Source organism: Falco rusticolus, chromosome 12 (assembly GCF_015220075.1).
Source record: "Falco rusticolus isolate bFalRus1 chromosome 12, bFalRus1.pri, whole genome shotgun sequence".
Classification (NCBI taxonomy): Eukaryota; Metazoa; Chordata; class Aves; order Falconiformes; family Falconidae; genus Falco; species Falco rusticolus.
This window is the reverse complement of record NC_051198.1, coordinates 13,336,393-13,623,133: the sequence shown is the minus strand read 5'-3', so window position 1 is coordinate 13,623,133 and position 286,741 is coordinate 13,336,393. Positions and strand designations below refer to the sequence as shown.

The following is a 286,741-nucleotide window of genomic DNA, read 5'->3' as shown; positions in this document are numbered from 1 at the left end:
ACCACATTTCCCCACTTAGTTCATGTATGAACCTTATGGCCTTATTCTTAAGCTGCAGCATCTTCAAGAACTTCCAGAGCTTCTGAGAGAAACAGAAGACTATAACTCTTGACACCCCTATAGAGGCAGGATCCTATGGAGACTGAAGGATGCCCTCTTAACTTCTTTGTGCGATGCAAGTGCTTGCCTTGGTCCTATGTCCCCCTGCAGATGCTCTTCCCCACATGACATGGTTAGAAAATGTTTGGCAGTGGCACTCCAGAGCCATGGGGTGCTGTTGATAGCACTGTGCATTCATTGCAAGGAAGTTTTGTTTCCATTTTCTTCAACTGGCCTGATGACTTTGGTGTAACAAATCAATGGTAAGACAAATGTCACCCCTGAGCTTGTTGGACTGTGCTCTCCCCCAGTGAATCCGGTGAGTCCTCCCTAATGTGCATCTTCCCTAAATATTACCTTCCTAGTGTTAGCCTCCTTCCACAAATAGTTGCAGAACGGTCATGGAAATAATTTGAAGTTATCTCTTGCTCTGACAGATGAACTGCCAAGTGTGAAATGTCTCTCCACTGGTGGTGTTTATTAAGATCCTTCTGGAAATGACATGCATCTTCCAGTGGGCTCTAGGTTGGCAGATGATAGCTGAACATAAATGGGAACTCCTGCTTGCAGAGCAAAAGATAAACAGCAGGAAACAACAAAGTACATCTCTGTCCCATGAACGAAGTGACATTCTTCAGCATTCTCTTCTGCTTTCTGCAATTTCACGGAATGTATTTAATTACTTTCCATTATAAATGAGAGTTAAATTAGACAAATGTGCTCTGAAATCTTCCCTTCATTGCACAGCTATATTAACTTTATGGTGTCAAAAATGTCAGAATAAAACATTTATATTCTTCTCTTTAATGGCTAAAATCTGTGGTTGTAAATCCATGGAATTCAATTAGATCACACCAGATAGCAATTTGATCCTGTTTGTCTGGGTTCTAGGGTGAAAAGATTTACTAATGGCTCTAATTCTCTTATTGCCAGAGTTAGTTATCAAATTCACTTGAATTATATTCTGCTTTCTGTGTCATGAGAGCTATTACTAAAAGTGGAGGCAGAGAAGAGTGAGATTCCTACACAGAAGATTTTCTTCTCCCTGTTAGATATTTATGGTGTAGTCTGAGAATGCAACATGCTGAAAATGCACAGCTTCTGCCTGGCTGCCATCTGACCTAGATTCTCTCTTAGGCTGGGCCTTCTGCATGTGCTTCTTCCAATTTCATATTCGATAGGTCAGGCCATTTATCCATTGCTTTGAGACTCATGACCCACCTTATGCATCACAGCACAGCACGAGCAATGAGATTGGTCTGATCTTCACCTGCAAAGTGCTGCTTTTCTCTGACAGCCTTCCACATTCATTCACAGCCTCAGTTGTAGGTGTTTGCTGGGCGGTCAGCGGGCGATGCTGTTGTCCAGAGCTTCAGCCTGAGCTGTGCAGGCTCTAGGAAAGCCAGAACAAGGCTGCAAGTGCTGATTTTGAAAATATCTTTAATTAATAAGCTCTCATGCGGCAAAGGAGAGTCAAAGCATTCTACTGAAACCTCTGAACTGGATGGCTCTCTGGCTCCTTTGGGATCACTACAGAAATGTAAGATGTTATTGCAGTTGACTGCATCGATATGGCTCAGCACCAGGCATTGTTTAGAATGGCAGTGCAGTTTTGCTTAACCTTCACTGGTAAAGTCAAGCCTGTTCGGGGCCTTTTACAGGGAGTCTGGGGAGGTGACGAGGGACACTGACCCTGGTTGTCTGTAGTTTCCCCTCTCCATATGAAATGGACACAATGTAAGTTTGCAATACCACAGCTGAATATGCGAAAACAGTCTATTCTACTGTAAATCTGCCAAAGTTTGAATGAATTCAGTGGGTTTACCGTCACTAGGACCAGAATCTGTCCTAATCGTTATTCACTGACTAGTAGGGTCAAAAGTCCCCTTTGTTTGCAGGAGCCTGCATTTATAGGTATAGCTATGCTACTAAGCTAGCTATAGAGGCGTTAACATGCATCGCTGGTAGAACTGTGAGAGATGAGCATCAGTAAGCCAGAGTGCTCCAGAGCACCAGTTCTGGAAGATGTCATTATAACATACGGGATCCCTTGGCCAATTATGTCTCTTTTGACCTGGATCTCATGGGTCCAGAAAACCACTTCTGAGTTCAGCTTGGATCTGCTTTCCCGCGCCACCAGGCTTTGATTGAGCAAAGTTCCCTGGGCTCATTTTGATGAATATTGAGTGGGTATGTCAGTGAGCTTCTTTCTAAGCCCTCAGAGATCTCATTTGCTCTGGCATCTGTAGTATCCATCAATTTTACTTTGTCTAGTCTGGAACATATTTGTACCCATTCTTTCACCTGTTTGTACCTAAATGGAGGGCTGAAGAATGAACAAAATTCCAGGAGAAACATTTCATACTTATTTATCCGTTTCCTATTTACATATCCCTTATTTAAGTATGATTCAGCTCTTTCTCCAGAAGGAGCTTGAGGAAAGATTGAGTCCTTCTTTTCTTCCTTTACATATGACTGACATATGGATATAGTGCTGACACCAAGGAAAAATAGTGAGAAACTGACATGGAGAGATTGGAGCAATGTGGCAGTCAGGCTCTGCAGTGATTTCCAGCACTGTTATGGACTCCAGACCAGCCCCAGAAGAGCATCTCCTTTATTAGTTTCTAGGTATCCACCATTTTCTGCTATTTGTGTTACTGCTGATTATTAACCTTAAGCTCTTTTCAGGAAAAATGGAGGGGGAAAAGGAGAATAAAAGAATAGGAAGGCAAAAATGTCCACAGTGAGACATAAGCGGTCTTTCAGTGTCTTCAAACCTCTTCCTAGAATAGCTGGCCTTTCCAGGCTTCTCTCCCAGGCTGCACATTTTCTACACTTCCTCATGCCCAAATGCCCAGGGGAAGTGATTCACATAAGAAAGGATTTTCTCAAAATGAGCAAGGAAGCCCCAGGAGGTCGTTTAATTCAAATACCCGAAAAGTATAAGTGTGCCCTAAAAGAATGAAACGAACTTTGGAAGTTTCTGAACACTCTCGGTTGCTTTCTCACCAGGTGTCCTGGGCTGTGAGACATTCTCTCTTCCATGTATCCTTTTTCCTTCCATCTGAGGAAGAAACCTACAGGAGACATCACCTGCCTGCAAAACTCTCAGATTGCTAACTAGGTGGATCTGTGCATTTTCATCCTGGAATAGCTTGCTGCTTTGCTGCTGCTTTACTTCTTGCTCATAGGGTGATGTCAAAAGTGTCATTCCTTATGAAAGCTGGGAGGAAAGGACAATGTCAGTGTGTGATGTGTAGGGGTTATGACAGGGAGAGAGGCCATAGATATAGGTCTAATGTCACTAATAATACCTGAGGCAGCATAATGGGAGGTCTTTGGAAAGAAAGGCAGCACTTAAGGGATTCTGGACAGGTGGAAATCAGTCCTCCTATAGGGGTTAATTACACCGATTGGCCCAATATATCCTAATGTTTCACCTTCTTTGATATATTAGATCATTTCAAACATTTAACCTTGAAATGGCAGAGCTGCTTTAGCTCTTCTTGCATGGTCCTGCCTAATAAATCAAGACTAGGGTGGGTCAGCTTGGAGCCTCAGCCTCTGGCGGAGTCTTGCAGGGATGTGTCTTTATTGCCACAGGAGCTTCTCCAGCTAAGGCATGGACTGCAGAAGATCAGTAATGACTCTGATAGTATAATTGTTACGGTATTCTGGTTCTTGATTCAATACCACCTTAAGCTGTCATCCTCTGACCCACTGATGAGTTCACTGGGAGTACTGATCCTGAGTGCTGTACCTGAGATATACAGCACCCTGCATCTTCATGTAACAATTAGTCATTTATGTGGAAGAGAAGACATTTCAGTACACCCCCTGCCATCCAGACCCACGTCCTACCCATCACACAGAGACAGCTGCTGGAGGGAATGCAAAGATGGTGGAACAGTGTCTTTTGACTCCTTTTCTTGAGAGAATACTCCGAGAGCCCAAGCACTCTGTCATTGTCTAAGTGCTGTACAAATATTGGCAACTAATTTGTATTCTATACTATTCTGATAAACCAAGCAAGTAATTTTGTTTATACACTGAAGGCTCTTTCCCTACCTGGTTATATTAAATTAAAGTTTGGACCAAGATCATCTGATGTTCTTTAAATTAGAGAAAAAATATGGATATCACATTCATGATTGAATTGGCATGTGAAATTCGTGATTGTCTTTATGTCAGTGGGATTATACTGAAGTATTGGGTTTATTTTTACACTGCATTGGGTCTCACACACTGTGGGACTCTGACACACAGTTGTCAAGACCATCAGAGAGGCTGGGTTGCTGTGTGGACTTTTGCTGCAATGGCACTGGGATTCCTACAGGACAGCCAGAGCAACCCATGGGCTCCTTGTACCTCCCCGAGCAAGCTGATACTGAACAATTTTGTTCCAGTGCAGCGTTGGTGCTTTTCTGGTTACTGCTTTTCCCCTCTCCAGTACGTTTCCCTCCCACCAGTATTTCTAGTTCACTGTGCACACCACCATCAGAGCTCAGCCCTGACCCCAAACTCCTTCTTGAAAGCTCCCTGGCATTTTTCCTGGAATACTACAGGAGTCTGTTGCCTATTGCATAGAGCTGAAAAGGCAGAGGGCAGTGTTCAGCCTTCCTCTTGCTATACCAAACTCAGCTCCACCAGGCATGACTTTGCTTAAGGTCTTTCATTTTGTTCAGTGAGAACCAAGCTCCAGCAATTGCGTCCCATTGAAATCAATGTCAGGCGCTCAAAGGCAGCTCTAACATTTGGCATCTGAGCAGGAACTCCCCGATTTACATGGGGAAGGCACCGGGGAGCAACAGCTTAGAGTTCTGCTTGCCGCACAACAAATAAACATCGGTTTATTTAGCTTTCCGTAGCCTTGGAGCTACATGCTTATCACCAGATGCAGCTCCCTTTACGTAGTGCTAGCCTTGGAGAAGGCTCTCAACAAATCACGAGGATCTTGTCTGTGAGGCTACTGCTGGCGTTATATCTCTGTGCTGTGCTCAGGGGAATTGCGTGGGGGAAATAACAACGGCTCCGACAGCATTTGTCAGGGCCCCTAGACGGCTGAACAGGCAAGCTGGGGAGCTGGTGCTCCCAGTGTGCTGATCTGTGTTTCTCTGGGTTAATCTATGGGAAGGTAAAGGCCAAGTGTAATAAAGGAGGAGGGTGGGAATGTCTGTTTTGTACCTGGGATGGGCCACAGGTACAAAACACAGGTTTTGCTCTTTGCTGGCACGACACTTACTTTTGGGGTCACAGGCGTCATTCCCCATCCCTTCGCATGGCTCCCGCATGGGTTAGCAGGTCACTCCCTCAGTCCCCACTAGTGGGTGAAAACAGCCCCGGTTACATTTCGTAAGCCCTGTGTTCAGTGCGAGGGCTGCCTCCCCTGGGGCAGGCTGACAGTCACACGCTGATACTGCTGGCTGAAAGCCCTTTACGGTGCTGATCCTTGCCATACCCCAGGCTTGCTTCCTTCAAGCTTAATTTGACTGTATGTCAGTGCCAGACACAGCTCAGCTTTTACAGTAAGTCTTTGTCAGAGAGGGCTCCAGCGCTAGGAACTCACCCCACCGCCGCTTCCCTGCTAAATCCATCTAAACCACATTTTCTCACAGTATGCTCTGAAACAAAAGCATTGTAACCACATATTTATTCCTTTCTAACATCTCCATTGCTCTACCTCTCAGGAACTCAGCAGGTTTTGTTTGAATTATAAGGTGATTTTAATACTGTGTTTGTATTGTGTTCTAAAATGCTTCTATTGTTGTTCTGCAGTGCCCCAAGTGTCCTGGCTGCAAAGTGCTGTGAGTACAACTGGATTATGACTTTGTTTAGGTAAAAGCTGGAAAATGGGTTTACTGGTATTGCCAAATGCATTGGAGCAAGCTCTGAATATATGTATAAATACATATGCCAGAGTTCACATAAATAATCAGCAGGTAGATGCACACCCATACATACACCAAAAAATTGTATTCCTGCACTCGAACCTGCAGCAGACATCAAGAAAACATGCTCAAAAGATCACCACAAATTTCTCTGCTTTTCAGGATTTGAGGTTTAGTTTGAATGCAAATCTGAGCTCATTCATTGCATCTCCTGATTTCTATAAAAGCTTCTCTTGCTTTTGTGTGGCTGCCTCAAACCAGGAAAATATTTCTCATTTCTGGCTTGCATAGCCTGTACCCACAACAACAGGCATGTGGAAAATCTTGTTAAACCAAGCGAGCTTTCTGTCCTTGTGAGAGAAAGTCTGGGGAGAAACGCTCATTAGCTTCTGGCAGCAATAATTCAGGAGGCAAACCAAATCATGTTGTGAGGCACCTTGGGCTCTCTCTCATTTACTTTCTTCCTCCTGAATATCTATCGCCGTGAGGCAAGAAAAGCAAATAACAGCCAAGCCACAGTGGGCCGTGTATTTGGATGCACAAGGAAAGACACCGATCCAGGTTGGACAAACAGGCAGACTCGCTGGAGAGAATACAAGACTCCTTTACTACACTGGTGGTTGCTCACGTAACTACAATGGTGCTGGCACAGCAAAAGGAGGGTGCCTGAAGCCTTTGCACAAGCAGGTGATGGTAGAAGCTTATTAGCTCGGTGGGGCAGTGGAAGAGGGGTAAGTGCGGAGGGAAGAAAGCCAGATTTTAATTCGACTTCATTTCTTTGCTTCTGGCCCATGGCTTTTCAGATAGATTTGGTTTTTTTTAAGGTATACAGCTTTTGGCCTGTTTTCTCAGGAATCCTTGAGTCGTTTCTCTCTCCAGTGTTTTGATTGGATTTGACTAGGAACAAAAGCACGGAGTTGAGGTGATCAATAGCAAAAGGAGCTCAGTTTATCTTAGGTTGCAAGGCCTTGCTCTTTGCTTTTATTTTGTCTTGTCTTGATTATTGTTATATATGGCTGTGCCTGCAGAAATTCAATAGGAATTAAAGGTCCCTTCCAAGGAGCTCACTGTTGTCCTTTACTGAATTTTCTTGGACCCTAGGCAGCAGAAAAAGAGAAAATCTTGTGCTATCCCCTTGTTCCTTATCTCTAGTGTAAAATGCCAGCCTGACTGAACAGAGACCACAACTCTTTTGCAACAGTACAGCCCTGGCTGCTGACATTTACACTGCAATATCACCTAAAATTGGTTTTTGAGGGCCCAAATGATGTGATAACATGACAGAGGCAGCACTGCCGCTCTGCCTGTCCTAGCCCTCCACTGTTCTGCCGTTGGTAGAGCTGCAGAAGTTGCAGCGGTGAAGGACGGTTTTAACAAACTAAAGATCAGTGAAGCTCTATGAATATATTGGTCTATATGGACTCCTACTTACAAAAGACAGAGTTTTTGTTTAGATTTGCAGACTGGATTAGTTGGAAGCAACAATGTGCCTTAAGCTCCCTCTAGTTAGGAGAGGCTCACAAGCTTGTTCTCCTTAAAAGCTAAGTTTATCGTTAGCTGCCTCAGCAAGGCAAGTCTGAATGAAATTTCAAGCTATTAACTCTGAAAACATAAATTTACCTATTGACCACTTCTATAAAGAGGAACCAAGGGAAAAGTCACACTGCACTGGTTCAAGAGCCCATTCAGCCCGGCAGTCTGCCTGAGTGGCAGTGGTGGATGCTTCAGCGTAAATCACCTCCCTCGACCTGCGGGTCGCGCTTCTTTTGATGCAGCCCAGGATATGGTTGGCTTTCTGGGCTGCAAATGCACATTGTCGGGCCATGTTGGGCTTCTTTTCCACTGACACACACAAGTCTTTCTCCTCAGGGCTGCTGTCAATAATCTAGGTTTTGTTTCTAAGACTGAACCTTCCAGCGAAAGTTCCAGAATGAGAAAGTTTTTCAGGGATGTGTAAAGGTGTGACAGCAAGAGAAAACAGGAGCATTGTTCATATCAGGCAGTGTAGGAAGGATGGCTACTGTTGTACTATAAAATGACTGTCCCTGGCCCCTTATTTTCCTCTGCCTCAGTAAATTAGCTCTTCCAAGCCTCTAGATCCAGGAGATTTCCAGTCCCATCTCTATGAGTAGTTGATCTCCTTAGCTGGTGGTGATAGGATATACATTTACCTTCATGATAATTAGAAAAAAACATGTGGGTAGAGAAAGACCTAAGGGTTTATTTCTAAGGTGGAGGAGCAGAAGAAGTTTGAAGGTAGCCTGCCAGTACTGAAACATTCCTGCAGATCCAAGCAGGAAATTGCAAACATCCCTGTTTGTACTGGTGTTCATGGCACATGACCCTGAACCTTTTCCCGTTGGCCAGTGAGCCAGCTGTTTTCACCAAGACCTGATGATAAATAAGCCAGAAAAGCAGAGCAAAGACTGGGTGATGGACAGTAAATATGAAGATTTCATTCTTCGCCTTTTACATCTTGACTGAAGGTCTTTTGCTTACAAAGTAATTAAATTGGACTGGAAGAACTGTTAAGTATCTTGTTTGTTATATGTAGAAAATAAAGTTCTATGGTTAGTGTCTCCTCACAAGAACCTGATCACCCCCATCTTCTGGGCCTCTTTGCTAAGCATCTTCAGCATCTTCTTCATTCCCTCACATCTGCAATACTCTCTGTCCTGCCTTAGTTGTTACAGTCATTCCCCGTTTGCAGGACCCAGCTCTGCTCAGCAGTGCTTGGACATGTAAGTCCAGCTCCTCCCCTTGTTTTTGTAAACCTGCCCCCACAGCTGGATTTTCCTAGATGGCATCTGGCAGACCGCTGTTCTTGTCTGGGACCCTTCACCCCACAACAGCGAATTTTTTTCAGTCCCTCATTAAACAGTGTGTCCAGCTTACCTAGCTGGTTAATCATGGAGCTTGTGCCTCTGCTCTTTTTGTGGCCTTGCTTTAGTCACACTTGGCCACACAATGAGACCTCCCAGGGCTGGGCAGTGTGGTCGATTGCTCAGCAGCACTCCACTTGGGGAGGTAAAAAGGGATGAGGGCTGGCTCTCAGGGAGAGCTCTTGTCCAGGGTCTGGCTGCTGAAACGGCTTCAGCTTCGGAAGTCAGCAGTGGTAGAGGTTAAGTGAATCAGCATCCTGAATTTTTCACCATAAAAGCCCTAGAGGCAGCAGCCCAGATCCAATCCAAATTATAATTTTCTTTCATAATTTATTTCCTTTGCACATTTTAAGCTCGTTACCCTCACTGGAAGTCTCTCTGGAGCCACATCTCTCTTTATCTTTAAACACCACCTCTATCCGTGGCATACAAGCACCTCTCCAAACATCCTTTTGTAGCTCAACACCTGTAGGCTGGAGCTGAGGATTCATCAGCAAATAGAGAGTAGAGCTAAAAATGACCCCAAGGAAGATCTGAACTAAATCTTTCAAAGCTTTCAGATCATGGTGCTTTAATTAGCTAACAGATACCCAAGTACTCTGGGCCCTTGGAATATCATCCTGCAACTAACTGCTTTCCTGGGCCAAGAGTCTTACAAAAGCAGAAACTCGGGAGATTGTCATCTCTTACCTCTCTTGAAAACATTGCCATTGGTTTTGAATGTGACATTTGGTAATGTAGCAACAGTACAGCATAAAATAAAAAATAGAAAGAAAAAGAGAAAAAAAAAACCTTTCAGAATCCAGAAAGGAATAGCTCCTGCCATTTCCCTTTTGTATCCACTGCGGAGGCATTTGAAAGGAGCAGGAGATAAGTAGCCTCATGACTACTACAGATTAACAGGCTCCGAGGTACTGAATGCAGATTGCTGCTACTGGGACTATAATGGCTATTCAAATTGACGTTTATACATACATTTATGTGGTGGCACTGCAAAGAGCAGGGTGTATAGAAGGCTACAGACCATAAATGCTGAGGCCATGCAAAATATGACAAGGAGCAAAACCCCCGTCACTGGGAAGCAGCAGGGCATTGACCAGTTCCTGTCGTGTAGGAGACCCTCTCTGACTTCAGATTATGGAACTTCCTCAGAGACAAAGGATACACTGAAGCTTGAAACATTCCTGCCAGAGACTTTCTACAGGCGAGGGAACACAAGCCCCTGGCCTGCGATGCTGAGTGACAAACTGCCACGAGGTGTTCTGCTGCTCTGCCAGGCTCTCCGAGGCAGATCATAGGCACTGAGGGACTTCTGCCAGAGAAGCTAGGGAATCTCTGGAGGACAAAGGTAAAATGGAGGTTTGGGGTTCTCTTGCAGCCTTTGGTTTTGCTTATGGTTTGTTTCGCAGAGCTCATCGAGCAGGGATGGGGCTTCATGCAAGAGGTGCTATGGCTTGTCACTGTTGCAGAGGCATGTTGTGCAGTTCTCCTTGACACATGGGCTACAACGTGCCATGTCATTGTTTTCCAAGGTGTGTATCAGAAAGTGCAGGCAGGGGTTGCTCAAGGCTGGTTAAAGCAAGAATGACTTTTGCTTTCCTTGCTTTAGCACTAGAATATGAGAGGCTCAAAATCAGCTGCATTGAGGTTGCACCAGGATGATGACGCTGTTAATTCTCATCCACAACCTGTAATGCAAATCATGAAGTATTCTGCAGGTGAGCAAATTCAGCTTTCCTGATCTCGTGAGTTGCAAGGTTAGTAGTACTGTTGCTGCACTATGGCTGGGGAAATGGATGTACTGAGAAGAACAGTGCTTTTTCCAGCGTCAGCTAAAAGACCAAGGACAGACCTAAGAAAACAGCAGATATCCTTTCTACAAGTCTCTTGGTCTAACCCCTACACATGCAATTTCTTGATAAAGACATGAGTCAGTTCTTTTTGATGTCCTTATAATGTACAACATCTACACCACAGCCCCTGAACACTTCCCAAGCATTTGCAGTATTATCCTTCTGGCATCCCTATAAAGGAAATACTAGAGCGTCTCTTCCACACCTAATGAATAGCAATGCAGGGGGTCTAAAGTATGTCTCATGTCTTTGGTTTGAAGAAATCCAAGATTACATAGAAAGCTGAACTGGTAATAAGTAATGGTGGCATAAAGTTCAGAAGAAAGCACTGCAATAACCTGTTTTTTGACATTTAGTTGCAGAAACCTTAATACTTAATCTGCCGGGGGCGGGGGGGGGGGGGGGGGGGGGGGGGGGGGAGGGAGCAAATTCATGTTTGCACTTCTCTGGAGAGTAGAATTTGCACGTAGTTGTTAGATCTCAATTATATGCACACATTTCTCAGCTGCTGCTGTTAGTCAGCAGAAAGGTGGGATCTTGATTTTCATCTCTTACTTGCTTTTGATTAACTGATCCCCAAGCAAAAGAGGGACTAAACCCCACATCTGCAGGATCCAAAGGATATCTCTGGACAGATCTGTTCCTCCCCCTCCCTCCCATCCTGCAGCTTTCCATCCTTTAAGTGCAGGGAGGTTTCAGAACAAAGGCAAACAGTTCCAACTTGTGTGATGGTTTTGTGTTATACTTACCCATCAGAAAAATGTGTGGTCTACATCGCATGGGGTGCTCAGTGCTGTAATAGTAGTGGGTGTAGGTCATGACTGAGCAGCATTGGCAGAGATGTGTGTGGGTGGCACTGGAATACCAATGTGACCGGGAGGTCAGAAACGAAGAAGCTGGCAGATTCTGGTGTGTGACAGCTTTTGATACCAAATACCTTCATCAAAGAGGTATGTTCTAACTCCATCGAAGCCATCAGCACTTAGCGCAAATTCATTGTGTCAGAGGAGCCACAGTTTCTTCTAGAATGGCTAAAATTCAATATCAAACAATTAAAGGTTAAAAATAACTTCACAGCTGTGTCTATTTGTCTCTCTAAGTAAATGTTTACTTTCTTTGTTCCCATGTTAGTAGCACTGGCCAAGTCAGCGCTCAGATTCAGCAGAACTGAATGAGTTATTGCTTTAGCCCCCAGGATCACACAGAGCACATGGACATGATGCAAGACACATATAACTTATTTTTACTGGAGGGAGAATGTGGAAATGATCCACAGGTCTACAAATGGAAGAAGCCGGTCCCATAACAGTTAAGGCCACCAGACTGTCTTATTAAGGTCAGATCTAGTGTGTCATGTTGAATGTAATTATTCCACTGCTTATAATTTCAGTACATTTGATTCTGAATATAAAATGAGGCAATTTTCTTCCTGGGGATAAGAGAAATGTGTGCCTTTGGAGAGCATGAGAGACAATCATTCTCAGACTGGCCAGCTTTATTTCTTCCTGATGAGGCACTGACTCCCCAGGGAATAAGCTGAAAACAGTATTTTCAACAGAGAGGGCAAAATACAATAAAGAAAGTTTTTCTTCTGCTCTCAGGGGTGTTGTGCTTGGATGGTGGCCTGTTGCTAAGTGGCCCCATGGGAACGATTCCCAAAAGGATCATAGTTCTGTGTCCAGGGATTTTATTCCCTTTAGACCTCTTTCATCTCTTCATTCAAATCCTAATGCTGAGATTGACCCTGTAAGCTATTAGTTGCCCTCAACTACCATTCTTTCTGTTTTAAAAGCAAGGCTGATAGGAACATTAAAAAAAAAAAAAGAAACCTCTTCAGACCTGGCAAATTCTGCCATTAGGTAAGTGCAAAATACTCTTCTTCTTTTTTCCTCTCTTTTCTTTGTGAAGTGAATGAGATTGGATTTTTTGTTGCCTTGCACTTTACACTGAAATGTATGGTTGTGCCAAACACTTATAACATGCTGCCAAATCCGAAGAGAAGCATTTTGTATGTTCTTTGTCCAGGCATGAATGCCTGTGCAAGGTGCAAAGCAAGACTAGCTCAGATGCTACAATAATCCAAATCGCAGAATGTTACTAGAAAATGCTAAAACATGGTAGCACATTTCCTTAGTTCTTCTGCCTGTTTGTCTGAAAACAGGATCGCTGAGACAGAGCACAATCCTCGCCCTACAAACCTGACATAAATTTAGAAAGCTACTAGTTATAAAACACCACTTCCCATGGCCTTGTTCATTTGCAACTAAAATTTAATTTTTCTGAGCCTGTATAGGAATGATAACATTGCCGGTTTGTACCCTCAATTATTTTCAGATATCCTATGATCAGCTTTAACTGCAGCACAGAAGGAATGGCAAAGGATTCTGTATACATTTACAATTAAAACACCTGCTATCTCAGATCCATTTCATACCTCAAACAGAATGAAAGATGTTCTATTTTACAGTGATCCTGTACATTCGGGGTGGGGGCGTGGGGGGGTGGTTTCCAAATGGTTTATAGTCCTGCAAAATATTCTGGGTAACAGTAGTGCCAACGGCAGCGTGCCCTCCCTTATGGATTGCTTTGTTATAGCAGCGCAGGGGCTGGGGCTCAGGTTATTAAGAAGAGAGATATCTGGGGGGCACGGGAGGAGGTAGTAGTTGTGGAAGAACCCCTGAACTGAGTATGTCTCCTGCTTCTGCAAGGGAGGTTGCCCCCTCTGGTGTCCTCAGAAGGACGTGTATATGCTGTCTGCCCATCCAAACCTGGAGGTCTTGATGGCACAGGTTCTTGAATTGTTTGGTGTTGTGGGCTATTATCCTTAGGAAAAAAGTGTGATCTATGTGAACGCAGCATTTAGGAAGAAGGATCTTACCTGTAAAAAGGCATGGCTGGGGCTAAGAGTTCCCAGCATTTTTTTTTTGGATGAACCCTGGCCAGCTGTGGCTACCCCAAGCAGTGCTGGACATGACTGTTAGGGAGGTTGCACATTGGTGTTTCTAATTCTCCTTTCATCTCCTCACAGCAGAGACAGACACCCCTTCTGGGAGATGGAGAAATAAAGGGAGTTATATTCTGCTCCTTCCTGAAAAACAAAAGCTTTATAATTGAGTTTGTTCACACAACAGCAAAGGCTGAATCTGACACCTGCTTCTTAGGTTCCTGACCTGAAAGAGCCCCCCATCTTTAGCTCTAAGGTCCTGTGCTAACTTCAGGGCTGCTTCTTCACCTGATCAAATGTGGAGACAGGTTTTATCTTGGCACTGAGAAATGGAGAGGCTGGAGTGAGGCAGCTTGGAGATGAAACTCAGGGTATAGAGAAAGTCCCTTAGCAAAAATAGTGGTGTTGAATTGCTGCTAAACACATGAATAAGTAGTGATGGGATTCACTGAGAGCATCAGTATCTACCACAGGAGCTTGCTGTGCTTGGCTCAGTCTACAGCCTCCCTGGAGATCAGCTGGCATTTAATTTTGATCACTGCAGAAAAGGGAGGCTGAGCTTGCAACAGTGACTGACTTAGCTGATGTGTGTAAAAATGTTATTAAAATGGGAAAATGTCTCTCCAAGTGGATTTTGCTCTGCCATTTAAAAATCCCATGTAAATGATGCACAAAGGATTTGGAGGGGGGGAACTATCAGAGATAATGATAATAAACTATTAATACGAACTAGTCAAGTTTCACTCAGAGGGATTAAGATTCAGTCATGTCTCATTTAGGAGCCTAGTATTAAGCCGTCCTTCAGATATGACAAGGTTTTTGTTTTCCCTGAGTTGTTTCCAAATGAGAAGGGAAATCTTGATTAATTTAAATTTTTGCCTGTTGTCAGTCCTGCCTCCATGGGTTTGGAAGTCCAACCTGATGCCATAACCTACAGCTGCAGCCATGGATGTAGGTTTATCATTGACAAGGGAGCAATAATTACCAAAAAGAGGTGCTGAGCATGGGAAAGGTTGCCTGTGGAAGGGAGTAAGAGGAGTGGGGAACATGCCACCCCATTCTCTGGGAGTCATAAATGCTGCCATAGAAAGGGAATTCAAAATGGTAGATTGTTTTACCCTCAGGAAAACAGAAGTTTCTTTTTTTCCTAGCACTCACTGCTAGAAAGTCATAGCTATGTGTGGAAAATACTAACTCAGCATCCCTCTAGCTGCCTCTGTGCAGAGCAGCTATCAAATTGAATGTCTGTGTCTCAAAAATGTGGTTCCTACCCCTTCTTTTGCAATTGTGTCCCTTGGCTTGGCAGATCCCATTATCACCAGCTCTTTTTTTCATGATACCTCACATTAGATATCCTCTGTAAGATTTTAGTAGTTTATTTTTACAGCCCATCTAAGCAGCTGAATCAGGGAACTCGCCTGTAATGCAGTTAAAATGTATGGCATGCCCGAGTCCTCACTATGTCACAGCTGGATTCACTGCCTTATTCAGCTTAGCACAATACAGACATGTTGTTATATTTAGACACCATTTACACTGGCCTTTTTCCACTCTGCTATATATGATCTTCAATTATGTGCAGGAAGCTATTTTGTCCTCCTTTGATGTCACTTAACAAAATTCAACATCAGCAGAGCTGCAGCCACTTGCTGCAATATCTGCATTGTTGTCATTATCCCAAATACGGTGGCATGTAGAGATTTACTGCTTCAGCAGGATGGGACCTGAACATCCTTCTGTACAAAGAAATGTAACATCTAAAACTCAAGATATCTGCAGTCATTAACACTGTAGCAGTATCAACCATTAAAGGGATCTCTTCAATCAACTTGCTATCAATATTTGTGGTTTTAAATGCATTTGCTGGGATTGTCCTTGCTTAGAATATCTCTTCAGCTTATCCAAAACATCTATCTGCAATTCCTCCCATGTTAAGAGATGTAAGGTCAAACTGCTGCTCTCCCCACAAGCGTACCCTTCATTTCGACACACAGTCCCTTGGTGTGACGTTTGCAAGCCCTTCCTCGTTATGGGACTTGGTTGTTATCCCTGCCACATTCTCCAAAGGGGAGCTGGAGGCCAGACTTCTCAGGAGCGCACATGCGCACAGACATTTTGTAAAAAGGAAGAATTTCCTTGCTTGCTGTTTACTGGGAATATTAACTGGTGTGTGATTTTTTTTTTCAGACAGTGGATTTTGAATCTGTAATAGAATCCGCTTTTGAAAACCAGTATAAGCAATTAATGAAGGGCAGCAGTTAGGGACAGAGAAGTATATTAACTCCTCTAGAAATTGAGACAAAACCAGCACAATTTCAGCTACTGAATTTTTGCAACAAACAGTTTGCGAATGAACTGTAGATCATTTGAATTAATTAACAGCTTTCCAGATACAATTTCAAATGATTAATAAATTTCAGAAAAAATCTCAAACCTGTGAACAGCCACTTCGTACAAAGTAAATAGACTGTAAGATAAACTTCATTCAGTAAGTTATTTATATTAAATAATTTGCTCAGCTCCACCGAGGTTTAGCTGTTCACCCTTTTGATTCCAGCCCCATGCATACACACACACATACTCTCGCTTATTCACTTGCTCTGGATGATTTAGCTCTTGCAACATCTTGTCATTAGCCATGATCATTAGTGCCATGATCGTTTTGTTGTTCCGGTTCTTCCTCTCTCACCTTTCCTGGCTCTGCTTGTGCACTATGGTGATTCCTCTCTGTCTTGTAGAATTAATTTTAAGCATGGAGACTTACGTGCTTCAGTCTTTAGATGGCACCAAAACTGAATGCACTAATTAGGGAAGCTTTATGATTTCTATTATTTTCCAGTCATAGATTGGCCTGTTTTTCTGAGCTTGTGAAGGTTTATGAGTTCTGATTTGGTTCTACATATACGCTGTCTGCAACGCTAGATCTTATGTTGATTAAAGGGCACCACCTAAATAGAAACAATTGCACTAGCAGCTTTGAAGTGCTCTGTATGTTGGTAAAAACTGTACTGAATTGAACTGCAAGAGTTTGACAACAAAACATAATTAGGCTCTTGAAATATGAAATTAAATGGTGAGTTTGTCTGATGTTGGTACTGGTCCTTTCAATTCTTTCCTATTCAAGTGCATGAAGCAGTCAAATATTTTCTTTTCGTATCAGGGCATTATTACCTTTAAGGAGTTTGTGTTCCGACTTCAAGCTGTCTAGGTGGTATTGACTGAAACAAAGCAATGCAAGCAATTACATTTCTAAAGAACCAGAGCAAAATGATATGAAATTAAAATAGATGGAGACATGATATGCTCCCCAAGGGCAATAACACTGGTACTTGACGGTCAGAGATGTACAAAAGACAAAACTAGGAGTTATTTACTACGTAAATCCTTACAGACAGACTTCTGGTAATGAGCTGTGGTGGAGAAGGGTCTGAAATAGTTGCTTTCTTTCAGTGCTAGTGCTGGGGTGGTCCACCCAAAGTGCCCCCTTCCTGGTCCTCAACCCTTCCCATATCCCACTGCCTCTCCCTAAACTGCTTGTTTCTTTAACAGCAGTTGTTAAAGCACAGTCAGAAAACCAGAGTCCTGGAAAGCTGAATGACTTTAAGAAAAACTCTTCAGGTTCTTTTTTCTGGAACTGAAATTGAATTACATACATTATCCTTTCTTTATTTATATTGCACTTCCAAGCAGAGCACTTTTGTGGCTAATGAGCAAGTGACCTAGAAGATTTGAATATTAACAATTGTGACCTTTACTGCTAAAAACTGAAATCTTAGGCGTGGTTGGTGCTAGAATTACTCAAACAAAGAAGGACCCCAGTGTGTGCAAGCATGTTGTACTGTCTTCACTGTCTGGCTGGATCAACTTACTGTTTCAGCTGTCTTAGCATGTGAAAATCACATTCATTTTTTAAAATATTCTAAATACACATTTAATAACAACCACCATGTAGAACACAGAGGCAACCCAGCCAGTCTGCTATAGTATTGGCCTGAGCCAGCCACTAAAATTTTATTTCATTAGAGAAGCAGCAAGCTTTTTATTATCTCAGGCATTAGTATATTGACAAATAAACTACATGTGTATCGCAGCTTCTTAGAAACACCTCAGTTTTCCCTGGGCATTCAAAGGCCTGCGTGCCCCTCTCCTTTCCTTCACCGGGAAAGGGCCAGGGGACCACCATCTTTTCAAGGCGAATTTTGTTACAGACCTTTCTCTCACTGCACTGTTCACCAAATGGCTGTACAGGCTGACCTACGCTTCCCTAGGAACCAGCATCCTTGATGTGTTTTACAGTTGAACAATGGCTTGAAACACCAATTCACCAGCTCCTCTTGGGGATGTTAGAGTTCTTTTGGGTAGATGCTGAATCCCAAACAAATCCTGGCCACAGCCAGCCTTGCTTTCCATGTTTTGCCTTGGAAAGATAGCTCAAACAGACACCAGCCATAAGGCCCTTGGCTAGGTTGCTGGTTTACCCTGCAAGGTGAGCGGTCAAGTGCTGCAACAAGCCTCCAGAGAGGCTGTGGCATCACCATCCCTGGAGATTTTCACAACTTCTGGGCAAGGCCTTCAGCAACCTGATCTACTTTGAAGTTGACTTTGAGCTTGTGCTTGGATTACATGGACTCCTGAAATCCCTTCCCATCTGAATTATTCTAGATCTTAGAACTCCTTTGCATTGATTGTTTTGACTAATCAGCTCCTTTCATTTCTTCTGTCTGGTCTCCCTTAAAAAAAGTACCCCCTTAAATATTATCTTCTCTGTCTTGAAAAAAAGATAGGATCCACAGAAAAACACAGATGACCCAGGTGGAAATTTTAGTGGTACCATTACATCAGAGGAGGGCTTTAATTAGCAGGCCTGAAGTAAAGATAATCAATTCTGCCTGTATCTGTTACAGACACATGAGAGGGATGCTAAACAGGTGGAGATCGCCATTTGTTAAAGCGAAAGCTGTCTTCTTTAACCTTGCAAAGATGTCTGTTCTGACACTTCCCTTCTTGAGCAGCTCAGCAGGGCAATAACTGTGAGGAGCAGGAAGAAAAGAAGGATTCAGAGAAGCAGAACTCGAGGAAGTCAGAAACTACTACACCTAAAATGTGTTTTTTAACTTCTGCCTTGCTGGTGAGCTCTTTCTCAGGAGCTGCATAGATTTACCTTGGCCTGTAAGGAAGAATTGCATTCCTGTTGGATTCACCCAGGAAAAAAGGCACTGTGCCTTGGTCTCCATGAGGAAAGTTTGGGCAGAGAAGCAAGGGGGCAGGGCTGCAGATCTACTTCTCATTGGAAAGATGATGATTCCTTTCCAGGGATGCAATGCGGTTGCAGGGGCTGTGCAATGTGACTCTGGATCTGTGTTGCCTAAGAGAAAAAGCTCCCACCAGAGATCAGAGTGCTGTGGCATGGGACTTCACCTGTCCTCACTGTCACTGGCTCCCTGGGAATAGCCCGTCCTCTTTGCAACAGATGTGAAAAAGAGACTTTGGCCAAGCTGAGTGCTCCCATGTTCACAGATGCTCGTGGCAGAGGGAGCAGCCTGAAGGACGAGCAATAATTCCCATATCTGGTTTAGGAAATCAAAACTGGAACCAATAGGGAAAACATGATTAGGGACAATGTAGTAATATTTCCACCTTATATGACCTTGGATTATCAGGTATTTATGACCCTCTGTTTTTTAAATACTCCTTGCTGCTGGATCTCTTGGAGAGTGGGAGAAGTCTCAAAGAAAAAAAATCACAATGCAATAAGAAGAAAATGAAAGGCAAAACTGCAAAGAGAAGGGACCCAACTTTCATAAGTGTCTAAAGGATTTAGGGGATCAAATCCCTTGTAAATTTAAGTCATTTGAGACACTTCTGATAATTTACCCAATTTACCAGGCAGAAACAAGTTATAAAAAGCTTGGCACTGGTTATGCTGGAGGCAAAACAACCTTTACTCACAAGGTCTCTTGCTAGACTGTACATTCTAAACAGGGTGGTGGATCCCCAGGGAATTTCCCCTCGAACACATCCTTTCTTAGCAGTCAGAGAGCAACTAATGTCTGAGAGTGCCTGGAAGGAGTAACTAGTCACCGTTTCTGAGTGACAGCATGTAAATTGTACAGTCTCCAGTAGAAAGGCTGCCTGCTGGTATTTCAGTTGTCTGATTGGGATTCTTTCCCCTGTAGTCTGGCCTCTCCTTGTCTGTTTGTTTTGTTATAGTTTGTACAGAGATCATCAGATCCAAGTACATTTGACATATGGAGATAACAGTCAGGAAAGGAAACAACATATGGCAGACAATTCATATCCATCAAGATCTGTCATAAAACCATTTTTAGCAATAGAAAAAGAAGAGTAGAAAAAGACAGCAGGTTTGAATTTAAAATAAGCATACTACTTTAGCAAACAGGAGGGCCTAGGGCTTGCTTTGCCTGGAGACCACTGGTTTACCGAAGCCAATGTCTGTTGGTACCCAGAGCCTCAGCAGTGGGTTAAAGTCCTCTGCAGTGCATTGGCCAATTAGTTTTTGACCATCATGATTGATTAATTACAAGTATCAAAGCTTTCTGTCTTGGTTTCAGCTGGAATACAATTAATATTTTTCTTAGTAGCTGCTGCAGCACTGTGTTTTGGATTTGGTGTAAGAACAATGTTGATAACACACTGTTTGTAGGTTTTGCTAGGTGATGTTTATACTAAGTCAAGGACTTTTCAGTTTCTCGGGCCCTGCCAGCGAGAGGGCTGGAGGGGCACGGGAATTAGGGAGAGGACATAGGCAGGACAGCTGACTCGAACTGGCCAAAGGGATATTCCATACCACGGAACATCACACTGACTATATATAAGCTGGGGGAAGAAGAAAGGAGGGGCACGTTTGGTGTTATGGCATTTGTCTTCCCGAGTCACCGTTACGTGTGATGGAGCCCGGCTTTCCTGGGCATGGCCAAACACCTGCCTGCGATGAGAGATGGTGAATGAATTCCTTGGTTTGCTTTGCTTGCATGCACGGCTTTTGCTTTACCTGTTACATTGTCTTTATCTTAACCCACAAGTTTTCTCACTTACACTGTTCTGACCCTTTCCCCTATTCCACCGGGGGGGCGGTGAGCGAGCGGCTGTGGGGGGTTGAGCTACCAGCTGGGGTTAAACCAGGACACCTTGGATGGAGCTCATCACACTGACTGTCTAGCCTGTTGAATCACTGCCTTGGGGTACTGCTGGGTTAACCCAGCTGTTCACCCTGGGGTTATAGGGAGGAGTGACAAAGGGCACACTGTGCTGTACAGGTGGGAAAGGGTGAGCATACCTGGAGACCCCAGAGTGTGACACATGCCTTGCTGTCCTCATGTATCTTATTTGCCCTGTGGCCACATCACATAATTGACTGGACAGATGAGACAGTCCAGGTCCTTCCTAGCAGGGCACTAATATACCTGTTGGAAAGGTGGGCAGGACTGAATTCAGACTAAATTCAAGTACTTTACAAGGGTGCTTTGGAACTATAGCTCTGGGTCTCAGGAGTGTCCAAGGCTTCAGGCTGCCCCTTGGACTGACCACCTCAGATAAGGTGTGGATGTACACCAGACACATGGCATTTAATTTCTTTAATAAAAAAAAGAGCTAGTCCTTCAGTTTGACTGAACTTAACTTTTGGCTGGAAAGGAGTATTTTGAGGGGCTGTATCTAGTTCAGATATGGCTGTATTATTTGGCTATATTGGGAAGTTTTAAAGGAATGAGGATGCTTTCCAGGATAGAAAAATACTGTGCATATCACTAAACTATGTAATTTATTTCTTAGCAATAAATGGGATGTCTACTGTAATCTGCAACCATTTTTCCCTGGGAGAGACCTGGCCTTTTACCAAAGAAAGTAGCATTTATTTTCGGTTGGTTCCTTTTTTTATAACTCTGTGGAAGAGTCCTGCAGGATTAAGAGGCCGTTTTAAGGATGAGGAGACCTCTGCGAGGGAGTGTTTACATTGCCCAGCCTAACAGAGGTCTCACAGGCTCAGGCACGGTATCCCAGATGTGCCAAGAGGAAGAAGCAGCCTCAAGCTCCTTCTCATGAAACCAAAAGCTGAAAACCAAAGGAGAAATAGCCACTGTGCAGAGATATGCTTTTCCTGGCATCTGGAATTCCAGAGATACGATGTTCTTTCACATAACTTTCAGTGTGGCTGAACCCCTTCCTCCTCTGCCAATTGTCTTCTCATCTGTTATTTCCTCTGCTGCAGGAGCAGAGTAGTTGAGCTGTAATGATGGGGTTTGCTGGTACTACATCTTTGGAAGTAAAAAAGATAGCAAATCTTGTTGGAGGAAGAAATGAACACTCTCTGGGATGGAAAAGGCATATTTGATCATCCGGAGCATCTCACTAGGAGTGGAATCAGTCAACCTCATCTATGGGTTAAACGTGCTGAGCTGAGCAGGGTTACGTGAGAGAGGAGCTTGGCCAAGTGCATCTCCCGCTCTTGTCTGTGTGAGCAGGAAGGATGAAACCTTTGTGTGGTTTAGCAGGGTGTCAAAGCCCAGCCATGCCCAGAGCCTTGCCACAGTGTCAGAATAAGGTGTTGTTGCTGAGTGTAGCAATCCTTTACAGGTGCCAACTCAGAGAGTTTAAAATGCAAAATGGCATTTCAATGTTTAAGAATAGCGAGTAATTTGATGGCTGTAATAGAAAAGCTTCCAATCCTTTAGCAATGTGTTCCAGAGCTGCATAACACTGCTGATAAAATTGCCTTTGGATTCCTTGTCTAATATTCCAACCTTTCTCTCACTCAGCAAAACACAATAGCTTGCACTAAGCCTCCCTGGGAGGGCGGCTAACAGCACATTTACTAGACACTTCAAACATTTGATCATATTTCTCCTGAGTGTATTTAATATCTGTTAATGTCAGCAGCCCCAGCCTGATCAAAATACCTGCATTGCTTGGAAAAAATGTTTAATATAAAAGATGACACAGGTAAGCAATCACTTACTGATGTCTTTTGGAGAGGTGACTGCCTATGCTCCCCCTATCCTCTTTCTTCTGCCTCCCTCTCCCCAGCCCTGCTCTGTTACCACCCTGCTGCTGTGTGCTGCTCAGCATGCATTAGAGCAGTTATTCTGAGTATGCGGGAGATGCCAGGAATAGTTTCAGGTTTCCTGCCTCATCAGACAAAATTCAATCTGTAAAAAATTAATACACCCAGAAGGAACAGTTAAAAGCATCTCCAATCAATTAATGTTAAAATGGGGGCTAGGAGGGTGATTTGTTTAAGGAAACCCAATCCAGCTCAGAGCTCGAGAGGCTACTGAGACGAGAGTACAGTCAACAAGTCAAGCTATAGTGTTTCAAAGAAGGGTAGCGGATAAGATATAGGTTGAAGCAATGAATGCATCACTCTCAGGTGCTCATTGCTTCAGGATCGGGAACCCCAAAGACATACCCTGGTTTGGGCAGTCCAAGGAGCCTCAGCAGAGCAAGCCTTCTTCCCAGACTTCCCACAGGGCAGCAGATGGCACAAACCTAGCTGTTTGCACTGGTGTCATGGTTTAACCCCAGGTGGCAGCTGAGTACCACGCAGCTGCTCACTCATTCCCCCCACCCTACCAGAGGGATGGGGGGGAGATTTGGGAAACAGGTAAAGCTCATGGATTGAGATAAGAACAATTTAATAATTAAAATAAAATAATAACAATAACAACAACAGTTGTAATGAGGAGAGAGAGGGAAAGAGGAATAAAATCCAAGAGGAAAAAAACCCAAGTGATGCACAGTGCAGTTGCTCACCACCCACTCAGTGATGGCCAGCCAGTCCCCCAGCAGCGATCTCCAGGCCCTGGCCAACTCCCCCAGCTGACAGACACTCACCGTGGTGTTCCGGGGTATGGAATATCCCTTTGGCTAGTTCGGGTCAGCCGTCCTGGCTGTGCTGCCTCCCAGTTTCTCATGCCTCTCCAGCTTTTTCACTGGCAGGTCCTATATAACTGAAAAGTCCTTGACTTGGTATAAGCATTACTTAGTAGCAACTGAAAAAAAGAGTGTGTTCTCAGCATTATTCTCATACTAAATCCAAAACACAGCATTGTACTAGCGACTGAGAAGAAAATTAACTCTATCCCAGCTGAAACAAGGACATGTGGCCATTTGCATCTTCTGTCTTTTCTCCCAGTTGCAGCTGGCGTGAGAAAAGAAGGATGCAGCCTACAGCCTTGAGGGATCTGCGTACTTACAACGGCTCCATGTCTACGGCACTGCTCAGTCCAGCCATTCAGAAGTCAAGTTGGTACACCATGCTTATGAGTTTGCCTTTAAAAATCTTCAGCCAAAGAGGGCTAGGGGTTTGTTTTCTTATTTTCTTGGTATCTGAAACTAGTTGCTATTCAACCTTATCTTCACAATCATAAGTTAGTCCTCAATTTTATTTGTGATGGAAGCCAAGACTCTCCTATTATCTCTTGACTTCAGGGCCTGGAGCTTCAACCTGCAGTTTGAAAGGCATGTGAATGAGTTTCAGGTACTGGCAACAAAGATCCTCATGGTGAAATAAAACAAAATTCTCAGTAATTTACACACAGGAGGGCTCAATCTGCAACTCCTGACTGTCTCTTGTCTGGAGTGCCAGTCCTCATAAAGGTGAGTTCTATTTTTTTCCCCTCAAAAGACGTCTGATTGTTTCCAAAGTGTAAAAAAATTCCAAATCATGTCTGAAGCTGCATTTGAATGAAACCTTTTCAAGCATGTTTTCTTGCTACCTGGTATCTTAAAAATAAATAAATAAAAAATTAGGTATACAGCCAGCTGAAGCCTATTGTCAGTATTTTACCTCTGATTAATGTAGGTCACACTTGTCTTCCTTCCAGCTATTAAGTATTTAGATCCATTTATACTTTAATCCCTTGTCTTTTTCCTAGTTCTTTGTTGCTGTGTTACTTCCTCACAGTCAGAGAGCATTGAGATAAGTGGTAGAAAAATGGGGAGAGGGAGTTAAGGCAGTAATCCAGCTTTGAAATAAAAAAATTGGCCTGAGGATAGTGCTTGAATCTAAAGAGCTTACTGAAGGCAGAAGGGGGAAAAAAAGAGTGGCAGGAGAAACTGAGGCAATAGGAGCTGAGCCAACATTAGTACTTACTTGGATGATGTACTTGAATGCAGTCCTTGTAAGAAAGGGTTAATGAAACTGCATTTCCCCACGTGTTGCCTGGGCCAGGGCTAAGAGTGAAGGAGACCAGCTGAAGACTATGATAGGGTGGCGAGGAGGTAGGTAAGAAAGTTCAGCTTGTGCTGGAGCTATGCTGCTTGGTGGGCTGTGGTGTTCAGGGAGGGCTCCATGTGGTCATGAGGAGGAGTCAGAGGGACCCACAGCTGCTGAGATGGGAAGGGTTCATATTGTGCTTCCTACCTTCCCCTATAACCCTCTGTCTTGGTAGAGGAGCACTGCACCCCAGATATATGTTCACAGATCTTTGACTGTGAGATTTAGTGTTTTCTGGGCTTGATCTTTTCTGAAAGGCATATTTCCTTTGGTGGTGGAGAGGAAATTTTGTGGACACCAGCAACAACTCTGCTCACAGTAAGGAAGCACGTCTGCCTGTTAATTGTCTACCACTTTTTCTGTTTCTTCTTTATCTTAGACAGTAGCATCAACCTTCCCTCTGGTTAAAACAGAGGAAACTGTCTGGAAAGAGCTCAGGTAAAGCCAGTCGAGATATTCTTATATTCACTAAAAGAAGTTTATGCAGAAATACAATTATTGGTCTCCTGCACCAATAACTGGGAACACTGACTCGATAGTGCCCTAGGTTACGCTTCCAGGTCTTTGCTGTTTGAAAGCCAAAATCAAATTCCCTATTAAATTTTGAAAATATTTAAGGAGACTTTTTGGACTCCATGTGTTCTGTGTCACAACAGGTGTAAACTGGCTTCTGCTGAAAAGAGAGCATCATTGTTTCATTTGCCCAGGTCTGGGCAAAAGGAATGATGTTTCCCTAGTCAGGTACTGCAGACTGCATGGCTCAGCTGTGCCCTACATTAAGATACAATAACACACAGCATTGTGCAGCTTTAATTTTAATTCAAAATAAATATTTCCATAACCTACAAAATTCCACTAATACACTTATCTGGGAGAACACAAAGATTAAAGAAATCCTGCTAATTCCTTTATCTTTCTGATACAGGGCTGAAAACAAAGATATCCAAACCTTGAGCCATTTAGAAGAGGAAGAAGCCAAAATCTATGCCAGAGGTTTGACTGCTGGGTTTACTCATGGCTTCAGGTAAGCTTCTTTCCCTGGATTGTTTAGCATTTCAGAGGCCCTCTGAGTTCCTCAAGGAGAGCTGTGGATTACAATCATAAAACCTTGCATAGCTTGCAGCCAAGGCAGAGCAGAGGGAGCACAAACAAGCTAATCCAGGGTGCCTTCCCATCCAGCATCCTGCCTCTGACCCTGGCCAGCACCACATGCTTCCTTCAGAGGAAGATGTAAGAGCCTCACAGCAGGCAAATGCAGGATAATCAATCCTTTCAACCTTGTTCTCAAGCCCCATTAGGTCTCATCCTTATCCCTAAATAGTTGGATTAAGCTTTGAAGAATGGCATTTAATATACTCTAAAAATTGTTGTTGTCATTAACTCCCATGAGTCTGGAAACTAATATCATCCATAGACAAATACATTTTCATTTTGAATCATCCCGTGTCCTTGGTCTACTATAGCAATGAGTACATAGGCTTAAACACCTGTTTGCAAAAAGTATTTAATTTTTTTTTTTTTACCTGTGGTGATTTCCCTGTGATTTTTTTCACTGCATGTCTCTTTTCCTGACGTTATGAAGTAAGAAGTAGGGATAAAGTGAGCATACCCTAAAGATTACACATTCCTTCATCACATTATTGTACAAAAGGTCTCAGGGGATCAATTCTTTCAGCAGCTTAAGCATTGGTTTAGCAGCCTGTTTCCAGCCCCCCCCCCCCCCCCCTCAAAAATAGAGAGGTTTTGTACCAACACAAACCCCAATCCCCACCTTAGTCCAAATTGTTGACCTTGGCTGACTTTTGTCCCAGCTTCCCCAGTCATGGCTAGGATGTGCAAGCTCTCGTAGGAGCGCTATTTTTGCAGACAATCTATCCCTTGGCAGACGCTTTCCTGCCAGACTCCAGCTGGAGCAGTGGTTTTTGTCTCTCTCCCAACACTAACCCTAATGTTTTCACTTGCCCTTTCATCAGCACAGCCTTATCCAAGACCCTCAGGCACGCTGGAGGTGGAAGAGCTGTCAGCGCAGAATGCTTTTGCAGCCTCCCTGTTCCTTTGGCATCCCTTTTCCCCCTTGCTCCATCTGCAGATCTTATATTGTTGTAATTTTCAACCCTAACCCTAGCCATTAGCCCCTTCTTCTGCTCTTTCCCTAGGATGTCTTCTTAAAATCCTGCTTTAACAGGAATTTTTGTATTTTTTTCCTCCCTGTTGCACCTCATGACCCCATTTAACCAGTGCAGTATCTCCGATGAACTTTTTAGAGCCTAGGAAGAGATGCTATGTGTAGGATTTCAGCTGGGTCTGCAGTGCTTATGTAGAATTGCTCAAACATTTTTAAGTGTTACATTCCAAATTAACTTTGGGTCTCTGCTGGCATTTGTGCACATGTGGAATCTACATGAATATATCTACAGTGGTGCATTGGGCTACTTCATTTTGTCACCTTCATTATGTTTTTGTACCACCTACAGTGCAGCATCCTCTCCCTAGCCCCTTCTTTTGACCATTCCTCCTCCCTGCTCTATCTCTGTCTTTTCTGCTCCACCACCTTATAACACCACAGCCTCTTTCTCTTTCCCGCTGCATCCTCTGTCCCTCTTTGCTCTCCTGCTTGGTGCTCCTCACTGAGACAGTGGCTAAGGGGCACCTGAGGGACCCAGGCGTATGTTTGTGTGACAGGAGGAGGCAGAGGAGGACCTGCCATGCTGTGAGCTGGGGGAGGGGGGCAGGAGGGGAGGTGCTGCCCTGCTGTGGGACATGTCCCCTCCTGTGGTGGGACAGGGGCAATTACTGCTCAGTCGCAGTGGCATTCTGTGCCCGAGGTGCTGGGCACGCGCCTGCTGGGGGGATGCACTGTGCAGCACCGAGGGGCCTCAGCAGTTCTGGGGTACAGGTCATGGGATGGGTGTAAAGAATTTTATTTTTTTTTCCCCACTAAAGAAAAAGTTGCCCACCTCCATTTAGATTTTAAATTGTGCAAGCAATTTTCCCCCCTTTCCGATGTTACAGGTCTTTGGTGTTTCAGCACTGGAATTTTCTTACTTGGGCCTGTTGCTTCTCTAAGGTCTTCCTGAATGTCATCATAATTTTTCCTACTACTGACCCACCTAAAAATTTGTGGCTAGTGCATTTTTGCTATTTCAGTTCCATCCCTTTCTAGATCGTTCATAAACACAAGCAAATTACACAGTGAGGGATCCAGGGTGAAGCCTTGAGGCATATGGTGTTTGCCAGGGTGAAAATAGGACAGTTGATTCATCACTTTTCTCTTTGTTACAGTTCCATCCAAACAATATTTTACCCCCTTCCCCTATGCTGTCTAATTCCTACAGTTTCTCTTTATTGTGTGTGATGTTTGCTCAAAAGTATTTTGGCAGTCTGAGTAAGTCATGGCTTTCCTTTGACATGACCAGAGAATTGTGCGAGATCAGTGAAACAGTTCTGCTTTCTCTAAGTGTAATATTAAACACCCTGTTACTATTTTCTAATGCTACTTTCAAGGAAGAGTGGCTAAAACATTTGAACCAGAAGTAGCTCTGCAGACTCCAAAATCCTGTTTCTATTAGCGTGCAGATCACACCACCCGTCAGCACTAACAGGCTTTTAAATGAGGAGATCAGTAGTAATTGGAAGAACATAAGAAAGGGCGGATTTCAAGAGCTTAGGGCTGATTTTGCAAACAGATCAGTACTCATCCCTGGGACTAGAGTTTCACAGACCTAACAGAATGGAAACTGAACTCTTTTGGAGACCTGACCCAGCGCTGTGCCTTGGTACCTCTTAACAAGCTGGTGAGTCTTCATAGAATCATGGAATCGTTTAGGTTGGAAAAGACCTTTAAGATCGTTGAGTCCAACGGCACAGTGTGGCTCTGTGCAGACAACAGCTTGGCTTCCAGAGATCCAGCAGACCTTTCAGTGCCCAGCACATCAGCCCTGCTGTAAGGCAAAGCAGCTTCACAGCTATTCTTCTCCCAGTCTGGGAGATAATTAGAGTAGAATTAACTTGATGGTCTTTGCCCTGTGCACAGGTGCATGGAGCAGACCAGTTTATGCTTTGTGCCCGTCACTGCCACTCACAGAAAGTGCTTTGCTGAGTGTACAGGCTCGCTCCCAACCTCATGCACCGAAGAGCCTTCTTCCTGCAGACACTTCTGCATGGGGTGAACCGAAATATTATGGAGGCAGCTTCCTTCGTCACTCAGAGGAGATACTGAGGAGGTGCGGGTGCCATTGCCTCGGGCACTCGTCAAACCCCCCTTCTGCTCCTCACAGCTTCTTCAGGACTGAGACCTCTAAGATCAGGCTGTTCGCCCTTCTCCCAGTGAAGTGTGGCTTGTCCAGTGGGACATGTGTGTTGTTGCAGCTGGTTCTTCATGTGGCTGTCATGACTAACAAATTAACCCTTGGTTGGCTGCAGCCACAGATCCCCGATATTCTGCTACTGCCTAACTATTGAGAAGGAATGGATGCTGCATTTGACGACCTAGCCTATTAAGTGGACACAGTTCCTGGAAGAAAAAAACCTAACCCAGACCCCAACCTGGGAAATGCTGCTCCACATAATCCCAGCTGTCTTGTCCTGCTACTAAGAGGAGCCATGCGGCTGTTACAGAGACATGCAGGAAGACAGTGTTATTAGAGGCATCAGGTGTTTTTTCAGGAGGCTGTGGGATGCAGCCATTCCTTGGGCACTACAGATGTATTTACAGTATTAAAAGGTCAAACAATCTTTCCATTTCCCTGTTTGCTTCAGAGAGTTTTGTTGAACATTCTCATTATTCGTTGCGGTATTTCTTTGATCTAAGAGGATTTCTCTACATGACCATAGTTATTAGAATGCAGTGTGTGTGCAGTGAATGTGTTAGTACTATAACAAGCTTCTCCTTGTAGTAGATATTTATTCTGAGTGCAGAGCTTTTAGTTCAGTTGTGCATGTGGCGGTGAAGACAAGATAGAGCAGGTAATTTGGAAAAAAGATGGAGTGGAATGGGAAAAAGACACAAAATTAATAGTTTAGAGCCGTGACTTCTGTCCCTGTCTTTGTTATGGGCTCTGTGCCAACTGTTAACTTACTTTCCTGACCTTTTTTGGATGGAGAGAAGCCCTGTACAACAGCATGGCGACTCTGAGGATAGGAGCAAATTTTTCTCCTTGTACAATTTTCCCCTAATTGCAGGCAGGGCTTTTGGCCCTATTAACCTTTAGGTGAATTGCAGTAAGCCTCTGAATCCCTAGGCAGTTATTGGGAATCCTTCCTGACCTTCCTCCAGGACTTGCTTGCTGTTCCTTGTCCACACCACCCCTTCAGTGTTGGAGAGGGGAAAGGGGCAGCAGAAAAGGGGTTGCTGGAGCAGGGGACAGCTAAACACACCACATGAGCAAGAGGGGGTAGAGGCTATGAGGACCTTCTGCAGGTTTGGGAACAGGCGGAATGCTGGCATTATCAGGCAGAGATAATTAAAGAGATGATAATGAAGTCAGGGAGTCAAAGGCATTATGTCATGATTTCCACTCTGTATTTTAAAAGCCACAGCATATGGGCTTAGATAAGGGTGATTACTTCCAAGAAGAAGTAACCGAAGAGTCTGCTAAACATCATTTGTTAGGATAACATATACCTAGGAGTCTTGAGAGGGTTGGCTCAGGAAACGTCTGGTTTTAATAAACCTGGGAGTGCTGGCAATGTTACAAATGACTGCAAAGTTCTTAGGTTTTGCCAGTACTTTAGAGGGTGGTGAGGAGTGGAGAAGGTAATTACAGACTGACCAACCTGAAGTCAATATCTGGTAAAATAGCGCACAGGGAAATATGAGATTCAATTGCTAACTAGAAATATAATTAATATCAGGCAACATAGCTTTCAAGGAGGTAGAGCCTGCTAAGCAGAACAACTTTCATTTTTCTATGTGATTGCAAATTCAGTTGTTGAGAGTGACTGCAGAGGGATAATATGCTTTTGTAATGTGTTCAACATGGCCCAGCGCAATATTTTGACTAGAGTCAAAAAAAAGCAGGGAATGCTGACTGATGGGAGTGAGGTTTTTATAATAGTCTGTGTCCGGTGTTATTTCAATTTCTCTATCGGTGATCTGGAAATAAATATAAAATTGCTGCTGATAGAATCTGAGGATGACACACAAACTGACGGAGTAGCCAATAATGATGGGGACAGAGTGGTTACACAGAGAGATAGGATGGTGCAGTCTGCAGTGCCCGTTTCAATAAAATGGGTTTTAATGTTGCCAAATGCCAAGTCATTCATCTGGATTGCAGGAACAAGGAACTCTTTTGATCCGGTCAACTCTTATTCATGGCAGCCCTAACACAGGATTTTTATTTTATTTTTTTTAACTCTTGAAATATCTGTTACATGAGGGTAATGCGTTTGGATCTTATCACTGACTGTTTTGCCAATGGTTCTTGCCAGCACAGACTGTTTTTAGCTGGTTGCGTATGTTAGTGTTAGTCTCTTACAGGTGAGTGTGACAGTGTGGTGCCAGCAATGAGTGAATCAGATGCGGTGGATGCACAGGTAACTGTTGAGACCTATCTACACTCAGCAAGTGTCACTGCTACTATGCTTTTCCTGCCCAGGGGCAAGCTGATTAAAACAGGTTGTGTCTTCCCTGAGCTCGGTGCTATGCTTGTGACTAAAGATTCATGTATTGGCTGACAAATTGCACCCAGTCTAATGTGCATTTAAAGTTACTTGAAGTACTTTCTTGGACACCTGCCCTTCCCAGTTCATTATTTGGGCATTCTTGTACCATCTGTTCAAACCACGAGCCCAGCTTACTGCAGCTGGGTCTTCATTAATAGAGTCTCAAGAGTCAGTCTTCATGCTAAAAGGTTTGAAGGGTGATTAGCATCTCATACTGTGTTGGTCAGAGTAGGGAGAGAAAGTTGTAGCAGAATTTCTCTACCTGGTGTTTGCTCTGCAGTGTCAAAGACTCATATTTCTATAGAAAGATGTAAAGATAGTAAAGGGAGAGTCTATTTCCAATTAAATATTAAGAAAATCTTGATTCCATCCAGGATCTCAAGTGAAAGTCAAAAATTTAAAGGAGAAGTTGCACATATAAAGATGGAATAATTGACAGATGCTCTATTTTAGTAGCTTTTTTGCCCCTCAGAACCAAACATCACTAACCTTAATGTAAACCCACAAAATTCTGTGCAGTCTTTTATGGTCACATATTTTGAGTACATTGTCTTCACATCTGTTTTCACAGATGACTACACCAGGCAGATGTCAGCCAGGGTTCTGGGCTCAAGTCCTGACCTGCAGGACCAGGCAGCTGTCCTCCATCACTTCAGGGTCCTTCTCCACAAGCTCATGGGCTTCCACTGAACACACTCACAAAGCTTCTGCCACGAAGTGTTTTGTTGTGAGAGCTGATCAGATCATAGCTTAGGAAAATAGTTAGCTTTATTAAAATAGGGACTTGAGAACTGAACCAGTTTCTAAAATTTGTTTCTCTTGTCATTAACCCTGAGAGATCAGTGGGTTTAAATTTCTTTTTCTAATGTATAAATGCTGAGCAGGCTTTGATAAAAACCAAACATATCTGTGAACTATTATCTCTTTCTTTCTGGGAGACTGCTTCATGATACATACCGAGTTATAAATATCGTAGTGGTTGTTACAGAATTTTTTTCCCCGGTGATGATCTCATTTTGAAAGGAACGAGAGACTGTAATTCTACTAATTATGCATCTTTCAGAACTTATTTGGTGAATTATGTACTGCCTCCTACTTCTGAGTAATCAGTTATGTGGGCATATACCTGCATTTGGATTTTTTTAACCATCTGAATCAGCAGCCTGAGAAGGACTAAGAGGATCCTCCCTTTGCAGGGTAGGCTTTGCTAAGAGTGAAGGAGGGACTTTGTATCCCCTCCTGTGTTTCTACAGAGAGAGCGGTGACTCAGGACTGTATGACAGAGATCGCACCTAAGCCTGGCTGTCCTTTTGCTGCAGTAGAGGTAAAAGCAGTAGTGTAAAATTAATGTATGTGGTGCTAGCGACCAAGGAGTTAAAGTCTCTCCTTCTAAAAGTCCTCAGCCTACGGCTGTTGTGTCAGGTCTATTTACAGGAGAACTGATGAGTACGACAAGAACCAGGAGGGAAATGTGAACCTGCTTCATGTGGTGATGTGGTGAAAAAATAGATCCCTCCAGAGACCTGGAACTGAAGTGCTGTCCCAAGGTTATGGGGTCTCCACTCTGCTGTTGCCTTCACCAGCCTGTGAGAAAGCAACAGGTACAAGTCTCCTTCAGCAAGAAGGACCTTGCAGGGCAGAAGTCTTTCTAGGCTCTCACTGCTTCCAGATGTCAAAGAAATCGCATCTGACCATCAGCAAAGAGCCTGGTGGACTTCTCATAAACTGCCACTTCCCTCTCAAGCTGGGCATCTTGTGGATGACACCCTCGGACTTCTCCTAGCCTTGGAGTAAAACTATCCAAGCTGCTGCCTGGGGCTCCTCTGATGGACCTCCTGGGCTCGGTGTGTCCAACCTCACGAGCCCCAGCAAAGAGCAGTTGAGCAGGAGTCACTGGGTCACTTCATCTTGCTGGGTGTCTTGTGCAGCTGGTTTGGTGCCAGCATCTGTGCTTCAGGCAAGGGTATGGAGTCAAGGGCAGGGAAGTGCACAGCGGGGGGACATGAGTTTTGAGTGACAGGCATGTGAGGATTAATTTTCAAATGCACTGTGGCCCTTTCTCTGAATCTGGTTTGGGGCTCACAGTGCCTGTGACCTTCCTGCACCACTCCAGCACCTGAAACCCAGGCTGGGCACGGATGCCTCTGCACCCCGGGGGGACTGTGTCTGCAGGCTTGGCAGGGATGAGGAATAAAGGATGGATTTGGCTTACCCTCACAGAGCTGGCTTTTAGATTGCCTCTCTGTCAGTGAAATCCCAACATCTGTAAATATTTCTGTCCGCCAGAGAAGGTATTGCCCGTTGTTTCATTATCTGTGAAAACCCCTTGCCCCAGAACCTTATTTGTGGCTCCATTAACTTAAAGAACTCATCTGAATGCTCCATTTGCCTTTTAAATAAAGAACAAGTGATTGTTGAGGACTCACATCCCTATCATTTTGTGTTGCTTTCCTCATTATAAGAGGAACATAAGGGTCCCCGATCATTATTTCTGACTTTGTCATTAGCAAAGGTCTGGAAAGTGTGTTTTCACTCCATTAGCCTTCAGGAGTAAAAAGAATGATTGCATAAGTTGTGAATAATTATTTCAACCAGTTTTCCTCAACATTTTGTTGTGGAACAGGCTGGGGCCTAAATACAGACTGACAAATTAATTTCTATTATTTGTATTTTCTAGAAAAAACACCATGTGCAGGACTGATTTAGCAGTACAAATTGATTTATTTGTGGGTTTATGAGCTTCTCTGGTCACTTACAACAAACATCAGGAAGCTGATAGTTTCCCTCATGATGCCTGCCAAGACTCCTGCGATTTACCCCTGGAGCAGTGTGTAGAAGAGAGATTCCCAGATCTGTCACAGTCCTTTTGTTTCTCAGAGGTGTGTGGATACCTGTGCTAACCAGGACCTCTTTCTCTAATGATAGCCTTCTGTAATGATGTTGAAGTTCATGGTTATATGACTGCACCACAGCATTTGAGTCAGGGGGTGGTCTGAATGACCTGAACAGGGCTCTTTCCATGTTCAGAGCAATTTCTTCGCTGTAAAGAAAGGATGGAATGATCCTACCTTTCTTCCTGTTAGATGACCAAAATGCAGGCATTTTTCTTCTGGATACAGCATTAATACTTGTTAGACCTCTGATGAAATCCAGAATTACTGAGCAAGACATGCTTGCCACTGAACAGGGCTCATGCAGTGTGGCACCTTTCATGGTGCCTTCAAACGAGACAGCCCGAATGTGTAGGAACATGAGTCAGGGCCAGCGAGACAGAGTCTGTGTGTCCCACCACTGTTGTCAGTGGAGATAAGCTGCTTCACAGTGCCTTGAGTCAGCTCTTCCAACAGCAAAAGGAAGGCAGTAGGCAGTATGATGATATGATAATAATTCGGGGATATTAGTGGTTTTGGATAGACAGTAGTATAGAAGTATTAATGCTTATTTTGCCTGAAGATGCTCTTTGATTGCTGGAGATAGTAAAGGTAACTACAATGCAGCTGAGAGCTTGGAATGAAACTAGGTTGAAGGAGACTATTTAGTCCCTTTTTTCCAACTGAAACATACTTTTAAACCCTTACTTTGAAATGACTAACGAGCCAAGTGGCATGAAGGAGAGCACCTCCTATAGACCTGTGCAGCTCCTTTCACAGCAAGTTGTTCAACGGGAGGTTTTGGTGGAGGTAGGAAAGATCACGTTCTCCTTGTCAGTGAAATGTTGTGAACTGTTGTTTTCATGGGTTTTTTAACCATGTGTATGGTTGCTGAATGTGATGTGGATTACAGCTTGGCATCATAGGTATTCTGTGCACAGAGGGCGTTCAGTAAGAGACAGAGGTGATGAGCACAGAAAAGAAAACCCAGGTGGTACTGTGAATCACGATATTGTGCCAGAATTTTATGTTAATTGCACATCTTGTTTTCCTCACCTCCAAGTTTGCTAGTTCCTAGGAGAGGAAAGAGTTCAAAATCTTGACTCCAGCAGACCCACAGAAAGTCTGCAGTCATTCACCTTTAACTATCAACCCAAACCATAAACTGAAAGACAAAGGCAGACATCCTCTATCTGACAGTGCTGTAAAACAGTGATCACGGTCTCTACCTCCTCTGGACAAACTTCATGGAAACCTGGCAAGAGCATCCAGAATAGAAGAGGCCTCTGTCGAGCAGGGTCAAAAGGAGAGCATCAATCCTGAGACAAAAGGATTCATCTTAGTCTGGAGAATGACCTGAACTTTAAAGGATCTGAGCCCAGGCATGCCAAGAATAAGAATTGGTGCATGTCACAGTAGGCTGTAAAAGCAGGCACTGTAGAAGCTGACATGACTGTCACTTTTGCTGGAGGATTCATGGTAGAGGCAAAGGCCTCATCAAAATAGCTCTGAGAAGCTATGGGATATGCCTAGGGAGGTGTGAGATATGGCCCTAACCTACAAATCTGCATGAGATGAGGCCTCATCCTGCTCCAGAACTGTATCAGTGACAGATCAGCTGAGAAGGTGTTTTGAAGCATTTGGATGATAAGCACCAGGTGCTCCTGATAGACATCAAAGCTTGAATTATCACAAAATAAAGTGGGGTGGAAGTAAAGGTGCAAGATGAGATAAGGAACATCATGTTAAGGGCTTCTACAAGGTCAGACTGCACTACTTAGTGGTCTCTTCTGGCTCGGCATTCCACATGCCTGTGCAGGATAGAGCAGGCTTTCCCACCCTCTGGTTTGCTCTGCTCTAGCAAAACGTTTCAGGCTAAATTGGAGGTTATCTTTTGCTATAGCAGTCCACCCACAAAGCCCAGAACCATGGGGAAATCCTTTGGGCTGTGACGTGGACCCACAGGTTCTGGTGTGCAGGTTGCAGGACACATCCATATGAGCTTCCTCTGCTGGGAGATTCACACCCTGGGTTGCCGAAACAATCTTGCTGAAACATGGCTGCATTGTAATTAATAAATACACTAATGGAGTCTTCATTGCATTATTAGGACATTTTGAAATTTACTCTGGGAAACCTTTCAACTCCATTAAATCCACCTTTGTCACAAGATGAAGTGCTGTTCATAATAGGCTCATTAACATGCAGACTGCAGTTCAGCCCCATCCATTAACAGCTGGCAGGCAGGACTTTCCAAAAAGACCCCAAGAAGCATTTTCCCTGGCCAGGGGCTGGCTTCCTCAGCGTGTCTGTCAGTCCCGTGTTGGATGTGTCCTGACAGACAGCCTTTCTGCTCACTTCCCCATGCCACTTAAATGTACTGCCAAGACCAGCTGTAATCAGTTAGGGAATCTGGAAAAATCTGCCAGGATTTCCCACCCTGCTGCTGGGATCTTTATTTGACTCAAAAGCTGCCATGAGCAGAAGGTGCAACAGCCATGGGCATTTTCCTGCTCTTTCCCGCTTGGCTGACTTTCATTTGGAGCTCAAGTGTCAGCTGCTCTGATTAAGTGCATTAGAGCCGGGCATGATGATTAACGGTGAATGATAACAATGGCATTTCAGTGGTGGCTAATAGGCTTCCAGACTTAATCTCTCCGGCTCTCACAGAGATAAAGGATAGATAATTCTTCCAGCGACAATGATTACACAATAAAGTTTGTATTTGCTCTGTGCTGATGAGCTATGATGCCTGGTTTCACCCAGCAGCTCTTTAGAGGCCCCTGGGCTGCTGGGATGTTGCCAGCTCAGGATTTACTGGATCTCTGATGTCTTGCAGGTCTGTCTCCTGCAGCTGGGTGATTACAAGGAATTAATGCCTTTGTTCACTCCTGCTTTCTTAAAATCCCAAATCACCAGCCAACTACTCATAGGGAAATACGGACTAAGGGAAATTTTCCCTAAGTGATCTATTTGAGCTTACAGCTTTTGGACAAAACTCATGACTTGGGGGCACCGTTTATTGATTTGAGTACTGAGGATTGTCAGTTCTGGACCTGGCACATCCACAGCAGGGGACAGAGCTATAAAATTGTCAACGGGCTGTGAGGCCCAGCAGAGAAGCTAGACTGGGCTGCAAGGATGACTTTCTAAGCACTGAGAGTAGCTTTTCTGAATGGGATGAAGGTCTATCAGTGACTGATATAAATGAGAAGCTTGACCTGAAGATCTGAGGCTTCAGGGTGTTGCATTTTAGCAGCCCGAATGCCAGGAGGCTGGGACTTAGCTGTCCACCCATCACAGATTCCCTGAGTAGCCGAGCATCAGTGAAACGTGCATTAGTCTTCACTGGAAAGGATCCACAGACCAAAGCAGACTGGGTTCAAGAGAGCAAAGCTCCTGCTGAAATTGTAAATGAAACATGGGCAGCCTGCTTTGTTTCAGGGCAGTGCCTGCCATGAAGGAACCCTCATTCCTTCAGACCTGTCCATCACTGCATGGTGCAGACAGCAGTAACCTGTGGGGAAGACACTGTGTCGCTGGAATCAATGGGTGTCCCACAGCTCTCTGTTTCAGGAGTTACCCTTTGCTTCTTGAATTCTTACAAAAGAAAAGCTGTTCCTTTTTTTTTTTACCTCGGCTCAAGTCTCGCCTATTTTGCTCCTAAGCTGCCTGGCATCTTTCAAAGGTGTTTCTCACATCCCTCTTGACCAGCCCTGAATACAAGGTCTAGAACAAGAACCATACAATGCTAGTGGCACACTCACTGAGGAAACCCTACTTTTGGGGACAGGCAGGACAGCAAACCAGAGTATACGTCCCACTGCTAGAGTGTAATGTGATTTAGTGGGCAAACAGTAAGACATTATAGTTAGGTTTTACAGCTGCTAAGTGTATTAGTCCTTAAACAAACATATAATGGGATTTTAAGCCTTGATTCTTTTGAAGCATCAGGCTTCAGAGGAGAGGTATTTTCTTACAGCATCTAGCATCAGGTCTTTAGGCTGTGGGATATTATTAAAAAAAGTCACAGGAGAGTTCATCCCTGATGTATTGAGCCCCATTCAGTTTGGATTTTTGCATTTTCTCCTGCATGGAATTCCCGCTCCTTCCCGCCTGCCTCTGGTATCCCAGCTGTTCACATTTCTTTGGCTCAGACTTTATGAAATGAAGCCAAGAAGCAGATTTCAGTGAAACCAAGAGAATTTGCAGTTAGCTCCACCTTTTTCAGAGAAAATATTATATATGTGTCTCAAAGTATACTTTGTTGTAGCAGCATGGCACAGTTCTTGTAATCATGTCTTATCAGTTTGCTGAGCCCATATCTTTATAGGAACTGTATCCCTACAGATTTCCTACAGAGGAAACAAAAGATGCTCATTATATTCACAGTTGGGCTGTCCTGAACCTCTCTTTGAAAATCAAAGCCAGTCAATTATTATTTTTATTCTTAATTTTTACCCATTTCTGCATTTCTGGTTGTATCTGGGGTACAAGACACTCACCCAAATACAGGTCAAGGTTAGGATTTACTCGAGGTTTATTTCTTACAAAATGTTGAAAGATTTCACCAGGCTTTGTCATCCTGCTGTTTCCCTTTGAAGAAAGATTTATTATTTCTTCCATCAGCATCTGTCCTCTTCTTGCCTTGCGTGTCTCATATCCTGAGTGGCTTTAGCTCACTAAGATAGCAGAAAACCACCCCAGAAAATAGGATTGTTCCTGCCAGGCTAACAATTCACATACATCACTGCAGGGTTTGGTGAGCAACAAGAATTGGCTCAAGGGAAAAGACAGGCCTACAGGACCAGGAGAAGTGGGGAGGTAAAGGCAACGGGGCAAGGAAGAAGGTCCCTTCCTTTCGGGAGAAACAGGTGGTTGCCTCAGCTGACTATGGACCAAGACTTGGTTTCACCTATGGGGAGCAAGTTCAGTAGCCCCTTCTGGATACGTGGTTCATTTTTTAAGTGGAAAAGCTATTTGCTCCATTTCTGACATGCTATGAGAGACAAACAGCTTCCCTCCCTCCAGGCCCTCTTCTCTCATCCACCCTACATCCCTCTGCGCAGCCACAGGCTGTTGCTGTTGGCAGGTGGCATCTGAGAGAGGCTCTGAGGTCTGCATTTAGAGCCAGCTTAGCACATACAGCTGGGCAAGTTCCTCTTCATTCTAATCCACCTGTGAGTCTTTTTTGTGTATAACTGGGGAGGCCAAACCCCTCTACCTCAATAAAACTCTGCTTCCTGCACCTTGTCCTCCCAGGTTTAAATTTATCATGTGTACTTTGTTTCCGCTCAGGCTTCTCCTCAACACTCCGTGTTGTCAATTGCTGTGTACAAAAATGATCTGTGTTGACACAGGACTGAGTGGGCACTTTGTAATATCGGCTCCAGCATTCGCCCGTGTCCTCTATTTCAAGCAACAAAAACGTATTTCACAGCAAGGTGATTTCTTGAAAGGTTTTCCACCCACAATTCGTCTAAAAAGAGATGGAGCTGGAGAAGGCAGAAAGCTGGGTTTGTTCAATACATCCAGCAAGGATGAGGAAAATCACCCAAGGCTTTGAGGCTGCTGCCATGGACCTAACGCACGTTGTGTTTGCAGGGCTCCTGGCCCCCTTGGTTAACGGGATGGATCTTCTTCCCTCTTCCCATCTTCCGGGAAAACCCATCTTCCAGGGCTCGCTGGGTGCTTATTGCAGTGTGAGGGTGCCTGGGAGACGGGCAGCAAGCTGCAGAGCTTCGTCCCAGCTCCCTGAGACCGCCAGCAGCCCTGCCCTGCCCACACACATGGCCGTGCTGGTCCTCACCAGCTCATGTCGCCCTGCTGCAAGCAGGGATGCTCGCTGTGCGCCCTTCCCTCCTCGCCAGCAGCAGGCTCTTCCCGCTGCCTCTGCCTGAGCTGTTTTAAATTATCCTCTTTGGACTTCTGTGCACAATAATCAGCAGTTAATTGCAAACACTCAGACAACTTGGTGTTCTACAGAAGGAGAGCAGAGTAGCAGAGCAGGGACTAAAGCAGGAGCTGACCTGAGCGCTGGACAGGGGTGATGGCAAGTGGCTGTTTGGAGTAAGGGGGCTTAATGGAAAAGGACCTGCAGCAAAAGGCGAAGCATCTCTTCTTTCCTCTGTCCCTGAAGCTTCTTCACTTTGCAGCTTGCTTCTGCCACACCACCTCCGGTGTAAGACCATATGGCTGGGTTTCGCAGGTGAGATTGCAAGATCCCACTGGTCTGTGGGGAAACAACTCACTGGAGCTTAAAAAGTAGCAGCAGTGCTGCTGCCTTTCCTGGAGCTGCCCGGACATCCCCAAGGATCTCGGAGACCTGTCAGGCTGGAGTTGAGCTCCAGGGAGGCGAAGGCCCAGGCAGGTGGCGCGATCCCAGCTGCAGCAAGGTCTTTCCAGAAGGACCAGACAAGTGCAGGAGCAAGATCTCGAGGCTATGGCTGACATTTGACTTCCAGTGCACGAGGCTGGCGCGTTTTGACTTTTGTCCCACTTATTTACAGTTTGCTGCCAACATTAGCAATGAAAGGGAACTAAGTGGTTGTGTCTGTTCATTTTTGGTTATTTTCTCGTTGCCATATTCTTGGGTGTGGTTGTTGGGGTTTTTTTTGACCAGTACTCGTTATTATTCTTTAACAGTGCTTGCTCAGTTAAAACTCACTGAAGCCGCTGTTACACCCCCCCACGACCCTCCAGCCCCCACCCAACGTGTATTTGCCGCGGGCCCTGGGCCTGTGGCGGGCAGCTCCCGGCGCGGGGGGCCGGCGGCTGCCCCGGGGGGCGGCGGCGGGGCCGGGGGGGCAGCGGGCGCTGGAGGCAATGCCCGCGGCCGCGCCTGCAGGCGCCGCGCCGCGCCGGCAGGGGGCAGCACTGCCCCGGGCAGCCCCGCACACCGCCGCGCCGCGCCGAGCCGAACCGAGCCGCACCGAGCCCTGGGGCTCTTCCCAGCCCATCACTAGGAACCGATTTTCCAGGCTGTGCTCCAGGCACTCTGTAAATTACACCCCTGCTCCCGCCGTGTGCCCTTGTGGTGCTTTCCTGGGGTCTAAAATATTAATTAAGGGAAAAAAAGCCCTTTTACAATGCACCACTATATTAAAATTATAACACTATAAATCGGCACCATAAAACTGTAACTCAAGGGCCAGGTGTTAGACAAAGCTGACACGCTGCTGGGGGAATGGCAGAGATCTTAACAAACTGCATCATATACAAGTTTTTGCAATGTACATAAAACTTACAATTTTGTACCCCTATTAGTTGTTTTTTACAATATTTTCAGGGACACAAAAAAAAAAATATAAAATGGCAAGCAATACAAACAAGCAAATCAATTCCGAAAAATAAAAGTTGACGTGAGCTTGCATCCAAGAAGTGAGTGATGGTTCAGGTTTTTTATTTGTTTGTTTGCTTATTTGCGGTGGTTTGAGAAAGCTGGGTTAATTTAAAAATATTTGCCTTCCAGTTTCTTTCATTCCTTTGCTTCCCACATGCAGGTCAGGGTGGGCACTCCTGTATAATGAAGGCATGGCAAAACTGATTATTCTTTAATATATTTCCAGTCTGATCTCCAGATTTCTACCCCACATATGAAAATCATCTGTTTTGATTCCTACTGCTTTTTTATGTTCACAGATGATCTCAAAGGGGCTTATTCTCCCCGTTTCCCCTCCTCCCCAGCAAAAAAAAAAACAACTTTCTTGGTCCATTTTGTTTTGACCTTCAAAGTCTTAACTCCTGCCTTTCTCCTCTGCACTAGAGGAACCCTGGCAAGAACTTTTGCAACCATAAATACTTGTCATTGTAAAGCACTAGCGTGGGTTGTAGCTCTCCCTCCCTGGGAGGGGTGGGCAGGGGTGTGCAGCTTGGTGGTCTCCTTTGCCATGAGAGGGAGGGGAGAGCTGCACTTCATCGGGAAGTTTCATGCGACATCACAAATCAGGTCCTCTGGCAAAGAGGGGAAGCAAGCGCCGAATATGCTGAACTACCCATAGTGAAGAAAATCCTTTAATGTGAGCACAGTGTAGGTAATGCAGTATTTATTTACCACAAAGAAACTGTAAAGAGCACAGCATTGATTTCTCGGTTTTAATTTTTCAGGGCGGTCTTTTGGGAGGACTTTCTGAGAAGCATCTGAATAGCTGATAGCTGGCTAGCTTCAGCACTGACCCCCTGACCCAAGGGAGGTTTGCTGCTCACAGTATTCCTGGAATGACACAGGGGCTCTGGATGGAGTCAGGCCAGGACATTAGATGCAACTGCTTTTGTGTCACTTGCTTCTGATGGCCAGAGGACAGATTTCCTGCTGTATCTCTCTGTAGTGTTTGACTCTGTTGACCACAAAACCCTGCTGGCCCCTGCTGAGGAGGGGGGTTGCAGTCTGCTGGGAATGGTTCAGTGAGACATACCCAGTTAGCAGAGATGTGAACATATGCCTCTGCTGCTAACGCTTGGATGTGGTGCTCTCCCACAGGGACCTATGCTTTTCCCTTTTGTTGCTGACCCACTTGAGCACAAAGTCATCAGGGTATGGGAATCATTGTTGCAGCCCAGAACATTTCAAGAGCTCAAGCTGGTTGCGCCATTCCCTCCTTTCACATTTTAAGAGAATATGTAGTCAAGTTCAAAGGCTCAGTCCTTGAAAGCCTTAGTAGCCTGCATCAAAGTATCTAAAGATGTCACCTTATCAGCACCACTTGAATTACAGAGTCTTGCTATTTCCCGCTGCAGCAAAAATGAGATGGGGACGATGTGGCTCTCTGATAGCTCCTCCAGTTGTTGTAAGCATTGGTCACTGTCCCTCTGAAGTGTGAGACAAAATCTCCTCAGCTGGGACAGTTAGCCCTTTCCTTACAGAGATGCCCAGCATCCATGATTGCCTCGTACTTCACAGGAGCAGGGAACATTCGCTGCCTCTGGAGCGTATGTCCCTCCTGACTAGGGCAAGGCAGCACAGTGTTTCACCAACAGCATCGGGACCAGCCTTCAGGGATTTCCACCTTCCCGTCCCACACGTTAGCCTCAAAGTGATGGCAGGACAGCATGGTTAGCAGTGCAGGGTATAATCTCTCTTTCCCCAGTCTTTTTATGCTCATGTACATGCACATCCCCCACATACATAATACTTATCTTTAATTTTGCGTATGTTTAAGCCATACACTTTCTAAAGAGGGTTAAGAATGTCAAGTGAATTCAGAATAAAGAGGTGAAAAGAAGCATTCTGAGATACTCACAGGGCTGGTAGTACTAACAAGAGAGACAATTCTTGGCTTTCTTTGGTACTGGAGTTAATTGCAGGCATCTAGGGTTTAAAGACTTTGTGTTATTGATGGGGGTGTGTTAGCAACAGGAGGGATTGACTCTAACATGAAACTGGAATTTAGCATGTACAGTAGGTTGTCAAGAGAAAGAAATAAGAACAAAGGAGACTGTTATTATCTTTTATTATTATCTTTTAATTCCCCCCCCCCCATTTTCCTTCTGCTTGCTCTCTCTCTCTCAGCCCTCTCCCTTTCAATAATTACAATAATCAACTTACAACGATAACAGAAATAATCTCCTGCAAGATAGCTAAACAAACCACACGTTATCTGTACTGAACTGTGCTCACTTACAGTAGGTATATCACTTATGGAAAAGCCAATAAGGTTTTAATTAAAAAAGCGTGTAGGTTGTCAGTTAAGATTCAAAAAGTGTGTGCAAACATATGCAAAGCAGTCCATAAATTCCTCGATATTTGATAGAACAGGTAGGAGGGCAAACCCATCCCAAACAAAACCAAACCAAACCCCTCCAGTTTTGAGGAACTCTATTTGTGTTGCGCTATACAGAGCATTAATTACCTGGGAATTCAAAAGTAGGGGGAGGGAAGAATCCTCCCTTGAGCGACAGTCACAGCCGCCCACCTCCACCAGGGCTGGGAGCAAGCGCGCAAAAGTTAATTAAAGATTTTGCATCTCCCCACTGCAGCACTGGATTGATGGCTCTGGATCCTGAGATAAACTAAAGCTCTCCCACACTGTATCGCTAATACACCTTCAACCGTGCGCTGGAGGCACCGCCTCTAGGGATTAGATGTTTGGCTTCCGTGGTGTATTCCAGGCTTGGCTTCCCTGCTAGGATGGAAGTGAGAGGACTGGTCAGTGCTGGCCGACAAGGAGGTGCTTGCCTCGCAGGAGCAGGGCTGTAAGTAATTACCAACTCGTGAGTTACAGTGGCTTGAGAAGACTCCGGGTTCTCTGTGCTAATTGTTTGTTCTAAGCATATGAAAAGTGTATCACACAAAGGCTATTTGGCATAGAAATGACAAAAAGAAAGAATTTCTGTCCAGTGAAAGTGGAACAGTTCTTCAGCAGAGGGTTTGCTGGAGCCAGTTATATTATGAAGAAAGCCCCCAACACCACCCAGTACCCTGATCAGGCTCGTCTCACTCCCCGTAGTCTTTCTCTCTTGTAGTTCTGGAGTGAATCCTGGCACGGTCTGCTCATGGCCTTTGTAGTCCTGTAGCAGGCCAGGAACGGTGGCTTCAGCTGTCCCTTTGAAGACAGGAGGATTACCCTTCACCCAGACTTTCCCTCAAGCTCCGTTGCCGCAGGGCATCACTGGGAGGAAATCTCAGCAGTGATGGGATGATCAGCATGGATTAATGGATGCACTTTGCACCGTTCTCCCTTGGTGAGTGAGCAACCACCTCCTGGGATTGTATTCTAGTGCAGAGCAGGCCTTTTGGATAACAGCATGATAAGTGCCTTTGTGGTGTGAGGACATCCTGAGACAGCATCTGAAATTCCTTCCTCTTGATTCAACCTTCAGCTTCAGCTGTGGTGGGTGGCTGTCCCCTGCACAGGCTGCCCAGGAGAGCACTTTCACGTGGAGAGAAGCAAGGCTGTGAGGTGGCAGGACCAATTTCCTCAGCAAGAACGTTGCTGTGGTACACCCGCCACCTTCAGACGCTGAGTTTTGAGGCTATTATAAATAGATAATGCTTACATACTGCTCTTTACATGTACAAAGATCTGCAGGCTGTACCTAACTACAGAACCGCAGCAGCCTGGCAGGTCAGAGCAGTTAGGATCGGTCTCCTTTTAGGCAAGACATTGAGGCAAAAGCATTAAAATGCATGACTAGGGTTAGAGATGTGGGCTCACTAAGACAGCCAAGGTTAAAACATCAGGCTTACATATTCCCAGTCCTGTGCTTAACATGTGTTGCAGCCAAAGAAATTGATGTTAATGACGTACTAACACCTTTCCATCTGAAGATCTCAAAATGTTTTATGTCCCGATTTGCTTTCTCTGTGCAGCTCTGCTGTAGGCTGATGGTCTTTCAAAGGGGAAAAGTGCAGGCTGCTCTGTGCTGTACATGTGTCTGTATTGCCTCCAGCTCCCCTCAGGGAAGAGATGGCTGGGGTTAGTCACTGCTTTCGTCAGGGAAGGAGCTGGGTGACTGTACTACAGGAGCCACAGACTCCATCGAGGGAAGGTGTAGGAGGAAGGCTGGGTATGGCTTGAGAGGATTTAGTGCAACAGGGGTTCATGTGACAGGGTAGAGTTGCACATGGGTGAAGGGATATCAGGATGCAAGGGGTATCTGGAGATGCTCTAATGGGGTCCATGCAGGGAGAGGACAGCAGCGAGGCAGATTGATTGGACCGCTTTGGGGAGGGCTGGACAAAGAAGTTGGCCAAGGAGAAAACCAAAGGCCTTCCTTGTTGGTTTCCTTCAGAAAGAACATTTTTCCCATCACAGCTCTGCGCCAGGCAATGGAGAGGTGGCTGCTGTCCATGGTTGCTGGCCAGCCCAAGGTCACATGGGGCAGCCCAGATGAGGTCTGTGGGCCAGTGGGCCACATGGCACAGTGGCCAGCTGCTAAGCAGGCCAGCCTGAGCACCCTGGCACTGGGGGGTGTCAGGGTCCTGGGAGACTTGCTAAAAGCAAAGTGTTTTTAACATTCTTAAATCACTTGTTTTGGGATTTCAATACCCCAAAGGACCTAGATCCTTGCAGACACTGGAGGAGAGGATTAAAAATAACACATGAACTCTGCTGTGGCTCCCCAGAGCCTGCAAGGGAAACTGAGGCATCATGACTAGTACCCTAATGAGCCACAACCATGGGCCAGAGGAACTTTGTCTCATTAGTGTTTTCTCTGATGATGAAATGTGGCACCCTCTGGCATCCAGAAAGTCATGGCTATTAGCCATGAGCAGACAATTGTAAACTCTCAGAACAATCTCCCAGAATGAAAACACAGAGGCATTTAGGAGACTGAAGCAATTCCTGCCTGGGAAAGCAGGGACAGGCACGGTGCTGCCAGCTGCCACTGCGAACTGCCGCAGGCTTGCTCCGAGTCCTGCATGTGGAGTCACGCTGTGTCCCTTCTCAGGGAAATCTCTGCATCCTGCCTGCGACCTTCGTGGGAAGCCCTTGCACAGGGTCCCTGTGTGAAGTGGGGCCAGTTTCCCCTGCAGCAGCCCATGACTGGCAGATCTGGCTTTTTTTCTTGGGTTTTTTCCCCTCCTGTTTTGATTACAGAACTTCTCTGTTATTCTAGCAAGTCTGAAATTAGACACAGGTGCAAATTAACTAAGTCACAAGTGCAGTGCATTTGGTAATTTTTCTGTCAAGAGTCATGCTGAAGAGTTGCAGAGAATAACAAGAGCAGCCGAGAGCCAACTGGCTGGTCCAGGTGTGCCCGGCGCTGAGCCTGCCTCCCTGGCAGTGGCACCATGGCACGGTCTGGCTTCACATCGCGCGCTGCCAAGCCACCCCCTTCCTGGTAATTTTCTACCTCAGACTTTTGCCTGCCATTCCTCATGGCTGGCCACCACTGCCTTTCAGTACTCAGTCCCATGATTGCAGAGCGGCAGTTGTCATGGTTATGTCGAGGTCCTGGGATTTCACAAAGGCAGCGGAGCAAGAGCCTGGATCCTCCTCCTCCTCCTCTAGTGGTGCAGGCCCGGTGCTTTTTCCAGCTGAAGAGAGAAAGGCTGTTAGCTGTCAGTCCACCCAGCTATGACAGGCAGATGAGGGAATCCAGCTCCATCCACCACCGAGCAGGTACGTAAGGATCTTCTGCCCTTCCTCAACCCAGCTGCCGCCTCTCTCTGCAACTTGCAAGAGAGCAGCGGTTGCGGGGGCAGCTTCCAAGCAGCCAAGGTAATCCAATCAGTTGAGCTGTCATAACGCTACTATCAGACGCCTTGTCTGTCTTCCCTGTCTCTAAGGAGGTGTGAGCATCTTGCGTAGAGCACGGTATAAATAGCTGAAGCGAGGGGGGTGCATAGGACAATAAGACAGCGGGAGAATGTGTGAAAGTGTTATCCTGCTGCAGCTGCTCACAGCTGTGTAGCGTTCATTTTGTAAAGGGGCCATTTCTGGCACCCCCTGACAACTCGTTAGTCACTTTGGTTCCAAGGATGCTGAGATTCAAGCACAGGAACTGTGGTGAGTCTCAGTGCCAGCTCCCTCTGTAACAACTTTCTGTCCTGGTGTGCACTAAATGGCCCAGGAGAGATGTGCCGAGCCAGGGAGCTGAGCTCCTTCCTCAGATGCCTCAGACGAAGCACTGCGCTTATCTGTCCAATCGAGGCTGCAGCATGCTGGCAGGTCAGCATGTGGATAGAGCTTGTCCTGCTGCTGTCTCACAGATAAGCGGATGGCTTCATTCACCAAATAGTTAATCTGCAGTGCTTTCACCAGCACTAAATCCATACTATTTATTTAAAGATTAAATTAATGGTTCTATGCAAATTTGCAAATTAGTTTATGACATAATTGCATTAAATGATAAGTATGGTGCTGCACAAAGCTGGGCAGGGAGACCGTTGCAGGCCTGGGTATCCTCTCGCTGTGGCATTCAGACAGCTCCTCACCCGAGGGGAGCTGAGCTCTCTCCCTTTGCTGGGGTCTGAGTGTGGCTGAGACAGGGCTTCACCCCCCTCTGCCCCACCCGAGCGCTGCGGCGTTACAAGGAGCATCGCTCACAGCCATGCAGGACTACGGCCTGCAGGTGCCTTCCCCGTTTGGCTCCTTCTTCTGAGATAAAGGAAAACTGGCATCATTTGGTCATTTTTTTCCTCAAAAATCATATACTCTATAACCGCAAAAATAGGTCAGTAGTTGCAGACCTGATTTCAGCAACGTCTTCTTGGAAGTGTCAAAGGTAAACACATGCTTTTAGAGCACAGCCGCTGTGAACTGTTTCATCCTGGACCGAGATCTTCCCTTTCCAGCTCACGCAGTCAGAGCCTCCTTCCAGGAACGCGGGATACAGCCATCCAAAACAACTGCTCTGGGTGAGACCCAGGAGCCACATCAGGCAGGACGCAGTCTCTGGCAGCGGCTGCTGCCTAGAGAAGAGCACCAGCAGTAAACCATTAGGCTTCCTTGTTGCACTCCCCTCAGCTGCCTGTGGTCTGCAGCTACGGCACCTCCTGAGCCAGAGGTGGCACCGAGGGACAGTGACAAACTGGCTCTCATGCACATGCTATGATTTACCCCATTTGTCTTTTGAAATAGCTTAATCTTCTCCCTTTGCCCTTCCTGAAATCTTCCTTATGCCAGTAGATTTTAGTGGATTTATGGAATATTCCTGCTTCTTTCTTCTGGGGGTTAAATCTCTCTCTAAAAAATTTGAATTGTAGCGTATGTGGGATACAGAAACCTTTTGAGGTTTAGAGGAGAATGTTATAGGCAGTAGCCCGGCATCGTTAATGCTGGGGTCAACCTGTAATTCCCCGATGCAAAAAGGAGTCGTAATTCACTTGTGTATGTTACAGAAATTAGAAGGGTAGCAATCATCTTCCAGGGGCTGAAGGGGTGTGGTTCACAGACATGGGAAAGCACAAGAAGTTGGCAAATGGTCACTGAAGCTGATTAGTCCTTTACGACTTCGCCTGAACACCCTGGCTAGTGCTCCGCTCCCCCCGGCAATACAGCTGCAAAGGTTTCTCATCTCACCCCCACCTTTGCTTGGAAAAGTGGTTGCATATGTCAGGATGAAAAGAAGGGGCAAGTGATAGAGAGAGAGACTGGTAAAAGTGTGGGGTGTCCAACCTTGTGCATGGGCCACCCTCAACCACCTCCAAGGCCAGTCCTTCTCCCACCTGCAGTTCTGCTCCCTGGATCAGCTTCACAGCCCCGTGCCCCCCAGTCCCCTGCCCCTGTTTATTAGCACAGGAACACCTCTGAGCAAACCACCCTTGTTCTCTAGCCAGTGTCCTGGTTCCTGTCTTCAAAGCTGCACAATTTCTAATCTGTTTTCACTTCTGCCCCTGATTCAGCTGTGGCTCCTGGCTAATCACACAGACTGTTTTGTAACCTTGTCAGCTCTGCTCTTGCTGATAGCGTTGCAGCCCTCCCTTGCTCATAGCCATTGCTCTAATGCCAAACTCCATGTTTGAGCCCTGGTCTCCAAAACTGAAAGGTTAATCCTCCAAAACCTCCACTGCTCACATCTCCTCTTGAGAAACACCTTTACTGGTCATTCTCCACTGTATTGTCAGAGTGCTGGGAAGAATGTAGAGAGATGTCCTTTTAAGATAATGACATTAAACCTGAAGTCTAAATTCACTTTACATGACACAGATTGTGTTACCACTCAAGCAGAATTTTCCTATTGATTTCTCTGGAGCATCTCAAGGCGTCCTCACTTCTTACAAAGAGATTTCACAATGGGGAAGAGTGGAAAGCTTTCTTGACCTTTCTGACCACAGGCTTTCTAGGTAACTAGGCACTAGGACAAACTCATCTGGATAAAAGGTCACTTAGTTGTGTACACCACTTATACCATTCTAAATGATTGTGTTTTACTTGGGGAAATGATCCACTGGAGCAGGAGGTTGAAGGTTAGGTCACTGGTCTTTGTGGCAAATTGGCAGTGTCAATGGCTTTGTTTCCAAGAAAGGGTGTCTTGGTGCTAAACTGAATGGATCGTGATCCTGTGACACAGCAATTACACTAATTTTTAAACTACCTCTTTGTCCTGGTTTCAGCTGGGATAGTGTTAATTTTCCTCTTAGTAGCTGGTGCAGTGCTGTGTTTTGGATTTGGTGTGAGAACAATGTTGGTAGCACACTGATGGCTTTGGTTGTTGCTGGGTGATGTCTATACAAAGTCAAGGACTTTTCAGGTTTTTGGGCCCTGCCAGTGAGAGGGCTGGAGGGGCATGGGAAATCGGGAAGGGATGCGGCCAGGACAGCTGACCCGAACTGGCCAAAGGGATATTCCATACCATGTGACATCATGTTGAGTATATATGGACTAGGGGGAGGGGAAGGAAGGGGGGACATTTGGCATTAGGGCGTTAGTCTTCCCAAGTCACTGCTACGCGTGCTGGAGCCCTGCTTTCCTGGGACGGCTGAGCACCTGCCTGCCCATGGGAAGTGGTAAATGAATTCCTTGTTTTGCTTTGCTTTTATTTTACCTATTAAACTGTCTTTTTGTCAATCCATGAGTTTTCTCACTTTTACTTTTCTGATTGCCTCCCCCATCCTACCCGGGGGGAGTGAGCAAGCGGCTGCATGGGTCGTGGTTACCGGCTGGGGTTAAACCACGACACTCTTATTCTAGAAAGACAAACATTAACTACCTATGCAGCCCTTTTTTATCAGAATGGTTTCACAATTTTAATACAGCACTGATTAAATAAAACTATTCCTTGGATGTTGGCCAATAAAAAACGGGGCATGTGTATGGAAGAGTATTAAAATACCCAAACTGTGCCTGTCAAAGATCTGTACAGCACAGCATCTTTTCTCTGTCAGGAGCCAAAAAATGGACCTTTCAGGAAAATATAAGATATAAAATATAAGATCAGTGTAAGCAGCTAGTGGCTCCTGTGGCTTAACCTTTTTAGTGTCAGATGAGGTCTCTATATATTTGTTAGTGTTGGCAAACTGCAATAAATAGTGCTGTCATTGCAAAAAGAGCCCTAAGGCATTTCAGAAGGGACTTCATTACTCTTTTGGGGACCTTACAACCCGCTTCTCAACTGTCCAGAGTGTCCTGTTGACTTCAATGGTAGAGAACACGATTTATCTTCCATAAGCAGACACAGGGCAGAGAAGACAGTACTGGGATTTGAACCTGCTGCTGGGGGTAGTGTTGGTGCTCAGCTGAGTAGGTCACCTTCTTGACAGAAAATTAAACAAAGCAGTCCTAGAAATTAGCTATTCATCTTTGCTGTTAAGAGAGTCATGTTCATCTATGCAATGCAAGGAGATCTGGCAGAATCTTTAGAGGTCACGCACAAAGTAAAGCTAGGATTGACTTTTTCCATTTCTGAAGGTGTTACAGGACAGAACCCAGAGGTCTGGAGGAGATAAAAGCACTGAGTGTATTAAACCTGCCCTCTGAAAAGAAAAACCCAGCAAGCGCTCTTCTTAAACGTAGCCTGCCTTTCTGTTCTCTTGCTTTTGGGAATATAGTGTAAGCATCAAATGGATTAAGGGAATGACCCACTATCCTGCAAAGCTGAATATCTGTGCATATGTGACCAAAAGCATTTTGAGAATATGCATTTTCCTTTGAAATGTGGATATGCCCCAGAGTACTGGGCCACAGGTCTGTTCTGGTACAGCAGTTTCTGTGTTTCCCTTCCTGCTGTTTGCCCATGGTTATGTTCTTTTGGATCCTCGCATGGACTAAAGCAAGTTGCCTTTAAAGTCTCTGTAGTTAGTAGTTCTCTCCAGCATCACAATTTTTACTCTATACATAAGGCACACAGGTTGCCTCTTCAAGCAGGATAACGATGCTGCATCCTTAATCTCATGTTACACAGGTGCCCATACAAAAAAAAAAAAAAAAAAAAAAAAAAGATGCGTTTCCCTCTGTTCCTTCTCTTTCAACTTGTAGCGTAAGGGGCCTGCAACAAGGTTAGATCTCAGGGAACTTTAAAAGGCGCTGTTTCCTTGGAGAGGGCCCTTGGATTTACAAACTCCAGGATTCACACAGCGACTGTTTAATTTCTCAAGTGTTAACTGAAATTTACTACAAATGCAATTTTATGCCAACACATTTTTTGTTGTTGTTGTTACTAAGGCAGCTACACCATAGTTACTGTTTTAGTTCCCATGACAACTGCATTGCTACCCAAGCCAGAGATGACAAAATTGCTATGTTGACAGATTCTGATTGACTGTTGATACCGGTTGGCAGAAGAAAGGGAGCCTCTCCGACAGGTTAATATGTATATTTTCAGGAAGAAAACAAAAAGGCACAGATTATTTTTTTTTTGGTACAGTTAAATTTTACTAGTGGCAGAAATTAAAGTTCATATTAAAAGAACTGGCAGTCCAGAGGCTGCTGATAAAGGAGGGAGGGAAAGGAAGGGAGGGGAGGATGAGGTGATATCTGAATTTCCAGGGGTCTCTATACCTTGTTGCCTGTTACCCATTTCAAAGAAAGGTGGGAGAATGAATTGAGCTGACCTGTGCAAGAAACCCCAGCACTTTGCAGGACGGTCTGCTACCAGCTTACTGGGACTCTGCTGAGTACCAGGCTTCTGTACACTTAGAAGCCACAGCCAGAATATCAGAGGGACGTGAATATTGGCTGGTAGCCAGAGCAGCGGCTGGAGCAAGAGACCTTGGAAATGTCAAGAGAAAGGAAACGTGTCTTGAGTGGGAGGCTGGAGAGAAGCCACACCAGGATGGTGACACTTGCCACGTGTCTTCTTTTTGGCCACCCTGCTGTTGTGGGTCAGGTTGGTCCTCACTGCATTGGTCTCTTGAAGCAATGCAGACACTGTACAAGAGTGCCGAGGGAGTCTTTTGTGTCTAGCAGCTGTGGTGAAAAAATCCACACAGTTTTTTTATGCACGCAATTGTTCTAGGAGCCCTGAGAAGGTTTGCAGTGGGGCAGCTCTGTCCCCAGTTAGCTAGGGACAGTCCTACAGTAGACACTGCTCTCTGGCCATTTCCAAAAAGCTCTCCAGGCACAATTTTTTCACAGAGCTTAGACATTGCATGTGACTTAGATTCTTGTTCAGTAATATGGGGGTTGCCTGGATCGTGGCATTTTCCCCTTTTTCCCCTCTCAAGTGTGATTATGGAAATGCACTTATTCTCAGCGTCAGAGGGGCCGGACAGATGGGAGGGATTCAAGCTCTGAACTGAGCCAGAAGAAAGGAGGCAAAGCGTGCTCTGTGAGGTGTGACTTGCACAGGGAACTTGTCCCCCATTTTATGCTCAAAATTACCTGGTCATCACCAGGACTACACCTAGAATGCCTGCCCCTGAGCCGTGGTGTACCCAGTGCACTAGCAAACATTTGGGCTATTGAAGAGCCCAGGTGCTCCCAGCAACACCAGTGATGGGGCTGGTGACAAGTTCAGTGCCATCACATTAAAGCAAAATGGGAGGGGATGGAAGGATGGTGAGGAGAAAGGGAAGGGGGAAAGGAAAGTGGAAAAGGTTGTTATTTGCCTGAAGAACATCCTCCCACCCTGGTGCAGCCAAGGTTTTGGTTCTTGCCTGGCACTCCTGGGTTCTACCCTCAAGAAAGAGCCAGGAGAAGGGTAGTCTCTCTGTGGCTCTTCCTCATGCTTCCCAGGTATGGCAACACTCGCTACTGCTGGCCTGACACTCAGAAAACTTGTCCACTGTTTACCAGCATCAGTCAGAGTTTGGAAATGACCATATTCCAACATGCATTCAATACCTGGCCTCCTTGTTCCTTACAAGGGAGAGTTTTGATTATTGTTCTGTTTTCTTTTTTTGGTAAATGCTACAGTGCTTTGCTGCCTGCCGCTTCCAATCTCCTCCTAACCTCCCTGCAATCTCCTTGGCAGTGACTGTAATTTACTGCGAATTAACCTAGTCACCAGGGAGCTCCTAATGGTCATTCTACAGGTTCACAGATTATCTTAAGCAACTGATATTTAGTGCAGAAAGAAGGAAAACTTCTAAAAGATTTAGTAAATGTCATGAAAAGTCTATTACAGAGCTTGGGGCTCTTTTTTTTTCCTTTTTTCCCCCCAGTGCTGCTTGACTTTCCCTGCTCCAGGTAGAGGCCAGCCTAGGCACATACCGAATCCTTGTGCAGAAAGCAGCATGGAGAGAAAATGGAGTGAAATGAACGTGCCAGAGTGGAGGAAAGATGCCAGTTCCTCTCTCACAGAGCGTGGCAGCACAAAGAGGAGGTGTATGTTGCCTACTGAGGCTCCCTCTGCACAAAGATGTCTTGTTGTTCTTTATCTCACTTGCGTTACTTAACAGCAGAGCTGGTTTGTACAAACCCAGATTAGAGAAGATAAGAAAATGAATCTTTGAATTATTCAGCAGGGGAGGGAGGATGTGGCTGGGGTTACTGGATAAAGCTATGGCCTCCAATGGAGCTGCCTGTCCCTTGAGGTTTATATGTAAACCTATTTGCTCTGCTTAAGCCTGTTTTCTGGTTGTGGAAGAATTAAGACAATGATTTATTTTATTTACAAAGAGGCCCCTTTCCTAGCAGCTGCAGAAAATAGGAGTAAAAACAACCTTACAAGATCTGCTGGTCCATTCTCCTACCCCAGCAGGGTTAATTACAGCTGAGTCTCTGCCGGCAGACACCTACCCACACCAGAAACTCCCCACTCCAGGTAGATTGTACCAACACATCCCCCAGTGTTTCCTCTTCTGAGGTGTGTGGCCCTGAGCCCCACATCAAAGCCTTCTTAAATCCTCCTCTGTTGGACCACCTGAGCCTCCCAAACCCTGTTTTGGGAGCTGCTCCCATTCAGGGAAAACACTTGCTGCTCATCCCTTGCTCCAGTTATGTTGAAGGCTATTTGTTCAGTTCTTCTCAGAACTGGGTTTGGCAGGGCAGCAGGAAAGGCAGGGGGTTGGGAAAGCACTTGCCCAAGAAGGGGCTCTTGCATCTCTTCTTCTGTGTCTCTGCTGGTGCTTCAGAAAGAGAGGCAGTCATGTGGAACAGACCAGGGGTTTCTCCTCTTTGCTTTGCTGCTTTTTGCTCCCTTCCCAGCCAGTGTGAGATAATTACTGTTGTGGTGTTGAACCAGAGTGTTCTCTGCAATAGCTAATTACCAGCACTGCTGCTTTCTCTGAGGGCTGTTGCTTTATGAGTCTTCCCAAAGAGTAAGCACGACTTCTTCCATCTCCACACTAGTTAGGCAACATGGTCATTATAGGTGTCCTGATCACCTAGAGAAGCCTTTCCTGTTCCTAGGTCTGGGGTCATCTACAAGCCTGCTACAGCCACGGCTGACGAAGCTTTCAGCTGTTGTTTTCACTTCTGTTACTTTATGTGGGTAGCTTGGATTGCCTGGGTTACTTTTACTATAACTACACCCATCTGGGGAGGAACAGAAATCCAGAGACAGCAGAGGCCTGCTGCTGCTGTGCTTGCTGGCAGGGTGTAATTACATCATAAGTTTCCTTTGCTCACAAAGCTGACTTAAGAAATTCCTGCTCTCCTACCATGTTTTGCAGCCCACTCAGTTGTCCTGATACCACTGATTGCAGGGCTGTGCTGTGCATTGATAAGAAGATCAAGGTTAGCTTCTCCAGCCCTTTTCTGGAAGGATTATTTTTAACCTGTGTCTTTTTGTTTGTTGCTGAACACACCGTATTGTGTAACTACCCCTTCAACAGCAAGGGAGTCAGTTTTGCTTCTGTTCAGATGAAAGGATGTTCAGTGCTTTGATTCTTCTTCAGATGCTAAACGCCGGGCTGGCACCGCTGTTGAGAAATGCTGTGCCAGGGGCAGAAGGAGAGAATCCTCATCTCCCATCCCTCAGCTGTGCTTTCCCTTGCTTGTGTGTGCATGAAGCTCGTTGTTCACCACGGTCTACGGCCTTACCCCATCTCCCCAGCTGCAGAACGACTGACCGAGCAGAGACCTGACCAAGAAACCTGACTATGGAAATTTTAGGCTTTTTGGCAAGCAACTGTAGTGCTTAAGCAACTTAGGATGTGCTTTTAGGGCCATGGTTAAGCATGACTGAGATCATTGCTTTTGGACTGGTGACACTCCCTTTAAATGCAAGGATCAGTCCCACCTTCCTGGCATGCGGTGCTGCCTTAGACCGCTGTGACTCTTTCTCGCCAGGACCAGAAGCCCTTCCCTTTTCAGCACAATGACCCATTCCTGTACCTGGGTTTGTTGAGGTCCCTTTAGGATCAGAGATATTTACAATGACTGAAATTCTTGTTATTATAGAGGCAGCCCCCAGCAAAGCCTCATATTCCTCGCACTCCCTCCAGTACAGAGTCTACTGTATGGCCTCCAAACTCCTGCGTGAAGAAACTGCGCTCTCAGCACCATCATCCGTCTCCTTTTTGACATTGGAAGTCAGGCCAGGGCTTAATGGGTTGAAACACAACTCCTGCTCTCCAGCATCAGCTCTTCAGGGCCTGTTAGAGCCCTCAGTCCACACATTGGAAAAGCATTGGCTTTCATTGCTTTTTTTTCTTCCTCATCAGACACAAATTAATGACCTTCAAGCAGTGCAGTGATACCGCCTCGAGCCCTCTACTCAACCGAGCCACTTTGCTCTCAGGTGCAGAGTGCATTGGATACAAACATTTTCGAGGTTCCCGGGGGGTATCGTGTTTGCCAGGGGCCAGGCTCTGAGCTCTCCCTCCACACCCTGGCTGAATTACCCCATTGATTAATAGTACAACTTGCGGTCCTCTTGCTCCTTGCAAATAGGAGCTCGAGCCCCTGCCATTTAGCAGGGGTGTGGGATACATGAAAAGCTGAAATGTCAGCACATCACAGTGGCCATTAATCATAAAGCTGCTATTAAAAAAAAAGGAAACAAGAAAAAGGAATTATAAGAAATATCAAGGAGGCAATTTAATTGAAGCAAATACATGCGTGGCGGCTGCTTTTCAACTTTACCCACGTCTCAATTAGACAGGGTTGGAGTTCTCTTTGTTTCTGCTTTTGAAAAGTCTAAAACTCTTTGGTTTGATCAATGGTGAGGGACAGAGAGGAAATGAGCAGGAGACGAAAGGGCTGAGTTTCCCTGGAAGCTGTCATGGTAATTTATGGCCCTGGCTGATAAAACTTTTAGCTAGTCAAATATGAGCTAGGAAATAGCAAAATCAAACCAAGCCTTGGAGGAACGATCCCAACCAGAGAAGTCTCCTGGGAAACACAATTTGGCATGAGCAGGTCCTTGCCTGGGAGCTTGAGAAGAGTCACTCTTGACTCCTGCTCATCCTTTGGCTTGCTGTGGGCAGGTCGTGCTCTAGAAGAACCGAGTGCTGTGGTTCTTTTGGTTTGGGTTTGGGTTTTTGTCAGGTCTACCTCAGATGGTGACAGCAATCTCTCTGCTCGGGATATGATGGCCGAGGTGGCCAGAGGAAGATGTGACCAGTCTGAGCAAGAGGAAGTTACAGAAAGAAGACAAGCACATGGCATCATTCAGGGCTCTGCTTCTGGCCTGACCTACAAAGTAAGCAGCACTAATCTGCGTTAGTACCCCACTATGGGAAACCTAGCTGCTTCGGAAAATGACACTGGTATTTTGGTGTGTCTGTGTTTGCAGGAAACAGCTGCTCTCTGCCCTTTGAATCCATGCCCAACAAAAGAGTCAGCAAGACCTGAAGGAGCTGTACAGCTAGCGATATCTTTAATCCCTGGCAAATGCCACAGCTTTTTTCCCTGGGACAGAGTACCAGCATCCTGGACCAACTCAAACCCACTCACTTCATTTAGCTGTTTCACATTTTCTGGCTGGAAAATGTGCAGTGCTCAAATAGCTGTTGAACTGTTCTGACCTCTCTGTTTGAAGAGAATTTTGTGATGGTGAGGAGCAATGAATGTTTGCAGAACGAGAAGACCACCAGTTGGACACCAGGAAGCTGCTTTCTGTGTAGGGGGAGCCTGAATCCAACTGTCAGAAGCGGATGTCCGTGAGAGGAGAGAGTTAATGGGGTCTCCTGCTCTGTTACCCATGCCATTGATGACATTCACATGGTCCTGCCTTTCACCCTAAATGTTCTGTCACCCAGTGACAGTAACTCCGTGGTGAGAGGACATTAGTGCAAAGCATTGGCCAGTGTGTTTGCGCTTTGCACATCTCTGTAATAAACCAGAGACCTCAGGCAAAGCCTCCTTTTTTGCTGGAAGCTGCCTTCTACAAACTTCACGTCCTCTCACCCTTACTGGATTGGGAAAGTCCCTTCTTCCCTCTTTTGACTTTCAACATCCCAGAAACTCATACCTGACTTTTTCATGATGCTCCAGATGAGACGCTGTCAGGTGAAAGCTGATTCCCCTTTGCCCATCTACTGGTTTTCCCAGCAGTTTCAGAGACCCACAGGGAATTAGATGGGCAGGAGGTACACAGCCAGAGCAAAGGCACAGGAGTCAGAGAGGTTACCCTTCTTCAGTCCTCAAAGTACCTCTGTGGGGATCCTTGGGACATGTCACCACTCAGCCGCTGGCCTGGTGCAGGTCCCAGGGTTTCATTCGGCACAATTTCTTCAGGCTAGGTAGTTTCTCTGAAGCCCAGTGTGGGTCTAAGGGATGGGACACTGCTACCCTCCTCTATCCATACCAATTTCTTTGGAGGATAAATGCATAGTGTCTTGGGAGCATTTGCGGATCTTGGTCATAAAACCAAAATGCCTCCTAGATGTGCTGGCCTATCCGTCAGCAGCAAGAGGAGAGGCTGCATAGGCACCCTGACAGAAAAAGATGTCTTTTGTGGGGGCTGACAGTTGTTAGGGAAACCTGGTGCTGAGCAGTTGCTGTTCTCTGACTCTAGACAGCTGTGCTACATCCTCCTCCTCCTCCTTGCCCAGGAGCTGCAACTATGGCTCTGCACCCATAGGTATAGCTTAGGAGGCCAGAGGAGAGCACTGCTCGTGGCGGTGGCTACCTCCAGGTAAGCTGGGTATCCACCAAAACCACAGTCATCTTCCCAGTTTTAACAGGGGAGGTGATCAGTCCTGCTGCCTGTGGCATTTGTCAGGGGTTAAAAAAGTAAAACTATGCCATTGCTCACAGTCCTGTTCATCTTACAGCACATTCTCTTTTCCGTTGGAAAAACACTGGCCTCCCTCCCCAAATTATCCAACATTTGAGCTGACATTTGATCCAACACAGTTAATACATAAATCTTAGCATGACTGGCAGCTACAGACTGGTGAACCAAGAAATTGCTTGACATTTGCTTACATTGCGTATGAAACTGGTTACCTTGTACAGGAAGGATAACTCTAAATTATCAGTAATCCACTGGATCTTGGTGGTACTCAAAACAAATTTGAAAAGATTTGCCAGAACACAGTCATATCGATGTTTATACACATAGAGATATATACATATACACAGTGTCACTGAAGGTGTTACCTGCATGGTACCTATTTTTCTCACAAGCCTAAACCTGCATTAATTCACCCACTCACAACCTCTTTGAGCATTCACATCCCTGAGAGCTATCCCCAGCCCTGAGCTGGTAGAGGGGTATTTCTCAAATGCACCTGTCAAGGTCACATTTCCCTCCCTGCCCTCCTACTTCCCTCCCTCCTTGACCATGGCATTTCTCCTTCTCTCCCCCTTCCCAGGTACCTTGCTCAAAACCGTGAAGGGGCCAGGGCTGTTCTGTGCTATAGAGGAACATTTCGGACCTGCTTCTCATTTACACTACAACAGATTTTACAGCACTTTGGCAGTGGAAAGAAACCATGAGATGAATATAGATCACTCCAATTTAAAGCTCCTTTATATTATATAAGGGAACACCATGAAAATGGAAATTGGGTCCCCTATTTTTAAAGCCTGTCAGCAGGTGTCTATAAAACCAGGAAAGATACTTTTATTGTCTGGGCAATGGGAAATTATATCTTTCCCTCCATTCCTCTTGGTTGTGCTGTCGGCCAGGTAAGGAGCAAAGCGCTCCAAAAGACACCTCTGAGTAGCAAATTGCAGGGCAAGCCTGGATGCTACCTACCTGTCAGAGGATGGGATCCATCTGTAGGGGGATGTTACTGGGCTCAGTGCCGATGGGAAAGGCAAGGTGCAGTAGCTGTCATTCATACCCTGTGTCCATCAGCTGTTCCATGTGGGCAAGGACAGACCAGGCCAGGGAAAGAGCTGACTCACTGCTACAACTCATGGCACCTTGGCTTTTCTGATCGCCCCCATCCCCACCTCCCATCCCTGCTGACTACCATGTGGTACGTGGTGCCAGCGGCCGCGGCTGCCCAGAAGTGAGGCATCTCCACCGCGCATCCCCCTCACTGGCAGCGATCCCCAGGGACTAGCGCACTGATTCTGTGCGGGATGGTGGTGCCAGGCTGTGGGGCCGGCTCTGCTCCACAGGACAGACCCCCAACGCTTGGCCTCGCTCTCCTCTCTCTCCCTCTGAAATGGGATTTCTGCTGTCCCTGCTTGTTCCGCAACCTTTGCTGACTGTCCTATGGATTTTATCAACCCAAGCACTGAAGCAAACCCAGGAAAGCTGCACAGCAGCGGAGGCTATCTGACAGCCTTGCTGTTCCCTGCAGGAACCTGAATGTCACCTAGGAGTACTGCTCCCCTCTTGGGGGAATGAAGATTTGTTTTGTACTTCACATCTCTGATAGTGGGAAGTCTGGTCTTGGAGACTGATTTCCTGTAACTCCTCAGTGGAGGGTTTAGGGCAAAGTGCAGGGGAAGAGCTCTCCATCCACCTCCATCCAGCGCTGCTTGCAGTGGCTGGTGTGGGTCTGTGTGTGGGGGGCTGAGTCGGGGACTGGAGGGCAATTCATGCAGCCCATAAACAGAGACAGTCAATAGAGAATGGGACGGGAGACAGAGATGCAGAGGATGGGAAACTGCTAACCCGAACAAAGCCAATAATCTGTTTCCTGAAGTGGTGCCATCATGGGCAAGGAGCAGGGAGGAGGAGGAGGGAGCAAGAATTTAAACCATTCAGTGACATTGCTGTGTCTTCACTTAAGAGAAGGAAAAAAGTGAGCTTTCGGGTACAGAGCGCTCCAAGAAACCCTTCCAGCATGTGGGAAGGTGGTGAAGCAAAGCAAAGAACAGCTGGAAATGTAATAGGAGATCAACTATGTGGCAATGCCATGATATTGCTAGATGGCTTGCTTTGACCTACAGTACTTAAGCAGCCCTGGACATCTGTCCAGAAAAGGTGGAAGGTGGCAGAGAAGTAAAAGGAATTGGCAATCAGACAGAAAACATTTGGGAAAGCGGTGAAAAATACTGGATCTTTTTATCAAACAGAGGAGATACATAACAAGGGATGTGGCAGACAGGGGTAAAACAATAGATGGGTTAGAGAAGGTATACTGGATGCTCCTAATTATTTTCTTTCTCAGATGAGTCATTACATTGAAAAACTGCACATAAAAAGCCAGAAAATTATTTTTGTGTAATACATAGCTCCAGGTCCATGGAACTCCTCGCCTGTCAGAAATTATTGTGTCCAAAAACCAGAATGGGACCAAAATAAAAAATTAGGGATGAATATGGATTATGGAAATACCCTTAATTTTGTAAGATGAACTATTAATCCTCATGCTTCATAGTAAGAAGACAGTTTCTATGAGATGGGTGGTGCAGGGAGCTTCCCCAAGGGACACATGCTTTTATAAATTTATGCTGCAGAATTTTTTTCATTGTCCTCTGGAAGTTTCGGTAAGGACATGACCACAGCACCAGTTCAAGGTCCCGCTCATCCCCCGGATTCATGATTCATGCAGTGTGAGAGTCTCCAGAGCCCATGGTGACAGATCCAGAGAATGGTAGCTTTTTCTTCCTACCTTCCTCTGAATTTCTTCCTTCCCAGCTGGACGGGGGACTCTGCACACACTGGTTGTGCAAGTAGAACCCAGTCATGATGATGAATAGCCATAGGTGCAATCACTTCGGCAACTCCGAGCTCATCCTTCTACCATTAACAAGGCATCACCTAGGACATGACTGCTGGGCAGTGCAAAGCAGGATTTGCCCTGGGTAATGCAACATTTATTTCACAGGCTTTGAGTCTGTGCAGCCCTGGTGGGGCCTACCGTAGGGGAGAGCAGTGCCCTTTCTGTTACACTGAGGCTGTCAAGAATCCACTCAAGCGATGGTGTCAAGTTTATTGGAAAATCAGTGGAGGAAATCAGCTTGCAGGTCATCGTGAAAGGCATATGAGCCTCATTCTCCTTTTCCCTCCTCTACTGTTGGTGATGGAAACCAGCAACGCTGGGGGCGGGGGCAAGGGTCCATTTCCCAGTCTTGCTGCTGACTTGCAAGCAAGCCTGTCCTCTCCTCGGTCTCCCCATCTGCACAGCAGAGATATTTGCTTACCAGTGAGCGCAGTTCCCCAGGCGAAATAAGCCATTGAGCCACCAGTGCTCATGCCCCTGATTCTGGATGAAGCAGGCAGGTGGCAGCTGGCCAGCAAAATCGCAGAGACCACTTGAAATGGCCCAGCCCGGAAGGCTGGCTGGCTGCAGGCTGAAGCCTTTACAGCTCTCGGCTGGAGGCTAGAGGAGTTGTATTCCTGTAAAAGCCAGGACCAGTGTCTAGCGCAGTGGCTCCATCACCTCCAGGGCTTGTTCTGGGAACAGCTGCATGGGCAGACCTGCTGGGTGCCCTGCAAAGCCATGGGCAGTGCAGCAGTTTGGGCTGGGGTCCACATCCATGGCCAGGGTCCAACATCCCAACCCTGAGCTGGGGAGGAACCTCCCTGGGCAAAGGCAGCAGCTGTGGCTCTCCCCTCCTCCTGCAGCAGTGTAGCATCACTGCTGGGATGGAATCGCTCCTGATGTCTGTCCCCCCTCAGCACCGAGGGGGCAAGTGGGGCTACCCAGGGGCTGCCCTCATCTGAAGGGCCGAGGCGAGCAGCAAGTGGGCATGACGTGTGCCGTGCCTGGCCTGACCAGGGTTACTGCAGGGCGGTGGGTGGTTATTATTCCATCACCTGTGCAGCTCCAGCTCGGTAGCTCATTAGCAGGTAGGATATATTAGTAACTGTCAAACAATTGGAGAGCTACCTTGTTGGGCGAATGGATGAAAACATATTAACTCCCACAAAAGGGGGAGAGGCGGTGATTAGCTGGTGAGATGACAATATGAAATGTCAGAGGCACAGACAGTAAGCACAACTGTTCATTATTATATTAACAGCTTTAATTTTCTGCCTTTAAACACCAGTTTCCTGTCAGTTCAATTAGATTGTGTGTGCGTGTTTAATTTAGATCAATATACTGCTGTGTCTGGAGTTTTCCTCACTCATCCTCTGCAAGGCAAGAAGTGGACCAGCCAGCAGGAGCATCTTATTGTCCTTGAGGTGAAAGGCTGTTTGTGAAAAGGGTATTGAGGTGATGCATGTCCCCACATTAGGTGAATGTAACCCGCAGTGATTTGTGAAATTCCCGCAGAGCGGGGTGGGGAGGAGGTGAAGAGGCAGCCAGAATAAACAGCACATTGTAATATTTTTAGCAGATTATCTTATAGACCGCAGAAAATAAAGGCAGGAAGAGGGGGAGGGAAACAGAGTCTCATGCCAGGGATAACTGAAGGCCTGATTCTGCTCGTGGTGACACCGCTCTAAGTCTGAAGCTGCTCAGATGATGTTAATGCTGCCTTGATGCCTGTAAAAATGAGATCAGGATTTGGGCTGGATGCTCAGTGCCAGAGAAGAGCACATTTAGGAACGGGATTTCCTTGGTTTCTCCTGTACGAGCAAGTAGCAGCATATTGACCTGCGAGGCAAGAGGAAGGGAAGCCCAAGACAGGACGGGGCTTCCTGCACTGATTTCAACCTGGATTTGCCCGATGTCAAGGGATTCTCACCTTGCCTGGTACCAAGACCCTGCATCTCTCTCATGCTCGTCCTTCCTGCTCTGCAGACGTAAGGGCGCCCTTTCTGCCTGCCGGGGCAGGATGCACAGCTTCCCCCACTGTTTGAACCCTGTGGAGCGCTCATGACAGGGTGACACTAAGACAGAGACTCCTGTTCACTCTCCCCCTCTTTTAGGATTTCTGTACCTAGTTGCTCTGTACCTAGGGTATTTTCCTCCTGCTGAAGTCAATGGGCTAATACAATATGACTCAAGAAGCTTTATTTTGAGTAACTAGTCATGTTCTTTTGCTTTATTGCACTTTATAGCTCTGATCTCTGCAAGATCTTGCCTCATCCTGCTGATGCTCCTGGATCATCAAGTTTTCTCTGTGAGCTCAAATGCTTTACATTGGTTTCTCATCTACTTTAGTCCCGGCCCCTGGAAGCTCTGCTGCTCCACCCTCATCTCCTGCGGAGGGAGGTAGTTCTCTGCTGTGGGGGGACTGACCTCCAAGCCCTCCATTTCTGACCCAGTCTTCTGCCCCTGCCCTAGGGAGAGGGATGAACCTCTGAGGAGAGGTTCCCTTTCCCTCCTTCCTGATCCTATTAGATGAGGCTTCCAGGCATAAAAGAAGATGGTGTCCTGTCAGCCACGCATCCCCAAGAAGTCCAGCCCGAGGATAACTGAACAAGGGATCCCAGACCAGGGGAGACAGGAGGGGGTGACCCACTAACCTTGCCAGGAAACGTGAGCAATACTGCTGCAGCACTGTCCCCAGCACACAGCACATACCAAAGGGATGCCAGAAAGACTTTGCCTGCCATGGAGGTGTGCAGAAATTGCAGTGCTGGGGCTGGCACTCCCTCAGCAACTCCAGGCAAATGTGGCAAGAAGTGCAAGCAGGAGCCCCAGTGCTTGAGGCTGGGTACCAAAACCTGGATGTTGGGCTAAGATGAAAGCCTGGGGTCCCTAGAAATGTAATAACCATCGTGCATTACAGAGCACAGGAACTGTCATGTTAGATTAAACAAATGTTTCATCTAGCTCAGAGCTAGACTTCCTGGCAGTGGTCAGCAGCACAAACTCAGCCTGTAGAAATGGCCAAAATAAAATGCTGGGCCAAGATCCAAAGCTGAGCAGTGATCTGATTTTCAGTTTCTGAATACTTGGTTGATATTCTGATGTCATATACCATCTAAAAATCCCCTTCTTATTCCCATCTCTAGGACCCAGCACTCCTCATCCTCCATTTCCCCAAAATATCAGCAATTATAAGGAAATAGCAGCACCTGAAGGCTGCATCAGAAGGAAGAGCCATGTGGCTGATAACACTCTCTGCCCAGGCACTGGTGCTTGGTGCCAGCTTTCACCTGGCTCATGGTGGAGCTGACTGTCCTTACTATCCAGTTTAGGGAAATTTAGATGCAGGGTTTAATCTCCCATCTCTCCTTCCTATAACACACAAGATCCTAGGTAAAAATTTCCCTGGACATCTAGACATGCCCTGAAGGTCTGGGTGGGCAGTAATTCCTACAGGGAGCGGCTGTCCCAATTCCTCCGATGATAGGCAGGCTTCTCCCTTCCCTGTCAAAGTTAACAAAGTACTTGAGCCTGCACATGTGTTAACTCCCCATCCGGAGCATAACCCTTTCTTCTTTCCAGGCGGGAGTATAAACATTACAAATGAAATCTCCAATGGGTAAAGAATGAACAATCACTTTCTTAATTTTTTTTTAAGGGCACTTTAGGGCTTTTATCAGCAAAGCATCATGTCCATTAAGAAACAAATTAAGTCATTCTGCAGGCAAGCTAAGTGCTGTTCCTATGCCAGAATTAATACTGCCTCTTTCCACCAGGGATGTTTAAGGGTCCCTCCCCCATGCCCTGGGATTACAGCTACTCAAAGTAGTTGGTAGAGGGAGGATTAATCAGTGGAGCTCCTTTGCAGAGCTCCTGAAATAGAAATCACAAATCAGGGAGACTGGGAAGGAGCCTGGAAAGTGACAAATGTGAAATTGTGTTGCACTTTGTTTGGCATCTGTGGAGGGAAGAGGACTGCAGTGACTTAGAGGTGCTCGCCTGATGAGGGGTGCAGCTAGTTCCTTTGGAAGGAGAGCTGAAGTCTGGGGTGAGGGAAAGGCAGGACAGGGAGGGTGGAGGGGGGGGCTGTGAACTTCAGCACTCAGACAAGGAGTTGTGAGACTTGACAGGGCTGTGTGTAGGAGGAGATAGTTAGAGGCAATAGTTGAAACCACCACATTGCTCTGCCATCAGGAGTGAAGATCCTAACGCTGGTGTGAGACCAGAAGCTGTAACTCCCACTTTCTTTTGGTGTGCTCCCAAATGCAACTTTTCTAGGTCCTTTTTCCTCAAACATATAGATGCTGATTCTCAGCCTGTCCCAAGTGTAAGACCAGAGTGTAGGATGGTGTGCCTTGTTAGCATTACCTGTCTACACTTGGACCCGTTTAACTCTGTCAGAAAGGTTTCGGTATTTTGTCCCTAGTCCATCCCCTGGTGATGCTGCAGCTTTCCAGATTTAATACAGGTGTGCAGAGAAGGAGGAATTAATGCAGTTAATTTTCATGTAAGCAGTACCATTATAAGTCCCTTTATACCAGTTAAAGTGTGACTGTGGAAGAGGAGGGAATACTACTGTAATTACATTGGCTTTGAAGCTAATATAGTTAAGTTGGTATGAAAAATTATGCGTGGGCTATCCCTAAGGGTCTAAATTGAAACAATTGCTATTGAAGAAAAAGTCTAATAGAGAAAAGCATTGACAAAATGGTATAAAAAAGGATAGACCTTCTCCCAGCTTCCTACTCAGTACATTTTGCCCAGCTAAAACTGTTGCATGCGGCTATGCTGTGGGGCTGAACATCTCTGATAGCTTAGCTGAAGGCAAGACAGCTTGACAGAGCTTATCTTGGAACTTTATTTTGGTTCCCCTGGGGTATTACTTAGAGCAGGATGAGGTGATAGCCTGACCTCTAAAAGAAAAGTTGTACCTTGGCTTTACAAAGAAGCCTGAGGTTGCTAACTGGGGCATGTGACACTACCACAAAGTCAATCACTGCTTGTGATCTTCACCTGACCACACATGGGGCCCCAGCATTTGCCTTATTGCAATATCCTATAAAAAGGAGCATTAGCTCCTAAAAAACAGCATTAGCTGTTGGCTTTCCCCACAAACGTATGAACTTATGTCAGAAAATCAGGTCCAGAAATTATTCTTAGTCCCTGTTTTTTCCAGTGCAAAGTAGAAAAATAAAAGGTGGGACTTGTCCTCAGTTTCTAACAGTCTCAACTGCTTATATCACCAGGTGCATTAATTTAACCCCTGTGTGGGTTATGTACAGTGATGGTTTATGCACAGAACCAAAACCAGGGATGGTTTATGCACAGAACCAAAACACACCCTGGTGTGTGTCTATGGCCAGGCCTGATTCCACCATGAGTCTGAGCGCAGGAGACAGCAGATGCTCTTCCTAGCTTTGGCTCTCCAGGGACTGCAGCTATCTTGACATGCTCTGCCAGCTGCATGACCCACATCCATCCATGCTGGGATGGCATGGAAAGCTGCAGCAGTCCCAGCCACCTCCCCTTGCCTGCAAATTACAGTGGGGTCTAGCTAGCAAAATCTTCAGTTGTGCATGGGGAAAGATGGCCTCTTCCTCCTCCCCTGCACCTCAACTATTTACAGCAGGTACTGAGTCACGGGCACATGTGATCCCAGATATAGACTCTCTTGCGCAAAACTCATGGCACAAATACAGAAGCTTCATTATTTTCTTTGTGCTGCCTCTCTTTTAGGCAGCTGAATTTTTTTAAACTGTGCACATTCAGGCTGGTACCTTCTGCACATCACTCCAGGGAGACCTGAGTGTACCACGCCTCAGAGCTGTCCTGCTTTTGACCATTTTTTCCTTGCTGTGAGGGATGCTCTTCTGCCAGAAGAGCTTCAGAAAATGTTTTCCCTGGTCTCCAAGGCAGTCATATATGGAGACAGGAGGGGAGGGCTTTCTTTCCAGCCTGCATGTGAAGATGTTCATCAGGGGGCTGGTCCCCTGCTGCCAGGCCCACATGACTGTCCTCTTACACTTCTTTTCAATCTTAGACAGCTGTCATCCAACTCAGACCCTGAATATCCATCTTACTTCTAAGGTGTCACCCTTGAAACAGCCTGTCATGCTGCCTGGGGCACTAGGGATAACGACCCCACATCTCACGTCAGACACCAAACTCTTCCACCCAAAATCTCCCACCCGCAAGCCAGCATCATTGTTTGACCTTTGAAGACTTGCTGTCTTTCTGCTTTGCAGTGGGAGGCTGGGAGAAAAGGATGAGAAGGGAAAGGCAGGGGGGTGGGGGGGTGGGGGGAGTGGGGTGTCAGAGAGGAGGGGGGGGGGGGGGTGTCAGAGAGGAGGCGCTGGAACCCAGCTCAGCCAGCCACTCTGTGGAGCTGCTTTTCCTTAGGGACCCTGAAGTGTGGGTTTTGCTACTGCCTGCCCTCGCTGGTGGGGGGATATCTGCCTGCCTTTGTAAATTGCTGGAGGAACAGTAAATATTTATTTTTTCTGCTGCCTGAGAATAGGAAGATACCTTAATCTGATGTTCACTTCTTAAAAGGGAGGGCCCTTGTGGAAGTCACACATGGAAAATATGAATTCGCGTAAGGGAATCTGAGCTCAAACATCAGATTGTACAGAGAGGAGGAAAGCCTGGTGGCTTACACAGCAAGGAAGAGGCAGAAGGGGGAAAGGAGGTCAATGCAGCCTCACAGTGTGTTGTGCAGTTAACGATAATGAGCAGACAGATCACCAAGATCCACGTGATCTCCACTTGATCATCTTAGGACAATGTGAGCAAAGAAGGAAATGACCACACAGAGAGGAGAAAGGAGCACCTCTGAAACACACAGCCGCATCCTACAGCGTGGGCACTGTGTGTGCCAGTGGCTGGCACTGCCCAGAGATGAAGAGCCATAGAGCACAGTGCCATCGTACTGCAGAGACACCAAGCTGGGGGCTGTCCAGCTCTTTCCAGAGCTCTCTCAAACTTTATCACAGCACTCCAGCCTCCAAACCAGCCTGATCATTTTGAATATTCAGTTGCAGGTGAGGGCTTAGAAATGCTTCCCGTTTCTGGCTCTGCTTCCTGATGAGTTTATTTTGCCTCTTATTCCTCCTCCACTCCTTCCCTACAGCCCCACTTGCAGTGCTATGGGGAGCTGCTGTGGGTGGAGAGCTTCAGAAAACTCCTGGGTGTTGTAATTCCTACATACCGGAGAAGAGAGAAAAATCCCAACAGAGAAACATTTCTGAGGCCATGGGAAACTATCTCCCCATCACAGAATTGTGGAATCACAGAATGGCCAGGGTTGGAAGGGACCTCTGGAGATCATCTGGTCCAACTCTCTGCTAAAGCAGGTTCACCTAGAGCACGTTGCACAGAATCTTGTCAGGTGGGTTTTGAATGTCTCCAGAGGAGACTCCACAGCCTCCCTGGGCAGCCTTCTGGGCACAGTTCCAGTGCTCTGTCACCCTGAAGTCCAGGGTTGCTACCCTACTTACTGCCCCGCTTCCTCTACGCAGGATCCTGAGTTCTCCCATCTCGTGGTCACTGAGCCAAGGTTGCCCTCGGCCTTCACATCCCCAGCCCGCCCTTTGTTTGTGAGTGCAAGGTCTAGGAGCACACTGTGCCTCGATGGCTCCTCCACCTCCTGTGTCAAAAAGTTCTCATCAGTGCTCTGCAGGAACCTCCTGGCTGGTGTGAGCCCAGCTGTGCTGCCTTTCCAGCAGATACCGGGGAGGCTGAAGTCCTCCATGACAGCCAGGGCCTGTGATCGTGAGGCAGCCTCCAGTTGTCTGTAGAAGGCCCCATTGACTTCCTCTTCCTCATCAGGTGGCCTGTAGTGAACACCCACAGCAGTGTCCCCCTTGTTGGCCTCCCCTTCATCTTTACCCATAAGCTCTCAGCTTGTTCTTCATCCATCCCAAGGGAGAGCTCGATACGTTCCAGCTGCTCCCTCACATAAAGAGCAACTCCATCACCCCTCCTTGCTGGCCTGTCTTTCCTAAAAAGTGTGTAGCCATCCATGACATCATTCCAGTCACGCGAGCTGTCCCACCGTGTCTCTGTAACTGCAATGAGATCACGGCCCTGCGGTTTGAAGCCCGCCTCACCCAGCTGGCCAGCCTGCTGCCAAGGGTTGCCTTGCCTCTTCTGGCCAGGTGGATCCCGTCCCTCTCTAACAGGTTATAGCCAAAGAATGTCCCATGGTCATAAAAGCCAAGCCCCTCACGACGGCACCAGCTGTGAAGCCAGGAGTTGATGTGCATTATACATCTCTTTCTGGCTGCACCCTTTCCTCTCACTGGTAAAATGGGAGGAAAAATAATCTGGCCACCAAACGTTCACTTGTACCCCCAGAGCTTTATAGTCTTCCTCAATTCTGCCCAGGTTCTGGCTTGCCCACTTGTGCCCACATGAGAGACTAGCAGAGGACAGTGGTCAGTGCTCTTGACAAGTTGTGGTACCCCCTCCGCAATATCTCGGACCTTGGCTCCAGACCACTGGCTCTCCACGTTCAGCAGTGATGCACACCTGGGAGCACGAGGCATGTTTATTACCCACTCTGTGCACAATCTGGGAGATTTGTTTGTGCCACAGCAAAAAGTGGGGTCAGGCCCAAGATAATGGGAGCTGTGATCTATGGATGCACGCCCAGCTGCTAGGATCAGAGATGCCGCGGTCTCAGCAACTTTAAGCAGAGAGTTCAAAGGCAAAGACAGGTGAGACATTAAAGCAGCCACCCTCCTGGCTTCAGCTTGGCTGCCCCTGAAGGGGCTTTAAGGAGTCTCCTATCCAAATATGTCAGGACAAGGGATTTGGGTTGGCTTGACCCTTGATTAGAGTGGATTGGTTGCAGTAAAAAGACTATTTCAGTCTTTATAATGCTATAAATATACATGATGTTATACTATTTGAAAATGTGGTCGAAGTTTTACAGAGTTTGAAGCAAAGGTTTCCAGGTAAAGCAGCCAGTCGGTACAAGTGTTGATCCTCATGGTCCAGAGCAAGTGCAGCATGGGTTGTGCTTGACAGCTTCCCGGGAGGGAAGGTTGTGCTTCATAAATATTATCAGTTAATTTTGAAGGAAGCATTTGTTTGAAGACCAGCTGTACTCTGAATTAAAGTTGGACACTTGCAACAGAGCAACTGCAGGCTTGTGAAAGCAGTGTAGGCAAATTCAGCTCTAAGCAAGGCTCATAGCCCTGAGTTCTGGCCTGCTGGTGGTGGTAGCCCCACTGGAGGTTTAAGTAGCCCAGGCACGTGCATCAGCCCCCACAGTCTTACACAGCCTTGGCTAAATAAAGGGACCTCGTCAGCTCATTTGGCTCCTATTCTGCTTGCTCCCACATCAAGATCACCAGTGATGATGTTAAATAACATGATCTCCCAGTACAAAACCTTACTGTACCTCACTAATGGTGTTTCACCATAATGAAAATTGGCCATTTGTTCCTCTTGATTTTCTTTTGCTTTGCATCCTTGCTCTAGTTTATGATGTTGCTTTGCTCCTGGCTACTTAATTTATGCAACACTGTCTTAAGAAAGACTGTCAAAAGTTCTGTAGGAATCCAATAGCCTGTAGCAACCCGTTCTCCATTGCCTTTTTATCCAAAGTCCAATAGACCAATGAAACATGATTTTCCTGTGCTGAAAATTTACTTGTTAGACCTTAATGTATCTCAATCAGTGGCTCTGTAATTATGTTTTAAATTTTCATTACAAAACTTGTTTATCAGAGTAAGATGTATTGATTTGTATTTCCTGGGGTGAGTAAACCCTAGTGTTTCTGAAAATAGTAGATTTAATGTTTGCTATCTTCCAGCTAACTAATTTTATTGAGAGATTGTGTATTTCCCTTCAAAATTTCTTTCTTACATATCTTCAGAATTTTTTAGTTTGAGTCATCGGACTGGTGATTTGCAACTCTTGAATGTAATGCATATATTCTAGCATCTTTTCTTTTGACACATCTATTCCTGACAGTGCCTCATCTTTATGTGCAGGTTGTTAGCCTCACATATAATTAAGATTGTCCAGCATTTTCCCATCATAAGTTCTTATTTTAAGTTACGCAAGACCTTTTTTGGGTGGAGGTTTTTCATGGTTGCTTGGTCTTCCTTTTTAGGGTATATGTATTTGTGAGTGATTAATCTAAAATGATGTAGCAGTTTTCAAGAATGAAGCCAGGAAAAAAGCAAACCTTTTCCCATGTTAAAAAATAAAGGTGACCTTTTTCTTAAAATTTTCTGTAACGAGCATGCTGTGGAAACAGTTGAAATTGAGTTGTAATTGAGCACTTGGGTAGTCTCTGAGCTGGGAATGTGCCCTTTGTCTCTTCATGAACCTGCCCCAAATCTGGCCTCCCAGAACTGCAGTTTGCACATGTCTACTGGAAATTACTTGGACTGTAGAAGCAATATTACCCCAAGAGTCATTGGGTCCTGGGCATGTTTGATGCCCCAGGCTATGCAGAATTTGCTGTACAAGGGCGGTAGCCATGTGGAGCCACCTTTCAGGGGCTGCGGGGGGAGCAGATTTGCACAGGAGCCTGGTGAGTGGCTTCACCTGGCAGCTGGTAAGAGCAAGAGAGAGAGGGAAACTGGGCTGGGATCTGGAGAAGGGCGAAGGACTGAGACATGACGAGCAAAGAGACTGGGCCTGGAAAATGGTCTAGGTGAGGGAAGTGGGATCAGGGAGTCAGGCTGGGACTGGAATTGTGGAGATGGAGCTTATGTCTAGGTGATGGTGTCATCTCTCCATCCTGGCCATCAGTGTGGCATTCATTTTGCATAGCTTTGTATGCTCTATTCCTGTTTACAGTCAGTGGCACTCACAGGGAACAATTCAGCTGACCTATATTAAGTGTCTTCTTCAGATGAACCATGCCACAGGACTGCTGTGTTTTCTCTGCCTTGACTACAAAAGGCTTATCAGATGATTAGCTCAGGACACCTCTGCATTTGATCAGATGGGGTCTGGGCTCACAGCCTGCAGGAGGGACATCAGCTGCCAAATCCCCTGGGTGTTTTAAGCCTTTGGAGGTTGGTGAGAGCTGGGGATCTGCCTGTACTGCAGAGCCCTGGGCCCATGCTGGCTTGCAAACCCTCTGCGGGGCATCTCTCCGTGTCACAGCCCAAGCCTCGCAGCCCCTGGAGGCAGTGCTGACTCCTTGGTCCGTCCATCCATCTCTTCCCCTGGGGCTGACTGGGGCTGGTGGGTGAGGGTCTTGTGGGAGGCCAGTCCTCAGTGGCTGAGGCTGGGTGGTTGGGGAGGTAAGGGCGGCACCTTGCAGGGACGCCAGCAACCCCTGGGTATGGGCTGAGGAGGACATAAGGAAGCTGGGACTAGTAGGACAGAGTGACTCGGAGGCACTGATGGGAAGGGGCGGCAAGACTGGGTGTTGAGTTTGAGGAGAGGATCTGGCATGGGGCACCAGCAAGGGAAGGGAGTATGGCTGGGAGTGCAGGGACCAGAAAAGGGAGAGGGGCACAGCAGATGAGGAACCCGACTGAGCAGGCAACAGAGCGAACACCAAGGAGAAAGGAAATGCTGAAATGCTATTTATTAAGTCAGCTGCCTACCTTGTGCAGTGAATAAAACAGGGCCCTGAAGGGAAAACACTGTTTAGCCACATAGTTAATGCATAAGGGAGCAAACTAATGGTTGCCTGAAGATTCTTGCCTTTTCCTAATTTTTCAGTGCTTGACTTTGTACTGTCATTTTAATAAGTTTTGTTATGTGTCAGATGTACATACTCTGCTGTAACGTTCCTGCAATGAATGACGTGTGTCCCCGTTTTCACCCTGTTGCATCTCACAACATTTCTGTGTTTAATGCTTGGTCCAAAAAGCAACTTATCCCTCCAGCCCTGTGCTGCTGTCCTACCAGCAGGTAGGAGCTTGAAGGAAAATATGAACATCTGACCCTCCTGCCTAGAGGCAGGAACATTGCCCACTGAATTGCACTGTCACTTAATGCCTTATCCTGGATGCAAATGCTCACGTGGTTTACAGAGCACACACTAGAGCAATAAAACACAGGCAAGGAAATCAAAGGCATATTTCTGCTCTGTTTTTGTATTACCAGTTGTGTTTAATGCAGTGCACTTAAAATGCCTCTAGAATATATTAGAGTGTTTTTGATGGTAAATTTAACCGCCAAACTATTGCCTGCCTCACTGGGATCCCTTCTCATCTTCCTGTCCATATACTCCTTGTCTCACTTCACCACTAACGGGAGAAGGGCAAAATTTGCTTCCAGCCTAGCACGAGCAAAGCCTGAGGAGTTTGGAGTCGTTCCTGGGTTGTTCAATATCACCCAGGAGACGGTGCTCTTGCCTGTGCAATGAGTATCACCAGGTTAATGCAGAAGAACCGACACTGACCTACTATTTTCTTCTTTTGGCAGACCTCTCTGAATCACACGGCGCAGAAGCCTGGGTTCATCTGGTGATTTGAGAACTAGCTGCTCTGATACCAAGCAAAGCTGGCCAGAAATAGAGATAAGAGAACTGTCAATATCTGTTCTTCCCTACGTGCTCACAGGAAGCCTGTGATGAATGTTTTAGATTCATATAACTATTGGCCAGGGGCCACCATTTTAAGGGAAGCGCCAAGGCTAGGGCTTAACCCCCAGTACAGCTTTTGCAGGAAATAAGCCTGCCTAAAAATACCACAGACCAATAAAAATATTTCACAGCAATTCATTTAAAAAAAAAAAATTCCCATGAAAGAAACTTAAAAACAAGGGAAAATCCCCTTCGGGGGCTTGCAACACAAATGCTACTCTGTTAATGCACAAAATTCAGAGTAAATCTGACTAGAAACTGAAGTGAAACCCAGGCATCTGTTTTCATTGTCCATCAGAGAGAAATGCCAAGGAACAAGCAAACAGCAGAAAGTGAAAAGCAAATTGGATTCTGAAAAGCCTTACAAGGATAAACATTTAAGGTATCTTCTATAAATCAGAGTATGCAATGCTTAGCACGCCAGCATCCATTCAGGTTAATTAGCCTGAAGTCCTGTGCTATCAGCTGTGTGAATAACCAAAACTCACAACAGATGAATGAGTGGTACCCACAGTGGCACAGGAGAAAAATACCAATGCGAATGTGACGGGACTGGTAGGATTTGCACCTTCACAGATAATAAAGGTGCATGCACTGGTCAACTGATCGCAGAAAAAACATTTCTCACCTGCACAGTGCTCCCAAGAGTCCTGGAGACCAACCTCTCTTGAATAAACAAGCTTTCAGGCTGTACAAGGCACTTCTAGTCTGTGCTACATACCATTAGCCGGTGCATTGGGAACTGCAAAGAAAAACTGTTCTACCTGGTTTAAAACAGATCTGTGAGGGGCAGAGAGGGTTTGCCTGTGGTAATACAGACAGGACGGTGTAATTCAGTGCCTCTCCAAGCGCTCAGTAGAGCTGAGCTGTGGCAGGGCTGGATACCAGGTCTCGAGCATGGTGACTGTGCTGGGCTGCCTGGAGATCTGAGGTGGCAAGCTTGGGTCTACCACAAGAGAGGGGCACGTTATGTGTTACATCCTTAACCTAAGGATCTTTAGGAGCAATTCTGTTACAGCTAGTGATGAAGAAAAGAATAAAATTTAAAGAAAAAGGTGTCTTCTGGCAGTAAACAGAGTTTTAATCGTCATGGAAGTTCAGGAGCAGACAAAAGGACTAGACAGCTCAAGGAAATGGTCTGAACTGAGTCAAGTTCAGCAGTGATTAAAAGCTGCTACCACTTCATGGCAGTTCAGGGATATTTGAGATGAGCTGATAGATCTCAGACCACAGCGTCAACATCTTTGTAGCACTACCTAATTGGCTCCCATGTTGGCAGTCTCAGCAGTGATGCCATGGTTTAAAGGGGTTGAGGTGAGTAAATCCACTGCTCTCAGTGGGGAACCACCTGGGGTTCCCTGGCAGAACAGGGGCTGAAGGCGTAGACTAGCTTGTCATGCCAGTGGCTTTATTTTTCTTGCTCTGAGGAGAAATAAAAGCTCCCAACAATTCCAGCCATCAGCCCAGCGCTGCTCAGGGAACTGAGATCGTTCCAATAAAGAAAGCCAACAGCAAGGCAAGAATTTGTAGCCCTGCTCCTCTAATTGCAAGGCTTTTCCCCAGCCCCATTAATTTCCTGTGAAACTGAGAAGTTTAGTCAGCATTAAATCTGGGAGTGTTGCCTTCCATTGGGGCTCTCTGTTATGCAGCGGACAGGCTTACATTTTTGCTGTGACAAATATTTTATTGACATTGAGACAATATATACATTGCAAAAGAGCATTCAGGATAAAGTATTTCTCTGTTTCAGTGGGGAGACATGTTTGCTATACAGATGGCTGGAGTAAATCTGGCCTCACAATTAAAATCTGTTCAGAGTTTGTAGCAAAGTGACTGATGGATTAGGCTCAGTGCTCCATCAATCCCCCCTCCCCATGCCTCTCTGTAGAACAACATTGATGGCAGGTCATAAATAGCCATTTGTACAAAGTGCAGGAACTCTCTAAGTATCATTTTATAGCTAGTATATATATTCCAAGTGGCTGGCAAAATGCAAAGTGCTTGGGGTCTTTAAGCAGCAAGGGCAATAGACCGTGGGTGGCAATACCTTTCTATTTGTACCAAGGATGCACTGTCATATAGGACTGGGGATATTGTTAATATTCTGGTAAATCCATTATTTGCTGCACAGACAAAATTCAGTCCTTTCCCAAAGAGAGTGGGGCACTAAACAGGGTTTCCTGGCCACATTCCTGCCTGGTTAATTGCAGTCTTGTTCTTTAAGTCTCCCTAACACTTCAGATTAGTGCAGATTTTCACTTTGCTTTTTGCCCTATACTCTTGCAGAATTTTAGTGGACACCGCTAAACAGCCACTTTGTTCTTCTCCACGAGTTATTTGTCTCAAGACTGGGGGAAAATTACGTGTTACATAAAGACACCTGGGCTCTACCAATTGTGAATTATTTCAGTGCTTACCACCACACTGGAAGGGGCCCATTGCTCATCAAACTGTTAAAACTAAAAGCAGAACAGAAACGTAAAATATTTAGGTAAAAGCACTGTGGTAACAGTAGCCACATGGCATGGGCAGGGAGGGCTGGAAGAGGCATGGAGCAGAATCCTGATGCAGCCCCTTGTCTCACCAAGCAGAGGAGCGTCCTGAGCAGCCCTGAACAGGGACAGATGGCCTGGGCACCTCCCTTGCAGGACTGTTGTGTGTCCCCACAGGGCCCCTTCCAACTTAGCCTGCTCCTGAAGGCAACCTTAGCCAAGGAAGTACCTTTGCAGTGCCCCTGTACTGTAGTGAGCTCAAGCACACAACCACAGGCTACTGCCCAGCCAGAGGAGAGTGCTAGCAGTGCACGTGTCTCTGTTGGTGGGACACACGCCAGGCTCCCGAGCTGCCTGTCTTCTGTCCTGCTGTGCAGAAGCCATGGACAGCCTCCTCAGCTGCCAGAGAGAAGCAGCCTGCAACAGAGGAGGCTGAGCCCCGAGGAAACCTCTCCTTCCAGGGCTCACTGTGTAGAAGCACTGCTCACATTGCTAGAAAATGTCCTTGCTCTCACCTGAGATGTAAAGCCAAGAGTAAACTTCCCAGTGATCAGAACCTGATTCACAAGATAAAAAGCTTTTCAGAAGTACCTATGAAGGAAGAGAGCATATTGGGCTGTGGGTACCAACTCCTGTTGCCTCCTACCAGGGTGATACAAGAAGGAGAGCCTCAGGAGGAGACTGTGGTTCAGATCCCATCATTTTAATGGGGCAATGACGTTCTGTTGAACGTTCAACTCCCTGGCACTTCTGCATGGAAATGTATAGGTTCAGCTCACAAGCTCAGTGCTTCCAGGCATTTATCCCTGGATTTGCCCCTAAAGCCAAGCCTGACCTCTACAGCTTCCCCATGGGGTAACCACTGTGGTGTCTTGAGGTGAGAGGAAACTCCAGGGAAGTCCTGCATCTCATCCTTTCTGTGATTTCTGGCTTGAAGATTTCCACTGTTTTAAAAAGTAGTAGTGATAGTCCAACCACTTGTAGTTAAGAGGCAGAAATTACTAAATGCTAGTGCAAATTACAAAGAGTAGGACAAGCCCTTTTCCTGCTCTGGAGTCCTGCCATTTATTCATTTTCTGTAATAGTGAGTAGTATTTTCTTTGAGGTACAGAGAAATTCTCCTCCCTGACCTGTTATGGACTGACAACAGAAGCAAAGCTTAACTGAGGAATAAACAAGGAATTATTTATTTGTTCTTGGCTCAATTAATTCCTGGCTTGGAAACTCAATGCAGAAATCAGGCTATTTTCACATGTGCATTGTAGTAAAATGGTGTCAGGCTGAGCCATGCCTGGCAGTGGCTGATGCTTGAGAATTAGGAGGGAACCGTTATATTTGGAAATAGATAGAATCCCATTACGGCACTGGAAAATATATTCCCCTCACAATGGGATGCAGTAGACTCCAACAGCCAAAAACCCAGGAAACCCAATGCCAGCAAAACCCATCTGCTTTCCTAGGACGCCAATGTAAGGCATAATCACGGTTGGTGTTAAAAACATATCTGCAGAAAAACATGGAAACTGAATTTTAGGCTCTGTCACTTAATACTAGCCAAGTTCATCTTCTCAGGAGCACCCTGGAATCTGTCTCCAATAAACACATCTCTTGAAGTATTAATATACTGGCTCACTATATTTTTTTAAAAGGATCACTCTTTCTGTTGTGAGATGAACAATTCAAACACAGGCTGAACACCTCCTTACACACTGTTACAGAGAAGGCTGTGGAGACGACACACACAAATGTGCATGCGAATGTCTGCTGGCAAATACCTGTCTTGCACAGAGGAAGACAGAGAGCAGAGGGCTCCAGGGCTCCAGTGATGGATCTCAGTCACAGGAGCTCTTGCACCAAACATCTGCATTTACTGCTGTTACTTGATGTGAGAATGAAAACAATCAGCTTGTTGTGCTCGTTTCTTATCCTACCAGAGTCAGCTACATTCTAATAAAAGGAAGAAGAAAAGGAGGCAGGTCATGAAGGGACCAGGTATGTGGAAGGACTTGTACAAGGCCAGATTGAGAGGTCCTCCAACCGAAAGCTCATGTGTATAAGATGCTGCACATTCATCTGCTGCTTTAGTTAACAGATAGAAAACAGTTAAGGCAGTCAGGTGCTTTTCACATTTAATGCTGCTCCAAAACCATGCAGCAAAGAAAAGGCTACATGACCCTGGCCTGTGGGGTCCCAGCTATCGGAGAGAGCTGAGTTAACGGGACCTGGTAGCCAACTGGTCTCAAACACAGCAAGAGGCTTTGAAAGTTGCCTATAACACACAAGTATCCTATACAGCCACTTAGGTCCAGCTTTGCTAAAAAAACACATTAACAATGTTGGCAGCAGCCTTCTTGCTTTCCACTTGCTCAGCTACCACTGAGGGAGCCAGAGCAGTCTTAGTGGGAAATTTGGGCCAGAAAAGCCTTGGACAGTATTTGACATCAGGTATGTTGGTTCATTTTTTTCAGTTGATTGACACTAAAGGGACCAGAGCAAGGCTTACAATGGTTTGCTGCTGCTGCTGCTGTTCATTTCAGGCTATTAGCATGAACAGAAACAACCTTTTTGTGCTGATGCCACAAGATTTTCAGCCATCTGTAACATTTAAGCCCTTCTCAGTCCACTATGAAAAATAGCTCAGGGAAGACAGGTAGGGGAACAAATCCTTCAGCTCCTCTAAGCAGCTAGGAGAAGATGATAAGACTTGGAAGGAGGGATTACAGATGCTCTTCTCTCCTGTAATGCTTCATGCCTACAAACTCAGTGGGGCAGAAATCCAGCTGAAAACCCCTATTACACCCACAGGTGCTGGTAACAAGGTACTCTTCCCAGCTTGCCAATGCCCAAGAGCCAGGACTTCAAGGGAGGAAAGACTCTTTATTCCATCTACTTGGGCAGAGGAGGAAATGACTCTTTGACTATTTCCATTTGTATGGATTCCTTACCCACAGTGTTCTGTGTGATGGGGCAATAAGACACTATAACCTTGCATTTCTGATTTTTAAGATTCAAAATAATTTATTTTTAATTGAAGAAAGCATTCATGTTTGGGGGCAACAGTTAATTAACTGCCCATTCACCGTGTCTCCCTGGATGCAGGTCAAGGGACAGAACTGCTACTAACTTTGAGCATATTGTGTTTACTCATGTCTCGCTGCTCACCTGGGAGTACTAACCACGTGATTTCATTGATCTCAGTCCTTGCTTTGCTAAGCACTTTTAGCTTTCACTCTCTGAGTATTTGCTGCAGAAGATATAAATCAAGGAATTCAGAGAGCCAACATAGACTGAAAGCTTGACAATGACAGGTGTTACAGATGACTTCAGGGTGAAAGATGATGGTCAGGGCATTATTAGAGCAGAAATGCCTCTGGTAAATCCTCCTAGTATGGCTGTTAATTGAGGTGAATAATTAGCTGGATTAAGAGAGCAAAGGCAGGTGATTCTGTGGGGATTAGAGGAAGATCTGCAAAGGAATACCTGAGCTGATATGCCTCGCCATGAGTGGAGTTTGGTAGGAGGGTGTCCAGAAGCTGTTCCCTATTGGACATCCTCATCAGTGATCAAGAAAGGAATTTTCTGGGTTGACTGTCATCAGGGGTGACATCCTGGTAAATTGGGGATTTAACTCTTTGCTGTCACTAGTAGTCTGGATTTTCCTCAGGCTGTGCATGTGTTCTTCCTCTGAGCAAGTCTGTCCTTGCACAGCTAATGCCAAGGGCCAATACATTTGTCTCTGTGATCACCAGGACTGCAGTGAAAACTGGCTTCTCTTGGAGGTGCAGATTCACCACCAGCAGGAGGAGGAGGGTCTGGTGCCAGGCAAGTGCTGGCCAACAGCAGTGCTTCCCTCCCCTTAGCGAAAGGCCCCACAAGGTGTGACGTGAGGAGGTTTTGTCTGGCCTCCAGGGTGAAATTCTGGCCAGTTACTCAACACTTGATATTTCAGTTGATCAGAAAACTTTACTGAAAATGTAGGAAATCTTGCTTTTATTACCCTGCCATTTTCAGTAATGACTGCGTGGTAGCCCTGGACAGAGACATATGGTTTATGGTAGAATATCCATCTCCATAGATTTCTTTTCCATGGTTGTTTATCATATTTGTCCTTCTTTAGCAGCACAACCATCAGTTATACACAATGTAAAGGAGAAGGTAATAAAGTGCCAAGTGCTGTGCTCATGTCTTGCCAACTTCGGGATTGCTAATGAGACCATCTGGCTCCAGGGCCCTGTTTGTTGCAATGGACACAAAGGGACACCTCAGGGTAAAGGGTAAGATACCCCACAATGGGCAATTTTGAAGCAGCAGGAGCAAGGGAGGATGGTGGCATTTCTGCCCGAAGCGCTCCTGGCTCACAGGTGTGACATTACAGAAGATGTCACAGATTTGTTTTCCCTTTCTAGCTCAAAGATTTCATCACAGCACCTCTTAAGGTTGGTATCACCCATGTTGCTGGTATTTTATCATTCAGAAACTGCACATTACCCTTAGAAATCCCGAGGCAAGGTACTACAAAACTAGCCTAGTTTTTCCATTTCTTACTACTCATCAAGTGCTTCTTCCATCCCACTTTTTAAAAAGCCACTCACTCAGCCCTTCTGTTTCTCCTCCAACAGTGTCCAGTCCTTGCTTCATGAGGAGCTCTATTCCACTCTCCCCATGCTGAGCTGGTCAGCAGATGAGCTTCACCCTCCCCACCCCGGCTCCATAGGTCATCAAGGTTACAGGCAAACATCCCTGCTGCTCTCATAACTCTGTTTTCTCCAGGAAACTCACAACACTGCTGTGAACCTCCTTTTTATGGGGGAAGATTGGGGAAGAAGAAGGAGAGAAGGAACATCTCAGGCTGTGTGACAGAGAAAGGCTAGTGGTATTTCTGCCTCTGCAGTGACATCTTTCAGGGCTAGAACACCAGAGCTGATCAAAACAAAAAAAGTCATATCCCTTGTTTTAGTTTGTCCTTATTTTTCCAGTGTTTTTTTCTGGGTTTCTTGAAAAACTACCTGTAGATGTGCCATGATCGTGGTGACTCCCTCATTTTGGTACCATCAACGTCTGTTGTTCTTCTAGCTCTTCTTCTGCTGTTCTTTGTGTGCCCATACCCAGACCTTTCTATTCATCCTCCACTCAGACTAGGCTTACTGCTTCTGCCACAGTTCTTTACACTGCAACCACTGCACAGTTGTCCCTTCAACTCTGCTGGGTGCTTGTCCTGTTATTTGTGTCCTGGGGTAACCCTAGTCAGTGGTACAGCACCTTCTTCTACTCCAGTCTGTGACCTCCAAGCTTTCCTGCATCCCTGCTATTGTCTGTCCCATTTCTCTGCTGTTCAGCCCTAAATCTTTCCAAACAGAGGTCGCCTTCATGAAGGTATTCTGATGTCTACTATTAGTGGTCAAGGTGGGACCTAGCTCTAGCCAGGATGCATAAGTGCAAAGGTGAAAGGCATTAACTTCTCCTGGCCAGGTGCTGGCTTTTATTTCAGGCTTGATTAGAGTTGCTGCTCTGCCACTGAGTGGACTCTCAGATTGCTTCCCAGAGAGAAACAGCCAACAGGCTTTCCCCCTTGCCCCACAGCTGCAATCTGTTGTTTATTTGGGGGGACAGAAGGAACCAATAAACTGACTGTATGAGATGAGGCAAAGCCCCAAAGCATTATACAGCCTGCCTGAAACTAAAATTCTGAGTGGTTAAACTGGGCTCTGGGAGAAATACTGGGACACAAGATCAAAAAAAGCAAAGTCTACTGCCAAGGAAAGCAGAAGACTATAGGAGACGTAGATACCAGGGAAAAAGCCCATGACCCTGGAAGCTGGAAAGAAAGCGAGAAAGACTACAAACTGTTTGATCCCAAAGATACTTCCGAAGGTAAGGCTTGCTTCTGCTGAGATGTATGGTCAAATCGCAGCTTGCTTTCTGAGCATTCAGTTTTGTTCATTGGCATTCCTCTGTGGACCATCAGTTGTAAGACCAAGGGATCTTACAAATATTTGAGCATAGCCCTGGTGTTGGTAACACAAGAATAAGAGGTGGAGTATCTCCACCAAATCTTGGATAATTGCTCTGGCTTTACATCCACGCAAATAAAAGCAGAATCTTTCAGATGGAGGCTTCATATAACAAATGGTTCCAGATTAAACTGTGAGTCAGATGCTAAGCAGGAGGCAGGTGTGACATACATCTGAGCAGTGGCAGACAGCCAGTCTTCAGGGGGAGAGGGTTTATCTGCCAACAAAACTAGGAGCCCAAGGGAAGAGACAAGACCAGAGTCCATTTTAGGGAGCCAAGAGGTTTCTGGGAATGGGGATGGGCTGGGGTAAGCCCCGAAACAGACTCTGAGAAAGAGGAGGAAGAGAAAAAAGTCCACCCAGGAAATCTGAGCGAGAGATTAGAGAGGGAAACATTGAGTCTAGAAAATAACACTTTAATGATGTTTTATTACCCTTAGTCCGCATTGCCTGAATCTACTGGAAGGCACCTTGTTGTGATATCTCTCACAGTATCACAAGAATGTTCTTACTCTTTCTCTTCCAAACTGGAACGAATCATACCCAGCTCCAGACTTGCACCAAGATGAAGGAGATTCAGCTGATAGAGTCTGATTTAGCTTGGGGTGGAGTTAAGGGAGGGAGACATTCACCACTGTACTTATCGCCCTGCAACGGAGGAGTGTGAGAAGTCCCAGAGGCTTGGCTGCTAGCAGACTGCCCTTTTTTGTGTAGAGAAAAACTTTTTAGACAGCATTGGTGGGAGGAAACTACTTTTGACTGGAAAGGGGCTTTCCTTCAGGGTAGTAATGTCAGTTGTTTGTTAGCTGGAATTTCTGTTTTCCTCCACCTCAGAACCTCCTCTCCTCTATGTAATGCTGGTATGGGAGGAAGCTGTTTTGTCATTTAAAAGAAAGAAACAGATGGAATACGTGGCAGTGTTAAAAAGCTCCAGCTTGTTGCCACGGAAACTGAGGGGGATATATTTTTAATTATTATTTTAAATTCTTCATTGTCTTCATTAAAGGTAACAATGATAGCAGAGAATAAACAAAGTGATGCCCTGCTGTGCAAATCAGTCCCTCAATAAATAAAATTAAAGGAGTGCTCTGCATTGCAAATGCTGATACAGTCACCAGAAGGGTGGAAGAACTGCAGGTTATCTGAGGATGATGAATTATGCATGCTGGCACATTAAGGACATGGCAGGGTCATTTGGTACCTCTGCCCTATAACTTCTGCTGGGAGGGTTTGGACAAGTCTGCTGGAGCACTGGACAAAGACCCAGCACACCCGTATCAGGGAAATGTGTGATCAGCCTTAGGGGTCAGGAGGGAATCCTCCCAAGCATCCATCATACCAAGCATTGGCCAAGCAAGCAGATGCAATAGCTCCTGGTGAGCTGTTAAGCAATGGCACTCTGGGATGGAGGTTGCCTGACATCCCAAAATGATTGCCTGAGACGTTATGCCTAGGTAAATGGTGAGTGAGTGTCTTCCACCCACGACACCTAATAAACTTCACCAACTTACTACACCTCACACCTACTGGTAGCACTCGGCCCAGCACTGAAATTCAGTTAGCCCTGCTGTGAACTATAGCAGTCACTTCTCGGTTCATAGCTATGTACTGGCTAAGAATATGAAGGGAAGAGCTACTCTTGGCCATCTAAGACAATAGGGTAAATCCAGGTGGACTGTAACTCTTCTGGCTTGGAATCTGGTGCAGGCATGGAAGTAACGAGCACTGACACTAAAAAGACTCAAGGGTGGTTTTTATGGGACATCTTATGTTAAAGAAAACATCTTAAGCTACTTTGACCTTGCTTGTTGACTCAGCCGGAGTTAGGCAGATGTGGTTAGGCTTCAACAGATTAAAGAGGTAGTTACAAGGGGAAAGTTTAGGTGGCTGAGTGAAGAACAGACCACCTTTGGAAGGAAATGTTTTTCTCTTGATGAGCCCAAGGTCAATGAAGAGAATGTCTGAACACAGCTCTAATTTGATTGAGAGATTACATTTCATGATAACAAATTCATACACAGCAAAATCCCTGTTATTACTTCTTCTGACTGTGTTTGTTATTGCTGATGGAACAGATTAAAAATACATCCAAGCCTGGGGAGATTTTCCCTGGGGATAAGAGTGCGTAGAGGTCCTCCAGCTTTGCTGCCTTTGCCCCCAGCCCTAGTCTGTCCCCAGACTTTCTGCATGCCCAAGCATCCAAGCGTGAGGGAGAGACAGCTCAGATGTGGGATCCAGGGCACAGGCAGCTGCTCCCTCTTCCCTCAAACAGCAGAAACAAATGTGGCCTAAATTTAACACCTCTTGTGCTTCCTGCATTTCCAGTGAATTCTGAGTCTCCATGGGCTGTGGAGCTGCCACCAGCAGGGATGGGACAGCACCCTTAGCTCTCCCCGGTCTGGGAGTCCCGGGTTTGCTGGGCAGCTCCAGGCACAAATTCCCTTGGTTAAGTAAACCGATGAGGGAGTCCATGGCCCTCTGTCTCTGGTGCATGCCCACTGGGACGAGAATGAGTAAAGATCAGTAAATGATCATCTTTTCCCCTCTGCCGGTATTTCTATATTGGCAGGATCAGGTCAATTATGAAGGCAGATAGAGTCTTTGGAAGATGAGACCTATTTCTGAAATCATGTAAGTGAGAAGGAATCTCCCAGTTTTTACTGGCTTTACCAGTAAGCAACCTGCCTCTTCCAAGTACAGGAATGAGACAGAGTTGTCCAAGGGTCCTCTTCAGTCACTGTCTGGGTCCTACTTTATTCACCCGTATAAGTGGCCACTGCACATCAAGCAGCCAGAGAGCAGCTCTAAGCAGCTGTCCTTTCTCCAGAGCCAGAGATGAGGAGGTATCTGCCTGCTCAGTTTCTCATGACTACAAATGTGTCGGCCAGCCAGACTGTATCATTCTGGGAGTCTTCCTGATGCAAGGGGTATAGCATTATCCATTTTGATAGCTGTTCACATGTCATTTAATCCTGACTCTTTTAGTAGGTCTAAGTATAGTATTAAGCATAAGAGAAAGTAGGAAATATTATACAATAATCATTAGACATAGAATACGATAGGAGTATAGGTAGTAGTTTCACACATATGAGTGCCCATTACCAAGACAGCTTTTGTCAACTCAGCATTAGGTAGCCTAAGTGGAATTTAAATGTCCAGGAAATATTGGAGGTGTGAGACAAATGACTTGAGGCTTTCCACGGTCAAAAGGTCAGAAGAAATGGCCTCATTGCAAAGAAGCCAGTAGATACAATTTTTTACTGAAGTTAAAACATAACTGAGTTTAAATAAAGATAAGATGGCTCGATCATAACTGTATTGAGTTGTTCCTGGTTTACTTGTAGTATCACATTGTAAGATAGCTAAATATATTTCTTTGTATGTGTTACAGGAAATCCTAGTCTCATAGGGGAGGTTCCTTCAACCCTTTCCTGCTAATGTCTGTGGGGTCACACAGTGTAGCTGGGTCCAGCTCTTCTGAATGATGTAGCATCAGTCCTCACACAAATCTACTGCTTCTCTCCTCTCCTTTAATCTAAAAATCCCTTTGATTTCCACCTGATACGAATAAGTGCTATGGTTTTTTGAGAACTGACTCAAGGGAGGGATTCAACTTGTATCTGGGTAAGGAGGTTTGGGTACATCTCTATTTTATCCCATCCAGCTCATCCCTGCAGTGATAGCTCCAGTTACAGAGGGGTATTTCTTTCCACCTGCTGTAGACATCATCTCACTCTTTTCTTCTAGCACAAATGGCAGCAGGTCATGATCTGTTTACCTAGCCACTGGTGACAAGTACAAAACAAGGATCACTAGTCTCCCATGGCTGATGTTGATAGCTTACAGTGGCTGATAAAAAAACAATAGCATTCTGTCAAATACACAGAAATGTACCTTGGGAAAATACCCTTCTGTCTTCTTGATCTGGGTTTTGTGATCTGATGATCCCATCACAGCAGCTGATGGGCACATCACACAACTACTGATGTGTCCATTGCAGATGTTAAAATTTCTGGGATCAGGTGGCACAGGTGGAGATGTTAGGAAAGGGTATCCCATCGTCCCAGCATCTTCAGGGTTTTGGAAACATCCCTGCTTCACTGTGGGGTAAAAAAGGGAAAACTTTCGATCTTTTATGTGTTTTGGTGAGAAGTGACAGGCTGAGAGTGGATGCTTAGAATAGCTCATGTGCAGAAGACTACAGCACTGACCAGAGATGAGCAAGACTGGGGTCCAGGTTTTCAAACTCAGTTGGAGAGGCCACGGTTTTGAAAGTTGGGCCCTTCCCATTGAGCATTCTGAGCATTGCATACATTCACTTGTATTGTCTCTCTCACATTTCTCTTAGAAATCCTGCTTAGGAACCAAAGGGACTGTTCCTGAAGCTGGGATGTTCTTCTGGAGAGATTCGGATTTTTAGAATTAATAATTTGTTACAAAAAATTTTGGTGTTGAAAAATTCCCACCTAGGCCTGGTTATAGGGATCCACAGTGAGCACTGCTCATCCCTCCAAAGCAAGGCTTTGAACTTTGACACCACTTTAGGAATTGGTCTTACTCCTGCAGGGAGGAGGAGATCACATCCTTTTCTTTCTGTGAAGTTAGTTTTAATGTTTTTCTTATTATATAGAGAGAACTATATATTATATCTACAATTATATTTTTATATACCTGCATGTACATTATATATGTATGTATAAATGCACAGAGTCCACACTGAGTTTACCCTTCCCTGAGATCAGCATGTGGTCTCTCTGTTTCACCATTCCCCTGGAGCAGTTAAATAAGCTCTAGGGACAGATACAGATTAGTCTTTGTACACATGTTTTCCCTGCTCCTCATTTCAAGGAAGGCCCATCCTGTGCCTCCATCTGCCCTATGAGCTTGAAATTTTCCATGTGGACCCATTCCCCAGGACCATCCAGCATGGTACCTACAGGGTTGTGTGAATGAGTGAGCTGGGAGAAGAGAACGCATTTTTGATCTTTTTTTCCCTGACCATCTTCGATGAAGGAACCGTTCTCACAGGGTGGAGCATCTGACCTGTCTAATTTTATCTGTAAGGATGCAGATCTATCATTTCAAAGCTGTTTTCAAAGTGACTCTGATAACAGGACTGCCTACAGATCGAGCTGCAATGATTATTCAAAGCATTAATCAGGGAAAAAATTATGCCAGTTACTGATTAACTAATTACTGCAATCAAATATTCACTCCTCTCTTTGGAACGATGGGCATGGCACTGGGAAAAGGCGACAACGGTGATGAAAACAACAACAAAACCCCTCAAAAAATAGTTGCTTTAATCTTCTGTGAGCCTGGGGAGGGGTCCAGCTGCAGGAGGCTGCAGGGGCTGAGGGAGGGCAGGGGGCTGCAGCTGGGGCCCCTCTCTCCCTGTTCTCACCCCAGTGCATCTCTGCCGGCTCCCGCTTGCCATCTAATGAAATACCAGGAGGGAACAGCCAGTGCTTCATGGAGGGAGAAGCGTTTGAAAGTGACCCTGGTTTAAACACCACTCGGCTCCCTGCTTCTGCCCCCTGGAAACCTCAGCAGAGGGTGCACCCCTGCAGCAGCGAAGGAAAATCCTGCATTTGCAGAGAGGAAACATTCCAGGAAACTTCTGCATCCAGATTCCCCACTGTGCCCGGCAGACAGTAATGTAGAGTCGAGCAGGAATACAGGGAGAAGGACAACTGGCGTCTGTGTCACACTCAGAGGGTATTGCACACACCCCAGCTTGCTTCAGGGGAGATCTGAAATGTATACATGGAGGCAATATGTAAAACAGAGCCAGGGAGATAAAATAACAGCAAACTGCATTATTCAGCCTAAAGGCAAATCTTGACTGAGCACCTATCTGGCTGTGGAATAGTCTCTCAAGGAAAGGGGGTGGGAAATCCTTTGTGGGGTTTTTTGTTTGCTTTTTTTTTTTTAAAAAAAAAAAAAAAAAACAAACAGGCAGCATGTGGTCTCTGTTTGCACAACTTGCCTAGTAAGGTTCCTATGTTTCAGGTCAAGTGGGCTGTAGCACTGCTGCTTCTTCAGAAGTGAAACTTGTATCAGTCTTCCAGCAACAGCACTTTTCTGTTAAACAGAGGCTAATACTGAAATACTTTGTCTGTTCAGAAGCATTCATACCCTGCTGAATACCATTTAACTGCTGCTCTGCAGGCTGTGCATCTGTTCTGTACACATCACTGCAATAGTTTTCAGTCTGAGCTCTGCAGATTCGTAGGAGTCCATAGACTGCTCCTACAGGACTTGCAGATGATAACAAAGAAACGTGAATGTGGTCACTAATCTTACATTTGTTCTACAGCAAATAAATAATACTTACACTGGATTTTTTTTAAGGAGCTCATAAACTAAAAAAATGGCTTTATCTATTGATGCGGATGTTTCATCTCATCTTCAAAGCTTTTTTCTTACTGTACATGTTAGACATACTGACTAGAGATATCAGGGGAAGAACATGGATTAGAAAAGGTCTTCCAGTGAAAGGAAATGGTACCATCTGAGAATTAGATTTGTTTTCTTTGGTAACTGCATTTTCATTGGTTTTCAATGTTATGTCTCTGACAGCATCAACACAGGACTGGAGGAGTGACCTGAAGCTCCAGCTCTCCAGGCTTCATCTCTGTGCTGCATTTTCACAAGTTCCAGAGGTGCTGGTGGCATCCCACATCTACTTCTTCAGGCACCATTTGGAGACTTAGCATATGTATTTGTATCACTGTCAGCAAATTGCAGAAAGTGGAGTTGCTCAGATGCCCCCAATGGTAGAACATGGTCTGCAAAACTTTGTTATGGGTCTTATTGTACAAACAAGGGGAAAAAAAGTCTAAACTTGGCAGTGAGGCACCAAAATAAGAAGCTGAAATACCAACCAGCTGCCAAGTCAGTACAAGGTTTGCAGGCATTTTGCACTGCAGGAAGTGACAGCCCACAAGTGGTCAGTAGATGTCAGTCCAGGAAGATACAGCAAAATCTCAAACACACTTTGGATTATATTTTTTTTACCATTAGTGGTGATGTAGGGGTCTTGACATTCTCTTTGGAGGTATTTGAATTTTAGAATGGCTGAAGTTTGTCTGTTAGACAGAATTTAAAAAAAAAAAAAAAAAAGGAGAGAAATAGAAAAGCCTTAGATGTTAATTGCTATTTATTCAAAATGTAATAACTGCAGAGCCTGAAATTCATACCAGATTCAGAAATGAGATCACGCTTCATAATAATTGCTATTTCATGCTGTTGGCTCCTTACTCCTTAATGGTTTTTATTTTAAAAATCATCAAGAATTCCTTTATAGTGCCACTGACTCCCACTCAGCCACCTACTCACTTATATCCCACAAGCATACACACACAATTTGCCCTTAAATGTTACTGAACATTTAAAATCTCTTCCCTCTTGGTAATTTTCAAACATTAATTATTTCAAATGTTTTCATTTTTTAGTATAAAAAGACATTCTGCCTGTTGCTCATCAGTAAACTCCTGAGACCTTTTCTGACATGTATGCAATGCGTAACACAGAACTGTAGAGGACACATCCATGATGTGGATTTATTAGGGGCAGATCTGGACAGATAAGCTGACCATCAAACTGAGGGAAGTGATTAGTCCTCTCTATCTGGCACTCGTGAGGGTATATCTCGTGCCCAGCGTCCAATCTGGAATTTCTCAGTAGCAGAAAGAGCCTGGCCAACTGGAGGGAGTCCAGTGCAAGGCCACCAAGATGCCTGGGAGCTGCAGCCCACAGTGCAGAGAGGCTGAAGGAACTTGGTTTCTTTGGTCTTAAGCAGGGAAGGCAAAGGGGAGATCTAATTGCTGTTTTCTACTGCCTAAAAGGGTTGATAGTGAAGATGTTCTTCCCAGAGGTGAAAAGGCACAAGGCAGTCATCACCAGGTGCAGCACGGGAAATTCCAGTTGGACACAAGGAAGAAATTTTTCAGCATGAGGATGGTCATGAGAGAGGTGCCCAGAGAGGTCCTGGGATCTCCATTCCTGAAGATATTCAAAACACATCTGCACAAGGCCTTGAGTAACCCAAGTCAGCTCTGAGGTTAGCAGAAGTTGGAAGGTCACTTCTAACCTGGATTATTCAGCAAATCTTTATTTTACTCCTTTCTCCTCCTAAGGTTGCCACTATGCAGTGTTGTACTCACGGTCACGTGGAAACTGCTGATGGAAAATGCCTTTCTGAATTGCCAGCCTGTCTTCCTCTTGGGATGAGGGACCTGAAACTGAGCTGTGGAAAAACACCTTATGGCTTATAATTGCAACTGATATCCAAGGAAGGGGAAAAAAGGTTTAAAACACAAAACATTGAAATCCTTCTCTTTCTCCACACACAGAGATGAAATACTCCCACTGCACATATCACGGGTGCTGGCTTCTGCATCCTCCAACACGCATACACAGCCTCTCTGCCTGCCCTCTTTGGCCAGCCCAACCTACTGGCAATCTCTCTGTCTCTTCCCACTGTCCTTGATTCCCCTTGACCCAGCCTGGTCACCAATATTTGTCGTACTGGCACTGGTGTGTGCTGGGAATTCCCGAGTGGAGCCTGGCATCTGAAAGTGCCTGGGGAAGAGGAGGGCAGAGACATTGTCTGGGAGGATGCAGAGTTTTTGCAGGAGAGCTATGGTCAGTGCACCCTCTCTCCACATGAAGAGTGTTTTCTTCTGCCCCTCACAATACTTGCAGAACCCCTAGACAGAGGGGAATGTGGACTGTGTTGCAAAAAGTGTGAATTGGTTTTATTTAATTTTGAACAGAATATTAGTGTATGAAAAATCCATAATCCCTGCATGATCCTGCCCGTAGAGTCGAAGGGAGTAAGAATAGGAACTATAGCCATAGCTACTGCTTAAGCAGAATATATTGTTCCAACAGGGCTCCATGGGGCTATGGGTGCTGCTGCCCCTGAAAGGACTCCCCCGTGCCTTGGGGGTAGCTGCACACTCACCATCCCACTGGGGGAAGGGGGATCTTTGCCTGTCGGAGCCACATGGTGCATCTGCCCTTTATGCACTGCTCTCTTCTGAAAGACACAGTAGAAACATTAGGGATTATTAGAGAGGATAAAGCTGCATGACCGAGTATTAAATATTTATTCCCTTGTATTCTTCATTTGGATTATTTGAAAATCCTTTCCTTAATTGTCTTGTTCTGCTCCCGAAGCAGGGCTGCGCTGCTGGCTGTAGCTCCTACTCTTCATTGTTATTCTTACTTATCTCTCCTGTAGAGCAAGGCCCTGGTCAGAACTGGGGCAGATTGCACAGGGGACCCTGCCGATACAAATAAGAAGACACGGTCCTTTTACTGCTGCAGATTCACAGACTATAAAAACAAACAGATGGAGCATGGCAAAAGGGGTCACAATGTACAATCAAAGCGATCAGGGCTGTTGCTGGCAGCCACAGGGGCAGCATAATTATAGGCTCTTTCTGTTTGTTTTGTTTGGTTTTTTTTTTCCCCTAAAGATACATTTCACTTGCCCACCATTTGGAGGGTTCGTCTGTATTGCTCAGAAATGGAGAAAGATGTGCAGGGGCACTTGGAAGGACAACAGCAGAGAGAGGAGATGGCAGGAGGAGGGAGAAATGGTCAGGATCAGATAACTAACACCCTAGACAGAGCCAAGAAGGAGAATTAAGGCCACGTTCAAACTGCTGAGATGAGTAAGGATGCTGAGAGGGTGGTGTCGCTGCACCCACAAAAGGCTGTGGAAGGCTGCCGGGGTCAGCCCCTCTTGTCCCAATGGGCTGCAAGGTCCTGGAGCCTCCATTTCGTGGTTCAAAGCTCCTGTCGGCCAGAAACGAGCACCAATGTGGCAGCTTTCTACAGGGCAACTACCTGCATACACCTCCCTCCTTGGCTCCTGACCCAAGACTACCATGCACGGTGAGGAATGACCCCGAGACGATGGGCTGCCTCTGACTGCCTTTGCATGTGCAGGAGCACCAGGGTATCAAGCACAGCCCTGTGCGCGGGGCCAGCACGGCCCCAGGGGATGAAACAGAAGGGAGTATAAAAGAATAAACTGGAGAAATAAACTGGAGTTCAATTTATGTGAAAGGGGATGTCTGAAGGGAGGAGATGAAGGGATAGAGGGACATATCACACTGGGGTAAAGGAGAAGGTCCTTCTCCTTCATCCCAGTGGAGAAAGGCTGGCAAGGGCTGGTGGCAGGGAAATGGAGGGGGCAGTGAGTGAGGAGCATGGAAAGAGCTGAAGGGGCAGAGGCTTACTGTAATAAAGAGGAAAGTGACAGATGAAAAATAAAGCCCTAGAGAGGGATGAAACAAGTTCTTTAACTAATCAGCTTGTCCAGATGAACGGGAGGGTTAATCCAGCTATGACGGAGTGAAAAGACTAAACCCATGGGGCAGGGCCAGTCCGGTTTGAGAAGCACCATCCGTTTCCCCTTTGGGGGTGAAGATGATGGGGAAGACAGGGTCGGGGCAGGGCTGTGAATGGCTCAAAGACCCAGAAGCTGAGGGGCTGCCCCGATCTCTGAGGAGCATGTAGGTGCACGGTCCCTGCGTGGCTATTGCCCACCCTGCCCGAGCAGCTGGCAGCAGCCCTTGATCTCCAGGGCTCACTTGCAGCTAGTTTTCTGGGTTTGGTCTTGGGCAAAACAGAAGGAACACCTCGTAAAACAGAAGGAACACCTCGTACAATCCACCTCAGGTGTTACAGGGTAAATGCTGAATTTGCCCCAGGTATCTGGGCAGGGCAGCTGGCTACCTTTCTGTGGTAGCTGGTGGAGATCCCAAGGGGGCTTCTCATGTGCCAGGCTGTTCCCAAAGACATGGTGTGTGCCTAGGTAACTCCAGCTGATCTCAGTTTGGGGTGACTGTTTCAAGCTGCGTTTGTGATCCAAGGACCTGTAACCAGACAGACCTGGGGAAAGGAGGGGTAGGTAAGAGTAGTTCACAGTGGATTTAATAATTATTGTTCTCTCAAATGATAATGGATTTTATTTGGTTGTTATCTTTCACAGAGGTCACCTTCAGCTCCCCAGAGTGTCTTCAAGCTAAGGGGATGCCATTCCCCCACCCAGTGGTGACACCACTTTGGATAGACTGGGCCAAGCAGGGGGAAAACCGGTAATGAGGGCACAGGAAGGAGCGATCTCCCAGCTGGAAAGGAAAGGGCAAAGGGTGCTGCCTTCGGAGGGCCAGTTGCCAGAGAAGAAATGGGACACTCAGTCAGTCTGCTATTTCTCCAGCTCTGCAACAAACAAAGGGCAAAAAGCCTCTGGCAGGGAAGAGGAGCAGGAATGGTTATAATTTCATTGTGCTTTTGTAGGGTTTTTCTCTGATGCCTTTTATCAGCTGTGCTGAAAATCCAAAATTTACAATCCTGACTTAGGATATGGACTACATCCAGGTCACTAACTATGACTAATGCTGAAGGCTAAGATATAGGAGATGTAATTACTTGTATTATGGAAATTTTTTGCACTTCTTGCAGGAGATGTGCCTAAGAATGAGAAGGCCGAATTCTGCTTTCACCCACATTGGAACATATCTGTCAGTCTCCAGTAAGACCGCTGCCCACTTGCACCAGCACAACCGTGAGCAGTAGCAGCCCTCTGGCACACAGTATTACAACTAGAATGCAGTGGGCAGCGTGACACAGTGATGGAGAGGGAACGTGGGCTACCAGCAGCTTGAAACAACGTGCAGGTTCTTAGTAACCAGAGGGTGCACCACCCTGTGTGAACAGGGGAAGGGGCCCATGGGTGACTTTTAACACACAAGTCACTCACCAGTGGATAGTGCACAATATTCTGATGATGGAGCCAGCAGCAGTGCACTAGAAATGTTTCTGAGCACAATGGCATGCTTCTGTAGTTGCAGCCCGGGAGGCATGAAACAGTGAATTAGGATGAGAACATCCGCAAGAAATCCTTACTCTGGGAGGCAGGCTGCAAGAGAGACGGCTCCTCTTAGCACTGTTAGAACTGCTTCTGAAAGGTTATCAGACCTTCTCCATCCTGTTGACCTGCCAGAGGGGATGGGTACCTGACTGCTGAGGAGTTCCCTGTACACAGCTGGCACAGGTCTCATGGATTAGGTTGTCATCCCCAGACCATCCCTGGCACTGACCATGTGAGGGATATCGGAAAAGTGGGGAATCACTGTGCTTTCACCATCCCCTGCAGGTGAATAATCCCTCGGAGACTACCTAAATTTACCATTCGGTGGTCTCCAGAATTTCTCTTCTCCACCTCAGGACCACAACCAATGAAAAACTGGTCAGATAATTACTCTGGTTTAGCCACTTTCTTCACTGCCTGAGTTGTCAGAGCACATCTGCCCATCGGGGTCAATGCATTATCTGTCCTTCCTCCGAAAGTCCTGCAGAGATATATAAGCAATGTCATCTTTTCCTTACAAAGGGAAAAACAAAGGGCACAGACTGTGGTTTTGCCTGATGTCAGTCGGTAAGTTGGTGACACGGCTAGGAAACAAATTTTGCAGTCCGGATACTACTTCACCATCCTCCTGACATGGTCCTTGCACTTTAATTAGAGGTGGCAGACAGTGGGTAGGAGGAATGAAAGCCACAGGGATTTATAAAGAAAAAACTCCCTGTCTCTGTGTTCAGTCTTCCAGATTTTTGTGACAGTGAAGAGCAAAAATGCCTGGACAGCACCAGAGGGGCTGTGCAGCAGGTGGGTCTCTGTCGGCTTCGTAGGCATGGAGCTCTGCACTTTCGGTTGAAAGTCCAGTTACTTCATATAAGAAGTTCCAGAAAGACCTTGGGCAAACCAGTAGCCCTGTAATGCAATATTGCTGTTGCTACAGGTCACCAGCTTTGCACCGAGTCTGTGAGACCTCGGGGCTGAGGTTTGTCAGGTCTGCTCTGCCTGAGCCTTTCTTGACCTGCCTGCACATTTATTTCATCTGGTTTAGCTGTAGCAGCAGCTTTGCTAACTGACCGGGTAGCTATGGCCAGTTTGTTTGGGGTTTTTTAACCTTTCTGTGGTATAACTGTATTTCTGACTCTAACATCACAACGCAGCACAAATGTAAGTCTGGTTTGAGAACAGGCCTTGGGAAGTGGGGGTATGGTGTTTAGAAGAGTACAGGTGTGGGATGGTAGGAGATGGGGCAGAGGCTGGTACTGGAAGCCACATGGGTGTAAACAACTTGGCAACGACCAGTTAAAGAAATGTGGCCGGGCAAATGTCCTGGAGCTGGACAAAAACAGTTATTCTGGGCAACAAAGAGAACAAGGAACAAGTATCTAGCATATGTAAAATGCACCATACTTAATAAATTTGGATGTAATGTGGAGTTACAGACTGATGAAGAAAGGGCAAGATATGAAAGCAGACATATAAAAAAAGACCCAAACAGGACCATAGAGTGAGGAAGAAGAAACCATCAACATCGACATCATATTCTTCCCAGTGAAGGACTCCAGATGCTGATGGCATACCCCCATCCCATCCCATCCCATCCCATCCCATCCCATCCCATCAGAGAGAAACCGCCACCATCAAGACCCAGAAGAGCAGTGGCAGGGTAAGCACAACACCAGGAACAGGGGTGCAAACTGAGGAGTTTTAAAATGCATTATTACTATTACTAAGGGCTTTTTCCATACAGAAGTACACTTCCTTTTTCTGTTATAGTCAGATCTGGAGATTACACTGTTATGATTCTTGGATTATGCTGTTATGATTTCAGTGATACTCACAACAGATTCATGGCTTTATAGATAGAAGCATAGAATCATAATCATGTTGCCGCTGTGCCCATAAACAAGAACTTAGATATAATACTTGATTTCGACTTCCTGCAGATGGAAGATTATTCTGGAATTTAAATGTAATCCTTTTGCTACAGACTAATGAATGCATTCAGCCCATAGGAAAATCCAAAGAGGTGTTACATCACTAAAAGAAGAAAACTGGAAACTGGAAAGGGTTTAAAAGGTAAACCTTAACTGCTTTTTTTTTTTTTTTTTTTTTCCCTGAAGAGAATTGAACGCAAACACTATTTCAGAAAGTGACCCCTGCACTTTCTAAGAAAAGACATAGTAATATCTAGGTGAACAGGAGCAAATCATCTGGATAAGAGCTTGAGTGGAAGAGTCCTCAGCCTCATGTAAATTGAAACATGTCATTTAGCTAAGATAAATTCACTAATACTCCTTAGTTATTTTGACACTTAAATCCTCTATCACACGCTTCTGAGAGTCATTCTGTCTGGTGCTGGGAGGACTCCAAGTACATTTCACCAAGATAGGCCGGGCTCTGCAGAGGGGTTTCCAGGACAGGGGTGACCTAGAGAGAATTTGCCCTGTTGCACCCCAGCGAGCGAGCAAGCTGGCTGTTTTGAACAAGGGAGGCGTAACTACAAATGCACGCAACCAGCAGTGGTTCACTTAAAGATTGTTCTTCCAAATTACCTCAGCAGCAGGACATCCTTACTGCCTTGTAGGAGGCTACTCCATAGCCCTAACAGCTGTCATCACAAATCTGTGTGGTTTGTGAAGTCTGGTGGGATTTCAGCACCATGTAAGCTGGCTGCAGTGAAGGCAGTGACTTGGAGCTGGTGCCTATGGTTTTTTTCCAAACGCTCTCTCTCCTCCTTGAGCTGACTGCTGAGGAGACAAGGGGCTTGGGTGGGGATGCTATATCTGTTTGCTGTCCATCCTACTCAGGTCCTCCTTGCTTTTTCCCTGGTACTGCCAGTGATGCCAGGATGCCTTGCAGGGCAGGCTGCAGCACTGCCTCTGCATGAGTGGGGAACTGGGGGCTGCTGTACGTGCTGGGCACTTGCTCTGCTGCTCCCCGCTCCCTCCCGAATGCAGTGAGCCAGGTGACCAAGCCTCACGCACAGCCACCAGAGCATTCAAACCGTGTACCATGTCACTGCAGCTGTGTATGGGATTGGGGAGAGGAGGGAACATAAGGCTTGAGCTTATCAGAGAGAGTCCTTCAGATAGCAGATGAAACGTGCAACGTTTGTGCACGAAATGAGCACGCACGTGCTATACTGTATGCATTAACCATGAGGTAGGGAGCAGGGGGATCCCAGTTGCTACTAAATCTCAGCTCACTCACTGTTCTGGCTCGTCCTTTTGAAGTGTGTGATGGAAAGCTGTGGTGCCCAGTGCCCAGCACAGCCAGGCAGTGGTCAAGAGAGCTGCACTCTGCCCTTGGCCCTGCTGCTGACTTGTTGAGTGACTTTGCATATACCCAATCAGGAGCATCTGTTAATCATCTGGCTGCATCATTTTTGGGGGGCACCCCGGTTCTCACTGTGTATCCTTCCTTTGGAACTGGACAGCCTCTGCAGCAGAAACTGAGCTTTTAAAAGAAGCCTTTCTTCTTGTGCCACAACGTACTACTTGTCAGCCAACGTGAGAGGGAATGAGCACTTGTCAGCACATAGTGCCTTCCTGGCAGCTCAAGTGTGTGTGTACATGTGCCTGGGAAGTGCTGTTAGGCACTTGCTGACACTTCTCAAAAAAAAAGTTGTCTGCTACCTCAGAAAGGTCTCCTTAAATCTCTAGGTAAATAAAGACTCTAATGTCTGTTATCTGACTTCACAGCTTTTCAGTTTCATTAAGTTAATAGCCTCCATCAAGGGGCCAGCCCGGATGCTTGCAGTTGATTTAAAACCTGTGAATTCATCAATCTTAAATTGCACTTCAAGCAAAATCAGTGTACCGCACCCTGGGGACACACGGAAACCCTAATGCTCAGTGCAGGACGTTGATGCCAGCACGACAGGGATCAGCGAACCAGGGTCCTTTGTGCAATCCTGATCTGGGCTTGTTCAGCTCAGCGCTCCCCTCACTGTGCTGGTCAGCCACATTGCCCTCGTACACAGTGGAATGGTTTGTCTTTGCAGGCAACACGCTAAGCATGGACAGTCATGGGGGGCTGTTCTTGCAGACAACTACTTAGGGCTGCATGAGCAGAGGTGGACGGGCCTGGAAGATGTGTCATGGGGCAGATAAGTGTTTTTTGTGTCAACTTCTTAGTCTGGGCCTGTCCAAATTAGCTTCCACTCTTGCAAAGCCAATGCTAGCTTCTGTTCTGTCACCACATAAATAAAGCAAAGGTGTCTTTACTATTCACGAGAGGGTTCTGAGAATTGGTTCTTCTGCAGATAGCAGTGTGGCTCTTTGTCATGGGATTTCTATGGAGATGCAATTGCTGAGACCAGGGTCAGGGGACAACCAGTATCCTGGAGAAACCTTGGAAAGAGTATTACTCTTAATCCTGCTAGATATACCGACAACGTAAACCGCATACCCTTTGGATAGGCTTAGGCCCATATACTTTTAGATCTGGGCCAGCAGGTGGTGACCCACAGACATTGACATTGCATTGTCAGTCAGGGCACTGTGACAACAACAGGCAATACAAGTCCCTTTCTTAGCTCATGGGGAAGCCCGTTGAAGAGAAGCCAAGCTTATGGATGGATAAATAGGGAGAAACAACATGAATTCTACTTCATACCTTTAGTTATTTCAGTCCAAATCAAGAGGATACATTTCTGCTGACAAACTCTGTCCTAACTTGATCGAGACTTAACATCTTTCACCCCTTCACTTCTGCATGTGTGCAGGTCCCAACTAGCTGGATCGTTGAGACCTAGAGAGAGAGTGAGCATTGCAACCCAGAAAATGTCCCTCCTGTTGACTCTGAGACATTTCGGTACTTGTACCTGAAGCTCATACTGCCACTATCAATACCAAGATATAAAAGTAATCACTGACTTGTCTGGATGTTTTCACATTTTGTGGTCCTCCACCTTCAGCCTAGAGCCACTGCACGGATGTGGAGGCTCGGTCTGGGCTGCTGGGTGCACTGCAGACACAGAGGCAAACTGAAGACAGAGCAGAAACTCTGGAGTGACTTCAGTCTTGGGACCCTTGGGCTGTTGGTATTTCATCTTTCAACAGGAATAAAGAAACTAAAACTAAATCAGAAGAAGAGAGAAAGAGAGGGAAGGAGAGAGAGGCAGCCAATTCCCTATCTATCCACATGCAAATCTCCTTATGTGAGCTCCAGACAGTTTCTGAAAGTGACCAGACAAACGAGGAAGGAAGAGCAGTATGCGCCTGCAGTTTTATCCCAGCTCTTTCTAATTTGTAGTTTGTAATGATATCTTATTTTTTATTCTTGGATGCTTTTCCTCCTTGTCGAGTCCTTGCTGCTGCCTGCATCTTAAACATAGCAAGGTCCTCATCACATCAAGAATTCATAATCATCCCAAAATATTCAATAGGAATATAAAATATTTACATGTGAAAGACTGTCAGACAGAATGAATCACTCGGGTTACTCTGTTGCAAATTGTTCACTTAGAGAGGGCATGAATCCTGCCAGGGCACAAGACTGTGATCCTGGCTGAGCGCTGTGGGCATGGTGCAGACGAGACCCCAGGGTCGTCCTCGCAGCTCCTGTCCTTGGCTGCTCTGTGGTGCGTGAGGGTGGCTGGGAGCCAGGTGTATCTCTTCCAGGACGGGGCAGGCTCCAGGTGTCTTTGCATAGCAAGCCAGCCCTTGTTCTGCTGAGCGCAGAGTAACGATATCAGACAGAAGGAGGCCAGGTGGCCAGGCTTGGTCCAGACATCTGACACAACCAGTATTTACATCCCAGATTCTCACCTTCTAAGTGCCTTGCTGATTCTTTTTCAGCATAGGTGCACTTCCACTATTCTCTCTTTCATTGCTGAATCTGGCCCATGCACGTACCTTTCTCCTGCACTGAGAAATCCCCATGGAGGCTGTCTCCAGTCTCAGACTCCTTTCTAATATCTGCTCATGCTCTGACTTTCTTGAACAAGCCCTTCTTCTGTACAGGGTCCTCAAGACTGTCAGTTGCATCCTCTTGTAACCACCCTCTTGTTCAATAACCGCAGCTGGATGCTGTAACAGTTGCCGTGGCATGAGCTGGAAGGAACAAAATGACTTCAGCAAGTGACCCGAGGGCACATCCAGAGGGCACAGAGCACTGCTGTGCTGGAGTGCTGAGTGAGCCCAGCAGCAGAGCGCTGCATGGAAATATTGGCTTCGGTCAAGGAAGTGGCAGAGCAATGCCAGCAGACTACTTCCAGCAGGACAAACTCCCTGGAGCCAGCACCACAGCGTGCAGCTCCCATGCCTTTGAAATCACAGCTACGTCATGATGTACAAGCCTGGAAATTTCTGCATGAGCTGCACTGCATGATGGACATACACTCGCTAGTCTGAGTGAGAACAGAAGATGCCCTGTGTTTTTGAGCACATGGTCTAGGATCCATGCGTGTGCACTATCACAGCAATGAATAAGTCAGTCGTAATTCCCCTACTGAGCACACCTGGTTGCTGTTTGACACTAGCCAGCTAAGGTTATTTTATAAATCTGATGCATAGAATTAAATGGCAGGAACCCAACTGCTAATCAAACTGGATTATGTCTGGGACAGTAGTCCTAGCCATTTTATATACTGGTATAATGGTCCTTCAAACCTAAGGCGTTTTGGGGTGCCTCTCTGGAGGAAGGTGTCTACCCCAGGTCTGTTCTTGTACAAGCGCACTAGTAGCAGGAAAAGAGTCTGATAAGAATGTGTGTCTGGTAATTGCTGCTGGCTGCTGGAATGATTTGTAAATACAAGATTTCAGAACAGAGATAAAATGCATCTCTGTAAACTGGTCATCCCTAGTGTAGATTCTGCTCCCATTCCCATTCATGTACTAAATAGAAACAGCTGTCAGAGCTCTTCTCGTGAGGCTACGCAGGCTCCAGTTTTCATCTGTTGGTTGGTTTACTTTTGATGCAAGGGAAAGACCTATTCTGAAGAAATACCATCATGTTACAATACTGGGGCAATAAATCCTGTGCTCTGGCAATATGCAAGGAGAGAAGGGGCTAAAAGGAGATCAGAATTCCCAGAAATCCATGCAATGCAGGATTTGAAGGGCTCCTCTGCTCCTAATGCATTGGTATGGGACCACCACCCTGTCATGGGCAAAGGTTCATCGGCAGTTGAGTTTTACCGAACCAGTCCCCAGAGGGTCTTAAAGGGATTGGCCTATAAGGTAAGGAGGAATCTGGACTCGTTTCACCTACTGGGAGCTTAGACAAGTCACTTAATCCCTCTGTACCTCAATTCTTATTCTTTAAACAAAGGCAAAGTTGTCCTGATGTGTTCTCAGGGGGCTCCACTGGTAAAATGGTGGTGGTCATCCAGACAATACTGGTAGTATATTAGCATCAGGGCAAGAAAAAGAACATTGTTTGATCTGAAGTCTCCTTTCAGGAGATATCCAGGAGGAAAAACACTGGCCCACAGGAATTACAATCTGACATTTTCTCAGCACTTTCCCTGCAGATTCCCAACCTTCTTGTTGCCCCTTCTCCGATGAACTCTGGGAGCCCGGAAGGTGCACATGCATATCTTCCCACTCACACTCACACAGACAGTGTCAGTATGGAAGAGACCGTGAGGATCAGAGCTGTGCAGCAAAATGGAGAAGACCTAGGGATTTGTATTTAAGAGTGGGGGCAGAAGGAGTGGAGGGGTGTGTGTGTGTGCGAATCACTCAAGAATGTATTATAGAGAACAGTCCTGTGTTGACAGAGGGATGAACTAGGTGACCTAATAAAAACTGTTGTTACAGATTTTTTAACTTCTGTCACATAATAGAGGACTTCAGTCTCCAGAGCTGTCAATCTAACACCTTTCACTGGCAGAAGTATTCACTCAAAAATAATCTTGGTGAAAGGAGAGAACCTCAGTTAACTGCTTGCCTGGGGCAGATAAAATGCAGCCAGGAGGCTTGTTTGGCAAGTAATTATAAATGCACTTTTGCTGCCCAGGTGCAGGAAGCACAGCTTAAGCTTTTATTCATTAACACCATTAAAATTTCCATTTCAGCTGTCGCTCTGGCACTGACAGTGCTTGCAAAATCGTGACCAGGTCAAGTCAAAATTGGCAGTGAGCCTGATGCTGGGCACCATGAGTTCAATTGCTTAAAAGAGCCAAAAAAACACTGATAGAAATGTTAAATGATTCAGCGGTGCCTCCATGCACTTTAGATGACATGAAGGGTGGCCTTGAGGACAGAAAGAAACAGAGGAGAAGAAGGTTCAAGAACACAGGAAATGCCACATCTGATCTGACCAATTATCCGTTTGTTTGGTATTTTGTCTTTGATGCTGGTGGGAACCAGATGCTACAAAGAAATCGCAGGATCTCAGGCTGGGTAGTTAACGATAACCATTGCTTAGGGAAATCTCTTCCCTAGCACCCTCATTAGGGAAATCTCTTCCCTAGCATCCTCATTAGTGGTTGGCTTACCTGCTAGAGTGTGAAACTTTTCTATTCATCATTTGTATCTTAACTTTTTCTGTAAATCTGGAAAATTTCAATATCCACAATTATCTCCTTCTTACTTGAATCCTTCCACACCCCGCACCTCAGAGATACCTTGTGGCAGAGATTTCCACAGGTGAATGAGGATGCCTGAGGAAAAGTATTCCCTCTGATGGAACACTTTCCCTATTGCTCAGTTTAATGAGATGTACCTTTGGTGCTGGAGTGTGAAAGACAAGGTAAATAGGAACATTGAATTTGCTTTTCTAAATAATTTATTCTAACTATTTTGAATGCCTATTTTATTCATATGATTTCTAAAATAAATATACCTTCCATTTAATTCACTTCCTACATGGAATTCATGCTATGCCTTGAAACAATTGTGTTGACTATTTCTGGACCCTTTTGATTTCTGCTATAATTTTATTTGAATACAGAACTGAACACAATGTTCAGGACATAATGCACTTACATACTGATCTAACACCATTTTTAGCAAGAAACTCCACCTTATTCCTTATGCATGCCCCGACAAATGGAGAACACTGACCACAGAGGAGCATGGTGCTACAAGGATGTAGACTGCAGCCTAGGAGGACATCAATTTTTTCTCATTTTAAACCTGGGAATACAAATGGATGCTTCAAAAGAATCCTTCCAAGGTGCATTTTTTACCAAGAAACTTTATACTGTTACGTGGCTGATTCCTCACATCTTTCTCTAGGTTTGACGAAGAGTATTTACCATTTGCAAATATTGCCACCTTACTGACTATTCATACTGCATTGTCCATTAATCTACACACCAACACAGATCCTTCTAGGAGCTAGATGCATGCTGCTACTAATATTTTGCCATGTTGGAAATGGCAAACTTGATGCTAAATTACGTATTTATTTCCTCAGATGCTTAGCCAGCTTGTCTGCTTGCCGCAGCATGATGTTCTCATTAATAGAGCACCTGATTGCCTACCCTCTTGTTTGGGTCCTGTCGGGAACGTTTTGAAAATCCAAGTGAAAACAGGCAGATAATTTTCATTTGTCCCATATATGCTGACACGCTCAAAGAGTGCTAATAGATTGAATTGGTTTTGCAAATGCCCTTCCAGAGTCCCCATTCTATCTGTAACTTTCAGATATTTTGTCATTCCAGTCTGGTTTTCGTCGCAGGTAACCATCACTCCCTGCTCTGCTTTCCCAAACACCTATTTCAGAGGGCTTCTGCAACATCTGCCACCCCCTGATTCTCAGAGCTGATACCAGCCAGGCTGCACACTTCCCCTAGCAACTTAGCAACTTCATTCTTAAATTCATTCAGACCATCAGATGTACTGTGCGACTTTGGTCAAGTTGCTTAACTATTCTGTCTTGCTGTTTCCCCTCCTCCCCTACGTATAATAAGGTAAAAGTAGTTATCTCCCTCACAGTGTGTTGGAGAAACTTAAGTCATTCATTTTTGTAAAGTCCTTTGAGTCCTTCAGAAGGAAGATGCTACGAAAATGCAAAGCACTATTATTCAAGGACTTAAGAAGTGTTCCTAAATACATGTGTATATATATATATGTGTGCTTTTTAGAAAATTTCAGTCCACTTTTAAAAATGTGAGTTCTATATGAAATGCTTCTGTGATCAGACCTGTTTCTAATGCATTCACACGATACTATACATAGGAAAGAACTGCCTCTATTTGGATGGTTGCTCTAGATTAATTGTTTTATCCTATCTTTTCCCTGCAAGCATCCCTTACATATTAATATGTAACAACGAAAGGATTATGATATCAGGACGACTGCAACCTCTGGTTTCAAGTTTTTTCTATGTAATCTTCCCTTTTTATTTTTTTTATTCCATTTTTAATGCCTTTCTTTTCCTCTTTTGTTCTTTTCTGCTTGCTGAGTAGATTATGTGGTTTCTCCCCCGAATTTCCGATTAAGCTGAAACTGGGGTATGATTTTTGCCTTTGCTTATGCCTACATTGTCAGAGCAGCATCCATGGCAGTGCCCCAGCTCAAGGAGCAGGGCTTACCTTGCCACTGCACACACTGGTTCTTTGAAGGTACTGCAGACCCAGCCAAGCTCCCCTCACCCAGCATCTCCTCCCATTTTCCTACCGTTCCTCTGCTCCTAACTGCATGTTCCAATAATCCCTCCTTTGTGTTTACACATTGCCAAAAAGCTACCTTTTGACCTCAGAAGTAATTTCTTTTCTGTTGTCATCTCCACCTCTCTGATAATCACTGTGGCAATTTTTTCTGAGACACCTTCTTGCTATGTGGCAGAGATCCTGATGACCGTCAGGTCAGATCCCTGAAAACATATTGCTCATTAACCAGAGGAATGGGCCTGTTGCCTTTTCTCTGAGTCTCAGATGGGTGCCCGGTCAGGACAGGTGATTTTCCATCCAGCTGTACCCATCTCTGAGGCTGCTTCCAGGAGCCATTTCTCTAAGAGCCGATGGCTCTTAAAACTGGAAAATCACAGGGTTGTTTGCTGTGAAGCCCACCCACTCTGTCTGGGCTATTCCCCCAGCAAGACATCAGTACAATTTAAACATGTGTTTAACTGTGATTAATGAACTGTATCGGTATTGCTTCATCATACAGTGTTTCCCAAGACCAGGCTGGATTTTAAGAAGCTTGTTCCACCCTCAGTGCTAACTCCAGCCCTTGCTCCACAGTAGCTCAGCAAGTCCAACTTCCTCCAGTGCTCAGAAGTGGCTTCCCAGACCACATGTTATTCCACATTTCTTCCCCTTGCTTGAGGGGGGTGGATGTATCCTCTACAGTTCTTACATCCAGGGTTTATTGATGATCCCCGATGCTCTGGGTCAGCAGGCTGGGGCTGCAGGAGACCTCGGCTCCCACGGTGCCCCTGCCACCCGCTCTCCTGCTCACAAGCCACATGGTCCTCAGGGACTGGCCAGCACGAGCTCAGCAGTTGCCAATTATAGCTTTTTGTGGTAATTCAGTAATTGATATCATCGTCCAGGCTCCTTGAAGAGATGTTTTCTGATTCATCTATCCCTCTCACAAGTGGGATAGATGGGAACAGGAAAAGCCAGGTGTCTGTGGCACCAAGAGGCAATCTGTAAACTGTATTTTGTCTGTTTACTTGAAAGCACAAAATTTGTCACTTGTGTGAGTAATTTGCTGCTAATTATGAGCTTACAATCTGCAGATAGGAAAATCAGAGCCAATGTGCGTTTTCAGAGGAAAAGGGAAATTACTCCAATTACTATATAATTATGCACTTAGCTGGGACTTGCTCCTGAGCCTTTCTAGAACATTGCTTTTCAACTTGAGCAAGTTTACATACAATTGCATTAGTGTGTATGTGGAAAGGGAGGGTAGCGTATGCCAGGGAGAGCAAAAACCCAGAAGACTAGCAGCAGCCCATAAGCCCCAAGGTATTAAACAGTTAAAATTTCCTTCTCAAATCCCTGAAGAGCAGTAACTCTTGGCCGAGACCGTGCAGCATTTACACGTCTCTGCTGTACATCATGCAACCCGTTCACCTTTCGCTATTCCAGCCCTGAACTCCCCATGCAGAGCTCTTCCCCCTCCTCTGGCCCACGCCACAGCCCGCTTCTTCCCATCCGAAGCTCAGAAATGCAGTTTGCTAAACTCAGTCCCATATGTTGTACCTGGTAAGTGAACACAAATGACAGAAGGGAAAAAACTCATTTTCATCCCTGATTTAATGCAGCGTTGGACTGGGCTCACCAGAGCTGCCAGGCCAGTGGGCTGATCTCTTGCAGTGTAGGACTGTGCCCCCAGCAGCTGCAAGCTGGGGTTTGCTGATGCAGTACTCCACAGCTTCATTTTGTCTCTCCTTTGTGAGAAAATGAAAACCACAAAAATCTTCGTTGGATTAAATCACACAGTTACTGAGTTAATAGTCTAAGGGCAAAGAAATGCAAGCCAGAGAGGTAAGAGATGTTGTCAACTGAGGTTTGAAATGGGATGAAGAGTCTGTAAGGCAGGGAGCTACAGGAAGGAAAATGTTAAATACTTAATTGAATTTGCATAAGTGATTTCTTAATGATAAACTAGGGATAGGTGAAGCAGAGAAATTAGAGATGGAGAAGACTTATTAGGTCATCTAGCCCATAAAGCACTTCAGATAAAATAACAGCCGCCCTTCCTGCTCACCCACACCCCCACTTTCACTCATTCTTGCTCCTTCTCCTTTTTGCATACACATATGAACTCCCTGGATTTCATTGACATGCCAAACCTACAGCAAATATTTTCAGAGTTCTAATCATTTCTATTTTTTCTTTAAATGAAAGGAATATAGTGCAGAATTATTAGCATCCTTGAAGATGGATGTTCTTTGCTTGTTTCTACTACGGACAAGGCAGAGGCAACATGTATTTGTTTCCCTTTTGCTGGCTGTCCCTTTTGCTGCAAAACAGTCTTCACCAGACGTGGAGACGGAACCGAGCCCTGGGGCTGCCAGCTGAGATCCCTGGCTTGGCAGGCACCTCGGTGCCAAACAGGGCTTCTGTTTTCGCTACGCAGACATTTATCTACCTGGAAATGGGCAGGCACCCCAGAGAAAAAATCATTAGGCACAGGCCTCTAAGAGCCGTAAAATTATCAGGATTAAGGCTGAGTCAGTCACAGGGATGGTTTCTGGGCACCAGAGCTATGCTGTTACGCAGGGATCAGCATCCCAAGACCCACGCTGAGCTCTTGCCAGCAGCTGGAGCAGCTGGAGCTGGAAATCTGGTTAACTTCTGCAGCTGGTTTTCTCTGGGAGCCTGTGGGAAGGGCTGTGCCAGTTCTCCGGGGCATCTTTCATGAGCCAGAGTGTGTCTGGGAGGCTTTGGGGCTGTGGAGAAAAGCACATATGTTTGGTCACTTAGCAGAATCTACAGGGAATTTTTTGTTTTGCCCATGACAATAACCAGCCTCTGGATAAAATGTCATCTGTCAGGTTTCACCACAGAAATATGAATGGCTTGCACAGTTCTTCTCGTTCCTAGTCATCAGAAGGGTAGTTTGGATCAATGCCAGTTTCACTGGGGATAAGCTAACACAATAAACTAATTTTTCAATAATAGTAGTCTGATCTTTTTAACAGATTTGCTTCATTTATGTTTGCTCCAGTTTTGCCCTCTACTTTGTACCCATGCAGGATGAGCAGGGTGAGCTGGCAGTTCTACCTGGGGGAGCAGAAATTTTAAGTGATTATTGTAGGAGAATGAGATGTTAAATTTAGATTCATAGCAAAATGTACTTAAGAAGCTGGTCTGAGATCAGAAACCCACCAGGAGATGACGTCCCCATCCAAACCTGTTTCCATTTTGTGCAGTGACTCCTTGCAAGATACTGGCCATTCCAGGGGAACCACGGACCAGATTTATTCCAGTAACTTCAAACTGTAAGTGCATTTGTGAAAAGAACAATCTGCCCATTAATGGCCTGAAAGAAAGGACAAATTAATCAAATGAATGACTGAGTATGAATTATTCTGCCAGTCCTTCAAATCTCCAAATGCAGTGCAAGTCCTTTCTAACCCAACCTCCTCGTCAAATCTTATCCCCTTTAAAAAGCTGTTGTATTATTTGCCTGAATTATTCATGTGCTGAAATAAATGTGTTGGTTATGGAGTTGTCCCATCTCCCTTTCCTTCTGCTGAAAATACTATTTAACTTAAAGGTGGCAGTTATATAATTTAATCCTTGCCGTCCATTATTAATGAATTTTAACATGAAATATGTAGGCATTTTCCCTATTCTGCCTTACGGAGGGCTGGCCATAATTATGTCAGATGGAATTTTTTTTCTCCTTTTTTTGAAGAAGTATTTATTAGAAACTGTCCTCCATGGTGCTGACAGAGGAAGTTTAAATGGAAGAGTAATTTCTGCCTCCTTATTTTTAGCCTTCTCATAGGGCATTTTCAAAAGTGGACCTTTCGGGTGCCTTACGACCTATTGGCTTGAGCCCTATGGCCCTTCCAGGGGTGATGGATCTCTGCCCCTGGCAGCAGTTCTGATAGACTCAGCAGATACAATAGCGAAGGCGAGTTTGGCGAGACCCTTTCTTGAGTTTTCTCATGAATGTTCTCACTTTGGAGACGGCTACGCTTCCTGGTTTATGTATCTGGAAAGGGAGCATGGGGAAAGGATATGCCCATCCGCAACATGATTGCTGGCAACAGCACCTGGAATTTCTCATTGCCAGCCCCCCTCCTTCTGACAAGACCACCCCCCTTTCACGGCTGCCAGCTCCCCAGGGCCCAGAGCTGCCCCCACTGGGTGTCCCTTCCACCCCCGGTTCCCCTGCGCCAGGAGCCCAGGGCTGCCACCGTCTTTTCTCCTGCTTTCTGGTGCGATTATTCTCACTCCTGTTTGCACACACAGATGGAGCTCAATGGATCCCTAATAGCATCATTTACTTAATTAACATGCAATTAGCTTAATGAATATTTTAACCTCATTATGTAGTTACTCATCTTTATCTGTTGTGGGTAAGTCTAGTGCCCAGCTCTGGCCGATTATATAAAGACAAGCCAAATTAGTCTGGTTCTTCAATTATGTTCGAGGGGCCTGTTTATATGGCTCTTTCTCCCTCCATTTATTCATCACGACTATGATGGAAGGGCTGGGATTTATGGAGGCAGAACATGTGTGTTTCTTCATCTTCCCCTGAAGAACTAGAAATTTCCTTAGAGAAGAGACAGAGGCAGGGAGTGGTGATATTAAACTCTTGTGAGTGAGTGTGTGGTGTATTCTGCTGACTTGTGCAGGATGGACCCTATTGCTCTACCCACGGGACAGGCTTTCTTGGCAGCAACATCTCCCAGCTGTGGGTCTTTCCCATTTTCAGCCTGCTATATGGTGCGGTACACACTTCACAGTGTGACAAATGCCCTTCTCCATAATGTTCCTCAGGCTCAGGACTTGTATCTCAGCAGAACCAATATGTATGCCTTGCAGGCGTGGAATGGTTATCTCCCAAGCCACTGACCCGCATGTGGAAAACTCCTGAAAAAAGTGTCCGAGGCTGGCAAGCAAACCGCAGCCCTTTGGGCCCAGACGAAGGAGATGGAATCTTGTCCAGAAGTACTGTAGTAGGAAGGGAACAAGGAAAGGTTCCTGCTTTCCTTCAAGTGATCTTGTTGGCAGATTTGACCTTATTCTGCACAGCAGGTATCTTAGCAAAGCTTGGCAGGAGTCTGCCTTGATGTGAAGTTCCCATCGCTTCCTCCCATCCAGGCAATCATTTTGTAAATGCAGCTAGGGGCAGAGGGGGGAAGCAAGTGTGGGTGGGGGAAGAAGGTTTGCTTGAGTCAAGAGTGACCTCTTGAGCTGACTGCAAAGCAATATGAAAGACAGACTTGTTCAGCCTTACCAGACGGTAGATCACATCCTGGATTTCTAACTGGGGCGCACGTGTGAGGGAAGATCTCGCTTCCACCATCCTCTGGGGAGAAAATGAAACACATCTCTATATTGACTTGTTTACTGCTGGCATCTCAGCAGCCCCCTCACTGAGTCTTCCTTCTAGTTATGGCCTAGGGAAGGCAGTCATGCTTCCTACCCCATGCCTGAGGAAGCAGGCTGGTGAGAGCCATTTGGTCTCAATGGGAATCTGCGGAGAGAGAGAGAAATGGACTTCAAAGATCTTGACAAAAAGAAAATATCTCTGGTAAAATGCCATTGGAAAGTTAAGAAAGCAGTGAGCACTATTTGCTTCAGGCTATGCTTTTTGTTGTTTTGAGTCAGCAAGGTTAACCAGAGAAATAGAGCAGAAAGTTGAGATTATTGGGAACGGCTACAGTTGGGTTTTCAAAGCCTTCCCACATACTTCAAAGGAAAACAACAAACTTTATTTATACAATGCATACTCCTGCCACCTGAACCCAGAACTGGCTGTGAAGAGGAGAGAACTGAAATACTAAGGGGGTGTTAGCAAAGAGCAAGTGCAGAAATAATGAGGAATATCTTAGCAAAAGGAAAGCTATGTCCCCTCCTCTGCAAAGCCAAGGGTTCTGTCCTGCAGGGCTGCCACATGTCCTTCTTGAGGCTGCACTTTTCTGACGGGGTTCACCCCCCTGCCAGGCCAGGCCCAGAGCTCTCAGTCAGCTGTTTACAGCTCTGACTTAGCATGTCGTGTTCAAATTCTGTTGAGGTATCACCCGGCTCCTGCCCTTACCGAGGAGCATCCGTGTTCGATGAGGTAATGAGCTGAGAAGATTTGTGGGTGTGCATATTGCAGCAGGGTCAGCCCATGCAATCCATGTAAAGAGCACTAAGTCTGCATTATTTGTCTTAATCTGGCACTCTTACAGAAACAGCTGTTACTGGGGCTGAATACTTTATCGGCAGGACAAACACAGCTAGAACAGCCATCCATCCCAAAGTCAAGTGGACAGACTCGTAGTGCTCGGTGCTGTGACTGCTGAAGCCTAAGGATCGGGATTAACGTTTATTTGTCCTCATCCTTTGGCTTGACGGAAACAGCCTTGGCGTTGCAGGGAAGGATGGTAGTTCAGTCCCCACCTCACCCTGTAGCTACCATGAATCATTCCCAGTGCCCCCCCAGCACCAGGGAGGGCCCTGTGCCCCCACCCAAGACAAATGAAAAGTATCTTTCCAGAGATCCATGTGTCGCAGGACTTGAAGACCATGATCTCTGGTTATCATTGATTTCTAAGTGGGCTTTCCCCAAAATGTTTCTGCTAATGTGGTATAACTGAGGCAAATTCTTGGCCAGGGTGAACTGAAGTCAAGCCACTGGCTCCAGTGGGCTTGAGCCACTTTAGACCCAGGCAAACCTTTTTGCCATGTGACACAAGGCAAGACACCCTGCCACAGTCAGGAGAAGGACTCCACATGCTGCCGCTGCTGCTGGAGACAGGGCTCTGTGCCACCGGCAGTATTTGTGCACGAGCCAGAGGGAGCAAAAGCCTCCTCTCCTGCAGGTCAAGAGCGTAAAGGCTTGCATTTGGGGGGTGAGGATCCCACCGTATAAACTTTCTCAGGATCCTTGGGTGTGACTTCAGAGCCAGGTAGGTACTGGAACCCTTTGTGTGCACAGCACAAATGTGAATCCAACCCAACAGAATAGCTCTTCCTTTTTAAAGGATTTTGGGGTGTCTTCATAGGACGTTCACGGGGATTCCACATTCACCGCCCCGCTCTGCATCAGCTGGCAGGTTCAGAAGAGGCCAAGGGCTGGCATCCTCACTGTTGGCCCTAGCTGGGGAATAATGGCACTGCCCCGTGTGGGAAGCTGTTCCTTTCCTACTCGCTTGTTAGAGAGATGACTTTATTCACCAGGGCTGTCAATCCAACACCTTTGAGCAGCAGGAATTCTGTTTAAAATAAAACAATCGACCTGAAGTTGATAATCAGATGCAAATTATGTACCACTATGCAGAAGACAAAGATAAGATTTACATAAAATGTTTGTATGACAGCAGCTAAGTATCTCTAATTTCTTCCCAGAAGGTATCAAAGCACAGAAGGTAATAATTCCCCACCCAGCTCATCTCCCTCGCTTCTAGCACAGCCCTCACTCAGCCTGCAGTCCTGTGACTCAGGACAGAGCAGTCCACCGGTGAGCTGCCCCTTCCCCTCCCACCTGCCTGGGGCAGCAGCCCGCTGCAGGGGGCTCAGGCCAGGCTTGGTGGCAGAGACAGCACTGTCGGTTTTTACCTCAGGAATCTCTTTTCCAGGAGGAGAAGCCATTAGGTTAGAAGGTGAAATGGATTTGCTGCTGCTCTTCTGTATTAACAGAGTTTGTACAACAACTGCTCTCTATGGAGCTTAAAATAGTCTTTTGAGGATAGCAAACTCCTCACCAGCTTCAAACCAACAGCTAAATCTTGTGTAGAAAGAGCAAGCCAGGGTGCTGTTACTGGCATAGTTTCTCTTTTGCAAGCAGCCAGGAGGTTTTTGTGTGGTAGGATGTAACGGGTATGTGCTTTGGCCAGTCTCCAGCTCAAAACACTGTCCTTGTTGGGGCTGGGGCCAGTGTCGATCAGGGGCTGACATGTCCCCCAGAGCCAATGGGGATAATTCACCAGTGCTAATGGTTAACCTATAGGTTTAAGTAGGTCTGCCAAATCCTGAAGCTTTGCAACGTGGCTGCTGCACATCCTTGGGTTTGCAGGTGGAGCCTGCAGATCTTCCTAAGGAGTGCAGGTGAGGTGGCTTCAACATGAGGGTCCTCAAAGGCTGCTTCTCCTCAGCTTGGCATTAGCTCAGGACTTTCAGTACAGCACTCAGAGGATGCTAACTGCCCCCTTGTTTGGAGACCACAGGGAACCCTCCTGCATGGTGCCCTCCAGCTATGCTGTGCTCATTGGGGTTGGCGGCAGCTCAGATGCTGGGAAAGATACAGTGAGAAGGGAAAGGGTGCTCATCAATGTAGGGGCTGTGCAACTCATTTCAAACCCTGAAGCAGCATGACACAAATGAAAGGGAAAAACTGGGGTTCTCCAGAGATGCCTGTACAACACACACGAGTCTGACTCATCTCTGGCTGCCCAGAGGCCCTTCTGTCAGATGGGAAGAGCTGAGCTGTGGCAGTTGCAGCAGCGGCTGCAGCAGCAGCAGTGCCCTGTTCTCGTAATTCACTGCCATCTGCTTCCCCAGCCAGAATCTACAGCTACTTCCCCCCCGCCCCCAGCCGGTTAAAAACATGCCCTGATTTTTGCCTTCTGTGCAGTATTTTATTTCTGTTAGTTCTGGAGCGATCTCAGCTGCAGCTCACCCAGAGAATTGCAGGGCAGTCCCACCTTTCTCCAACTACATCTCGATGTAGTAGCTATTTTTACTCCAGCAGTCATTGATACGTGTGGATGATACGCCTTCCCCCCCCCCTCCCCCCCCAGATATGTGTGCACCAGGGCAAGAAACAAAAAGCTGATGCTTGGAACAGATTAGTTTGCATTACACAGCCGACAGGCTTTCTTAGAGAGGGCTAGATACTGGGAATTCAGCATTTCCCCTTCATCAGTGATGGATTGTCTCTGCGTCTTGGGGGGATTAGAATTCTGCATTTTGAGTCACTCTTGGCAAATCCAAAAGTAACAAAAATGCACCTGTAATGTGAAATCAGGACTAAGAGAACTTACCATTTCCTTCCTCGGCTTCATAAATGTGCTTTTTTCATCTGCATTGCTGGCTACTTTATTTAAGACTTACAGGGACCGGGGCCTTTTTCATCCCAAAGCACTTGATAAGTACTGTAAAAGAGGTAAATACAGTGTTTGCCCAGGCTGGACAGATGAACACAGATTAAATCCTGCACTCGTGTGCCCAAGACTACAAACCTCCCATTAACTGCTGCTGTTTTCCAACAACTCTGCTGATGATGTTTTCATGTTCTTTCTGCCATACAAAATATTTTTAGATCGGTATTAACCTCTCTGTGCTTATGTGGGTGGATGCATGTGTGTGTATATTATTACTCTTAGTATTAACAACTGCAAAATGTACCTGCTTGATTCACAGCCTGAACAGCAGAAACTACTGAACATCAGCAACTTGTGTGCTGAACACAGGGCAGGCTGTGTACCTACTAGGAATGAGGAAGCCCAGCTACGAGGAATGTGTAATCTTGCATTCATGTTATTGCTTTTAAAATCTAAGAATAAGGTTACAATCTATTTCTCTTTTAAAGGCCTACTTCTGTTCCTCCACAATTTTGTCTTGTGAAATGTGTTTAGCTTGGAAAAGACCAGGCTGATTCTGAAAGCAAGGCAGAATGTTTGTGAAACATCTGAAGGAGAGCTTATCAAACGATATGGGAGCAGTGGTTTATTAAAGATTTAACCCCTTTGACATTTTCCTTTTTGTTTACTGTTGTTCACATCCCTCTAGCTCACAAATACGTTGTTCACTGTCCTTCAGATTTTCCGTATCATTAATTCAGGCTGGAGGCTCCAGCAACAGCTGTACTTGAAGAAACTAGATTATAATTGAGAGAAATTATTAATGATTATGTTGATGCCCTCTACCTTTCTTATTGATTTCTCTGGAAATCATCAGCTTGATCGTATCCCCATGGAGCTCAAATGGGAAGGGGGCATGCGTGTGAACGTCACGGTCCCCTGAAGTTTAGCTGTGTGTGCTAAGGGCACAGGAGAAGTTCCCTCCTGCTTGGGGTAAGCCATTCCCATTCCCAATACACCCCCCTTTCCAGCCTGGCACAGCGAGATTGCATCATGTGTACTAGCTACATTTTATAAGGCAGAAGAATTTGTTTTATACAAGACAACCCAATTATCTGCATCCTTTCATTTAAGTGGGAGGCTACATCTGCAGCTGTAAGATAGTGATTCCAAGCTCTGCTTTGCAGATGCACATTTCTCTGCCTTATTACCGACAGGGCTGGTTTCAGGCATGGGCACGGGCAAAGCTACCAAAGGTGGGAACCTGCCCGGGGCAACCAGTAGCCCAGTTTGCCTGGGCTGGAAGGGATGGGGATGGTTGCAGCTGCAGCAGGCACAAGCCAACTCTTCAGCCTTTCCCCCCACCAAGCTGTGTGGTATCAAGGTGGTAGAAAAAGAGAAACATCCCAGGAGGGACCCACACTGCTGCTGCCCCGCAGCTGAATTTTGCCTGCCCAAGGGTGAAGAGAAAATCCTTGGGCTGCAAAATTAAATTGTGCCTAACCTGCTGATAAGCCTTGAGCCAACTCTGATTATAGAGGTATCTTCACCTCCTTCTATTTTGGCTACAGAGAGAGGCTTATTGAAACGTTGATTTTGATCCCTGTTAAGAAAAAAATAAAGAAGACAATAAAATTCCTCTTGCTTCAAGATTTTAGATTTAAGCCTCAGTGACAATATAATATTTTCTGAAAGTGTTAAATTACTTGAGAAGGAATATTTTGATTCTAAAATCATTTACATTACCTCCATTTTAATATGTTTTCAGCATCTGCCACTTTTTTGTGACCCTCTCTGAGTCCAACATAAACACATTATCCTGCAAAGTCTTAAATAAAGGTAGGTTCCACACTGTTTCTGCAAAAGGCAATTTACTAAATCAGGGATGATAAATGTAGAACTGCGGTTTGAGAATGAAATGTGATTCTCCACCAAGACAAGCAAGGAAAAAAATAAAAGAAAACTGTTAATATGAGAAATTTCTGTTGGTAATTTCTTGATCAGACAATGCTCATTTTCCAGAGAGACAGGCATCTCTTGGTTCCTGTGAAATATTATTTCTCAGGCACCTTCCATCAAAATGTCTGCTGTTTATGTGGGCTCAGAGGTACTTTTTCCAGACACGGTGAATGAAGAGGACACTTCACACAGGATGTTTGGAGCAGGGATGAGCTCACTCCCTGTCAGCTAAGGTGGTCAAACTCCACATTATCCCCAGGACCGGGTATGTCCAGGGTAGCTGAACTGGCTCCTCAGGCAGAGGGAGGTGCATTTTATCCCCTTCCTCCCTTCACCTTCCTATCAGCCCCTCCAACCCCTCTGGCCGCCTGCAAGGGCAGGACCGTAAGTGAATTCTGGCAGGGCACGAAGCCAGTGAGGGGGTGCCAGAAGGTGGGATGCAGAAAAATAAGGGCTGACTGGACAGAAAGAAGGGACTATGCTACCAGGTCGTGGGGACACTGCCCAGCCACCCCTCCAAGCCTCACCCCCCTTGCCCATGGCCCAGGACCACATTTCAGCCCAGTCCTCAGTCCCTGCCCCAGCAGTGCCTGGCTTTCCCCAAGTTTCAGTTGACCGCTTGCCCTCAGCATCTTTCCAGCAGTCCTTGCTTCTCTTCCCAGGCTTCAAGCTGTCCCAGTGTCCCAGTTTTGTCCCTCCTTCTGGCTATTTCCCACACCCTCCTTTCTCTGCCCAGCACCATTAATTCCTAGGTCAGTCCTGCCCTGGCTTCCCACCTGCTTCTCCCTCTCTCCTGGATCTTGCTTGTTTCTCCAGTCCTTCCTCAAGATGGCTCTTATCTCACTCAGTCCTGATGCCAGAGACCAGGAAAAATCAGAAAGGGAAAATCAGAGGCATTTATTCCTCAGTGCCAGTGTCACATGCCATGAAACCTTCCAGCAACTCAGATATTGTGGCTTACCTGCAACTCTGAGGGCTACTGAGCAGCTGTAAATCAGATCCCAAATGCCTATTGTTCCTTCAGATTACCAGTTTGTGCATCCTGATGGAACATGGCACTGCTCTGTGTGAAATACAAATGAATGGTTTATTATAGGCTTCTCAGAAATCAGGACTGGAGCTTGTTCCTCACAATGTGCTCTGATTAGAACAGGTCAGACCAGCAGTGTTTCTTCTGTGTCTGTAATCTGTGAATAATTTGGTCCATATAAAAATTATGCTGCCTTCCACTAATTTTCCTTCTTGACTTCACTAATAGGGAAGTCTGCTGCTGTTACTCAAAACCCTCATCTGGTTTTCCCAGGGAAGTTTGGATGCAGGTGTTGGTTTAGCAAGAAGAATCGATTCATCCTTCAGTGGAGTGCAGCCACCTGAGGAGCTGCATGGAGAAACTTCTTCGGAAACCCACGGGGCGAGTGTGCAACATTCAAGACATGAGGGGTTGTGCATGAAAATACAGTAGTGCCTGGTGAGCCTCTAGAGGGAGGTTGCAACAGAGGGGATTACGTTTTCAAGCTTTAAAAAAAGTGCTGCCTGCACAATAGGTAAATCCAGCCCTATCCAGCCTCCAGTGTGCCTGTATTTGGCTTTACATTCTGTGTTATATTCCTCCCCCCCTGTGAGGTACTGAGCGATGGTGTGCAATGAGGTACTGAGCGATGGTGTGCAGTAAAGCTGGTTGCTCCCAACATCTTCATGGCACAGTGTGAGGTCACCCGTCAGCCATGTGTGCCCAGCATGTCACTCTGGAAGCAGCAATAGCCATGGCCATCGCAGTCCCTGGCTTTACTATCAGGCTAGCATGATTAGCTCTTTTCATCTTTCTTCTGAGGACTAGATGTAACAGAATCAAACTTCAACCTCTGCCAGCCTATAAAGGGTGGAGGAGGTGGAGGTTCCCAGCGCATTGTGTGATCTATTGTTTCTTCTCTGGCCTGAAAGACAGGGAGAGGAGAAGTGTCTTTGCTCCACATTCCCACTAACTTTCTCGGCGTGATGAGCTAGCCAGCTAATAAGCAGGTAATTATACATCAGAATACACAGTTCAGAGGCAGTGCTGGCTGCCTGCAATGAGCTGAAATGAGGAAGAAAGTGTCTGTTCCAGCTCTGCTCATGCCTCTGCCTCGCTGCCTGCGTTTGGGCCACTCACACCCCGAGTTTGTGTTTCACCCCCTGCTCCTTACACAGGGAGCGCTCCCTGACACTCACTTTTGATCAGGGGTGCAATTCACGACTGAGACAGCTACACCAGCAACACCTGTCTGTGTGAGTGTGGATTCATTTGTCACTTTGCTTGGGACAGTGGGGAGACGGGTGGTCCTGGCAAGACCAGCTCTGCTGGTAAAATGTGCCCTTGCACCAGCCGTGCTTCAGTGCTGCACGGCACCCACACACCTGCATTGTGTCCCCAGGTAGCCCCAGCCCCATCTTTTCTGAAATTATTAGAGCAGCTCAAATTAAAAACACACTGGTAAATGCCATTGGTGTTTCTAACATTTCCTCCCAACAGGGTTTTCCTGTTAATTTCTTGTATGTACCATCTCACGTTACTTAGTTTTACAGTAATGGCCCTTCTAACTCTTGTTTTCTAGAGAATTGTGTTATAAATGGTCATGGTAAGTTTAAACAGTCTTTCACCATGGATTTTCTAAAGTGGATCAAGTTACAGAGAAAAGACAAAGATGCCACTGCACCTTACGGATGTATTTTTAAGCATAGAGGCAACATGGAATTGTGTTTCAGACCCACCGCAAAGGTAAGGAGGGAGCAGCAACACCTGGAGGGGGGTTGTTGTGCTTTAAAGCATCCCTTCAGCAGGCACAGTTCCAAATGTTTTATTTGCACATATCTTTTGCAAGTTCTGGATTTGTGCAAAGAATTGTTTAAGGTATATTGACTCGAACAGGTGACTTATTAAAAATGACGCTGTAATTTTTAATAGGAATGAGATAGGAAGGAAAAGGATGTGTGTGTGTGTCTGTGTCTGTGTCTGTGTACACATACAGGTTCACACAAAGATAAAAATCACTGGATTCTTGAGTCAAGTGCTCCAGCAGTGGCCAACACCACCTGAAAATGAAAAAGCAATAGTAACTTGTAAGGGTAGTTCATAGTCTGTATATAGCGCCCAACAAGGAAACTTCTGCACAAGTTAACCATAGAGGCTTCATTCTCAAACTCACTTAGAGGAGCCGAACCTTGTGGGCTAGTTTTGCACCATGGGCTAGATTTGGGTCAGAAGAAGACAGTGGCTTTTGGATTAAGTCAGAAGGGCCAACTACCCTTGATTTTTTGCGTTGCACATTGCTTGACACTTGGACTTCAGGAATCCAAGTTTCCTCTTAAGTCATAGAGGATCAAAACACGGAGATGAAATAATGTATATGAAAGTAGTATCTGTGCAGACTGCTGGGGAGTGTAAGAGGGCTGAGAGACCCAGATTTTTAGCAGATGATCTCAGAGTCCACCCTCACGGCAGTGCGACTTGCAGCACTCTATCCCTTCAGACCTCACCAGCTTACAGATCCAAAACAAGAAAGTTCATGGGCACTGACACGTGCATTGCCCAGTGAGGCAACTCCTTCCCTTCTCTCCTTAAGCCTGGAAACCCCCTGATGGATTCACCTGCCACCCTGGGCTACAGGTACCAGCAGAGCAAGGTGTGACAGTGAAACAGGCCATAAAAGTTATTTTGAACTAAAACTCGAGTGACCACATCCAGCTTTGAGTACCTCTGGAGGAGGTAGGTAGGCTGGAGCCACTATAATTCCAACAAGAGCCGTGGCCCCATGATTTCCAAAACTCTGGTTGAAGCTGTGCTTATTTACAGTTCTCCTGGAAGGAGTCTGGGCAGAGGGAAGGTGTGTCAGGCTGGGAGAGTGGATTTGTGGTAGCGAAGAGAAATAGCCATCAGCTGGAGAACTGCAAAAAAGAGCGCAGGAGGAAGCCTCCTCCAGGAACTGGGCTGACTCCATGATCTCCAGCCAAAACAGCCAGCGATGCCCAGGTGAGCTGGGGGCTGCATGCCCATTCTCCTGGGTGAAACAAAGCCTATACCAGTAAAGGTCTGACTGCCCAGGCTGTTTGAATGGTGGCAGCTCCTGACAGCTTTGGATTTCCAATTTTTTTCATTTTCACATTACAGTGAGAGGCTGGTGGAGAGCTGCACCACTGATGAACAATATATGGCTCCCCAGAAAGCAGTGGGGTTGCTTGAGGCATTGAATTGCAAGCTTTTTTCTGCAGCCTGCCTGGCACACTTGAATCTTTCTGTAACCAAGTCTCCCAGCTCTTGTGGTCCAGGATCAGCGAGGGGAGATTCTGGCAGAAAAATGGTTTTCTCTACAGCTTCCTTTTTTACATCCAAAATACAGATGCTCACCTTCCTGAAGTGAGGATGGCTCTGTCTGGGGACAAACAGGGTCTTGAGGAACTTGTGTGCAATTTTAAGTCAATGTATTGATAATAGACCAGCTTTCCAAAAACAAGTGTGGCCACTGGGTAACTGAAGTGAGGAGTTACTAGCTGGGATGTTTCCTCACTACCAAGAGGTCTCAGGACACGTAAGCCCACAGCCTTGCCTGTGTGCTCCCACAAAAGTGACTCTGCAGCATGGCTTCCTCCCCATGTCAGGCTATGGAAGACATAATGTGCTGTGGCCAAAGGCTGTCTCCATCAAGGTCTAAACAGCAAAGTCCCATCTGAGAGTTGTCCCATGTAGTCATGATTTTACTCATGTCAATCAATCATCCCCAGGCTGTGAGCTGTGTTTAAAACCTCTCAAGGGAAATTCAAGTAGCACAGTCTCCTGGTGCAAACACAACCCTCTGGCTCAAGGCATCGTCTTCAGGAGCAGCTCCTTTACCCTCCCTAGCACCACCACCTCTGCCACAGGGCAGAGATCACACATTTGAGATCATCTGCCTGGCACTGACAAAATCTGCAATTGATGCACCCTTTGCTGGCAGTGGCAGAGAGCATGAACAGGGAAGAATCATGTCCAAACCCTTTGTATCTGCTCTCTGTGAAAAAGCATCCCCCTCCAGAGCACTCTGGGAAACCTGTGCTGGGAAAGGGGGGCTGAGGCAATGAAGGGAAGTGGAAGAAAAGAAGAACAAGTTATTTTGACCAGCACCAGCTTGATGTTTTTTCAACTCACTTTTTACACTTGAAAGAGAGGGCGGGAAAGAAGAATAAAGCATGAATGCAGGAGGAGAAGGAGGCAGAGAGGAAAAAAAGATCAAAGAAAGGGTGAAACAGGAAAAAGATATTCCCAGTGATGCCAAGACACTTGTCTGCAACCCTGTACCAGCCCCAATCTGTCCTAAAGCACAAGAGCAAAAAACCAGCAGGATCTCTGGCAAACTAGATATATAAGCTAAAAAGCATAGAGATTGGTAGAAAATGTTGAGTTAAAAGCCTGTGGATTTAGTGCACACGAAGTGAGATGGAGTTGTGGGAGGTGGGGTGAGGTTGGTGAGTGCTTGAGCTGAGGAAAGAGTGGCCACACATTGAGATCATAGGGGCAAGGGATTGCAGTGGCTTTCATATAAGCCTTAATGAGGAAACAGAGGTTTGTCAAAGTATAAATGGGTACAGGCAGAAAAAGCAAAATCCAATCCGACAGCAACCAGCTGCCAGAAATTGCAGCATGGCCCTGAGACTTGCTGCACTAGGGAAGTGCAGGAAGGAAGGGTGGTAAAGCTCAGGCAGGATGAATACCTTGGGTCAGGAATAGAGAGGGACTCCCTGTTCATCACTCCATTCAGTACCAAACACTCGTTGTGATAAGGAGAGCTAATCAAAAAAGCAAAGAAAACACAAGAGGCTCAGAGGTACTACGAGTGCTGTAAAATGCATCTGGGAAGAAAGCGAGCACAGCATAGGTGTATTCCCTGGAGTGGAGATGAGGAAAACTGAGGACAGCAAAGCAGATCCCTTGGGATTTATAGCCCTGTCTTGGCATGCTTCATACTGGAAGCAGGAGATACCCAGGAGGATTTGGACAGTAGCAGCACCAACCTAGTGTTAAGGATGGTGGGAAGTACTCTCTAGGCAAGGGGGAAATTTTTCCCCAAAGAGATGCTGATTCCAGCACTTCATAATGACAAACTAGCATTTTTTAATTATTTTCTTTTTTTTTTTACAGTTTTCCTGTGAAGACAAATTAAACAGAAAGAAAATAGGCAGTGGAGAGTTTAACTGCATCCTGTCATTGCAGCTTTGCCCATGCTTTCCCATCTTCCAGAAGTTCCTGCTTTGCTGTTGCCACTAGTCTGTTTACAGCAGTCCAACAGGGCTCCCCCTTCGCTCCACACACTGGCTTTTCCTTGCCTTTCCCAGTTCCCCCTCTCTGGCTTTCCTGCTGCCCTATCTCACTGCCCGGGGTCAGACACTTGCCCCTGTTCTGCACTGCTGCAGAGCCTGCCCCCCCCCCCCCCCCCCCCAGCCCGGCACAGCAGCATCGCAGGAGCAACCCTCTCTGCTCAGCTCCTCGATGCAGACCTATGCTGCAGTTAGAATTCCCTTGTTTTCCCATCTCCCTGATAACAGCTCTGCTGCAGCGCTAAAGAGTCCTTTGGCTTTCCCCTTCTCGATTTGCACCTCCCTTGCAGCATTTGGAGTCACCCTGGCTTTGCCCATTGCCATTAAGGTGCCCCATTGCATTCCTTTTCCCTTTTTACTTTCAATTTCTACTCCCTACTAGTAAGCCACAGCAAGGGAAATGCTGCAGCAAAGCTTCCAGCTGGGCTGTACTCACTTCCGTATGTGTGTGTAGGAAGAGATCAAACTTCAGGGATCCTGGAGACATTCTTGGATGTGGTGCTGAGAAGAAAATGAACAGGAAAGAGGTGAAAGAAATGTCAGGCCACAAGCTCACAGATCATTGGGGCCCAGAGACAGCTGCATCTACCCAGAAAAGAAATAAATGACAGACTGCACCAGACTATAGCATGAAAACATTGACACAAAGAGAATTAATGTTCTTGCAACTGGACCTTGGCCTCACACAGTTCTTCAGTCGCCTCTTGCCTGGTGACATTGTGCTGCATATGATTTGCTCTCTTTCAACACCGCATCTGTCCCAGAGACTGTCTACCTCTTAACATTGCTGTGAAATATAGGTGATGTAGTATGTATAAATATTTCAAAGAGACAGGATTAATCTGACAAGTGGGGTCTTGAGAACAGACCGGAGACACTGACTCTGAGCTGGAAAGATGGGACAAATATGTTCTGCAGAAAGAGACTGGAGGGAGGAAAGACATCCCTCATCTTTGCTTTTTGACAAGTAGAATCACTACAGGGTATGGTTTGCTTATGACAAGTAGATTGCTTAGCAAGCATGCATGGGAGTGCTGGGTTGCTGTCACCCATCAGAAACACCATAGTCATGAATGTTACGATTTATTAGGCCTCAACCAGTAATTATTAATTACCTTACTTAGCAAATGCAGTTATGTGCTTGGATTTTGGCAGTATTTTTATTTCCACTCAGAATATCCATGGACAGATGACAGCTCTTTCTAATTATTTATTATAAAATTATTTTTCCCTTTAATTCAAAGGGCTGCTCACAAACAGCCTCACTTTATGTTTTTTACTGCTCCCTAATTGGATGAGTTCAAAGGTACTTTTGGCACAAATTCTTGTATTTGCTAAGAGAAAGCTGGGTTGTTTCACATACTTTGGCAGTTTACTTGGAAATTCATTTTTCATAAGCATTTGTGCCAGTGAAACATGAGCATGTGCATTGAATGCTAACACAAAGAAAGGGGTGTGAAACACACATTTGAGGGATTTATTTTTTTTAGACTCATTATCCAGATATGTAACTCATACTCGTTCTCACTCTGAGGCACTATTCCATAATCTAATGAGAATCCCTGAGAAAAAAAATTAAGGGAAAGGCTATAAAATACCCCATAAATAAGCCTATTTCAGAATTTTGAGCAGAAAAAACAAGACTCGTGTCTCCATATTTTTTTTACCCTCATGAAGTTTCCTGGATCTGCAAGCATCTCTTCATCTCGTTTCCTTGTGTTGCTTTCAGCCTGTTTCATGCAGATGCTGACAATTTTGCTTTGTCTTATCATCATCAGCTCCTGCTTTTCTCCATGCCCTGGCAAAGGGGCTGCTCTGCCTGTCTTCTAGTGCTGGCTGCCTCCTTCTATGCCCTTTATTAATGTTGCTGCCAGCCACTGCAGGAAGGATTAAATCCTTCTCAGATAAGAGTTTATTGTATTAAAAAATAAACTTGCTCAATTCAGGACACCTCAGGGTGCGAAGCCCACAGTTTCTTGGTAAATGTTCCCTTAGGTCGCTTATAGGAAAAAAAAAAGGGGGGGGGGGGGAGGGGAAAGACCCCAAACGCAAACAAAGCAGTTTTACACTGGCGACATCCTGACAAGTAAGGGAATAGGGTCCAGTGGGAAATCCGCCTGCCTTGCCTCCTGCGCGCAGGGATGCTGGTCACTGGGGTGAAGCTGCCCTGCCCGTAACTCCGCTCCCCTCCTGGTGCGCTACCGCTTTTCTTTCCAGCTGAGCACCATTTACAGGAGGAATAACTGCTTACTAATTAGCGGCTATATCTATTAATTGCTTGTTAGAGCATGCCTGAGCAGCCTGCCGCTCTCTGGGCCATCTCCCTGTCTATACATAGACACTTTTTTTTTTATTATTATTACATTTTTATCCAGGGAGTGACCTGTTCACACGGCGCCCCAGAGCCCGCTGAGGTGCGGGTTTCCATCCGCTACCCCTAGGCGCAAGCGGCCGGGATGCGGAGCCGGCAGCGCCGGGGGCAGCGCGCAGCAGCAGGGCATCATGAGCGGCGTGGGGCCGCCAAGCCCACGCGTGGCCGAGGCGGGAGGGCACGCAGGGACCGGCCCCGCGTTAGAGGCGGAGGGGACCCGGTGTCGCGGAGTGACGGGGCGCATCAGCCCATCCTGGGGAGCCCCGGCGGGCCCGGCGCGGGAGGGAGAGCGGCGCGCCGGAGCCCGCCCGCCCCCGGGAGCGGCACGCCTGGCGAAGCGGGGGGGGTCCACGGCGCTGGCTTCGTTTACGGCCCCGAGCCGGGCACGGGTGGGCTCGGCGGCTCCGGATCCCCGCGGGGCAAGCGGGTCTAGGCTCCCCCGAAGAAGCGCTTTATCTCCGTAGCAAAGCAGATGGAGATAGGAGGGCTCCGCACCGGCGCTCCCCGGGCGCTGATGCAGCCCCCCGGTGCCGGTGGTGATGCCCGGAGCGGTCGTGCAGCATCTTCCTCCTCCCGGCCGGAGGTCTAGCCCCGGGCCCTGCTCCGGGGGAAGCGCACAGTTCCGCCGCTCCGCGTTCAGCTCCGGGCGTCAGCACCGCCCGGGGCCGGCAGCCCCACGGACACCGCCGGTCCCCGCAGCCACGCACCGAGCTGGGGGCCCGCGCAGCACCGCCGCCGCGCCGCTCCCGAGCAGCATGCACAAGGCAGCCCCGCCAGCCTGCAACCTACCTGGGGGGGGAGCCAAAAAACTTTCTCGGCACCAGCCAGCGCCGGCACAGGAGAACCCCCCCCCCCACCGACAACTCGCGCTGCCCCCCACCCCCGGCTCGCTGCCCGTGCAAGCCAGAAGACGCCCCCAGAGCCCCCTGCCCCTAGGCTTTTCGCATCTCAAGTCCCACCCGGGAGAAGCCGACCTTGCCGCGAGTGTCCTGAGGATGGAGGGACCCCGGGCTGACGGCTGATCTCTCCGCCCGAAGCAAGACCCTTGTCCTCCCCAGCCCTGCGGTGCTGTCTCTAATTGGGCCGGGGCGAGGGGAGGCTCGCAGAATTGGGCAGGAGGCAGGGCTCTTCCGAGCACGGCTGCTTTAATTGGCTCCTTTTTCTTTTTTTTTTCTTTTCCCCAAAGGGGAATGAAATGGTGAAGAGGGGAGGGGAAAAACCTGGAAAGCCAAAGGGGAAGAAGCCGCGGCGCGCCCGGCAGGGCAGGGGGCAGGGAGGGGCGAGGCGGCCCCGGCCAGCCCGGGGGGCGGCGGAGCGGCGCGCGGCGCCGGGAGCTGGCTGGGCAGCGGTGACGCTCCCGGCAACTTTTGCAGATTTTGGCGTTTCGGGGAAAACCGGTGGGGCAGGGACCTGCCAAACGGTTTCCAGCCGGCGTCTGGCAAGAGTAACCCAACTTTCTCCAGGTTCTTGTCTTTCCTCGTCGGCTCCCTGCCAGCTACAGCCTCTGTTGATTCCCACCAGGAGCTCCGGCAGCCGTCGAGGGAGCTCTCTTCAACTGCAAATCATCTGCGAGGCGGGCGGAGCAGGCAAGCAGCGGAGGCGAAGCGCCCACCCGAGCCCAGCTCACAACATCAGGGAAAGTTTTGAAGGGACAAGGACCTGGCAGGCTGGGGAGGAGGAGAGGAGAGCCGGGCTGAGCTGCAGGCGGAGCGAGGGTGCGTGGTCTGCCTGCTCCTCGTTTGCTTCTCCCTTCAGGCTGGCTGGGGCGATGCAGTGCAGCTGGGGGAGCTCTTGGGAGCCGCTATAAAAAAAAAATAAAATCCTTCCTGGATTTGATTAATTACAACAATCCCCTCCCCGCTAGAAGATCAAGAAAAGAGGAGAGGGAATCACCTATCCCTCCCTCCGCCTTTCAGCAGCTGGCTCCTACCCCCTCCCCCCCGCTTCCCCCCCCCCCCCTCCCTTTTCTCCACCTCCTTCTCCTTCTCCCCGTTCGCTCCTGGGGCTGCGGCCAGAGCCTCGGCGGGCGGAGGGAGGGCGAGGACTCTCCCAAGTTGGCAGCACTTGGGGCAGCGCGGGACTTGGGGCAGCGCTCGGCAGCTCCCGCTGAACAAAGAAACCCCCTTTCCTGCGGGGGGCGGGGGGCAGCGCTGGGCTGGCCCGGACCCTGCCCCTGCCCGGTGCCCGCTGCCCCGAGCTGGCCTTCCTGTGCCCGGAGCGCGGGCGCGGCTGCCCGTTCTCCCGGAGATCTTCGAGCAACCTGGAGAGGGGAAGCGGGAAGCGGCGCTCCGCTCTCCTGCCCTCCCTGCCGCCTTCCCTCGCTCTCTCCCTCCTTTTTTTTTTTTTTTTTTTCTCCTTTTAAATTTTACCCCCAGGCGGCCCCGGGCTGGGGGGTCCCTTCCTCCGCCCGAGGGGCGCCGGTGCCCGGCGCGGAGCGGGGCGCATGGGGTGGCGTTTCGGGAGGCTGTCGCCCGCTCCTCGCTCCCCGCCGGATGCTGCCGGGGCTGTTTTGGCTGCTTTTCTTCGCCGGCGATGAAGGCTCTGCCTTGAAGATGGAGATGATCTGTTTTTTATTCCTGTCTCTGGTGCCGGTGTACAGCAGGGGACAAGGGGTTTACGGTAAGAGACGTTGTCGCGGTCGCTGTTGGGGGGGGGGGAGAGCAAGGGCGCAGACGGCGGTGGTGGGATCAAAGTTAAAAAGCACCTGCAGGAGAAAGTAAATGATGCCGGCGAAGCTCGTCGCAGCCTGAGCGGAGAGACTGATGCAGCAATGGGGCTTCCAGCGCCTGTAGCTACTTCGTAATTCCTGCCCGTAACCCTCCGGCCGCCTCCGATTCACGGGTCCGCCGAGGTGGCCCGCAGGGACCGCTGGCGAGGCCGCCGCCGGGCTGGCCGCGCCCCGAGCCGGGGGGCGCCAGAGTTGCGGCGGGGGGCGACTCCGCGGCCCAGCCCGGCCGCCCTTCTCGCCACCCGCCTCGCGTGGGGACGCCACGCCGGTGCCGGCCCGGCAGACCCGGCGCTGGGAGCGCCGGCGCGTTGCAGCCGCTTCGGGGCAGGGGCAGGACGGAGGGCGCCCACCCGCGGGGCCCCGGCGGCTTGGCCTCCTGCCGGGGTCGGTGCCGGGCGTCCCCTTGCTGCCCGGGGCCGCCCGCCGCCCTGCCCCGGCGTCCCCCGCCGGCCCCTCGGCCGGCCCCGCCGGGCTCCCTCCCCTGCCGGGGGGGTGCTAGGGGAGAGGCAGCTTTTCACCCCATTGAACTTTGCTGCTGATTTTCTTCTTAAGATCGTGGCGGGCGGGCGGGTGGGTGGTGGTCTGTGGCAGAGCCGATGTCGAGCTGCTGGATTTTTTTCCCCCCCTCTTATTAATTTTGCAGTTACGGTGCTTACCCCTTCTCCTTGTGTGCAGGCAGGGTGGCAGATGGCAAGCTGGGGCGGCCCCTCATGAGAGGGCTGGCGCCCACCGCCCCTCGGCGTCCGAGGGCAGCGGGGGTGGCAGGGGCTGGGGGGGCACCCCGTGGCCCCTCGGAGCACCGGCCCTGGGCTGAGGGAGCAGCCGGGATTTCCCTCAGCCAGCCGTGCAGCCCCCCTTTCCCGCTCCCAGCCCGCTCTTGATTCTTGCTTTACAAGATCTGCATTTCCAATATACTGGGGAAAAAATAAATAAAAGCAACCCACAAGACTTGCCTCTCCTAACAAGCCGGCTTTATCTTGGCTTACAACTCAGTTGTGCGCTGCTGTAAAGTCCTTCTGGAAGGCATGCCTCTGCCTCTAACAAGCCAGGCTCTCTGAGCGCTGAAGAGAGACCCCAGTGAGAGAATCCAGCCCCCCCGCTCCCCCTTTTTTAACAGCACGCAGCCAGTCTCTTGTGTGAGCTCTGGCAAAGATCAGTTCAGTCTCACTGACTATGGGTAAGTCTTTTTAGGTCACTTTTTAATGATGTATTTCTTTAATGGAAACAATTCCTCCTTTCTCCTTGAGGGCTGGGATGTTAATTTGAGTTTGGGTCCGTTTGGTAAAACAACCATTTTAAACAGAGGGTGCTTAGCATCCTTTCTTTTTTTTTTTTTCTTTCTTTCTCCCAGTGTATGTGTTTTCTCCTAATCTGCGTGTCCAGAGGAAAATTGTAGGACCCTCTGAAGGCTGGAAAGATGGGGAACAGAATGAGTTTGTGGTACAGAAACCTGGTCAGGCCAGGTTATTTAATCCTTTAAAACAGGTAGTCTGCTTCTAGCTAAACTTTCATTATTTTGTTGTAGCGTGCTTGCTGCTGAGTAGCTGTCACTTGCTGTAGAATGGCCTCTCCGCTCAGGATCGTAGCAGGAGGGACAGAGCTTAAAACCAGTTTTGCTTAAATGTGCTTTAGAAGATTGCCTGTTGTATTTTTTCATCCACTTCAGTGAACTTGCATTTGATAAGAGTTGCTGCTAAATTAGATCTTCAGAATAACTTACTGGTGTTTTTGTCTTTTTCTCTCTGAGAGAGATTGGAGAAGCTGTGTACAAAAGAAAGCACATATATAGACATGCACTAAAATGAAGGCATCCTTTTAAGCCAAAATGGTACACTAGTTCTAGCTGTTCTCTTACTTAACCATACAAAGGAGAAATCCAGTCTCTTTTCCTCTCCCCTCCCCTACCTCTTCAGACTATCTGTTGAGACCATCAGGAGCCTAAATAAGCCGCTGTCGCTGAGTGCAGCCCAGAGCAGTATCTTGTGGAATCAGCACACCACAAACTTCTACAGTGACTCATAGTTTTCATATTGTCTTTCCCAATCCTGCCTTCAGTCCACTACCCTGCACTGATTTCATACCTTGTGCAGTCAGCACTGTTTGTTTGGATGTGATTTGTTATTGATGGCTCAAGTAGAGCTGGATTGATACTGTTACATTTGCCAGGATAAATAAAGCAGGATTAGGAACTAGTCCTGCTGGTCCCTTCCACCTTGGTTATTCCTAAATGTTAGTCTCTTGCCATGGCTTTAAGCTGTACTTGAGCGTTCTGTGTTGTGAGTGTCGGTCTCATGTGGCACTTAATGTAGAAATTAAGGGAACTCCAGTATCATGTTTCAGATCAGTTTTTCTGCTTGTGAATATTTATTTATGGCAATGGAGAATGGGAAGAGGCATCTATATGGGTCTATAAATATATTTTACTTTAGTAAATCTGCTGAGATTAAATCAGATTAAACAAGATAAAATATCCATGTGATGTACCCTTTAAATAATACACCCACATGGATGTGCACAAAAGACCTCTGTCTAGGAGAGCGGAGTTGTTGGAGAGGTTTATTGAGACGAATGGTATAAATAAGATGTGTGTAAGGGGGTTTCTGGGAAAGGAGCATTTGCAGTGGAGGTGCAATTTAATTAAGAGTCAAGGTGCTTTTAGCCCACTACCTGAGGAGGCTTGTTAAATAAATTGGCATTTGTTGTAATGACTGAAGCGTGTCTGAAACTCTCTTCTCATTAGCTGATCCCATCCTTTCAGCCTTGTTTGTTGCAGTAAGACAAGGCTGGCCTGATACCGAAGGCGGTTCAGCAAATTGCCAAAAGGCAACTTCTGTTAGTCTTTTGTGGTGCCCCATTTCCCAAACTGCATGTGCCTTTCCATCCTGGTGCGTTAATGCTGCTGATCAAGATGAGGAGCAAGCTGTAACAGAACTCTAGAAAATGTCAGAATTTGGGGGGGGGAGGGGGAATGAGGAAGGAAGAGGTAAGGAGAAAGGGGACCTGCCGTTCCAGGCTTGGAGTTATGAAGACTTAAAGGCTATATATTAGACTAAAAGAGTGGTGGATGGTGGTGGTGGTGTCCAAAGTGTAGAGTATGCCTCTTGCTTCCTAGTCAGCCTCGCAGACTTTGGGACTTGTGTAGCTCTGGTTCACAGGGCTGCTGCTTTGCTTACTCCATATGCAGTATATAATTAACATTTCTGGGTTGTCTTGCAACTAGCACAGTCCAGCTGATCAGCAGAAGCCTTTCAGGCTGAATAGAGAGTGGGATCTTTTGTCCCCTGCCTCTCATAATTCACCTGCAGAAAAGGCATTTCAGGAATGGTCATCACAGTGTGTCATGAGGGGCTACAGTGAGGTGATGGAATGGGAATAAAAGGAAGGTTTAGGCTGGGCAGCAGGGAAAGCTGCCTGGCACCATGATCAGAGGGGCTGGATGGGCTGCATCGCTTTGGGCATTTGAAACTGGTGGGGGAGAAGCACTTGCAATACAGAGCAGCCCTGCCCTGGCCTCTGAGTTGGGGAATAAATGACCCAGTAAAGCTCTTTCTTTAAAGAGACACCATCACTGAATCACCTGTGAGATACCACTACAGGCAGCCAAAAAAATCTAGTGGAAGAATGTTTCTTGCATCTGTGATGGAGGAATGTCATGGTAAAACATATCCTGGGTTTAGGCTATAAACATCTACACTTTTTCATTTCATGCACGCATGACATGATTTGTTTCCTGCTCCTTTTACCTGTAAAGTAAAACCTCTTTTTTAGAGTTTTCAAGGCAGGACGCCTCACACCTTGCAACCTGTGTGCACGCCTGTCTTTTGCTGCCCGTTGCTGGGGGTACAGACACACTAATGTTAACCCTGAGCCTGGTGACTGGGATCAGTCTCCCCTGCCTCTGCCTATAGCTGTTTTGCCAGCAGGAACAGGAGTCCAACCACCGAGCTCTTGAGCTTACTTGCTGTTACCCCGGTGCACCCTGTGCCCTCAGAAACGGCTGAGCAGATTGCCACCTAAAGTAGCGGTGGAGCTGGCTCCTGTGAAGTAGCGGTGGAGCTGGCTCCTGTGAGTCACTCCTTGGCCAGTTCTGTTTGGAAAACGTGATGTATGAGCACAGCAGCCCTCCAAACGATATATATGTGTATGTGTGTGTATATATGTACACATATCCTTTGTGCTCAGCCATTTCCCCTTGTTGTCTAGCCCTTAAATCTGTGGTGGCTTAAGCTGTAGCCCTTTGGTTACAGGAATGAGTTTTGTAGCTGGAGGGCTGTATAGAAATAGTCTCCCTGAAGGACTGGGTCGGCCCAAGATTTGCATAGTTCTTTAGCAAGTCATTAAGGTCAAGGCATTAAATCTGTCCAGCCCTGTGCTTCAGAATGCCTTGCTGTTCTCCAGCTGTAGTGTGTCAGATTCACCCTCCTGTGACATTACAGCCTCTGTTTTTAGGTCAGGTCAGTAGCTTCACACACCAGATAAGCCCTCAATTGGCTTTAATATTCAGTACTAGAAAACTGACATTATCCTCCTGACAGGTTGTTTGCAACTTGCTGGTAGAAGTCAAAATATTTCACTATAGGTGTCATCAGAAACCACCATCCTATGCTAATTTTTGTGGGAACATGAAGACAGATGTTGAATAATTTGACATGAGCAGCATAGCTTTTAAAATTATCACCATGTCAGGTTTGCACTGGATTTTTTTGAAATATATGTACGTATTTCAGATGAGCTTCAGAGAGGGGAGGGAGATATAGTAAGTGGCTCTCAGTAAGTGGAAGATGTGGCAGAAGATGGCTTTGGAGGTTCAGTAGTCAGACAGCAATGGCAGTGCGGTAGGGATGCTGTGCTGCTGAGGCTGCTGTGCTTATTTTTAAGCAACAAGACAAGTGCTGGTTAACTCGGAGATCTTGTGATACTTCCCATCAACCAGAAGCCCTACTGTTTTGCCCATGTTTTGACTGGAGTTACAGTTATTCTACTTGCTTGAATAGTGTCGTGCCAGGCTTCCAGTCCCTCCCTCCATGCACACCATGCTCTCTCGGTTCATTAAGCATGGTCTATGGCTAGGAGTCTTGCTTGTATGGCTACAGCCTGTTATCAGGAGGGCAGAGATGGGGCATGGGGAAGAATTGCATCCTGCCCAATGCCAATGTGCTGGCAAAAGCAATAGAGATGTGGTTTCTACTGGTGAAAGACTGCTTGGGGTAGAGGGTGTTTCTTGCTCCCATTTGTGGGAATGTCCTGAACGCTACCTGCGAGAGGCTTCTTTAGTCAGCATGACGTAAGTCCACAGACAACTGCCTGTGCAGCTCTGGAGAGACAGTTCACCGAAGTTCTCATTCAGGGTAGGTGAAACATTGGCATTTTTTGTGCAGAGAGGTTGCTGTGTTGTGTCCTCAGAGGGGGTTACATTTTGCTGTGGGGTAGATGTGTCTTCCAGACAAGAGGCAGTGGAAAATGTTGCTTTGCTGTCAGAGATGCTGTGGGTGCCCGCGTCTGGTAACACAGTATGGGTTTCTTTAGGCTATACCTGGTGTACTGAAGCTATTAAGAAAACACTGAGACCATTTCTGCTCTCAAGCAGCCAAGGTGAACATAGCAAGTGCCCATGTCCCAGCTACCTTTTGCCAGTCATCGTCTGCTGGTGTTGCACGTGTTTAAGTGCAGAAGTGGATAATGTGCCTGTGTCCCCCTGGGTTTGTGGAAGAAGGGGGAGGGATAGGGCACTGACACCGTGCAGCAGAATGCAGATCTGGCAGGCCTGCCACGACCCGCCAGAGAGACTGATGTGCTGCGGAGAAGTGGGAGAGGAGAGTGTGTGTTTTGTATTTCTCTGCCCATGTTTAACTGGTGAGATCTCTACTCTGTTAGGACCCAAAGTACTTGTTTTGAAAAAAAGCTTTCATCTACCCTTTATTTGGAGAGGAGGGTGAAGGAGCAGCTATTTTTTATAGCCAAGCACTTGTTTAGTGTTTAAAAGAAGAAATTATAAATGCGTGATAACCTGTAGAGCTGACAATCAAAAGTGCCGCGTTAGAGAGCTAGGAAAGAACTTGAGAAGTGGAGCTGGGAAGGGGGGATCCCGGGCATCGGCTTTCTAAGTCAGAGAAGGGCAGTTGCCCGCAGGTCCGCTGGCGCCGGGTGCGTGGGGGGCAGATTCTCATGCCCGGTGTCGGCTGTTCCCTGGGGCGAAGGCTTCGACTCCTCGCTCGTGTCGCCGGGGGCTGCACCTGCTCTCCCTGCCGCACAAGGGAAAGGAGAACGAAACTGCCCGGCCTGCCTGCGGCTGCGCTCCGCCGGCGGCTGGGCGGCACATCTGGACCGGCACATCTGTGCGGCAGGGCCGTGCCGCTCCGCCGCTGCCCGGCAGAGGGAGGCGTCGCACCGGCCCGGCGGCGGGAGGGGGTTCCCGGGGTCGCCCCTTCCCGGGGAGGGGGGTGCCGAGGCCGGCCGGGGGCAGACCCCACGGAAGCCGCCCCGACGCCTGGGGGGCGCCCGGCTCGGCGGCCCCGGCTGGGCGCAGGGAGCGCCCGGAGCCAGCGCGCCCGGTCCCCGCCGCTGCCGGCCGGGCGAGCTGGGGTCAGTGCCCGGGGGCTGCTGGGGGGCCGGGCTGCGCTGCTGCCGCCGCCGCCCGGCTCGGGTGCCGGCTGCTTGCGGGCTGCTTTGCATCGCCTTCGGGTCTGTTTGAGGGTCTGGAGCTCTGTCACGTTGTACCCATGCACTTCGTGATCCTTTTTTTTCCTTTGCTTGTTTTCCTCTCTCTCCTTTGTAATACTCTGGTGGAGCGGGACAGCACTGTCCTTTCCTTCCAGGAGCATCTCATCCACTTCCCATAAAAGATCATACAGCAGAGCCCAGGCCTCTTAAATCCCTAATTAGCTTTTCAGCCATAGTCTCCCTTTCTTTTCATTTCATTTTCCTGTGTAGCTGTGTTTGGGGGATTTTTGTTTGTTTGGCGTTTTGGTTGGTTGGTTTTGGCTCTCAAAAAGGTGGGAGTAAAGGAGTTACAGGAATCAGAACAGATACAAAGGAAAAGGGATCCTCACAGACGGGCTGCCTCTGGAAGGAGGTGAGAAGAAGCCAGCCAGGCGGTGGCTGGCCGTCGGGGTGCCTGACGTGTTCAGGTGGGGCATTAGTGCTGCGATGTACCACCTTGGCTCGGTGGGGCAGCAGGGCTGGGTTACCAAACCCGGCAGAGCTGTTTGATTGCTGCTGGGGCTTTCGCTCTTGGAAACATGACTTACACGCCCTGAGTGCAGCGTCGCCTTCTGAGCATCGTGGGGGCCTACAGGGAGCTTTTGCACTCGTGCATTGGCCACACTGTATCCCAGGTCAGCGTCTGACTACTGATAACCTTTAGTTTTAATGCCTAAATACTCTGGTCCATGGCTGGTGAAGGGAGATGCCTGAAGTTAACCAGGGAACTAGAGAGAGACAGCTGAATATAGAAGGTGAAGATTAGTTCTTTGAATTTTCTGCTTGTTCTTCTAGACTAGGCAATACGGTTGCTCCAGTGTGTGCTTGTATGACTGTATTCCCAAAGTCTACGGAGAGCTTTATGGTCTAGTAATGTTTAAACTCCTTGGACAAGGGTGTTCCCTTTGTATGCTTCTGTAAAGCACTCTGTGTTCTTAGTATGGTGCTAGTTATGAACAGCAGTGTAGACACAATCATATTTCAGTGGTTGCAAATGAGACAGGACAGCCTGATGGGGACTGCCGTGCTGCTGGAGTGGCCTGGTGATTTGGAGTCCCCAGCACTGCTCTGTGAGCAGGTCAGGGCTCTGGGCTGGGCTGCAGACCTCCAGGGAGAGGGTGCAGCAAGGTGTTGAGCACGGACCTCAAGCAACTTTTATCGAACTGGCCAGCCTCTTGCTTTCTTGTTGCTCCTTTCACTTGTGCTGCAAATCACTTGTGGATGTGGTGTTGGCTGTTTTCCTTTTGCTTTAGCTTTCATAGGGGAGATATCCCTGATGCAACTAAAAATCCATCTGGCTGTGATATGCTGGCTTGTGGTTTCTCTCTGCTGTGAGCTGTAGTGTAGGACAAATACCGTGCAGATACTTTTGCTGGGTTCGTGTAAATGGAAATGATGGCAGGGTGAGGATAGCAATTGACAAAGGTGCAGGAAGAATGGCAGTTTCTAAAGACAAATTAGCAAATATTGCCTAAAGAAGAACTGACATAACATTGAAAGCTAAAGTCAAGCTGTGAGAAAGGCTTTAGGATGTCTGCAGGTGGACATTTAATACAAGAGTAGCTGCTTGCTGTCTCTGCTCCTGTTTCGGAAGGAAATGGTCCTTCACTAATTGGCATAAATTGTTTTAAAATAAATGTAGATGGGAATCTTGTGCATCTCTTCTGTGCCTTTGTGATGAAATAAAAAGGAAAAACAAAGATGTGATTCAGACAGATGTTTGAGAAATGTGGCAAAATGGCTTTTTGCTTACAAATGTCATTTCACCTTCTGGTGCTTGTTGCATGTCTTGCATGGTGGAAAAATGCATTTGTAGAATTGGAGTGAAGAATGACTGTCTCTCACTAAGTTTAATAAATGGATTGTTCTGGCTCAGAGCATCCCTTGAAATAGCAGAAATGTGAGAAGTTGATGCTCATAAAACTAACGTGAGCAGCAAGAGCCAGCTGAGGATAGGAGGTTGAACTCACCTGCCAGGCAAGTGAATCTGGCCTGGGGTGTTAAGAAAACTGATCTAGGGCATTTCCACTGTAGTTTTAGACCCTGAAAATCCCTCTCAGAGTGCACAAGTAGGATTTCTTGTGGGTTTATATGTTTCCAATCACTGTAATAGCTATGAACTTCCACTTCTACAATGCCTCTGTTCCCTACAGTTGCTCCACTCTGCGTGTGGGGAAATGAGATGGAGATTAAGTGATTTGCCTGTGGCAGAATGGAGAATCAAGCATCAGTGAAGTTTTAACCATCCTTTTCTCTCTGGTAATGTGCAGCTGGTATTAAATGCAGTCCCTATGGCTGATAGATCCAAGGTGGATACCTCATTGATAAGAAGGAATAAGCTGTTGAAAACAGGCTCTGAATGAGTTATCTCAGGATCAAGCTATTTTTTTAATAAGAAAACAAAAACATGTTTTGTCTTTCACTACTAATTTAGCTCATTTGTTCACAGGTTAGGATTTCTTTGAGGGCACCTTTTGGAGGTCTTCCAGAAGTTGAGCCTTACTGTACAACACTGGGGGAGAAGGAGAAATCTTTCACTCATGGTACATACATGGTTTTTTCTATGTGAATCTGCAGGTGGCTTGAAAAACTGCTCTGAGGGAAGTGCAGGACTGGATTAGTTCTCAAATCTGTTGACTCAGTCTGCAGCAATTCAAAATATTTTGCACTTGATCAGAGAAGCAGTATTTCTTACTATGAAAAGCTGTTGTCATCAATGGAGGAGATTAAATGACCGTTCCTGGTACCTGAGGGAAGGACAAAAAGTCTGCATTTGCCTTGAAGGAGCAGAGGCTGGGGATGGGGGGGAAAAAGCAAAGGACCATATCATAGGTACACAATGAGGGACAGTGTCTGGGACAGAGGAGAAGTTATAAGAATGAGGAAATGAGGGTAGAGTTATGGCTCTAAAAGAAGGCTGGATGCCAGAGCATAGCTTTTGAATAAGCAAAAGAAAAGTCTGAATATTCCAACACATTTTGTTATTTTAAGTATGTGCTAAGCCATATTCCTGTTTTTTCTTACAAGTATGAAGATAGGAAGAAGAACACTTGTTTGTTTTCCGAATGCTAACAAAGGCCACAAGGAATTAATGTCAGTAATTTTGTTTGTTTGGTTGGTTGGTTGTTTTTTTTTTAGATATTTTTCTTTCATATTTAGAGCAATTAAAATTCCCAAGTATGTGTTTGAGAAGGGGATTATCTTCATCAGTCATCAAATAATGGCTGAATAAAAAGAACTTCTCTCTGGAAATTGGGACTCGGAAGTGGGCAGTGGTGTTAGCTGCAAGTTGGGATTTTAAGGTGTAGTGAAAGACCGTGCTTTGTTATTCACTGTACCTCTAGAAATGAGGAATACTTGGAAACGGAATAAGAATACAGGAGCTTTCCAATGCTATGAGACAGTGGGATTAGCAGAATGTTTCTGCAAACAAATTGACCTAAGGTGCACACACGCTATGCCTGTGCAGAAGCAGCACTATAACTTGTGGGTGCAGTCTAAGCTAGCTTTAAATTAGCTGTTTGGGTTACTGATCACAGTACAGCTGTAACAGCACGGAGCTCAGCCTGGCCCGTGCTCCAGCCATTAATGCACCACCCTGAGTGGGCTTTGCAGTGTGTGCTGAGCCTCCTGCACTGGGGTCGCCTGGCAGCCACATAATTGTGTGCAATGCCTTGACAAATAAGTTGTGGGGTGCCTACACCAGGTTTTGTGCTTGCTTTTGGATTGCAGCACAAACAAATATAGTCACCTGCTGGCTGTGCAGCTGGGTAGCGATCCTATAAATCCAACTGGCTGGCTTATTGTGGGGTGCAGTGTGAAGCTCGAGGGCTGCAGTGGCTTAGCTACTGCAATCCACTAGCTGCTAACTCTAGCGAGACAAATGCCAGGGTTGTTCTTACTCCGTGGTACCTTTCAAGCAAGCATAGCTTGCAATGCTGGAATGCAAGCTGGCTTAATGCAGCTTGCTGTTGTGAAAGAGAGCCTCTAGACAACAGGTCTAGAATTAATATTTAATTCTGAATTTTGTAAAGCTGTTCCTGAATAACTCCTTGCATAGACAAGCCCTTTATTTAGCTGTGATTAAGTTTCTAAATTGTTTTTCAAAATGGGTTAGTCGAGCTCCTGAACCATGTAGCTGTATCTAAAGACGTTACCCATAGAAACTAAGCTCCAGCTTTGGTTAAAATAGCACAATAATAGTTTGTTTTCTGGCTGGTCAAATGATAAGCAGCTCAGGACTTTCATCCTTATTCCGGCAGAAAAATGCAATCGACAGTAGAGAATGACTGTTTACTATGATGTGCATGATTAATACCATAAATCTTTCATGTTGGGATGTTGGGTGAAAGGCACGAATATCACCACAGCAAATTGAAAGGAGCAGTTTGTTACATATTCGTGGTTGGTAATCAGGCTTGAAACTCCATGTAGAAGGAGAAATTAGCCAAAGTGAATGGTAGTTATCAAAACTAGAAACCACTCTGGCACTTGCTACGCCTTGGCAAAGATGCCATGCTGATTTTTGCAGATCACGATGAGCATATGTACCTACTTGTGGCTGATGGTTATTCCAAGTGGCCAGCAGTAGTGTGTGCGCTACTTGACAAACAGTTCTGCTTCTCAGATTATTATGGAGACATTTCAAAGTATGTTTGCAGCATATGGCTTGCTTAAGGAGATGGTTTTCGATAAGAGACATTCAGTAAAGCACAGTAGATCAGCTGCTTATCACTCAGCTTCAGATGGGTCAGCAGGGCATTTTGTACAGACACTTAAAAGAGCAGTAAAGAAAGATGAGGAGCGAGCCCTGCATCACGGCATCGCAAACTTTCTTTCCTTGCGTAGAACAGCACGCAGGAAAGCTCCAGCAGAACTAATTCTTAATAAACGGATTTTAACTGAAGAATTGTGTTTGATTGTCTCAAAGCAAGCCTAGAGGAAGTAGTAAGTGAGGAGGGTGGGGGAAGGAAGCCACCGTATGAGCTTTTTCCTTGTTAGGCCTAAATAAAAGCTTCACAGGAGGAGGAAGCAGAGGAAGGTGCTAAAAAGTACTAGGATGTGTGATATGCTTGGTGAGGTAGACAGGGAAATGAGAAAGAAATGTGTCTCGCTGTTGCTAGATCTAAAAAAACCCGAAAACGAGAGAGAGAGAAAAGAAATGGATGCTGTTGATGGTGTGTAAATTCTAGGAGTGAGAATATTTCTCTCTTTCATTGGCCTCAGGATAATACCCATGACATTGTTGCTGTTGAAAATGAGGGATTGGAAGAGCAAGTGAGAACCGCAGTCCCCGCCAGGCGGAAGCCCTGCCTGAGCAGGATTGCACATTTCCCAGAGGGTGATAGCTGCAATTCCAGGGTCGTGTAAAAGGGGACTTGTCTTAGCACCCCCGTAGCAAGAAACAGGAGGGTTTAATGTAGCTTTTGCATATGTACTCCTGTACGCCTTTTTTTTTTTTTTTTTTTTTTTTTTTTAGGTCCTGGATGCTCTGTGACCATTCTTGTTGCCTGTGGGGAAACAGCTGTAGGTAACACCATGACTGGAGCCCAGATCCCAGGGTGGTGTAACATGGGTGATAACTTTAATTAAGGGGTTCATTTGCTGAACTAACTCTTCTGATTTTTCCTGTATTTTATTTCTCCCTTTTTGTCTGATGCAGTTAGCCATTGTAATTAGTTTTCAAGGCATTATTTGGCTGATTGGATTTTTGTTGATATAAGGTCTTATTTCTTGCATGTGCTTTGTCACACCTGCTTGCCTTGCTGACATAGATGACTTTTTACCCATTAGCCCAGAGGGGAGTGATGCAGCTATGGGGATGTGAGCAGGCAGCCTTTGTGCCCGTGATCCATCAGCAAAAGCTGCTGGCGAGGCTCCTACTCCAGCCTCTGCTACAGTCTGGCCAGCAGGAATGATTGTGTTTCTTCAGGTCCTCTGGGAAGACAGAAGTTAGAAGCAAGGTGGGGAGAAATCTTAGAGGATGCGCTTTCCTGACTACAATTTTTGGCTCTGCTCTGCAACTCACGTAGATAGCATTTTAATTCTAAGGCAAGGGAGTTAAATCCAGATGAGCTGTTGCTCTGGTATAAATGCTGGCCTGAAATGCTGCACATAATGGTTTGGATCCTGTTGCTGCCAGTCTTCCTTTATGACTTTTTTTAAAGACGTCGGTGTAAGCCAAGTAAGTAGGTTTAAAAAAAAAAAAAAAGCCTTAAAACAAACTGCAGAAAAAGGCAGCTCTGTTAGTTTCTCCTGGCCTTTCGCTCGTGCGAGTGGAAGGTGGTGCCGTTTGTCTGCCTCGGACGTTTTGAAGATGAAGCTGGTGATTTCAGTGAGGTGTTTCCATCTGGATGTGAAGGGGGAGGGCACAGGCAACCTCAGTTTTTGTGTGGTGTCCTGTCATAGCAGTTTACAGGTTTTCATGGACATCTGATTTTATTTTATCCCCCCCCTTAAATTTTGACTTGAGCCGTTTTTAAGCTTGTGGCAGTTTCCATGAGCATCTTTCCATTGACGGCTGGTTGCTGTGGTCACTGAGCTGCTGCCGTTCGCTCGGGCAGCCCCTGCGCTGCCTTCAGCGAGCTGCTGTTGGAGAACCCGAGCAGATCCTTGGGTGTGAACCCCCCTCGTGAAGCGTGCTCGTTTGGTACCCCACCGGAGTGCCGGGCCTGGAGGCTCGGGCTGGCAGAGGCACCGAGCTCTGTGGTGACTGGGTTTGGGATCTGCTCTCTGAGATGGTGGTTTCTGTAGGAGGGTTCCTTGTTTCTCTGGGCTTGAAAAGCACCTGGGCGCTTTGGTTTCAAAACTTACTAAACTGGAGGACTGGCATTATGCTTGTGATTATTCCAGAGTGAGATAATTTTTATTAAACTTGAACTACAGCTTAACTCTCAGCAAGTCATGCCTCCACTTTCGTTGGTCAGTCTGGAATAATCAACCTTTCCTACCCCAAAAGTTTTTGGCTGTTTTCTCTGGTATGTCTTGGTATGTGATACTATTGAATGTCCTTTCCTAGAGACTGCAGGCTTTCACTCATGCGACTTGCTGTCTTGAAGGAATTGGAGGCAGCTGGCAAGAGTCCTTTGGGTTTCTCCCCCCCCACCCCCTTTAGGTTTCTTCCCTTCCCCCCCATCCCCTTTGGGTTTCTTCCTGCCTCCCCCTCATCCTTTGGGTTCCCCCCCCCCCCTCCTTTGGGTTTCTCCCCCCCCCCCCCCCCCCCCCCCGCCTTCCCCCATCCTTTGGGTTTCTACACCACCCCCCCCTCCCTTTGCTTTCCTGCAGGATTGTTGTGTTGGGATAAGAGGAATTTTCCTTTCTGTTGCTTAATTGCAGGACACTAGTTGAAATATTTTCTCCTTGCCTTTGTCACCTAAGTTTGTTCCTTGCATTTTCCCATGGCCTTAAAAAGTACAGTTGGATGGAAGGGACATAAATAGAGCTAGTATTCAGGATCTCACTTGGCTTTAGAGATAAGAGCCTGGTGGTGGGGAGTCTTTGTTCTATTGTCCCCGCCATCTTCCCTTCTTTGTCCCCACCATCTTCCCCTTTGCCTTCTCTCTTTCCTCGGTTCCTGTTTTTTTCACCTTCAGAATCCTTCCTTAATTCTCTTTGCTTAAAATAATATTTGTTTGAACAATAAAAGCTGTATTAAAGGGACACATTATCACTTAGTTTAAATACACATACTGGCTCTGCAAGAGAGGGCTTTGCAAAGGAAGTCTAACTGTATGCTTTTGCACATAAAATGGGTATGTCAACAAATCCTGCAAGAGGTCTGCAGCTGAAGAAAGCCCTTTTCCCCTGCTTCGCTGCATGCAAATATCCAAATACAATGACGATTCCTACTGCCGGAGCAGCAGCAAGGGAAAACCAAGTGGCATTGAAATGATGCCAGCAATACCTTTGTACTGAGTTATAGCACTGAAGACGAACAGCAGGTGGAAGCTTGGTTTGATCTTTTCCTGTGAATAAGATTAACTAGCTGGAATGGTGCTGGTGAGGGGTATTTTCCTGATCCCTTCCACAAAGCTTTTGAAACACTCCTGGAGAAGCACAGGCTATCCTCAGCACCTGCTGAAGGAATGGTGATCGGAGAGCTCGGTGCAGCGGAGTGCTCTGCCTGTGTCCCTTTCCCTTACTGGGGCATCTGGCTGCCTCGTGGTGTTTGTGTGTGTGGCCTGACCCGCTGTGCTTGTGGCTGGTCTCCGTTTGGGAGGGCTCGTATTTGCAGCTTGAGTCTCCTGGGTTTTGCCTGAATGGTTGACTTCTAGTGAGTTAGATACAGGCCGGTGGCATGTGGCAGCTGAGCATGGGGGGAGAAGCTTCCCTTGCAACCAAGGGATGTTCCCTCAGGTGGTGCTTGCAGGACAGCTTTCTGTCCTTTGCTGCCTCCTGGGTTTATGGCTAGTTTGTGGTGGCTCTCTGTGTGGGAGGTACAAGGGTCTGAGCAGTGCCACAGGTCCTCACCCTGCCTTTGCTGCTTTGGTCATTATTTTTGAAAGACCTTGTATTCTGTGGAGGATCTGTGGGTGGATACAGGCCTCCCAAGTTTCTGTGAATCTAGGCTCTTTCTGTCAAATGTAGCCAGATTGTAGTTGTTGCTGTTGGAGAAATATCTGAGAAGTATCTAGGCATAATGCTTTCAGATTGCCCTGCTAACCAGAGCAGATGGACTTTTCCTCTGTGTCTGTGCCTCTTCTTTCCTTCCTGTTAGTATTTTTGTAATTGTTCATACACGTTCTACATTAAGTATATCATCTCACTGGGGTGAGAACCTAGCCTGGTGGTCATCGGGGAGTGGGGGTTTGGCTTCAAGGGTCAGCTCCTGTGTCTCCTGGGGACTGTGTGTAAGAGCCAACGGGAACAGAGGCAGGGCTGCAGTCTTCCAGGGCTGCTTCTGTAGCCACACGAACGATCTCTGCTCTTGGGTTTACTCTGCTGGTGTGATCAGTCATCACTGCTTCCATTTTAGAGCAAGAGTGAGAGAATAAACTTACTTTCAGCTGTTTTGTTTTTCCTGTCAAGTAGCTTTTCCGATTCCCAGTGCTCCCTCACTTTGCTTTACTTTCCAGAGACATCTGCCAGCTTCACCCTCTTCTTTGGCCAACTAGGCGTACAGACTTACACACATAAATTCAGTCCATGATATTCCTAACACAGGCATTATTATTGCTGTCGCTGCCTCTCTTTTTTTTTTTTTAAATATAGTGCCTCTTTCTTGGGAAGATACGTTCCTAGATTATGTGTCCATCTTCTCATCACTCTCCAGGAAGAAGAGCAGGCTCTAGATCTGTCGGTGCCAGAGTGCTTCTGGAGTTGGTGTGTGTCCTGGAGCACTGCCCTTCCTGGTCGGGGGCAGCTGGGCCAGGGCATCTGTCAGCCCAGTGCTGACACTGAAATGAAGCCAAAACTCAGCTTTGCTGTGTCCCAGGACAGAATGACCTCCAGGCACTAAACTTCCCCAGGCAGAGAGAAGCAGCTCCTTGTGATACCTGTGTGCTCATAATGTGCATTGCTGCTGGGTCACTGTTCTGTTGTTTCTTGGGTGAGTAGTAAAACTGCAGTTCTTCTGCAGCACCTGGGGATGGTTAGGTTGAATAGAGGTAAGTGCAGTCCTTTTTACTGAAGAAAAGAATCGCAGGAAGCCCTCATCTACTTAAGTTGTACAGAGACCTTTCTTTTTTCCCCTCCAGTCTCTCAGGAGTGTGACTTTCCCTTTCACAGCTGGTCTGTTCATCCTCACCAGTACTCGGTGGCTCTCCCCCAGGACCGTGCATGCCCACAGACTGCACCGGTGAGGTGCCTTAGGTGAGCAGTTCGGTTGTAGGCACTATTGCAAAGGCATCATCTATCCATTTGGGGAAAACTGCTTCTGTCTTTGTGATAATCTGCTAGATTCCTCTGGAATCCCTGCCTGGGGAAAGCTGTGACATTTTGCATTGTTTTTGGAGCTCTGTGGCCACCTTCCCAGAAGTTCTTTCTGGGTTTTATGATCCTCAAGGGAGGAAACAGTACAGTAACTTCATAATCGTGAAAATCAACACTGTATATGGAGAGGAGAGGGAAATCTATGCTTGTTTTTAAAGGAAAAAAAGAAACCCTACAGTTCTGTTTCCTTGGGACTGAACTTGCATCTAATCTGTGTCGTCTTTCCATTCCTCTTAGCTTTTTTTCTGGGAGACAGCAAGGCCCAGAGATTGAAACCTGCACCACAGTAATTGTAATTGAGGATTCAGTCTGAATCTTGGTGAAAGGTCTGACAGAAATTCCTGCTGCCTGGACTGCAGCTTGGTTTAGAGGCCACAAACCATCAAAACCCTTGTTCTTCTCTGTCAACACCTGCAACAGTGGAACAAATCATAAAAAACAAGCCAAACAAACAAACAAAAAAGAAATATAAGCAGAAGAAAAATACTTCATTAATAACTGTAATGTCCTTGACACTTCTCATCGATGGTTTTGGTATTTTACCTTGCTTCCACATCTCCAAGTTGAAGTCTGTTAGCTAAAGTGTGTGTGTGTGTGTGTGTTTAAGGTGGTATGGGCTCTTCTCCCCACTGAAGATGGCAAGGGAACAGAGCAAGCAAGTTAAGTGAAGACATTTTTGCATTTTGATCATAAATATTCTGGTCATTTTTGGCAAACCTGTCAAAAGACATTTTATGCCATTTTGCAAGACGTTGTCATTGGAGGAAAAAGTTAGTGTAATGCCAATCTAGTATTTTCTTACTTTGATTACTTCATGGAATAACTGAGGTTGGACAGACTGCTGGAAGTCACCTGGTCCAGACTTTTGCTCAAAGCAGGGTTAGTTTGATATTAGAGCCCACTGTGAAGTTAAGACAGGGTGTCAAGGTCCTCACCCAGTTGAGTTCTGAGCACCTCCAAGGATGGAGAGTCCATAAACTCTCTGGGCCCCTCTACTGGTGTGTGACCACCTTCATGGTGAAATAGTTTTTGTCTTTATGGCCACTGGGAATTTCCTGTGTTGCATCTGGTGCCTTTTGCCCTTCCTCCTTTCACTGCGCACCTCCCGACTAAGCAATAGCAGTAAGATCTCCCTTGCCTTTTTTTAAGCCTTGGGGCGGGGGGAAACAAACCAAGCAACCCAACAAACAAACCCACCCAAACTTTTCTCAGCTTTTCCTCATATGCCACATGCTCCACCTGCCTGATCACTTTGGTGGTCCCTTACTGGACTTGACCCAGTATATGAGTGATGCTTTGTGGGAAAATGTCTTTCCTGGTTTCTTCCAATGAGATGGTCCTTGCTACATGGTGTTTTCATGGCAAGGATTGCTTTATGGTCTATCCTTCTTTTTGAAGTTCTATGATTAACATGCTGTAATTAGCACACTCCTGGCATAGTCTGCCACAGACAAGCAGGCAAATTGAAGATGTGCTGGTAGACGTTTGTACATTTTCCATTATGTGCAGCATAATCTCTGGTAGTAGTTACACTTGGAGAAGAACACTAAGTATAACTTAAATATAAAACAAACACAGGGTTAGAGATGGTGGAAAAGGGTAATAAACCCATTAACCACATACCACAGAGTAAAATATCTCTGTGTGTATGTATATATGTACACACATGTGTGTGTATGTGTGTGCAAATGTGATATATTTATTACACATACAGATGCATTTTGCAGGGTCTCTCTTGGGATACCCGTTGAGTTTGCCGGATTAAAAAGCAGGGAGTGTCCAGCAGATGCCCTGCACTGTGCACCATGTCAGGAGACGGTCCGGTCCCTGGTGTGTAGCGGTAAACGACCGGGTAGGAAGAAAGATATACAGTCCCTCAGGGAAGTTTTGTAAAGGGGATGTCAGGTCCTGCTCAGACTGTTTAGTTCGAAGCCACTTGTGGTGTGCTAATGTAGCAGGGGGACCTCGTCTCACGTCGAATGCTCTGGGGTTTCTTTACACTTTGAGTTCTCCATAGGTGCCCGGTTGGTGGCTTTGCTTCACAGCGTGATGTGCCGGAGCAGGAAGCTGAAGATTGAGTCGTGCTTTCTCTCTTCATTTGACACAATTGTAGGTGGCATGGAGAGTGGGATGCTGGGGTAGGAAGTAGAAGGAATTATTTCACTCCCACTGAATTTTATCTGGGCAACATGCCCTGTCTGAACAGTTGGTTTGGTAGCTTTTTTTTTTTTTTTTTTTTAATGTATTTAGTATCTGTGTTCTTTTCCTCTCTCTCCCCCTCTTGTAGGGCCATTTCCAGATTAAAATGAAATAGGCTCTAAACTAGCAAGAAGGGATTGGGAAGCTGGGAAGGTCCATGTGTTCAGCTGTCAGAAACACAGCACTGAATCCCTGTGAAAGGCATTAACTGCTTGTTCCCTTGCTGGTGAAGTCTTTCAAAGAATGGGGATGACTTCGCACGTCTGTCTTGCCCTCTGTACATCTGAAATCTAGCCCAGGTGTGGTTACACATCTCCATTGCTACTAATATCAAATGAAAGGACTGAGATGTTTTATAAATCGTTATTATTTTTTTAATTCCCAATGTTGAAACCTTGCTGTTGACCCTCTTGTGTTTTCTGAGAGGGAGTGTGCAGCCAGTCCCTGCTTCTGCTTTGCAGATTTTTTTGGTATTGTTTGCATATGGCTTTTTTGAGGAGGGTGTGCAAATCCTGCTGTTGCTCCCAAACCATCTCCTTTAAGGGAGTGGCTGTGCTGCAGTTTCACTAGGAAATATTAATGCATGTAAACATTTTTCAAAAGGCATTACATCTTCCTGCACATGCTTTATTATATTCCCACAAATCTGACTAGATTTGATAGATAGGTAACCAGGGAGCAAGGACGGGGGTAGTGTGCTAGAGAGGGAAGGAGGAAAAAGGGAACGAAATAAACACAAACCTGCTGTAATTCAAAACAAGGCAAAATCAGATTGTGTGCTTTGGCTAATTTTCTTATTCAAGTATTGATCCAGTGGCTGCTCCAGAGTCTATTAGCAGTCAGCCAGTGAAAATATTTCCCATCGGGGGCTCTGACCTGAGACGGGGGTGAATCTATAGCAATTTGTTCAAACAGAAGAAAGCTTTTTCCTCTGATTTGTATTCCAATTTGTGCAGTGTACAAGGGGGGCCCTGTGGTGGGGGTTTGCAGGGTGGTGCTTCTCAAGTGGGAATCGAGGTAACTGGCAGAAAAATATGCCTGATTAAACCCTGAGCTGGGCACCCTCCATCTGTTTCTTTGGGCTACCTGGGCACGGCAGCAGGCTTGCCTGCCAAGGGCAGTGGGGCAGCCCTCTGCATCCCCTTGGCAGGGAGGGTGCACAGACCTGCCATGTCAAAGCTGCCCCAGGGAGGAGGAAGCTGCCCTTCCTGCAGCCTTTTAAAGAGATGGAGAGAGAGGGCAGAAGTGATCTCTGCCTCCTGTCTGCATCTTCCCTCCATGTGCTGCCAGTGCTGGCTGAGGAACAGGTTTCATTGGAGGATGGATGGATGGTGCTTTCCACTGGTGGGTTTCAGCCTGGGCCAGCTGGGCTCACAACTGGTTTGACTCCAGTTTGCTCTAGCTGGAGAGGGCAAGTGTGGGTGCTGCTTCTCAAGTTAGGAACCTGCTACAGGAGTTGCTGGATCCTGACGCTTTCTTGAGGTCTGCCAGAGGTTGCCTGACAACAATAAGCTCCAGGCCCCAGCTTCCACCCAAAGCTGTGCTGAGGGTGCCATAAGGATGTGGAGCTCCTCTTCTCGTTCCTCCCAGCTGGCTGCCTCTTACATTATTGCTTTGGAAGTAATCCAGATGAGGAAATGGTCTCAGCATCCCTTAAATCCAGTTAATTCCTGCAGCTATCAAGAGCCACCAGAAATCTCAGCTGACAAGGTTAGCAAGGCTCGTGGTTTCCAGCATCTTTGGGTCACCATCAGGCCTGATGCCAACTGCTTCCTGCTGGTCCCTGTGCCAGCCTTGAGACCTCCAGGTCTGGGGTCTTGTCTGTCTCGGTAATGAGGCAGTTGTAAAGTTGTGGTTGGAGGTGGGGAGGTGATTTAGAAAGCCCTTGTTTATGCATAGGAGCATGAACTCTGCCTCTGAGAAAGCCAGGAAAGTTGGTGTTGTGTCTTGAAATACATCATCTTGAAATGTGAGAACTGGAGAAGACCTCTAAACTTAGCTGACCAGGCTCCTGATCCTTAAGTTTATATTGGGCTTCTACATTAACCAGTGACGCCATGCTGCCCGTTTCTATTACTTGCCCAAATAACCTTCCTACATATAAAACCAAAGGATAAGGGGTGTGTGTGTGTGTGTGTGAGGGGAAGCTAATAGGATGGGTACATACTCCTTACATTTTTTTTTTTAGCTTTTAAAAATCTCTGAAATCCTCCTTAGCCTTTTTTATACTTGCTTTAATTTAGTGATGGTCACAGAAACACTGGGAGGGAGGGAGGGAGGGAGGACATAGGAAGGCAGAAATAAGTACTTTAAATCTTAAATTTGTGCAATTTTGAAACCACAAGTTTATTGTTGACCTGGCCATTACTTTCAAGGAACCAGCCTGGGTGCCAGGGAGAGCAGTAACTCCAGCTTTGAGAAAGAGTGGGAAGGTTTATGAGATTTTTAAAGCAGTGAAGCAGAGGTCCCTGCAGCCGATAGCATGAGGGTAGCATGCATGGGGAAAAGGACAGCAGCGTTTTGTAATATTTAGGAGAGTATTTAACAGTCTTGGGGCTGTGGAGTGTACTGTTGCTGCTTTCATAGTAGAGGGCTGGTAGCGTGCTGGAGGGAGGGCTGGCGGAGGGCACGCTCCTCTGCCCAGCTGGCCAGGGTGCTGGCTGCTGCAGGAGGGCTGCCAGACACATTCCCAAGGGAAGAAGATCCCCATTTCTCCAGCTTATACTCCGGCTTGTAGCATGGCTCTCTGAAGAACAGGCAGGGCGAGTGCTGTGCTGTGCCAGGCTTCCTGAGCAACATGGGCTGGAGGGGGACAATTAAAATCCAAGATGCCACTTGCTTGACATGCATCAGTGATTGGCTCCCATCAGGTGCAGGATTTTAAGCCTTTCATGCCAGTTAATTGGTCCAATCCCTGCCCTAAGTGTGACCAGTTCCCAGGGCTTTAGCTGAAAGAAGAATGACTCATGAAACAGAGTTGTCAAGCTGCAGGTCCTTGGCGTTGCTTTGGATGTGTTGCCCTTTCATTCCACTATCTCCCTCCTCCTGGGCTGTGGCACAAGCTGTAGGAGGGAACTGAACTGCTTCTGGTGTGTGTTACATTTTGCCTGTCCTTTGCAGTGTTGGTGCCTGCAGCAAAGAAAGCAAACTGTGCTTTGCTGCTACGCCGGGGAGGTGGAGCTGGGCTGGTAACAAGGAGTTTGCTGGCTCGCATGGGGGATGCTGTACACAGCGCCCAGCAGCAGCCTGTCGGGAGGCGACTGCTGGGGTAGGACCATGCAGGAAGGCTGTTGGGGGCTGCTTTGCCTTGGTTGTAGGGAGAAAATCCTGTGAGTGACCCTCCCTTGCTGAGGGAAGGGAGGGGAGATAGGGAGGGACGCATTGTACTCAGGAGTTATCATAAGGACTGAGGCAAACTGTTCCCTCCAATTAACGTTTAAAGTTTTGTAGCATGTACTATGGGGTATGGCTTGTAAATGGCTACTGGGAAAGCATATGAGGTATCTATAGAAACCTAGCGTGTCCCTGGGATGCACAGCAGTCTGTGACAGGTCCCCAGAATAACAACCTCTTGGTGTCCCTGCTGTTGTGCAGGACTGATTCATCATGTTTCTCCTAGAAAGCATATCAGGCTCTGTCTGGTTCAGGACTGGAAAACAGCGCCTGCTTCCCTCCACCATCTCTGCAGATGTGTATTCTTGTGTTTTTTAATGTCTTGTATGGTGTATTTTTTTAAGTGGGGTAACACCACTGGCAGGGTTAGTTCCCCGAAATGCTAGAGGAAGCCCTCCTTGCAGGCTTCACTCCCATCTGCCTGTTTACGTGCTTGCCTGCCCGCATTGCCAGCAGCCTGGTGTGACTGGGGGGGGGGGGGGCACTGCTCAACTCAAAACACTCTTCCAGCTCTGAATCTGCTGCTGCACAAGCCTGTGTGCATGGGTGGGGTCCAGGGCTGCATCTCCTCCTTATCTGGGGCTGATGCCACTACACCAGAGGGATCGGGCCCCACCACTGGCCCTTGATGCTGACACTGCGTCGCGGTTTAACCCCAGCTGCCAGCTCAGCCCCATGCAACCAGTTGCTCACTTCTCCCCCTGTGGGATGGGGGAGAGAATTGGAAGAGTAAAAGTGAGAAAACTCGTGGGTTGAGATAAAGACAGTTTAATAAATAAAGCAAAAGCTGCACATGCAAACAAAGCAAAACGGGGAATTCATTCTCTGGTTCCCATCGCAGGCAGGTGCTCAGCCATCCCCAGGAAAGCAGGACTCCATCTCACTTGTAAAGGTGACTTGGGAAGACAAACACCTTAACTTCGAATGTCTCCCCTTCCTTCTTCTCCCAGCTTTATATATTGAACACGATATCATATGGTGTGGAATATCTCTTTGGCCAGTTGGGGTCAGCTGTCCAAAGCTGACCTTCAGAAGAGACATGGATCAGTTACAGAAGGGGTTGAGGGGGTGGAGGGAAGAAAAAGTTTGAGAAATGCAATCCAAGGAAAACCAAGACAATTTTCATGCTACCAGATGAAATTTGCTCCTTATACCACATCTATTCCTGTCTTAGGTACAGAGCACAGAACTGGGGTTTAGATGCTCTTTGAACAAAATACCGTCCCCCCAGTGAGCAGAGACTTGCTTTTCCCTGGCAGGTTTGATGCTGCTCCCTGATGTTTCCTCTCTGAGAGTAACCTTAATTCTCTCCAAACAATTGGAGCAGGCTGTTTCTTTTTTCCTGCTGTTCACCAAAACAAACCCTCATTTTCCTGCCTCGTTTGGGCCTGGCAGCCAGCAGCATTAGGCAGGAAGGTGTTGGAGGAAGGAAAGCTGCATGTGTGTCTCCAGCTAGATGAACCTGGGATTTCTTCTTGCCATGGTGTCCTGGGAAAGCCATTTACAGACCTGGCTGGTTCTGGCAGCCTCTGGAGGCAAGTCTTTCCCCAAGCGCTCTAACGCCCATCAGAGTGCTAACAGCTTGGGATGGGGCTGCATCTTGGACTGAAAGTCCCCTCTGCTTCCCACCTTCCTCAACCCCTGAGACACCAGCTGTCCCTTACAGCTGCTAGAAAGCTGCCTTCCCTGGGTCTCTAATGCATGCCTTTTATGTGGGAACTGGTGTAACACTGCCCAGCAGCGCTAGCAGCACTATTGCCATCAGTGTGTATGCAAGGGCACGCTGAGCCCTTTGCTACTAGCTGCTGGTTTCGTTTTTTTACCCTGTCTTCCTTCAGCTGCATGAAGCAGAGCTCTGAGCGTCCTATGCAGTGCTGTGGGGCAAAAGCACAGGGTACAGCAGGAGATCCCTGGTTTGGGAACAGATGGGAGCATCTCCCAGTGCTTTGGGAGCATCAGCGGGAGGTGAAAGGCGAAATGCTGTCTTACTCACTGTGCTGGTGTGACTGTCCAGTGTTGCAGCAGTCTTTCGGCTTCCCTGGTTACCTAGAGATTTTTAAAAAAACCCAAAACATGAAAAAAACCAACCACTGTGGGTTTATGTTCTGTTCTAGGTGGGTTTTTTATGATTGCAGAAGGATTTTAATGTCTGATGTGAGATCGTATTTAATGTTCCTCCTTCTCCTGCCCTACTCCAGTGTTGTTTGGTACTGCAACACACCACTGAACGGCTGCTGGGCTCTGCCCCCACGTGCATGTGTTTCTGTTGCAGGTGGACTGATTTGGGTGAGACAGACCATGGAACAGCCTACATGTGTTTAATTTTATGGCGAAGGAGGGGGCATGCAAAGAGAGAAGCAGTAAACGCTGTCATGCAAGGATCAGCCTCCACTTTGTGGAATCTGGCTCAAGCGATGAATAGGAGGCTGTCACAGGTCATGTATTTAGTAGCCTGAAACCTGTTGTTGAAGAAGTTATGAGGGAGACCTTGTGCCTTCCCTGTTGAAGGATCCAGCCTACTGTAATGTGCGTTATTGGGTTAATGGGAGGGCAGTGCTGGCAGTTGCTGTGGGGCGCTTACTGGGTTTGCTCCGATGCTGCAGCAGCAGTGTCCTGCATCTCCAGCTGCCCCTTCCCCTTTGAGTGTTTCAGACAGTGCAAAACTCTAGCCCTTGTTGGCAGGCAGCACAGTCTGCAGAGCTGTGGGAGTGTGAGACAGGGCTCCAGGAGGCTGAGGGGGCTCCATGTGTTGGGGCAGTTTGGAAGTGAAAGAGTTGCAGCTGAGGAGGGTGTGCTGGAAGCCTCCCGTGGGGACAAGGCATTTGCACTCTGCATCTCAAAGGGGATCTGCTGTTACTCTAGAAGTGCTGGCTTCTGCCTCAAGGCACTGCTTTACAGCATAAATGCCACTGCTGCGAGGAGGTGACTAGCAGACGCTATTTTAAAAAAGACAAAAAAGGCTTTCTGTTTCCCCATCTCCTACTGCCTGCTCATCACTTCTCTGCCTTGTGTTATTCCTTAGGGGCTGTATCTCTCTAGCAGCAAATTGGGTTGCTCGTGAGCGGAGTAAAACCCTCCATCTATGTAGCACCTCTTTTTCTCGGCTGTTGGGGTGTTGTGTGGCAGGAGCTGTTGCAATGAGCACATACCGTAGTAGGGTGGGGATGCACCAGGCAGCACCTGCTAACTCGTGCTGGACACCTTACACAAAACAGGCCCTGAGGGCTGTGGTGTTTTCTGCACTGTGATTCCCTTTGTGGGTGGCTAGTAGACATGTCACTGGGCTACTGGACTAGAAATTGCAAGGATAAGCACCAAAGAGGCTGTTCCTCACCGTACGGTACTGAAGACTGCTACAACTATGGGAGCAAATGAGTGCAGTGGGCTCCTAGCCTGTGCTGCTGACTGCCTGAGCGTCCCGGTCACAATCCCAAACCTCTCTGTGCCTGGTTCCCTTACCTGTGTGACTGCTGACCAGCCTGCTGGGAGAGCAGGAGCATCTGTCCCTTTGCAGATGAGAGGCCTGTGTAAGGCTGCAAGGAAGGGTGATAAACCACATGCTTCCAGTCTGAACTGCTTGCCCTCCACAGAGGGGAGACGATGTGTCCGTTTCCCTCTTCTCCATCCTCCCTTTCTCCAGGCATGGTGTGGGCTCCTGCAGGGTGCCACAGCACCTACTTCTGCTGTCTGTCTGTGGAGATGAGCAGTGCGCTGTCAGCGGGGCCCACTCCCTGGATGCTGCCTCCGCTCCCCGTCCTAGTGGGCCACCATCACCATGGCCAAGAGCCAACAAAATGATGCAGCTTGTTGCCAGTGTGCTGGCTAAACAATGTAATTTCTGTGCAGTGGGAACAATGCGTCACCCAGGTCCGCAGGGTCCACTGGTATTGAGTTATTGTTAATGGAGAAGGGATGCTGAATTGAATGCAGTAACGCTCTCTGAGTGCTCCCAAGGGAGTTGGAGAGCAGAGGCTGTGTCCTGTGAGGGGAACAGGGATTGCAAGCCAAAATCTTGCTTGAACGCTCTTAATTCATCTTTAGGACTCTAGGGTAGCATTTAGATCTGGAGCAGGCATTGCCGAGGCATGGCACTGCAAGGTGAGCCCTGCTGAGCTCCCAGCCTGTTGCTCAGCAGGGCTCCAGTTTCTCCTCCCCACTGATGCTGGGGGGAAGGTAGTGCTTCTTGTGCCCTTCCAGCACAGTGGTGAGGCTTCCCGAGCTGCAGAAATAACCAAATGTTTTGGGAGAAAAGGTGTAGATGTTTGTCCTCACACCTCAGGTCTTTGTCCTGCCCTCTCCGTCAAACTCCCTGAGCTGCCAGTACCCGCTGGCCGCAGCAGAGCCTCTCACCCTCGACTTGTGCTCAGAAGCTCAGCAAGGAAAGCACAAAAGGCAGCAAAGCTGAGGAGCCTTCCCATTTCCCAAGGGTGCTTAGATCAAGGTGCCAGGACCCACTACCAAAATACATATCTGTGACCTTTTGTTGCTCCTGTCAGGCACTTCACAGTCCTCAGTGTGACACCGACTAAGTTGCAAAGCTGCATCTCAGCAGGTGACAGCTGCTCCCGCTGTCTTTTTCACTCTTTCTGTCTGGTGACAGAATCTCCTTAAACACATCATTGCGTTTGCACTGTGACAAGAAAAGCTTGCAGAGTAAAGTCAAACAGCTTGATGTGAAGCTTACGCTCAACTCTTAGATGGGACTTGCAGCTCTATGTACACATAATCCCCTTTGCATTTTGCCCAGGAGCAATGGAGTAGTGATAAAAATACCCCTTAGGTAGCAATTCTCATGACATTAGTCCCTAGCCTGGCTGGAAATGCCCTGATCTGCAATGTTTCTGGCCCAACGTAATTTAGCAGAAGCTCGTGATTACATTGAGCTCCAGCCACCTCTGAGCTTTGCTCAGTGAGGCAGTGTTTGTGGAATGTCAAAGACTTCATTATCTTGGGGTTTGCTGGATTTTTATCTAAAGTTATGTGGGCTGGAAATCTTGCAGGCCCAGACACCTGAGATCACAAAATCAATTCTGCCGTCTATTAAATAGGTGTAATTCCCATCGACTGCAGTGAAAGTTACAATTTTGCAGTGGAAGGTGGAATTGGATCCATACGTATTAGAGACAGAAAACCTATCACTGGCTTCCTCTGGACCTTTTTCCAAGGTCAGTGCAAGACCCTTTGCAAGTGTTTGTGACCAGTGCTTCACTCCGTGGACTGGAGGTGCCAGTGTCTCCCACCACCGTGCTTTACCATTAAGAACTGAAGTGTGATGGAGCGTGGAGAGCAAAGCCTGCTACCAATGGTTTCCTTTTTTTATACGTGGTTTTTAGGTGTTTTAGTTTGTAACGTTTTTCCTTCTGTGAAGGCCTGGGGTTTTTTTCTTTTGTTGGATTATATTAAGCACTAAAAACGTTGAAATTAATTCCTCCTGGCAGACCTTCCAATCCCCACAAGCTACCTTCAGTCCCACCTCCTCCATCTTCTACCTCAGAAGAGAAAAGCAATGTAGTCAAGGCCATGTCACTGGTACTGAACAGCAGAGATGGTTCTTGCCTTCCTGGTCCCCCTGTAATCCTTCTGGTAGAGTGCTTTTTCAAGCCCATATTGATGTAGCACTAACACTGGGTGTAACTTAACAGTACATCCCCATACTTGCATGGGCTTAAGTGCTTGTGCTGGGTTGTCTGTTTAGACTCTTCTTGCTGCAGCGAAGCACAGGGATCAAGCTCAGTGCAGCTGGATCAGCCCAAATGCTGCCCAGAATTAGCTCTGCCCTTGCTGTTTAACAGTGGGACAAGGCTGGCCGTAAGGGGTCAGTGAAACAGGCACTTGGCGGGACCAGTAGGGATGATGGGGGCCGTGGCCTTGGTGCCCACTTGTGCCTGTCCAAGCTCTCAGAGTTAGGGCTGGTGATGACTGCTGTGGGGCAAGCTCCCTCTCCGGAGGAACAGAAGTCGGTTTTGCTGTCCAGGGTCTTCTGTGTTCTCCAGCTTGTTCCTGCCATGCCTACAACAGACATAGCCAAGGCTCAGACCTCGTCAGAGTGGAGTTTTTCCTCTGTTTCTGGCTAGGCTTGAGCAGAAGGGCACCAGTCTTGCTACTTGTTCACAGGTGCTTGCGAGGTTGGAGGTGGAGAAGAGCCAGTCTGGCATTGCTGGCAGCTTTTTACGAGCGGTGTTTTAGCCATGGCATGTCCCACATATGGACTTCATGTGAGCTGCAAGCAGCTGTGTAGTCTTTCAGACCTGAGTGGGAGTCTGGATGTCCTTTAAAACAGACCAGATTTGGCTTTGCTGCTTCTCACAGCTTGTAAAATATCAGGGAAGCTTCAAAGTAACAGCATGCCGGAGCTAATGAGATTGAAGGCTTCCCTGCCTTGATAACGCATGCTTTTCTGGTCTCTTCTCACTATGACACCAGGTCTGCTACGAGCTGTACTGACATGTGCTTTGGGGATGGAGGTTTTGACCAAGCCCTTTGCCACCAAGGTCTTCTGCCAGGGCAGAAACCCAGGGGAGTGCCACTGACCTGCTGCATGGACCCAAAGCTGTGCAGCCAACAGCTGGCCATAGGAAACCTGCTGTTCTTCCATGGGTACTTTGTGAAAAGTCTTGAGGTAACAAGTATGAGATATTCTGAAAAGTGGTTGGCTGCAGTTGGTTGTTAGTCTATTTTATTGAAGATTTGCTGGAGGATTTTAAAAATGGTGAAGTTCAAGGACTGGAAATCTCCATATTCCCAAATTTGAGGTCACCTGAGTGATGTGAGACACTATAGTCTTTCTAGGATGGTGCCACAAAGCAATTGACAGCTATATTGGTGTAAATCCAGCGCATGTTTCTTTACTTCAAAGCTGCTTCTTAAAGGGTAATGTTAGTGTGAATGAGATGAAATGCATGCCTGTTCCACTCTGGAAAGGAATGGAAAACTAAGTTGCTGATTGTTTGTGATCATTAAAGACCAGAATTGCTCCCCACCCCCCGCCATGAGTTCTGGCCAAATTCCAGCTTAGGTAATTATATTCTGCTTCCCTAATTCCCTCTGAAGCTTCAAATCAGTTCAGATTGCTTTTCCCTTTCTAGCCTGAGCAATTAGATAATGTTCCTAAGCCCTGTTAACCAGCTATGTTCCACCTCAGAGAAAGCTGTGTTTTATTGCTCATGGAAGCAGCCCCCTTCCCCCACCTGTATACTTATAAAGTCTTTTTCGTATGACAAATGATAGTGTAATGTGTGGTAAAGTGACGTCTCACAGCTGGGGTGTCTGGCATCTCCACGCTGCTACGGTCAAGCTGCAGCAGGTGCTGAATTCTCCGCTCACTCTGCAGCATACAGCAGCTGCCCTGGGTGGTGGGACGGGAGTGACGCGCTCTGTGGCAGTGCTGATGGGAAAGGGCTGTTGCATGTGTTGCAGCATTGGAAGTGGCACTTGGACTACAGGCTGCAGAGGAGACAAGAGAAAGGCTGTGTCGAAGGGGAACGCAGGGGGCATGACATGGGGAGTTATGAACTGCGGTATGGGGAGGGGGAGGTGTTTGAGGCAGTTCTTAATGGCTCCACACTGCATATATGCATCCAATTTTGCGTGTTGCACTTTCTAGCAGAGCAGCTGGTGATGCTAATCCTTTGCCCTCATTGGTCGTGTATAGCAAGGATTAGGAGAGCATCCTCCAGTGAAGCACACCCGCTCCAACTGCTCCCCGGTAAAAATGAAGGTGATGAGGGGATGTTTGGCTTCATCCTTTGCACTGGGCAGAGAGAGAAGGGGTGTTACACTGCCTCATAGTGCCACACGTGTTTTGTATTCCTTTTGAGTCTCAAGTGAGTCAGTGTAGAGGGGAGGTGGTTTCTCAGGATTTAAAACTGAGTATCAAGTGAAGCCTCTTATGTGAAGAAGGGCGTTTGTTTAGCTTCTCATGCATCCACCCCATCCCATGGACTCCTTGAGTGGCTGTTGTCTTTCTTGTGGTGGTATATTCTGCTTCCCATCATTACCTGGAGCCCTCTGAAGAGAAAGCATGTGTGTCTTCCTGGCTGTGGTGGTGTATCAGGCCCAAACAAGATTCTTGATAATCAGACCTATTACTGTAATACCTGATGTGAGCTCTGATCCCCTTACTCTGTACCTTCAAGTGATAAACAAAAAGACGACAAACCTTCTACAAGACAGGTGCTTTGGGTGCTGTTTTCCGCTCTGTCTTAAACCGCCGTCTGTGGGGACAACTTGAGCTGAATGCCAAAACAAGTTCCTTCATAAAAACACGAAAGCAGCTGTGGAGATGCTTCTCTGGGGACATTTTAAAGCTTGATCAAGCTCATCACTGTGGAGCAAGCTGTAAGGAAGGCTTGCAGATGACCTAGCAAGTATGATGGGACTCTTCTGTGTGCTTCCCTGAGCTCTTTCTGTAGCTCATCTGAATTTCACTGTCGGTCCATTTGCCTATGGGAAGTGTTGGCATATCTGTATGCATTTATGCAGGAAAAAACAGTATCACTTTTATACAGTTTGGTGTTAACCAAGGAGAATTGGCAGCAGAATAAACCATGTGGGCAAATGCAGCAAATAAGAGTGAAGCCTAATTAACAGTTGCACAAAAAATCTGCAGGGCTTGGACGTCCTGTTGATTTTGGAGTCTGCCAGGGACCTACTCTTACAACCAGTGTGTGTAAAGGCAGGATAGCCCATACTGATACAAGGGCATGTGTGGTGGGAACTCAGTCACATGAAGCATCTGGAGGGCTGTTCTGTTTATGCATGTACAGGGGTGCTGGGAGGGGGTTACTCTGTCTGTATCAGCTGTGCTGGGCAGAAAGCTGGTACTCAAGCAGCTAAAGCAATTGCCAGCAATGTTCCTTCTCTGGCGGTGTTTGTTCTATAAGAAAGTCTCCAAAGGCTTCTCCATCTTTGTTGCACTGTAGTTGTACTGCAAAACACTTCAGCAACCACGCTTCTCGTACTAAAGAAATAGAAAGTTGTTGGTGTATATTTCTACAGAGCCACTGAGCTAGTGGCTCTCGATGCATGGGACTGGTAGCTGCCTGTGCTCTGGGGGACTTGAATCCTGCACAGCCAAAGGAGTGAGATTTCGCTACTCCGCCAGGCTCGTGACTGGAGACCAGGACTTCGGGTGTATGGGAGTGGGGCCCTGTGGGTGGGTTTCCAGGGTTTTTTCAGCTCCCTTCTAGGTGCTTGTGGGGTCCCTAAGCATACCTGCACCTGTTTGCCCTCTGCTCACCCAGTTCCCCAGGCAGCAGTTGCTGTGTAAAGGGTTGTGGGGTCAGAGCTGTGCTGCTTGAGCCGTGCTTGCTGTTCCTCTGAGCAGTGCAAATCTTTCTGGGTCGCTCAAGAGTTCTGGTTACCCAAAATCAGCTTTAGTGTGTAATTATCACCAGGAGTATAAGGTTACTTGGCACTGTCTTGGAGACTGATGGTATTTGGTTTAATTAATGGTGAGCAGTCTGTCTCCACATGCGTTCGGCCCTGCCTCCTCATCCTTCCTATCAGTATCAGCTTAGGTTTGTTTTTAATTATTTTTTATTGTGTTGCGCAGAACAGTAAAACCCACATCAGATTACTGAGGATATTAATCCTTTGCACTTCTTTAGCACGTTTCATCCAATGGCAGAGGTTTGTTTTACAAACATTAATTATGAAGCTTCATAACCCCCCTGTGAGGCAGGTAATAACCACAGTAATACTGAACACTTATGTGGTGATTTCCATCTTCAAAAAGTTGTATAAACAATAAGCTTTAAAGTACCCTTTAAATGACACGGTGGTGCAATTATTCAAATAACGCATGGAGAGACAAAAATACACCAAGGGGAGAACGTGCTTGCCCAAGGTCACGCATCAAGTGCTCGTTCAAGATTATTCTCAGTTTCTGGGTTTCTTTCCCACTCTGTCTTCCTTGCTGTCATAGTTGAGCAGTGATATATGAGAGTGGTAGAGGGTGAAGGCCATGAACTGAAGACCATTAGGTCCATGTAACTGAGCAAAAATACAGGATGCCATGTCTCCTGGGTGGAGCTCAGGTAGTTTGGCTGAAAAACTTTGTGGTTGACAGGGTCCTGAAGAGCTGTTTGCTGTCAGTGCTCGATGGTGGCTGGTGGTTTGGAACATTGCTGCTGTTGCAAGTGGAATCCCTTGGTGGCTAATGAGTAGCTCCCCAGCTACTTCAGTTGGCTCCCTGCCTGCTCCTTGGCAGGCAGCAACAGGGAAAGCACATAGCTGGTAACAGAACTTTTTCTTCCCCGCCTGTTTTGGGGCATGGTCAAACAGGGAGGGAAGTTTGAAGATGTGGTGACTGTGATCTGTGACAAGAGTGGCACATTTCTGGGTGCTCAGCAGTACACGTGCTGGTTGCTCTGTGGAAGGAGGCGCAGCCCTGATTGCACCCGTTACTGGAACAAGGCAGGACTTCTTTTTTCCCCAGCCAGTTCCATAAATTTGTCCAAGCCAACTCGTGTCCCTCCAGATGAGGATTAACAGAAGTGGTTTGCAAGGCTTAAATGGTTCTTGTTTGTTTCCCCAATGTAATTTATAACAGAAGCAATCACTGGGCTTTGAAACACCCCAAGATAGGCGTGCTGCCCATCTCAGTGAAACAGACTGGTGGTGCCTTGGTGATTGGTGACACATCTTGTGGGACAAACACTGGGAGGTAGTTGCAGAGACCCTGCCAGCCCACCAGCCTGGTGGGCTACTGGAGAGCTGTGCTTCTCTGGGGCATAACCAGGTTGGGAGTCTTTCCCCTTTGTGTGCAATTGGAGCAGGCTGAAACTGGAGGCAAAACTAGCTTTTAGAAGGTAAGCCAATTCCTCGCTGGCCGGGCAGTACAGGGGACTGGCTTAACTAGGGGCTGACAGTTCAAGTTTGCACATTGTGGAGGTTCAAGTAAGCCTGTGTTCTCAGAAACCATGCCTCTTTCCCTCTTCACGCCCTTTTTCTGTTAATCGGGAAGCCCACTGTCTGGTTTCATGTTAATCTGCCCATGGGTGTTCTGCAGCAGGGGGGTGTTGAGGTCTCTAAGAAAGGCGGCTGGTCCGAGGCTGTGCTGTCCTTGGGCATTTGCTTTCCTCCTGCCCCCTTCAGAGACCGGGGGGCTGCATTGTGCTCTGTGGGACAGGCTGCTCTGTGCTGTTCCACAAACAGCTGAAGGCCTGGGAGTGCTTTAAATAAAATTGTATTTCTTACTGATATCGAGGGAACATCAAATGGAGCTGAGGATAAGTGACTCTAAAATATGCTGGGGTCTGAGCCTGCCCTTGGCCTTGCCTAAGTAGGCCAAAGCCTTTTCTCTTGCAGAAGAGAGTTGGAGAACAAAAGTCTTTAAAGAGCTTTCCTCTTCAGACACACGTCGGCTTTGAGGCTGGTGCCTGTCAGCATTTCAGTCGCTCAGAGCTTTATTTCCTTAGTGTCAAAGATCATCTTGCTTCCTTTGCAAGGCTGTCAGCTAGACCCCGGCTGCTTTGATAGGGCTGCGTGAGCCCCCCAATCCCCCGTTGAACAAGCTGCTCAGAAATGTTTGCACAAATGCATGATCTCGGGTAGGGAGTTAATCTCTGTCCTTACCCCCTGTGTAGTCAGCCAACTGAGAAATTATTTTAAACACCATCCCATGTGCATTAGTGCTTCCCCAATTTCTTCTGCAAGTCTGCTGTTTCAGACGATCTTTTGACTCTGCACAGATGCAGAGTAATAAATTCATCACGTAGCTTTGTGGAACTTGCGCTCCCAAGTTCGTTACTATCAGTCTCTCACCAGGGAACAGCCAAGCCAGCACCAGCCTGCCTTGGTTCTCCTTGCCTGTGTTTTAGTTGTCATCGGGGTTTTCTTGCAAAACTCTTCACTAGTTCATTTTCCTTTTCCCCTCTTTTCTAGCTCTTCTTCCCTCGAACAGATTGTTTGAGCTGCTGCAGCTGTTTGTCAGAACGAACTCCATCAGTGTAGCCGGGACGTGGCCATGCCAGAGCAAAGTTCATATCGCAGGGGTTGGGGGACGCTTCTGAGACCAACCCCCGGCCCTTGGGGTTGAGGAGAGCTCTCTGTAGTAGTGGCCCAAAGTTCAATCCATTTGCAGGAGCAGCCTCGCAGCGCTGTGTTAGTTAACCACACGCACACCCGGAGAGCGGCCCTATCTTACCGAGAACGGCTGCAGCTGGAAGGGAGACTGCACAAGGCAAAGCGGGTAACAGCGCTGCAGAGGCTGAAAACACGCTTGTGTTTTATTGCCTCTGAAAACTCCTGGACATGCATCTTGTCCACTGTGCATTTACTCCCCCATCACTTTCTAATTCTCCTGAGCAACAATAAACAGAATATTGGGCTGAGGAGTGCATGCCCAGGAGAGGCAGTGTGGCCAGATGTGCTGCACAGCTGGAGAGGAGTAGGTGGATAATCTATTAAAGAGAAACAGTGCAAACTGTTTGTTAGGGTGTCAAGAATATTTCGCTGCATGAACAACATGTGGCAGATGCGGAGTGACAGAAAATGTTCCCTATGTGCTGAGCCTTACAGAGGCAGGGAGGGGTTCCCCATGTTCTACCAAAGCAACTGGCAGGGGGTACGTCGAGTCTAAGAGGGCTGTGAAAGATCCTCCTCAAGCATTTGCGTGCACGGGGAAATAAAGTAGCAGTTCCTGCATGCAAATTTCCCCACCTTAAAATGAGTCATAAAAGGATAATGGGCTGACTCTGGTGTGTGCACCACTGCCCTCTCCTGTGTGCATGGGGGGATGCTGCTTGTGAACAAGGCTGTGTTGCACACTCCAGTCACCTCTGGGCTGATGGACTGGTGCTTTGCCCTCTGCCATCATCCTGAGGTCCTTGGGTGCCATTGCACATGGGGACGCCCTTTGTCGTGATGTCCTGCCTGGCAGCTTCAGAGCGCTGACTTCAGTGTTTCATGGAAATACAACCAGCAGCTCTGCCTGTTAAGGATGAACTCAACTTTGCACGTAAACTGGCAATTTCATCTCTTTGTTATGTGTGAAAAAATGCAGCTTACCCTTTACAGATTTACAGTGCTTAGTCGTCACTGGAAGAATGAATTCGCAGAGAATTTGCAAGTCAGTCTATTAATTGGCTTGAATGAAGATAAACTTTTTAAAATAGCCTCAGTAAGGAATTCAGTGTTTGTCAGTCTCTGTCTTTGGAATTAATAATGCAATAGCACAGGCTCTTCAAAGGTGGCATGTAATTAGAATTCACTGAAATCTTATGTCTAGGCTAAATTTGAAGAAAATAGGTTGTAATTAAACTAAGTTATTAACAGTTACTATATCTAATTATTGTGACTATGTGGTTCTGCTCTGGGTCAGATGCGGGGGATCATAATCCCAAACTCAAACCAATCCAGGATTTAAAATGAGCACTAATTAAGAGAGGGGGAATGCGTAGTTGAAACACCCCAAATAATACCAACTCTTTGCAATTGTGATGCCATGCACCAGCAACGTTATGACTAAGATGTATTATTGCCATCGGCTCCAGCTGAGATGAATCTGAGGTTTAAAAATACTGTGTATTTTCCCTCTCATTCTCAACCCTTGACAGAATGAACAGAAGAGATAAATGTGTGTTCCCTTACCCTACTATACCCAGATTTATTTTTTTTCAGGATTTCCTGAATTAGTTATACTTGCCTCAGGGAATAATTGCAAGATTTCTGTGCTGTTTGTAATTCTTCAGTTAGCTGTGTGTACTTCTTCCTTTTAGTTCTGTTTTCACCTGGTTGCAGGTCTTGCTATGACGTATCAGAAGGCTTCCACATCTGCATCGGCACTGCGTTATGCCAGTGGTGGCACTTCTTATAGGGCAGGATTTTTCTTCTGTCCTCTGCCCCTTCTTCCCTTCCCCTCTGCCTTTATTAGGTGAAGAGCAGAAGGGAGAGAAAACAAAGCTGACAGAGATAAATATGCCCTATGAATCAGAGCCTCTGGAAACGCTTCTATGGGTTAGTTACCTTCCTAGCCAGAGTGGGAGACTTGTACAAAATTTCCCTTGAACTGTTCTTTCCCATCCCTAGAAAAATGCCAAGGAACTTGGACGAGAGCATTTTAAATGGCATCTGTCTAGCACTCCTTTGTTGCCTATTTTGCTACAGCTAATTAAAAGAGAAAAGCCTTTTAATATTTAAGCACCATTAACTTGGCTGAATTATTAAATGTCAATTTGCATTATGTGCATAAAAGGATCAATAAACAATGAGTATAAAACAATGGAGGTGGCTGGGGTTAGAGAGATGTCAGCTCCTCTTATCAGAACCAGAGGGAATTGCTCGCTCGTCTGCCAGGTTATGGTTAGTAATTATTGGTACTCAAGAGGGAAAGAGCTAGGGACTTTCTAGGGTTTTGCACACCAAAGGCACTGCAGGGATGTAAAGGATGCTGTCAAGATAAAATATTACTTGGCTAGATTTCCAGGGGTGTCACACAGCCCCTGTTTCCTCAGCTTTGCTGACAATTTGTTGGCGTTCCCTTTCGGTGTTCTCTCTCTTCCTTTGGGGTGGAGTGAAGCTGTCATATTTGCTTCTCCCTCTCTAGGTTGTTTTGCTTGCTGGCGGTAGTTTTCAGTTCCTTGTGCTGGCAAAAAGGGATATGGGAGAAAATCCAGAGGAAAATGGGTTTTCTTGAGTAAATCCTTCAGTGTTGCTCAAGTTTTCTTTCTCCGCTCCCTGTGAATTTGAATTTTTAGTGCTGTGTTAGGCAGCCATGGAGGCTGAAGTTTGGCCTTGCATTGTAAGGCTCTGGACTGGAATTAGGTACGGATTGATCCCTGGCTGTACTTCAGGCTTCCCACCCGATGATGGACAAGCCATTTCATTTCTTTATCTTCCCCAGCTGGCAGTGTGCAGTAGCAGCATCTCCCCACCTACCAGCCCTGCTTGGGGGATACAAGCATCAGCGTTTTGTGAGAGCCTATATGAGAACCCATTTGAGCACAAAGACTTCTTTCCACTGAGAGGCTGTATCACTAGCAGCATCCCTTTAGCACCAGCATCACCCCTGTCTCTAATCCTGCTCTTGCCGGGAGCAGATAAGCACCCGGCAGCAGGGTGCCAAGTCTCAGCTGTCCCTTGGGTCCTTGGCATCTCTTCCAGGGTTGCCAGTGAGGGGTTGTGCTGGGGTTTGTGCCATGGTTGTCTGTCCCCCACCAAGTGGCTTGGAGCTGTGAGCTGATCTCGTGCAGCCACTGTGGTTTCATCCCCTGGGAGGTGACTTTGCTGCCAGGGACCTGGGGTGCCTGTGGGATGGGTACCTCTGTTCACAGAGCTGTGGACAGAGACAAGTCCCTGCTGCCTGCCACTTCTGAGTAGTGAAACTGGATTTTAGATGCTTGAATTAAGGGCAGTATTTGTACTTTTAGCTCTTTTTAACTACGATGAGAACAAAACAGGCTTTTCGGGAAATTTTATGTCAGTATCTTTCTTGTGGCTCTTGTCACCTTCTCCTGCAGTTACTTCCCCTCCATTTCACAATTGAAATAGCCTTTCGCTTTCTGTGGAAGCTGGGTATAGCGACAGGTAAACATGACCATTTGTGAAATCCTTCCTCTCCAGCATGGAGGGAATGTTTGCACTGCCATGGTGATGTGATTGCCCTCACATCCCCAGCTCCCTCCGAGCTGGCTGGCTGGAGTCCTGGAAGAGGTGGAGCTGTGACAGGTGAGAATTTAGCATGGATCAGTGCCTGAGTGTTTACCCAGCTTCTCAGACGGGCTCTGTGATCTGCACCGAGCTCTGTGCCTCTGTAAAAGCTCTTCTGACAATGATGGAGCTTCTTTGGTCACGTGGATGGGGGAGGTCTGCAGGAGAGCTGGGGCACCAGCTAGTCAAAGCCCCAAGTGCCTTGCTTTGCTAACCCCATGGCTGTGCACCCACTTTCTGGGGTGAGCAGCCCTGAGCGTACAACGTCCCCTTTGGTTCTCCATGTAGAGAGAAGTCCTCTCCTCTGGCAGGTCCTCCCTGCCAATCTTCCTGCTCACCAGCCCCAGTTTCCACCTTGGCATTGAAGAATTTGGACCGCAGGGTTTAGCATTTTGAAGGGCACCAGCTGGAGTTCCGTGAAAGTACTCCTCACCCAGTCTGTGTTAGTGTACTCTGATTGCAAACTGGTTTGGGTTTTGTTCTGGTCTATTGTTTTTAATATACTTGGAGTTGGAGCTTGAATCTGTCTCTTTTCCTGTGTTTCCAGGGTAGGGTTTAGCATGTGTCTGTGAGTTTGGTGGAGTCTTCACCAGCAAAGTCTGGAGCATTACCCATGTGCCCTGCCAGCCAGAGAACTCAGTTTGACACCACTACCTCTGCCTTTCCTTATTTTTCATGATTCAGGAGCCACAGCTGCTGCCTGATGTTTTTTTCCCCTTTTGATATGAAAAGGAGCATGTAGTTATTCATTGATTAGAGTCCATGCACCTTTGCTGCTAATCTAGTCTACAGATGATTAACAAATTGACGTTTTTTTTTCTCTCTTTTGAAGGGATGAAGTGTCTGTGTTGTGCTCTCCTTTCATCTCCTATGTTAAATGGTCCAGGAGTGAAAAAACAGCTGAGTTTCAAAGTATGTTGATTTATACATCTGTGCACATGGACCTATGTTGAACAGACACTATTGTACCAAAGTGTCTTAAAGTATAAAGAGGGAAGTGGAACAAGCAGCAGCAATGCTGACTTTGGGAATGAGCTGATCTTTAATTCAGGGTTAAGAGGAGAGAGGTAGAACCCTTGGGATCATTTGAGCAAAGCCCATTTGCCTGCAAAAGTTATTAGCAGCAGATCCTGGGGATGCCACGTGTTGGGCTTTGATACCTGTGCTGACAGGCTGCAGCATGCCTGTGAAAGGCAGTTTTCCTGGTTGAGTGGGGATGTCACCTTCAGTGGCTCCTGTGTGCTGTGACAGAGGAGCAAAAACGGAGAGCAGAAGCATGAGATCATAAGGAGCAGCTGACTTGCATCTCTGTCGGAGCCAGCCTTGGCCCTCCTGTGAACTGGCTGCTCAGAGGCTCCTGGTGATGGGCACACTGAAAGCTGAGGGCACGAGGGCTTACAAAAAAAGCAGGAGGGTCAGCAGGCTTTCTGAATGCCCATAACTGTTCATTCCCCTTCACTGGGTGGTGGGTGCGTGGAGCAGCTGGAGATTGACTCAGGGCACTGAAGACCTGGTGGGAGTTTCCATAAGAAAGCAAGGGATCAAACCTGCCAAGGAGCCTGGTGCTGGCCTGTCTTCTGGGGACTGTTCCTGCAGTGCATTGGCAGGATAAGCCATGTCCAGTTGAGTTCCTGTCTTTGTAGACCTCTTTTTCTCTGGCTGGACCATTTAATTTCTGGGTATTTGACCAGCTGATAAACAAGTCAGTCTGTCAGTGATCTCTAGAATAGAGGATGCCTGATTTTTCCCCCAAGCTGCTTGCCTCATTTGTGTTTTCCCCTAAAATGCTTAGGAGCTTTAAGTAGCAGCCAGGCAAGAAATGGCTTTTTAAGTGCAATGCTTTGAGCACTCAGCTTGGCAGGATCACCTCACCCGAGTATGGCTCTGTGGCTCATTGGGTTTTGCAGCAAGATTTAGAGATACAGCTCAGGCTCTGAAGCTGGCACAGTGAGGAGTTGGTTGGGAAAGATAATCAAGTCTCTTCTGTGGCCATTACGAGGCAGACACGCTTTTTTGTCTTACCTAACCAAAGCTGGAAGCTTCCAGGACAGTATCGCTGAGGCGCAGGCTCTGACTGCTACCATATCTGAAACTCCTAAAGATTTGAAGACAACCGGCTTCACATTGCTGGCGTTGAGTCATCTAGACAAATTCAACTCAGGCATATGAGTTAGGCAGTGATACAAAGTTTATGCCACCACAATGTTGGGTGTGTAACAACTGTAAAAATTGTGCTCTGCTGCTTGACACTGCAGTTAGGTGGACCTATGCAGGAAAAATTTGGGAACATCTAAGAAATCTAGTGAGCTGCTGCAGGCAGTGAAGTTGGGGATTGGGGAGTGACGGGGGGGTCAGTGATGATCTAGTGACTGATACTTTAGTAAAGCACGCAACACCTCTTTAGTTTTAAATTGAACGAAGGTCTCAGGAGCAGGTGTTGCAGTCGCTGGGGGGTGTACCTACTATTCATGACATCTCACATGATTTTGCTGCTGGCATTTTTCTAAAAGAAACAAAATTATAGAGGTGCTTCAAGGAAATGACATTGATTAACCAAAAAGTTATTTTAAGACCATGCAAATCATCTGGCTGAGCTTTGCAAAAGGAAATTCTTTCTGGAGATGCAATCAGGCAGAGATATAAAGACGTAGTCTTGGTCTCTTCCAAGCAAAAAAAAAAAAAATCCCATGCTATTTTAAGTAGCCAAGTTTCATGCTCTGTGATTACTTTCCACAGCTCTGTCATTTCTCTGTGACTTTCCAATTGAAAATTATATTCTTCTCTTCTTGCTCGAGAGTGCTATGGAGTGTTGTGTGGGGTTAGAGACGTGGTTGCTTTGCATATCGGAAGTGGCTGTGTTTCTTCTGTGGGTGGATTGATGTTTGTGTTTTAATCATGATCAATGTACAAATACCAAAGGAGTCAAGAGACATTTTGCTGCTGAAATATAACATGTTCCCTGCCACAAATTTAGGCCAGGAGTATAGTAAACAGTTTTGTGTTTGGTTTTTTTTTTTTTTTGAGTACATGGTTTGGGCTGCAGAGAGAACGCTAATGCATGGGAGCAAAAGAACCTCCGTGGAGGTCTGTCTTGCTCAGGGTTGTAACTGTTAAGATCAGCATGCAGAGAGGTCTACCTGATGGTTTTTGCTTTAGGACAGCCTTGTGGTAGCGCAGAGCTGCCCAGGCAGCATGCTGTGTTGGAAGAGTCGACAGGAAGAGCCTGGCCAAGAGAGAAATCCAAGGAGTGGGAGGAAACCGATGGATGCTCTTTGCTCCTCAGCTATCCCTGGGGGCTTCTGCATTGCCTCCCTCTTGCTATGGGACTAGCCTTGGCCTTGTCTTAGAAGTTGGAGCCTAATCAGGCTAAACTGTACCAGGCAGCTCGAGCTGGGGAAGGTCCCTGCAGGGGCTGTGCACCCTTGGCCATTGTGCTGGGCAAAGAGGCTGGGAGGGACTGGAGTGCAGGGGAGGAGACCCCCAAGCAAGCAGCCAGGGAACATGTTCAGAAGGTGAGGGTGGTGGGGGTTCCCCTGGGCAGGCTGTGCAAAGATGTCCAGTGCCTGAGCTGGATTACGCCCACCCACTGCCATCTCTGCTCCCTCTGCTGTTGTGCTGGCCTTAACTGCCGATAGTACGGGCAGTCTTTCTTCAGCCATTAATACACTATTGATCCACAGTCCTGCTGACAGTGTTAATGGACACTGATTGTGTATTATTATTTCCATAATCGTCCTCAAGCTGGAGTGAATTTTCCTGTTCGAATGGCCCATCAATATCATGCCCTGCATTGTGGGCTGGAGCTAGCCTGGTTAATTTGTTTTGTCGAAAGTTTCAGCAAAGCCTGTGGTCTTCATCCACAGCAGAGCGATCAATGAGACCAGCTGAATAGTGATGGAGCACACAACAAGGCAGCTGCCATCCCCTCCCAGAGTGGGTATGAGCAGGGAGTTTTGTTTGACCGTCAGGGTGCTGCCTCTGCAGACCCTTCCCATCCTACTAGACCTTCCTTGCTCCTGCTGAGTGTTACTAGCACATCTCCCGCCTTTACGTGTGTACTGGCTTCTCTTTCTGCTCTGCTAAGGGGACATGACCCCTTCCTCAAAGGTCTTTGTGTCTGCATGCCCCTGCTGTTCAAGCAGTTGTGCATGGCATGAACAGATGGGGTAAAATGCTAACTAAAGCAGTGGCTTGAAGACATGAGATGCTCCCTGGGTGCTTTGCCATGCAGGGTCGGTAACTAATCTTGCTGCAGGCAATTCCACCCGTGGGCAGGCGGTTACTGAGAGTGGCTGTTCAGCAAGGAATGCCACTTGCGGATTTCCATAATGAAATGCTAGTTTGACACCATGTGCTCCATAAACACTGTATTTTTCCCATTTCTGGGAACTCCCTTCAAGCCACTTGCTCAGGACTGGAAGGCTGAGGGAAAGACACAGGCAGGTTCTTGAGAGGCTTAAGCAGCAGATTAGCAGCTGGTGCCCCCACCTCTTGCTCCCATGTAACTGAGCGAGGTGAGTCTAAGGAGCCTGTGGACAGGGATGGGGAAGGACCCTGGCTCCTTTGCCTAGCTTATGTGCAGAAGAGGCTGAAATACAATGACAGCAGATGTATGGGAGGGCATCGGCTCGCAAAGCAGGGTGGTAGTTTAAGCCTGAGGAAGAGGGAAGGCTCCAGGTGCAGCTTCCCTCTGTTCCCACCCTGCAGGAAGGTGGTAGCGCAGGGGGGTGGATTCAGTGTCCCTGTGTGTGTAGCTGCAGGTATTGGGCCAGCAGCTTTGGAGATGAATGGGCTTCACCCTTGAGACCATCTGCAGGGCACGTGCAGGTGGCAGAGGTGGTGGTGGGGCCGTCTAACAGTGATGGCTGGTGTTAGCCTGCTGGGAAGGCTGCAGTGAAGTGCAGTTGATGCTGTGCTGCAAAAGGGGTGAGCAGCCCCTGTGTCAGCCCTGCTGACTGTGACTGAGGGAGTGTCCGTGCAGTAGCTGTCACTCACCACCCTCTCTGTGAGCGGAGTTGTCATCATTGCCATTGTAGCAATGGGATCTCAGGCTCAAAAAGATGAGTGGCTAGACCTGTGAACCAAATACGGATTACTCAGTTCTCTCCAAAAGACCATTTCTCTCTCCTTTTCTGCATTTTAATCATATTAGCAACCTTTAAGCACCAAGAGTCTCATAAACTTTCCAGATTATGGTAATAATAACATCGTACAGTACACTGCACTGGGAATAAAGTTATTTTACCCACTCCAATTTCCTTTTGTTTTAATGTGAAATATATCAAGTGAAAGCGTAGCAGGAAATCTCAGTGCAGAGGCCAAACGCATTGCAAGCCAGCCCTTTCCCAAGGAAGGACCTAAAGCTGCAGGTTCAGAGTCTGATTTTTTTGCCTTGTAAAACATCTGGCACTCAATATTTGGCTGGCCTCGTTTCTCTGGAGGGTTTTGTATTGGGAGCCTTCCCTAAGCTGATCTCTTACCTGGACGTGGAATGGAAGCGATGATGCATCTGCCCCTCAAAATGTTGGGAAAAAGGGTGAGGAACAACCCGTCCCCTCCTCCCCCGTAGAGGTCATCAGAGGTCTTCCTTGGACCTCTGCCTTGGGGTTTGTCAGCCTGAGGAGAGGGACTCTGCCCCAGCAGGACTTAACAGGGCAGGTTGTATCTGTGCAAGAGTTGTTCTTCGTGGAGCACTGCTGGGAATGGCTGAGATTACTGCTCCGTCTCCAGCACCTGGCCTCCTGCTCCAGCCTTTCTTTCCCCTCCTAAGGGGGCCTTCTGTGAAACTGTTTACCCTGACAGGCATGATCCTGCCATCCTGTCGTGCTGGCAGCGTGCAAACAGTCAGCAAGCTGAAATCCTCCAGGAGACCTGGGATGATGTCAAACAATAATGTATTCTTTCTGTTCAAGCACATTAAAAGTGCAATTAATCCTCACAATCTCTCTGCCCATCTGTAATACGGCATGAGGTGACTTTCCCAGCTTCTGTGTGCTGTGGCAGGCTGAGCTTGGAACAGAGACCTTCCTGAGTCTCATCTTGTGATTTAATGCAATCCTATAAGAGCTGGATTGCGTTGTTGCTCAGCCCCCACCGCTTCACTAATGTCAAGTTGTAACCAAAGGCAAAGTTTCTCAGACTCTTATGCCATCTATCTGAGTGCTTTTCTTTCCAAGACAACCCCAGGCTTTCTAAGCTCCCTTTTGAGAGATCTGGGTTTGTGTGGCGTTTAAGACATGAAAAAATGGTTGTTGTTCTGTTGGGAACCTGGTGCTGTAATAGCAAGAGAGATGTTACAGCTTAAGCAGTGGGGGATTCACTTAAAGTGATGCTCCTTTCCAATGAATATAGCTGAAAGATTTAGTGATGGTAACACAAACAAGTTAAGACACCTATGAACAAAGCTGGATGTGCGCACCCTTGCTTGTAAGCTTCATTACAGTTCAGAGAGAACTTTGGAGAAGGGGATAAAATTATTGAAGGACACAGGGTTTATCCCTAGAGTTGTCATTTTGCTGTAGACTAGTGCCATAGAATGCTTTGTAGTGCCAAAAAAGGATTAGTTGAAATGTTTCTATCAAACTCAGAGAGACACCAGCAAATTACCACAAGGTATTTTGGCACCAGAATAGTTGCACAGACCCCCTCTAATCTTGTATTACTGTACCTAATGATTTTGCTGTGGAAATTCCCCATGTGGAACTGCCTTTAGGCAAGTGGCAGGAAAGAGTTACACGGGCCGGGTGACATGGAAGTGGGGTGGCCAAAGGGAAAAGAGTGGAAGTTGAAAGAGTTGCATGTATACCATGTGGAATACAGCAGTGCAACCTAAGGAAACATTTAACTGGGAACTAGAGCTGCAGATAAATATTCTGATTCTCCATGGGGTTGCTGGATGTGAGTTTTTGCAGCAAGGTCATTTTTGCAAAGGCAGAATAGAGCCACCAGCTGGCAAATGCAGCCTAGAGAGTGTGAAGAGGGGTTACCAGAGCTTTGCTGCTGCAGAGTGCCAGGACCCCACTGAAATACAGGCAGCACAGGTCAGGGATGGGGGGGGATATGGTACAGGATGGGAAGGGACAGGGTCTCTCTTTTAATCGTAGGGCAGGGATTCTTCAGCATCACAGCCTGGGGCTCGGCACTTTAGGTGATGCTCTGCAGTGCACATGTGGTTAAAGGTGTGATGGCAGGTCTGCAGAGGAGCGATCTGAGGGCTGAAACAGCACCAGAGACTGTCATTTGGATTAAGATATACTGGCAAAGGTTATATAGGCTTCTGAATTACTCCTCTGCCACTGTTCGCTTGACAAGCATCCATGATGTCTTTTCCTGGTAAGTCACTATTTTACTTAGTGTATTTACATATCAGTACGCATATCCATACATGTATGTATATACAAACACACAGATGTATATAAGCACATCTATAGGTTTCTGCTTTTTCCTGGATTCAACAAGACTCTTCTGCCATCCAGGCAGGGGAAGGTCACTCATCTGCTCAGTCATATCAGTGAAGGTTTGACAGTTGGTTTCAGCGTTCCGTGGTGCTCGAGCCACGGCCAGCACATTCCTGGGAGCCCTGCAGAGGGGGAAGATAGGAGAGGCTGAGGGATTCATCTGGGTTTGTGACATCATATTATTCAAATACACATGTTGCTCCTATTAGTCAATGGTTTGGATAGTAATAATGTTTTCAACAAAGTGCCACCATGCTGGAAAGGCAGAAGAGATGGAAAAAGAAGAGGTAGCTTGCTGTATGTGCAGTGCTGCTGCCTGGGTGCTGAGCGGCTGTGGCAAGGCTGTGGAGCTCTGGCGGCACCACTAGCCCCATGTCCACCCATGTGTCACTGCTGCATGGTCAGTGCATTGTGGTGACACCAGTTTATAAAGACTGACCTCAAAGGCAGATCCTCTCCAGTGCCGGAGCTCAGCTTGCCCTAGGTCTGTGCTGCTGGTGGGTTAAACCAGCGTGAATCTGAGCACTTCCCTTGCCCAGGTGATTAGATATAGAACATTTTGGTTATGCCAAATGAATGGAAAAAAAAAAAAAAGTGGTCTTTGAAGCTCAACTAACCTTGAGGAAAAAGTGGATGCTCAGTTCAGCTTTAACAGGTTGTGCAAAATCCACGCTTGTTTCAGAAGGCTCGCCAAGGCTCATTGCTTTGACTTCCTTGATCATCTCTTCAGTGGTTTGTTTGTTTGTGTTGTATTTCACTAATGGGAGCTCGGGCTGTGACTCCAGTCACCTGGAAGCATTGTAGTAAGGTGGGGAAGTATCCTGGGGGACTGTCACTGAGGCACTAATTCTTAGACACATTTGTGGGTTTCTCTTCCTTGAAGTGCAGCTGAAGTTTTTCCACTCAAACAAGCACAGGTGTCCTCTTGGGCTGTGCAGGTACCTTGAGTACATCTCAGCTGCTTCAGTGACCACACAAACACTTTTGGAGTAGGGAGCAGAGGGCTCTGCACAGAACTCCAGAGCTGAGGCTTTTTTCTTTATAAAAACCTGTTCTCCGAGAGCTTGTCTCTCTCTGCTGCTCATCAGGGCTACAGTGGGACAAAGCTGCTGTTTGGGATCATGACGTTTTTAAACTTTGTTCTGGGAACTTTCTTTCCACGTATTTTTCCACTACACTGTTCTTTTGTTGTCCTGGCCAGACTGGCAGTAACTGGTCTTCACTTGGAGCCTTAACTGGAGAGATCCCTGGAGATTACAAGTCCTGCAGAGGCTGTTTCCTGCGGCTCATGGCTGAGACAGGTTGCTGTGTAATTTGGGAAAGACTTGTTTTTCCTGCAGTGCTTGCTGTGCCTGCTCTAGGGACGTGCACGGAAAGCTGTACAGATCTTGAAGGCCCTTTCTGACTCTGCTTGGTAATTATCCCAGCCCCCTGCAAGGTAAATCATAGTAATCAGGCCTGGATTGGATAGGTGTAGAGCACTTGCGATTTGACCAGGTTCTTGCTTTAACCACTTGCCTCTCTGGGAGAGAAGAGAACAGGGAATTTTTGGTACTCAGCCCATGCAGGTGGGTACCCTCAGAAAGCTGCATATTCTGCTTTTCAGTGCCTAGAGCTGCGCATCCTAACAGGACCAAAAGTTTTAAAATAGCAGTTGATACCAGCTGCCTGGGGGATGGGGAAAATTGCTCTATTTTCTACCTCCTGAGACCTTTGTGTCTCATACCCAGCACTGTCCAGCCCTTCCCTTCTGCGGCTGAAGAGGTGGCTCTTCCACCCTGCTGTGGGAGCACCACCCTGGGCAGTGACCGTAAGGGGCTGTGCTGCTTGTTTCCCTCTTTACCTCTTCTTTCCTCTCTGCAGCTCCTGCTCAGGCCCAAATCATCCATGCTGGGCAGGCGTGTGTGGTGAAGGAGGACAACATCAGTGAACGCGTTTACACAATTCGGGAGGGGGACACGCTGGTCCTGCAGTGTCTGGTCACAGGACACCCCCGGCCACAGGTGAGCTTTTGGTTTTGCCTGTCATCCATGCTCCCCATGGTAGTCTTTGTAGTCTCGATGTAGAGGAGAATTTTAGGCAGCAGGGTGCCCAGCTTTCTCCTACATGCTGGAGTCAGGTAGGGGTGCCCATAGTGCAAGTGCTAGCTTGGTAAGCTGTGAAGCATCTATCCTTGCTTTCATGGAAAGCAGTCCACAAATCTTTGCAGGAGCCTACACAGACCTTCTAGTGGTCTTCGGTATGTGAAGTCCCCCAAAAAACTGAAAGCCCAAACTGAATCCATTACACAAATCACCCTCAAATCTTTAACCCTCTTACTACAAAGCAGGAACAGCCTGAACAGGCTAGAGGATGCTTCCTGCATGTGCTGGCCATAGGAGTTGGTCCTTCATGGTCCATCAGTCTCTCAGCTTCTCTGAATGTACAGCCAAGAGGAACCTGCTTGGGGAAGTTTGGGAGGTTGGTTGTAGGTCACTTCGCTGAGCCCCATGCAGAGCCCTTGCCACCCACCAGCGGCAGGTTCAGACTTGCAGTGGGGGATATATCCATGCTGTGGTCAAAGACACAGTTCAGTGGAGAGGTATGGAGCTGAGCTTGTCTAACTGCTCTAGTCCTTCCCCAGGGTCCCTAGAGGACTGCACAGCCTCAAGCCCCCTGCAGCCACCTCCCCCACCCTTCAGATACTCAAGCAGGCTGGCTCAGAGTGGGGGCAATGTGTCTGGAGATACTGGACTGCGACGAGCGAGGGGAAGCAAGCAGCCGACTCAGTATGAGTGATAAAGCAAGCTCCGATTTATTACGGCGCAATTATGGCATTTATACAATTCCAGTTAATTATGCCTACTAGTCATATGTTGATAGGCTAAGCCCTAACGGTTACGTCTTCGTACAGCCTCCTACTTGCTGTTTCTGCGGTTAACTGGTCACATAGCTCAGCTCCGTGCTCTACGTGCCTTCCTCAAAGTTAGTTGCTACATCTTCTGCAAGCTCAGCATTGACCTTTTCCTTATCTTCCTTGTCCATTGTCCATTATTGCAGTAACTTTTTTACTGCGGCCTAGTCTGGTTCACTCCAAACTCATGTCAAGTGCTGTGTCACACAGTCCTTCCATGGATCCGTGGCCGTTTTCTCTCATCCATTCTGCAACAATTCCCCCTTTTTCTTTTTGGACAAGGAAGGATTGGGTAACACGTTCAAACAATTTTCGGATACAAGAAAGAATACAAGGTAACAAAAGCAACAGTAAAACAATAAGCAACAATACAGATAAACCCTGTTTTAACAAGTCTCTTAACCATCCATTTATGCCCAGAGAAGCAAACCAAGAATCTATGCCTGATGAACCTTCTTTGACATGATGCATACGATTTCTTAACTCCTCTAGCTGTCGATGAATACTTTGTGAATGATCAGAAAGATTTAGGCAACACATGCCTTCAAAATCCTGACACCCATGCCCATTTGCCAAAAGCAAAAAGTCTATAGCAGCTCTATTTTGCAAGATTGCATGGCGTAAGCTATCAACATCAGTGGCAAGGCCTGATAAAATGTCTGTTGTAGAATTAAATTGTTTCACTGCCCAACAAGCTAGAGTCTTTATTTTAGCCCAATTCGCAGCTGCTGCGCCACCGGGAAGAAAAAATGAAAGAGCTACAGTTCCAGCCACTGTGCCAAGATTTACATTATCATTACAATCTGGCTTTAAGTCATGAAGACTGCGTTTTGCTCTACTCTCATTCGCTTGTCTTACCAAGTCACGCATGGCGGGTGCAAACATGGTTAACTTGCCAATATAACAGGGTCCTCCCACGGGACGGAATGGTATGGCAGGCCACGCCCTGTCTCCACATATTAGAAAATATCCTTCTGGTAATAATTTCGCTGTAACACTTTCCACATCAAATTCACCGGCATATTTTGAGGTGTTCCAATGGCTAGAATTCCCTGATACATTCTGATATCCTAAGTAAAATTGTATTACATTGTCACGGTGCATGATGCGTTTCCATTCATCTCCAAATATAGTTTAACATTTGTCGGGTAGGTTCACCATGTAAACCTGAGTCATTAACTGTACTTCGCAGTTGATTTAAAATTTTCCAATCTAAAGTATGATGTTCTCCTGTCATTACTCCTGCATTATCAATAGTATAAATCACAGGATAAGCTTGACAATTAATTTGAGTTACAGCATCAAAATCTTTCTGCTCCATTGCCTCTCGGACTATTTTGTCCCAACTGACTCGAATTAACCGTGGGTGCGGGGGTGAGTGAAACGGTTTACTAAATGTTTTATCTTTTAACTGTCCCCTTGTCGTTTTTCCCTCAGTCTCAGTAGACTCCTCCTCTGAATTGTTACTTTGCGAGCCATCCTGCACCTGATCTTGAGACGGTGCCGAAGGACAAACTTCTTTCTCTGTGTGAGGAGGAGGAGGTGGTTGATTTGAGGGCTGACGAACAACAGGGACAGGAATTCCTGAAGCAGGAGGACTGAAGTAATCTCCTCCTGCTGTAAAACGCCCCGCTGTTGAATCAGTTTTTTCGAGCCGATTAGTGGCATCTGCGGCCATTTGTTTTTCAACTTTGTAACGTTTTAAACAGTTAATGACCTCTCTCCAAGATTTCATTAACTTTTTAGCAACTTTATCATCGTCAATCACCAAATCCCATAAACAGTCCCCATAATTACGCCGTTCTTCTATTTCAAACATACTTTCAGGATCTTTAAAGTAACCTTTTGCTTTGCCTAACGTAATTAGCCCAGCTAAATCTTTTAAAGGGCTTACCCCCAGCTTTTCTAAAAAGCGTTGTAAAAGAGCGAGTGCTACCTCTTTTTCCATAGCGCGCTTTTTAAAGAATTCTTCCCTGATTAAGAGAATTCTTCTCCTTGATTAAGATGCAGCCTTTTTCCCCTGGGTAGCCTCTGACGGACGGCGAACCTTTCCCTTGATTAACGTGGTTCAAGCACGGATCGAGATACGATGCCAGCATCAGTCGATCTTTGCTCCCTGGTCGCTGCTACCAGTGCTTCTCCGTCCTCGCTGTCCGGTGAAGAACAGGGATTGGGGGTCCCTGTTCGGGCGCCACTTGCGACGAGCGAGGGGAAGCAAGCAGCCGACTCAGTATGAGTGATAAAGCAAGCTCCGATTTATTACGGCGCAATTATGGCATTTATACAATTCCAGTTAATTATGCCTACTAGTCATATGTTGATAGGCTAAGCCCTAACGGTTACGTCTTCGTACAGCCTCCTACTTGCTGTTTCTGCGGTTAACTGGTCACATAGCTCAGCTCCGTGCTCTACGTGCCTTCCTCAAAGTTAGTTGCTACATCTTCTGCAAGCTCAGCATTGACCTTTTCCTTATCTTCCTTGTCCATTGTCCATTATTGCAGTAACTTTTTTACTGCGGCCTAGTCTGGTTCACTCCAAACTCATGTCAAGTGCTGTGTCACACAGTCCTTCCATGGATCCGTGGCCGTTTTCTCTCATCCATTCTGCAACACTGGACCACAGCATGGGTCTGCCCGCTCTGGGACAGAGCGTGGTACGGGTGGCAGCTGGTGCATACAGCACAGCTAGGTGTGCCAGAATACACTCAAGGGAGCCAAGTATGATATTTGTGCCTTCTTGCCCCCCTTCCCCGGTCCTAGTGAAAGCTATTTGTGCTGAGAAGCCATGCATGTGCATACACCTATCAGTGCCTCCGTAGACTTGCTTGTGAGTAGCTACTTGGCCAAGAGGCTGTAACATACAACAAAGGAGAGGGAGACTCAGCCAGCAGGATTTGAAATGGTTTATCCATCAAAGCATATCCTGGAAACAATGAAAATGAAGCTATCTGAGCCAAGCCAGCAAAAATGACCAGCCTAGGCTTGTGACAGTGATGGGCAGATGATAGCTGTGCATGTCAGAAATGAGGAAGATGGTAGGGCTGGCCCTGCCTAAGGATGTTAAATGTGTGGGAAGATGCTGGCAGGTTGCATGGAGTGGAGCCTGAGTAGCCAGAGAGATTGCTGGAGCAGAGTCTGATGCAGACAGCATGCCTGGTGGGCAACGTTGTGGCTTGTCATTGCCTGGATATGCACAAGGGGACACCAGAGCATGGAACCGGACATGACTGGAGATGCTGGAACCCATGCAGATACAATGTGGCATGTGCCCTTTCTCTGCCTTCCCCCCTGATGGATAGATTTCTTCCCTAGCTAAGCTCATATCCTAACGTTTGTTTAATCTTTTTTCCCTTCTATCAGCCAGTCATTAAAGTATGAAAATGTGGCCAAAATACTTAAATGAAACTGAAATTGGAAAGATTAAGGAGCTGGCTGAAGTGTCCTTGCAAACAAAGACTCTGAGAGTCCCAGGGTCCTCAGACAATTTCCTAATAAGCCTGCAAAGGTTAAATAAATCCATGGTCATTAGCTCTGAAAATCTGCTCAGCCTACTGCTCTGGGAGTGGAATGTAGACACCCCTGTTCTTTCCAGAGCATCAGCATCAATCAGGTGATGGCAGTGAACTTGAGGCAAAGTCTGGCACAGTGGTCAAGGTACCTGGTCCATCTTATTTGTGGCCAATGCCAAATGAAAGTTTGTCTTCTTTCTGTTGGCTGATCCTGCTGGACCTCAGTCCCAGAGTCTAGATGGGCACCAGTCAGCACCCTTTAGAAAGGAGGCTGCTGACAGAGGAAACCAATGGGCTGAGAAAAGCCCTCTCTCCGGCGCATTGTCTGGACTGCAGAAAACAAGGGGGAAGCTTGTACTGCCACTGCTAGGGCTGTACCTCATTCCAGATGTAAGAATAACAGTCTTTAGGAGCACTGTCCTTTTGCCACCATTCACCATGAAATACCACGCAGCTCTGTTGCCCCCGCAAGCCAGGATCTTAAGATACGTAACATAAAGACAAAAAATGCAAGATAGCTTGAAATCTAATGGGATTTTTTCTTTCTTTCTCTGTATCTTTAAAATCAAAGTAAAAGCCTGCAAAAGGATGACCTATAAAAATAACATACACAGAGGTTCCCTGAGGGAAAGGGGCAAGAGCCACATAGCAACTGCATTTTCTCACTCTTACTTGGAAAAGCAAACAGCAGAGGTAGCCTCGCTGTCCAGAGAAAGATGAGAGAGTGTTGACTGCAATAAAAGGTTTGTAGCTGTGAGCTGATGTCTGCTGTAGCTTCGTGGCCTGCCAGCCACATGAGGTCCCAGGGCTTAATGGTGAAAGTCCTGTGCCGTGCGGATAGTGGTATAAAACTAACCAAACTGCTGGGTGTACAGGACCAGAGCAGGAGTGGTAAATACATAGCGTGTGTCTGGGTGAACTTAGGAGTTACGCTGGACACTCAGACACGGGGACTGGTGATGGACGAGGATCAGCAGCTGGTCTACTGAGACGTACTGAGATCAGTAGGTGAACTTTGGTAAGTTCTGATGGTGCTGTAGGGCTTATTTTTGAGAGTGGCTAGGAAGGATGGGGAGGAGAGGTGAAGGGAGCACTGCTGTCCCTTGGCATCTCTAGTTTGGGTCACTGCTTGTTTGTATTCCTCTTGTTCTTCTCGTGCAGGTGAGATGGACCAAAACTGCTGGCAGCGCGTCGGACAAATTCCAAGAGACGTCAGTGCTTAACGAGACACTTCGGATTGAGAAGATCCAAAGGCTGCAGGGGGGCCGCTATTACTGTAAAGCAGAAAATGGGGTTGGGGTCCCTGCCATCAAGTCCATTCGAGTAGATGTGCAGTGTAAGTCATTTAGCGGCAACCCATTCCTTCCCACAGTTCTACTGCATGTCTCTGCCTTGCTGCGGGGCTGGTAGGGAGCTGCATTGCCCTAGGACCGTGCGCACCTGATCCAGGAGCAAAGGGACTGGAGTAGTGTCCCCAGGGTCCATTTTCCCTGGGAGATTAGATCCATCCAGAAAAAGATAGCTCTGGCTGTCCATGTGAGTCATTCTTATCTAGGTGCTGTGATGTCTGTCACCGCCAGGGATCCCTAGCACTTGTCTGGGATGTAGCACTGTAGATGACTTCCACTTTCTTTGTCTTCATTTTGAAACTGGCAATGTGTGAAGCAAACCAGTGCTTCTTGAAATTGGTAGTGCCTCAGATGCTTGAAGCATTCCTGAAACCAGTGCCTTGCCCCCAGCATTGCTACCTCTGTAGCATGGGGGAAACAGAGCAGAAGACTCTGGGATGCACCTGAGGAAGCTGAGCTGTGAAGGGGTGAACGTGAAGCAATCTGTGAGGACCCCTTGACATCAGTGTCTCAGTGTTTCTCTGGCTGGTTGCACTGCCCATCCTTCTTGTGTCCTGGAGATGTTAGTGGTTCTCCACCTTGGGCCCCAAGTTTTGAAGGCTTCTCATGCTGGCTTAATGATGTTTATTCTTCGGCTGCTGTGGGAAAAAGGGAGGGAAATGAAACATCCCATAACCCCCCTATGGGAGGAATCCAAGATGTAAGGTCTAGGCAACTTTTGAAGAGATTTGCTCTCTTGGGGAAGATGACCATTCTTCTCATTGTCCTCAGCTATCCACTATTCCAGTTTTCTCCAACCCAAGTAACATCAAATCCCTTTCATCATTCATATCTCCTGAGAAGGCCTAGCCAGCAAGAGTTGATGCTAAAAAGATGTAAAGTGGGATAAAGCAACTGGAACCGCCCCTGAACCTGTCACCATCTGTTCCCACACTGCTTCTAGCAAGACAGCCTTCTGTGCTGAGGTGCATGGTGGTTATCTCCGAGGAGCAACCTCAGGCTGCAGAACTCCAGTGCCTGTCTGGAGTCTGGGCAGAGCTGTGCGAACAGCAGCTGCTGCCTGACAGCTTCTTTTTAGCCCTACGGTGATGTGACCCTCACAAAGTGTGCCATAGACTTGAATGTCTTCAGGCTTTGGCAGGTTCATAGTCTGCAGTTGTGGTATATAGCTTGGAGCAGCTCCCATCTCTGTTCCTTCCGTGCCCTGCCCTGCATTGGAGTAGTGCAGTGTGAGCACCATCCTACAGGCTGGGAAAACAGATTGTTTAATGAGCAGCCTCTTTGGATAGGATGAGCATTTCTTCGTGGGCACCACATAGTTTTGTTTCAATGAGTTCTGACACCCGTGTAGATCTGCTTGGCTTCTCTGCCCGTTTCTTCTACATGTGGTGGAGGCATATGGTGACTCTCTGTTGCAAAGGGGACTTGCTTTTCTCAAGCCTCGGTATGACACTTTGCCAAGGCCTGTGTCTCTAGGAACAGGACTGCGGCATGAATCTCTTTCTGCCCGAAGGGTGCTCCCTTTACTTCTGGGGTGCAGGCTGGAGCTAGAGTGATGTAGTGTCCCGTGGTCCCTCGTGCAGCTCTGACCTGTAGAACTATGGGGCTAATAGGGTGGCCAAGGGCTTTCTCATACTAACATCTACTCTGCAGATGGACTTGGTAATGTACCTCTGTTCTGCTCACTTGTTTTTTTGGGAGGAGAGACTATTTTCTGCTAGTATTTGCAGTAGGTACAAGGGAACACATAGGAAAAACCACAGTTTTTGTTGAACACTCACCCAGGCAACCTTCAGCTGAATGAATCAGAATTTGAAAACAAACCCCTTATTTCCCCACATCCCAATTTGTAGTTAAGAGGTAAGTAATCACCCTCATGTGAGCCTTGGTGTCCTTGACAGCTAGTGCTAGTCCTCACTCATACTTTTAGTATTAGACAGCAAGGTTGTGCAGAGAGCAGCATTGGTGCCAAGAGGATATTAAACTGGAAACACTAACGTGTAGCAAGTTATTCCTTTACCCCAGTGGGCATCAAGTGAGGCTTTAAAGTATTGGTTAGATACTGGCAGACAGGCAGCTGTTGTTTCGAGTATTTCCATGTGGGAGAGAGAGAAAGTAAAGAAAAAGAAAGAATGGATGTTTACAAGCTTACATTGTGCATGAAACATCCCATGTGATCATCTCCATGAGCAGCCTTTGGCCAAATTTATCATTTGTGCAGCTCACGGACATCAGTGGCATTACGCGTACATCAAGGACATGCGTATCGTCATAGGTCTTATTTTAGCTTTTCTCAGGAGGGCTAGACTTAAAGCTGACTGCTACAAAAGAAGGCTGAAAGATTCAAGGAAGGAAAGGTTTAGCAACCAAAAGGAAGATGTTGTTTTCTGTGTGGGGAGTAGCTGGGAGCCAGGAGACCTGAATGGTGAGTATCTTTGATCAGTAAGGAAAGTGTATTGCCATGCATCCTGCTGAGAAACAGGAGGCTCAGAAGGATGGTGCTGCAGAGTTGCTCATGTAAAGTGTGAACAAATAAAGGAGGGTTAAGGACAAAGAAGGAGGAAAGAGGAAAGGCTGTGCCTAAGGTCCCCGTCCAAGAGAATTTGGTGTAAAATTCAGTCACTCATGTCTCTACATGGAGACAGCACTGTATGGAGAGGAGCCTTTTTTTCCACCTATGTGTGCTTTTCTTCAGCCTTGGGTTGTTTTTTGTTGGGTTTTTTGGGGGTGGTGGTGGGTGGCTGTGCCTTTTCGTTTTTATGGTAACGGATCTTACTCCTATCTCTGAGCTATGGTGTGGTCAAGCAGGCAGATCTCGGATCCCATTACAATTGCTGCCTACCAAGCATACAGCTCATTAAAATATGCAAATCCACAAGTTGACACTTGTGATTCAGCAGAGAACATACATTATTTGGGAGACATGTTAGCAGAAACTTATCCCAGCTTTCCTCTTTCTTTCTGGGAGTCAGCTCTCCAAACTCACAAATCTCTAAAATAAAATACCGTGAAGATCAGGTGGCATAGGAGAGCAGGAGGTGATGAGCATGTGTCCTTGTCCTCACTGCTAACATTGTGCAGAAGACAGTAGTGGCAGCACAAGACAATAGTGGGTGTGTGTGCCTCAGTTTCCCTTGCAGGTGAAGATGGGTTATAAGGCTCTTGAAATGTAGAATTGCTTCAGCTGAGCTCAACAGATGCCTTCTAAGATGTGCTTAAGGGCACAGGGGCAGATCTTTTAGGGGCCCAGTTGGGGATTAGGTTTAACCCCCATCAGTCTCAAAGTGGTTCTGGGAGGAGAAAGATCCAGCCCCTCTGAGGTTTTCCTCATGCTTCCTTGATGTTCAAACATGGACATCTGGTGCAAAAGCTCAAGAAAATGATCCCTTTTTAGCAGGAGGGCAACTCTTGGAGACCAGTGTGCTCTGAGTGGATGGAGAGAGTATGCTCCCTGCGAGGCTATTGCTTGTGCCCTTGCAAGTGAAGTGACTGATGACCATTGATTCAGTCATGACAGCTGTGTCTGGTGCAGGTGTGGTGAAGGAATCGGAAGGACTGTTTTCTGTAAAGGGAGGAAAAACAAGGGTCTGATCAGTTTCAGGGTGTGGGTGATAGGAATGCAGCGAGTAGAAGTTGCTGAAGGAGAGTCGGTACGAACCTTGAAAAGAAGAAAATACACAGAGGATATGTTAATAGGAAGGAAGAGAAATTGTACATACCTGTCACAGTGTTTTGCATCTCATGTTCCCATGGCACCCCATGAGACTTGCTCCTGTCCAGGAGATGACCTTCCATCTTAGCTCCTTGATCTTGTCCTGACTTTTACTCTCACCCCTTGACTTGAAGGTTTGTCATATTCTTTGTGTGGATGTCTCACAGCCATGGGCTTAGCCCTGCGATTTCAGGAGAGATTTGGGAAGTGGAAAGTGGAAGCAGAAGAAATTGCGATAGAGCAGAGTTTCCTGGGATCCTTCTGACCTCCCCCTCAAGTAGAGGGCAGTGATTTTGGGTGTGGGGTGCCACTGGAGAAGGTGAAGCAGCCCGCTGGTCTGAGGCATGTGGTAGGCAGGTGGCTTGCTTGAGGACTACATGGGGATCTGCAAACCAGAGGGTGCTTTCTATTCTCTGAAGGTTGCGTGGTGAGTGGGAGAGTTTTGGCTTCTCCTGTTTGTTCCCTTTAGATATTGTTTGTGTTACCTGCCCTCAGATCAGCTCTTAATTCAGCAGTTGTCATCAGTCAAATATGTGGGAGCTTCCGCTCTCCTCTGTGTGCCTGGAGCATCCTCTGCTCTGCAGGCTGTACATGCAGACCAAGCTTCACTAACAGCTGCTGCGGCCCTCCCTACCTTCCTTCCAGATCTAGATGAACCTGTTCTCACCGTTCACCAGACCATCAGTGACGTACGTGGCAGCTTCTACCAGGAGAAGACTGTCTTCCTCCGCTGCACTGTCAACTCCAACCCACCAGCTCGCTTCATCTGGAAACGGGGAGCTGAGACACTTTCCCACAGTCAGGACAATGGTGTGGATATCTATGAACCCCTCTACACACAGGTGAAAAAAAGCAAACCTCCCCCAGCTTGTCTTGAGCATCTTGCTGATGCAGCTTATTCTGTAGTAGATGATGTTTCCTTCCTTGCATGGGTTGTGATGCTGAGGAGAGGGTGAGGGTCACTGCAAGGAGCACCGTCTCCAAAAGGGCTGGTAGAGCCTACTTCTGTATGTGTGTTGCCAGGGTACAAGAGGAGCAGAGCAGCAGGATGGAGTGTGACAGCCTAGAAGTACATTCCCCCTTCTGGCACTGTCCCCGAGAGCAGATCACAGCTCCCCTAATGAGGTTACGTGGCTGCTGCATGGCTGAGACTACAATCCAAGCAAACAGTCCCAAGACTGGGTCTCCTCTGTCTCCCATTACTAATGTGGGGGTTTTTTTTTTCTTAAATGAGTGTCCAAGCTGCATATATCGGGAAGTCCTTCTTGTTTATAGAGTTTTTCCAAATGGCAACAAGTAACAGGGAGCTGAACTGTCTGGGCACTCCTGCTTGCCTGTGCTGGACTTGCCCCTGGACAACCACATTACCCCTCTGAACACCGCTGTCTTCACACTAATTAGCCTGCCAGGGCAGTGGGAGACCAAAGGGAATTCTTCTTTCGCCAAGGCACTCTGGGCATGTTATCCTAAGCTGAGCTCCAACTCCGAATGTCCTTTGGCTGCTAACCAGCGCCGGCGCTTCCAGCAAGGCAGCATGAGGCAGTGGAGGGAGGGCTGAAAGGGCAGCTCCCCAGGGTGCCTGTTTCATCCCACGCACCTTCCTGCGCTCCCAAAGCTGGGCCCTGAGCACATTCTGGCCGAGTTTGATTTCTGAGTGATGCCCCAGGCAGCTTTTCAGTTAATGTAGTCATGTTCATATTTTATTGAAACACGCCATCTCTGTAGGTCATGGAAATGGGCAGCCAAATGGAAACGTTCGGGGGGATAAGTGGAGAGAAGAGAGATGCTGGTGAGCAGCAGATTTGCAGAAACACTGTAGGTCAGTGCTGCTGTTTGGCCCTGAAAGGAGCTTTGTCTAGTCCAGTGCTATGTGGCATCCAAGTAGGACATCCCTGGCCTTAAAGGAAGCCATCACGGGCTCTTCCAGCTTTCACTAAGCTCAGTGTAATTAACAAGGGACATTGCTTAATGAGAGGATGTCTTAAGACTTGAGATATTTTCTTGAGATAAATAAGGCATCTAGCAGAAATTCACCGTGTTGCAGCATTAATGTGTAAACGATCCAGTGTTCTGCAGCTCCTGTCAGGGAATGTTCCCAACGTGATGGGTCATTCCCAGCGCTTGAGCGAGGGTGTTAGGGCTTCTGTGCTCACACATGTGCGCCCTTACGGACCTCTCCTTAGCACCAGCATAGACCTGGTGGTTTGGGTTGGTAAGTTAATGAAAACACACCTCTGCAACACTGTTTGGATGGGGAAATCTTGCTGGAGCTCAAATGCACTATGTTAAACAAGGCAGACTTCACGGGGGTTTGTAATATTGTCTTAGAGATGAACTGGTATCAGTGTCAGGTTTGGGTAGTCTTTTACATTAAAAAGGAGGTGAAGACTTTACTCTTTAGGCTTTTTAAAAGTTACACTGCATGTTTTTACACATCTACCCAATATTTACTAATCGATAAACAGGATACATATAACCCTGTAAGTAATTAGTTGATGTGCACGTTGTAAATGCTGTCATTTGTGTGGCATAGCAACAAATCCCGGGGGACAGGACTTTCACAGGGTTATTGGTCTCCTAGGTATTTATCTTTCTAATTTACTCAGTTCATATCCTTTTTCTCTGCATATTAGCATGCCTGAGCTCATCGTCCAGTCCCTTGAGGTTGTTCTTAGGAGGATTTGTTGTGCTGACACCTTCTCACGTTTGCAGGCAATTACGGGATGGTTTCTCCAAAAGAGATTTAGACAAACACAAGGAGAACTACAGTGACAAGCTGTCGTGGGAAGACATACGAGTTGCAGGGTGTGCAAACCACAGGACGCATCTCGGAGCTTTCCACATTCCATAAATAAAAATCTAAATCTAAAAGAATGCATCTACTGTTAATTTAACAACTTGATTATGTTTCTATAACAAGCCAGTAACTAATGGAGTGCCAGAAAGTGATTTTGTTTATTTGTTTGTTACCTTGGTATGAGAAAAGGCTGTTAAAGTCTGTGCAGTCACTCATCACTCTAGATTTACACCAGCATAAATGAGGTTAGAATCTAGAGAAGACAGATCAGAAAGTTTTGAATATTTCTATGAATTACCTTTTTTTCCCCTGTGCTGCAAATTTTTACACTGTAACTGTTGAACTTGTCATATTTAGGCCAGCATTAAGGCTTGTATATACTCTGATTTCATTTGGTTGAGCGATGTTGAGACCCCAGTGACTTCCCTTGGGTTCCTACCAACATCTCAGTGTGAGATCTCAGGGTCTGTTTTGGAACATTTAAGGTTTTTCAAGTTCCGCAAGATGATTCTGATGGTGGTTGATGAGAAATTATGCCTAGACCTGTTTGACAGTGCTTTCAGCTTATATGTCAGTTGGATGCTGGGTGTTTAGAGAAATCCTGGAGGTGGAGTTACCACAGCAAACATTTTGTGTCTCCTTTATATATAGCTAGGGGGGCTTGGAGTCTGTGCAGTTTGCTGAGGTTTGGATGGAAACTGCTGGTAATCTAATTCAGGACAGGTTACAGACTTGCAATGATGATCTGTGCTTTGTACACCTTGTACATCCTTTTTCCCCACTTTTTTCCCAACTGCCAGGGTGAAACCAAAGTCCTGAAGCTGAAGAACCTGCGGCCCCAAGATTATGCCAGTTACACATGCCAGGTGTCTGTCCGCAACGTCTGCAGCATCCCTGACAAATCCATCACCTTCCAGCTCACAAACACCACAGGTAAGAGGGGGTGCAGAGGGTCCCTGCAGCCTTCCAACCCCTCACCTGCTCAACAGCCCTTACCCTCCAGGAGGATAACACAGCATGCTCTCCAGGACCTGCAGCACCTCATGTTCATGTACACGGCTGCTAGGATTACAAATCCTTCGTGTAGAAGTCTTGTGGCCAGGGATGCTCTGATTTCTTGTAGCTCTGCATATAGCTGGTGCTTTAACCAGGCCTGCCGTGAGATCATTAAAACAGAGTACATGTAGGTGTTGAGGCACTATGTAGTTTTTAATCCAGACACTTTTATTTATTTATAATTCTAAGTGACTTTAAAAATAGATTTGATACAGTCTAGAGCGGGGCAGACGCTGCAGCAGTTCTTACAAATAATTCATCCGTGTGTGGCTCTGGCCTGGCTTGCCGGGCTGTGCTCTCAGCACCTCCGAGCTAATGGGCTCTGCTGGTGCTGATGTTTGTGGAAAGCAAACATCTCCGGTGCCTTCCCAACAAATAAATTTTACACTGCTATTCATACTGGCAGTGCTTGGGTGCACCTCCAGTTGTGAGCAGAATCAGTCTGGTGCCTCTTGCTTGACCTGCAGTAACTGACTGATGACTGAGTATCATGTACCAAGTACTTGCAAGAACCCGACTGCAACCCGTCCATTAAAACCAAACCAAACTGGACCCACAAAAAAAACCACCCACAAAGCCCCCACATGTGTTGAATATTTTCAAATAATAAGTAAATGTCAGGAAATCGCTTCCAGCCCTGGGGTACTCCATGATCAGAAAGAAAGGCATTGTAGTTGTTTGAATTATTCACCTCTCTAATGTAACACAATGCAGTTTGCATCCCTTGTGTCATCTTTGTGCAGTGGAAACAGAACTCTTTTGATGTCGCCAACTGTTGATGGGATATTGTTGATACTGTATAAATTACGTTTATTGATCTGACTTGAGCCCAAGGTGCTGAACAATAGTTGCATCATTTCATGTAGAAAGAAGAAAAATAATGAGCTTAAGAAAACGAACTAAGTAGCTAATGTCATAAAAAAATATTCTTGATGTAGTAAGATCTCTGAATGTGTCTGGAGCTGCTCATACAACTGCCTGAATTTCCCTCAGGATGAGACTGTAGTGAATGCTGGGATATTCCCTTTAAAAACTTATCTTGTGCTCGAGATGAAGAAAGGGATCTCATACAGATCTTCTACCTTTGAAAACTTAGAAAATCAAATTTCTCATCATGTGCACTCCCCCCTGCCAGCCCAAGCATTGGGAAACTACCCTTCATTTCAGTTCAGCCCCTTTACTGAGTGAACGGGGGAAATGTATTTTCAGGTTGTAGCCAGATCAAAAGCCGGCGATATGGCTGAATTTATACCAACTTCATCAGTACTTACCTAAGCTCTGAACCGGGGCCATGTAGCACCTACATCTAGTTCTTTTTTTCCTGTTGTTTAGTTGTAGATGCATTTTTATACATAGTTACGATGGAGCCTGACACTACAAGCTCAAAGGCGTCATGGAAAATGCATTCCTAGAAAATTGTATTAAAAGCTGGTGGTGAAAATGAAACTGGCATTGGGGTGTGAGCAGGGGTTGTGTTAAATAACCCAAGTATATTTATCAGGAAATATATTATCTGGCTTACTTACTCTGTAGGTAGTATTGTGCATAGATGAGAAAATATTTAAAGAAAAATCTTTCATTCTCTCCTGTTTTGCATAGGTCTTTTCTCTCCCTCTTGTGTTTTAGCAGCCTCTGTAGCCTTGGCTGTGCCCGGAATCCTGAGCAGCTTTGCTTGGGATGCCTTTGCCTTTGCAACTGAGGAGGACCCAAAGGGCACCGAGGTGCATGGAAATCAATCTCTTAAATATTTATAGACCCAGATACTACAGACCTTGAGGGCAATTAGTGGGTCAGGTCATGTCAGGCCAAGGGAATCTTCTTTTCCACCTTAGTTTGCCGTTCCTCAGCTGGCTGACTTTGGCTCCTCTGGCAGCGGCCTTTGAGCAGCCCGCAGTCTCCAGCAAGATGTGCTTCTCCCAAGCTCTGTGTCAGCAGCTTGGCACATGCAGCAGGGGATGGGGCACATGCAGCAGGGGATGGGTTCTTGGTCTACAACCTTGATGGGAAAGAGGTTTCCTCTGCTGCTCCTCTGTCCTGCTGTGGCTCTGGAGCAGGAGGTTGGGTCTGCAGAGCCACAGGACCAGCTCAGCACCGGGCTGCCGTCACTTGCTCCAGCAGGGTCAGACCAACGTTTTCCCCTTCCTCAATTTCTGCAAAATTAAGCAGCCCAGCTGGTTAATTCTCCTGCAGTTTTACTGCAGCAAATTGGACTTCAAAGGGAATTGAAAGCGACTCTTTGTTTTTAATGGTCCCCTTGCTGCTCAGCAGACTCCGCCAGCAGGTTTCCTGAGCCAAGAACAAAAGGAATTGCCACAGGTTACAAATAAATGAGATTCATCTCCTGCATAGCAATGTCTGCAGACTGTTAACCTCTGTCTGCTGACAGGAGTGGGAGTGGGAGCCCGTGCAGGCGCCCACGGCCAGGCTCCCTTTTGGGGCAGGTCACAGGGCTCGCTGCCTGGAACTGTGCGGGTGGCAGCTTTGCAGTTGCCCTCCCTCCCTCTTGCATGCACACACAACCTGTGCTGAGGCAGTGCTGGCACCGGCATGTCACTTTTTTCCCGTGTTGCCTTGCCCAGAACTGGGTAAGATGATTGTTGGTCTGATACGTGCACATCGAGCACTGCAAGAGCCCTAAATCTTAACCAGAGCTTGCAGGACCTCTGGTTTGTGCTCCCCAACCCTGACATCATCTCTCTGGCCATAGACTGGTTTCAGCCTTTCTCTGGCTCTGACAGGGATGGATGGAGATTGCCAGGCAAGATGCTGCATTTGTCAGTTTGTCTGTGCCCTGTGAACCTGAGACCAGTTCAATGTCAGAGGGCAGCAACAGCTATTTGGTGTTAGCTACACTCAGCTGACAGCCTGTTAGTGTCAGGAATGTGACCTGCCTGACCATAGTGAGTCAAGCTATTGCATTCTTGGTCTTCCTAGCATCTTGTGAAACCGACTGGAGCTTGGAGAGGATGTACAAATCCTTCCTTTGCTCATTAGTGCACATTAACCCTTGCATACTGTTTCCAAAACTCCAGCAAAGAGACCTGTGAAAGGCTCTTAGTGCAGGCTGTGGCCTCCTGAAAGTCAAGGACTCCAACCACTGGCCTCAAAATGGCCCGTGCAGGTGGCAGAGGAGCCACCTTCTTCCTTAGGCACAGCTGGCCACCCCTGGCACAAACAGCATGCACCGTGGCCAGGGAGAGACGTTTAATTCACTGCACCAGAGCAATATCCTAGCATGGCAGTAGCTGCGCTGCTAAATTATGGTGCTGGTGCGGCGGAGAGAGCAGTCCTCCTTGCCTTGTTTGTATGGGCTGTAATTCAGAGATCCAACACAAATCCAGCACAGCTCATTAACGCAGGGTCCAGGGAGAGAAGAGGCAGAAATAATGATGCTGTTAAATCAGGCTTCATGAATATGGAACAATGTCTTATTTTGCATTATTATGGCTGTTACTTAAAACATACTCCCCGCCTTTGTGCTGGCGACTGCTACTTTCTCGGCTCTGTGTGGATGGAGCCGGTGATGGTGCTGACAGGGGCTTTAAAAGGCTTTTCCTGGGGTGAAACAGACAATATAAAAAGGAAGGTTTTTTGATTAGTTCCTGGAGGGGGGATGTAGTGAGAAGGGTGCAGAAATAAACCAAAACCAGGTACTAGAGTATTCAAAGGAGAGGTTCTCTAGACATTTTGAATTGGTCTCCGTTCAGTTGTGCATGAAAGACAACCCCTGTGACCTGGTCTGTAGCCCTCAGGTCTGTAGAAAAGTGTATTTGACACTTGTGGAGGTTAAGAGTGAGTGCAGAGCTACTCTTCGTGGACTGTTACAGTGCAAACAGGTCCTGGTCCTCTGTGTCAGGCTTTGAGCTGCAAGGGCCAGCTGCCTGGCAAAGGCTTTGCCTCTCAAAGATGTCTAGTTGGGTGTGAGACATGGAGAAGCGTATCATGGGATAGATGAGGTCCATTTTTCATGGTGGAACTCCCCAAAACTCCTTCTTGGGATGACAACTCTGTACAGGAGGAGTGGTTTAATCCTAACTGTCCCTAAACACAAGCAGTTGTTGCGTTCTAGCAGGATCCTCTGAGCCTGTCCTTTCTCCTCCGGCTCTCCACCAGGGTGGAGCTCTAGTGGTCAAGCAGAAGGAGCAGGCTGTGACTGGGCATGCACCTGGTGCTCTTCCCTTGGGACTGAGAGAACCATCCAGAACACTTGACATCCCAGTGAGCTTCCCAGCATGCTTTGAATCAGGTCCTGAGATGCTAGGCTTCATCCACGGCTGCAACTTCCCATGCTTTGTGACAGTGAATCTCCTGTTCTCCTGTCTGGGTTGGTTTTTTCTTTTCCTTTTTCTTTCTCAGGGCTCAGTGCATTGTGCTGTTCCTGTCCAAGGCATAAGCAGATTAACTGTGATTGGTACAATAGTGTTGCAGCAAGGGAGATACAGGTGCTCTAGTAGAAGCTACCAGTTGAGAATTTTCTCCAGTGCTGCTTCTGCAGGGCCTGCCTAGAGTCAGGGGAGTTAAGTACGGGGAGAACAGAAGGCGATGTGGTGTCTGCAGAGGAGTGGGCTGGATGCATGCAGGTAGGTAATGCAGAGCTGCAGTGGCTTTCCATTGCCCTTCTGCCTTGCTGCAGTTGTTTGCGTCAGGAGTCAAGAAGCCTCTAGTTTCAGGTTTTCCACTGCCAGATTTTCTCTGGTTGCTGCTTCTGCCTGTGGAAGGGGGGTTCATCAGGCTTTTCTTTTAACCTGAGTCTTAAGCCCTAGAGAACCTGCACTGAACACTGCTAAAATATCACACCTAGCTTGTTTCCCAAGCCCAAGCACTAGTGGTGGAGTGTTTTAGGCATGACCTCTGTTCTGGGGCAGTGTGAGGTCCTGCCTGCAGTGTTTCCTAACCATAACAGAGCAGAGTGCTCAAACTCAGACATGGTAATGCTTTAGGTTCACGGAAACCTTGTATTTGTAATGAACTCACAGATCACTCCAGCTCTCCCTGCTCAAACCAGCTGTCTTCAAGAACAGACCTTAGAAAGTCTGAAGGTGTACACAGGCAAGTTGATGGGTCTTTTTCAAGCTCAGAAGTGTCCCTCTGTACTCTTCCAGCTCCACCTGCTCTGAAGCTGTCTGTCAATGAGACGCTGGTGGTCAACCCCGGTGACAACATCACTATGCAGTGCTCTCTGACAGGCGGTGACCCACAGCCAGAGTTGGTTTGGTCTCATTCTCCTGGCCCAATGCCTCCCAACAGCCTTGTGCAAGGAGGCAACCTCACCATCTGGAGGATCCGTGTAGAGGACTCAGGCTACTACAATTGCACGGCCATCAACAATGTGGGGAACCCAGCAAAGAAGACAGTGAACCTGCTGGTGCGGTGTAAGTTGCTCTTTTTCTTGGAGCATGGGTTTTCAGGGTGGAGGGGCTAGATTTGCATTTCTCCTGGCTGCTGTTGTGCAGCTGAGGGTGAATGTGATACTTAGCAGTGATTAGTATTCTGGAGAAGTGCCTATGCAAGCTTCTGTGCTCCCAGACCAACTGCTGTGCTAGCACCGCTTGCAGCCTCATCCCAGGCTATAGTACTGTCCTGGACTGGAAAATGATCCCAGGCTGCTACCTGTGAGGCCCTGGGGATATTTTGCAGTAATGTAACTGGGGGAGGTCTTCAGATAGATTTTGCATGGAGATGTTGCCTTCCTGAGGAGCAAAGAGTTGTTGTCCTGTCCCATGCAAGACACTTTGCTCCGTCCCTAACCAGTTTTGCACTTGTGTTCATTCCAGCCATGAAGAATGCCACGTTCCAAATCACCCCTGACGTGATCAAAGAGAGTGAGACCATCCAGTTAGGGCAGGACTTGAAGCTCTCATGCCATGTAGATGCTGTCCCCCAGGAGAAGGTTGTCTATTCCTGGTACAAGAACGGGAAACCAGCCAGGTTCTCAGACCGGTTGCTCATCACCCGGAATGACCCTGAGCTTCCACCTGTGACCTGCAGCTTGGAGATTATTGACCTGAGATTCAGTGACTACGGCACTTACCTGTGCGTGGCTACCTTCCAGGGAGCACCCATTCCTGACCTCAGTGTGGAGGTGAACATCTCCTCAGAGACAGGTGAGCCTCTCTGTGGCAGCTGGCGACCACACAGGAGTGGTTGGCATCACTAACTGTCCCCCACCCTCATGCCTCTGACTTTTTTGAGGGACCTCACCTGAGTGTCTTGAATCTCAATGGGGAAGAGACTCACACCCTCAGGCAAGTGTTTGGGTGAGACTGGAGACGAGTGATAGTTACAGCTTCTCTGCCAGATGTGTTATGCACCAAGCAGATTTTCCTTCATGTTTTTTCCCTATGAAAAGTTCAGAGTGCAGTCCAGTCAAAGCTACAGGGACAGGTTTAGAGTGTGTTTTTTCAGAGAAGCCTCCAAATTGTGAAGGAAGAAAGAGGGAGCGGTTATTTCACCAAATTTCAAACATCCCTTTGCTTAGAAAAGAGTAAAAGAGAAAGCAGGCTGCTCTTTTCTCTCTTTGGCATTGTTTATGAGGAATGTTCCTTTTTTCAGAGCTGTGGCCGGGAGATTGGTATCATCTGTCAGAGCAAATCCTGCGAAGAGCTTTAATGTTTACCAGATTGCAACTGCAATCTGTCTTGAGCACTCTCTTGGAGTCAAAGTGTTTTAAATGCCTCCCCTCTTTAAAATCAGGGTCAAAGCTTCACCCCATGGCTTGGTGAGGACAGGACTAATCCATAAGAGTGTTTGTCAGTCACCTTATGGACTGAAATACAGGGTCTCAGGGCTGCCTTTCTGTTTCTGGGGAAGTGCTGTATCCAGCTCTGCTCTTCATTACATCGATGTAGTCTTGCTGCCTTTCCAGGACCTTGAGGGTACAGCACAAAGCAGTATTGGGCTGGTAATCTGGTGAGGACTCCTGGGGGGAGCCAGCTGCCCACAGATTTTGTCCTCAGCCTTCACAGAAAGTTTCTTCTCAGTCCTTGGTTGTGCTGGATCCACTGGCCAGGCTGGTCCCAGTCTGGATTCTGGATGTTGCTCACTTCAGCCCCCCAGCAGAAAGTGCTGCACCTGCTTTTAATTCTTTTTGAAGCCCCTGTCTCCCAGCAGAAAGTGCTCATTAGCAGCCTGGAGATCAAGCCCTGACCATGCTATGGTCCCACTAAACACTGAAGAGTGGCTTCTCTTCTGCTTGCAGTCCCGGAAAGCAGTGCCCCCTCTGTGCCAGCAGACACCAACCCTGTTGTAGCAGCAGGGAAGAAAACTGGGGGAACCCTCTGGTCCTGGTGCAAACACAGCTCTCTTGACGTTGTGTGGCTGCTGCCAGCAGGAGCAATCTTCTTTGCCCAAGATCACTAGATGGCAGAGTACAATTGTGTTTAAGACTGCAAGGGCAGGAGGCTGCAAAGGGTGGGAAGACCCTGGATGATCCCACCAAAGGGCTGGGCAGTGTCTTGTTGGTGCAGGTGTTGGCCTAAGCACCAGCGGGTTGCTGCCTTAAAGGAGCTGTCTGTGGTGGCAGGCTGCCCCATGTTCTGGCCTGTCCAGTGGAGAGCAAGCCCACATGCTCACGTGGGTGCTGCTGATGGGGAGGGGCAGGGGGGCAGCCTGGGGCATTTTGAAGCTTCTCTTTGGCAGCCTGGGCCAGCAGGACCGCTTTGTGACTCAGGGACTGAAAACAGCCATTCCTGGTGGAGCAGCTCTCCATGCAGCAGCCGAGGCTGTCCAGTGTGTAGCAACTCTCATGAAAAGCAATGAGCCACCTCCAACATTTGGTTCCCACATAAAAACCCAGTGGGATTTCCCCAGATCACAGAATCAGAGCAGGAGGGCAAGCCGCAGTGGCTCCATGTTTCCCCACTGAGCTAAACTTGAGCTCGCTAAGGTGGCTGCCTCCACTGAGAAGCTCTGAGGAGATAGCTTTAATTAAAAAAAATAATCTTCAAATGCAATTTACAGCTTTTCCCCATGGAGAAAATTGCCTCTTGCCAGGTAAGCAGCTGCCAGTTGAGCACCAAGAGTGCTGTCGTCCCTTCGCACTGTGTGGGGCAGGGTGTGATGAGATTCCCCAGCCCACAGGAGACCTGCAAATTGAAAATGTGGCCTCCCTGTTGCATAGGGAGGTCACTGCAGGGGGAGATTAGGCTGGAGCCATCCTAAATTTGCTCCTAAAGCAGCTGTGGTCTGTAACATGTTACAATTACTGTAGCACACTCCCCTTTGCTGGAGTTCAATTGAGCTAACATTGGTTGGACCAGCTTGTTACAGCCTCTGTAGGTCTAAACTTTGATACAAATGGAAACCAAGTACAGGGACCTTGCAGTTATGGAAGTGTCAATCCCTACTGTCAGGAGGAAGGGTTGAAAAAGAAGCTTTCAGGAAATTATTGTGGCCATATTTACCTCAGTTGAACTGTTAACACTGAAGCCTAATACAAATAAAATGTTAGTATTACATAGGTTTTAGCACAAATATCCCCTTCCTTGGTTCTTGGTGGAGTTGGGGATGTGAACAACAAATCTCTTCCCACCAGCACGTCTGCACCCTTTAACTATTGTCACCGAGTTTCTTTTGAGCAATGTTTATCAGCAAAATTCTGTTCGTCAGCTGGTAGCTGGATATTTCTTGAGTGTTACTATGCCTCCAGCTCTAGCCCCAGCGTGGCAGCAGTTCTGCTGGGTGAGCTCTTCCCACCCTGGCAGGAATACCAGAAGTGATCTTTGCTGGGACCCATCTCTCACTCAAGTGAGCCAGAGATAACCAGTGCACTGTGAATCTCAAATGTAAAGTAAGCAGAGACGCTTAACACAGCTGGCTTCTTGCTGTGGTTTATGAGCAAACAGGGATCCTGGACATCTGATAAGGCTGGAGATGCAATCTGCAGGCACTAATCCTGTAAGTCTTCGTTTTGGTCTGACCTGGATAAGGGGGCTGGATACCTTGGTAGATATGACTTCTCTTTCTTGGCCAAAAGGCTGCAGTTCCACTTGAGAAATTCACTGACCAGAAATAGAGAAATGGATCAAAGAGGCTTTTGCCTTTGTGTTCCTCATTGTTAGCCCTGCTGCTGGGCAGCAATTTGCAACCAGAGGCTGAGAGCTAGGGGAAAGTTCCCAGCACAGCTGACGCTTGCCATCAGTATTGAGATATATTGTTGGAGAAGCTGTGACCTACCTGTAGGATAACTTACATGGGCAGTATGTTCCTATAGGGGTTGCAGTGTGTCAAGTGGAAACCTTCAGAGTTCAGGGCTGTTGGTGTGACTCAAACACAAGCATCTCAAGAACGTTCCTTGTTCGCTGGAAAGTTGGTGTAAAACAATTTACTTCTTGTCTCCTTTTTAGTGCCACCAACCATCAGTGTCCCTAAGGGTCAGTCTACCATCACCGTCCGGGAGGGCTCCAGGGCTGAGCTGCAGTGCGAGGTTCGAGGGAAGCCCAAGCCACCTATCATCTGGTCCCGGGTAGATAAAGAAACTCCCATGCCTTCAGGGACAATGACGATGGAGACGTATGATGGGAAGCTGCGCCTGGAGAGTGTGAGCCGAGAAATGAGTGGGACCTATAAGTGTCAGACAGCCAGGTACAATGGCTTTAACATCAGACCTCGGGAAGCCCTGGTGCAGCTCAACGTGCAGTGTGAGTATAACTGTGCAGTACTGGGCTGCCTGTCTGAATGCCTGTGTACTCAAAAGCTTGTGGGCTAAGCAGGGTTGACACACTCAGTGCTGCTTTCAGGCAGGGTTGACCTTTCTTACTGGGCTGAGCAGACACATCTCTTTTGAGGGACCTTTGAACAGTTTATATTTAATTGGTCTGGCTACACAAGGCTAAAGGCTGGATAACGCATGGCCAGCACGTTGCAAGTGGAAGGGAGAGGTGTTGTGTGTGTTTGTGTACAACACTTTGCATTTCCCTGTCAGTGGGTGAGTGCAGAGCAGCAGCTGTACCAGGTGTGTGTTTGTGTGCATTATACATACATTTCAGGGTATGTTAGTAAGTTTGTAAAGTCAAGCACTCAAAGGTGGTAAATGAATGTTGATTAGACCATTTCCACCCCACAATCCTTTCTTCAATTTAGTTGCCCCAACTGTCATTTCTGGATGTGCCTGAATCGTTTTGCCTGAAAAGCAGTGCTAGGCAGACCCTAACAGGGACTGCATACTCCCAAATAGTTTCCATGCAACAAAGCTGTAATGGAAAGCTAATTCTTAGCATGTGGTGTATGGACTGACTTCAGCGATGGGTGGTGCTCCCAGCCCTGCTTGAAGGGTGCCACCTCTGCACAAAGGTGAACGTAGAAGGAGGGGTGCTGCTGATGTCCACGTCGGGTGACTGTTTCCATCCTTTCCCTGCAGTGGTTTTTCCCTTCAGAGAAGTGAGTGCCTGCTCAGCCCCTGTGCTGTTGAGGGGTGTTTTGACATGTGGGGTCTGTGCTCTCACCTTGAAGACTTTGAGTCAGACAGGGGGAAGGCAGCTGGGTAAAACACCTTGGTCTGGAAGGAGCTGTGACTGCAGGAGTAACCCTCCCTGCAGACCTCATCCCATTGGGTTAGTGCGATTGCTGAGCTCTTGCAGAGTCCTCTGAGCAGTGTGGATCTGGCAGGTGCGGGATGGGTAGGGAGCAGGTTAATTTGCACCTGGGTGCATTGGGCTGTGACTGACAAGCCTCCACATACAGCGCAGCAGTGCTTGTTAGACATGCTGCCCCATTCCTCCCGAGCTTGCTCCCCAGGGAAGAAAAGTGAGACCAGAGCAAATAACCCGGCTGAAGCCAACCAGAACACTGCTCACAGATGTGAGTGCTGGGAGCACAGCAGTAACAGAGACATGCAAAGTGCTGCAGGCTCTTTATATATTCAAAGATGCCCTTTTAAAGTCATCTCTGTCCATTCAGGAGCATGGTGGGAATTAAATTACAGGATGGGAACAGGGAAATGTGTGCAGGTTTCCATGCAGGTAAGTATGTGTGGAGAAGCTTCCCTTGAGCAGGTGTTGTGGTTTAACCCCAGCTGGCAGCTCAGCCCTACGCAGCTACTTGCTCACCGCCCCCCGGTGGGATGGGGGAGAGAAATGGAAGAATAAAAGTGAGAAAACTCGTGGGTTGAGATAAAGACAGTTTAGTAAGTAAAGGAAAAGCCACACACGCAGGCAAAGCAAACGGAGGAATTCATTCACCAGTTCCCGTCGCAGGCAGGTGTTCGGCCATCCCCAGGAAAGCCGGGCTCCATCACCCGTAATGGTTACTTGGGAAGATAAATGCCATAACTCCAAACATCCCCCCTTCCTTCTTCTTCCCCCAGCTTTACATGCTGAGCATGACGCCACATGGTATGTAGTGTCCCTCTGGCCAGTTGGGGTCAACTGTCCTGCCTGCGTCCCCCCCAGCTTCTTGTGCACTCCCAGCCTGCTCGCTGGTGGAGCAGTGTGAGGAGCGGAACAGCCCCTGACGCTGTGTAAGCCCTGATCAGCAGTAGCGAACACACCTCTGTATTATCAACACTGTTTTCAGCACAAATACAAAACATAGCCCATGCTAGCTACTATGAAGAAAATTAACTCTATCCCAGCCAGAATCAGGACAGCGAGGTGGAAAGGTGTGTCTTGGTTCCAGCTGTTTTGGAAGGCAGGCTGGGTCAGGCGTATGGGACATGGCAGGGACAGTGACTCTTGATCACCCCAAGAACGGATGGGAGATGCAGCAAAATGTCAGTCTGGAGCAAAGAACCATCAGACCTGCTGGTGGTCCCCAGTGTTGTGATGGTGTTTGAAAGCTGTGTGGTCCTCGCTGACCCTCATCGCCCCTGCAGAGGGAGCATCAGTGCCGAGGCAGGGATGGATGCAGGCTTACTGGGTGGTCTGGAGGGGGATCACAGCCCTGAACCTTGGGCTGGAGAGGGAGGACATGACTCCCCACACAAGACAGGTGGTGGGTACAAGCCAGAGTCTGTTCTGGGGTAGAGCCTTTGATGTGACCACCAAGAAGGCAAAGATGTGATGAACATCTGTGTAAAGAGCAACTCAACATACTCTTCCTATAGTTCTTCCCAAGGCCAAACAATGTTTTAGCGTGATCTTGCCCAAGTAATGGTGGCATTGTCCATGTGGCAGCCCACCCAAATGGCCCTCTTCCCTTTTCCATCAGTTCTGTGTACCCGTAGCTGGAGCTGGGTGTGTACTGGGTATTTGTACACCTGAGCTGCCTCCTGCCTGGGAACTATGGAGGGACCTTGCAGTGGCGCTGCCTGTTCTGTGTCTGAGCAAGCAGCTTTGGCCTCAGGGCTGACAATTTACTCCTTCCATCAGCATGAAAAACAAACTACGAACCAAGAAAGTAGGGCAAGAATTGCCCTTGTGCCCTTTATAGGCTCCCCCCTTTCCCCCACACAAAAAAAAAAACCTGTCAAACAACACAGTCTCTGTTTATCCCTCTCCGCCTTGTTCATGCAGCTGGAAGGAGGTGGGTGCTGCAGCAAGGGCCACTGTGGTTAATTGAAACGCTGCTCTCCAGTGTGGGTAGCTCATTAGTCTGGTGGCTTGCTCTGGAATTCTCATCTTGTTGGAAACAGGGATCGTGTGGCTCCTGCAGCCTCTGTGATGAGCACTTCCCCCGCCTCCCCCAGCCCACGCATCCCACCGGAGAGCTGCTTACGTGGGGTGTGCACGTGTGTGTGTGTGTGTGCGCGCACACAAAGGCATGCCTGGTCATGTGTCAGGTGCGAGCTCCTTTTGAACTGGCTCACTCAAGGGAAGAGCAAATTCTGGGTGATAATGTGGTTGTTTCTCTGATTTGCTCCAAAGCTAAAGTTGCAAAATCAATACAGCAGATCTGATTAGATGTCAGAACCTGTTTCTGTGTTTCTCTTTTCTTTTTCTCCCCTCACCCTCATGCATGTAGTGCTCTACTGTAACAAACTAGCCCAGAAATAGCTTTGCCAACAGCACTGCAACAGTGGAAAAAGAGTAAGAAGACAAAATAAACAAGTCAGCTGTCAAAAAAAAAAAAAAAAAAAGTGGTCGTCTTATGATTTTTTTGTATTTTGCAAGCAGAGAAAGTTTCTCTCCTTTTATCTTATGAACTGTAATTGTCTATCATCAGCTCTCTTGACAGGCTGGATGGTCTCTTCCCTGGACTTCTTGGTCTGAACTGTAGAGCTTTGGAAGATTAATAAGTTCATGAAAGTGCTTGCAGCCTTATAGCTTTGTGGTTGGGATGAAGAAATGTTGCACGCTGGCTAGAGCAAGAGATTGAGCTTGTCAGAACTCCTGGGAATCTGGCTGCCACTTGGAGTGGCAGTGTCTTGTCATCTTTTCCCGTATCTTCAAAACAGGAATAAAACTGACCCATCTCTTCAAGGATTTGTGGGGCATAATAAACATAGCACTTTGAAATCTTGAAAAAAAAATAGCAGTGGAAGGGCAGAGTGCTGTTGTTAATAATATCAGTGCTATTGCTGATGCTGTTGTCAAGGCTTTTTTCAGGACCAGGTATTCGCTCAAGAAAATCTTAGCAGAAAAATGAATCCTCTGCAGAGGTGGGTTTAAAATCAGGACTGGATCTCCCTGAGTAGATGAGAAAGCGTAAGGCTGTAAGACACACTCGGCTTGAAAATGTGCAGCACTCTTGAGTTTTGGAACACAAAGTGTCATTTGAGGCAATGTGTATGAAAGGAGGAAAGAAAGTGTGTATGTGTGGATCACTAAAAAAGATCCTACCCAGATACAAATTTAGCAAATACATAACAAGAAATTGCAAAAAAAATATATTAGCCATGTATCCTAAAAGCCTGGTCAAAATATTATTTCCATGAATTACAAAGATTGGTAGTGACTCTAAACTCTAGCTGTTGCTAGAACTGGCCTTTGAGATTACTGTCGTATCAGGGTGAATATTACATTTGCTCCGTTATAGCCTCCTATAACAGTGTGGTGTAAATTACAATCCTAGTACATTATCCTGCTCGACTGATATCATGTCAGCTCTGATGTTCTGTCAGTCCTGAACGGCATGTCATAAACTACTGCACAGCTCAGCCAAATTCCAGCTCAGCCCTGTGCTCCTCATCACACCTGATCCCTGATAAACTTACTCCAGTATTTTCCCACAAACAGGGATATCCTCCCTCACAGCACTCACTACTTGCTGTTTCAGGCCTTTGCTCAATCACCTGAATGGGTTCTCCCTCTGGATAGCCACCAAGGCCTGGTAGGAGAGCACCCCTCTCTTTTGTTGAGAGATGTTTGTTAGTTCTCCCAGTTCTGATGATTGGATAAGCAGACATTTGCTGGTGCCATTTTTGTCTTTGGCAGAAGTTTTGGTCTCTGTAAGTGCCCAGAGAAAGAAGGGAAGAAGGAAGAGGAGGTATTTACGTAGGGTTGACCTTGTTTTGGGCAGTCAAGCCTGAAAGATGATCCCGTTTCTCATCTTTGGTTCACACAGCAGGTGAGATCTTGGCAGGAAAAAAAAAATAGAAAAGGAATCAACCTGATTATCTCCTTTCCTGGAGTAACACGGCCTGTGAATTTGGCCCCTTCTGGATCCAGAATAATAGTCCACAATCATCTGAGATTTATCTCCAAAGGATTACATTTATTGCCCTTAGGAAGAGTTTTGCCACATTAAGCGGCAGGTGGATTATTGTGCTTTATCTTCAAAACATAGTGAATATTATGTGTAATCAGGAAAGTAGACTGATGTTCTCTTTGGAGGGGCAGTTTTCATGGTTAACAGGACTTCAGGAACCATTGCATCGTCGTAGACATAGGCATTGCCATAGGGTTGGTGACCAGCAAGTCTGGCTCTGCCCTAACCTGGAAGGCAGCCAGAACGTGTCCTGCTGGGGCATCTGTTGCCCTTGTCACTTAAACTAATATTCAGGTGGGCACAGATACGTTTTCCTATTCAAGCTCACACACTGGCAAATGTTATTCCTGGTCACACACTGTTGACTCATTCCTCTTTAAAATCCTGCTGAACCTATTGGCAATGCTGTACATCAGGCGGGCAATAGTCAGCATCAATTTCCCCTGTTATCTGTGTAGCAAACAGAAGAGCAGGGAGGAGAGGAGTGGGCGATACTGTAAATAAGTAAGAAGCATTGCTGAATCCACGCAACTGGAAATGGAAATGCATTAAACTGTTTCGATCAACTGTTGAAGCCATAGCTCAATGTCAGTGCTTTTTGCTGGTGCCCTGCCCGCTCTGAAACATAAGCTTGGATATTAACTGCTCCGTTAAAAACGCTCTTGAGACATGCTCTTGGCACGGCGATGTTTCTGCAGCGTGGCTAGGACTGGTCTTTTGTCTCCTGAGTGCTCCCTGAAGTTCCCCCTGCCTAAGTGAAGGGAGTCCAAGAGAAATGAGACTGTACGTGGCCAGAGCTGACCCATGTCTGTGACCGAGCTGGCTTGTCGGTCTTGCTGCTTGGCCATGTGAGTTGGAGTATGGAGCCATCTGCTAAGAATTTTAGGCTTGGCTGGTTTAATTTCTGAGTGTGTTTATTAATAGTGACTGTTTTACATTTTTTAAATTATTTTAATCAGTGAAGTCCATCCTGACACCCTCCTCCAAGGTGATGAGTGCAGTTCAGGAGCTAACATGGGGGCAGAAAGTGATTTTTCTATGCTTGCAGTGGCTGAGGCTTTCCTGCCCTTCCATTCATGCTTCAGTATTGCTGTTCTACACGGCACAGGTCTTGCTCCCAAGACAAGGAAACCTTGGGCTCTCCTACTAACCAGAGTTCTGGGATGTTCTGGTTCATTTTAGACTATCAGAGGCACAAGAATGAACTGATGTTCTGGGGGAGGTGTGTCTGTATTCAAAGCCACGGGAAAACTGTGCCTTCTGCAAGTTCAGTGTTTGCAAACCTGAAGACCTTCATTAGTGAAAAGAAGAAAATCCTTTGCAGTCCTGGGCATGACCTCGAACCACAAGTCTGAACAAAGCCTGACCTGGTTGTTAGGTTCCACTTTGATGGGAAATCCTCCCAGATTATCCCCCAATTTATTGTACAAAGGTTTGTGTAACTAAGCTGAAAGTATACATGTTATTTCTCCGTTTCCATCGAGCCCTGCTGCACCCCGCGTTAAGAGCAGAGAGTTTTGTTCCTGATTGTCAGCGTACTTTCCACGTGCAGTATTGTGACTGGGATTAAGTTGCTTAGAGCTTGTGTTTGTGCACGTAGCCCTGTCCTCAGCGATGCGGCGTGAGGATTGCTCACTCCACTTCCCGGTGCCTGGGCTGCTAACAGCTAATTAGAGTTGTCAGTCTAAGGACAGGCTGAAGGAGGAATCGGTTTTACTCTGTCATGGCTGTAAACCCAAATGGCCACGGTTCACAGCACAGTAACAACAGAGGCTTAGCAAGCCTCAGATTTGTTTTAACAATTACCATCTATTGGTCCTGGGGCCTGGCAGATGAGGGCTGTGACTGCACTTACAGCAGTTTAAGGCTGGGTCTTACGATGGGGTTGTACTACCAAATGTAGCTGAAAAGAGGATGGCTTCTGTTTGTCTGGGACTTGTTGGCCCTACCTCTCTGCAAGCCTTGTGGCACAGAGGGGCCAGCTGGTTGGCTAAGAATGCTTAGCTAAAACCTTCTTTGTGACCACCCTTATGTTTGTGGAGCAACCCAGGACTCCCAGTGCTGATTTTTTTGCATTTGGTGTATGCAGCTTTGGAGGGAAAAGTCTTTTACATGGTAAAGCGGTTGCATGAATTTTGGCTGGCCTGAATTTCCCCCCTCAGTGTGTAGCAGTTAGGTCTGCAGGACCCTGGTCTCTTCTCTGCTTGCTGCCTGGTGGGGAAGGTTCCCATGCGCTGCCATTCACCGGGTCTCCCTTGTGCCCCAAGATCTTTTCTGATTTACCTCTTTGATTGAAATTGGTCTGGCAGAGCATGTCTGCAGGCTGCGGTGGCCAGGAGATACAGGAGACTGGAGACATAAAGCAAAAGGCCCAGCTTGCAGGGAGAGTTCACCAGAGCAGTGGAGGCTGGGGAGCAGATTTTGCAAAGCTGGCACGTTCTGTCTGTGGCACCATACGTCAGGTGCAAAGTACCAGCAGGGCTCCTCACTGACCCTGGCTAAGTGACCGTGAAAGAAGAGAGGATGATACCCAGATACGTGCACCAGGAATGTGGGAGCCCTCCCTAAAGAGGACACCTGCATCTGCTGCCTGAGATTGCAGCCTGTGCCTGCTCTACCGTTCAGCCTTTGTGCAGCTCATTGCTCATCTTTAAACACCTCTGTGGCGGTAATGATAGGCTGAGTAAAAGCTTGCGTGAGAGCTCCTTGCCTGGAGAGATGAATTTGTTTGCTTAGAAAAGAACTGGTCTAAATCAGCTAATCCATTTCTCAGATATTGTTAGGAGACACAAATACACTTTCCATAAGCTGCCATTATCCTGTTTTTTGGCCAGACTCTCCAGGAAGAGCAACTTAATTTTATCAAGAGAGAGAGATACATCCAAGCTCTACGGTTTTGTCAGGAAAGGAGAGAAAAGAGCTGTATAGACATGGTGGATGGCAGACAATCTTGGTCATCCCTCTGTGGACAATTGCTCACCTACTGTGGCCCTTTCACGGCTGAACACCACTTCTCATACTGTTCGCATTCAGACACTCCTTTTAATGTTTTCCTGCCGTGGCAGCTATTTTCCCTGTAGGACATAGCCAGGCGTCAGTACTGGCTCCGGACTTATTTAACTTATTTGTCAATAACCTGGATGGAGGAACAGAGGGTGCCCCCAGCAAGTTTGCAGATGATACCAAACTGGGAGGAGTGGCTGGTACGCCAGGAGGCTGTGCTACCATTCAGCAAGAGCTGGGCAGGGTGGAGAGCAGGGCAAAGAGGAACCTGATGAAGTTCAACAAAGGCAAGTGCAGGGTCCTGCACCTGGAGAGGAATCACCCCAGGCACCAGCACAGGCTGGGGCTGACCTGCTGGAAGGCAGCTCTGCGGAGAAGGACCTGGGAGCTCTGGTGGGCAGCAAGTTGCCCGTGGGCCAGCAGTGTGCCTGTGTGGCCACGAAGGGCAATGGAACCCTGGGGTGCGTTCGGAGGAGCATGGCCAGCAGGTCAAGGGAGGTGATCCTCCCCCTCTGCGCTGCTCCAGTGAGGCTGCATCTGGAGTGCTGTGTCCAGTACTGGGCTCCCCAGTTCAAGAGGGACAGGGAAATACTGGGGAGGGTCCACCAGAGGGCTATGAAGATGATGAGGGGACTGGAGCATCTCGCTGATGAGGGAAGGCTGGGAGAGCTGGGCCTGTTTAGCATGCAGAAGAGAAGGCTGAGAGGGGATCATATCAATGTCTACGAATATCTCAAGGGCAGGTGTCCAGAGGATGGGGCCAGGCTCTTCTCAGTGGTGCCCAGTGACAGGACAAGGGGCGACAGGCACAAACTGCAACACAAGATGTTCCTACTGAATATGAGGAAGAATTTCTCTACCTGGAGGGCGACAGAGCACGTGAAGAGGCTGCCGGAGAGGTTGTGGAGTCTCCTTCTCTGGAGATGTTCAAAACCTGCCTGGATGCAATTCTCTGCAACCTAATGTAGGTGAACCTGCTTTAGCAGGGGCGTTGGACTAGATCTCCAGAGCTCCCTTCCAACCCAACTAAATCTCCAGAAGTCCCTTCCAACAATCAGTTCTGTGATGACAGCTTGTTGGGATAAAAAACAACTCCAGAGTCCTCTCGCTTTGTGCCGGGCATCCTGCAAAGCTGTGCATATTTGTGTCTTGCCTGAGCGTGTCCTTGTCTTTAAGGCACAGGAGCACACTGCTGCTGAAGTACTGTCAGGCACTTTCCCAGTACTTCTCATCTTGCCATTCTGAAGAAACTGCTTTGGTTTTGTGTCCTGTTGTTGTTTGGGTTTAGGCTGTAGTAAACCACCTGTATCAAAGATCTCCGAACGGCAATACAGCCGGTGATACCTAGGCTGCACTGAGGCAGCCTGGCTGGAGGTAGACCTTGTCCTGGCTCCGCTTCTGTTTGCGTGGGGCTGTAACACGGGTTCCTCTCTAACACAGGGAGTACTTCTGCTGCGCGCTGCCTCCAGTCAGCAGGTCAGAGATGGTGAGCTTGGCATGGCAGCTGTTGCCAAGCTTTCTCTCCTGGTCTCTGCAGCACCAGTATGTGTCCAGGGAATGTGGAAACTGGGCCAAGGTAGAGAAAGGGCCATGGATCCTGGAGTGTGGTGGGATGTTCTCTGCCAGAGGTGATGGATGGGACTGGGATCTGAGTTTATCGGGAATACATTAGGGAGAGGAGAAGAGGGTATCTGCTTGTGTGGGTATGGTGTAGTGGCTATATTTCAAGAGAGAAGCTAGTGAAGAACTCTAGGGATGGGAGAGCTAAGAGGATGGGAAGGTTTGCGTATTTGTTCTAGCAAAAGAGAGAGCTGCAGCTGACACCTCAGCAAAGAAGATCTGGGAAGGCATGTACTATATGTGGTAACACTGGCATCAGGAGACATGGGGCAAGGAAGGTAGGTGGAGTGAGTTAGAAAACTGCTGTCAGTTCTCGTATTTTAAGGCTGATGTCACAGGACAGGAAAGGAGGGAATGCCCTGTCCCTATCAAATTCTGCCTCTCGGTGACCAGGACCTGAGCACGTTGAGTTCCCAGCTCTGACATGGCACAGACCAGAGCTCGCTAGGGGAACCAGGAAGACACCAAGCAGGCAAAAAAGCAATTCATTTTCTCATGACAACTCTCAGGCTCTGCACAAGAGCCTGAGGCACAGAGAAGTGAAAACAGCTGTCCACACCTGCAGGGGAGCATAGCACATCAGACCTGACACAGGACCTGTGCCAGGGGAGCAGAGACTTTTTTCTCCATCCTCCTTCCCAGAGAGATCTTTGTGGTGCCACGGCATTGTACCTGTGCCTTTTGCTTTTCTCCCGTGATTTTTGGGCCATAAACCATGTCAAGGAGCACCTATGAGGAGTGCAGGAGCAGGTTCCCATGCTGTTCCTCACCACTCCTGCACCCTGGCACTAGGTCAGAGCTTCTCTACATCCCAGCAGGTCTTCCTGCTGCCAGTTATTGCCTGGGAAACTGTACTGGGAGGCTGAGGGCTCAGTTTGTAGGAAGGGCATAGGGGCTTTTTGGAGCATTCTGTGGAGAAATGACTGTTCAGTTTCTAGTTTTCTCTGAGAAAGAAACTTTGTTCTTGGAAGCCAGGAACCAGTGTTTTCTCGATGAGCAGAGATCACATTTCCAGCACGCACTCCTCTCACCCTATTTCACTTCATATAGTTCCTGATTTCCATTCCTCTTTGCCTCTCTGTCACAAACACAAATAAGCATGTGTGTGCACACACTCCTACCTTGTCCCAGCTTTTGCTTCTGATTCTAATTTAATTGGCCTCCAGGACTTGAGGTAAAACAGTTGGGTTTCTTTTATGAACCCGGCGATGAACCGACCAAACCATCATTGGCCCCAGGAATTGACAGATGTGCTTAAATTTTCTAGCTGTGTGCAGACCTGTTGCATTTTGTATGATTTTGGAGTCCTTGTTTCTAGGGTCGTGGTGATCACAGGAAACCATGGAAATTTTTCATTAGTGTTGACTGGGAGGAAGCTGACTTCTGAGACTGTTTGCTTATTTGCCAAGCTGCAAGGGGATGAATGGGAGGTAGAAGAGACTGAAAATCACTCCATTTCTGTGAAGAAGCATCTGGGATAAATCCCTGCTGGTTAAAGAAAGAATGGCAACTGAGGGCCATTGCAGCCAACCCTTTGTAGGCCTTTGATCTGTCGTGGCCTGCTCTCACATCTGATGAAATGAGTGCTATATATCTCATCTGTTGCAAATACGCTACAACTCTGGGCCCAGCTGAGCCAAGCATTTGATGGGAGGTGGTGGCTGGAGTGCCAAAGCTAACGGGGTTCCTGACTGTGGCTGTGATTGAGGTCACGAGAACAATAAATAACGATAGCTTTGGGGTTTTTTTCCTTACGAAGTGTTGATTGCAAAGAGATATTTTGCTGTCCTAATCATAAACTAGAATACAGTAGCTAATAACAACTTAATGCACTATAGGTCGGCTTAATAGTGCTGGATCTGCTGGTATTTTCTGAGCAGTTCATAGCTTATGCATAATACAGGCCCTTTAGCCAGCGTCCTGGTGTGCTGTAAAATGGGGAACTGGGGCTTGAGGAGAAGGGAGCAGCCCTCCATCTAAGGTGGTTTGCTGCAAAGAGCATAATGGGTCTAAAGGGATGAGAAGATGGTGGCAGTTGGCTGTGTAAGAGGAAAACGGAGCAACACAAAATGGGTTTTTGTGGTTTGGGGATTTTTCTCTTCCCCTTGGGCTGCTTGTAATGAGGCCTTGCAAAAAGCCAAGTTGATGCATGTAAATAGGCAAGTTTTCATTCTGATTAGCTTTCTAGGAACCAATGTACATGTATAAATGAAAAGATGCTAATGGAACTACATACAGGCTTTAAAGAGAGGAGGAAAGACAGATTCTGTAATGGTTTGGGTGTTTGTTTTTTTTTTTTTTAAATAACATTTGGAGAAGCTTTAGTGCTCCAATCCACCTACCCAAAATGCTGGGACTCCATCTTCATCATCATTATGAGAAAGAAAATGCTCTTTGAATCTCCTTCTAACCATTCTGTGCTGTTTGTCTAGACAGGAGAGTTAGTTACATGCCAAGCTTAGTCTCTTTCATTACTGGAGCTGAGGAACAAGGTGCGTTTATCTTTGCGGATGTAAACTTGGATTATTTGTACATTTTCAGTGCAGCGTCCACTCCCAGACTGAAGTAACAGAGAATTCAGTGTGTGTCTCAGCACTTTTTTATGCTCATGGTTCAGTTGTCATGACTTAATCTAAGCCTGTCTCATTTCAGTTTCCAACTACAAGCTCTGTTTATGCCTTCATCTTCTCACATAAAGAGCTATTTGTTATCAGTGGTCTCTTCCATGTGTAATCTCAGACACCAGAACAAGTAATCTCTTAGCCTTTTTTCAGTATGCAATCCAGAAAGTCTCTTTAGCCGTTCACCGCAAGGCATGTTTTCCAGCCCTTGATTCATTTTTATAGCCCTCTTCTTGGGTTTTTTTCAAGATCGTTCTGGCAGTGTGGTTGCCTGTGTTAAAGGGATTTTAAAAAATGATCGCACCGATGCGGGTGCAGAGGTGATGCCCATCTCACAATATGTTTAGTAAGCTTTGGCTTAATCATCCAAGGATTTGGACATCTTTGAACTACAGAATTAAGCTGAAAGCTGATGTTCACTGGGTTACATAGACTCAGGCTCCTCTTGGAGTCCTGGTCTCTTCCTTAACAAGACTGATACATGCTTTCCTCAAGAGTTTTCTTTCCAGACCTTTACATTATGAAATTTAAAGGTACCTTCCAACCCAAACTATTCAATGACTATCCAAGATAAATTGAATGTAGTTACTATAAGCCCATTCCATCAAGCAAACCAAGTTGTCCCGTGTGAGGTATCTCTCTAGTATGTTATTTACTGCTGCATATTTTGTGTCCTCTACAAATGTTGGTATCTGAAGGCACTTAAGGATTGTATCGTAAGTTATTGGGCATTTCAGCTCTGCCTTTGTGCTGGAGGGAAAGAAGCAAAACACAAGCCACATCCCAGAGCTGTGTCAAAGTCTGTGTCCAGTCACCCCAGCTGCAAATGCACGTGAGGTCATTCAAACACCACAGGTGGTTATGTGTGGTGTTGGCTACACAGCCTGAATGGGGGGCCATTAAAACTGATAGGGTTTAGCCGTGCCAACTTGCTGGAGAGATCTTTGACCTTGATGAAGGGGTGAGGTAGCAACAGTTTTAAGAGGTCATATGGGATCTTACTAGAGAGGTCTACTAGAGAAGGCTTCCCTCTCACTAGAGAGATCTCAGTGGTGCTTGCACCCATTTAAAATTTCTTTTTGAACTCTTTCGGTTAATGTGTTTTTAATCTGCTTAATGTGGGCTGCATTTGAATAGTATTACATCTTCAGTTAGTCTGTCGTGTGGAAGCAAGCCAGGATCTTTCCAGTGCCTGAGGATGTTATGACAAGATAGTTACTTTTCTTGTTGCTTTCTCAAACACTACCCAGTTTGTCTGCCAAGGACCCATAAAACTATATTAATCATCATTCATTTTTTAACTTGTAAAGTTACATCCGACATTCATCTTCCATGAGTTTTTTTTCTGGAATCAGTGAGGAATAAAGAGGTTTATTGCTGTTTGTTCTGAGGTCTCATCTACTTACGTTGACCCGATTGATTTGTGTTTGTATTCCCATAGGCAATACATGCATGGAAGCTACAGAATAATTTAATCTTCTCTGTTGTTTGCTATCGCAAACTTCCCCTCAAAAGCCTGGCTAGGTGAAGTTTTCCCCCATCGTTTCCTACTTTCTATGGCATTTTTAAGATTTTTATGATCTGTTTTTAGTCTGTTATTCTGCCATTTTTGCACTGATGAATTCAGATCAGGGTACACAAATCCAGCTGGAGTCTTACAAACAGGACATGGAGAAGCCTGTCTTTCCATCATCTCTGGTTTTTATCACAGATTTAGCCAGAGATGTTCCCAGATTTAAGTCCACGCAGGTTCCTTCCAGAGCTGTACACAGAATTGTATCTTCTTTCTGCCCACCACAGTGGGATGGCTCAGCAAACATCGCTGAAATTTGTTTAAAATGTCCTTTTCACTTGGGGTGTCGGATTCTGGGAGGTGTTACTATCCATCATGAAGAGACTGGAAGGAGCAGGATGCCATGTTACAGTGTGTGCTGCCACAACCCCTCGGGCTGATAATTATTGATGGATTGACTCAGGCCAGGATCCAGTTTCAGATCTTGATGCAGTGGGTGAGAATGAGGAAGGTAATGGCCTTACTTTTGGGTCTCAGAAGAGTTGGGAATGTGAACAATGGAAATTTTATGGAATCAGCTTCAGGCATTTATCTGTTGGACCAAAATCCAGGCATCAGAAGAAATGGAGTATGTGATTCCCACTTGTCCTGCATATCGCCTTTGGTGCAGTCTGAGTCCTCGTCAGTCAACATGAGAAAGCATCTGCATGAGGTCGGCATGTGCGCATGTTACAGGGATGCCGCTCCTCTGAATGGTTCCTGCAGTGCTGGCCCGATTTGAGGTCAGCCACGGAAGCAGCCTGGAAAATCGAATGTCAGAGCAGATTTATCCAGTGAGCGGGGCTGTTAATAAATTTCCCTCTCCTGGTTGAAGTCCAGAGGAGATGGGACAGAGCTGATAGCCAAATGGGGAGGTCGAGGGAGCAGGCTGCTGTCCTTGAATGATTGCCAGTTCTGCCACTGGCCTCCTTCCTGCACCCTCTGCTGCAGAGGAGACCCTGAGCCCCAGAGAGCGATTTCTGGGAGCCCACACCACCTGCGGCTGTCAGAAGTGATGGTGCTGTTCCTAACACAGGGACAGAGAAGGCTGCAGGGCTGTGCCTGCCTCAGCCGCGGGGCTCCTCTGGAAACACGGTGGCGATGCAGAGGGAAGACATGAGGTTTCTAGTGGGGGAGCAAGTCCTCCACAGTTCACGTCCGTGCCCTTCTCTGAGACAGGTGTTATCACCCAAGCCTGAATAAATGGGACTGCCAAATCCTCTGCTGTCTCCGTAGGGGGTTGGCAGGTTTGGGAGTAAGGTGTAGGGGGATGAGTCTCTGCAACCAGCAACTCATTGAGGATACATTCATGAAAAGCTAGGACAGTTACTGATATGACAGATAAAGCATTTTTTTCATAATTAATAGATAGAGGAGGAGTTGGGCACAGGCACTTATGAAATTCACACATTTTAAATGCATGCAGGTAACAGTGTGAAGGATGGAGGGGGAAGACAGGACTTTCAGATGGCAGAGTCGGTGGCTATTTGGCAGCTGGTTTTTTGGAGCCCATCACTATTCTGAAAGACCTCAGCCATTTCATCTGATGGACCGCCTGAACCTATCGTCATTTTTCCATCCTTCGCCCATGATTGATTTGATCTACCTTGATTCATCTGAAGATGATGATGACAGTGATGAAGAGGTAACCATCCAGAGAGTGACAGCAAAAATGCTTACAGTAAAAAATGTTCTTGCCTCTCCTTTCTCTGTTATATATACTGCTCCTGTGCTTTTAAATTGCATGCATTTCTGAAGTTCCTGTATGCACCACACCCCCCTTGTTACATTAATTCTTATGGGAAAAATTGCTTTGATATCTGTTGACCTCAGCTGCTTCATCTATGAGACTGAACGTTTGCCATAAATCTTTCAGTCTGAGCATCCTTTCAGCCTCTTTCTGAACAGTTACGTTTTCATTGTCGTCATCTTCCTCAGATGAATCAAGATCAATCATGGGTGAAGGATGGAAAAATGGGGTGATAATGACAGTTAGCAGAGCACGATATTAAACAATTGGCAGCAGAACTCCAAGACAGTGGATAGAGAAGTGATGGAGAACTGGGTGCTGCTCTGCACTGAGTTCTTCCTCTTTAGTCCAAATTCCTTGCTAGGCCTGAAGGAGAGGCTGAGGAAGAGCTTGGCTTGTATTGGGGAAGCCTGTCCTCTTCCCACTCTGTAGATAGGCGGAGGATCACTGTATTAACTCTTCCTGGTCTAGCTTTGCCACATGCATCCTTTTTGCTTACTAGTACAGACAAAGAATTCAAAGTAAACATATTTGGGAATGCTGGTTAATAATTGATTATCTTCATTGCCTTGGATGGCCTTCTTTCCCCTACCAGGCTCTTTCTGGCTTGGATCTCTCCCCTTTCCAGCTCTGATCACACCAACCCATCATTAAAGCAGGTCTGATTTTTTTAAACAGTATTTCTGCTTTTGGCTATGCTGCCTCTTGCTTTGCCTGCCTGTTTGGAAAGCAGCTGTGGAGGGATCATCTAGTGCTCCCAATTTAGCTTTCAAACTGAAAACAGAAGGTAAAGTAGTGCTGTAGCCCAGCTGTGAGCAGAAGGCTCTGACCACCTGTGGCCCTGACAAATCATTGCATTTCTAAAGCAGGGACTCTTCCCTATTTTGACAGGATTGCAGTTGTCGGAGACACTCTCTCCTGCAGCCTCCCTGCTCTTAACTTTCAGTTGTTTTGTTAAAAGGGTCTAAACATGTGGAGGCAGTTGAATTGCTCAGGCAGCTGGTGGTGGAATAGGAGGCTGTTGCTGTTGGATTGCTGGTTGGAGTCAGCGCTCGCCTCTGCCTGGTAGCTCCTCCGGTTGTGGGTGAGGTCCTGCGTAGGAGACTAGGGGAAGGAAACTCAGTTCCTTGTAGGTGACAGCTGCACACTCGGGACACAAGCCCTAGTGGTGGCACTAGCTGGATGCTGTCTGGAGTCCAAAGGTTTATCACTACATTTGCTATGGGGAAGGTGCAGGCTGGTGTCTGTTTTCCTTCCCAGAGTAGCTCCATTGTGGCATGCAGCAACGTAAACACAGGAGGTGTCTCCTGTCCAAAAGCAGGACATGCTGCCCAAGTTTCAGATGCACGTTATAACTCAGTTCACTGATAAACTCATCAAACAAGGCACTGAGAGTGCCTGGAGAGGTTCGTACAGAGGGGTGGCACTGGCCACTTCTGTGCAGGTGTCACACAAGCATTTCCTTCGGTTTGCATTCATCCCGCCTAGCAGAGATGTGAGGGCTGGGATCACCTGAGGCTCCCCGTGCAGGCACAGGATGGAGGGAGGTGATGTCAGCTAGGGATTCCTACCATCTGAATTGTCCTCTAGAGATGTCTGTCTCACTCAGTGGTTTTGGAGGGAGCCGACATTCCTAACTTGGGCTCCTCAGTGAAGAGCCTGAAGTTAGATGGGATAAATTTGGGCTATAAAGTCCTGTTCCAGCTAGCTCCAGGTTTTCTCAAACCTGGGGGGGGGGGTGATCAGTCCTTTCTCAGTTGTTCCAAATCCTTCTCAGGAGTGTGGAGAACCTATCTTAGGATGACAAACACACAGATGCATTGTTTTCCCTCCATTTTTCCATCTTTACACTGTGGCTGGAAGTGAGGGAATGCGTTCTGCTGTGATGGGCCAAGCGGCTCTGTTTCTGCTCACAAGGTTGCAGTTGGTACCTGTTGATCTCTGCCCCATTATAGGCTGAGGTGCCCTACTTGTCTCTGCCAGGCATGTGAGGAGAGTCAGAGCTGTAGATTCATTTATTTTTTCCTTTCCCAACTTCTTGTGTGTGATTCCCCTGGCATTTAAAACCCTAGGACAGTGGTTTTTCCCAAAGAAAATAAAACGTAAATAGGAACTAAAGCTGTGCTTTTGCTGTTGGAAAAGCAGAGGAAGGAGAGAAAGAGGAATTGTAAAGATATGTGTACATACATATATGCACATATAAAATGTCAAAATCATCTTGTCAAGGACTTGGGGAGAGGAAGAAGACTAAATTCTCTCCTAGTATTTGTTGAGGTTGGGGGCTACTAGGGGTAGGACAGATTTGATTACTAGAACATAAAAACACCTATGGGGAGGACTTGCAGTAGGCTGAAACTGCAGCAAGGGAATTGGGTTAGCTGGTAAGAAAAACTAGTGATAAACTCTGAGGTGAGAGGAAAGATGTGGATTCTCTGTTTTGGAAGAAGAATCTTATTTGGTTCTTTTTTCCGGGCAGATTTTTTTCTTCTTTTTCTTAGTTTGCACTGGCAATGACTTGCTTTATTCCCAGAACTACCCAGCTGAGTAGCTTACCTATGAATTATTGAGGAGTAAGATAACTGGTTCTCTGCCAAAAGTTAATGCATATGGGATGCTTTTGGGGAAGGAGTATCATTGGCTGACTGTTAGTGAATGTTTGGATCTAAACTATTCATATGCTATTGGGAGCAGCATGTCACTGCCAGCCCAATTTGTTAAACAGAAGCATGTAATAAGAGATGCATGGGTATGAGCTAACATCTTGTTATATTCTAGAGAAGAGAGGCAGAACCTGAGAAGAGCTGGTGGTCTGGCAATGCTACGCATGGGAGGGTTCCCCTCTTGTGGGTATGCGTGTGGGCAAGAGGAACCCAGATCCACCCCAGCCATCATCCTGCTTCAGCATGCTGTAACTAGCAAAACTGTCTGTGAGCTAGAGACAATATTTTCATGTTAGTCTGTGGCAAAAAAAAAAAAAATAAATTTAGATTTGGGTTATGATACTGGTCTGGCCGCACTTGAAGGTACTAGTTCCGAAATGCCCACTCTCTCAGTCTTTACTTCCCTTGTGCATAACTATGCTAATTGGGTGGCATGTGGGTGGAGGGAGGATTATCAGCATGCATTTCACATACAAATGTGTTTGTGTCTTCTGTACATATACCATCTTTTCCCACTTACCTTTTTCAATTAGGGGAGCATACTGTTTCGAAACCAGGCACTTGGAGGTAAGTGAGGCATGGGAAGGAGGTGGCTTTACACTGCAGGAGAATACTTGTCTTTGTAGAGTCTTGTTAGCTTGAATTAATTGGGCAGTGAGTCTGAGTGGAGTTCCAGCTTGTCTGGGACAGATCGTTTTTTGAGGAGGCATATCTGTGAGCCAGAAGGTCTGACAACTCCCACTCGAGATGGACTTTCTTCAAAGCACTCTGTAAAGTGAGCTAGGGGTCTCATGTATTAATCAGCACAGCTTATCATGCAGAAGAGGAAATCCTTTATTAAGTCCTTCTTTATTAAAACAAGGTGAAGACTGGTTGAGCTAATTGGCTTGGAAAGTTCAGAGAACAGGAAAGCAGAAAAACTGGTAGTGAATACATTTAACTTGCTCTTCTTTTAAGAGCAGTCAAGTTGCACAAAGCTAAGCCTTCTCTGCTCTGAGCCCTGCTTCTCCGGCCCCTGCACCCACTTGTCTAGCAGAAAATGTACTCAGACAAATTTGTTTTGTTTGAAATTATACTTGCAACTTGGCTTTCAAGCAGTTCACAAAAAATAAACGATTTGTCTGTTTATACATGGGGAGAGTGAAGTGCAAAGGCAAAGGACATAGAAGATGAAAGAAAGAAGTTCTGGCTTTTAGCTGTAATAGATTGGGCAAACCTTCGTCCATTTCCCCTCTTCTAACTACTCAATTATATCATCTCTCAGAAAAAAGCAGATGAGACTGGCCTTGTAAATATTAGTTGAATATTTGTCTCCACATGGAAAACTGCTGGTGCCTAACGTGTATTCTTGGGGTGTGAGTGCTGTTGCAGGGGACAGAATTGCTTAGCTGTGATTTCCCAGCCTTGTGACAATAAAAGAGCTTTCCACTTGCTCGCATAGAGAGCTCTGGGTCTCTCCTGGAGCTGAAACTATGAGTTTTCTACCTGCTGTAAAAGCAGGGGTGCAGTATCTTTGATGCTTGTGACATCTTTATTACCACGGATTATGGGACCAGGGGCTGGATAAGAACAACATCTTTTGCTGGGATTGCTTTGGTTGCCTAGAGAAGACTGCATCCAGTATGACTGCAGAAGGGTACCTCTCAGAATTTAAATGGATGCTGGATGGGGTCATATAGGTCTCATAAGGCCCTAATAGCAGCCTGTGCTGATTTGTTTTCCAGAGAGAGAAATTACTGCCTGGTGTCGTTAACCACTTTGGATAATGAAACACAGCTGCTAATTGTAACTAACCACACAGCGCAGTCTTTCATACCAGGTTATCTCTGTATCCTTTGCAACGTTAATACAGCAAGTGAGTGGTCAATTAGCTCTCACAGGTGGGATAAGGTGAAGACCACAAGCCAGAGTCCCACTGGCACTGTGATTGCATGGCTAAGCTTGGAAGGAGTCATTCAGCAGTGTGATGAGAGCAGCTGAAAATAAAGCTGTTTTCTAATCTGGCAAGGCTTGCTATTTTCATCACTTGTGTTACGTGTTGCACGTTCTAGATTTAAATAAAAATGTAAATGATGACTGATTCTGGAGGGTGGAGTAGAGGGTGTTTATCACAGGGCAGGAAGCCTGGGATGAGGGCTGAAGCGTGGGTCAGGATATGGGGCGCCTGTGCTGTTTCTGTCTGATGCTGCTAGTTCGTGTGACATCAGGCAAGTTGTCTTTCTGCTGGTGCCTCTGCTCCTCTGCCCAGACATTGCTGCGCCGTGGTGCTCTTTGCAGCAGAGGAAGCATTGTGGGAAGTAAATCCCTGTAGGAAAATGGGAGTGCAGCCACGCGTGGCATCCACATAGACCAGTGGTACAACGTGGGCAGCTGACCACCTGCAGAGCTGGCTGTTGTCAGCCGCTGGTCAGGGTGACTACAGGGAGGAAAGGGCTGCCTGTGGGTCAGAAAGCAGATTATGAGTGAGCTCCGCAGCTCTGACAGCCCTCTCAAAATGAGCCAGCACTTGGGCATTGACCAGATTCTGCTATTTAAAGTCCTCAAGCTATGGTAGGAAAGCAGACCTGGCATGTGTCTTACGTGGTAGTGTTGTACTGTGGTGTCTAGGATTTTTGACCTTCTCAGGCAAGAATTGAGCTCTTGATGCGAGGTCTGTTCACTCGGTGTTTCCCTGTTCTGCAGATGCTGAGTTGTGTTTAAGCTTGTTACTGATTTCTGTGCATCAGTCCACTCCAATATGAACCTTTCTTTGCCTTTCATCCATATCAGATTGAGCAGCCTCTTGACATCTCCATTTTTTAAAGTTAAAAAAAAACCCAACCACACAACAAAACCTTAATTTTTTTTTATTATTTATTTACTCCACAAGTGAAGAACTTTCCATAGTGCATCACTGCCATCCTGGAATGCTCTGACTTTATCATTGGTGAAAGAAGCATCGCTGCCTTCTGAAGGCATTGGGATTTGATGGGAACCTGCAGCATTCTGACAACATTGCTGGGATCACCGAGTACCCCTTCCTGACCTGTGCCCAAGCAGGACAGCACAGTAACAGTGCAAGGAGACTGTAGTCTCCCCTGCAGGCACTTCGGCTTTTCTAAGGAAGAACACTCCTCCCCTCCTCAAGGCTAAGAAAAAAAGACTGAAACCAAATACTTACAGACTTGACCAGAGATCACTTCTCACTCATCTAGCAGGAAAAGCATTTCAGTCCTGGTTATTTCCAGTGAAACCAAGAAAATAAGAGGTTATTGGGACACAAAGCAGCACCCCTCAACACTTGACATTCCTCTGTTTTGCTTCCCTTGCTCTTGCCCTTCATTGTGAACACCGTGCTGGCTTAGCAACCCTTCAGTGCAGAGCATCTGCTCTGGCTCACAGCAAGGGAGCTGCCTACAGCCCAGCTTTGCTTTAGGGTGCCTGGCACACTGGAGTAGGTTGCCTGCGTTCAGCTGATTTGATTTGCTCCTAACGAGCTTATTCTGCTGCAAAGGCAGGCTGCCCTGCCTTGTGTTTCACAGCAGCTGCATCTTAACAAGGTTGCTGGAGGAGCCTCGCTCCTTCAATGTTGCCTAGAATGGTAATGTGCTGCCCTCTTCACCCCTTCCATCACTCCTCCTGCCGGCTATCTCTTCTAGAGTTAAGCTGTGTGCTGAGAGAAAACAGTAACAGTCTATATTTGTTTGCTGTGTTTCTTACCTGGGGATCCCGAAGCCCTGTATATGCAGAGGTTTTTTCACCTTCTTGAAATGTAGCAACCTGCTGCCTGCAACATGGCTGCTGCTTAAAAGAGCACTTCAGCTGCATGCATGGAGTTTGGGGGAGATGCAGGAAGGCATTTGAGGAGCCTCTGGACAAGGACCTGCCTTTGGAACTGGGCTAAAAACTGGGGCTGATACCTAAGCTCCCCAAAGAGCACCATGACAGCTTAGAGAGCCAGAATAGCCAGATACTGCTCTCCTGTAGCCAGCGGGGATGCTGCTTCCCTCTGAGTATTAGAAGCAGCTGGAAAATCCTGATCATTTCCTGCAGCTCCCTAACAGTGTCTGCGCAGGAGTCGTGTTGGAAGTCTGTGCTCTGAGACCATCACCACCTCAGCTGTACTGGAACTGTTCAGTTCCCAGTTCTGAGGAGCTGGAACAGTAGCTCATTTAAACAAGCTTTCTTCTGTGTTTAAGCCAGGGATTAGAAAAAGCCATGTTGTTATCTGCTGGGATCTGCAGATGGAATCCTTGCCTTGGTGGTGGGTCTCCCTTTTGTGTATAACCTAACTGAAGAAGCGTGAGCTCCCCTGTAGGCATTGGAGGCCAGAGCTCATGTCTGGCTCTGTAATTGCTGTTGACCTTGCTTTGCTTTCATGTCTGCTGGCAAGCTTCAGGAATAGTGGCCCCTTGGCATCATACTGCATCCTTTGCAGTGACGGGATGACCTGCTTCAGCTCTCTCTCTGGAAAACCCAGGGACTCTAGAACTACCTGCAGAGTTACTGCTCATTGGAGGTTTCCTAGTGCCAGAAACAAGAGGAGAAAACGTAATCAATTTGTACTTTATAGGCACTTTCAGACATTCCCTCTGCAAGGTGATAACATAGGCCCAGGGACTGTCCTAGTGCAAATCAAGTAAATCCCATTTCTCAGCTGAAGAAGATTAAATATCTTGTGCATCCTTGGCTGCCCTGCTGTTCCTGTGACCTAGAGGAGGCACCTGGTGTGTCCCAGCCCTGCTCCTGTGTGACCTTCACTGTGCCCAGATGCTCCCTCGGTGGGGGCCAGGGGGCACTTTCCTTGCAGCGTCTGTCCTTGCAGGGGGGCTCGCTGCCTAGTTTCACACCTTTCTTCTCCCTCTGTCCCAGCTCCGTACACAGGCACCGCTCGGTGCAGTGAGGGAAGCTGCTCTCCCACCCCTCTCTCTCCTCATAAGATAAGATTGCTTTGAGTACATCTGGAGCTGCTGTGCCATTTTTTTAAGTCTCGCTTTCTCTTTTCTCTCCCCTTTTCCTCTCCCCTCCACCCCATCACCAGCTGGCCCTGATTATAATGTGAGACCCTACCAGCTTCAATTAAGGAGCAGATGTGACCCAAGAAATGGGATAGCAGCTAGGGTTGGAGATGACACATTCATGGCACTAGGTCTAATCAAACAACTTCTCACATTATTCTCACCATGAGGTGGGAGACGTGTGAGCCAAAGGCAAGTCAGCGCTTGGAGCACCCGCAGAGACACATTGCTAGCAAAGCCATCTGTAATGAGCTGACCATGCCATTCAGCACGGCAACGTGAGCTTAGTCAAGGGCTGCTTTTAATCCACTTAAGTGCAGCAAAGGGCCCAGAGCCTGAGAAGTGAGAGCAGGTGCCTAGAAAACCATCAGCCGCTATCAAACAAGGTCTGTCAGGTGGAAGGGATGCTTGTATGCTGCATACCTACGGATGCGTCTGTGTCCCTGGGCGAGGGGACACTGTGCGTGCAGACCTATGGGGTGGTGCATGCAGCACCTTCATTTGTGGAGAAGATGGAGATGTTGCTAGTGTTACAGAGCTGTAGGTGGGTCTTGCAGAGGTCGGGCTATGGGAGGAGAGAGACTGCTGCACCAGAGCCCTCCAGGCACGCTGCGTGCAGGGCAGTGGGGATGCTGTGTGACCCATGGTTCCTGGTGGAGCTGTGTCTGTGGCACTGCAGGTGCAACACACAGTATTGCAGGGGTTTGGGCCTGACTCTGCTTGTCAGCGCTGCGGACCTTTACAGGAGGAAGGTGCTTTGTAGATCTGTAGTGCATAGAAGTTGTTCTTGGAAGAGCAGGTGCTTTGAACTTGGAGAAGATGAGTTGTGATTGTGCTGGAGCTGCTATAAATCTGTTCTCCCTGTTTTAGATTCAGTGTGACAGCTGTTTTGTGTTCAGGAAGCTTTTATCATTTTAGAGGGAGAGCTTCTGGTTATTCCCATGCTGTAGCATTTTAATTAAGAGTTTATTGCAAGTGAAACATGTCCATCAGATGGCTATGGACATTTGTCCTCTGCCATTGCATTGAATAAGGGGTAACCCAAGCAATACTAGTCCAGACTTTCTCCTTGTTCTGCCTCAACCATACCCAAATTGTGAAGTCCCTATAAATTTTTACAGGTGCTAAAGAACAAGACTCAGTAGCCTCCCTTTGCTAAGGAGGCGGCCACACATCACCATTCTCACAGTACTGGCAGAGGAGCTGACATGAAGATGTGACACACCTCCCAGCATTGGGCAGTTGTTGCCAGGGATAAAAATAGGACCCAGAGTCCCTGTAGCCAGTCCCTGATGTGTTGTATTGATGTACTGGGGAGAGGCTTTATTAACACCCCTTTACGTCTGTGCTCTGTGGAGACAGGCAGTGCATATCTGTCCATCTGAACATGGTGTCCCTGATAACCCTGTCAGACACTGACCAGAAGAACATGGATGTAACTGCTCGGGAGCATACCTGCCTGCTCAGGGAGTGCAGTTTATGCTGGGTATGAAGACTCTGGTTATCCTGATTAGGATCTGAGGACTGAATCCAACTTACGGCGCTCAGCTGCTGGAGTTGCGCTTCTCACATGAAAGAGCAGGGCTTTGTAACTCCTCCAAGCAGTGTCTCACTGTGGGAAGAGTACTTGCTAAAGGCCACCCCTACCTAATAAATGGAGGGAGGTGGGAGGTGGCCCCAGCCCAGTCAGAAGGGGATGTCAGATGACTGTTGCTGCTCCTACTAGAAAATAATTAGCCTCTTGGAAATCATAGGTGCGTGTCTCCTCAGAGGCACTTCTGGGGTGACCGTGCTGAGCGAGACGGCTGTTCCCTGACAGCATCCCCATCTGTTGCTCTGTTCGGTCTCCAGTCCCCCCCGTGGTGGAGCCGGCCTTCCAGGACGTGCGCCAGGGCATGGGGCGCAGTGTCACCCTGCGCTGCACCATGCTGAAGGGCAGCCCCATGAAGGTGGCCACCTCTGTCTGGCGCTTCAACGGGACCCTTCTGGTGCAGCCCCTGGCAGAGCAGCAGGACTACTCGGAGCTGAAGGTGGACAGTGTCAGCCGGGAGACCAGCGGTAGCTACGAGTGCAGCATTTCCAACGACGTGGGGGTCTCCACCTGCCTCTTCCAGGTGTCTGGTAAGTCACAGAGTGCGCATTGGGGTTATGGAGGTGGGAAGCTTGCTCCCCATAAACTGGTGCCAATGCAGGCAACCTCTGCTGCCTCCTCTGGGCATGGCACTATGTTCAGAAGGGATGACCTTCCATAAGCCAACAGGGAGATCAGCTTCTATCATTCAGGCAGTCCTTCAAGTCTGGGATGGGCCTGGGGCAGTTAGTGCCAGCCACTGGTACAGTTTAGCAATGTTTGATTGTGTGAAAGATACAGGACTTAAACTCAAGGCTGCCATCAGCATTCGAGCTTGGACAGCCTGTATCGTAGATAAGTATTGGCTAAGGGGGAGCAAACGGCTCTCTGCATCCCTCCAGCAGGTTCCAAATCATCTGATTTTCCTTTTAAAAACAAACAAACAAACAGGAACTGTGTTATGTATTCCTGCACCTTCCCTATGTCTCCCATCTATCTGTGTTTCATGATGCCTGCTAGGACAAACATGAGCTGGGAATGGGTACCAGTACTCAGTAGATCTGCTGCTCACACTTTTCCGTGAATCCAGCAGGCACCGCAATGGGACTTCTCTCCTGCATGGAACTGCAAAGAGGGATGACAGAGTTATAGCATCTAAACCCACACATCTGACCTAGCCTCTCCAGCTGATCGTTAAATCTGCTTCTCCCATGACCCCAGAATTGACTTGGGCACCAGTTTCTGGAAGAGCTGTCCAATAAAGTTGCCTTAATAAGCAGTAAATTCAGACAAAATACTGGGGTTTCAGTTCAGGGCCAATTTATATTACTTTTCAAGTCAAGGCTGAACAAATGAGAATAAATAACATCCAGAGAAGCCTGATTTTGAAGCAGATCTTTCACAGGGTTTGGAAAAGCTCAGGTGTGCTCTAACTCTGAGATGCTCTCAGGAAGTGGGGAAGCCCAAACCACTTCTACTGTTTGGGCCCCTTTTCAGGACCTTGCTCTCACCCCTTGAGATTTCCTGGAACCTGTCCAGCAGAGGATTTTGCTTGAGAGCTTTGGCCCTCTCTACACTTTCTTCACGTGCTTGCAACTCTCATGTCACTAAGCGATGTCAAACCATATCCTGCTGTGAGCCACCAAAGCAGACTGTGTCCCTAGCAAGCTTGAGAATGCTCCCAGGATCAGAATTTCTTGCTGGAAGTAGTAATAAATACATATTTCTACCTGGTGTGCCGTGCTGTGCCCATGAGATAAGATCCCCTCAACAGAAAGCAGCATTCATCCCTAGAGAACACTCATTAGGAAAGCAGCAAGCATTTATTTTCCTGCATCACTTCTTCATTTCCAAGGCACTGATATCTGATGGTGGCTTTTCAGCTTCAGATGTCTGTGCCTGTGTCCTGGACAGTTACGAATCAATTAGGCCTTCTGAGCCTGTGGAGTGACTTGAAAAATAATCCAGTGAGTAGGCTGCTGTGCTTGGACTCTGGACTGCTGGAGTTTTAATTGCCATCAGCCACAGCCTTCCTGTGTGAGCAGGGAGGATGGCATAGTCTCTTTTTGTTTCTGTTTCTTCTCTGTGAGAGCAGTACCATAAACCTTCCTATCTGACAGGGAGTCAGTGACTCATTTGTGACTGTGGGGTGTCCAGATGTACTGGAAACAGAGTACATAAATCTACCCAGGATGGGATTAGTTTCTTCTATGGATGGGAGATTAGCTTTCTGAGATGTCCTCGTAGGACAGCAAGACATCCAGCCCTCTCCCCTTGAGCAAGTTAGCAGGGCACCTCATACTGGTCACTGCCTGCACTCCCACTAGCCACAGGCACAGAAAAGCCCTGAAAGATGGAGTGGATAACCTTCAGCTTTTCCTGTCAGCTGTAAGCAAAAGGCAAAACTTTCCAGCCATGGTAAAAGTTCCCAGAAAGGAAGTTCCAAAAGTATCTTGATGTGCTGCATTTCCATTAGAAGGCTTTTTTTTATTAGCTTCCATTTCCACTTGGAGTCAATTAATAAGGAATTAATATCATGCAAGATGATGATTATCATCAGTTCTGATTTTATTTCGGAATCCATTATGAAGCTTGACTTCCACAGTCAATACAAGTTGAATAAGCAGCAATTAGTGTCTTGAGGTGGTTCTGAACTTCTTGCTTGTGCAAAAATTCAAGTCAATAAAAACAATAAGAAAAAAAGGACTTGGAAATAAACATCAATATTATCTGTCTGAGTTCATAAAAAATAAACTTTGAATCCTTCTGAGCCTAATTATAGCCATGCAGAATGGCAGGGCCTGTGATTCAAGTGGAAAGGTGCAACAGGTTGCCTGGGGAGATCGTGTTTATGCCTTTTCTGCTCTCCAGCATCCCTTGCTCCCCAGGCATCTTTCTGCTCTGTGCAGGTCCAGGCTGGACCTCAACCCAGACAGGAGAGTTTGGGTTCATGTCCAGCTCCTGCCTGGCCCAGGACAGGACCTGCCAAAAATTGAAGTGCACAAGGTGAAATGAAGGTAATTTCAAATGAGGCAAACGCAGCTGTGGGTAAGACCTCGAGTTGCTTCTGTCCCTGTGCATTAGTCCATCAGCCTCTGGGCTGCATGGCAGTAGCCTTCAAATTCCATTTGGTAGTGGTTCAGGGCAGCAGCAGCTGGGGAAATGATGGGAAATCCCTTCTTCTCTGAACTATCCTGTTTCTCTCTGGTACATCATTTGTTCTGTGTTTCCCTTCCTCCTGCTGCCCTGTTTTTGAGGGGAGACGTGGGTTTAGAAAAGACATCTCCACCCCTGCTAAAGCTCCTGCTGTTTTTACCCAGGCTGAGGTCAGCATCCCCTTTGCTGTTGAGTTGACGGTCGTGTTACAAAGGGGCTGGAGCACTGTGTTGCCAAGGCAGGGGAGATGCAGAAGGAGCAAGGTCTCCTTTTTAATGCCACAGTCCCTGTGAGATAAATAACACTTTTCCTATGACCTACTGGCCAAATGATCTTTCCTCAGGGTTTGTTAGCAGGAGACTCTGTAAAGCAGCAGATGAAACAGGAGAAACAGCAGTTTAAAGCCGTTACCTCAGTCTAAACTACAAAGCAAGAGAGGAAAGATTAGAGCTGGTTCCAAGTGGGGAACTGAACTTGTTTCCACCTTCTCTGGTGCTGGCGATGCCCCACTGGTGCTGCAGGGCTGCTAACCCTCCCAGTAGTTGAAGTGATTCCCAGAAAATGATGGCATGTCAGTGCAGCACCAGCTACAATAGTAAAGCTGTCCGGCATGCCAAAGGCAAGTGAATGAGCTGGGCAAGTGGAGCTGTTCCACTCTCACCACGTCTCTTTTGTAATTTATGTTCCCCTTGATCCCACTCTTTTACTTTCCTCCCTCTTTTTTTTTCCCCCCTCCAGCAAAAGCTTACAGCCCAGAGTTTTACTATGACACTCCCAACCCCACCTTAAGCCAGAAGCAATCCAAGAATTACTCTTACGTCTTGCAGTGGACACAGAAGGAGCCCGATGCTGTGGATCCCATCCTCAAGTACCGCCTGGAAGTCCGGCAGGTAAGGTCTGCTCTTCTGGAGCCTCAGCGTATGCCCTTGGCAGATACGTCAATGTCTCCTTGCCGATTAAGAGCTGAAGGTGACGGAATTGCCAGATCCTGATGGTCTTGCATCTTCCCCACTGAATGGAAGACAGGCCAAATGCACAGCTCGGCGTTCATTTTTACGTCTGGTGTTGGGTATGATCCATGGCTTTCAAAGCCCTGCTGCCTCCCATCGGACGGTTCATGCTCAGTGTTTTGAACGGGGCTTTAATGTGAACAAAACCCCACAGTCATTAATAGGTATTGTGGATTTTGTAGGCCAAAGACTCAAGCGAGTGGAGTTCCGTCCTCCTCACTCATGTGAAATAAAGGGAATAAGCTGAAGAGCTCTCCAGGCAGGAACTGCAGGAAAAAGTCATCAGCTGTTTGTGTTGCAGAGAGCTTTCATGCAGTCACATTAATGAAGCTATTCGGACTATATAAACTCTGCAGGGGAAGAGAAGTGGGTTTCAAGGTTTCTGAATCTGAAGAGAAATCATACTGGTGGGTGCGGTTGGGGGACAACTAAGGGATCTCTTCAGATCCCTGGTTGGAGAAGGTTAGGGAAAAGAGGCTTGATGTTTTCAAAGAGCACATTAACCTAGCAGGACTGCCAGCTACTTTCATCCACTCTCAGCAAAGTGCCTGCATTCAACATTTTTTAAAAATAGGGACACTTAAAACTGGTGGTTCTCACCATTCAGCAGTAGCTTGGAAGCAAATGCTTCTCACAAGGAAAGTTTGTTTACTGTAGACAGGAAACAAAATAATTAAAAAGATCCAAGTGTCTCTTCCCTCTAGTTCTGCACAGTGGGTTCCAGTTTTATGCCTCCATTTGATTGTGAGCTCTCTGGGGTGGGACAGCCTTTGTTTGTTACTCAAACCGTGTGGAGCACATTGTCAGTGCTTAATAATAATACAGGACACAGGGGAGCCTCTAATAATGAAGGCAGTTTGTCATAGTGCCCCTTCCCTCTTAGCCAAGTTCTGCTATTATCAGCACTGCAACTCAATGAACTAATTTGTGATTTTTATCCTTCTCCAGCAATGCTGAGGCTTTTTTCCTTTTGCACAGTGCCTAGAAGTAATCTTGGATCTGTTCCTCATTGAACTCCTACTGGAAGGGATCAAGAAAAGGGAAAATCGCATTTCTGCTTTAAGTTATGACATGAAGGAAGCTGAATGCTTACACAAATTTAACCCTTGCTGGGTTTGTTCATACCCCATCGGTTACTGCTGTTAATGTTTCTTTTGCATCATCACCACATAGCTGTGTCTATTGAGTGGGGTGCTTTAGAGGAGTGTTACGCCAGGGCACTGCTGTAGCCCAGTCTCATGTATGGGCAGGTTCTTAGAAATGGCTGCAGGTGTCATCGTGGTGGCATGGGTCTCAATAAGGGGGAGCAGGGAGAAGAGGAAGCAGGGGAGATTTGTTCCCACTTCTGCCAAGCACAAGCAGGAGATGGAAAAGGCTTTCGTGGCATTGCCTCCCCCTGGCCCTCCTCCGACAGGCACTTGCATTTCATTGTGAGGTCTCTGCCTCCCCGTGCCGTACCGAGGGCTCACTGAGCCCTTTGCGTTTCCTTGTCCCAGCGGATTGCATTACCTCTTGTCTCCAACCTGCTGCTTCGCAGAGCTGCCTCTGTGCTCCTGTCCTGCCTTCCTGGTGTTTTCCCCATGATGTCTGACCTGGCATCCAAGCAGTCTGGTGATGCCTCCCAACCTTTCACTGTTTCCCTTGTGCCATCACCCTCTTCCACGTCCTGCAGGCTTTGCTGCATTGTCACACCTTCTTCGTGCTGGGGCACCTGGGCTAAGCTTTGTATTCTGCTCTTCCATCACTGGACTGCAGAACGTAGTTGAATTACTGAATATAACTGTGAAAAGCTGGAAAGCTTAAAAGCACTGCTGACTGGAGAGCTCTTAAGAAAGGGGATTTGTCAGCCTGAATGAGGAGCTGCTGTTTGCCTGTGCTCCCTCCTCACTGGATAGACTGGCTTCCAGGTACTAGCTGTGGTGGTACAAAAATCCTCCTAGAGATCTAGGATTGAAGTGAAATATTCTCTTCAGATAAAATGGGCCTTACACACGGCCAGTCACAGCTGATTTATTGCCTGCATCAAGCTGATGAAAGCTTATCCAGTCAGCCAGCCCACCTTCTCCTCCAGCCCTAGGAGCTCCCCAGCCTCAGTGGTCGTGACAGGTGCTCATCAGCATCTTAAGGATGAACGAATGTGGCGGCAGCAGCCTGCAGTCCTGGGGTGGTGAGGGGCTGTCTCGGGGCAGTGATTAACTCTTGCTGAGCTGGAATCCAAAGGACAACCAGCTGGGATGCCCACTGGTTGTAATATAGTGTCTTGGTTTTCATTTCGTTCTCCCCAGTTTGCTTGAAGAGCTCTTGGCATATGTAATGTGAAGATCCCCAAGTAGCAGGATGCTTTGCAAGGCACCTGGGAACCCTTGAATTAAATTTTCTTGCTGCAGCTGCTGAAAATGGGGCTGGGTGAGAGTAAAAGTGCTGCTTATTAATTGGCTGGTGCTGTGGCTCCTCCAGCTCTTCCTGTTCAACAGCTTCCAAGGGCTGGTTGGCCATTCCTGGGGGGATTGCAAGCAGACTGGGGGAATTTGGTTTCCTAAGTGATGCATGGGGGCTCCCAGCAAGACAAGCAGGTGCATTTCCACAAGAGCTGATTGTTCCCGGCACTGCAGAGCAGGCTGAGCAGCGCAGCAGACGTACCAGTTCCAGTAGAATAAGAATTAACTTTCAATTAAAACCAAATAAACAGCCTAACAGCTTGGAGCCACTGACCCAGGGAAGGCGCATACGATGGCAATGTGGAGCAAGCTTCTCATAAAGCCTCTGTTGTATGTCTGGGCAAAGAGGCTGTTATTTCCCGGAGCGCATCGGTCAGGTAGGCTCAGGCAGAGGCTTTGTGTTGAGCGACAATTCAGAGGGGAAAGCATTTCCGCTGAGGAATGGCAGGGGCCTCACAGATGTTGGTCCTGACAGCTTGGGAGGCTTTTACTTTCTTGCTCCAAGGCAACTGATCCAGATGCCGACAACCTTATTTAACCTTAGCCAGCGAACCTAATGAGTTCACAGCCTTGGGTGGTTTGGTTGTGGGCAGATGCAGTGAGGCTTTGGGGCTATTGGTTTGGTCAGCTTTTTTTCTTCTATGTATTCATGTAGCATAGAAAAGCACTGAGGCACTGCACTCCAACTGAAAATGTTTTTCATTGCTTGGGGATTCAAAGCAGCCTCCCCAAACCAGATCTTTGCTTAAAAAATAAAAAGCCTTTTAAGTTGCTTGTTTCTTTCTGTGTATTTTATCCCCTCCCAGGGCTCTGCTCTAACATTAAAGAGAAATGAAAAGCCATCTAATATTGCAAGCAGGTTGCATCCTGGAGGAAAGATCTGAGTTGGGCTGGTGGTTACAGTTACAGGGGATAGTGGCAGAATTACTGTGCACTTAATGAGCTGGAACCCATCTGTGACCTGAGGCTGCAAGAGGAAGGAGAAAGTATTGGTGCAGCAGGGAAGTTTAATCTTCATTGTGCCCCTCAAGGAGACCTGGGGCTGCTGTGTCCTCTGTACCTTCTGATACACAGGCTTGGGCCAGAATGGGGCCAACTTAACACATTCCTGCCTTTCCCCTCCTCCGAGCAGGCTCGGCTCTACCTGCCAGACAGACCCCCGAAAATTGCACTGGGCCAAGCCCCAGCCCCATTTGCTAAACTAGCTCACTGGGTTGTCACTTCAGATTAATTCTTGTCAGGGACACCGTCTTTAATGAGAGTGGCCCTCTGCGATGCCTGAGTAATTGTACGGTCTCTCTTTGTTTGTACTTTCATCCCCTCCATGTTGGATAAACATCCCCTGCTGTCTACTAAACTCATCTGGGCTCCGGAGCCGGCTGCCACTTGCCTCATCAGCCAGCCAGAGCAGCATTAATGAGAGCTGCGGCAGTGGGGAGCCGGGCTCACCGTGTGGGGAGGTGACAGATAACAGAGCTGTTTGGACAGACACAGGACAGGGGCGTTAGCAGGAATTTAATGATCGTGATTAGAGTGGAAGGTTAACTCTGCTGATGGCCATCGCAGCGCAGTGGGAGAGGTTTTACGCCGAGGCTTATGGGCTGTGGATCTGTATTGCTCCTTGTCTGCCTCTGAGTTGTTCTTTTGCTCTCCTCTGAGCCCACTGCAGCAGCGTCTGTCAACTGCCGTCTGTCTTTGGCTTCAGTACTGCACGGCACTGACGCCCCCCCCGAGGCACACAGGCTGGGGCAGGGGTCTCTCTCGCTTTACGCAGCAAGCAGGGGTGGTATTACTCAAAATGGAGGACGAGCAAGCAGTGCACCAGCCCGTGGTCTTTTATGTAAATATTTAGTTGAGAACGCGGTTAACTCCCACCACTGCGTCTCCCCGATTTGTGCACCACCGTGGCTTGGTGAACCCGTGTGCGTGGCCCTGGGCCCATGAGGAGCCGGTCTAGTGAAGCTGAATGCATCTTCCAGTACTTGTAAGTAACCCTGTGATAAAATAAACAGCTGGTTTGAGCAGCCAGGGTAGAACAAAGTTCCAGAGCAAGCTAATCCACCCAGCCCTGTACTTAGCAGGAGTGAGCACATCCAGGCCAGAAGCTTGTCTTCTCCCATTGTCAGCAGTACCCAGTGTCGGGGAAGAGTATAAAACCAAGACAGATACATGCAGTATTGCTTTCTCTGCCTCTAGACATTATAAACCCATTTGTTTGTCAGGTCCTGGTTTGGAAAAGGCTGTGAACACAGAAAGTTGATGTACTCGAGTGGGTGGTGGCCCTTTCAGCAGCCCAGCCCTGTGTTCTGGGAGGTGAACAAAATCCCTTTTCTCCTGCAGAGGCAACTGTGGCTTCAGGAGAAGGTTCTCGGGGAAACTGAGCTGCCGGCGGCACCTCGGGGAGTTGCCTGGAGGCTGCACTTAGGGGCCGGGGGCATGCCGAGGGCTAGGAAACCGGGCAGCTCTGCGCAAGGCAGGCAGCGGTGGCTCAACTCCCTTTGCAAACAGAGGCTAACATTTTGCTGGCTGCGGGGGATTACATGCTGTCTGGGCAAGGCTGCCATCACCCGTCACCCAGGTGGCCGCCTCAGGCAGGGCTGCTGACAAGCCTGGGTCCATAGCCCTCATCCTGATGCTCTCTGGGGTACCGTACCCCTAGTGGCCCCATCCTGTGTGTCCCCCGACTGGTGCTGTGGTGGGGGTTTCAGCTGAGGGATGCTGCAGGAGCTGAGGGGTTGCTACAGTGAGGTTTTAGGACAGCTTAGCTAAAAAGCAGTCAGGGCTGTTCTAAATCCCTTTCATACTAGAATACAAAAAGCTTAAAGGATGGAGTCGGGGATTGTGAAGTAGGGAGGGACCCATCCTGCTCTGGATAAAATGTGACCTGTGCACTGCCCTGGGGTTACCTGGAAAAAGAGAAAGGATCTGTGGTGCTGCATCCACTGAGAAATCCTGCTGAGACGCGGCTTAACTGGACAGCCCAGTCTGATGTCCTAGTGTGGGGCACTGTCAGGGCATATGGAACAGGGATGTGTGAGTCCCTTTTCCTTTCCTCCTCCCTCCTAGAGCATCACAGTCCCAACTAGCTGCAGTGAGGGAGTGTGACTCCCCATGAAGCAGCAGATGGTGGCCCTGGCTGCATGCAGGATGCTGCATGGATCAAAAAATTGTGGGGGTGACAAACGGCACATCCCTTTACTGTTCATTATTTCACTTGGTACGAGTTGTGTTGGTCCTGTCTCACTGGTGTGGGATTGAGGACTGCAGTGACTTGGCCTCACAGTGTTTGCTCAGGACTGAATCTCAAAGCAGACCTTCTGTTGTAGGACGGCTTATAAGTCACATCTGCCAGAAAGCTTCTTTAGTCCTGTTTTCTTTTTTTGCCTGCCTTGGCTGCCAGTTTGATGTCTGATCACAGGCTGCTGTCATATGGGACAAGGTCAAATCAACACAATTCCATCTACCTGCTGAGACATCCTCTGTAGCAAGAAAAGGTGGTTTTATTCATCTCTAACTCTCCCATCTCCCCCACCGATGCTCTTTTTTTTTTATTTTATTTCAGCTTTTGTTCAGGCAGTGAGAATAGGCAGATTACATTTGTGCTCTCAAGTCAATTGCCTTCAGTAGTGCTAGTGGTGTATGTGATGCTGTGCAGAACTCAGCCCTGAGGGAGGTGAAAAAGGATACAGAAAGAAGCCAGTGTGTCGATGACAAGTTTGTTTGGTGGACAGGTTTGCTTGGTTTGAAGAGCCATCATGACGCAAAGCCAAGGAAAGCAAGAGAAGAGAGAGGTGAAGCTGCCTTTTTAGGCTGCAAGAGGTGGAGAGGTTTGGAATGTGTGGTGGGATTGAGTGGCAGCCATGCACTGGTGGAAGGAGAGCTGGCTGATCAATAGCATTTGATGGACAAGCTGTACTTGAAGCAGGACCCAGGGGTAAAGCATCAAATTTGCCACAGGCATTTGGGTGTGGAGAGGGCAGGATCCTGCCTCAGCTGTGCTCTCTGCTGCTGGAAAATGGGACACGATGTCAGTCACTGCAGCTGACCGTACATTGAGCCGTCTCTCTTTTCGTCCCTAGCAATCTGTCACAGGGGATGACACGTCAATAAGACCAGCTGCGAGAGCAAACTCCCCTCTCTCTGTGCTGTAAGGGAAGACTCCAAGACAGCTGGATGTTTGGTAGGGGTGGGAAACCAGGAGTTTTTTTCCATATTTCATGTATGTGTTCTTTACTGGTTAAGTCAGCGACAGCAGAGCCTCCACCCAGCGCAAAGGAAGAGATTTTCCTCCTGGCAATTGCTCGCTGCAGGCAGAGGTGTCTGCCTAGCCATGGTGGCTGTTAGCCCTGTCAGTCAGAGGATCACAGGCATTTCTATAAGGCTGGCCAGGGAAGTTTAACACAGGCCTGACCAGCACAGATGGGTTAGGTGAGTTCAGTGGAAAAGGCTGGGAGCCGTGGGATGAGGTTTCCCCCTTAGGTCTGCCTAACATCTTCCCGTGCTGCTATTGAGTCTTCCCCTGGCCCACAAGAGCTTAGCAAACGATGCCTAACAAACTAGTCTGACTAATTCTGTCTTTTTGCATTCATAAATTGCTCTTCAGTATGATTTGTGGTTTTCCTGAGCTGTTATCCCTGGTCCACAGATCATTTGTAATCAGTTAGTTGGGGAAACTGGTAATATGAGCAGTGGCACGTTAGTTATGCCTCAGTCTCAGGGTACCATTTCTCTTCTCTGATTATGCAAAGTAAGGAAGGTGTGGTGGGTTGACCTTGGCTGGATGCCAAGTGCCCATCTAAGCCCCTTGTTCACTCTCCTCAGCAGGACTTGGGGGGAGAAAATAAGATAGAAAAAAACCCCTAATGTGTCAAGATAAAGGCAGTTTATTAAAGCAAAAGTCATGCATGGAAGCAAAGGAAAATGAAAGATTTATTCTCTACTTCCCATCTGCAGGTGATGTCCAGCCTCTTCCCAGGAAATAGGGCTTTAGTATGCATAGCAATTGCTCTGAAAGACAAATGTAATAACAAATGCCGACCCTCCCTTTCTCCTTTTTCTTAGCTTTTATTGCTGAGCAGACGTCATATGGTACGGAATATCCCTGTGGTCAGTTTGGGGCAGCTGTCCTGGCTATGTCCCCTCCCAAGATCTTGCCCACCCCCAGCCTAGTGGGGAGGGGGGAAGGTTGGAGAGGCAGCCTTGATGCCATGAGAGCGCTGCTCAGCAGCAGCCAAAACATCGGGGTGTGATCACCACCTTTCTAGCTACCAATACGAAGCACAGCGCTGTGAGGGCTGCTATGGGGAGAATTAACTCCATCTCAGCCAGACCCAATACATAAGGTAACTGAGAGTTTTACGAGGTGGCTTACCATTCATAAGGTGTCTTGCAGCAGAGATTTTGTCTCAACACTCACTTTTCATAAGTGCTACTCCTAATGCAATTCAAGTACTTGACTGTGCAAGAGAGAAAGCAGGATATTGTTTGGCTTGCCTAGTACAATTTGTATAATTACAAACAGTTCTACCACTCTTAGCTTTGTTTGGAATAGTTACAGTGCCTGAGAAAAACAGCACAAATAATCTCACTGGAAAGGCTCATGTGGTCTTAAAACACATCTGGTAGCAAAATCTCATCTGTCTCTAGCTCCTAACACCACTGTTCAGTGCTCATTCAGGGTACGGACAATGTGAGAGAAGAGATAATCACATTCCCCCAACCAATATACCCCTTGTATCAGCCTTGCAGGCTTGAGATGTTGTTTTCACACCATTATGCTTGTTCATATCCAGCAGGCTTTTGGCTTGTGTTTTACAAAGCTGAGCACAGGATGAAAAACGCTTGCCAGGTATCAAAGACAAAAGCGAGTCCTTTGTGTGCGTCTCTTATCCACACTCCTTCGGTGGCTTCAAGGGGTACATACTAGTTACTGAGTCTTTCTGAAAGTCTCTGTTGATAGGCTGTGGTGCAGCTTCCTCCCGTTTGCTCTGCTCATCCATTGTTTTCAGCAGTCAGCCCATGTTCCTACTACTACTTCAGTCTTTTCTTTGTGTGCCTTCTTCCCTTTCCCTGTTCACCCTCCTATTTTCCAACTCTTCTTTCTTTTGTTTCCGCTTCCTTTTTTGGTTTTGTTCTTGGTTTTGGGTGTCTTTTCCTGGCTCTCACATGTTGGAGATAAGGGGAGAAAGTGTGTGAAGGGAGAAGGGTTTGGAAAAGAGATGTAGTCTTTCCTGTAGCTAGTGACAAAGAGGCAGGAGTAGGCACTAGGTAGATGTCTTGGCTGTATTTCATAAAGAAATGAAATGTACGCAGTCATGCTGTCAGTGCAGGCAGCATGGAGCGATGTGAAGGGCTATATGGCTCTCCCTGCACATGCTGTGCTGCCTGCCAGTTCTTTACTAGAGGCAGGACTGCAAATGCAGTTGAGTTAGAGGTGGTCTGTAGGCTCTGGAATGATACTTGCCTATATACCTTCATTACACGTACCAGACTGGGAAGTCCAGAGTCCCACACAAAGGCCATTTCTGCTCCAGTAAGCAATAGCCCCATCCTTTGTTGATTGTTTTTTGAAGGGTTAAGGTGCCTTAGCAGAGAGCTCTGCCATGGTCTGTAGACAACCCAAAAAGAGAAGCCTGGGAGATGGCAACTCCTGTTGGTGGAGCGTGTCTCCTTGGTAAGCTACAACCATATTATAGACAAAATGGCTCAGAGCTCAGCCTGACTGCAGCTGGGCAGCCCTGGGCTACGCAGAGCCAGATTGCTTTTGCTTCCTGGAGCCGCACGTGCTGACAGCGTGGTGCGTAGGCATGTACATGGGTCTGGCTGCAAGCAGTCGTGTCCACTGCAAGAAATGGGTGGACGAGGAGACTATGCTCACTAAGATTAGGGATGGGTATGAAGTATACAGCTGGATCCAGTAAGGCACTGAGCCACTAGTGCTGATTACCAGATGTGAAGTTCAAAAGAGCCTGGAACCATTGTTCCCTGCAGCAGTGGGCTGTGGAGCCACACAAGGGATATTGTCCCCTATTCAGCTTATGCCCACGCTGCAGACAGGTGATTTCAGGCTCTGCAGTCCGTACTCGAGTACATGTAGGATCTTGCAGCAGCAGCAGTATAGAACTTCTTTTCTCAACCGAAGGACCACATGTGCCTTCAGGATCGAAGATACAGCTGTAAGACAGTAGGAGGGAGATAACAAGCATAGCTGGGCATACACGTAACCTGTCTGCTCAGTGCCCACCACAATGACAGCAGCATAGGCTCCTTGCACAGACTGGGGAGTCCGTGGCTCTCCCTCCCTTCCCATCCATCACTGAACTCAGGTGCTAGTTCACCCCTTTTCTTCTCCAGCTCCTGGGCTCCCCCTCCTCAGAACGTGCAGCTGTGCGATGCTCCAGTAAGCCCATGGCTTGTGAAGTTGCCAGTCATGCTGTGCCTCAGTTCAGGCTTTTACTTCACTGTCTCCCTGACAGAGTGAAGATTAGGTCTGTTCTTCTTAGACCAGGGAACATATGCTAATAAAATACATATTGCTTTCTGATCAGCCCCTAATGAAAGACATTACTGAAGAGTGTGGAACAAGCACTTACAGTAATTCATGACAGCACCAATTTGGCTTCTCTGGAAGCTGTAAACTGCTGCTCTTGGCACCTAATGAGGATGGGCAGCTGATTGCATGTGCAAGAGGAAGAGAGGGAGGCTGTCTTCTGGCTTAGATAGCTCCGGCTGTCCTAGGTAGCTACTGGAGGTTGCAGTTGCTTCTCTCTTTGGAGCTGGGGATTTTTCAGACCAGAAAGGGAGCCATTCTGATAAGGCCAGTTTAGGAAAAAAAGCTTTCGGGACTCTGTGTTTAGACTGAATAATGGATTTGCTTTGGCTTGTTTAACCCCAGGATCTGAACCTGTATGCTTGACTGATGAACAGCATAGGCATGAATTTCAGTTCACTGGTGGGCTTGTCTGGCAAATACCAACTTTATGTTTGCAATGTGAGTATTTGCTCTGGAAACCCCTAATGAGTAATGGTTGTCAAGCAAAGAAAATTAAATAAATCCAAGTTTAAGCTTATCCTAGCCCTTTAATTGATGCTATTAATGCTTGACATCATTTCCATCCAAGGTGGTGATGAAGTACTAACCCAGGAAAATGTTTTAATCCAATCTGACAGGCACAGGAAGTTTGACAAGAAATTTTAAAGAAACGTCGCCATCACTGTCTTCATATCCAAACCAAATTTCTCTACTGCCCAAAACTTACCCGAATGCCTTTTCCAGAGTGGCCAGGCATCTTCTTCATAGCTGATACCAGCAGAATCCTCTATTAGGATCATGCTGTTGAAATCTTGTGCAGCTGACAGGGAGGAAATGCCACCTCAGTGAAGGATGAGGATATCGTAAGGAAGATCTGAAAGATGGAAAACTACTTGAGTGGTTCAGGTGGGATGAAATGCAGTGGTACAAATGCAAGGTCATGCATGTGGAGAGTGCTATCAGAGGAATCTGCTACAGGCTGAGAGCTCATCAATGGGAATTGACTGAAGTGGAGGAATGATGTGGGTGAGTGAGTTGACTTCAAGGATCTGCTGATAAGATGCAGGTGTGAAAAAGGGCAAACATACTCCTAGGTGAAGCCTGAGGTATTTCCAGGCAAGGTGGAGAACTGCTATTGTATCTTGTGTGCAGGGCTGGGATGCTGAACTCCAGCAAGTGGGATCATGCAGGAAAGGATAACAGAGTAAATCAGGGAAGGCGGGAATCTCTGTTATATCTCTGAGTGCTCAGTTTGTTTAGCCTAGCAAAGCAAAAGCTGAGAGGTGGTGTGATTGCTGTCTATAAAAACATCAGGGGGTCAAGCAGCAGGGAGGGAAAAGAGCCATTTAAGCTAAAGGACAATATTGGCACAAGATCAACTGGGTGCAAGCTGCTTGTGAATAAATTCAGGCTGGAAATGAGAACATTAGGGTGGTCAGGCTCTGGAACAGCCGTCCAGCAGAAGGAGAAGGCTAAATAGGAACGGCTTTTAAGGTGGGATTGTGGTACATTCATAAAATGAGTAAGAAGAGGTAGCCGCTGTGGTGACAGGGGACTGGGCTCTGTCAGCCAGGAGTGTACTTCCCCTGCTGGGTCCCTGAACATGGCCATGTTTTTCCCTTCCCTGAACTCCTGGAGGATAGGAGGGGGCTGCCAGTGCAGAGATGTTTTATCCCTCTGCTAAAATACAGAGAGCAAGAATCAAATCTGTGGTGCTCAACTGCAATGTCAAAGACAAACCATCTTCCTCTGCTCTGCCCTATGGTGCCAAGGACCAGAATCTCGATCCATTGCTATATGTCATAAGTGAATGGGAAGAAGTGAGAGAGAAGGGCCAGATTTATGGCATATTTTTCCATCACTGTGAAAAATATTGGAGTGTCATGTTCAGGAGAGATTCTACAATTCCCTGTCCCCTCCTGCCTCTGTTTCTGAGCATTTTTCATTCCTCTTTTCCAAGGAATATGCAGTGCTCTTATTCCTACCCATGGAACTCATCTTCTGGGCTCTTATTCTCCAGCAACGGAAAATGGGTCTGGCCTTTGAATAATTTGCTGTCAGTCTTTGACGCTATAAACTCTGAAACACATAAATCCTGACATCATCCTTTTTTTTAACTTTAAGAAGTTTGTGGCATCTGAAATCTTTGAATTTACCTCTCTGCAAGGTATCTTGTAGCTTTGGAGGTGCAGTTGGGGGCCAAACTGAGGGCAAGGCACATCTGCTGAGGTAGCAGGGTATTTTGTATTGCAGAGCCCCATGTTCATCCCAGAAGTTGCTACCAGCACCGTAACAAAGGTCAGCCTCTTACAGTCCCTAGGATGGGGTGCTTGTGAGTATCTTTCCTGGCTGTCACCAGTTTAAGGCCACGGATGCTACCAGTCCCATCATGGTGAGGGTAATGGTGTGGTTGTGTCTGGTCTTTATGAACAACACTCCCTTTGGAAGGGAGCAGCTGTGTCTTAGCTGGACTTTGTTGGGATGAGTTCATGGCAGTCACAGCCACAGGGGAAATCATGAGATGATGCCTGCAGCACACTAAGACAGAGCTATATAATGTGTCCAAGTCTCTTGGCAAACAGACTGAACTGGTGAAAATGGGAGGTTCTTTCACGCCCTGAGTGGTATTGCCTGCCAGAGAAAAAGTGCCTTTCTGCTGCTATCACCTTCTGGCCCCTAGACCGCACTAAACAGGGATGTCTGTGGCTGATGAGAAGCTGAGCAGCTTGGATGAGACTGACTGTTCTGGGCACATGAGAGAGGTGGATGCCCTCACACCTGCTGCTGTCAGGGCACTGAGCTTTGAAGACCACCTTGATTGCTGGTTGCTGAAGGGTGAAGCCCACCAGCTGCACCGGCAGCTGAAGATTATTTTTTCCACATTATTGCCCCATACTTCTTTTCAGACCTTTTTGAGATACCTGTGCTTCCTGCACCATCAGGCTCCTCACAGCTCCTGGTTCCATGCACGTCTTCTCTCCAGTGTCCCAACACTCACAGATGGGAGGGGAGAGGTGGGATGGGGGGAACTCAGCCTAATGCCCCCCCTGCACACATGCTGGGGACAGCATTTCTCTGTTGTGCTCCTCTGCAGAGCTGTACAGAGAAAGGGGAAGATCCTGTCAGAGGGAGGGACCCTGCGTGCAAGGCTGCTGTGCCACACCAGCCTGCCTTTGTCCGCCGTCCCCTCTGCCTTCAGCGAGGCTGGTGTGGCTGGGGGTGGGAGCTGGGAGCCTTTGCAGCAGCCCACGTCTGTGGTTAGCTGGTGAGGACAGAGTGGGAGTGCGGGCAGCAACCCCCATCTCATTTGTGCTGCAGGAAGGAGCAGCAAGGGGAATTTGAATGAGGCTAAGAAAAAAGGGAGGGAGAGTAAGTGTGTGTGGAAAGGATTTTGAGGGGAGATACTGTAAAGCAGAGCTAGCACTCACGCCCTGAGTTGAGAAATTGCTGAAGAAGTGGGAGAAGTAAGGAGAGGGTAGCAGGAGTGAATAGCAATGCTGGGAAGCTGGATGCCCAAAGAGCAGCTCCTTTGCGCTGATCAACTTATTGGGGAATCTGCATGATTTTAATATATGTTTTTCTAGCTGGCGTTTGCAACAGTTCCCTGGGACTTGGTGATGAAACAGGTTTTCTTTCTAATTTCTCCCTCAAACAAATATGCACAGCTGCTTAATGTGCAGCTAGTTCTGAGATCACATATGTGGCTACGCAGGTCACACCAATTCCCAGCACAGGTAGGTTATCGTGGTCTTATGAATCCATGGTGCAGTTTCTTGAGCAGGACTGCAACAATGATTATCGGCAGATGTGTTTATTAATATCCTTTGGCTTTATTATATCTGTTGGCTGATAGGTACTGGCTTAAACATCATGCAGTCTGAGAACATCCTTTTTTTCCTTTAACAGCCTACATAAACAGAAAACATAGATGTAGCAGTGTTATACTTTTGGACCCCTCTGCTGTGACAGCATCCCAGCTGGGATGGAAGCAGGGGGCAGGGGTAGTGTGGCAGCCTGCTTTTCTCTCTGAGGCTCTTGGTGTGTGTTCCTGGACCATGAGCTGGCTTGGCTGGCCACGGTGGGACAAGCTCTCTCTAAGCATCAGGAGCCAGCTCAAATGATAAGACAGGGGACTGAGCAGACAATACCTACCAACAGAATGTGATGGTGAGGAATGAGAAAAGGCAGACCTAGTTTGCAGGTCCCAGAGGCCTGATGGCTAAGTACATATAAACATGTGAGTGTGCTCTCCCTTGATGGTTAATACTGCTTACAAGTGACAGGAGAAGGGACAGGTTGCACACTGTGCATGTGAATGCATGTGTCCCACGCAGGGCTGATTTTGCCCTTTGTAAGGCATTTTTAGTGGACCTTTTCCGCAAGAACATTCTCCCCTCTGCAGCCTGTGTGATATTCACAGCCAACTGGTAGAAGCTCTGGGTTTGTTTGGTTTTTTTCCCACCCCCTGCCTCTGATACTCGAAATGAAAGGTGGTGAAGGCAGAGATGAGGCTGTGCGTTGCACTGTGCTCTTGTTCTGGCCCCACCTGGCAGCATCCTGAGCCTGGTGATGAATGAGCTTGTTGCGTGAGATCCTCCACTGAGGCTTCAGCATCTCTAATAAGGTGGCCAGTGTTTCACTGTCCTCTGCGCCTGTCTCTGCTTTATTAACTGCACTGCAGCAATATTAAGTTGGAACACTGGGCCAGCATGATCAGGAGGAAGGAGGCTGAGGAGGGGGTGGAGGGAAAAAGATACCAGGGTAGTATGGGAGAAGAGGACACACCGAGCAGGAGAATGAGGGCAACAGCAGATGATTGAAGTGGAGGATTAAAAAATGAGTTCCTACTGGACTGATGCATGCAGCTCTGCACAGACCTGCTGCTGGCAATCAGGGAGGCAAAGGATGTTTAGGGAGGGAGAGGCAGAGCCAGACTTTGGCCTTAATGTCTCTGTCTGCTGGACCTGTGCTAGTGACTGCAAGCACGCACAAGCAAGCGGCTGGCTGGAGCTGTGCCCTTCTTCTCCCTTGCACTAATTTCATGCCCTTTAAACTGTGCTGGCAGCACACCTGGCCCTTTCTCTTGACAGCTGCAGCTAGCCCAGGGGAGACATTTAACCCGTGCTGCTTTTCACCTAGCAGAGCCAGCCTTTCCAAAGACATCCTGGACCAGTTCTGTCAGGATGCCAGGACTGTAGAGACTGTAATAAGGATGTATGGAAGGCAGCCTTGCTGGCAGATAGTTGCTGTGTCTGTCCAAGCTGCAGGTTGAATAGAGACAGGACATATGCTGAGAGAAGAGTTGGGTCCAAAGTATTTGATGGAGGGAAAAGCCCCTTGTAAAACTTTTCCCCTACACTCCAAGAGGAGGTACCTGCTAGTCCCCAGCTGTACCTTTCCCATTACTTAATGATGCTTCTCTTGGGAAGCAGGACAGTTACGACCCATGGAGGGCATACGTGCCGTTATTAATTTCTGTTTCACAGCCAAACCTGGGTGCCAGCCAGGTATTTATTTGGCTAAACCCACATGCCCCTGAGGATAAACTCAACTGGGGGATCTAGAGCTTTGCAGTCCAGACTGGAGGCTGATTTCTCAGTTTGTCCTGGATTAGGTGATATGGGGGAGTAAGTGATTTGACATTGCTCCCAGAGGCTTTAGATACCCAAATTCCACCTAACTCCCAGCTGAGGTGGAATTTGCACTGTCTGAATCTCACCCTCAGGTTTTTCTCCGACTCTCCATTTTGTTTCTCTTCTAAAGGTTATGTCTAGACAAGGGAAATGGCTCCTGACCTCCTCCTGTTTGCTGGCTGCCTTCCCAGTGCCCCGGCTCATGGCAGCCTGTGGGGAGGAGCTGCCCCCAGTCTCCCCCGTCAGGCTCCACTCCCCAAAAAGCCCTGTGCCAGGAGCCGTACCGCTCCAGGCTCCTGCTTCTGGCTTGTGACCACTCCTCTCCTCCCAGATAATTGGGGGTATGGTGCTAATGATCCCAGGTGAGGTCGTGGTCGCTGGGAGCCAGCTCCACTTTTGCTTGGCAAGGCAGTGGTGCGGAGGGCCGGCAGATGGGAGAGCTAAGTGGTAGGCATGCCAGTTGGATCAGCACCCAGCTTGTCTGCGTGCAGATGGGGCGTTGTTGATATGAATGGATCCTGGCAGTATCCTGATGCCAAGTTGATGCTTGGTTCCCAGAGGCACTGCCCTGGTCCTGCCCACTGAGGCTGCTCCGAGGTGGCTAGCAGGAGGGCACCGAGCTGGGGGAAGGTGCAGGAGCTGTTCCTGGTCCTTTGACCCACCTTGTCTGGGGGAGGAGGGTGCAGAAAGCAGTTCCTCAAGCAACTTGTGCCCTGACCTGTTCAGGTACAAAGGTCTCTTTGAAGTAAGGCAGGTACAGCATTGTTGTTCACTGTGAGAACCACATGCAGCCTTGGGTTAGCAGGGGCCAGTCCCTGCCCTGACACAGTACTGTGGCAGGATCTGGTCCAGCCCTGGCCCTTTGCTTGGGAATACTGTCCAAGCTGTGGGCAGATCAGCTCTGGTGAAGAGGTGGGTCATTGGGTCCTGGCCGTGTTGGAAACAAACAGGGCAGTGGTGCAGGAAGATCGCCAGTGGCAGCTGTTGCTTCTGAGCTTCAATTCACATTTTTGCGCATTGAGGCTGGAGGCAGGGAGAGGAGGGATTGATGTGCTTGTTTTCATCAGGTGCCATGCCTGCAGTGCTCCCCTGCCCTGCCTTGCTGATGGCCTTCACTCCTGCCATGTCCTCACCCCCATCTTCTTGCCCCACACTTTCCACACCAACAGATTTTCTGTAAACCTTCCTCCCTGCATCCCTGTTCCAGTAATCCTGTAAATTCAGAGTTAATGACAAACACTGAGCCTGTCTATCAGGAGAATTGCCTTTGCAATGAAACCTGTCAGCCTAGAGGATATGTCTGAGGCAGGGGAAGGCTTAGTGTCTGGGACAGTGAACACTAGGCCATGGAAAGCCCTGCCAAAGGTCTTTTTACCAGGGCCAGCAGACCCAATAACATATATTGCCACAAGAATCCAGGAGCTGCACAGCAACAGGCAAGAAATTGTATCTTCACAGTGCAATCCTTGTTCTTGTCCTTCCCCTGCCAAGCAAGCGTGACTGTGGCAGGGAGGTTTCACTGACACGTAATTCATCATTTTTAGTGGTGGTGATTTTGACAACAGTATTTTTCCCATTGTTTTCTTGAAACTTCCTTGCTGCCTTAGCAAACTGAACAAGGTTCAGCTGGTGCGGTTCAGCGAGCATGGTTCGGCTCCTTCCTCAGAGGGAGCCTGTGAGCGACTCCAGAGGACCACTGACTTGAACTAGACCCCTTGCTGTGGTGTGCAGAGGCAGCATAGGCTAGGATGGATCCTGCGGAAGGGTGCTGAGAAAGCATGGCAGTAGACAGGTCCCAGTGAGGCACCAAATGAAATGCCGTGGGGCCCAGGCAGCAAATGAATGAATTCTGCAGCAGTGATTGTGAACTGAAGGGTATCTTGGCAAAATGTCGTGCTTTGTGGCCATGGAGGTGAGCTGGGTTCATTCCTCCCCTCTTGGAGACACTGGTTCTGACAGAGTTGCTCCTGGACCTGTCGTTCAGGTTGTGCTCCCTGTCAGGAGGACCCCAAGGCTTCCCTTCAGGGAGAGCTCAGGCTCCTGATCACTGTTCTGTACCAGAAGTGGGAATTTTCAAACCAATTCTGCATGAAAATCTCATTAATAAACTTGTCTGTATAGGAAGAGGAGGAACAGGGTGTTGGATGATGGGTAGGATCTCCCAGGCTTCCAGTTTCAGGATTTTCATAACACTGCGCTCTTTTTCTGTGCAGCTGGCTCAGAGAAACACCATCCAGACCTTCATTCCTGTGCAGAAAATGGAGAAAGGCCTGCTGCTGGAGCACATCTTGCCCAACCTGAAAGTGCCTCAGAGCTATGAAGTTCGCCTGACACCCATCACCAGCTTTGGGGCTGGAGACATGGCTGCCCGCATCATCCGGTACATGGAACGTAGGTGTCTCCTCCTTGGTCCTGGCTACGAGAGCAGGTCTGAGCCTCAGGCCTAGGGACATGCGTAGATGTTGCCTTCTGCGACCCTTGGGTGGACCTCTGCTCTATGGAGTTCTGATGGCACGGTGCTGTCACATTTGGCCATATTTTGGCTATTGCCGTCAATGCAGAGCAGTAGGTAGAGACCTCTGAGGCCTCCACTCATCCTTCACTCAGCAGCTCTGGCTCGCACCCTGCCCTCCGTGGGCAGGAGAGCCCAGTTCCCCATCAGGCTATGCTGCAGCTTCCTGTGGTACACTGGCATGTTTTAGGGGACAGCCACTGGGCACTGCATATTAACCACATGCCCATAAAAGTAAGAGGATTTCAGGAGGCTTCAGTTCTTTCCAGAGCTGCATGCACAACTCCTGTCCTAACTAGTCACCGGTAAACCTGTAGCTCTGTCCCATACCCTGACTCCCAGATCCCATTGATGTACGTTGACCATGCTTCTCTCCCCACCGTCCAAACATCTTACAACTTTCCCCACCATCCAAACATCTTACAACTCTCCCCATTCCTACAACCCTATTATTTCTTTACTTCCCTCAGGAGTTTGGACCCTGTGTTTAACAGAAAGTACAGAGATGCCCCTCCTCCTATGTTTGCATGAATTCACACAACCCTCTTGTCCCGTGGAGTGACGGTGTGTCTGGTGTCCCCAGCGTACCTCTTGTCTCAAACTTCCACAGTGTCTCAAACTGTTTTGATGTCCTTCTTAGATACCAAGATTTGATACCTAAGTGGGTGCTATCCCAGCTGGTGCTCCAGAAAGAAACTCTTCGTGCTGCCGGAAGGGTTCCCCTGTGCAATCTTGGGATCACCCCTTAGGTGGGGTTTTCCTAAGATCTGTTTGGATCAGAGAGTCAGCATCTTGTTCCATCACCAAGGCAGACACAGAGCGCTGCCATTTCATAGGGATGCTGCTAGGAGATTTGTGCATCTATGACCTCTCTTGATGTGTTTGTTTTATTTTCAGACTTTGATTGTGATTTGTGATTTGAGGGAGTACTAGCTGTTCTGACTTGTTTTTCTGTTTCCTCTTCCAGCAATCAACTATCCCAACCCAACAGGTAAGCAACAAGACCTTTATATTTATATTTTGAATGTAATGCATGTTGGTCAAGTGCTCCAGAAGATTAGGCAAGCCAAACAGCTGGAATACACAGCTGACTTTGTCAAATCTTTTCCCCCAAAAGAGGATGAAATTACATACGCTAATGCTTCCAGTAAATAATGCCATTTGTTGTACCTTGAGTTCTTGCCAGGAGATACACACCAGAGATGTGCCTCCCACTCACACCTGATATCTCCTTGACTGGATAGGCTGTGATCTTGAACCCACCCTCCCCATAACATTAGCAATCTGCCTCTAGTAAGCAGGTTATTAAATGTTCCCCAAAGTATCTCTCTTTAAGGAATGTATATCCCCCATCCTCTTCTGACCAGGAAAGGTACCACTTGTCATCTCTGCAGGCTGGTGTGGAGCAGTCTCCAGCTCATATCTGGCTCCTCTTGCAAACACCTCTCTTCTTCCTCTCCAGTGTCATCACTGTTTACTTGCTTATTTTCCTTCTGGCCATTCCTGCCAAGATGCAGACCCACCTTTTTTGGGCGCCCAGGGTTCCCATTGATTTTGAAAGCAGGATACACAACATCTCAGAAAGGTGGTCTTTAACAAGAACATGATGGGTGCCAATCAGGCTTTAAAGAGGGTTTCTAGTGTGCTGTAAGTACTGGTGGAGTGATCTTCAGGGGATGAAACAAATTCCCTTTGCTTCCATCTGGATATAAGCCCAGGCAAAGCTCTTGGGCAGAAACAGGCAGACTAGTTGCTGGTGGTCCATGGGGAGCAGGTGGTTCCATGTAGCTGTTCCTTTTTCCCTGTTTCCAGCTGCTGAGTCAGCAATCAGTCTTTATATATATTACTCTGTGAATATGTAGGCAAGTGCTGTTGCTGCACTGCAGGGTAGCAGTGGGAAGGAGAAGCCAGGATTAGGCAATGGAAGCCAGGAATCAGGGTATGAGGTTATCTTGTTAAGGCAGCCACAAGGCATTCACTCTGGCAAGTTCATGCTCTGAGGATGGTCTGATGAACCATACTCTGCCTGAATTCCCTGTGCTTTGCTTTTCCCCACTTCCTGATTCTCTTCAGACATTCTCCAGAGAAGACTCACTGGGAAACACTGAGCGTATTGCCAAGGACCCACTCCAGACTGTGTCCCTTGGTACTCGCTAGAGGAGGCAAGCATCCCAGCCCACAGACAGAAGTGACAAAATCTGGCCTTTTGCTGCTTCTTTTCCAGAGCATAAATCACTGGTAAAGCCAGAGGAACTTCAGTCCTAATTGTGTCAGTCTCCTGGGTCTTTGTAAACTGAGCCTTCAGACTGCTCCCCTACGGCTGCTTTGGCAGCTCGACTGAGACCAAGGCAACCGCATGAAATTTGCCTATGGTGGAGGATACTCAGCTACGCTTGTATTTTCATAGAGTAAACCAAACACTTAGGGTTTCTCCTTGATAAAGTTACCCAGCCTGTGGTGGATATTGGGACCTCAGGGCCAGTCATCGGGGTCTTGCCCATGAGTTCAAACCTTGAAATGACTGTCTAAACTCACCCCCACCACACTTGCTTTCAGAGATGCCCCTTCCTTCAGACCTGCTGCCAGTGAAATATAAGCCCAGAGGCTCTTAGCTCTGTCTCTGAGCCACAGCTGAGCTCCCAGGCTCCCATCCCAGTAATACAGAAATCCCTGCTATTACCTCTTATTTTCTCACTTCCCCTGCTACCACCACCCCCAGGGAAAAAGGCTGGGACAGGTTTGTAAAGGTATCCTCACGCTAGGCTGCCCAGCCAAATTCTGAGAGCAAACATTGAGAGCTCTCCAGTGAAAGGCAGAGATTAGATGATTAATGCCTCTGGCAGACTGATCCAAGGGCATGCACAATGGTGATTAATTTACAAACTCTAAGAGTCACTTAATACAATTATTTCTTCATGCATTTTCTCTCTCAGCCTAATAAGATGTTAATGACATTGGGGCAAGCACGCATGTGGCATGGTTACAGAACCAGGTACTGGGGTTATAAAGCAAAAGCAAAGTAAAAGCAGAGAAAGTGAACAAAAGACATTGAGGATTTCAGATATTTAGAGGTTAGCAGTAAGACTGACTGTAACTCTTAAAAACCAGTTAATCTGGTTCTAAAAACCAGAATTTGTCTTTCAAAAACAATCTTAAAATTATCTGAATTCTAAGGTATTACCTTAAAGATCTCTTAGAATAACTGATAATTTTAATGTCAAGACTAAATTCCAGTGCTGGAGAATCTGCTCTGTCCTTCTTACCTCTCCCATGCAATGTCATTTGGATATAGCTTTCACTTTCTAACCCAAACCGTGCAGCGCTGCCCCACAAGATATTCCAGCTCATCAGCAGTGGATGGTTTAGTTTCCCTGGTTCTAGCAGATGTAGCCTTCCAACCTTGACGATGAGGGTATTAAGGAGCATATGGGATTGCTGCAGTTTTTTTCTCTTGGCCAGGGTATCTTGCCCTTCAAGATCAGCAACACTTATTTCCCATGTATCTGCAGTCTAGCTGTGTGTGGTGCTAAAATGTTTTGGAATCACAGACAAGTACGGTGGGTGGTGGTCAGTACCAGATGCCGGTTGTTGTAGATTACCCTGGCTCATTCCTTACTGTCTAGTGCTTGTGTGTCCTGTCTCTGATAATGCCTCATAGTCCAGAGGCATCTGAGCTTGTTGCCCTCATATGAACACATGGGAATGAAATGTGAGCCTGGTGTTTAGAGTTGGATTCCTCAAATCTGTGCCCGTTCCTCAGGAATCTGTGTAACGCAAAGGTTAAAAAAGGGTGGCTGCCACCAATTGCTTGTATCATGATGGCAAACAGGATTGTCTGGGCCATATTATCTCCTTATCACAGATGGAGATATTAAAGCAGATGGCCATCCAGTGTGACCCAACCAGTTACAGTATTGAGAAGCTTTCTTCCATTACTGGTTATAAATGCTTTAGAAAGTTAACATGGAAAAGGCTGTTAAATGCTTTTTTCTTAGATCCCAATGTACTTTGAGGTCACAATACAGTTTTAATTGTCTTCATCTTCTGGATGGGGAACCTGATCTCCGGAGAGGAAGTGATAGCCTGTGGTCACACAGCAGGTCTGCAGCAGAGCTGAGGCTCAGAGCACGGTCCCTTATGTTCCAAGCCAGTTTCAGTCATCAGACCACAGCTAAATGACGAAGGCAATTTTATTCAAGTGTGCTCCATCTGCTATTCACCCATAGTCTGCAGCTAGAATAGAATTATTATTTTTTGCATTCATCTGGCATCCAGAATTTCAGGACCAGGGATGTCTTCTCCCTAAGGACTTGATATGAAAACCTCCATTATGTTTCTCAAGAAGGCAAAGCACCACAAAATGCTAATAGCCGCAGCAGAGGGTCACTCTCCTGGGCATGTAGGGAGGTGTCTGTAACTTGGAGCAAACATATCTGCGCTTCAAGCTGCCGCCACTGCAAAGCCTGCCAAGGAAATCTGTTTGGTGAAGACAGCTCTAACTCCAGCTTTTGAAGAACCAGCTCCCCTGCCACCTCCACCTCACCTCTAACAATCCAGAGAACAACTTCTGTGTTCAATATTTAAATCCACTGCTTAATTTTTAAATAGGAAGCTTCCTTTGTGCCACAGTGCTGAGGCAGGATCTTTGGCAGATGGTGTGAATCTGCAAGAAGGTTTGCTTCACACAGCTGAGGTCAACAGTTAGATCACCGCCGTGGCCTCTGAGATACAGCAGATTGTTTAAAGGTTTTCTTTTCAGCTGAATCTGCCAGAATCTGCTCCTGGTGAGCCCAGCTGATAACCATCCAGAGGTGACATGCTGACTTGCCCCAAACCACCCTGAACATCTATCTAGTTATTCTAGGCACATCCACTTCTAGCTCAGAGAAATACCAGAGCTTTGCCTTCCTGTGGCTTGTTTTAAATCAAAGGACCAGGAGACAGAGCACCTGGGTTCTGTTTCCAGCTTTGGCACTGTTTGCTGTGACATTACACGTGTCTCTCTATACTTTTGTGCATCTGTTTCCCCATATGTAGTGCAGGAGATATATAGAAAGAGGCCTCACTACCTCAAAGAGATGTTAAAAAGCCTTGTTCATTAGTTGTTGCAAAGTTATACCAAGCTAAGCAGAGGCAACGTGTTGTAGTTACAAACTCCTGCACAGCACATACACTTGATCATCTTGTGGTCTCTGTGGTGCATAGGACTGTCCTCTATTTTGTGCTCTTTGCTAGAAGTGTTGCCTTCTGGAAGAACTGCACATGAGTGAGAGGAGACGATGGAGTCAAGGCCCTGTTTTGGCATTAAGAGTTCTTCTCTTCAAACTTTCAAGTCTGCTCTGAGCAGTCTCGCCTCACAGGTGTATAGGGCTTCTTACAAATGAGGCAGAGCAGTCCATCAGCTGGCATGACCAGGCCTTGGTGCTAAGCTGGGAATACTGTCCTCAGTCCTCTTGTTTTGCCCAGCTTGCTCTGATCTCCACCTGAGTTTGGGCTTTCTCCTTAGTCTGCCTTCCCTTTGGTTTCTGTGCCTTGTCTTTTGTGGGTTTGCTCCCTCTCAATCAGTTGCCTGGCTGGCCTCTGTTACAGCTTTCCACTCTGCTTTCCAGCTGATACTCGCTGTTAAGTGAATTTTGTGCTGGAGAAAGATGTCACCTTTCTCCTCAAAGGTCCGTGTGCAGAACAGGGTCAGAGGTGCAAACCATCCTGGTCCCTTTGATTGCAAAAGGACAGTCACAGTGGATCTTGGTGTGTAGGATAAGGCCACTGCAAGAGACAACTTCAGTCTTCTAACTGCAGCTGGCGACCTGTGAGCTGGCGCCATGCAAATGTTTGTCTTCAGTCCAATGGAGAGAAGCCAGGGGTGTGACACCAGCCCAGCAGTATCAGAAAGCTTGTGGGCTCCAGCCCCATCTCTGATGACCAATGGGTATCTGGTACAGCCATGAACTCCCTTCTTTCAGCTACGAAGGCTGGGGGGGACCCTTAGAAGCTGCTTTCTCATCCTTTTCCCCCTCCATCTCCTTGTGCTGGGGATGAAAGAGCCCCCCCCCCCATCCCACATAGCGGCCCTGCCTCAGACTCCACAGGCATCTGCCCAGTTGTCTGCTCCTGACTTCTCCTTCCTCCTTCAGCTCCAGCTGCCATGTGGCCCCCTGTGCTTGCACTGCGGAGCAGTGGCTAATTTGGATTAGGATGCTAATTAGAAATGAGCGGATTGAATAGAAAGCACTTAGCCAGGGTTAATCAGCAGTTAAGTGGCCAGCCCAGCCGGCTCCGATGGCTGATGGCTTCGCTCAGCTCCTCAGCTCGCAGGAGCAGCATTTCCCACTGAGCTTACAGAAATCCCAGCTGCCCTGCTCTGCCGAGCCCTCGGCATGCAGCGTGGTGCCCAACCTGTGGTGGCCCAACCTGTGTTGGCCCAACCTGTGGTGGCGCAACCTGTGGTGGCCAAGACCTTCTTGCAGGCCACAGCAAGAGGCTGCCTCCTCTGTTCTCACTGCTTTGGTGGAATGCTGGGGAGAGACAGGCAAGAAGGGGGAACCGATTTTCCTACCACAGGCGTGTGCAGGCTTTTGACGTCTGTTCAGATGACAGTCATTTCCAAATGGGAGGTGATGGGGAAGGCCTTAGCTACAGGGTAGGAACGGGGAGGTGCAGCATCCTAGAGTCGAGATACCGTTCGTTTCGTGGGTAGGCTCTTCTCTCTGGTGCAAGACATCAGATTTTGGTGTGCACGGTAGGTGTGTGAAGCTCCTAACCATCACAACACACCATGTCTGGAGCTTTTGGCCCTGACATCGCAGAAAGCTTCCCTTTCCCACCCCATCTTGGCACCCAGCTCGTAGGTTGCTGACCCTGCTCTGCCCTACATGTCATGCCAGAGCCACCCATGCTAGGACCAAGCGCCTCATGCCCAGGAACCAGAGCAAACCCCCACTGAAGATACAGGAATGCAGGAGCCCAAGTAGACATTTTGGCTTCTCTTCATCTGGGTGGGATAACAGGAACAGTGTGGGGGGTAAACCCCAAAAAGTTGATTCTTGCATCAGCATGCCATGGATGAGGTTTCTAGCACATTCCAAGCCCTTAGCAAAAGCCTTGTTTTCTTTTCTGTATGTTTTCTTTCATGGCTTCTAAGTACTTGTTCTTTCAGTTTCATGACACACCCCCTTGCTGTTATATAAATGCAGAGGGTATAATATCTGTGCTTACTGTGTCTGTGCCACTCGTGTGGTCTGAGATCCCACTCTCAGCCAACTCTCCAGCTCCAGTTTCTGCACAGGGACCTTTCAGAACACAAAGCAATTTTCGTATCGGGTCTTGGACCTGTTTTATCTTTGTCTTCTGCCTGTTTCCTCCATCCCTCTCCTACTGCATCATCAGTGAGAAGCTGGTTCTTGGCCTTTGTTTTTGTGGCTCAGGAACTACCTTTTTACCACAAAGTTTACCATCTTCAGCCTGCCCAAGTCCAGTTCATTCCAATCTCTGCAAGTCCATATTGGGTTATGTCTATGCACAAGATTTTTCACCTGTCTTACAATATTGCTGTAGGATGTGACTGTCTTGTGATAGTAATAAAACTGAGCCCTGTTGCACATGTGGTTGATCCTACATAAAAATCTTTTACCTACATGACTTATTTTGTTAGGGGAACCAGCATAAGCTGCAATATCAAGTACGCCTTTTAGCTGGTATAAATTGGATGTACTCTATAGCTAAATGACACATTTGTAGCACTGAGCAGACCTCTTCTCCACAGCTGATTTTTTTTCATGTGTGCCATAGTTTAGTTAAATATATAGCCCAAAGGGGGGTCATCTGCTGGTTCTTTTTCCTCTCTCCTGAGGAAATTATTCTATCATCAAGTTGTTCTGGTTTAAAAGCCCTTGTGACCTGTTTTCCTTCAGTGCTCCTTTTGCCCTCCTCTATGTATGCCCCCTCAGACCTCCCGGCAGAATGTTTTTCTCTTCAGCCCTAATAGCCTTCTTCCATTTCGTCAGGCTATCATATCCATCAACCTGGATTAACCCTTCCATAATCATACTAATCATGGACGTATTCCTTTTCAGCCGCCTCCCGAGGCTGGGGGCTGCCGGTCTGTCCCCAGGTTCATGCAGAGCCTCGGTGGTGATGTGGCAGCACTGTGAGACTTGCTGCAAGCACCCAGGCAGCCTTGGGGAGGAGTTTTGAAAAGCAGCAGCTGACCAGCCCCTTCCCTTCCCTGCAGATAACACCTGCCGCTTTGAGGACGAGAAGATCTGCGGCTTCATCCAGGACAAAATGGACAACTTTGACTGGACCCGGCAGAATGCCCTGACCCAGAACCCCAAGCGCACCGTCAACACAGGGCCCCCCACAGACATCAGTGGTACGCCAGAGGGTAGGCACACATCTGGGTTTATTTTTGCTTGGCTGTGGAGATGAGGTGCATGCTGTCACTTGTCAGGAGTCCTACGGCTCTGGGAGATGGTGCAGTGCTGATCTGCTTTCTGCACAAGATGCTTCTCCTCCGCATGGGGTGCAGGGAGCAGGCAGTTAATTTGCATGTTACTGATTGGCATTAAACACACAATTAAAACACCCACAATTTTGTTTAAGGGAATAGTGTGAGCATTAGTTCTTGTTACAAGCTAATTGCCTGCTGTCTGATGCCCTTGTCCCATTTGATGTTTGTTTTGAAGTCAAAAAAGGATAAACAAGTAGAAGAACATCTCTAACACCTAGAAACAGCCCTGCTAGTTTTAGACAGCTGTTTCCTCAAAGAAGGTCTCAGTGGGGCAAACAGATGTCCTTAACATCCGAGACCAGGTGAAAGCTCCCTGCAGGGTGGCAGCAAGTGCCTCACCTCTAGCTGGAGGAGAACGATGTTGGGTATTGCTCCCACTGGCTATGCATGGAGTACATGCTCCCATTTTAGCCAGCTGTTACTTTCCCCTTTCTCTAAATGCAAAGAGTAAATTTGTATGCAAGCACAAATCTTTGAACTCAGAAAAAATAGGAAACATCCAATGGCCAGCTAAGGAAATGGCTTTTCCCATTGGTGTTCAGTATGCCAGCCTGACCGAGCATTGAAAACGATGCCAACAAATTCAATAGCTAATCTGTTCCTCCCTGGATTGTTAACAACTACTTTGGTATTGTTCTCTTTAGGCAACAGTATTGTTTAGGCCAGATATACCAAATCCTCTCTTCCCCTGCTTGAGGCAGAGAAATTAGGCTGGGATGGTTTCTCCCTCCTTATTCTGGTTTTCTCCTTACACAGTGCAGCCAGCTCTGGGGCCCTCATGCTGCAGGAGAAGGGCTCATTTTGCACCCAAACAGATGTGTGTGTGCATGTTCAGGGACTCCTCTGCTGCATGCAGTCCCAGCGGGTCTGCCAATGCCCATCTCTCCTGCTCTCCCCTGGGTACTGCAGAGGCAGGGGAGGCACTGCAGACATCCTGCAAGTGTCTCTGGCTGGGATCACAGTGGGTGCGGAGCAGATGGGAAGAGAAAGGCCATGTCTCTCAGAGGAGGAGTTGTCTCCCAGCCTCCAGCATCCCGTCGTCTGCAGGACGGGGGACCAAGCGCATGCTGCCTTTCCCCACCTTTCCCTCCTGTTCTGTAGGTTATTACATGTTCATCGAGGCGTCCCGGCCCCGGGTGACGGGAGACAAAGCCCGGCTCATCAGCCCCCTCTACAACATTACTGCCAAGTATTACTGTGTCTCCTTCTACTACCACATGTACGGGAAGCACATCGGTGAGTACCCTTCGGGAAGGGGATACCCCAGCCTAGTGTGGGCTGTCAGGGAAGACCTCCAGCCGCTTCCTCCACCAGCTGTGCCTGCAACCAGCAATTCAGGAGGGTGGGAGTCCTACTCCAGTGCTCAAAGCGCCAGCGTGGGCTGTTGCTTTCAGATACTTGTCCCTTACCCACACCCCAGCAGCGTCAGGGTTGTGAAGCTGTTACAGCCCATCCTCGAGGCCACATCTTGCAGTCAGCCATCACCCCTCCCCCTCTGGCTCACTCCTCTAGTGTAAGGCTCCCTACCCTCCACAGAAAGAGCATTGTACCCATGTGCACACATTTTCCCCGCTCAGGGCCACAGCCACCTTGCTCCAGGCAGCAGGACACCAGGTGAACAGTCTGTCCATCGGAGAGGAGACAGAGGTGGCGGAGCTTTGTGGGACCAGAGGGCTCTGTGGTGGCCACAGCTGTTTTGGGGTGGGCAGGATGCGTGTTCCCTCTGCTGTGCCAAGGGGCTGTCTGCTCAGTCTGACTCCCTTCTCTCTAACTGGAAGCTTACGAGTGCAGCAAGCACCCCAGAAGCGCCTGGCACACTAATGAGTTTCCATATCCAGTCAAGGAGCAATTGCTAATTCGTCACCTCTTGATTATAATTTCATTAATTTGAATAATAGATGCACTCTTCCCACAGCACGCTGGGTTATTAATCACCTGCTGGACTGGAGCCTGACTGAAAAATCAGGGCCCAGGCAGGAATGTGTCCACCCTTCAATAAACGGGGTTAATTAACAGCTCTCTGCTCGGCACCATTCATGTCACTGGGAGGGAACATGCTCCTGAGTCTGGCCACCATGCCTTGCGCACGTGTGGCACGGCAAAGAGGTGAAGCTGCAAAGCCTGGGATCTCCTTCTCTCAGTGGGGGTGAGGCTGAAACCCTGACCCTGTGGGTGCCAGCGAGTAAGGGCTGGGCTGCAGTTCACTGAGCAGGTCTCCGTCTCTGTCTTTGCTCTGAGGGCTTATATTTGCTGTCTGCGCGCAGTCCGGCGAGGTCAGAGGTGTCTGCATGTGCCTGCCTTCCCCCTGCAGACAGCCTGCTCCGTGTTCTCTTCACGCTGGTGGAGGCAGGTTGCTGAGGCAGAGCACTGTCAGTGTTAGTGTGCACTGGGTTCTCATGGACCTGCTGGCCTTGCTTAGCTGACAGGGTACAGCTGTTAATGCTGGCTGGCATGCTCCCTTTGCTCCCTGCAGTTGTCCGTTGTGGTCAGTCAGCCTTGCTGCCTAATTCCTGCACATCTCCTAGAGGCTTTGAAAAGGATTTCATTCTTTGTGATTGCAGTGAAGGGTGGCGCAGACCGGTGGGAGACTGGCAAGGAAAGAAGTGGAGGGAGGAGACCTCTCTTGCTTTGTTCCCTTTAGGAATACAGCTGTGTGTCATTTTTCCAAGTTCATTTCATGGAGAAAGTAAAAGCCTGTCAGCTTTTGCTTGCTTTTGGAAGAAAGCTCTGTTTTACAGCTCTTATGTGGCGGTCTGTCTGGAGAGGGGGATGGACGGGACGTGCCAGGGAACCAATTCATTACAGGTTTCTGGCTTTTAGTGTTTGAACTCTTTATTCATTTGCTCCACCAACAAATTGTGCAGATCAAAAGGTACGGTGATTCCCAAGACCTAAGCAAGCCGCCGAGTGCCATTTTCTATTCCTCAGCTTCAGACGCCTTTTATATCTGTTGATTTTTCTCTTCATACTCAGTGTTGCTGCCCCTGCCTGCTTCCCATATTCCGTCTTGCACAAAGGGGCTGATAAATTTGTGCGAGATGGATAGGCTCTGTAATGCCATATGATGATTTTTAGGGTGGGTGCTGTTGAGCTGAGAGTGAATAAATTATTTTAAAATTACACTGACTAGATAGGAGTCAGAGAATGAAAGAGAAAGAAATGAGGAAAAGTTCTTTTTCTCCTGGCCTGTGGAATATGTGGGTTGGTCTAGCAAATCCACAATGTATCTGTCTGCAAATTGAAATTCAGTACCTTGTATCTGCTCTCTACTCTGGGGTTTCTTTCTCCTGGTAAGAGTCAGTCATGGTGTTCTGTAATCGTTTCGGCTTCTCTTCTACATATCAGGCACCAGGGTGAAACTGAGACCTCTCCAGGAAAAATCAGAATACCTAGTAATCCTAAAATCATCTGGTTTTCATCATTCCTGCTGTGCTGCTTACTAACTCTGATGCTGCTTGGTCTTCTTCCTTACTGCCATGCTGGCAGCACTCTGGCATAGCTGTCCTCATCCCTGCACACGCACAGATGAACCCGCGTTGGGACAGGCTTTGTTTCACCAGCAGGTCTAATGGCTCGATCTATGTTTCTAATGCGTGTTGGTTACTCCGTGCCTGGTTTTGCTTGTGCGGAGGTTGTGAAACCCTGCTGGAAAGCTTTAGCTTGTTCAGAGGGTGCCAGGCTCAGTGCTTTTGGTGGCTGAAGTGGTCTCAGAGTCCCCTGGCGAAGTGGCAGCCTGCCTGAGGGCAAAGAAGGTTTTTTCAGCTCTTCTTATTTAGCCCTGGGTTGGAGGTGAGTGCCCCCTCCTAGATACAGGGCTCCTCGCTAGGACTTCTGTCAAATGAGGAGACAGACCCTGGCCTCCTACCCGTATCACATATGCAACAATGTGAAGGTAGTGATGGGGTGGCTGCAGCCCTGGGCCATGTCTTGCTTCCCATATGGCCAGCTATCCCTGATGCCTGCGGACACGGCCCCAGCCCCTGGCCCACCTAGTGCCAGCCCAGTCCTACCAAGCCAGATGCCAGCCCTGCTGAGCCAGCCGCAGCACTGAGCATGAGCATATCAGGTCACTGCTGCTGGAAGACAGTTCCAGCAAGAGGACATCTCCCAGCCCAAGCTCTCCTAGCAGCTAGAGCTCCATCGTGGAGCAAACTGAAGCTCTGTCACTATGAAAAGAAGCTGTATAAAATCCCGACATTTATTTATTTTTTTAATAACCCTTTTATTACCTTCCCCCCCCCTCCACAGAACTTGAAAGCTGGTTTACTCTCACAATTTGACTATAAAATATCCATAGCCATCCAGGCAAATCTTCCCTGGGAGAGTTCCCAGACACTACTCGTTTATAATAGATATGACGAAAGAGAGAAACGGAATACAAATGGAGCGTTTGTAGCCATGGTATAAAATATTCAGCGACTAGCAGAGCAGGGTGATGTTGAATATCTCTCAGATGATGAGAGAGCAGGGTGAAGGGGAGCTCCCTGGAGGCAATTCCTGTTCTTCCGGAGTTATTTGGTCATTGGTTTTCCTTTCTCAAGCCCCCTCCAGAGCGAGCATTCGCATTGCCCTGCAATCCTGCCAGCCCAAACACAAAGATCAGGAGGAGGGGAAGGAAAGAAATCCATTTCCACCAGGCATTCAAGAATGAGGGTGTTTTGCTTGTGGCAGGTGCAGGTGTATCAAATGAGGAATTGCTTGCTTGCTTCAGGAGAGGAGGCTAGCTGTAGTGGGCAGCAACCGGCCACCGAGGTCGGGAAGCCTCTTTGCCCATTTGGCTTGGTGAGTCAGCGTCGCAGCTGCAAGAAGATCCTCAGGTCCCTGCTTCAGCCATCGGACTCTTCTTCCTTCCTAGGCGCTGCCTGGAAGGGGGATGCTTTGAGGGGACAGTGTCACTGACGGGCTGCTCCCACAGCAGTCCCCTGCCACCTCTCTGTCATGTCTCCTAACTCAGTGTTAGCCAGGTTGTGATCTGCACGGCCTCCTGCCTACTGCTGGATGCTCTCTCAGACTCTACAGCCAAAGATGCCTTCATGGCCAGACCACAGGAGGAAGGTTGCTCAGAGGGACAGGGACATCTCAGCCACAGTGGATTTAGCTTTTTGTGTGGCCATTGTGATCCCGGTGGTACACAGTAATTGCTGACGCTATAGCTCCCTGCCTTGTGAGCCAGAGACTGTGCTCATGGGGAAAAAACTTGGGTCAAAGAGTTTACTTGCTCACAGGGGTACCTACATAAAAGCAGTGATGTAGGATGTACCTGAGCAGCATTTTTTAGCCTCCTCCTGATTTGTGAGCTCACTGGTATGTGAATGGTTCAAAGCTGCATCAGGGGAGGATCAAACTAGGTATTAGGAAACATTTCTTTACCAAGAGAGTGGTCAGACACTGGAACAGCTTTCCTAGAGAGGTGATCGAGGTGATCAGGCAGTTGGGCTAGGTAATGGTTGTAGGTCCTTTCCAACGGAATTATTCTATTCTGTTCTATTCTATTCTATTCTATTCTATTTCTATTCTATTTCTATTCTATTCTATTTCTATTCCATTCCATGCCATTCCATGCCATTCCATTCCATGCCATGCCATTCCATGCCATGCCATTCCATGCCATGCCATTCCATGCCATTCCACGCCATGCCATGCCATTCCATCCCATCCTATCCTATCCTATCCTATTCCAAGATACTATGAAGAACCATGCTTGGGACTGATTAGGAGGAATTTTGGTTCTGAGTCACTAGAAACAGTGAGACCTGATCAGATCACTTGCCACAGCATCCAAGTTCAAGAAAGCCATAAGCTGTTTCACAGAGGTAATTGGGTTGTAGGCAGCCACTTACACTGGTGGTGTCACCACAGACACCCTCCTGCTGAGTAGGAAACACAGAACTGGAAGGCCACCAAACTGAATTGCTTCTTTACTTCTTCAACTAAGATAATGCAGCCAGTGCAAAGGTGTTTGAGAGGTTGTGGTGGATGATCACACATGGGAGCCATTGTTAGCATGCATGCCACGTGGCTGCATCTTGTTTCTGATGAATGGCAGAGCTGTCGGGTTGCACAGATTGACAGGTACCAGATATATCAAAGTAAAAGCAATCTGAACAATGAAGATGTCCTTTTTTGTAAGATTCAGCATCATAGCTCCCTTGTTCCTACCCAGACCTTGTTTATGGACACAGCACCCTGCTACTGCACACAGTTATACAGGTGGCACTCTGGAGGTAGCTGCATTCTGTTGGATATGTAAAGTTTGCCTTATATAAAAATACATCATTCATTAAATCCATGCCATTATCTCCAGTGCAATAACACTACACAGTAGAGATTACATCATTGGATTGATTGAGGGGAGGCTGATTTTCCTAATGAGTATGATTCACTTCCCTCTAGGCTCTTGAAAACAAGTTGCAGTTAGAATTAAGTGAACAGTTTGTAATGAAAAAATGTATTCAGTTTTTTTAATAACCTTTCCACTTCTTTAGATGGGTTCTTGGCTTTACTTGCTCCTCCATCAATAGATGCGTATTTGACTAATGTTTTGTGCAGACATCCAGTAGCTTCCTGTGGGCTATGGTGTGGACCCTTTGTATAGACTGTGGTCTCTTCTGGTAGTATCTGCTTGTTTTTGGGGGGAAGTTAGTCAAATACCATGATCACAAGCAAGGATTATAAATACCTGGCAAGATAACCACGTATTTGTAAAGTGTCATTCAAGCTCTGTAGGTTCAATACAGTGGCTCTGAACCAAAAACCGTTAAAGTCATTGTTTTGCTACAGACTTCAGTGGACTTTGGATTAGAGCCATAGATTTAAAGATTATTAAGACCAGATGGGACCAATACATCATCTAATCAAACTTTCTGCATAACCAAGGGCAGAGAACTCCCTTCAGTTACGCTTGCTGCAGCCCAGTAAATATGTATGTCTACACCTTCACTGGATGTTTACTGACAAAGAGCACCAACAGCTTGCTTGACATGGTGTGCAGATGTGGGACTGATCCCTAAACCAAAGATCTTGGCATGTAAAGCTGAAGAAGACTTGGAGAGGAGGGAAAGGTATTCAGATGTGGGTTGGCTCCATGTCATTTTTATTCCACAAATAACATGTCTTCCTGTTGATGCAGGCATTCTGCTCTAGTACCTTGAATTTGAGTACACTGATCTCTGCCTTTCCGTGCCCCTTGCTAAAAGTGCATTAGTGAATCAAGTTCCCAGTGCAAATAGCCACTGAAATGTTGCCGCCTTCAAAAGTCCTCTTCTTCTGTTTTACCAGTCATGATCTGACCACATTCCTGCTGCAGAATTTGTTGGGAAGGTTGTCAGGGGCACAGATTGCTGACACCAATTCATTTGCACATGCCCTGAATCCTCACAGATCATCTTTGCTCCTGCTCACCTGATTGGAGTCAGAGCTGTTTGTCTGGTGGGAAGCTGCTATGATCCCCCCTCCCTTCCGCCAGGCTCTCAGCAAAGCATCTTTCCATCCAGACTTGGCTCCCAGCAGCAGCAGCAGTGTTGTGCCAAGTTGAGTAGCTCTAAGGATATACTGCAACCTGATTATCTCCTGAGATGTTGCATCAATTATTCAGACCCTGGAATTGCTAGATACAAAACTTAACAGACACTTAAGAGGAAACAGGAGCTCTCAGTGCATATCCAGCTAGTTCTTTAGTACTCCCAGGCCGCTCTTCCCTTCTCTCCATGGACCATTGCCTATTTCAGCGGTGCCATAATTGTACTAGTGGAGACTGAAGCCGGTCATTCCAGGTGCACATTTGGAGACTGCCCCCGCCCCCAAGTGTTCTGGCAGGATAAAGACTAGGGGGGGGCAGAGTGCACAACTATCTTGCACTACTTGGGCAACCACCCCAATCTGTTCTTGAACTTCAGGAAGACATGGTTTTGTAACATGTATTGAAATGCTTCCCAGAAAATCAAAAATGTTCAATAAATGTCAGTCATCACCATTACCTCCAGGAGTGACTGCCTCTCCCAAAGGGACCTCTGCAGGGACAACAGGCACCCCAGCACCTGAAGGAGCTTCCGGGTCAAGGTCAGGAGTCTCACTGTCTCAGCCAGTCCCCTGGAAGTTTTTGGAAGTTTTCTGGTAAAAGTACAGCCAGGCATGAAACAGGAAAGTAGTCTCTTGCTACAGTGCATCTTGCCTCAGAGCTGGGAACACAGCCTACTCCAGCAGCCCTCCTGCAGCAAACCGCTTCCCAGGCCTGAAACAGTCACCTCTCATGTTTCCGTGGGTCAGGCAGAAGAGGAGGTCAGAGAACACATTTTGAGAGGTGTCTTCAGTTCAACAGGAAGAATATGTGATCTCAGCTGGTCATTCCTTCTGTCTTGCTGGCTTCAGCATCACACTAAAACAGCCCATCTGCTCCAAGCCCTGCAGCCGTGCAGCTGCCCCATGCTTGGTTCCCCACACTGAGACCACAGAGTGGGTGATGATGGTTGTTAATAGGGATAGAGAAGAGACAGGTGATGTCTTCCTCAGCATAAGTACATCTGCTTCTGCAGGATTTTTGTCAGGAAGCGTTCCACACGCACCACTTGTAACCTGGGGGCTCTGGGAAGCTCCCTCCTCTCTGGCTGAGGTCTTTGTGAAGCCTGCCCTCAGAAGGGAGGCAGGCAGACTCCCCCGGTCTGGCTGTTGAGCTCTTTTAAACCTGGCAGTGTCTATGAAGCAGACTTCTCTTTCAGCTCCTCTGAGAGCTGAGCACAGCGCGTGCTCTCAGTCTGAGGGCTGAGCACATGAATTGCGCAAAGGACCCAGCTGTCTCTGGTGGCAAAGATGAAAGGGTCCGTTATCAAAGCTGGGAGAAGAGAAAGCATTTGCCTGGAGGCATCTGGGCATGTCAAGAAACAGAGGGTGAACAAGGAGCAAGCAGACCCCCACAGCAGCTATGCTGAGTCTGCAGAATCGATGGGAAAAGTTGCCTATTCATGGTCTCCTTCTTGCTACGGTCCTTGGACTCCCATTTTCCCCCAGGTTGGCCTCTCCTCCCTAAGATACTCCCTAGCACTGCTGGGGACCACCAGGTACGGCGACAATAAGAGGGAAGGAGCTTCCTGGCTGCCTTCAGACTGCTCGATTCCAGAAAGCATTGGACGGAAAGAAAGGTGTGCTGCTGCAGCTCACTCACCTGAGTCGCAGAGCAAGCGTAACAATCCTGTCCACAGGCTGCTCAGCATTGCTGCCTATGGAGGCTTATCTCCACAGGTGCTTCACCAGAGTAAGTCTCAAACCCTGCCTTGGACTTGGTCTTTGTAATGACAAGTCATGACCTGGCATCTACTCTCTGTAGGGTCTTAGGACCATAATCTAAACAGTTTATTCTGGGCCTTGAGATTAATTTAGATGCTCTAATATACAGCACTCGGCTTTAGGAGGGAGTTGAGTGATGCAGGCTGCCAGGTGAGAAGAGAGGGTGGTGTGTCTGACAAAGACCAGCACTGGCTGTCTTCCTACTCAGGACAAACAGGAGTCTGACCCCACCAAGTCACCCCCTGGGCTTCCTCTGGAGCCCTGTCTGGACATACCAAGCCCCTGTGCAGGTGGTTTTGCTGGCAGCTGAAGCTGGGCCCAACCCCGCTTCCCCATCCCATGCCCCATAAAGGCTAATTCACATGCCTTCCATCCCCCCAGCCCCACGTGTACCCCAGGAATGGTGCAGAAATAGTCTCCCAATTGCTCATTAAATTAAGGGCAAGATGGTGCTGTGTTTGGGAGGTTTAAGACCACAATAAGGGCAACAGGGCTGGGCTGGTTTCCTGCCCACAGAAGCTGCCCGCCTTGCCCTGGGGGAGTCAGAGCTTTGCGGGTGCATCCCCACCAGCACGTCCCATCCTGCTGGCCAGGAGCTGCACAGAGAAGGCAGTGGCCTCCACTTCAGTGCTGAGCACCCGGGGCTCCCTCTGCCCTGCCTGGGGCTGTCAGAGGCAGCACTGGGCTCATACACAGCTGTGGCCCTGACTAGTGACCAACTCTGAGCTTACCCCTGAACCACCCTTTCCCCTTACTCTGCTGAAATCTTGTTTCCTTCTGCTACTACAGCCAGCTTTCCCTGACCACACACTTTGGACCTTTAGTACATCTCCCCTTCCAACAGAATTTCACTGACAAGGTGGGGTTTTTTTCTTTCTGTTAAACAGACAAAAAAAAGGATTTGATCCAACTCTAGTTAATCTATTCAAGCTCAGCAAGGAATGTAACATTGCTGTTTAAGAAGGGTCTGTTTCTGCCTGCTCTGCATTTACACAGATCGTATTATTGCAGGCTTGCTTGGAGAGCTCCCAAAAGGCAAAGATGAACTCTCTGGCTACTTAGGTAGAAGTAGTGGCTATGGAAAGGTCATAACTCCTTTCTTAGGGATGGATGGATATAAGAGGAGCTGCACAACTGCATTTAGACCAGGTTATATCTCACCCTGCTCCATGCCTTCAGGCAGGCTACAACTTTGTGTGTGTTTTTGTATGGGGGATCCTTGCTAGGAGCAAAAGGGAAAGCCCTAGATAAGGGGTGGTACAGGTTGTTCTCAGTCTCTAGAGATGGAGTTCTGCTCAGAATGTCCAGAAGAACTTCTTTCCACGGCTACATCCTCTCCTTCTTAGGTGTGGAGGTCTCTAAGGGTGCACATCCTTAGCCTTTACAAGTATCTGTGGATAAAAACAAGCTGAGGCAGTTCTGGAGCATAAAAAAACAGGAGACATTTCCAACAAATCTATGGGTTTTCTTGTAATGCAGATTCCTCCATTTGGGGACTGGTGGTATTTCCTGAAGAGTGAGAAATCCCATGAGAAAGAATCTCTGTGTAGAGAGGTATATGGACAGACAGATGTTGAAAATTATCAGACGTACTGGTTATGGAGGGAGTCACGCAAGATGCTGGGCTGTTAGCATGAATTATCATGGCACAGAGGACACAGAGCAAATGGGAACTTCTCTGCATCTGGGCAGTGCCTTCTGACAGCATGCTGCATATACCAGTGTGGAGGGGGCTATAGCAAGGCAGGATGAATGCCGGGGGGGGATCTCCGTCTCATGATGGAGCATCACCTCGCAGGAACGGGGCTTGGCAGCACATTTGAGGCTGCTAGGGGGCAAAAAGACTAGCAAGGCAGCTCGAGCACCATCCTGCTCAGTAAGGAAGCAGGGGACACACACTAAGATCCTTTCCCATCATTGTCCCCAAGATTACTGTGTGCTTCCCAGTCCCATTGATGTGAGTCAGTCACCACCTCTCTGGGAAAACATTTGTGTCCCCTGAGCTGGGGTTAGGAAGAGCAAGCTCTGGAGAGTCTGTCTGGTCCCCGTGGGCTGAGTGCACGCTCTCCCTGCTGGGCTTGGTGATGGAGAGGGACATGTGCTTGAGTGCAGGTGTTTGGAGACTCACCTAGCTCATGATGCTGTTTGTTTTCTGCTTTGCTGGGCTGTAAACAAGCATGCGTCCAGCTGAGAGAGAGTGGTAGGTACCATCCTGCCTGCCTGCCTCCCTCTGCCTGCAAAGGGCAGGAGGTTTCCAGGAGGTTTGGGGAAACTGAGGACCTGGTTGCTACTAGGCACAGTGTCTGGACTGAAGGCAAGCGGGACCACAGCTCAGCAGGTGTTAGGCAGTGAGAACCTGCTCCTAGCCTGATCCCATAGTCAGATCTGCTGTGAATTGCCATGATGACTCCTGCGCTGGCTATGGGAAGCGCCGTGCAGCACAGCAGCGTGGTGAGCTGGCACATGGGAGCAGAGCTGCTGCCCACGGCAGCATTCAGGGGCTGTGAAAACACAGCTGGGCTTGGAGCTGACAGTCAGACACCCAGTCTGTCCTGTAGCGAAGGACATAGTCTGTCCACATTGTCCCCTGCAAAATGTTTTAAGTATGGGAAAGGGATGTGATTAAGCAAGATGGTATAATGAATCGGATGTGAAGCTGGCAAGAAGCCCAAGGACTCCAATTCTTGTCTTTTAAATGCCAGGCTCTGTACACTCCCTTCACTCTGTTCTGACCACATATTGGATGGGCCTTTGTTCTTCTAAGATAGCATAAATTTAATGTTGTGGAGTGCAGGGATTTTTTTCCTCTCTTTTTAAATTCCTTAAACCACTTCCTGTTGTCCACACATAGAAAGCCTGTTACTGGTCACCAACAGCCTCTGAGGGAATTTTCCATCAAAAGGAGGTGACAGTATTTTGTTCCATACACACATCATCAAAGATGGAAGTCTTGTATCATTCATCTTTCTGTGCCAACACTTTCTCTAATTAGACCGTGGATCAAATGAGCAAAGGAGCTGAAGCATAGCTCCATTGCAAGTCTGCTTCTACCATATCACCATCTGCTCTCTGTGTACACAGACAGGTGGAGATATGCCGGAGGGAAGGAGCTGGAGTTGTAGTTTGCCTGCCTTCCTCCCGTTAGCACTCACATTCCTCATCACACGGCAGACATGACCATACCATTGCATTTACCCCACTGCCTGCATGCCCCAGGTCCCCCGACCTAGCCTGTCCCCCCACCCCAGGGGTCCAGCCGTGTGTCCACTTTGCCTCTTTACATTGCACTGTTGTGGCTTCTCTGCTGGTGCATTCCCTCCATCCCAGAATTCATATGCATGCCAAACAGGTCAGATAGATAGTGATGGATCATAGATCAATATGTGCAATTGGCTTTGCCACGTCAGGGGATATTGCTTGAAACCTGTTCTCATTTGATGGTAGTTTAGGAGGTCAGGGGTGGAAATGTGTTTGTTTCTTTGATTTTTTAAATCCACAGTAAAATCCAAAGAAAATTCCCTGTAGCCAGATATAAGTAATTTTCACAGGTTTGCTGTAGGGGAAACATTGCCAATCAAAACTTAATGTATTGCTGTTTATATCCCCAGAAAGTCCCAGCCACAGCAGGAAACTGGAGGCTTTGATTCCCTTGATCCCTTTCACTATAGCCTCCCCACCATAATGAAGCAGAAAGAGACTGTCCCGTAGCAATTAGCCATCCTGCAGCACAGCACTGAACATGCTCAGTGCCTCTCTAAAGCCAATGGAGATGCCTTATGAGTAGAGGTGGGATAGCGGTGCTTTCCAAACTGACCAAGACTCAATTTTCCTGCTATTGATGAGCTCTCTGAACCCTCCGACTCTGAAGTTACTGAAGCAGTGGCTGCAGGAAGGGATCTGTGGGGTGACCTTGAGACTGGACACAGGGGACCCTGCACACCAGGCTGAGATCAGTTAAAGACATGTAGAAATAAAGTTCTCTGTAATCGGGAGTGGAAAGTAGCCAAGAGGATTTCATTGTCTTACTGCACATATGTTAATGTATGAAGCATCTTTAGAGACTGTGAGCGAGTAAACACATCCTATCGTGGCACGAAGACAACTTATATTTCTAGAAATTATGAATTTCTAGAAATGAATAAAATGAATACAAGCCAATATTATTTCTTCATCTCTCTCTGTGCTACAGTTGTTTTTCCACCCTCTGCTTTCTAGCTCTCAGAGCAGTAACTTTCCCCCCCAGCACTGCAGCTGAGAATACCAGCCTGACACTGACTGCTATTTATTAACATCCATTTAAATGAGAGAGGGAGAGAGACTTGTGTGAGAGAGACTTGTGTTTGTTGCAAGGTTTATGAACAGTAATAGATCCTTCGTGGGGACTGTTGTTCGCTCCTGGGATTTACCTGCACTAAGCTTTGGGCTTTCAGTCTGTGATCAGTGGTATTAACACTAAACCACGCATAAGAAGAGCTCAGAACCCCTGTTAGAAAGGTGAGAGCTCTTTCCCTGATGCTGGGTCTGCAGGTGACTCTGCCGGGTTGAGCCCTCTCCACACCATGGATCTCTTGCCATACACTGCCCATCTCTTGCCATGAATCAGTTTCTTCCTCTTATCTCAGTCTGCTTGCCTGCAGCTGAAATGCTGTGGGAATTTCCGTAAGGGCTTTCAGCCCTGGATTCCCAGTTGGGTGCCAAACCTAAACTGGGGCTGCAGACAGGACTTCTTACGGATAACTCATCTCCTGAAATCACCTGGTGCTGGAGAAGGGATCCTGCAGGAGTGCAGCACAGTGAGACCAGGCTGCATGCAAGCGTGTGGCCAGCCCAGCTCCTCCTGTGGATCCCAGCAGCCATCCCTTCCCACTCCACCGAGCTTTGCTGTGTGGATCACGTTGGAGTCACCAAATGTGGTGACGCAGGTCGAGGCAGACTGAAAAAACACTATATCTGCATGGCTGGGTTCGGACAAAATGGCCTTTATTGTTTATACAAACTATTTATATATCTTAGACAGTACATGTGTCAGACCCTGATAGGTTTTTGTGTCCTTCTTCTTGCTTGCTATTTGCTGTTGCTGTAGGTGCCCGTATGCTGCGGTTTTTAGTTCCGATTCTTCACATCCTGTTTACATACCTGACAATTTGTGGCTGTCTTAAAGGTACACGACTAAGTCTTTGAAGTCAACTAAGTTGTCTGCAGACCCCAACACTGCTGCACTTGGCACAGCACCCCATCTCTCAGCATGCAGCATCATCTTCCCTTTGCTTCCGAGCCACTCCGGCTGCCTGCCTTCCATCCGAGCCATGTAAACTGGGCTGTATCTCAGCCTTTCCCCACGGCATCGCCCTGCATTAGCCCCCTCCAGCTGCCCCATGGAGAGCTCTTGAGGAAACCTCTACCTTCTCTGCCATCCTGCAGGGACTGTGCACGTGGCCCTGCCCTTACAGACACTGCCTCCCTCCCAGTGCTGCCTGAGCCGGCTCTTCTGGATCTCCACTGCTATTCAATGTGACAGTGAAGTCCCCATCCCATGGAAACTGAAAGAAGACCTTTTCTTGTTGTGAGAAGGTAACATTTAAAGGCATCCCTTGGGCTACTCTATCTGGCAGCCCAGCTGGTGCTCTTTTGTGTGAGTGCCGCACTTTTGAAATGCCAGCTCTGGTTTTAAAGGCAGCCAGCAGAAGGTATGGCTCACTCTCCCTGTAACTGATTCCTCATCACTTGTCACTGGCCTTTATTCTCCCTTTTGGTTGGGAAGAAGGAATAATACAGATTACGAGACAAATGCAAAGATTGCCTTGTATAGGGAGAGGTAACAACAGGATTGCTGGTGTCCTGGGATTTCCCTTGTGTTTGTCTGTCTCTGGTCAGCTGGAGAGATTTAGCAGCAGATAGATGGCCTGCCTTTGTGTGTGCCTCACCAGCAGGTGCCCTTAGGAAATCCCAGGCACATCTGATGGGGGGAGATGGGGAAGGGGTGACAGTGACAGAAGTAGGTAACAAAACTGACCAGCTAGATTTGGACTCCGATATAGGAAATTTGGCATGATTGTAGTATACAAAACCAGGGAAAAGAGGTGGCTGCAAAAGCTGGCACTGGGGAACACCCCAGATGGGCCTTTCACATCTCCACTGGTGGAGGGATGGGAGTTGGAGAGCAGGTCCCACTTTGGTTCTTCTTCAGTTTGTGACCACTGGAAAGGCAGGAGAGTTCAGGCACTTCTGTTCCCCAGTGTCTTCTTGCTCAGGTCTCCTGAAATGTTTGCTGTGTTTCTGAGTTCCCCTCTAAGTGAGTCAGTGTGTGTCGTGATCCTTCTCGATTATCATCATCACATCATGTCAGCAGATAAAAGTAGGTAAAAGCAGTTTGCTAAGGATCATGTGGCAGGTCAGTTCACAGCTGTGAATGAGCTCCTCACACTCTGCAGATGTGTGGACTGTGCATTGGCCACCTCCTTCAAAGTGGGATTTGGAAATACAGTCTGTGCTCTAGGAGGGGCATCTTACAAGCATCAGGTGGCTGGTTTGGTCTGAACTTCTGTAACATGCTGAAAGCTACACAGGGAGTGAAGATAATTAATAAGACATGAAACGGGTACTGCTGGTTTGCCTGGAGGCGAGTGTGGGCAGGTGTGAATTCACCAGAGCTCAGGAGCTATGGATGTCAATATCTGCATAGGCTCCACCTCCCTTTTCAGCCTGAGATTTAATCTGTGGATTTTCATGAGTGTAAGTGGGATCCAGGAACAATGTTTGATTTTAGGGCAGTGGGCTGAACCCAAAGCTTTCCCTTGGAAAACACAAAGCTCAGCAGCACTTGTTCCATCACACAGTTGGCTTTTGGGGCCAGACTGAAAAGTGGAGATAACGAAGCTCTGAGCAATTGGAAAGATGACTCGGAGCTCTCTGTAGTTCAGGACTGCAATGTTTTATGGATCTGCCTGGAGCTCAGGTCTGAAAGGTTCATTTCCAAGGACCTCCATCACAGGCCCTTAAACTTGACTGCCAGGTTGTGGCAGACTGACATGTGGTAAAAGGGAATAAAGTAGAAGACCTGCAAAATCTTTAACATCTACAACACTGTGGACCCAGTTCAGATGGGATAGAGGCTTCATCCCTGTTTAGTTTGAAGTCCTGGATTCTCTGCCATGCCTCCCAGCACATTCCCAGTGACAGCATTAGTGGGAAAGGGAGGTGTTGTGGTTCTTTCCCAGATTCAGGATCTGTAACTTAGCAGGTAGGGCTACAGGATGTGACTCCCCTTCACAACTCAGACTGATTTGTAAGGTAGTCATGGACATGCTGCTCATGTGTTTTGTCCTTCAGCTTTCCTTGTGTGGACAGGGGTGTGAAACACTGCATGTGGTGGGCAGATAAGGGAGCTTCCTTTCCAGTTGCAAACCATTTGAAGAATGCCTGATCATATTCGGTATTGTTCTATTAGGGAATTTGGGGGGGGCAAAAGGTTGAAACCTTTTTACTGATGCTGCAAGGACATGGAGCTGTCAGCCAGGATATACTCAGGCTTAGTTTGGGTTGAGGCCAGGTATTCACAGCTAGTGCTTTGGGGGAAGTAATTTGCATTCCAGATGCTTGTCTGGGTCTCCTTCTAGCTCACCTTCACCTTTTTCCTAGGGCATCAAAGGTCATTTGCTGCCTGATTTGTCCCAGTGCTTGTTGCTCAGCCAGGCTCTCTCATGGCAGATCCGAGCTGCAAGTTCCCAAATGAGGGTAGAACAGACAGTGGTTGTTTTTAACCTTTGATTGCTAGCAGCTTCATGTTAATTCTTTATTAACTCTGAGTCCCACACCTCACTGACTCTGGCATCTGTAATTAGCTGTTCTGAACACGCTCCTATTGACGTTGATGTATGGGGTTATGTAGTTCCTGCGTGGGCCATCAGTTTGGCCAAGGGCCTCCGTGAGGACTAGGTCTCTTTCTTAGAGAGGCTAGAGAGACTTTGTAGGAAGCTCCTGAGGGATGGAACAACACCAAGAAAGAAGTGGCTCAAAGCTGGTTTCGCTGGAGGCTCCCGTAGTGACTCCTCTCATCCTTGGCACCGCGTTTCCAGGAAGGAGACCCCACTTGCTTATCTCTGGCTCTCCAGGGTTGTGCAGTGCCAGCTGCTCTCAAGAGAGAGAGAAACACGTTATTTCGCTCTTATCTTTGATTGTGGTGTGCATCCCAAAATGGGTACCACCAGGGAAAGGAATTGGATACACTGTCCCTTGTCCTGTCAGGCTGTCTAGTTTCCTCAGCTAGCCCTAGTGCTAATGCTTCTGAATATTTCCAGGCAATAACATGTCCCTCTTTTCTCAGTTCACTAAATTATACACATATTTCATTCTTTTAACCTTTTCTTGTAAGTCAGCCACTCAGAATCTAAACATTTCATCATCTTTATTACGCATCTCTGAACTCCCTGTGATGTATCCCTCACTTTCTGACAGCCAGGCGCTTGACAGTGGTACTTCCAGGTCCCTGTCCTTCACACAGTGCCCCCAAGGCTGATGTGCCAAGAATGAAGAATTTCAGGGGATCATGTAGGAGGGAAGTTGTGTAGGAGAAAGTCTCTTTCCCTGTCTTGTCCCCTGACCTCTCACTGCCGCCTCTCAGAAGGGCGTACCCAGGTAGGATTACAGCATTCCAAGCGCAGACAGTCTATGGACATGTACGTAAAGGTTATTATTGCCTCTCTGCTCTCAGGTGTAATATGTCTGTGTATGGAGACCAGAAACACTGATGAGCAAGAGCATGACTAGAGTAATTGATTTTTTTGGTTTGCCAGCTGAATTGGTTAAAAAAAAAAAAAAAAAGAGGAAAAAATATTTCAGGTCAACCCTGAGCAAAGGTTTAAAAAAGTTTTTTTCCCTGAAACAAAAAAGGAAAAAAAGCCAGGTGAGGGGATTACTAAAAAGATGCTGCAGGAAGACAAACTGAGATGGTTTCATTTGTGGGTGGAGGGTAGGGGCCTGCGACACTGTTTTCAAAGTGAGACCTGGAAATGCCTTGAGATTTGTTTGGTTTGGTTTTGGTTTAATGGCAGATGAAACCTTTAGGGAATTGTTTTGTTTGAAAGAACTCGAAGTTGGTGTTCATTCACAGGATCTTTGTGTCCTTCTGAAAATATGGGGCTGGGCTTGTACAGGCACTGTGGTACAGGCGATGCCACCCAGCAGTAGCAAAGAGCAGCTGCTTGCTCCAAGGCTTCTTCCAGGGCAAGTGGCAGCTGAGGACACAGGTTGTGTTTCTGCAGCTGATGGCCAGGGCCAGGGCAAGGAGAGGGCTGTAAGCTGCACAGCATATATCAGGTGTTAGTGGTGACTGGGGAGAAGCAAACATGTGTCCTGGACTCCAGTTCAAGTGGGATGTAGAGAAACTGGTGTGAGTCCAACAGTGGGGCATCAGGATAGGCAAGGGCCAAGAGCAGAAGTCTTAGGGAAGCGAGGCTGAGGGAGCCGAACTTGCTCAGTGTGGCAGAGAGAAGGCTGCTATCAGCCCTTGGCACCCCTTTGTCTGAAGGGTAGTTTCAAAGAAAACAGAGCCAAAATCTTATCAGTAGTATTAATATAATAGAAAACAGCAGCCACATGTGGTAGCACTGGCAGTTCATACTGGACGTTAGGAAAAGTTGATTTCCTCAGGGGATTTCAAGACTTGCCCAGGCAAAGCCGTGCTGCCCTCATGTAGAGCTGGAGACAGCTTCAAGCAGGAGGTCACATGGGATGTCACTGAAGGTCACTTGAAGCTAGCATTTCTGCCACCCCCTTCCTGTGCCACCCCAGCCATGCTACAGACTGCTTCTTCCTCATCCTGTCCTCTCTGCCTTCATCTGGGTCTGTGTCCTCCCTTGGGAAGCCCAGATGGATGAAACATTGCCCGTGGCACTTGCCCATCGACCCAGGAGAAAGCTGGCTCCCTCCAAAGGTTACTGCTGGGGCTCTGCAGGCTGTCCTTGGGCCGGCCAGGGCATAAAGCCGTGGCTTGAGGCAGAGCCTCAGAGCTATGCCAGGCACCAGCCCGGGGGTCGCCTGCCTGCCTTGGCTTGCCAGCGCCTGGTTTCTCTCTTACAGGCTCCTTGAACCTGCTTGTTCGTGTGCGGAACAAGCGAGCCATCGACACTCAGGTCTGGTCGCTCAGTGGGAACCGGGGGAACATGTGGCAGCAGGCACACGTGCCCATCAACCCACCTGGACCCTTCCAGGTAAGTCAGGTCCACCTGCCACCTGTCCTGCCCGTGTGCCATGGGCTCTAGGAGACTTCCCAGCAGACGTCTCCTTCTATGGCACAAGGGCTGGTCAGGCACAGGGAGGGGGCACTGGGAGCTCTGCACCCCCAGGGTAACTGGGGCAAGGCAAAAGCTTGATGCATGAACAGAAATCAAATCCTCTTCTCTCTGAAGCCACCCATTGTGTTATGTGCAAGCGTCAGTTTGGCACTATAAATTTTCTGATTATTGCTGGTCTGGAAACTGCTTGTCAAAGAGCTCTTTCTGGTACCAGGTCTGCGACAGGTCTCTTGGTGTTCAGCAGCTGGGGCATGCTGTCCTTGTTGGTGACTTTGGGCCCTAGAGGTTTCTTCTAGCATGTGCTGCAAGAGCCCACCCCCACCCTTCCCCTGGTTTAGGGCTCTAGGACAGCTTGTGAGTACAAACTGGGCACTCTGTCTGCTCACTGAGTCAGGGATGCACACCCAGGAAGTGGGCTGCTCTGTTACTGCATCGTTTATTGCTGGTGCTTTTGCCCAACATGCTATTTTGCTGTTGTCGGGTTGTTCGTGGGAGCTGGGTCTGTGCAGGTTGGTAAGCTGTGGCACTGTGGCAAAACAACCAGCATGCTTTCGGGTTCTTCGAAATAATAAGTAAGAATAATTACTCTTATTATTATTTAAAATAATAAATAAGAATAGTTACTCTTGCTAGCACTGTTCAGTGTTGGTTGGTTTGTTAGTGCAGTACACTTAATAAAGCAGAGCTCTTCATGCTCATTTATTACTCTGCAGACACTCAGCACACGGGGGTTGGTCCCGTAAGCAGTGGGATCCGGCTCTCCAGATCCTATTGAGTACTGGAAAAACAGGAAGGAATCATTCACTTGGGGACCTGATAAGATCTGGTCTGTGCGCTGCTCACCTCCGCAGAAGTGTGGGAAGGGTCCTCCACAACTGCAGTCTCACGCTGGGCTCTGTCCCGTGCTCTGCTTGCAGATCATCTTCGAAGGTGTCCGGGGCTCAAGCTATGAAGGGGACATTGCTATCGATGATGTCACTCTGAAAAAGGGGGACTGTCCAAGGAAGCCAATTGGACCAAATAAGGGTGAGAGTGTGTGTGCCTCAGAGGCAAACGAGTTGGTGGGAGTACATATGTGAATGCATGTGGTGGGGACACGCAGCTGATTTCAGAGCACATTGACATGTTGGTGGGACTCAACCAATGAGATGGTTGAAGCCGTAGCGAGGTGCATAAGTAGTACATAGGCATTAGTCCTTGGGTGGGGATCACTGGTGTGCCTCGTGCCTTAGTCCTGTGCCCTCGATAACATGCCTCAGGTGGGCAGGAGAGCAGATGTTCGGAGTGCAAACCAGAGCCAGACAGGTACTTGTGAGCAAGGTTCCATTTGCCTTATTTATTTTTGAAGGAAAAAACCTTGTTAAGGAAGAGTCACATTCAGCAATTTTCTTAACTCCAAAGGTGAAGGGGAAAACAAACATCAAAAAAATCAGAACACACTTAAAGTTTCAAAATTTCAGGTGCACTTAAAGGTGTGTTTCAGGCTAGGGTGGCCAGGTTCTAAGCAAAACACAAGCAGAACCTTTTGCTTGACTCAAGTTGAACCTTCTGGGGAGGAAAGGAGGATTGGATCGCAAAAGTAACCAAGATTCAACCTTTTCTCCCGAGTTAGAAAATAAATAATTTTGGGAAGCCTTAAGAATGTCTAGGGAAGGCTAGAAAGATCTTCCAACAAATCTGGGAGGTGCTTCGAGGTTCAAGGTGGGAGGAGAGTCTAAGACATGCATGTGCACTGACTTGTTTGATGTGGTCTGAATTCATCCCATCACTAATTCTTTTTCTATCTTCTTGCCTGGCAGCGGTTGCTCTTCCAGGAAGCGGCGTCCCAGCCCTGCACAGCCCTTGTCTTTGTGGCCCATTGACTTTCTTCCTTTACGTGCTGCTCAGATGATGGCAAGTGAGCGCTCCTGTCTTCAGACCGAGACATTCCTGCTCCTTTCCTACTCAGCCACCTCTGCTCCTCTTCCTCCCCTCCTCACTGGCACACCAAAGTGTCCATATGTTACCAAAGACTGACAGGCATGACCACGCAAAGGGATCTGGTTCAGAACTGGAGCACTCCTTGAGAAAGTCATAATGTCTAGAACAAAATTTAAAAATAAAGACAAAATTTTTTTAACAGCACGTGCACGAGAGAGTGAGAGAGAGAGGAAGGAAGGAAAGAAACAGAAACACACAGAAAAGAAGGAATGAAGGACAAAAAATAGGAATGAAGAAGTGTGAAGAGCAAATGAAGGAGGAAAAAACACCCCCATGTTTCCTTGGGAATGTCGGACAGGGCTTCCTCAGGGAAGTGGGAACTTGTTTTAAACAAACAAACAAAAATATATTAAAGCACAAATTTCTACCAGAACAGTTACCTTCTTTACTGCAGAGCCCACAGCTTAGCGGATGATATATCGCAGTACTCCCCTCGTCTCCCCATGCTTTCCCACTGGCTGGGGCTGCCCCACTCCAGCTGCAGCTCCCTGCAGCAACGCCAGCCTCGGCCGTGGGGCAGCAGCCACCCCACGTGCCGGTGGCCAGAGCATCTTGCCTCGCACCGCATGTGCTTCAGTATCTCCATCCATCCGCATCTTCCAGGCTCTCATGTATTTAATTGCCCCCTGTGTGGTTTGCTTTGCCCTTTCCCCACCACTCTGTGCTTCTCACCCACCAGCCTGAAGAAGATGGAGCAGGAAGGGACCCATCACATGGACCATACTAAGTGGTGGAGAATTCCCAGCTGGATCCGGCTGCAGCGTTGGCCTCTGAGCGCCTCTTACTTTCTCTCAGCACTCTTGCTGGGTGGAGAAACTATGAGAGCAGGTCAGAGCTGCAGACAAAAAGGTGTCTCTGTGGGGTTGAGGGATGGGGTGGGGTGGGGCGGGATGGGAAGGGGAGAGCAGTTGCACATTGGCTGCCCTCTGGAATGGTTGGATGACAGTCGTCTCAACCTTGAGCCCAGGATTGCTTCTCTGCCTCTCTTTCGGTACCTATTTATTTTGGTCTTTCATTCCATTGCTTAACTTCCCCCACCTCAGACCTTGTGGATTATGGAAAGAGTCAGGTATTTAAACCTTCTTCAACCAGACAGCGGCTCCCATGCCCATGACCCAGCCCCTGGGCCAGCAGCTCAGGCAGCTCTGATGCTGCCCTCTCACCTTCTGAGGCCTTTTAGCATGCGCCGCGTGTTACTGGCAGCATGGGCAAAGCGCGGCAACAGCATCACTGCTCAGGGGAGAGGCGGCTGAATTTTGTCAGCTCGTGCAGTCCTGCAGGCACTCGGCTTCCACTGCCAAAGCAGTGGGCAGAGGAGCTGAAAGGTGAAACAGGCAGGAAAGTGCCCCAAGAAGGATGGAGCCAGGATGCTTGTCCCAAAAGAGGGGCTTGTGCTAAACTGTGGCCCCATTTGCCACCAAGGAATAGGGGAACAGCAATGGGGGAAATTCACCTTTTTCCTGCTGGCATCATGGAAGGGTAAAGCTGGTGTCTCTCTGTGCTGCAATCCTGCAGCAGGTCTGGCCTGACCTCCTCAGGGTGGAGGCATGTGCTGCTCCAGATGAAGCCCCAAGAGAAGGGTCTGCCCTGCGCCAGCTAAATGGGAGCTGTCATAACCTTGTTGCAACTGCAGGCAGCTCCTGGCGTGACTTATCTCCCTGCACAGGGCAGAGTTATCCCCACAGGACTGTGAACTGGGGTTTACTAGCCCATGCTCTGGCCGTTAATTAAGTGGGACTCTTCCCCCCTAAGGGACACCCCATCCAAACTCCCTATCTGGGGCACCACAGGTGTACGATGAGCTAGCTCTCTCACCAGGGCCCCCAGTACCCATGGCTCCCTACACATTTCTGATGGATATATTAGCTTCTCTGAGACAACTGTGTTTGTCTAAAATCACCTGAATATTATTAGCTGCCTCCTGCATTGCTCAGCTTCCAGGAGCAGCTGGTGCCTCATTTCCTCTACTGATGGAGGGGTAAAGCTCTTACTTAACTCCCAAGAGATTCAGTTTGAAGTCTTGAAAGCCATCACTCTCTAGCTCCTGGCAGGGCATTCATCTGTGCTAATGCTCCCTGGCCACCAATGGAGAAAGGATGGACATCAGCTCTGAGGGACAAGGGGACCTCCTTTGCAGGAGGCCTTACAAGACGGTGAGAGGGAGTGACACAGGTCTCCCTTGCTCTTGTTGCTTTTCACCACTTCCAAGAATAAGGACTGAGTCTTTTCTGTCTCCACTCCTCCTTCCAGAGCCAGACCTTGATCACACTGCACATTTGACCAGGAGACCTGTGGCTGTCTCCCAGGGCCAGGCAGTGTTGTGGGATGATGTGGGTGCCAACAGCATTTCTGTTTCTTGCTGCCTGTTGCCATTTTCAAGGGCAGCCAGTGCCACCATCATCTTTTAGCTGAGTTCTTTTAGTCCAGTCCTATGCTCTTCGTTTCCTCCATGCTTGTTGGAGGCCAGAAGTCATCACCCCACTCCCAGTAAGAGTCCACTTTAACTCCTAGGAGAGAGACAGTGCTTTCCAGGGGCCCTTGGGTGCTTCATGATGGCTCCTGATCTGTCAGCAGCAAAACATTTGTTTTACGTTGTTGGTTCCAGGGGACTTCTGCTGGGCAGGAGGTGGAGACAGGAGCATTTCCCCATCAGTATGCAATAGCCCAGGGCAACCATCTCACCTTTTAGGCTCTGAGACAAAGACCCTTGTGGCCTTGCTTCTACTGGCTGCTTAGCCAGGGTAGCATGACCATGTCTTGCTAATGTTTATTGGGCAGCAGAGGTGCTGTGGGGCTGGGCAGGTGCTGCCTGTTAAACAAATCCATGTTCAGGATCATGGAAAAGCATTATCTGTGAGGCAAGTGCCAGCAAAAGAGCACCACAATTTTAGAAATGGACACCTGCAGGGAGACTGTCCAAGCCCTGCTGCCAGCTCCTGCAAGGAAGGATGAAAATGCCTCACCAACATGACCCGTGGTGCAGAGGGCAAGAAGCCTGTTGGTGGCAGTGGGTCCGGGGCAGAGCAAGGACAGCACCCCAGCCAGAAGTGAAGCCTTCTCCTGCTGTCAGGCGTGGGCCTGTCGGCTTCGGTAAAAGTTTCAGGGAGCCCCTTCCCGCTTAGACCTCAGTTCCGTGATCTCTTGCCAGAAAGCAGCTGGTGGTGAGTTTGGGGGAAAGTCATTAACCCAAGTGCCTCAGCTTCTCAGAAGTACCGCGGCCAAAAGGAAGGACCTCATTTCCCTGCCAGATGTGCTGAGAGAGCGTAGCAGAGGAAGGAGGCACTTCAGCAGCAAGGATGAGAAGCTGTGCAGTGATGGGGCTGGGGGGGGCGGGGAGGCAATGTCCCTCCTCTCTGGGGGCAGTGGCATTTGTGGTTTACTACCCCATGCTTGAGAGGACAATTCTCCTTGCGGTGGTAGTCCAACCCAGGTGAGATACAAAGCCATGCTCTTTACCCCTTGCAATTAAAGATTCCCTCACACTTTTCACTGTTCTGGCTAAATTACAGTCCTTAAACTTAATTACAGAATGTCTTCTTAAATATCTATTGTGGTTCCAACATCATGTTTCTCTTCCTGATGTTTTATGTTGCCCTGCCCACCAAGTAGGTGCTTTATTCCACTCCAGAAGTGGCTGCACTTCAGTGATGGTGGAGATTATTCCTGTACATAGTATGGAAGTCCCTGCAGAAGAAAAGTGCAATATAAATTTAAGAGACTGCTTTTATTTACAAGGAGACCTCTGCTTGGTAGTTGTAGAAATACATTACAAAGAATGCTGTGTGGGTGTTAGCCAATATATACTTGATTTCTTTTTTTTTTTTCCAGGGTATAAAACAGAAAATATGTGAGTGTGCAGGCTCCTGGGTATAAGTTGTAGATATTAGTAGTAGTGAATGGTGCTGTGTAGTTACAAGTGGGGCTTACAAAGAAACTTCCATTTGAAACCTCTTTTTGTAGTTGTGCATTGTATTCTGAAAAATACACTTTTTTATTATAATTTTCCACAGTTCAGTGCAAGTCCAAATAACAGCTCATCAACAGGACTTTAATCCACGGTGTTTAACAATATGAACATCAATTCCTACCACTTGATCTGAAAAGCAACTCCAGGCTGGTAATAGCAATAGACTATTTTCCTTCCATGTAGACCAGCCACTGAAAAGCGATGGAGCTAATATGTTTCATTTGATCTGGAGTTAAGTAATTTGGAATGCCTGAGCGCAACTCTTCCCAGCCGTATGGGAGTGAAAAAGCATTTTATCTATATGAAAAACTTTGCATAGTGCACAAATGGATCGGGAACTCCTGAAGTGAAGCATTGTGATGGGCACGCGTGCAGAGCTGCCCCAGCAGAGCTGCATAGTGTGCTGCCTGAAGAGCAGCTGTAGCAGCAGTGATATGGAACCTTTCCTTTGGGAAGTAGCTTTCTTCTGGAAGGCAATAGAGTGGCAATCAGGGAAAAAGTAGGGGGCGGGGGGCAGACGTTTAGGCTGGTGAATTTCTTGCAAAAATAATTTATGGATGTATGAATGAGTATAGTAAACATGACACAAATTGTATTTTATTCCCTATTGCTATTCAGAGTACAGAAATTTAATTTATTTAGATATGAAATCCTGTGGGTGCACTACTCCAGAACAACATGGAAATGCTTCAGTACCAAAGGGAGAGCAGGGGCTGAATTCCTCCTTCCCAGTCCATCCCTATCACTCGGTGCCAGGAAAAGCACCCTGCTTTTGTGTTGGTGCCCTGCACTTGTCAGCCTGGCAGGGACAGTCACTGGGAGCAGCAATCGGCGTGGGTGGGAGAGGCATCCCTCCACCACACCATCGCTGCCCTGAGCCTTGTCTTCAGGGTGAAGCAATCCTTGGGCAAGGTGGTGGAGGAGCAAGCCCTGCTCCCCCCCTAGCTCTCAGAGGGGCCAAGGCAGGGAGTTTTACCTGTGGGAAGAGTCAGGGCATCTTTCACGCTGCCCTGAGGGACCCCAGCTGCCCCAGGCAGGGACAGACAAAGGAACCGGGGCATTTTCCCTCCTAGATGAGGTAAATGGTGCCACCTCACCCCACTGGAAGAGACAGACTTTTGCCTTAAGACAGAGAGCTCAGGGAGTTGCTGCTTCAGGGTGTTGCTGTTTCAGTCCCCTTTCATCTGTCAGAGTCATGCAGACATCCATCTTTCCCTGGAAATGCTGCAGCACCCCTTCGACTCTGTGTGCCTTCGGACAGCCTAGCAATAGCACGGAGGGGCACATCGCGGTGGGCTCTGTGCATTGAGCTGGGTGCAGTGGGACGTGGTACTGCAGCCAAGCGCTGCCTGGCTCTTGCCCCCGGGGAACAGGACCTTGCTTTTTATGAGGACAAGAAGTTGCATTGTGTCTATCTCCTGTGCAAAAAGGAGGCCTTCTCACACGCCTGGCGTTGGTAGAGACCAGTTTTGATCCCTCGCTCTTTCTCCATTAAACTGCCCTGACATGTTGTCTTTTCCAGGCTGCCCTCAATGCGGGTGCACCCCAGTATGTAGAGACAGCAAGCGTACAGCAGCAGGACCCTGTGCAGGCTCAGGAGAAGCCAGGTGTTGCCACCATTTGTATTTGCTTTGGCCCCACTGATAACCGCTCATCTCACTTGGCCTGGGAAGGCATTTAATGCAGACAAAAGGCATTTGCAGAAAAACAAGTGCTGGAGAGCTCTGGAAATTGCATTTTAACAGGACCCAATTTACACTTCATGGTAATAACTGGCAGCTGGTGGTTTCCAGCAGGGTGCTGAGTAGCCCCAACACACTCAGCATCCCAAATAATAGCTGTGGTATATATGTGTTTTTCAGTACTCCCCTTGGAAGACACCAGTTTGGCTCACCATCTGCCACTACCTAGCCCACCACAGGGGGATTCTGGGGTCTTCTGATGGCTACTTACAGCCTGGTATGGTCACATCAAACTGCAGACAGCCACTTGTGGCCCGGAGGCCTTAAACACCCTGAGAAGTACTGCAGGACAGCCCAGGGCCAGCTTCACCCAACCTGCCTGTCTAGAGAGGGAGGCAATGCAGCTTGCAGGGAACTGTAGTCTCCAGGACACCTCTTGCCCATGGAAGAGCAGTGCCATCCCACTCCATTTTGGCTGAGTGAAGTGTGTGCCCAGCGTCTAGACCCTGGGTTGGGTATAAGGTGCATGCTGAATTGCTTTGCCATCAAGCATCCTTCCTCAAAACAAGAGAGAGCACCAGAGGCTGACAGCAGGTTAGCAGGGCTCACCGTGTCCCTGTGCTGTGTGGCTGCAGGGGACTGGGGGGGCTTGGTCCCACTGATAACTGCCTCTGGCACTTGTTACACTCAGCATCACCTAGATCTGGGCTGGCACCTTCTGTATCTTGCTCCCTCCAGCCCTGGCACAGCCTAAGGAGCTGGTGGGGCTGCCTGGGTGGTGGTGGTGGAGCCAGAAGACAGGAGCACATGTTCAGGGCACATCAGAGACCTACTGTGGGTCACCTCCTGGCTTCATCAGAGGCAAAAGAGGGCTCACAAAAGCCCCATGGGTGGCTGAGAGGATGGAACAGAGCTTGTTCATGGTGTTCTTGAAAAGAAGAGGGCAAAGACAAGCTCCACGCTGCATTGCCATTCATTTCACTGGTGGCAGGCTCTGACCTGCAGCTGCTCAGATGCTAGGCAACAGAGACTAAAGAAAAGCCCTTAGACCAGATTTCCCAGCCAGACCTGTACTAGAAAATGTACTGATCCAGCTCCAGATCCTCAGCACATCTGTGCGTGAAGAAGCCAAGCAACCCACCGTGCCCACACAGGTGATCCCTCAGGGAAGCTGCAAAGGGAGGTAGGGCTCGGGTCCCAGCACTCAAGCACTGCCTTTCCCTCTGCTGCCTTTCGTGGTAAGGATTTTCCCGCACAGGGCAGAGAATGAGGGAAGGGGAGAGGGAGAGATACCATCTTTTCTGGCAGCTGTTGCAAAGGTAGAGCTGGGTAAATAAAGGTTTTTGTGGAGAGCTGCGAAGGTCTGTGGTAAATCCAGGTTTTGCATGGATCTGGTATGGCCTTAAACCGTTTGCTGCTGTGGAAGGAGGTGAAATTTTGTGCTTCCATTAACTGTTGTGCTAAAGAGGAATTTGGCTATAAATGCTTGGCTTACAGTGAGACTCGTTGGCCCCAGGGTGGCCTAAGTCAGCATAATGCGGGGGCAACTGGGCAGCCCTCACACAGTGCCGATACCCCCAGCAGTGCTGGTGCCCAAAGCTCATAGCACTGGATGTGCTTTGTGCTGCGGTGGCCAGGTCCTTGCCTGAACCATTGAACCAAGTGAAGGGTACCTGGCTGCTCTACCGCTCTGCGTACCGCTCTGCATATACGTATGTCCTGTCCACCAGCCAAGTCGGTAGGGAGATAAAAGACCCGATGCTGCTGCTGGCCAGTGGAGGTCTGCTTAGGCTGAGGGAGCTGGGCTCTAGTGCTGCCATTTAGGCAGCAAAGTGGCTTTCAGTTGTGTAAAACCCAGCTGTTATGAGAGAGTTACTCCTAGATGTTAAAAACTTGCATAACTGTGGCATGACTCAGATAATCAGCAAAAGCAGGTCCTCAGCAGGAGCTGGAACATGCCAGATGTCGGCAGCCCTGCTCAGCCGCTCCAGGTGAGCAGTGACTCCTTTGCTGGCAGCGTTACAGATGCTCAGGGCACAGGCTGAGCCCCGGCCAGGTAAGAGCGAGTGCAGCCCCACTTCCCTGTCCGCCTCGCTGCTTCTGTGGCAGGTACCAGCTGCTTTCCTTTTGGTGACTGTGATACATAACACGGTGCTGAGAAGAAGCTGTCTCCAGGTGTTCCTTGCACAGTGTAGGTCCAGCGCTGGTGAAGGTGTTTATCTTAGCAGCTTGTAAAGGGATCAGAGCTGAAAACTGAGGTGTGGGTGTGTTGCAGCAATGCAGCAGGGAGGAGACAGTACTTGAAAGTGCCTTTGGGAGTCGGCATCATCTCTGTCCAGTCCTCGCCTTTCTCCCCCTGTCCATGTTCCAACCCTGAGCACCCTCCAAGGTGGGGGCATCTGGTGTGTCTTACCTCACTGGGCATTGTTCTCGAGAACCAGCTGTGGGTGTCAATAAACAGAGCAACAGCCAGAAGAGGCCGAAACAGCATGGTTAGCTCAGACAGCAACTAAATTGTGGTGAGAGGAGAAAATTGATTTCATTCTGTCTTTGAAATGCCACAGGCATTGACAGGGGGCAGTGTTCAAGTCTTTTGTCTAGGCGGCAGCAGGTACCACACAGAGGTTGAGCAGAGTGGGACTTGTGAGCACTGGAGGTTTCCCTGGCAAAATTCAGATGCCAATGGAGGAAGGTATTTACAGAAAGCAAAGGAGCTTTCCTGTGCATTTATTTGGTTGTTTCCTGGAGGCCCTGGTGTGTAACATCCTGGGACAAGAAGACTCTCTCAGACTTTGCTGGAGGTAACCTTTTCTTCCCATCAAACCACAATGTTTGTCCTTCTCTGCTGTCCCAGCTTCTCAGTGCATTGATGTAAGTGGCGGCATTAATACTGGGTAAAGTGGCTTAGAGTCAGTGCTTTCAAACTGATGAGCTTGGCATGTTTTCCCAGTTCTTGGGATCTTACAGATTTACCGTCTCACCCCAGAGGGCTCCACAGTATGCATTCATCTCTCAGGACATGCCCCAAAAGATGTGGATGCCACAGATACGTGGCTCTTTGTGGTTTTGGTCACAGCCCTTGCCTGACAGCATGGAGACAATCTCTAAATGGATAGAAAATGTGGTGCCAGCATGTTTGTGCTTGGAACTTTTATCCCAGCCAGAACCATCCTGCCTGTATCACAGTGCACATAGTGGAGGAAAGGGGCCATCACCCAAGATACAACTGTCTCACAGGGAAACAACTGTGGCACCTCCTGACTTTGGCCAGAAATGAGCATCAGACAGTGTTTCCCATGCTCTTCTTCACTCCATCTCCTCGCTCTGTACTTATCCTCACCAAGTTTTTCATTTCCAGCCTGGAGGGATCAGCAGCAGACTTCATCCCTGGATCCCATAGAAGGGGATCACACCAAAATCCTGTCCTCGGCTTGCGAGGGGCAGGGAGAACCAGCTCAGGCCCAATGAATGGTGAGCCACTTCAGTGGGATCCAGTGCCAGTGGAACTATGTCACTCTCATGCTTCCAGGTCAGCAAGGCCAGTAGAAAGTATGCATTGACCTGACAGAAGTGTTTAGAAACATCCCTCCCAAAGGAGCTACACACAGACTCTGTGTATTTGGGGATACTGGGAGGTAGGGGGTGTCCTCCAGTGTCTCTTTTTTCTTTTCCCATCAGTAACCTGGGTGGGGACCCTGCAACAAAGCCCCATCCTCCATCTGCCTCCCTCATCACCACCACGTCTTGTCCCATCCCTGCTCCACATCTGATAGGGCAACATCAGCATCACCGAGCGGAGCCGGGACCCTCTCACCACCACGATACCAAGCTGTCCACAATGTTAAAAGCACAAAATACAAAGGGACTGAACCGAGCCTTTTAAACAGGGTGAGATGTTTTATAAGCGTTGCCTCATCCATCCTCCACCCGCAGCCCTGACGCACCCGCCGTGTAACCTATAGACTCTCAACGTGGATTGTTTCATTCAAATAAAGCTGCAGTACTCGAGTGGGTGAGCCTGCGTGTCCCTCTGTGCCTGGTTGGGATGACAAGGTGCAGCCTGCAATTTGTGCTCACAGTGGCTGGGGCAGGGAGGGGCTCATATTGCTGCTGAACACTGAGGTACATGCCAGTGTTTGACCCTTGGATGTTCCCAAAACATCTGGTTAGGTCCCTGGGGAAGGCTTCTCATTTTTGCCCAAACCCCACCACAGGGACTGGGCACAGGCAGGTTTGGGGCACTTGGTGCTGGGGGAGCCTTGTGAAGGGAGGGTGGGGAGGGCGGCACAAAGCCCTCCCATGATGTGCCTTTACCCAGCTCTGCTGTGCCCTTCCCAAACCTCTCCTTCCTGCTCCAAGCCTGCAGCTATTGAGGTCGCTGGCTTCTGCTGCCACTAAGCAAAGCTGATCCTCTTTTGTCCCTTGCTCTTAACCTCTGCCTTAAGGAGAGGAGGTGGGGCAGCAGCTCCAAAACTAGTAGTTGTGAAACAGCCCAGCAGCCATGGGCTGTTTGTATGGTGCCAGGTCCCTTTGTTCTGGTACTCCCTCTACTCTGGGGTCCAGCTACTCCACAGACCCATCAGAGAATGGGCAATGCTAGCCATGGCTCATGTGATACCGTAGATGTCCTTCAGTGAAGGTGTCTTCTCTGTGCCACGGGATCTGTAGGACTAATCAGCTAGAGCCTTAGTAAAAATTGCCTCATCCCAGCACTGTGGTTAGAGCAACACTTAAGAGAACTGGATGTAAGAGCCAAACAGTTTCATTTTACATACCGCAAGCTGCAGCAGTTGGCTGAAGCTCCACAGATGCTAAAACATTAAAACAGCACCCAGGTACCTGCCAAGTGGATCACATAAACTACAGCCATACCCTCCGCTTCGGCTAGTGCTAACGATGCTCAGTCAGTGGCATCTTGGGCTGCCTGGAGAAAGTTTGGGATAGGGCTCAAAGAAATGCAGAAGGGTCCTCCAAGCCAAGCCAGCATTGCTACCTCCCATGCTTTCCTCCCAGTGAGCAGTTGTGAAACCCACTGGCAAAGCAGATGGGTCGTTCTATGGTTCTATGGAAGTAATCATGCCTAGTAAATGCTTCCTTTATTCTCATAATGAAAAGTAACTGCTCCAGATGGGAGTCTGGAGGGAGCTGCATGCTGGAATTACTGTGGAGCTCCAGGTCTTAAAGAGGGAAAGCACTGTTAAACAGATACACACATATATATATATGTATGCAACATATATATATATATGCATATATATGCATGCACATAGCATTCATCTCTGTCATTCCTGCACAAGTTCAGCTCACCCTTGTGATGCACGTGTTGACAGAGTCCAGCTCTGCCATGGCTCCTTCTCAGGGCACAGGGGCTGGGCAGGAAAGCAGGCTGCACTTTTCAGGAACATGTCTTCATTTCTTGCACAGGCTGGGATACAGATGAGACTGCAGGGGGGCAGCCAGAGAAAGAACATATGACGTTGTTAAATACCACCCAGAGAGCTATAATCTGCCCCGCTGCTGATCTTTTGTCCTGTCACTCTGTATTTTTGTCATTATTT

General features: G+C 47.5%; 1 protein-coding gene and 1 long non-coding RNA gene across 3 annotated transcripts; one reads left to right on the top strand and one right to left on the bottom strand.

Annotated features, from left to right (window-relative positions):
• Positions 1-119,348: 119,348 nt before the first annotated feature.
• LOC119156232 lies at positions 119,349-128,594 on the bottom strand. The gene is made up of 4 exons (XR_005107026.1): positions 128,171-128,594; positions 126,441-127,267; positions 123,532-123,596; positions 119,349-119,840 (listed from the first exon to the last, which is right to left on the bottom strand). It is a non-coding gene; the product is annotated as an uncharacterized LOC119156232 (long non-coding RNA).
• On the top strand, positions 127,842-285,186 carry MDGA1 (MAM domain containing glycosylphosphatidylinositol anchor 1). 2 transcript variants are annotated; one of them, XR_005107025.1, is made up of 18 exons: positions 127,842-128,085; positions 175,387-175,526; positions 181,086-181,260; positions 185,631-185,827; positions 188,583-188,715; positions 193,941-194,210; positions 194,613-194,942; positions 198,183-198,476; positions 223,476-223,745; positions 227,089-227,240; positions 245,176-245,353; positions 246,442-246,465; positions 253,705-253,845; positions 255,085-255,219; positions 273,340-273,470; positions 274,472-274,580; positions 275,354-276,362; positions 284,542-285,186. XR_005107025.1 is itself a non-coding variant. In XM_037405792.1 (17 exons), exons 1-17 carry the CDS (start codon positions 127,959-127,961, stop codon positions 275,443-275,445), a joined length of 2,910 nt encoding a protein of 969 aa, XP_037261689.1. In that variant the 5' UTR covers positions 127,842-127,958; the 3' UTR covers positions 275,446-275,758. The 2 variants fall into 2 exon arrangements, 1 of the variants encoding a protein (XP_037261689.1); XM_037405792.1 differs by lacking the exon at positions 284,542-285,186 and having other exon boundaries at positions 253,705-253,857; positions 275,354-275,758.
• The last annotated feature ends 1,555 nt before the right edge of the window (positions 285,187-286,741 follow it).

Excerpts from the sequence above, each read along its gene's own strand:
- MDGA1 (XM_037405792.1), top strand. The coding sequence starts at position 127,959 with ATGCTGCCGGGGCTGTTTTGGCTGCTTTTCTTCGCCGGCGATGAAGGC. Across the intron at positions 198,477-223,475 it reads GGTGCAGCTCAACGTGCAGT|TCCCCCCCGTGGTGGAGCCG; the intron begins GTGAGTATAACT and ends TTCGGTCTCCAG. Across the intron at positions 223,746-227,088 it reads CTGCCTCTTCCAGGTGTCTG|CAAAAGCTTACAGCCCAGAG; the intron begins GTAAGTCACAGA and ends TCCCCCCTCCAG.